Consider the following 247,249-nt stretch of genomic DNA (forward strand, 5'->3'; position numbering starts at 1 on the left):
AAAGAAAGCTGTGTTCATATTTATCTTGAACTGAAACAACCTGTACTAGCAGAAATGAACCATCAAGTCAGGAAAAAAGCTGTTGGAGGATATGCGACAAGCAGGAATCCTATAAGGACTTCCTTGCAATTTTCTGCAATTACACAGGAAGAAATACTGGGATATTTTATTTAGAGATGAATGGAGTAAATAACTTCAGAAAGCTTAAGAAACTGAGAGATGTATGCCTTCATCTAAGATGACCTAGTTTTGGATAATTCTAAATGTATTGCAGTAGAGAATTCTGGCACTGTTCAAGATTCGTGTTTTTTCTCCTCGTCTTGAGAACATCTCTAACCAGTATTTCTTGCCCTCCTTACTATTAGGCTGGGTCATGTGATAGAATTCCAGATGATGGAAAGTGAGTAGAAAAAATTTAAAGCACTTATAGGCTTGATTTCTTGAACTTCTCATAGGATCTTCCATGTTTTTTTCTCTTTGCTTACTAAGTAGCTGAAAGCAAAACTTTTGGTATAGAAATTTGAGAATACCTTTGAGGATGACAGAACCACCAAATAAAAGAGTCTAGGTACCTGAATCATCACAGGAAAAGCTGCCCATCAAACACTCTTTGGACTGTGAAAAAGATCAAAACAGTTATTTTGTTAAGCCACAGAAATCTGAGTGTTTGTTTGTTACAACAGCTAGCAACTAGTTTTACTTAACTTGACAACATACTGAGTGACTATTCAAGGCCAAAGAACCACATTCTGGGACTTTCCTGGTGGTCCAGTGGTTGGGAGTCTGCCTACCAATGCAGAGGACAGATCTAATCCTGTATTAGTTCCTGGACATCTATTAGTCCCTGGTCAGGAAACTAAGATTCCACATGCCACGGGGCAAGTGTACCCACGCTGCAACTAAAGAGTCTGCGAGCCGTACCTACTGAGCCTGCACACTCTAGAGCCCGTGCACCACAGCTAGAAACCCTTGCACCACAACTAGAGAAAGCCCATGTGCCCCAGTGAAGACCTAGCACAGTTAAAATTTTAAAATAATAATAATAAAACCTACATTAAAAAAAGAAAAAGAATTCCATTCTGTACAGTCATCCACCCAAACAAACATACCCTTAATATGTTTAAAAGAATTCAAATCATAAGAAGTATTACTTTTGAAAAACAAAAGTATGTTTTCTGACCACATGGAATTAAATTAGGAAGTCAACAACAGAAAGAAATCTGGAAAATTACTAAATATTTGAAAGCTAAATAACACCCATCTAAGAAACCCATGGGTCAAAGAAGAAATTGAAAGGAAAATTCAAAAGTATTTTGAACAGACTGAAAATGAAGACACAGGATTTCCAAATTTATGTATTAATATTAAAGGAAAACTTTGGGAAATTTGTGGTCTATTATGATTCATTCTTTAGAAGATCTATATCCCGTCTCTTCAGTCTGTCCCTTTTTTCCTCATTTTCTTTCTGTCCATATGAAGATGGAAACTATGATTTCATCTTATATGCATAATCCATGACTGTACATAACTGAAACCAGCCCTTCTCTTTAAATTCCCTGTATTACCCTTTCAAAAGTCAAATGATAGTCACTGGCTATGAAAAAATAATTCTGGTCCCATTCCCACTCCTCCTTTATCGTTTTGATGAAGATCTGCCTTTTGAGTCAACCTGCACATTGATTCCTACTCATTTCCCTTGACCATTTTAGTCGACTGTTTTTCAGACTTCTGCAGCTCCACTGTGTCTTCCTCATGACCTTAGAACTGCATATATTATCCAAAAGATTATATAAGAGGAAGATTACATTTTCAGGTTTTTTTCCATTGCCTTTCTGTAATTCCTTCCATTTGGACAGCACTGCTGTCTGCATTCCAGAATGTGACTTGCCAATATCGTCAAGGTACAATCAACTGTTACTGCTATATCTTGTTCTGGAGATAAAACTTAGAGTGCAAAGTTTATCATGTTTTACATATTTTGGGAATCAAATTTTCCAAGGTACATTACTGGAGCTTGGCCACAATAATCAAATCCTGCTCTTAAACTCTTTTGTCACTATTTAATGTTTTGCATAATCCAGTGAAGTATGTTAATGTCTTTTGTGTTTCATGTCTAGTCACGTAATATTTTAAATGACATCACATTAAATATATAAATCAACTCTCCTCTTCAAAGGCAGCATGTAAATCTTACTAATTTTTATTAGAACACAATAAACTGCCATTAATATAGCACTTTAGAACTGCTAAGTAAAACCAACACCTTTTATTTAGAATGACAAGTTAATAATCACTGCCATCTGCAGGCAACCAAAAAAATCTGGTTTATACCAACCTGTTTGATCAAAGGCAATTTTAAATGAACAAAATAATTATATTTCCAGAGAATAATACACTTACAGATAAAAACAGACTTGGTTATTTTCTGCCCTCCACATTTGCATTGGAACAAACAGCACCCAGAGCAAACAGAAGCCTAACCTTGAGCAAAAAGCAATTGCATTGGCCACTCTGAGGTCACAGTCCTTACTGGTAAAAATAGAATGAAAGACAAGATGAGATATGAAGGGGAATAGATGTGTCCTCTAATAGAATTCTTTTGGAGCATCACTACTCTCAGTTGACAAATTCAGTTCATTTGTCTCAGCTTCCTGTGCAACTCTTTCTGAGCAAATCAGTAGTATAACTTTCTTGATAAGCCCAAATGATAAGCAGTCTTATGTGGAACATCTGCAGGGTACCCATACTCAACACAAACCTATGTTACTTATTAGAGCATGAAATTGATGTGCTCCAATTCATTAAGCTTGCATATATAAATGCAGTGTGGAGAAAATATATCAACTGAAAACATGTTTTTGTATAGTGTTTTCCTCAAGTATTTTTATGAAGTATTTTAATTAGTATTTTTGTTTAAGACAGTTGGATGATAGTCTAACTCTATGTTTCTCAATGGCAGCTGCTATTGGCATTCAGGAAGAACAAGTCTTCATTATGCTGTGCATTGCAGGATGTTTAGTACTTCTGGGCCCCATCCACTGAGTGTCAGTAGAATCTTCCCATCATATGAGAATCAAAATGCTTCCACATATTTCAAAATGGGCCCTAGGGCAACAACAACCTTGCCCTTCCCCAATAAATAACATTTTGGTAATGTTTCTCACTAGAGTTGATGGATTTAGTAAGTACTTTCCCTACTGTATGGTCAATGATTCTTTAGAGAAATTTTAAATCAAAGATAAAAAGGAAAGTTAAATCTGGAGGATAATTTGTACAGAAACCTAAAAATACTCATCTCTGCTTCTACCTTTTGCTAAATAATGCCTAAGAGAGGGTGTAAAGTTAGAAATCTTAAAATGCTTAATTCTATATGACCTAAAAAAGAAAACAAACGACAACACAGAAGCATATATGCAAGGCATAATAACTGTAATATATAAAGATCCCCCTTCATGAATGAAAGCCTTGTCATGGAGAAGGGGCTTGCATAACTCAGTGAAGCTATGAGCCATACCGTGCAGGGCTACCCAAGACACATGGATCACTGTGAAGAATTCTGACAAAACGTGGTCCACTGGAAAAGGAAATGGCAACTGACTCCAGTATTCTCACCTAGAGAACTTCATTAACAGTATAAAAAGGCAAAAATATATGAAACTGGAAGATGAGCCCCATGTTGGAAGGTATGCTACTGGGGAAGAGCAGAGGGCAATTACTAATAGCTCCAGAAAGAATGAAGTAGCTGGGCATAAGTGGAAACAACAATCAGTTTTGGATGTGTCTGGTGGTGAAAATGAAGTTCGATACTGTAAAGAATATTGCATAGGAACTTGGAATGTTAGGTCCATGAATCAAGGTAAATTGGATGTGGTCAATCAGGAGATGGCAAGAGTAAACTTCAACATCTTAGGAATCGGTGAACTAAAATGGACAGGAATGGGCAAATTTAATTCCAGTGACCATTATATCTACTACTGTGAGCAAGGACCCCTTAGAAGAAATGGCATAGCCCTCATAGTCAACAAGAGAGTCCAAAATACAGTACTTGGATGCAACTTCAAAAACAACAGAACAGCCTTTCTTTGTTTCCAAGGCAAACCATTCAACATCACAGTAATCCTTTGTCTATACCTCAACCACTGATGCTAAAAAAGCTGAAGTTGACTGGTTCTATGAAGATCTACAACACCTTCTAGAACTAACACCAAAAAAAAAAAAAAAAGATGTCCTTTTCATCATAGGGAATTGGAATACAAAAATAGAAAGTCAAGCTGCTGCTAAGTCACTTCAGCTGTGTCTAACTCTGTGTGACCCCATAGATGGCAGCCCACCAGGCTCCCCCATCCCTGGGATTCTCCAAGCAAGAACACTGGAGTGGGTTGCCATTTCTTTCTCCAGTGCATGAAAGTGAAAAGTGAAAGTGAAGTCGCTCAGTCGTGTCCAACTCTTCGCGACACCATGGACTGCAGGCCACCAGGCTCCTCCATCCGTGGGATTTTCTAGGCAAGAGTATTGGAGTGGGGTGCCATTGTCTTCTCCAAGAAAGTCAAGAGATACCCAGAATAACTGGAAAGTTTGACCTCGGAGTACAATATGAAGCAGGGCAAAGGCTGAGAGAGTTTTGTCAAAATAACATACTGGTCATGGTAAATACCCTTTTCCAACAACCCAAGAGATGACCCCAAACATGGACATTACCAGATGGTCAACATTGAAATCAGATTGATGATGTTCTTTGCAGCCAAAAATGGAACATCTCTATACTATTAGCAAAAATAAGATCTAGAACTGACTGTGGCTCAGACCATGAGCTCCTTATTGCAAAATTCAGGCTTGAATTTCAGAAAGCAGGGAAAACCACTAGGTCATTCAGGTATGACCTGAATCAAATCCCTTATGATTAGACAGTGGAAGTGACAAATACAGTCAAGGGATTTGATCTGGTAGACAGAGTGCCTGAAGAACTATGAACAGAGGTTCATGACATTGTACAGAAGGCAGTGACAAAAATCATCCCAAGGAAAAAGAAATGCAAGAAGGCAAAGTGGTTGTCTGAGGAATCTTTACAAATAACTGAGAAAAGAAAAGAAGAGAAAGGCAAGGAAGAAAGGGAAAGATATACCCAACTGAATGCAGAGTTCCAGATAATAGTAAGGAGAGATGAGAAGGCCTTTTTAAATGAAAAATGCAAAGAAATAGAGGAAGACAATAAAATGAGAAAGACTAGAGATCTCCTCAATAAAATTAGAGATATCAAGGGAACATTTCATGCAAGGAGGGGCACAATAAAGGAAACTGTAAGAAGTAGTTTCTAAGAGAAGCAGAAGAGATTAAGAAGACTTGACAAGAATACACAGAAGAACTATACAAGAAAGGTCTTAATGCCCTGGATAACCACGATGGTGTGGTCACCTGGAGTGCGAAGTCAAGCAGGCCTTAGGAAGCATTACTATGAACAAAGCTAGTGGGTTGCCATGCCCTCCTCCAGTATATGCAGAGTGTATCATGTGAAATGCCAGGCTGGATGAATCACAAACTGGAATCAAGACTACTGGGGGAAATATCAACAACCTCAGACATGCAGATGATATCACTCTAATGGCAGAAAGTGAAGAACTAAAGAGCCTCTTGATGAGAGTGAAAGAGAGTGAAAAAGCTGGCTTGAAACTCATCTTTTAAAGAAACTATGATCATGGCATCTAGTCACATCACTTCATGGAAAATAGAAGGGGAAAAAGTGGAAGCAGTGGCAGACTTTATTTTCTTGGGCTCCAAAACCACTACAGACAGTGACTGCAGCCATAAAATTAAAATGCCCTTGCTCTTTGGAAGGAAAGCTATGACAAACTTGGTGTATTAAAAAGGCAGAGACATCACTTTGCCAACAAACGTCCATATAAGTCAAAGTTATGGTTTTTCCAGTAGTCATGTAGAGATGTGAGAGTTGGACCATAAGGAAGGCTGAGTGCCAAAGAATTGATGCTTTCAAATTGTGGTGCTGAAAAAGATTCTTGAGAGTCTCTTGGACTGCATGGAGATCAAACCAGTCAATCCTAAAGGAAATCAACTCTGAATATTCATTGGAAGGACTGATGCTGAAGCTGAAGCTCCAATACTTTGGCCACCTGATGTGAAGAGCTGATTGACTGGAAAATACTCTGATGTTGTGAAAGACTGAAGGCAAAAGGAGAAGCGGGCAGCATAGGATACGACGGTTAGGTAGAATCATGGACTCAATGGACACGAATTTGAGCAAACTCCAGGGGATAGTAGAGGACAGAGGAGCCACAAAGAGTCCGACATGACTTAGCGACAGAACAACAACATAAAGAATCCCTACTTATCAATAAGAAAAAACTAAAGCCCAATGGAAAACTGAACAGGAAAAATCAGCAAGCAATTCAAATGTAAAAAATGGTTAATAATATTAAAAAAATATTCAGCTTGTTAATAATCTAGTTAGCATAAACCATATAAATTAAAGCAAAAAGTGTCATTTTAAAGTATTATTATTATAATGTTTAAAACTCTATTTAAATGAAAATACTCAGTATTGGAGGATTCAAAGGCATGAGCAAATAGAGACCAAAATGGATGTAGTCCTTATGGAGGAAATTTGTGATAGCTATGAAAACTTGAAAAATTTGCAGTTCATTTAATCTATCAATCCAACCTTTGGCAGTTCAAATGAGGAATGCAACTGCAGTTATGAGTAAAGATTTGGCTACAGAGTTGCTTCTTGAATCATTATTTTTATAGTAACAAAGTAAATACAATTTACATTCTCAAAAGGAGGAAAATTAGATTAAAAGCTATTGAATAGCTAAAAATAAAATATGAACTGAAACTAATGCCTTTGAAAACAATTTAAAGTATGGAAAATAATCTTGGTATATTGTTAAGTAGGAAAATTAGGATACAAAAAAATGCATAATATAATACCATTTTTGGAAACATATAAGTGTGTGCATATACACAATATAGACATATATGTTTATAAGAAAACATAAAGGCAGAGAAAGAGAGAGAAAGGTGCTACATCTCCTTTGTAGAGAGAGATTTTCTATCTGGTTTTCTTTTGCCAACTCAAAACCTAGTGTGGTGCCTGGAACACAGGGTATGTATTAAGTGTAGACAAGTCAATTATATATATAAATGTATGATTAATAAGATTATGAAAGCATTCACTAAAATGTTTATTAGTTATTGGGGCTGAGTGTCATAAAATTTTTTTCTTTTTTCTCTTTGCCTTTCCTTTTTTTCTCGATTTTAGTCAATGAATATGTGTTTCTTTTAAGCTTAAAAAAAAAAAGTATAAAAAGTTACAGGGAAAGCCTTTCTTAGGAATAAATTTTTAGATTTGAAAAGGAAAGATGTCCACATATACTGAAGGAACTGGTCTTCTATTTATCATGATCAGGTATTTCTTAGCCATAATTTGAATTAATTCAGTAGGGATTCCCTGATAGCTCAGTTGGTAAAGAATCTGCCTGTAATGCAGGAGACTTCAGTTTGATTCCTGGCAGAGAAAGGATAGGCTACCCACTCCAGTATTCTTGGGCTTACCTTGTGACTCAGCTGGTAAAGAATCCACCTGCAATGCGGATAGACCTGAGCTCAATCCCTGGGTTGGGAAGATGCCCTGGAGAAGGAAAAGGCTACGCACTCCAGTATTCTGGCCTGGAGAATTCCAAGGACTGGATAGTCCTTGAGGTCGCAAAGAGTCAATTTAAGTGTATACACACCTGCTGCGGAAAAAAGAAAAAAAATGTTTCCCCACCGTTTCCACCCCTGCTGCTCCACAGACTTTGGAAGTAAGACAGCAAACTTCTGAATCATCCCACCCAGCATGGGAAGCAGGGACAGAGTAACTAGGGACACTTAAGGAGCAAGATTCTATTGCCAGCTGCATCCTAATTCTGAAGTGGTGAAAACATTACAGATAAGGATGTTAGTTAGGCTCTTTGATTTTTATGAAAGCTGGATGAGTTGCAAGCTAGAATCAAGATAGGTGAGAGAAACATCAACAACCTCAGATATGCGGATTATACCACTCTAATGGCAGAAAGCAGAGAGGAACTAAAGAACTTCTTGGTGAGAGTGAAGGCAGAGAGTGAAAGAGCCGGCTTAAAACTAAATAATTAAAAAAAAAAAAAAAACTAAGATCATGGTATCCAGCCCATTATTTCATGGGAAAATGTGGAAGTAGAGACACATTTCCTCTTCTTGGGCTCTAAAATCACTGCAGATGGTGACTGCAGCTATGAAATCAGAAGATGTCTGCTTCTTGGCAGGAAAGCTATGACAGACCTAGACAGCATGCTGAAAAGCAGAGGCATTACTCTGCCGACAAAGCCCCGTGTAGTCAAGGCTATCATCTTCCCAGTGGTCACCTACAGTCGTGAGAGCAGAACTATAAAGAAGGCGGAGCACCAAAGAACTGATGCCTTTGAACTATGGTACAGGAGAAGACTCCCCAAGGAGATCAAACCAGTCACTCTTAAGGGAAATCAACCCTGAATACTCGTAGGAAGGACTGGTGCTGAAGGTAAAACTCCAGTATATTGGTCAGCTGATGTGAACAGCTGACTCATTGGAAAAGCCCCTGATGCTGGGAAAGACTGAGGGCAGAAGGAGAAGAGGACGTCAAAGGATGAAAAGGTTGGATGGCATCACCGATGCAATGGACATGAACTTGTCAAACTTTGGGAGATGACGAGGGACAGAGAGGCCTTGCCTGTTGCAGTCCATGGGGTCGCAAAGAGTTGGACCCGATTGGCCGACTGATCAACATCGTCAATTTTGTAGTTATAATGTGAGGGACAGTTTCGTTGCTTTTAAAAAGTTGTAACACTCAATTCCCTTGCCTAGAAAAAGCAATGACCTACTACCACAAAGAGGCAAGAGTGCCACCTAGTGGCATTTTATTAAACAAGCACATGGCTTTCAGGTACTGGAAGGAACTTGAGAAAATCAGTGTATTCAATAAGGCGGAGGATGGCTCTGTGACCTAACATCCCTTACTAGCTTCAGTGCACTGAACTGCAAAGCCTCCTTCCTGCTGAGAAATGGAATATTTCCTGCCATATCAGTAAACAAGAATGTCACAGTCAGCGATTGCAGCCCTCCTACTTGAGCTGGTGACTCCTAAGGGGACTCAGGCAGGAAAAGAATACCTGCTGGCTAGTACCATCAGTAAGGACGGCAGCCACTCCCTACAGTGAGCCCTGCAGAAAGGAAGCTCAGGATGTGAAAGCACAGGATACTGACTCCATGAAAAGAATGATTTCAGGGACCCCAGACTCTTGCATCTTCTTATACATAGGAGAGTGCTAAATTCCTTAACTTGGGATATCTGACTTTCTTTAATTAACAATAATCTACTGAAGTTCATACCACCAGCCCTTTGTTACAAAATTTTATATAACTTGCCTCCTCAGAGCAGTTCTCTCCCAGTTCCTTGAGACGCTGTATCCAGGGTTTAGAAATCTTAAAATTTTCCAGCGAATAATACATAACTCTGAACTTATAGGTTGCGTGTATTTTTTTCTGTTGACATTACCTAGGATTTTAGGATTTTATATTTCATAAATTTGACAGTTCTGGTCAGCATGGGAAATATGTCATTCTGAATTGCCAGTTATCTCTACCATGAAGTGATATAAGGTTCAAATATAAGGTTTTTCTGGAGAGTGACCATTGATCTCTCACCAGAAAGCCTAAAGGAAATCAACCTTGAATCTTCATTGGAAGGACTGATGCTGAAGCTGAAGCTCCAATACTTTGGCCACCTGATGCAAAGAGACAACTCACTGGAAAAGACCCTGATGCTGGGGAAGATTGAAAGCAAAAGGAGAAGAGGGTGGAAGAGGATGAGATGGTTGGATAGCATCACAGACTCAATGGACATGAATATGAGCAAACTCTGGGAGATAGTGAAGGACAGGGAAGCCTGGCTTGCTGCAGTCCATGGGGTCGCAAAGAGTCAGACACAATTTAGTGACTGAACAACAACAAGCATGTTTTAGAAGACAGCCAAAATCATCCAGTTTCAAGGAGCTAGTCTCCTCTCTGCATTCACTTATTCAATCATGTAATGAACATTTATTGGGTACCTCTAATTTCCAGGAACTTCCAGCCACTAAGAAGATAAAGATGAATAAGGTATATTTTCCAACTGGGAAGAAGCTCAAAATCTCTCATGGGCTCCTATGCTGGATGATGCTGTTAACTCAGGAGTACCACACCTTCCCCTTCAAGGTCTACTCTCAGAATCCCCTACCCTGGGATGAGGAGCTGCCTATAAGAGGAAAGTTGCAGGAGATTTGGAAGGTGAAAAGGGAAAAGAAGCTGTGTTCTGTACTGGCAGCCGCAGCAGGACTCAAGAGAGAATGATTGGTTCCCAGTAGCTCCCTGGGGTACTCTTGGGGACCACCTTGTGGCTCCTGCACCCTGAGATTGTGAGAGTGCTTCTGCGGCAGCTCCCTGGTGAGGTTCTAAGAACCACCTGCACTGATACTTTGTGTGCAGCCTAATCATGCCAGGACTTCTTCAATGCCATGGGAAGGGAATTTGGACTTACCCTACTAGGACAATGGTCTTCAAATTTTTGAATGTCCATACCATCCAAAAAAAAATTTAGAACATGCTACATGGATATATTTAATTAATGTACTGACATGTTGCACATTTTGTAATGGTGTACAAAAACAGAAATTTTAAAGGGAAATTTTTGAATACAAATACTATTTTTCTTGTATCCCAATAGGTCATCTTGGGCATCCCTGGTGGCTCAGATGGTAAAGAATCAGCCTGCAATGCTGGAGACCCAGGTTCAATCCTTGAGTTGGAAAGATCCCCTTGGAGATAATACTGGCAACCCAATCCAGTATTCTTGCCTGGAAATTCCATGGACAGAGGAGCCTGGAAGGCTACAGTATAAGGGGTCACAAAGACTGGGATACAACTGAGTGACTAACATTAACTATAGGTCACCTTGCATCCTGCCTTGGGTGACATGTGCCACTTTGGGGCCATGGAGGCAGAGAGGACGGTTGGTCAGCTATGCATATCAGACTCGTGATCCCATTAGGCTTCTCCTCTCCCAGCCAGTGATGTGCAGCAGCCCCTCTTTGCTAGCATGGCTCTCCAATGCCAGCCCCTGAGAAAGGAGGGGGCAGAGACTGCAGATCTACTCTGTCCCCTCTTTTGAGGGGCATCTTGCCTATGACGATACACACACACACACACACACACACACACACACACACACACACACACAGAGTCAAGCAGCTCTTTACCAGGATTTCCAGTGATAAAGCCTAAACAGTACAGTTGTAGGAGAAAGGGATGGAAAAATTGATCTTTCAACCCACTCCCCCACCAAAAACACACGTAACACTCTTACACCTTAAGAAAGCACTGACCTCACCACCTAAACCTTCCGGATTGACTGTTTGGACATCCCCTAGGCCACTGAAAACGCCCTGTGTGCATTTGATTTCTGTGTCTCACCTACCAGTGCCTCCGTTTTGCTAGACTGGTACTGTTTTCTCAAAAATAAGCAAGTCCCAAATCTTGCCCATCTATTTTCACAGTCTCCACTCCATGTGTGAGTGGAGACTCCACATGAGACTCCTACCTCACTCTTCTGCTCAACTTTGCCACTAAGCAGAGGGGTGTAGGAAGCCTTTGAACTTATGAGAGAGCAGAAGATAATTGGGTAATTTAACTCCCATTTGCTTTTTGCTTTCTCTGGTTATCCCGTCAAGTCTGAAAAAGAAAGTCTCAGACATTTCTCACAATGAACATGAATCTCCTATCCATAGAGCCGCAGGTTTCAAGTTGGAAATTGTCAGCTCCACAGCTAACATCACCTTGACCTTACTAAAATGTGTGGGGACTGGGCAAGCATACAAATATTGTAGAGAGATGCAGGGACTAAACACTGAACGTGTGGTTGTGGAGATGCCCAATAGTTAGACGGGGCTCTGAGGTGGAACATAGCGTCAGCACTTGAAGAGTCACACCATCCAATGAGGCTTCAATTCTAGTAGCAAACAAGAAGGGCTGGAAAGGGACTTCCCTGGTCGTCCAGTGGTTAAGACTCCATGCTCCCAGTGCAGGTGTCCAGGTTCGATCCCTGGCAGAGAACTAGATCCTGTAACTCTAAGAACCAGAGCAGCCAAATAAAACAAACAGACCAAACAGATGGGAGAATGAGACTGACCCTACCTCTTTTGCTCTGGTCCTTTATTCCACAGAATAAAGTTTTCACGTTTCTGCAAAAGAGAGACATAGCATGTGTCTTTTGAATGAACATACAATGATAGGTAAATCAATCAATATCTGTACTGTTACCTAGTCTAAACTCACTCTGCTCACTGCAAGGTAAGTCAATGAATCTGAGACGAAGTGCTGGCATCAGGAAGGAACTTTATTCAGGAGCTGGCTGACCTCGAAGATGGCAGTCTATTGCCTCAAAATAACCATCTTGTTGGGGCCTGGTTGCTAGGTTCTTTTAAGGATCAGAGATGATTGGGGAGGTGAGGAAACAAGGTAAAAAGACTATTCAATCTTTGCAAATGTCCCCTAGAATGGCAAGTCTCAGGCAGGGGAATGTGTTAGTTTCACTTCCTTACAGTCCTCCGTAGTTGGTAGGCTCAGGCCATCTCCCTGAGGCAGACCATCCTGTATGCTTATAAAAACAAAAGCAGAAAAATAAGGGTTAAAGTCACAGAAGCTAATCCAGTGTAAATTCAAAATCAACCCTTCCTGGTTACACTAAGAGCCTACTATTTCTAAGATCCCAAATTAAGCTCCATACTGCGTTTAAAGTTAAATAGCTATGGTTACTGTCCACCAGGAATTTAAAATGTGCAGAAAGAGACAGCAGAAGCAAGACACCTTATATTGCAGGGTCATATATTCACACAACCTTTATTCTCTATTGAGTAGAGTAGGGAGAGGAAACTTCCTTCTACCCTGGAACTTCTAGATTCTGTGGCTGGTCTAGGAACTAAACTGATGTACACCATGCACGCGTGCTGAGTAGCTTCAGTCATGTCTGACTCTGTGAGACCCTACGGACATGTAGCCTGCCAGGCTCCTCTGTCCATGGGATTTTCCAGGCAAGAATACTGGAGTGGGTTGCCATACCCTTCTCCAGGGGACCTTCCTGACATAGGGATCGAACCCACATCTCTTATGATGTAAGGCAGATTGACAGAAAAAAACATATAAATTTTGTTTTACATGTATAGGAGAGTCTCCACAAGAAAATGAAGACCCAAAAAGCGAATAGGCTCAAGTACCTTTTAAAAAAATTTTACTGAAATATAGTTGATTTACAATGGTGCATTAGCTTCTCTATACAGCAAAATGACTCAGTTATACATATATGAACACTCTTTTTTCATATTCTTTTCCATTCTGGTTTATCATAGGCTGTCAATATAGTTCCCTGTGCTATACAGTAGGACCTTGTTTATCCATCCTGTATATGCTAGTTTGCGTCTGCTAATCCCAAGCTCCCAAGTATTTATATATTAGGTTGAGAAGAGTAGTAGTTGTGAGAGAAAAAAAAAAAAAGAAATCTGCCCATAGATTCAACCAACCATGGATCAAAATTCAGAACCCACAGATATGGAGGGATAACTGTACCACACCATGGTACATAAGGGACTTGAGCATCCGCAGATCTTGTTAGCAGTGGGCGTTCTGGAGCCACTCTGCCAGGTGAGGGCAGAGCCCAAGGTTTGGCTGGCAGACTTCCCTTGCCTCACTCTGTCCCTGGGGATAGGACTGTTTCCTTCCTCCTGCGATGGGGAGGCCATCGTCACAGGGGAGCTTTAGCTTCTGTTTCCAGGAAGAAAAGGGGAGGTCAGACTGTCCTTGCTCCCACTGTTTCTCAAGTGCACTGAATGCAAAATCACCCTCATACCGAAGTGACATACTTGGGGACGGCGTGCTCTGCCACCCATCACTCCCTCCCTTTGAAATTTCCCCAAGAAGCCTCACAGTCCAGAAGCTGAGTGGGAAGGTTGTTTCACATCTCACTGAACTAGTCTCCTAGGCCTGCATAGGTCAGTTCAGTTAAACAGTTGTGCGTTACTTCAGGGGGTGGTGGCTTGAGTGGAAGTAGGGGAGGTCCGTCTAAATTAGGTCTTTCTCTAAAGGTAGAGTCCTGACAAGGGGGACAGTCTTCTCACCCACTCCCTACTGCTCGGGTCACTTCCGGCGCTGCCTTCAGTGCTTCAGCCCCCAAACTGAGGGGATGGGAATGGCAACCCACTTCAGTACTCCTGCCTGGAGAACTCCATGGACAGAGGCGCCTGGAGGGCTACAGTCCATGGAGTCGCAAGGAGTCAGACACGACTGAGTGATTTTCACACTGAGTTCAGAGGAGAGAGAGCTGGTGCTCTGGAGCTGGCCAAGCATAGGGAATGACAACGTTAGTCCCAGGAGAGGGTGGCCAGGCTGCAGTAATGGGCACTACCGCAGAGATTTGAAGAGCTCAAGTGGAAGTACACTCTGACCAGCTGCACACTGTTTCAGGAAGACAGGGTTACACTCAGAATGCCCTGGGGTGGGGAGGCGCTTTCCCCCAACTTGATACCTCAAGGAGCAATAGTTGCTGGAGGGAGTGTGTCTTTCCCACTGGGGATGCAATGGAATAAAAAGAAAATAAAAATTCTAAGAAGAAAACAAAAATAAATCAGGACTTTCTCTGGTGTGGGTAATCAGGCATTTAATGAGGGACATTTCTATGGAAAAAACCAAGTCGCTCTCTCATGTCTGACACTTTGTGGCCACAAGGACTAGCCTTCCAGGCTCCTCTGTCTGTAGAAATTTCCCAGGCAAGAAGATGGGAGTGAGTTGCCATTTTCTTCCCCAGAGGATCTTCCTGACCCAGGGATCTAACCTGGATCTCCTACATTGCAGGTGGATTCTTTACCATTCGAGCCACCAGGGAAGCCCATTTCTATGGACACAAAAGTTTTCATGATTAGAAGAAACTATAAACTCTGTTTTGAGTTCAGAGCATGGCCAGTTGAGAAGATTTTTAGGTATTGGGCTTGAAGCTTCTTCAGATGTAGAGTGAGGACACAGGACAGACAGTGTCAATCTGAAGAATTTTTTTGTTTCAGTTTGAATGTTCCCAGTGATAGCATCAGGTGTTCTGGTGAACTTTCTGAGAGGCCTACACGGCAGGAAGCATGAAGGTTGTCCATGCATCATCGGCTTTAGTGATTTCTTTTAAGTTTATATCAAGCCATCCAGTATCACCTTGCTGGACTTCAGGAAAAAGGAAGTTTTTTTTTAAATTTTCAGTGATATCAAGTCTAGAAAGTACAAGGAAAATTGGAACCATTAACCACTGGCAAAACAGCAAAAGCCAGTTTAGCAAAAGGAAGAAAATTTCTACAAGGGTATGCTATAGTTTCCACTGAAACATGGAATTTTGTCCTATAATTACTCCCATTTTTTCAAAGATCTTCAGTGAAACTAATTTGTTTGCAAAGTAAGTCTAGTCTCATTAAAGCTGGCCTGATTATTAACAAAGTGCAGCAAGAATAGTGATTTATCACATAGGCTTTTTAAAAGTCTGCTTTGTGAAAACTTCAATAAGGAATCTCAGATTGAACTTTTACAAGGTTCTTAAGGCTAAGAAGCTACATTGGGACCAAGCCACCAGACTTTACCTTCAGCACCTACAGATTCATATGAATTTCTCTCTCTTCAAGGCTCACATGATATCCTAAACTTCCTGGGTCTGCCAGGAAGAGACCTTCTTTACAAACCCATTAGGCTGGCACCCTGTAAGCGAAGTACCAGGCCAATATTCCAAGAGGGTTTTGTTAGCATTGGCTCTGTGAAATCAATCTTAGTTTCTTATATCTGTCTGGCCATATATGATTCTGTGCACATCATTCTTAAATATGGCATTCCAGTCAAAGCCTTTGTAATATAACTGATGTTCCCAATTGTAACCTGTGATAAGGAAAATATTCTTATTGAACTTATGCAAATCACTATATTTCCATGAAAATGAGAATATTCAATAAGACTTTCTGAATTCTAAAGAAATCCCTAGGGAGAAAAATGTTTTATTTTATTTACAAAGATATAACCTACCAAATTGTTGTAAGTTATAGATTGCTTAAGAAAAAAAAAGATTTCACAAACAAAAAAATTAAAGAAATGACAATGTTTCAAATAAAATATCATTTAAAAATTATAATCATCCTTATCAGTTCACTTTGTCCCATGTAATTAACTTGTTCAGCTTTACCTTAGATTAGATCCATTAGTTTATTAGTGTTCTGAAAAAATTAATACCGTCTCAGTGGTATGATTTTAAGGTTATCAGAAACCTGTACTTAAAGGGCTTATCAGAGTCCTTTCCATCCATCTCTCTGAAGATGGAGCACTTTTGCCTATCAGTTCAGTTCAGTCGCTCAGTCGTGTCCGACTCTGCAACCCCATGAATCGCAGCATGCCAGGCCTCCCTGTCCATCACCAACTCCCGGAGTTCACTCAGACTTGCGTCCATCAAGTCAGTGAAGCCATCCAGCCATCTCATCCTCTGTCGTCCCCTTCTCCTCCTGCCCCCAATCCCTCCCAGCATCAGAGTCTTTTCCAATGAGTCAATTCTTCACATGAGGTGGCCAAAGTACTAGAGTTTCAGCTTTAGCATCATTCCTTCCAAAGAAATCCCAGGACTGATCTCCTTCAGAATGGACTGGTTGGATCTCCTTGCAGTCCAAGGGACTCTCAAGAGTCTTCTCCAACACCACAGTTCAAAAGCATCAATTCTTTGGCGCTCAGCCTTCTTCACAGTCCAACTCTCACATCCATACATGACCACAGGAAAAACCATAGCCTTGACTAGACGGACCTTAGTCGGCAAAGTAATGTCTCTGCTTTTGAATATACTATCTAGGTTGGTATAGTTGATTCCAAAAGCTTTTGGATAAACCTTAGAGTAATCTGGTGGCTCAGCGGTAAAGAATCCTCCTGCAGTGCAGAAGATGCAGTTTCGAATCCTGGGTTGGGAAGATTCCCTGGAGGAGAAAATGGCAACCCACTCCAATATTCTTGCCTGAAGAAACACATGGACAGAGATGCCTATCGGGCTACAGTCCATACGGTCACAAAGAGTTAGACACGGCTGAGCAACTGAACACATGCAACACACAGAGTAAAACAATAACTGTGAATGACAAAAGACACAAAAATAGGGATGGTTAAAGGTCTAGTCAGAGTTTGATACAATGCAATTGACAAAGCAATTTGATTATTTCTTTGGGATACAACGCAATAGCTGGAATTATGACTGATTAAAAAGAGAGTTAGGACATTGACAAAATTCTAGGAATCTACATACAGTTCAATTTGTATAATTTATGAAACATTTATATTGGTGACATATACCCATTCAAATAGAAATATGTAATATTACTTCTTATTTGACAATATTTCTCACATATACCACTTCTTTAGCCAGTCATCTATCTGCTGATGGACACTTAGGTTGCTCTTGAGCCGTGGCGATTATAAAATATGCTGCTATGAACATTGGGGTGCATGAATCTTTTTGGATATTTACTTTGGTGTTTTAACACATACCCAGGAGTGAAATTTCTGGGTCCTATGGTAGTTCTGTTTTGGAAACCTCCATACTGTTTTCTAGAGTGGCTACTCCAATTTACGTACATCCCCACCAACAATGTGTGAGGGTACCCTTTTCTCCATACCCTCTCTAGCATATTATTACTTACAGCCTTCTTATGATGGCCATTCTGACTTGTCTGAGGTGATACTCTATTGTGGTTTGGATTTGCATTTCTCTAATAATTAGCCGTGTTGAGCGTCTTGTGCTTTTCTACCATCTGTTTGTCTTCTTTGGAGAAGTGGCCATTTAGATCTTCTACTTTACTTTTTTTTTTAATATTGAGCTCCATGAGCTGTTTATATATTATGGAGATTAATCCTTTGTTGGCTGCTTCATTTACTCAGTCCCCTCACTCCCCAGGAAGGATCTCTGCCCAAGTCTGCCCGTGTAATCACCCTCACCTTCTGAGTCCCCTCCCCGGGGAACAAGTCCTGACCTAATCACTTCTCTTCCATTCCTGCCCAATTCCATCTGCATCTTTCCTACAGCCTTGGTTTTATAGAAATCTTTCTGCCTGTCTCCAGTTAGTTTTCAGTGATCATTGCTCCACATGTAGGGTTTTCTTTTTTATTTTTCTTAAAATTTATTTGGCTGTCCCTGGTCTTAGTTGCAGCATGTGGGATCTAGTTTCCCGACCAGGGATCAAATCCAGGTCCCTTGCACTGGGGGCACAGAGTCTTAGTCACTGGACCACCAGGGAACTCCCACCACATGTAGATATATTTTTGATGCATTCATGGGGCAAGTGAGCTCCATGTCTTCCTACTCTACCATCTTGATCTCCCCTCAAGAAAACTTAAGTAATATAAGCATTTATTATTTTTAAACCAATTAACACAGAACTGTATTATGAACTAATTTTAGCAAAACATCCAGAGGTAATATACATACATACATACCTACATGTACATGTGTTAGTAAATTCTGTTTCTGTATTTTTACCTAATTTGTATAAATTGACCTAATCTTTGCATTATTATCATATAATCTGAATTTCAGTTTTTGGCAGATGTAACAATGTTAAGGCTACCTACTCAATGATAAGAAGTTAAAACTTCTTACCAATGTTTATGGAGAAGATTTTTAGAATATTTATTTGCCTTTGACAGGTAATTTTGTGGAGGCTGTGGACTAAGATTTCATCAGGGGACCCTGTGAAATACTATGTACTAGTTGTTTTTTTTTTTTTTAAATAGACTTTTCCCTGTCTTTCTATTTTTTCAAAGTCTGCAATATTTACATTCAAAGATGAGGTAATATTTATATCTCCAAAGGACTAAGAAAGGAGATATACAGTTTTTCTCTAAGAAGGAATTCAAAGGCATACCTGCCTATAATGAGAAATTTAGGGTAATTACTATTTAATTTTTTCTTAAGTTTTAATTTTTTCTTTAGTCCTGTGAATTTTTTGTGTAGTAGGGGCCCAGATTATGGAAATGCCTAGAGTTGGTGGAGTTATTTAGAGAAAGGGCACATTAATTAATGTTATCATTTTTGATTCTTGTTCTAAAGTCTGTTCTCTGCCTCCCAGTCTTATTAAGGGAGTCTTAAATCAGTCAAGGCATTCTCTTGTATCTTTTTCTCTTTTCAGTCCTTTTTTTGTTTTTTCTTTTTCTTCTTCCCATCCGTACCAATAATGATTTGTCTAGAATGAAAATTCTCTCTAAGAATCCTGTTAGATACAAAAGTCCAAATCTTCAAAGGCATATCTATCTCAAGGTGACTTCAAACTAATAAGCCTTTTTTTATGGGTTAACTATGGATTCAAAAACATCCCCAAAGTTGCAAAAGATGCAGCCCTACCCAAGATCCAGAGTTACTCCCAAAGATAGTCTTAGGAAGCGAATGTCTTCATTGTTTCAGGCAGTAAGAGTAGTAGTTGTGCAAACTTCTCTCTGATTCTCCCAGGATCATGAGATGCCTCCATTTACAGACCTGTTAACTTGTGATATCAGGTAGGCAATACTGAGATGAGGCTTTCTAAGAACTAACAAGGCAACTCAGACAGTAAGGAATCTGCCTGCAAAGCAGGGGACCCAGGTTCAACCCTTGTGTCAGGAAGATCCTGTGGAGAAGGGAATGGCAACCCCCTCCATGTTCTTGCCTGGAGAATCACGTAGACAGAGGAGCTTGGCAGGCTACAGTCAAAGAGCCAAAGAGTCAGACATCACTATACAACTTTCACTTTACTTTTTTCTAAGAACTAACAAGGCAACTAAGGTAGGGATGACAAAGGCCCTTTATGGACTAGGACAAACTCCCCTAAGAGCTGACATGGCTAGACAAAGAATTTCTTGGGTATTTCGTGTCCAGGGCTCCTAGCCAGCTGCCTGATGACCTGACACAAGAATGACAGCATGTGCCACCAGAAATCAGAAAGAAAGAATGTTCTCACTGGTCACAAAACCAGCTTTTAGGTCATTCCAACCTTGACACCAATTTCCAGTGTCAGGGTTTTATCCCCACCCCTCCAACAAATTTTCCAGTTCTCTTCAGATATCAACTGGGTGTACCACAAATTTAACTAAATTCTGACACTAGCTATGTGTAGTCAGTACATCAGCTCCTACAGATCAAGAACTCAGTACCGCAAGACGGCACCCCTAATCCAGTTGCCAATTGTAAATCCAGGTTTTTATCTGTGTTTCTAACTGATCTGCTATAATTCACAAGTTCCAATAACTGGTTTCCTACTTCACAGAACTCAGGAAACTTACTAGATTACCAGTTTATTACGAAGGATATTAAAGAACATGAATCAACAGCAAGATGAAGAGATACACATGGTGTGGAATCAAGAGCAAGATAAAGAGATATACATGGTGTGGTCTTCAATGCAAGAGCTCTCTCCCTGTGGAGTTTGGGGCCTGACATATGGATGCATTCTGGCTCACTAGTGCAAAACCTCTGTGAACCTCATCATCCTTTGGGGGTTTTCAGTTCAGTTCAGTTGCTCAGTCATGTCTGACTCTTTGTGACCCCATGAATCGCAACACGCCAGACCTCCCTGTCCGTCACCAACTCTCGAGTTCACCCAAACTCATGTCCATCGAATCGGTGATGCCATCCAGCCATCTCATCCTCTGTCGTCCCCTTCTCCTCCTGCCCCCAATCTCTCCCAGCATCAGAGTCTTTCCCAATGAGTCAACTCTTTGCATGAGGTGGCCAGAGTATTGGAGTTTCAGCTTTAGCATCAGTCCTTCCAATGAACACCCAGGACTGATCTCCTTTAGAATGGACTGGTTGGATCTCCTTGCAGTCCAAGGGACTCTCGAGTCTTCTCCAACACCACAGTTCAAAAGCATCAACTCTTCAGCACTCAGCTTTCTTCACAGTCCAACTCTCACATCCATACATGACCACAGGAAACACCATAGACTAGACGGACCTTTGTTGGCAAAGTAATGTCTCTGCTTTTGAATACGCTATCTAGGTTGGTCTTAACTTTCCTTCCAAGGAGTAAGCGTCTTTTAATTTCATGGCTGCAATCACCATTTGCAGTGATTTTGGAGCCCCCCAAAATAAAGTCTGACACTGTTTGCACTGTTTCCCCATCTATTTGCCATGAAGTGATGGGACCGGATGCCATGATCTTTGTTTTCTGAATGTTGAGCTTTAAGCCAACTTTTTCACTCTCCTCTTTCACTTTCATCAAGAGGCTCTTTAGTTCCTCTTCACTTTCTGCCATAAGGGTGGTGTCATCTGCATATCTGAGGTTATCGATATTTCTCCCGGCAATCTTGATTCCAGTTTGTGCTTCATCCAGCCCAGCATTTCTCATGATGTACTCTGTATATAAGTTAAATAAGCAGGGTGACAATATACAGCCTTGACATCCTCCTTTTCCTATTTGGAACCAGTCTGTTGTTCCATGTCCAGTTCTAACTGTTGCTTCCTGACCTGCATATAGGTTTCTCAAAAGTCAGGTCAGGTGGTCTGGTATTCGCATCTCTTTCAGAATTTCCACAGTTTATTGTGATCCACACAGTCAAAGGCTTTGGCATAGTCAATAAAGCAGAAATAGATCTTTTTCTGGAACTCTCTTGCTTTTTCGATGGAAGCTTCATTCCATAGGCATGACTGATTAATCATTGGTCATTGACAGCTGATTCAACCACTGGCCCCTCTCCCATCCCTGATGGTTGAGGGGTGGGACTGAAACTTCCAACCCTCAAATCACATAGTTGATTCCTCTGGAAACCAGCTCCCTCCATTATGTGTTTTTTTAAAAGTCACCTTATTAATGGAAACTCAGACATAGTTGAAAGGGGTTTGTTATAAATATTTATTTATAACATTTATTACCCTTATTGATTGGGAAATTCCAAGGGTTTTAGGAGATCTGTACTAGAAACAGGGAAAAGACCAGATATATATATTTGATTTATATATTATAAATCACATTATCACAGGCATTTAAACAAGAGCAGGAGACTGTCATGATTTTCTCATTTATGACAAAGATACAAAAGACAAAGGAAAACAATGACTATTTCTGGGAGTCTGAGAATCAATAATCAATGGGTAGGTGCCTAAAAACAAATTCAAATGAGTCACAGTCCAAAGAACCAACTCTCAGAAATGTTTTCTCCTGCCAATATGAATTTGGGAAGGATGGAACAAAGAGAAATGTTTACCACCAAAGCAGAAAGGCTCAGTGCTTATATATTTGGGTTGAGCAAAGTATGAAAGTGAAAGTGTTAGTCACTCTGTCTGACTCTTTGAGACCCCATTGACTGTAGTCTGCCAGGCTCCTGTGTCCATGGGATTCTCCATGCAAGAAAACTGGAGTGGGTACCCTATCCCTTCTCCAGGGGATCTTCCCGATCCAGGAATTGAACCAGGGTCTCCCGCATTGTAGGTGGATTCTTTACCAGACGAGCTATCAGGGAAGCCCAAAAAGGGATGCTATGTCTCCATGGACTGGGAAACGAACCTGGGCCTCCCATGTGGCAGGCAAGAATTCTACTGCTGAGCCATCCATGCACCAAAGGGTAGTAATTATGAAAAAAAAAATAACAAAGATATAATAAGGCTAAGAGAAGATGAATCATTTTAACAAAATCTGTACAGATTTCTCTTGACCTGGACTGTCACTGGTGATAAGGCTTTTTTTTTTCTCTTTATGCATTCCTGAAAGGCTTCCCTGGTGGTTCAATGGTGAAGAATCCACTTACCAATGCAGGAGACATGGGTTTGATCCCTGGGTTAGGAAGATTCCTTGGAGGTGGAAACGGCTACCCACTCCAGTATTCTTGCCTGGAGAATCCCATAGACAAGGAGCCTGGTAGGCTACAATCCATGGGGTTACAACCAGTCAGACACATCAGACATGACTTAGTGACTAAACAACTGTTCAGTTCAGTTCAATTCAGTTGCTTAGTCGTGTCCGACTCTTTGCGACCCCATGGACCACAGCATGCCAGGCCTCCCTGTCCATCACCAACTCCCGGAGTTTACACAAACTCATGTCCATTGAGTCAGTGATGCCATCTAACTATCTCATCCTCTGTTGTACCCTTCTCCTGCCTTCAATCTTTCCCAACATCAGGGTCTTTTCAAATAAGTCAGCTCTTCGCATCAGGTGGCCAAAATATGGGAGTTTCAGCTTCAACCTCAGTACTTCCAATGAACAGTTCAGTTCAGTTCAGTGGCTCAGTCGTGTCCGACTCTTTGCGACCCCATGAATCGCAGCAAGCCAGGCCTATCTGTCCATCACCAACTCCCGGAGTTCACTCAGATTCACGTTCATCGAGTCAGTGATGCCATCCAGCCATCTCATCCTCTGTCGTCCCCTTCTCCTCCTGCCCCCAATCCCTCCCAGCATCAAAGTCTTTTCTAATGAGTCAACTCTTCGCATGAGGTGGCCAAAGTATTGGAGTTTCAGCTTTAGCATCATTCCTTCCAAAGAAATGCCAGGGTTGATCTCCTTCAGAATAGACTGGTTGGATCTCCTTGCAGTCCAAGGGACTCTCAAGAGTCTTCTCCAACACCACAGTTCAAAAGCATCAACTCTTCAGCACTCAGGCTTCTTCACAGTCCAACTCTCACATCCATACATGCCCACTGGAAATACCATAGCCTTGACTAGACAGACCTTAGTCGGCAAAGTAATGTCTCTGCTTTTGAATATGCTATCTAGGGTGGTCATAACGTTTCTTCCAAGGAGTAAGAGTCCTTTAATTTCATGGCTGCAGTCACCATCTGCAGTGATTTTGGAGACCCCCCAAAAATAAAGTCCAACACTGTTTCCACTGTTTCCCCATCTATTTCCCATGAAGTGATGGGACTGGATGCCATGATCTTCGTTTTCTGAATGCTGAGCTTTAAGCCAACTTTTTCACTCTCCGATTTCACTTTCATCAAGAGGCTCTTTAGTTCCTCTTCACTTTCTGCCATAAGGGTGGTGTCATCTGCATATCTGAGGTTATTGATATTTCTCCCGGCAATCTTGATTCCAGCTTGTGTTTCTTCCAGCCCAGCATTTCTCATGATGTACTCTGTATATAAGTTAAATAAGCAGGGTGACAATATACAGCCTTGACGGACTCCTTTTCCTATTTGGAACCAGTCTGTTGTTCCATGTCCAGTTCTAACTGTTGCTTCCTGACCTGCATACAGATTTCTCCAGAGGCAGGTCAAGTGGTCTGGTATTCCCTCTTTCAGAATTTCCACAGTTTATTGTGATCCACACAGTCAAAGGCTTTGGCATAGTCAATAAAGCAGAAATAGATCTTTTTCTGGAACTCTCTTGCTTTTTCCATGATCCAGCGGATGCTGGCAATTTGATCTTGGTTCCTCTGCCTTTTCTAAAACCAGCTTGAACATCTGGAGTTCATGGTTCACCTACTTCTGAAGCCTGGCTTGGAGAATTTTGAGCATTAATTTACTAGCTCATGAGATGAGTGCAATTGTGTGGTAGTTTGAGCATTCTTTAGCATTGCCTTTCTTTGTGATTGGAATGAAAACTGACCTTTTCCAGTCCTGTGGCCACTGCTGAGTTGTCCAAATTTGCTGGCATATTGAGTGCAGCACTTTCACAGCATCGTCTTTCAGGATTTGAAATAGCTCAACTGGAATGCCATCCCCTCTACTAGCTTTGTTCGTAGTGATGCTTTTTAAGGCCCACTTGGCTTCACGTTCCAGGATGTCTGGCTCTAGGGGAGTGACCACACCATCGTGATTATCTGGGTCATGAAGATCTTTTTGTACAGTTCTTCTGTGTATTCTTGCCACCTCTTCTTAATATCTTCTGCTTCTGTTAGGTCCATACCATTTCTGTCCTTTATTGAGCCCATCTTTGCATGAAATGTTCCCTTGGTATCTCTAATTTTCTTGAAGAGATCTCTAGTCTTTCCCATTCTGTTGTTTTCCTCTATTTCTTTGCATTGATCGCTGAAGAAGGCTTTCTTATCTCTTCTTGCTATTCTTTGGAACTCTGCAGTCAAATGTTTATATCTTTCCTTTTCTCCTTTGCTTTCTGCCTCTCTTCTTTTCACAGCTATCTGTAAGGCCTCCCCAGACAGCCATTTTGCTTTTTTGCATTTCTTTTCCATGGGGATGGTCTTGATCCCTGTCTCCTGTACAATGTCACGAACCTCATTCCATAATTCATCAGGCACTCAATCTATCAGATCTAGTCCCTTAAATCTATTTCTCACTTCCACTGTATAATCATAAGGGATTTGATTTAGGTCATACCTGAATGGTCTAGCGGTTCTCCCTAATTTCTTCAACTTAAGTCTGAATTTGGTAAAATGCAAATCCATGTGCCCAACACACAGTGAGGCCAAACAATACCGGAACAATACCATTAATACTATTATTGGACTTGCAGTAACCACTGCCTGGTAAAAGCATAGGGAATAACGGCCTGCAGCAGTGGCCACATGAAACAGAGAAAAGTGCACTGAGGCCCCTGTAAGGAGACGGGTTGCCTCATGCCTTAGAAACCCCAAATTCCGGGAAAGTCTCGGCAAAGCCCTTTTCTAGGAAAGGTGGGGGTGTGCGTGGTGAGTTGCTGGAAATGTCTTGTCAGATCCTGTGTTCCTCAGGTCAGGTCATGATCAGGTAACATGTTCATGTCAATCTCCACCAAACAAACGTTATTCTCTGTTCTGGCAAGAAAGGGCCAGGTCCCCAGGCACAACTGTCACCCTCCAAGGTCCAGTCCTGGCTGAGAGGAGGCAGACCTCTGCTGCATCAGGGCCGGGTCCCTGGACCCCGCCCAGCCGGCATAACTGAGGGAGCCAGGCAGCCAGGACCCAGCTGCCCCTTGGCCCCTCAGGCCACCAGAGTGCCAGGGCTGGGCCGGCAGGCTGTGTCCCCGACACACGTTAGATCACGGGTGGGGACGGGGAAGAGGTTCACCGCCACCTTGAGGCTGGGGCCTGCCCGGTGGGCAGCTTTGGTGAGGGCTCTTGAGCCCCACAGGACACAGCCCCAGCCTGTCCCCCTGGGCGCCCCAGGTCAGCCTGAGGCCATGTGAACAGGAGGGTCGGGGGAAAAGGCGGAGATCCGCCTCTTACCTCACTGTCTGCCACCCACCACTCCCCTGACTGTTGGCTGAAATGGACCACCAACATCAACTAACTGAGATTTGCTCGCCTGGGGGAGGGGTCAACTGCAGCGCTGACCAATGTTTGAGCAAGACCACTAATGGTGGCTCATTGACAGTCACTCGCCTTGGGGAGGAGCCCATTGCGGTGCAGACCAATCGCTGAGCGACCATTCGTGGTCTCTAGGTAACTGTTGCCTGGTAACCGAGGCACACTGGTAAGGGCACTCACCAAGGGGTGTGTGCTAAGGGAGGCACAGGCTGTGCTCTATTACAACCAACATAAGAAAGCAGCTTTTAATAGGGAATATTATCTAGTAGGGGCTTCCCCGGTGGCTCAGACAGTAAAGAATCTGCCTGCAATGCTGCAGACCTGGGTTCGATCCCCGGGTGGGGAAGATCCCCTGGAGAAGGAAATGGCAACCCACTCCAGTATTCTTGCCTGGAGAATCCCATGGACAGAGGAGCCTGGTGGGCTACAGTCCAGGGGGGTCACAGAGTCAGACACAACTTAATGACTAAAACAACAAGAACAATTATCTCTCATTGGAAAAAACCTTCATGCTGGGAAAGATTGAAGGCAAAAGGAGAAGGGGCGGCACACCTTGTGTGCCTGTTGGCCATCTGTATTTCTTCTTCAGAAAATTATCTATTCAGATTCTCACCCATTTTTAATTGGATTGCTTATTTGTTAATGCATTTTATGAGTTCCTCACATATTTTGGATATTAACTTATCAGATATATGATTTGCAAATACTCTCCCATTACACAGGTAGTACTTTGTTGATATTTTTTTTAACTCGGTAGAAGATTTTTAGTTTAATGTAGTCCTATGTATCTATTTATCCAAGAAATACATTGCAAGATCAATGTCAAAGATCTTTTTCCCTATGCTTTTTCTAGTTTTACTGTTTCGACAGGTCTAACATTTAAGGCTTCAATTCATCTTAAGATCGTCATTGCCTCTCAAAGCTTTGTGATTGTCTAAGCAGACTTCTTTGTTCTTAGTGGCTCCCAATAGTTGATGGTGAGCCAAGACCTGTCAGTTGTGCCAAAGGGGGAGGATCTCAGTCAGCACCTCAATTCAGGCAGATCGGAAGTCAGACTTTCAAGCAGCAAATTTTAAAGTATGCAAATATATCTCTTTTGGCAGGGAAGACTGGGTCTGTCTGGTGCCTTTGTATTGAGCCCTGGGGGTATAGTTGGGTTAAGAACTATTTCTTTATTTGCCTCAGTCCCACTAAACTCACAAATGCAGGACCCACTGGCCACCAGAGCCAGGCAATCAAGGACAGCATCCCCTGGACTGCAGGTGCAGAAGCCTGGACACCAGACATATGCACAAGTTCTTTTCAAGGAAACACCAGCTGCCTTGAGTGGGCAGAGGTGGCCTTCCACATTGTAGGATCCTAAGTATGTGCTAAATCAGGAGCCTGACCTACAGGCTGCAGCTCTTTAAAAAATATGCAAATATACTGCTTTTCAGGGCAAGACTGGAAGATGCATGTTGTGTCTACTCTGTGCTGAGCCCTGGTAGGGGTTCCCTTGATGAGTCCTGTTGCTGTTGTTTAGTCATCAAATCGCATCCGACTCTCTGCAACCACGTGGACTGTAGTCTGCCAGGTTCCTCTGTCCATGGGATTTTCCAGGCATGAATACTGGAGTGGGTTGCCTTTTTCTTCTCCAGGGGATCCTCTTGACCCAGGGATTGAATCCAGGGATCACGTCTCTCTTGCATTGGCAGGCAAGTTCTTTACCACTAGCGCCAGCTGGAAGCCTACCACCTTGGACTGGGAGTGTCCAAAACAAGAGATATTTAAACCGATCATTAAAAATAAAAAATCTCTGGATTCTCTTACAATGTGAATGCCAATGTTGCCCATGGCGTTGGCCGTGGGGGGTGGGGGAGTGGGCGGGGTGGGATCTGAGGAGACAAGCCTGGGCTTTGTTTGCCATCAATCACAGCAACCCACCCCTTGCCCAGGCTGGCTCCATCATTTACACCTGCCTGGTTTCTCTCTATTTTTTTTCAGTTGTACTGTGATATAATTGACATACAACACTGTTTATGTTTAATATTTATAGCACAATGACTTCACATACATAATATTGTGAAATGATTACCATAAAATTTTAGTTAACATCCATCACCTTCAGATCAGTTCAGTTCAGTCACTCAGTCGTGTCTGACTCTTTGTGACCCCATGAACTGCAGCACACCAGGCCTCCCTGTCCATCACCAACTCCCAGAGTTCACTCAGACTCACGTCCATCGAGTCAGTGATGCCATCCAGGCATCTCATCCTCTGTTGTCCCCTTCTCCTCCTGACCCCAATCCCTCCCAGCATCAGAGTCTTTTCCAATGAGTCAACTCTTCGCATGAGGTGGCCGAAGTACTGGAGTTTCAGCTTTAGCATCATTCCTTCCAAAGAAATCCCAGGGCTGATACGTAGCTACAAAGAAAAAATTCGTTTTCCTTATGATGAAAATTTCCAGGCTTACTCTCTTAGCAGCTCTTCCTCTCAGCTGCTGAGTGTGCAGTTTCTGGTTGGGTGATGGTCTATGACAAATATCACATGTACAATATAACAAAGATGCTCACAAGGTTATCACCTGGGGTTGGGGATTTAATCTATGGCCACGGAAGATGTCTGCTGCATGTGTGAACATGCACGCACACACATACACACAATTCAGCAGTTAAACCTGAAGGAAAATCCACCCCATCCCCCAAATCGTATGGAACATTTTAGCTGAATATCATCTTGCCCCATCTTGTGGCCATTTGAGAACCATGCAACCCAGACCACCCCTGTACCTAATAACAGTAAAATGTAGCTCTGTCTGGGGGTAACAATTGGCACTCTTGTACCAAATACAGTAGAACATGGCTCCGTCTGGGGATAACAATTGGACTGATATAATGTTGCGTTCAACGTGTTTCAGCAAAAATCCCAAATCAGTAGGCCATAAAATTTGATCTGATCAACTGATGCATAGCTTCAAAAAACCTGCCACTTTACCCAATTATGAGTCATTCTTTTATACTGTGTTTTCTTCTCACTCCTAGAAACAGACCAAGACAAATCCAGGGCTCTCCCCTAAACTTCCACTTTCAAATCTCTGGCTCCAGAACTTCTAACATCCTCACTAAAACCTCTGCTGATGAACTTAACCCCATAAATTATAAAGGATGATGACCATTGTATTGGGGGGCTCATCAAGTTTCCACGGGTCATACATCCCCAAATAAAAATCGCCTTGTTAGTATACAAGTCTGTTCTTTGGCATCCATTATAACCGACAGACAATTTCATTGGCCACGAGTTAACCACCTTCTCTTTCAATGTCTGGGCTGCTCGTACATTCCATTTCTTCATCCATAAAATCCAGCAGCGATAGTGGGTGCCTCTCAGGCTTGTTATAGAGACCTACCATGGCTTTAGATCAGGGCTAGGCTCACAGTGAGTCACCAGTACAGGTTAGGTGGTGTTATGGGTAAAGAGTGCTCAGTACAAGGTTTTGTCTTTTAGCTGAATTAGAATAAACTGACACGAGGCAGAGCTTACTAGTGTGGATGATCATACAAATGATGGTTTGTGTACATCTGATTGCTCAAAAGGCAGATAAAAGCAGATGGGGTTGTCCACATTCTTTCTTACCTTTGGATATGAGAGATCTTACCTTTTAAGAACACACTTTGTACAGATGTGTTTAGGATGGTGGATCAAAGAGGAGGGAGATAGAAGGATTGGGGGGGGTGGGAAATATATATATATATATAGCTTATAATGGCCTGAAACTGCTCACTTATTACCTATAACAAACTATGGAGCTTCTGTGCTGGGGTTTATTTCATGAAAAGAAGATGTCCTCTCTCAAATTTGGTATGAAAGTCTGTCCACATCCCTGCATCTGAGAAATTCATGAAACTGTCGGGAGGGAAAACTGTGTGTCTCGGCTGCCACCTTGTGGTTCCTGTGCTATGTTAGCCTTCAGAAGGGAGGAGGAAATCACAACCCACTCCAGTGTTCTAGCCTGGAGAGTCCCAGGGACAGAGGAGCCTGGTCTATGGGGTCACACAGAGTCAGACACGACTGACATGACTCAGCAGCAGCGGCGGCCTTCAGAAATGAAATACATTATACAGCAACAACCAATTTCTAAGATAAACTTACGATTGAAGTTTGAATTTTTCCTTAGCATTACTAAAAATTCTCCAAGATGCAAAAAGGACTATAAATTAATTTCTGACCTCCATTTACTGGCTAGCTAGGGTCTCCGATAAGGTAAGAGTTCACATAAGACCTAAATCACATAAAATCTAAATTGAACTAAGCAGTGTGTGTTTCTTTGTGTTCATTACAAAGTTTCTTCAAAATTTTTAAAAAGAAATTCTCCCATGCTTAAATTAGTAGATATGTTAAATAACTTACAAGCTATCCATTAAATGGAATACATAATCCCATTTGAAATACAGACTTAGAGAAAAATTATGGAAGTTTGCCATGCACCTAATTATATTCTATACTCTAAGTCTTTGAAGGGTAACACAGAGAAGGGGTTACGCTCAAAGGCCCTAAAATTCTGAACTTGGGATCAAATACCTCACTCTGACTACCAGTTAGCTACACTAACTGAGGCATATGACATAACACCGCAGCACCACTCTCATCTAGAGAATGTGGATGAGCTCCATAGCTTATACCTCACAGGGCCGTAGTGAAGATTGATTATAGCTTTAAAAGCAGTCTCTGGCATTCAGAAGAGATGATGACCTTTGGTTCTGGGTAAGCAAAATTAGGACAGCCTGAGTTAATTTTATTGCCGGAAGTCAGCTTCCCCCCCCTAAAAGCACTCCCCACTTCCACCTGTGCTCAGGCAGCAATTTCCTCAGCTCTCTCACCCCTGCCTCCTCCTGCCAGCTCACTGTTGTCTTGGCTGATGGTGATCCTTGAGAGGCAATTTTCTGCTGGAGCCTCTGGGTAAGAGCACTCAAAATGATGAGGAGAGGGTCAGAACTGCTGCCCACCAGGCTTTGCTGTATGTCTCCCATTATACCCTTTTCAAATAGTATATATGTTTTGTTATTCTGTTACTGCTCTTCTGTTATATACTGAACAGATGGGGAACAGGTAACTTTTCTTATAAGTTCATGAGGAGGTGCCACCTTGCACTTCAGTCTGTCACCCAGTAATCCGCAACTCTGGGCATGTGGCCAGGATAAGAAGGAATTTTTTATTGTCACTCTTGAAAGATGAGTATATCTTGTGTGTAGGAATGAGAGTGTGTAGGAACTGAGTATTTGGTGACTGAAGGGTGGATTTGGGGAGTTGTTAATACTGTTCAAAAATATTTGACTTCCCTTTCTAGCAGGTGCAATCTTGAAGTTAGGAGTAATTGCATGACTTGCTTTGACCTGTGAAAAGTGATGTGTCCCTGCAGGGTGGAAGATTTAAGCTGTGGCACATGACTCACCAGTCTTTATCCCCTGCTTTGCTGTTCATGGAAGTGTTAGTCAAATTGTGTTTCCATCAGCTGGATCCCAGAGTGATATGACCCTCCAACACTGAGCAGAGCCCACCAGAGGCCCAGATTAACATACAATTTGAGCATGAAATAACATTTGTTATTGAAATGCACTGAAAATTTGGATTGTTTTCTTATCATCTAACCCTTTATGGAAAATGCTTGTAATCACTGGGCTGCCCTGGGAAGTAACCCAACTCTCCCTGCTCTTGCTCCCAACTCAAGCCCAAGGAGGCTCTTTCCCCTAGTTCCTAATTCACAACAGAGAGCCAGGCTGTAGTTTCATGCTGGCAATGGGAGGATCGTCAGGAAAGAACACCACAAGCCTCTGGACCCAATCTGTCTGGCTAACTTGGGACTTCATCACTTAGTAATTATCTGAATGATTTTGGCAAGTGATGTACATGTGTGTGTGTGTGCACACACATATGCGCTCAGTCACTTAGTTGTGTGAGACTCTTTGTGGTCCCATGGACTGTAGTTCACCAGGCTCCTCTGTCCATGGGATTTTCCAGGCAAGAAAACTGGAGTGGGTTTCCATTTCCTGAAGAACCCAGGGGATCTTCCCTACCGAATTGAATCCTCCTCCCATCTCCGGCATTGGCAAGTGGATTCTTTACCACTAGCGCCACCTGGGAAGCCCTGGGGAAGTGACTTAACCTTTGTCAAATAGAGATAATGAGGCTTACCTGTTCAGCTACTGTGTGTAGGAAAACTTCTCAAAGTGTAATCGTGTCCAATGACCATTTACTAGGCTCACAGACTAATCAGTCAGGAATTTGGACAGAGCACAGCACAGATGGCTTATTTCTGCTCCCCACAACTGAGGTCTCAGCTGGCAGGCCCAGACTAGGAGCTGAAATCATCTGAAGGTTCACTCAACCCACACCTGGTGATGGACTCTGACTGAGACGGTGGCTGGGACAGCCCTAACTTACACACAGCCTCTCCATGTGGTCGGGACTGCTTACAACTCACATCTAGAGAAAAAAGCAGAGGCGAAATGCCCTGTGTGACCTCGCCTCATAAGTGACTTACTAATTGATTCTACCAGTCAAGGCACTCATAAAATTCTGCCCAGGCTCATGATGATGGGAAAAAGACTGCCTCTTGAGAGGCACAGCAAGGCTCTGGCAGTCTGTGGGACTAGAAATACTGCTGTGGCCACTTTCAGAAAATAAAATCTTCCCCACTTCCTCAGAGTGAAGGTTAACTCACTGAGCAAGTTAATGCAATAAAGTCATTTATACTAGTCCAGTTGGTAGGTATGTGCCTGATGTTGTGGTTTATCCACTGCACAGATTTAGAGCCATATGGAACTGCCTCCTGTGGCTGCCTTTTCCTCCTGAGGACCCTCCTCCAACGATCTATCAGACTTCAGACCAAACTAAGGCAACCTCTCACATATGTATGTATGAGAATATACATTCTCATATTTGCATACATATATATATATGTGTGTGTGTATGCACACAGAGAAATCTGTATGCAGGTCAAGAAGCTAGTTAGAACTGGACATGGAACAATGGACTGGTTCCAAATCAGAAAAGGAGTATGTCAAGGCTGTATATTGTCACCTTGCTTATTTAACTTATATGCAGAGTATATCATGAGAAATGCTGGACTGGATGAAGCATAAATTGGGATTAAGATTGCCGAGAGAAAAATCAATAACCTCAGATATGCAGATGTCACCACCCTTATGGCAGAAAGCAAGAATTAAAGAGCCTCTTAATGAAAGTGAAAGAGGAGAGTGAAAAAGTTGACTTAAAACTCAACATTCAGAAAACTAAGATCATGGCATCTGGTCCCATCACTTCGTGGCAAAAAGATGGGGAAACATTGGAAACAGAGACAGACTTCATTTCCTTGGGCTCCAAAATCACTGCAGATGGTGACTGCAGCCATGAAATTAAGAGGCTTGCTCCTTGGAAGTAAAGTTATGACCAACCTAGACAGCATATTAAAAAGCAGAGACATTACTTTGATAATAAAGGTCCATCTAGTCAAAGCTTTGGTTTTTCCAATAGTCATGTATGGATGTGAGTGTTGGACTATAAAGAAAGCTGAGCGCCGAAGAATTGATGCTTTTGAACTGTGGTGTTGCAGAAGACTCTTGAGAGTCCCTTGGACTGCAAGGAGATCCAACCAGTCTATCCTAGAGCAAATCAGTCCTGAATATTCATTGGAAGGACTGATGCTGAAGCTGAAACGCCAATACTTTGGCCACCTGATGCAAAGAGCTGACTCATTTGAAAAGACCCTGATGCTGGGAAAGACTGAAGGTGGGAGGAGAAGGGGATGACAGAGGATGAGAGGGTTGGATGGCATCACCGACTGGATGGACATGAGTTTGAGTAAGCTCTGGGAGTTGGTGATGGACAAGGAAGCCTGATGTACCGCAGTCCATGGGATCACAAAGAGTTAGACACAACTGAGCAACTGAACTGAACTGAATATTCCAATGTGTGTGTTTGTCTGTATACCACATCTTTATCCATTCATCTGTTGATGGGCATTTAGGTTGTTTCCATGTTTTGGCTATTGTAAATAGTGCTGCTTTGAACATTAGGATGCATGCATATTTTTGAAGTAGAGTTTTCTTCAAATATATGCCCTGGAGTGGGATTGCTGGATCATATGGCAAATATTTTTCACTGAAGAACCTCCATACTGTTCTCCATAGTGGCTGCACCAATTTACATTCCCACCAACCCACCAAAAGGGTTTCCTTTCCTTTACACTCTCTCCAGCATCTGTTATTAGTAGACTTTTTAATACTGGCCATTCTGACCAGTGTGAGGTGATATCTCATTGCAGTTTTTATTTGCATTTCTCCAATAATTAACGGTGTTGCCCATTAGCCATCTGAATGTCTTCTTTGGAGAAATATCTATTTAGATCTTCTGCCCATTTTTCAATTGTTATTTTGGAAGTTAGGCCCTTGACCACTGCATCATTTGCAAACATCTTCTCCCATTCCATAGGTCATCTTTTCATTCTATGGTTTTCTTTGCTGTACAGAAAGCTTGTATGTTTGATTAGGTCCCACTTGTTTCTTTTTGCTTTTACTTCTATTACCTTGGGAGACTGACCTAAGATGACATGGGCATGATTTATGTCAAAGTGTCTTTAAAGACTGTAAAAATAAGCGAAGGCCTATAGCTCACCTTCAATAGTGTCCAGTTTCCAACTTGACCGGCTAAATTCCTGGCCTACTCCCTCTTCCCATCAAGCATTCTTGTATATACCTGTGCACCAGGAGTTTCTCCTTCAAAAATTTCTAATAACTAAACTCACCTTTAAAATAGATTTCACAATCCTGTCCCTAAACAACCAATGAGCATTCAAATGAAAATTGACCTGTTCATTGTTACATTTTCTCTTCCTCCAACTGGGTTCAGAATGCTTTTTCCTTTTATGAGAAATACGTGGCTCTACAACAGGGCTTGGTAAACTATGGCCTATGGGCTGAATCTAGCCCACTGCTTCTTTTTTCTAAGTTTTAATAGAACAAGGCCACGCCCATGTGTGTGCCTATCATGGCCTTGCCTCCGAGTTTCCACACCATCTGTGACTGCTTTTACACCATAGTGGCAGAGCTGAACAGCTCCAACAGAGGTCTGTAAGTCCTAAAACATTTACTGTCTAGCCCTGAAAAAGCCCGCTGACTCCCAATTTACAACAATAGTTACAGAAGAGATGTCAGATCAACAGAATAAAATGTAAATTACCTATCCATGGATGAAAAATGTTGCCTGATGTGTCAGCAAACAAAGGATATTGCAGCCATTAAGCTATCAGCCACCCGCCACCCAACTGTACACCCTGAGGGGTTCACGATGGAGAAAAGCAGGATATCGGCCCTTGACAGTTGAGGTGCACACCAAAGGAATCATTTCAGTGAGGCCAGACTCTTGCATGTCCCCATACCTGGAAAAGCGCTACGTTCATTAACTTGAGATGCCTGGGTTTCCCTACTAGTCATCTGTTGATATGCCAGACTACTGGGCCTCTGTTGCAGAAGGTCCTGTATATCCTACCCCTTCCCTTACCTCTTTAGAGCGGTCCCTCAGAGCCATCTGAGAGGCGGTCTTCGGGCCTTAAGTCAGAGACTCCACCTAATAAAACATAATTCTCAGCTTTTAGGCTGTGCAGTTTCCAGTCAACCTATTTTACAAAACAGAGCTGTCCAAGTCTTACAAGTCACTCACCTCTACAGAGTGTAACTAGCCAGCTGTTGGGAATGCAGAGAGAACCAAGGGAAGAAGCCAGAGGAGGACCACACTCAGATGCAGCAAGGACCATAAGGATGCCCTGCTGGCATGAGACCCAGAAGTCCTCTACAGGAGAGGCTGTGTGAGGTCTCCCAGCCATCAGATGGTTTCCCTTCTCCGATCTCACTCTCTACCTTCCTGTGATACAGTAAAAGCTGTTCACCTTCTAGCTACCTCTGGTCACGGGGCTGTATGAATATAAATAATTATAGCAAAGTCTCGGATTTAAGACTTTTATTTTGCACTTCCTGCCCTCAAGACCCCTACCCTTCACAAGGAGGAGAAATGATTACTTGGACTCCAGGGCTCAGTGAGTGCCTAAGCTTTGGCAGCGGCCTTGTAGTGGGTCAGAGTGCGGGCAGAAGGGTCCGTGGCGCTGGTCCACCTGGGCATCCAGTAATGGGGCAGCCAGTCGGCACGGCCCGGGTAGTGGTTTTCAAAGATCTGACGGTAGTAATAGCCTTCTTTTGTTTTGGGGGTGTTGATGGGAAATTTCTGGGCTGCACTTGCCATCGCTGCATCATCAACCTGCAAGAGTAACAGGACAGAAGTGAAATGGCCTTATAAATGGCACAGAAATATATGTACTTAATCTGGTTTCACAAAAACAAAAATCAAACAAAAAAAAAGAAAAGACATCTCTGAATACTGAGAGACTCTTTTAATCCCTTAGAAAGTGCTAAAATACCCTACTGTACATAGCTGCAATGACCTTTCAGGAACATTCACACGCATAGTTCTCCAAAGTGGTGGCTCTAAGCATTTGATTCTTTTGTGCGTAAGTCTGGCACCCAACAGGTGCCCCAAAATGTGTAAGATAAAAGTCAGAGGGGACCACTGAGTCTCCTCTCTGTATTCTAGATGCTACTTATAATCCTTCAAACTACTTAATTTTTACAGAATCCTTGAAATTTAAAAGAAGTATTATTTATAGGGAATCCCTCCTACAGTCACAAAACATTTACATTAAATACAAAATGAACAGTGATTACAACTTTGCATCCAATTGTCTTATTCCATAAAATATACTTTTATGATACCTGATGTTCAATATAGTCCTGTAAAATCCTAAACCAGGAATTTTTAACTGAGGTTATTCCATCACTGAAGGCTTCTTTTGGTCGCCAGAGAATCTCTTTAGGTATCAGATTGGAGTCCTCAAATGTCTCTCTCAGGAGATGCTTTTCTATCCCATTCTGACATGAAAACGAAAGGAGTATCAGTAAAAGTTCTAAATATGACCAGTATCAATGGACAGTTCTTACTAAGTTGATTTACCCACCTTGGGAACTCTCATATCTGGTGGCAGAGACAAGTAGTAGGAAGAAAAGCGATGATCCAAGAAAGGGACTCTCAATTCAAGGCTTAAAAAGGAAAAGGAAATCTAAATCAAAATGGATCTTTAGCGCCCGCCAGTTTCGATTCTGATTTAGTCTCCTAGGAATTCACCCAGCCTCTAAATGATGTTAAGATCATAAAGTCATTTTTACAGTCCTACATAACTGCCCTACACTAAATGCATGCGTACAAAAACCTTCACTCCAAATATGTATTATGTCGTCTAGGGAGTGAACAAACTACTGGAGAATAATTACTTTTACTTTCCCTTCTGTAATCTATGAGATATCTCAAAAAGCAGAAAAAGAATTACGAGTGATCTGAACATTAAGAATGGACTTTGCCTAGACTTTTCTGAGTCATAGTTTTTTCTAGGGGAGACTACCTATTATCCTATTAAAAACTGTGATGCCAATCTGTGGCTATTATCTACCTGTCCTAACCAGGGTTCAAAAAACAGATGATGTGACCTCTGATGAAGAACACCATGGACCACTGATTTATACTGAATATGTTATTAATCAATTAGTAATAAAAACATCTGAATTCAGTTCATTCTCCAAGCTCCTATTATTTTCTAACCTAAGTGTGATTTGGTAGAAGCAACCAAAAGAGACTGTTTATCACATACAGTTGTTATTATTGTTTAGTCACTAAGTTGTGCCTGGCTCTTTTGCGACCTCATGGACTGTACCCAACCAAGCTCCTCTGTTCATGGGATTTCCCAGGCAAGAATGCTGGAGTAGTGGGTTGCCATTTCCTTCTCCAGGGGATCTTTCTGACCCAGGGATTGAACCTGCCACTCCAGCATTGGGCAGGGGGATTCTTCCCATCAGGGAAGCCCCATCACATACAGTTAAGAGTCTTTAAATGACCAGCTTTAAAAAATGGTAACTTTCAATAATCAGAAATGATACCCAAGAAACTTATTTTATAAGCTAATCAAATCTCTTGCATCTTCACTTCCCTCTCCCCTACATGATCCCCACAGCATCAAACAGACATGGCAAGCAAGCACTAAAGGCTTACTAAACTACATGAAGCTATATAAGCTTTATTTCTCTTAAAAAGACCCCGAAGAGCTGCAACTGCCTTTCCTCTCAGCTGCCCAGAAGTGGGCAGAATGCTATGTTTTCAAGACAGAAACTCCGCCTGAAACTACCTATCCACGTACTCTCAGCCTGGCAACACCGCTCTGATTCAGTTTACTCCTTCTGCACCACGAGACAAGCTTCACCTTTTCTATAAAAGGCATACTTCACAGCATACACTAAATGAAAAGAAAGCCTTTTGTTTTTTGAGGTTATTTTTATAATCACTTCCTAAAATATCAAGATACCCATGGGCCGCAGTAGTTCGATCTGCTCGGAGAACATCAAACAAGTAGAGTTCCCTTAGGAGCCGCTCACTCTCCTCCTCAGCTTTCTCCGGGGAAGGAGCCTGTTTACAAACAGAGCTGAAGTTAAAAACACACCCTTCAAGCTTTGCTTTCGGTACATGAAATTTCTTATTTCGTATTCTTGCACACAACTCCAACTCTAAAGGTGAGTAAGACAAAAAGACACCAAAGCTTAGGGAAGAAAGAAAATGCTTTATGAAGTGTGCCTTCCCTCGCTCCAAGACTGCTAGAACCAATAGATAAAATGACAGGTTCACGCTGTCCAAAGCCCGTAAGACAACAGGGGACTAAGAAATACCAGGAATGGGGTTCTTATGCTAACTAGTTTTTAAAAGATGGGTATTATCTGACACAATTAAGACTTCTTTCTCACCCAAACAAATACAGACAGTATTAGATTCTCTCAAATGCCTCACAAAATACTCCAAGTGTTACTGCTATATCAAAAAGAGACAAGAGAAAGTGGTCAAATAATTCATACTTTTCTTCCCCTAGGACCAATATCCTTCCATCTGAGAACGCGTACCTTGTGAAAATATATATAACCCTGCGTAAGTTCATCTGAACCTTCTCCAGAGAAGATCACCACGCTATCTGTGTTCTTCCGAATGTACTTAGAAATTAAGTACATACCTTAAACAAGAGACAGAAATTATTGTTAATGTCCACATAACCCTCTACCAAAAATGCCGAAAACGGCGGCAAGCTTTGCTATTAGTTTAGACTCTGTTATTGTGAAGTAGTTTGCAAAATAATGACCTTTTATCTACAGTGCAACCCACTTATATGTACTTAATCTAAAAGTTGTACTGCTGTGATAACATAGCCCTTTCATAATTTTATATATAGGTTTTAAAATATTCCCGCTTTCAGACCAAGAATGTCTATCTGAAAATTTTGCTAAACAATGTTAAAAAACGCTAAAAAAATTCTGCTGAACAATGACTCAAATGTCTTAAATTTGATAACTCTCACACTAGTATCACTACATGAAAATAATAAATTGGGGTTTTGGTAGCCTAATTTTAATTTGGGGCGTCTTCCCTCATACTTACTCCCCATTCAGCATATTTCAAATACAGCAAAGCATGTTAAAAGATGCTGGTTGGTCCTGCTCCACAGCCCTGTAAACTAGTATTTGTTCTTGGGTTTTTTCATTATCACCTCCCTAGTGATACTTTTTAGATCTTTTCCCCTAATCTCCTTCACCAATGAAATATTAGTACCAGAAATACTGTATATCTAAGTACTTTGGAAAGCCAGAAACCACTGTGATACCTAAGATTTTTGCCCTTCAAGAAATCATTTTTGCTCCTTTGGGAGAGAAAGCACCCCAGTGATGTTACTGCAAAGTTTAAAGCATGAGAATCCAGACTCTAAACTTTGCAATGGAATCCTATTGGACTCTGAGTTCCTTAAAAGAGAGGTGTGTCTAAGCCAATAGCGTTTAGCAGCTCAGCAATATTTGGCCAGTCTGATTTGGAGTATAATTATGATCTCAGTATGTACCCACAGGGCAAAGCAAGTATTTATTCCTAGACAATAATAGTTATTGATGGACTATTTACCAAAATATATTTAAAATGAGGATTCCTTACAGAAACTAGTTAGAATGTATAGTCCAACAAACTTTTATATAGAAAAACAGGGGGAAAGAGGGTACAGAAAACTACGCATCTACTCTTTGAAGGAATATAAATAGTGATACCAAAATGTGGAAGTTTAACTATATATACTTAATTCTTAAGGAATAAGAAATTCTTAAATGTTTTGTCTTCAACAACTGCTGACACAGGAATTTTACCTGAGTTTATGCATGAGTATTGTTCTTTGAACAACTGCTTGAAATAGTAGCTTTTAAACCTTACACTCTTTTCAGTGTTAAAATATCTTGGGGATCATAAAATACCTTACCTACTGAAGCACGGACTGTTGTAATATCGTAAGTTTCCAAGGAAAATATGACTTCATCCAGGACCTGAATGCCTTCCTCAGAGTTAAAGAGGACCTCATGGTGTTCGCTCCCAATATGATTTGCCACCTGATAACATAAAGAAATATGCATATGCCTGGTTTTCAAAGAAAAGGACTAATCTTTCAAGAAAAAACTGTGGTTTTTTTCGGCCATTTCATATAGTATGTGGGATCTTAGGTCCCCGACCAGGGACCAAGCTCATGACCCTTGCTTTGGAAGCTCAGTCTTAACTACTAGACCACCAGGGAAGTTCCAGAAAAGGAAAACTCTCAAAAATGAAACAGTAGTTCATAACACATCATGAATTAACAATGGTGGAAAACAAGTAAGACAAACTGAGAGGAAATGATTTCACAGGCCACCACAGTAAGGGGAAATGATTCTCCAGGCCACTGCATACAAGCCCCATTAGTCTGGCTCCCCTGTGTCCCCCAGTGTCTGCCCTCCACTGACCACAAGAGGTAGACCTCCTGTCTGCCCTTCTCTCTCCAAGACTTCACCCCAACAAGCATGGCATCCACTCCCCTCATGCTGATTTTATCTCCTTTTGGCCCTCCTGCAATGCCTCAGTTTACATCTAGAATGCTACTTCTAAACTAAATGGCTCCTCCCCTCAGTTTTCTCTGGCTCTTGCGGATTCATTCAGCATCAGTCAACTGGCTTTCACACCACTCTTGATCCTTGTCATCCACTCTATGGAAGTTCCAGAGTGGGAACAGGTGTGCCACACATTGAATGTGTACAACGTTCTCTCTGCCCACAGTCCTAAATAGTATCTTATAAAGAAACTGAAAAGCAACAAGAACAGCTAACATTCTAAGTACTTACTACACGCTAGGTTCTATCCCACACACTTTATATGAACTATGTAATTTTCACCTCAAAACTGTGCCACAGTAGATATGAGCACTCCCATTACATGAGTGTGGGACTGTGTGCTAAAGTGAAGATTTGAAACCAACAATCAGGCTCCAAAGCCTTCAGCCTTAACCACTCTACTATGCCCTTACTCTTTAAAGGACAGGGTTACCATCATTGGGTTTTATGAGGACTGTATGGCCCACAGAAGATAAAAGTACCCAAAATACAGTGTACAGCACAAGTGATTTTCAATAGGTGTTTCATTCCATTTTAATATATTTAATTCAAAACAATTACCTAAGTCAATACAGCAGCAAAGTATAGAACCATCAATTATTAACAAGTCTGTCTTAACCACTTAACAGGAAGAGGCAGTGTCTTACCTTTCTAGCAGCTAGTAAATCGGGACTGTCTTCCATGCCAATCGCAAATGTCTGGAGAGGGTACTGTACTTGGGCCTCTTTTAGCTGCTTCAACAGAGTGGCAGCAACCAAACTGGAATCCAAGCCACCTGTGAGCGAGAAAGAAAGTGTGGTGGTTATGGGCCTTACTTAAGAGAGGAGCAGAGATGATTTACATTCCTCCCAAGCACCAAGATTAGAGTTTTGCCTTTAAAATCCCCAAGTTTTATAAACTGAAAATCACCTTGAGTAAGAAAAATCTAACAGTTAACCTGTCATAATAGTAACTGTACTCAAACTGGTTAAAAGCCACTATGCCAAAGAATTGATGCTTTTGAGCTGTGGTGCTGGAGAAGACTCTTGAGAGTCCCTTGGACAGGAAGGAAATCAAACTAGTCAATCCTAAAGGAAATCAACCCTGAATATTCATTGGAAGGACTGATGCTGAAGCTCCAATACTTTGGCCACCTGACGCGAAGAGCTGACTCATTGGAACAGACCCTGATGCTGGGAAAGACTGAGGGCAAGAGGAGAAGAGGGTAACAAAGAAGGAGACAGTTGGATGGCATCATGGACTCAATGGACATGAGTTTGAGCAAACTCTGGGAGATAGTGAAGGACAGGGGAAGCCTGGTGTGCTGCAGTCCATGGGGCTGCAAAGAGTTGGACACTACTTAGTGAGTGACTGAACACCAACAAAAAACACTACACATTCTAGGGCTTACATCAAGACTGTGGAGTAGGAGGACATGAACATTCTAAAACATGTTTACTAGCTCACTCATGCCGATACAATTATAGTATAACTTTATGTTGCTGTATTATTTTGAATATTGAAAGCAACTTACAGAAAACTTTTTCATCCTGTAATGGAGGAAAGGTTGAATCAATAGTAAGTATTTTAAGTAATAAGTATTTTATAGTCTAAGCCTCCAGGATAGTTATAAATCATTTAAATTACATATGCATAAAATGTAATTAGATTTTTTAAGCTGACTTCACCTGATAAAAGGCAGCCAATCCTTCTGTCCGTCATCAAACGTTTCTTAACGGCATTGTCGAAAAGAATCCGGAGGTTGCTCTTCACAGTTTCTATCTCAAAACCTATTAACACATAAAGGAAATGAAACAGCTGCAGAAAGGTCTGGGCTGAATTATTTATTGAAACAGGTATGCAATCATCCACCTCTATCACGATGGCATTTGCTCAACAGTGAAGCAGGCCAAATTTCAGTGTGTCATCACCTTCAAGTTAAAAAGGAAACAGATTTGCAAAGTGATGTCATTTCAATGATGTGAGAGTAGTTTTCCTGTACTCTCAGGGCGAGAGGTGGGGAACAGGTGGATGGGCATCTGCTCTCTCACCTGGGAAGAGTTTCTCCACGTTGTCATACAGGGCATGCAGAGGCTCGTCTCTACAGTGATGGTATTTCACCATTTCCACCGATGCTACTTTGCCATTTGGCTTTAAGTCCAAAACTTCATAATGTCCTGGCGAAAAAGGCTCCACTTTTAAAAAAGGAGTCATGGAGTGCTTCAAGTTAACAAGTCCTACAAAATCAAAAAGATAAATTTATTCAAATGAGGATAATACTTCATAGTAACTTTCATGTCTAAATTCCTCTTTATTTTCTCTTTTTAATACAAATACAATGTTCACTGCATAAGCAAAATAGGAAAAATATAATTACCTCAAACCCTACTAGAAAGGTAATAGTGTACAGAGATATACAGAAAAATTACACTGATTTCTAATAATTTAAGGCAATAAGAAAACCTCCAATGTTTAATTTCTTTTCCCTAGCTGGAATTTCTGATTTTAAAAAATCTATTTTCTTTACTAAGCAAACAAAAGATACATTTATTAAACAAAAAGATGGACTTGAAATTTAATTTTATGATACCCTGGCAGTTATTTGTCATCCCTGAGTTATTTTTAAAAAAACAGCTATGGTTCTCCGTCCTTTAATAAGCAAAATGATCCACTGTTAAGGTGCTTTAAACTCAGATATCCCTTATGTAGTTATTACATACTGTGTGTGAGTTAAATGTTATAATTAAAAGTTTTACTGTAAATAGTAACAGCCTGTCTACATAGAATACTTATGATGTACAATTTGAGTTTGTTAACCCAGGAATCTACTGTGTAGTATGGAATTCAAACAGCAAATGAGATCCAGATCTTACCACCCACCAGGAAACCTCAAGTGAGGCACACAGCCCCTGCGGAAGTTGAGGGGCAATTACAATTTAAAGCACCAGGACCAAATGAGTTTCAGATAATCTATTCTGGAAGCACTGAGAAAGGAAAACTGCTGTAGTACCCCAGATGAGACCTGTTGTTTAGAAAAGGGCAGTTAAAGATGTAAAAAAAAAACTACAAGTCAAGAAATTTCAGAGGGTAAACGGGATGTGAGACTATATTCCGTATCAAGGTTATCAGAGACAACATGGAAGTAAGGACTCTGTTTTTCCCTTGTGTTCTTTGCTGGGCTTCCCTAACAGCACTTTGGGTGAATAATGTATGTACTTGCTCTTTCTCGTATGATCACATCAAGTGAGAAAGGATTTAAACAATGAAGCAAAAAAGCAGACAAGGGGGTAGGTCACAGTTTAGCATGTCATTGCTGTCTAGCTAGGACATAAACAGTGACTGTCTTTCTCAACTTTATTGTCAAAAAATGATAAATATGATGTACAAGTATTTTCTTCCATTCTGTGGGTTGAGTTTTCACTATCCTGATGGTGTCCTTTCAAATACAAGAATGTTTAATTTTGATGAAATCCAATTTATCTATTTTTCCCTTGTTGTTTGTGCCTTTGGTGTCATATCAAAGAAATCTTTGCAAAATTGAAGGTCATGAAGATTTACCCCTATGCTTTCTCCTGAGTTTTATAGTTTCAGTGCTTACTAAAGTTTTAGTTTTACTATAAAGTTTAGTCGGAGAAGGCAATGGCCCCCCACTCCAGTACTCCTGCCTGGATAATCCCATGGACGCAGGAGCATGGTAGGCTGCAGTCCATGGGCTTGCTGAGGGTCAGACACGACTGAGTGACTTCACTTTCACTTTTCACTTTCATGCATTGGAGAAGGAAATGGCAACCCACTCCAGTGTTCTTGCCTGGAGAATCCCAGGGACGGGGGAGCCTGGTGGGCTGCCGTCTATGGGGTTGCATAGAGTCGGACACGACTGAAGTGACTTAGCAGCAGCAGTAAAGTTTTAGTGCTTACTTTAGTGATCAAATTTTAGAATTTGATCCACTTTGATTTTTATAAATGGTGTGAGGTAATGGTTTAACTGGTTTTCTTCTTTTGCATATGTCAACTTGTCCCAACATCATTTGTTGAAAAGACTATTCTTTGTCCATTGAATGGTCCTGATACCCTAACTGACAATCAGTTGACTGCAGATGTATGGGTGCACTTCTGGACTCTCAGCTCTATGATCTATATGTCTATCTTTCTGCTAGTACCATACTGTCCTGATTACCCTTGCTTTGTAGTACATTTTGAAGTCAGGAAGGTAGAGTCCTCCTACTTTATTCTTTATCGAGATTGCTTCGGTTATTCTGAATCCTTTGCAATTCCCTAAGGATTTCAGAGTCAGCTTGTCAATTTCTACAAAGTAATCACCTGGGATACTGACAAAGATCATGTTGAATGTGTAGATCCATTAGGGGAGTCTGTGCCAACTTAACAATGGTAAGTTTTCAATCCATGATCATGGGATGCTTTCCAATTTCTTTAGATCTTCTTTCAACAATGTTTTACAGTTTTCAGCATGCAGTTTTGTACTTCTGTTACATTTATTCCAAATATTTTATTCTTTTTAATGCTATTTATAAACATAGAGTAAATCATGTGATCACTCCTAGGTATATACCCAAGAAAAATGAAACCACACAAAAACTTGTACCCAAATATGTAGAGAAACACTATTCATAAAAGCCAATTGTCCATCAACTGACAAAAGGATAAACAGTGGATGAACAGAATGTGGTATATTCAGGTAATAGAACATCTTCAGGTCATAAAAAGTAAATAAAAAGAAGTAAATACTGATAACATGTTACAACATAGACAAACCTTGGAAACATTATAGGACCACACAGGATATGACTCCATTGGTATGTAATGGCCAGAATAGGGAAATCCACATAGAATGACTGGCGGTTGGCTGGGACTGGAGGTGGGGAAGGACGAAGAAGACGGGGACAGGGAGTTTAACGCTTAATGACTATAAAGGAATGGGGAGTGACCGCTTAAGAGTACAAGGCTTAGTTTTGAGATGATAAAAAAACAAAATTCTAAATTGACTAGTGTTGGTTGCAGATATCTATGAACATACTAAAAACCACTGAACTGTACCCTTCAAATGGATGAATTGTATGGCATGTAAATTATACCCCAATAAAGCTGTTTAAAAAGTGCTGAATAAAATGACTTTGTGGAACTGGCATGGTACCACAGTGCAGTAACTGCAGGGCTGGCCAACCTTCCTGTCACCATGTGACACAGGGAAACTTGGAAACACACATGGGACCAAACCAGATGCAGAACCTATTAGCACAGCAAAAATTATATGACTTTACTACAGATCTATCCTGTAAGGATTACAGAATTTTAAGTGCTAAAAAGGAGACTCCAGCTCCGTGGTTAAAAAAAAAAAAAGGAGGCCTAGAAACTCCAAGACTAACATAGTCACTTGTAAAAAATTGGGTTGCCCCATTTGTATATATGGATTGGATTAGATTTGTAAATATGGTCTAGAAGAAAACACAGAATCGGGACAATAATGAAAAACCACAGAAAAACTCTATCATTACCTTTAGCTTCTGAACACACAGCCAAAAACCCATCTTCTGTCATGGCTTTAAACAAAGGTCTCACTCCATAGGTATCTCTGCCCAAGAACACTTTCTTATTGGCAGTATCCAGTAAAATAAACGCAAATACTCCATCCAGCATACAAACTGTTTGTTCAATTCCTCCTTTGTCATAAAGATGAAGGATTATTTCACCATCCACTTTGGTCTGGTATTCAAATTCAAAATGGTGTTGCAGCTTAAGGAAACAATAGCAAAATGAAAATGTTACAGAATCCTGTGCTTTCACTAATTTTTTTTTTTTTTGCAAAGTTGCTTCAGCATTTTTGTGCTCTATAATTTTGTGTACCTTAGTGATGTGATTTAAAAGAATCATGCCATTATCAAAATATAGCTTGTTTGAACTCAGAATCAAATTGTAACATAAAGCTAAGCCCATGAGAACTTTAGGTGCATTCTGATAACTAGAAGACAAAGATAATGTACCTCTGTATTATATGGAGGGATGGAAATGGATATTAGATAGATACCATATATGTAATACATGTGTAGTTGTTGTTGCTTAGTCTCTAAGTCACGTCCAACTCTTCTGTGACGCCCTGGACTGTAGCCCGCCAGGCTCATCTGTCCATGGGATTTCTAAGGCAAGAATACTGGAGTGGGTTGCCATGCCCTTCTCCAGGGGATCTTCCTATCCCAGGGATAAAAACCTACATCTCCTGCATTGGCAGAAGGATTCTTTATTGCTGAGCCACTGGGGAAACCCAATACATGTGTATTTACATAAGTAGGTAAGTTAAGTAAATAGACTGTCCAGGTGTCATGACACTAAAAATGTGTCCTCTGAAACACTTCCTATGAAAACAGAAAGCAATGGACGATTCCATCACAATGATGGAGACAAATAGTCCAAAACAAAGTTGCTGGCCCTGGGGAGGTCTACAGCATCCCATTCTTCCACATTAGGCATTAAAGCTACTTCTCAGGGACGGACGAAATGATGATGTTGAAGCTTTATTCATCCACCTCCTCCTGGGGAACAACAAAGATACCATCACACCCACCACACGTAGAGAGGGTTTCATTAAATCAGGCCCAAACTCCTGTGGCTCTCCGTTACCACTGGTAAATCATGAGGGTGCGAAGTTCTCAGTGTGTCCCTCTCTCTTTGTACTTACTCATATTTTTGGCTGATAATAGAGAAGAGGTTCACATAAACAAAATCAAATGGAAATGCTGGGTAGATTTGAACACTTAGAACATGTTTTTAAAATTTAAGAAGTCTCTATGCTTGTATGACCTGAAAAGCATGCTTCACAACAACACTCACTCTTTAATTTCTTAACCTTTTGCCTAAAAGCTTAGAACTGTCCAAAGATGGGCTCTGGCCACTTTCAGTGACCACAAAGTCACCTCTTGGTCACCTCTCCCCGCTCTGAGAGACTCTGTGTGGTAATCTCTGTCACGAGGAGGTAGGGTCTTCTGCTGACCCTTTTGGGCTTATTAAGTACCTGCAGGATAAATAAGCCTACAACACTTGATGACTTTTAGCCAGCAACAGCTTCCAACCTACCCTCCACGACCACCCCATCACCATGGCTCTTTGGCCTAAAGCTCACAGGTAGTTTTTTGGTTCATGATTCACATGTACACTGCCCACTCTCTTGAAGCCCCCAATTCCCTGCCACCATCCAGCTATCACACTGTCGTTTGACATACTGGCTGCAGCTTTCTGAAGTGCTCCCCTCCGCGAGAGGGCCTTCTCTCTGCCCAGCCTGCACTCATATTCTTCTCTCTGATGGGTCTCCATCCACTCCCAACACACTGCTGGCGATATTTTGCAGTAAATTTTATTTTTATCAAAAAAGAGGGACTTTTAAGCTTACGCTGAAGAATTTTTTACATAAGCCTAAAATGTCGGTTCTACTCTTTAGATAGATTTTAGCTGTTTGCATTGGATAACCTGAATGATGGGTAGAGGCAATGGAACTTCTCTGCTTCTGAAAATACAATGTACTTGGCTAATTTAGAAGAAAAAAATGTTTTCAAAATATTTAACTTTTTAACGTGTTCACAAAATACACAAAAGCAGCTATGTTGTTCAAGGAAAGCTAGGCATTTCCTATCTCATTTAAGGGGAAAGTCAGGCCACTACTGCTATGATACAACTTAGCATTCTCACATATATGGTACTAACTTGGCTTAGAAAGGAAGTTTTTTTTGTTGGTTTTCGTTTGTTTCTTTTGTTTTGTGGCCACACCTCTCGCATGTGGGATCTTAGTTCCTGGACCAGGGACCAAACCCACAGTCCGTGCAGTGGAAGCACAGAGTCTTAAACACTGGACCACCAGGGACTTCCCAGTAAGGAAGTTTTAACTGCTTCCTCCCTCTATTCCCACTAGTTTCAAGTCCATTTTTACCTTTCCTGTTCCATTTCACTTCCAAGCTCCATGAAAATGATGTCTGGTGTATAGTAGGCCTTAATTAAGTATAAGAAAAGAAAGTGAAAGTGAGAGTGAAGTCACTCAGTCGAGTCCGACTCTTTGCGATCCCATGAACTGTAAGCTACCACGCTCCTCCGTCCATGGGATTTTCCAGGCAAGAGTACTGGAGTGGGTTGCCATTGCCTTCTCCAGAGGATCTTCCCAACCCAGGTCTCCCACATTGTAGGCAGACGCTTTACCATCTGAGCCACCAGGGAAGTCCAAATACAAGAAAGGAACTTGTTAAATAACTATCTGTGTGTGTGTCTGTATGTGTAGTGGGCAATAGCCCCTGTTATGCTCAGCTTGTTCAGTTGTGTCTGACTCTGTGCAACCCCATGGACTGCAGCCTGCCAGGATCCTCTGCCCATTAGTGGAATTTCCCAGGCAAGAATACTGGAGTTGGATGCCATTTCCTACTCCAGGAGATCTTCCCAACCCAAGAATCAAACCCACATCTCTTGCATCTCCTGCTTTGGCAGGTGGACTCTTTACCACTAGTGCCACCTGGGAAGCCTTGAATAATTGTAATGATTCTTCAAATGAGAAGCATTTTCCTTGAAGTATTCCTATAAGTGAACTAAGTGGACAACAAACAATGGCTAAAGCTGTTGTTTAGAGATAAACATGACCAGAGGATGACTAAAATATAAATCCCTACTCACGAATGAAAGTCCATCCTCTAGGAAATCAATCCTGAATATTCACTGGAAGGACTGACGCTGAAGCTGAAACTCCAATACTTTGGGCACCTGATGCAAAGAACTGACTCATTTAAAAAGACCCTGATGCTGGAAAAGATTGAAGGTGAGAAGAGAAGGGAACGACAGAGGATGAGATGGTTGGATGGCATCACCGACTCAATGGACATGAGTTTGAGTAAACTCTAGGAATTGGTGATGGACAGGGAGGCCTGGCATGCTGCAGTTCACAGGGTCGCAAAGAGTCAGCCACGACTAAGTGACTGAACTGACTGACTCATGAATGGCAGGAACATATCACGAAGGCTCAAAAAGTATCAAGAAACATCACAACCAAATGTATAAACCCTGAATGAAATCTGAGTCAAACCAAAACATGGCTATAAATATCAATATATTCTTGGAACACCCGGTGAAATTTACTATGAACTAAACATTAGAGGGTATTATGGATTCTCAGGAGTTATATAATAGTATTGGTGTAAAGTAGAAGAATGTCCTTCTTAGAAGATGAATGCTTAAATATTTTAAAGTGCCACAGTATTTGTTGCTGTTGATGTTTAGTCGCTCAGTCATGTCTGAGTCTTTTGTGACCCTAGTCCACCAGGTTCCTCTGTCCGTGGGGTATCCCAGGGAAGAATACTGGAGTGGGTTTGCCATTCCCTTCTCCAGGGGATCTTCCTGACCCAGGGATTGAGCCCACATCACCTGCATTAGCAGGCAGATTCTACACCACCTAGGTATACTCTAAAGTGATTAAGCCCAGAATTGAATGTCTGTATAGTACAGACAGAGAGATGAAACCGAAAAGGCAAAGCATTAGCAGTTATTCAATCCAGGTGCTCTATATTCTGTTATTTTCTATAAATGTGAAATTTTCAAAATTCACAGTTGGGGAGGCAAGCAACAAAAAATAACTTGCCAATTTTAGATCCAAAATTTTCTTATGAAACACTAGCCCCAGATAATTCCATACTGCAGTGCTCTTAGCAAATGTGGCTTCCTCGGGTCAGAATTTTCACACCCTCACCATTCTCATTCCAAGAGTACGCTTTCACCAGATTAAGTGCTTCCTTCTTGCACTCCACTGCATCTGGCTACCTGTCTGTCCCTTGGCTCTGATTAAGACAACTACGCAACAGCACTTTAAGGGCAATCTGAAATGAAATGTTTTCTGTTTTATGCTCTACAGTAAACAAGCCTTTTCCACATGCAAATTTCCAAGCCCAGGTGAAACAAAGCCAGCTATTTGGGAGCCATCATCTACTTCCTCTCTAAGAAGTGCAGAGGAGCTGGGAGGGTGGGTGAGTGGGCCATTGGCCACTTCTGCCATCTCTAAACGTAAACCAGGAATTAGTATGTGAACAATGAAGAAAGCAGGATTGGCCCCGGATAGCTAGATGCATACCGGAAGAAATGATTTCAGCAAGCCTGGACACTCGCATCTTCCCATACATAGAAGATCCCTAAATCTCCTCATGCGAGAGATTTTGTTTTCTCTTAACAGTCATCTTTTATTATTCAGATTACCTGCCCCTTGTTGCAAACTTTTATATAGCCTGGCTCCTCCCCCACCTCCTCAGGATTGGCTCTCTAGGGGTCACCAGAGATACTGTCCTAAGGTTCCCACAGGATAAGCCTAGCTCTCAACTTTTAGGTTGCGCGTATTTTTTTAGTCGACAGCAGGATCACCCACAAGATATTACATTCTATCCCTGCCTTAAAATCTCCAAATCTCATTGCTCTTAGAATTACATTCTACTGTCTGTCTTCTTGTTCTGCTTGTTCTGGTCCTGCCCGACCTCTCCAAGCCCATCTGGGCCACCTGCCCCTTGTTCACTTATGAACACCCCAGGGCTCTGCACATGCTGTTCGCTCTGCACGAAATGCTCTTCCCAGCCCTGCTAGTTCACCCTTGTCCATTAGGTCTGAGTTCAAATGACAGTTCCTCAAGAGGCCTTCTCTGACAAACCTGTACTGAAACTGATCTCCCATACCCATCGACTCCAAATTCATTTTTTCATAAAGCTTAGTATATGTATGGGGCTTTTCTGGTGGCTCAGCTGGTAAAGAACCCGCCAACCAATGCAGGAGATGTGAGATTCGGGTTTAACCCCTGGGTCAGGACAATCCCCTGGAGAAGGAAATGGCAACCTGCTCCAGTATTCCTGCCTGGAAAATTCCATGGACAGAGGAACCTGGCGGGCTACAGTCCATGGGGTCACAAAGAGTCGGACATGACTGAGCACACAAGAACACAAGTATATGCAAAATGATTTTTTTTTGTCTGCTCCTTAATAGAATAAACTCCAGTAGTATGCAGACCTACATCTCATATTTATTACTGTAGCCCTGGTGCCTAACACAGGTTATAATTAATATTCAAATTAATAATAGGAAAAAAAGGTTCTTAAGAGCTAAAAACCTGAAATGGAATCATCATTTATTTTTTGGTGACCAAGTCATTCTACCTCTTCGTGCATCTGTGCCCTGTGTATCTATATATAATTGGAGCAAGTGAGAATGAACATGGGAAGTGGTTGAAACGTAAAAAACATTAAACAAAATAAAATTATTATAATCAACTATCTCTGACACTTAATCACATCCAGATAGCTTCTGGTTTTATTCTGTTTACCTTCTTGTGGTTGTAGATTTCACCGTTGTAACAGAGCCACAAGTAAGGATAGTTCTTCACTCGAATTGGCTGCATTCCAAACAGCTGGTCAACCACCGCCAACCGGTGAAATCCAAAGCAGCAATTGGTGTACCCATTAACATTTTCAAAACGGAATGCATCCGGACCCCTGTGTGCAATCTTCATAGCACTCAGACACTGAACAGAAAGGCAGTCATCGCTGCCAAAGAGCGCCCAAATGCCGCACATGGTGCGATGAAGCTCCGGGTTCTCTATGGAGATAAAAGCAGACCAATTAAATAGTCAACATCCAACCCAAATCTGCATTCAATCTCGATTCCCAAAACTTGCATAAGCCACTTCAAAGCATGAAATATGTTATCTTATCCACAACAATTTACCAGCAGGTTGGCAGGCACAGAGGGTAAGAGAATGATTTAATCTACTTACAAGTATTCAGAAAAGATGAATGACCTTTACATCCAGCCGGATATTAATATACAGCAGTTAAGCCCCTAGTCAAAGCCTGCTTCCCTCTGACATTATGACTTGGTCAGCTAGAGCTAGCAGTGTTCAGGCCACATTCTGTTTTCTCTCCTAGGTTTACACCCAAGACACAGATACACATGCAGACTGGCTCCAGCCCACCCAGAGATCCTAGTCTTCTCTCTTCATCCCAGAATCCCAAAAGCTCTGAAAAATCCAAGAGATGCTCCAGCATACTACGATTCCCTCTTAGGTCTTAAGAATAAACGCATCTCTCTTTCTTTCATTTTTTATTCAGTATTTTTGGCTGTGCCATGGGCATGCAGGATCTTGGTTCCCCCACTGCAGATTGCAGCCATGAAATTAAGAGACGCTTGTTCCTTCGAAGAATAGCTGACAAACCTAGAAAGCATATTAAAAAGCAGAAACATCAGTTTGCTAACAAAGGTCCATATAATCAAAGCTATGGTTTTTCGACTAGTCATGTACAGAAGTGAGAGTTGGACCATAAAAAAGGCTGAATGCTGAAGAATTGATACTTTTGAATTGTGGTGCTGGAGAAGACTCCTGAGAGTTCCTTGGACTGCAAGGAGATCCAACCAGTCCATCCTAAAGGAGATCAGTCCTGGGTGTTCATTGGAAGGACTGATGCTGAAGCTGAAGCTCTAATACTTTGCCCATCTGATGCAAAGAGCCAACTCCCTGGAAAAGACCCTGATGCTGGGAAAGTTTGAGGGCAGAAAAAGAGAGCAACAGAGGATGAGATGGTTGGATGGCATCATTAACTCAATGGACATGAGTTTGAGCAAACTCCAGGTGACAGTGAAGGACCAGGAAGCCTGGTGTGCCGCAGTCCATGAGGTCACCAAGAGTTGGACAGGACTGAACAACTGAACAACAACTAAAACCAGAGATCAAATCCACACCCTGTGCACTCAGTCTGGGAGTCTTAACTGCCAGGGACTGCCAGGCAAGTCCCCTAAATACATCCCTTTACCTGTTCAGTTCAGGTCAATTGCTCAGTCGTGTCTGACTCTTTGTGACCCCATGGACTGCAGTACACCAGGCTTCCCTGTCCATTACCAACTCCCAGAGCTTACTCAAACTCATGTGCATCAAGTCAGTGGTGCCATCCAACCATCTCATCCTCTGTCATCCCCTTCTCCTCCCACCTTCAATCTTTCCCAGCATCAGGGTCTTTTCAAATGAGTCAGTTCTTCACATCAGGTGGCCAAAGTACTGGAGTTTCAGCTTCAGCATCAGTCCTACCAATGAATATTCAGGATTGATTTCCTTTAGGATGGACTGGTTGGATCTCCTTGCAGTCCAAGGGACTTAAGAGTCTTCTCCAACACCACAATTCAAAAGCATCAGTTCTTCAGGACTCAGCTTTCTTTATAGTCCAACTCTCACATCCATACATGACTACTGGAAAAACCATAGCTTTGACTAGACGGACTTTTATTGGCCGAGTAATGTGTCTGCTTTTTAATATGCTGTCTAGGTTGGTCTTAACAGACATTTAATGGGTAGAAAAGATGATCGTATATACTGCCTAAGTGTAATATTAACATACCTAGATATTGTAAACATTTCACTACTTCTAGCTTGCCGCCAAGTGATTTATTCAAATATTATCAAAGAAATTATAAAAAGAGAAGAGAAAGCACTATTATCTGATATCCTAGCTTAATGAGAAAAAAAATTTTTTTAAGTTGACAGAGATACAAAATGTTCACCATCAAAATGTTCTAAAGGACCAAACTGTTCTTAAACACTTCTGCCTCAAAGCCACTGTGGTCAAAAAGAAAACAAAGTAGCCTGGACAAACAGAGCAGTATCTCTGGAAAACAACATGTGGCTGTCTGTGTAGGCCAAGAAGCAAGTAAGTACTTCCTATACAAATACAAATGTTAATTACTTTTCTATTCAAATTCAGTTCTCAGCTGTCAACTCCAAACAGTTAACTCTACTCAGGTAAAAATCCAGAACTCTTGGAAACTATTTTGGTATTTTTTAAATGCAAATTTGTAGCAAATGCCTAGATAAATGGCATCAAAAAGTATATAAATATTCAAGTTACATTAATCACTTGGAACAATCCTCTGAAGACATTTCATTCGTATTTAAATGAACCAAAGTAGGTGGGACAAACAGAGCAGTATCTCTGAAAAACAATTGTGGTTCATCTTCAAAAGGCCAAAAGAACCATGGCCTTGTTAGGCCTTTTCGTGAGACCAAATTAATGGAAAACTGTATTAAAACTACTTGGAAAGGAAGTATCACATGTTCTATGTGGATCCTTCCAGGCATTTGACCAAATACCCATAATCAGATACAGGAACACCTTTGAGACACTGTCAGTTTGGTTCTTGTAATAAAGCAAGTCACGTGAACTTTTTGGTTTCCCAGTGCATATAAAAGTTTTATTTACACTATAGTGTAGTCTATTTATTAAATGTGCAATAGCATGATGTCTAGCAATGTACATACTATATTTTAAAAATATTGCTAAAAAAATGCTAACCATCATCTGAATCTTCAGCAAGTAGCAAGCTTTTTCCAATAGAAACTTTAAAGATCACTTGTCACAGATTTCGGTAATAAAATCTTAAGTTACCAAAATGTGACAGACAAGAAGAGCAAATGCTGTTGGGAAATATGGTGCCTATGCAGACTTGCCATGCACCTTCAATTTGAAGACAAAAAGCAGTACCTGCAAAGCACAACTAACTAGGTCTGCTTGGATTTACTTTGAGATTTACTGGGAAAATTCAGTGTGGTTTGAGTGAGTTGCCTATTAATAAGATATCTACCTCTGACTCTATACCAATAAAAAACAGGCTCTGAAAGTGCTTTGAAAATCACATGAGGTCATTAGTGAATCATTCCCCTAAGTCTTCTTAATGCTATTTAGTGAATCCCACTAATCGTGCTATAGCGATACACTTAAGCACTCAATTGGAGGGAAAAGAGGGATGACAAATGATTGCAAAGCACACATTTCTTCAGCAGGAAAAGCAAATTAAAACTATCACCGATTATTTTTATTGCAATCAGTCTTACTTGCAAACATCCTACTTGGCAAGGCTTTTTCCCACTGCTGTTACCTGTTCCCAGGAATTTTCCATATTTCCTCATAAAAGTCTAAAGCAGTGCTGTCCAATGGAAATGTGAGCCACAATGTAATGTTGAATAAACTATTAGCCCCGTTAAAAGAGAAAAAAAATAAAATTTTAAATAGATTTTAACACAATGTACTGAAAATAGTATTACTATTACTGCAACATGTAAAATCAGCACAAAAATATTGACAAGATATTTTACATTGCTTTTCTCTATTAAACCTCAATCCGGATTAGCCAGCATTTCCCGTTTTCAAATGTGGCTAATTGTTACTAAATGAATACTTACAGTGCTATGGTGAAGTTTTAAGATCTCAGCAACTAACTCCTGCACAACTCCAAGACCTACTAAGTTACCTCTAATGAATCTTACAATAATTTGATCAATCAATGAAAAGGCTGAGTTACTGGTGCTTTTAAATTATTTGTCAAGCACCACGGACAACAGACGGTGAAGAAATAATGCAGGCCACAGGCTTGGGGCGGCGGGGGTGGGTGGTGGGTGGGGGCGGGAAGTGTTCCTTCACTCAAAATAATAACATTAATTTGAAGCCCTTCCTATAAAACAGATAACCATTGAGAAAAGCCATGCCAGATTTTTTTTGTTTTTGTTTGCCTTTTCCCTGACCGTGCCGCCTGTCATCCCAAACCGATCTCTTCTGGGCAAGATTTGCTCAGAGTCACTTGTTGAGTCTTGCAACAAGAGATGGGGGGAGGGGTAGCTAGGAGAAACCGGAGGTAAGGAGTATCCCAGGCCATGACTGACAGCTCAGCAGACTGCAGGATCAGAGCCTCGGGAACGCGACTCCCAGCTGCACTCGGACTACGTGCGCCCTCCAGCCCATTCAGGGCAGGACCCTCGAGATGCAGAAATTTCCGCAGGTTTAGACGCAATACAATACAATAATTAAAAAAAAAAAAAAAAGAAATTTACAGGCGCCAACTTAAACCGCCGCCACCGTCTCTCCGGAGCGGCAGGGCCGCGGCTCTGGGGGCCACGCGACCCCTCTCTTCCAGACCAGCAGAGGTCTTCCCGCCCCAGCTGGCTCCCAGGTGCGCAACAATCGGCCCCGCCTCCCCGGCCTGGCTGGAGCTGCAGCATCCCGGGGTGCCGGGATCCGCGTCTGCCCACCCTTCGGGCGGGCCATGCTGCCGCGCATCTTCCTACCTCTCCCGGGGCGGCCCTGCTGCACGCTGCAAAGGCGCCGCGACCCACGGCTGCCGGCCTACCTGGGCTCCAATGGGGTGGGTGGGCCGGCCCAGCTGCGGCTTGCGGGGTGGGGGCTTTCTCTCACCTCTCACTTTATACCCTCGCGGCTCCTGTAATGCTTGCGGGAAGTTTCATCACTTCTGTAAAGACCAACCAACGCGCAGGGGCGTGGCCCGCGGGGCGTGAAGGCGCTGTAGCCTGGCCAGGACAGGATGCAGAGCGACGGAGGCGGAGGAACGGCTCCCGCGTCTTAAAGCGTTAGTGCCTCTGCTGAAGGATAACCTCAGAGGTCTGGCCAGGTCCCCCACTGACACGTAGGATGGCCTTACCTGCTGTTCTGACAATTCATTAAACTTTCGTACCTGGTTTGTTCTTAGAAAAATCATCAGTAATTGATTGCAATATGCCTTCTGCAGCGTATCTTCCTCATGTCCTCAACTGCCAAATCTTTAGCACCTTATTTCTTCCTTACTATAAGAGAGCATCTGATACATAACTGTGGATATGCATGTATTTGCTAAATTAATAAATACTGAGGCAGATGGCTGGAAGGGTCTCCACCTTTTATTAAATGCGAGTTAGATTTCTTTAGGTTCTTCTACCTCAGACAGAGTTACATTTCTCCTTCCTCTGAGCATATGGCTCAGTGTATTTGTCTTGCGATGGACCGTCAGACGTCGTATGTGGTTGTATTGGCTCTCAACCAGATTGTCACCTTGTTGGCTGTGTCGACTTCTTCACCTTTTGAGTCCCAGCTCAGTGGATACGTGTACTCAATTCGATTCAATTACTCATTACTTGTCGTTGACAAGTTACGCTTTCTGGAAAAGGACTGAGTTCCATTCCAGTCTGAATTTTATGACTTATATAGTAATATGATCATTAAATACGTTCTATAACCTCTTTACATTTCCATCTTTAAAATAAGCAAGTGAGAGACTACTAGGGGTCCTTCCAAATCCTGAAATTTTTAAGTACTAAAGTGGTGAGAGTTCTGAAGAGTTATAGCACCCAAGGAGGGAAATCAATTTTTTCATCCCCACATTATCAACTATCTCATCAAAAAACCCCATAGCACTGCAATCTGGTTATTTTTACATTAGACCCAATTAGAAGAATATTATCCAAATTTACACACCTAATAGTTGTGGATCCAGGCTGTGAAGCCATGTTTGTCTGGATCCCCAGGCCTTTTTCTTTTCATCACATCTGCCTGTGGAACAGAATGACAAGAAGATCTGGGTTATACTGGAAATGCTGACAGAGGAGAAAAGGGTTAATACAGCCTCTGTCATTTTTGCTAAACAGGAATGATTTCTGTTCAGGACAAAATATATTTTCTAGATTTCATCCCCATTCCTATACTGGAGAATTACCCTAAAATTAGACTTTTTCCTATTTATTATCTGCATGGAGACTCACCATTTTAAAGGCACTGTTGAACTTCTACCAGTACTGCCCTCAAATTTATTATGCAGAACCGGGAAAGACATGCCCTCAGAAAAATACATTTAAGGCCTAATACTTCTTTGTAAGATTTAAGTCATGTTGATACATAAAACCAAAATAGGTGAGTGGCCCCTAAACCTTTTAAGTACAAAGATTCCTTCTAGAATTTTGTTTAAAAAGGTTCTCTTGATCTGCCCCCGCAAGAAGGCAGTGCACTTTTAGTGTCTCTTTGATACAGAAAACATGCTATGATAAAAACAAACAAGGCCCCATGACTTCATAACACTATGATAAATTTGTATTTTATTGGTCACATCAGCACCAAAATAAATTAAGAACTAGTAAAATTACATGTGCAGAGACATACTGAGATCAGACTACAGTCAATGCTTGTCAAGGATACAGGTTTGATATCCTCATGTAATACATTTCCAACTAGTTCAGTAATTGCCAAGGATATAAATTTCCTAAGAACAGAGCATGTAGTGGACACTAGTTGATGGCAAAGATGATAGAGGACTAAGTTCTTTATTTCCCTAAACTTTTCAGCATCAAATAGACTTTGCTATGTCCTATTCTGTATACTACAGGCTTCCCAGGTGGCTTAGTGTAAAGAATCCTCCTGCCAATGCAGGAGACTTAAGAGATTCAGGTTCAATACCTGGGTGGGGAAAATCCCTTGGAGTAGGAAAAGGCAACCCACTCCAGTATTCTTGCCTAGAAAATTCTATGGACAGAGGAGCCTGGTGGGCTACAGTTCATGTGGTTGCAAAGAGTCAGACTGACTGAGCAACTGGGCACACGCACATATTCTGTTTAGTAGTACTATCTCAAACCTAAGGATGGCACCCCACTCCAGTACTCTTGCCTGGAAAATCCCATGGACGGAGGAGCCTGGTAGGCTGCAGTCCATGGGGTCACGAAGAGTCAGACACGACTGAGCGAATTCCCTTTCACTTTTCACTTTCATACATTGGAGAAGGAAATGGCAACCCACTCCAGTGTTCTTGCCTGGAGAATCCCAGGGACGGGGGAGCCTAGTGGGCTGCCGTCTATGGGGTCACACAGAGTTGGACACGACTGAAGTGACTTAGCAGCAGCAGCAGCAGCAAACCTAAGGACAATTTGGAAAGTAGGTTTTTTACCCACATTTTACAATGTAAAAATAAGAGAAATTGAGGGATTTAGCCAAACACACTGTTTGAATTAAATCATAAAGAACTGAATCATAATAGTATAAATCCCATTTCCCTTTCTACCTCATCTAGGTAGCAGAAGACAGATACCATTTGATATGTTACCTGGTGTGGTTGGTGGTACTGTACTGGATGTCTTTTGCTTGTCCCTTCAGAGCCACTTTCAAGCTTATGCCCTGGCTTCCCTGCCCTCCTCTTTCACTGCTGCTAAGTCACTTCAGTCGTGTCCAACTCTGTGCGACCCCATAGATAACAGCCCACCAGGCTCCGCCATCCCTGGGATTCTCCAGGCAAGAATACTGGAGTGGGTTGCCATTTCCTACTCCAAGGGATCTTCCCCACCCAGGTATTGAACCTGAATCTCTTAAGTCTCCTGCATTGGCAGGAGCATTCTTTACACTAAGCCACCTGGGAAGATTCCAGGCGCTGCTTCCTCCTTACCTCCTTCAGGCCTAGCCCTGAGATGCCGAGCCATCCTGCTTTCCCAAACCCTGTCCACACTTCTGATCAGTCCTAACTGGAGTGTGCCATCTGCTTCCTATCACAGCTTGACCCCACACATCGGTCTTAAGTCATAACACTGAGTTTGTGGTGGATTAGACTACAGTAGAAGTTTCCTAGATGGCTCAGCCATAAAGAATCCACCTGCCAATGCAATGGATAGGGGTTCTATCCCTGGGTGGGGAAGATCCTCTGGAGAAGGAAATGGCAATCCACTCCAATATTCTGAGAAATCCCATGGACAGGGGAGCCTGGTGGGTTACAGTCCATAGGGTCACAAAGAGTTGGACGTGACTTGGCAACTAAACATCAACAACAAACTAGCGTGGAAAATGATTCATATTCTCTGAATTATCCAATGCAAATGAAAACTAAATTATGTTGGCCCGTTTCCCCATGTCTTATCTCATTCTGAGATAATGGTCTTATCTCATTCTGAGACAATGGTCTTATCTCATTATCGAATACTGAAATCTCATGCTAAAAGCTGCCAGGGAGCATTTAAAATTATTTGACCTTCAGTCCCTAAGGAATCAGAATAAAAACCTCCTCTGTCAAGTAAAACCTGTAGGCCTGTTCCCCATCCCCAAAAGGTAATTGGAAACACAAGACTGTATTTGTTAAGCCTTGAGAGCATTAATTAAAATAAAGTCTTTAAATATCTTTTAAATATCTACTAAATTGTTTTTTCTCAATCTTTTTGTAGGTAGGTCCATTTTCTAGAATTTAATAACTATATAATTGTTAGACAATTACATGATAGTACCTGTCCTTGGGTATTTATTGACTAAGAAAAAGTACATGATAATAAAAAGCTTCATTGATGTTAATAACACCTTAAAGTAAATTCCTGTTGAATTTAGTAATGGTGAGTTGCCATGGAATAAGTGAGAAGAATAGAATGTTCTCCACTCTATATAATGAACTGGATGAAGCTTTCCCTGTGGTCCTCAGGAAAATGAATCCTTCCTTCCTATGGCTCGCACTTGACTTACAGCTGATGTTCCAGCCTTATAATGTTAGTAACTAAGTAGAGGTATGAGTCTCCTAGCTAGCTGTGAGTTCCTAACAGTCCCATCAAAGCATGTTAATGATGCTAGGTTAGGAAACTAGAATATTGAAGTCTATTCACAAGTATACAAATAGTTCATGTCTCTTGATCTTCTTGGGTTTCCACATCTGTAAAATAATGAGGCTGAAATAAACAAACTTTGGTGTTTCTTCTACTCCTCTACTTCTGTTAAAATTAAACAGACATGAGCTATTCACAGCATCCCAGTGTAGAAGTTCAGATCAGTAAGTGTTAACGTCTCATCTAAGAAACACATTTATCTTTCAAATAAGATGTCTCCTTATTTAAAGATAATTGAGAATCAGGAGAGAGGACAGGACTTGGGATCACATAGTTATCAGGATTTGAACTCAAAGGGATCTGAACCCAGAATCCCCTGTCCACAACCTCACATGGCCTCTTGTCTGGGAGACTGATCTATATAAGAAGACTATCCTTTTTATTTCAGGGTACAAGTGAGATCCAGGTTGTGCTGTGTTAAAATATAGCATATTATCAAGTATAATCTCCTTTCCGGTCTTCACTTGCATTTTTTATTGGAAGCTAACAAAGGAGCAGAGTCACTTTTAAAACTGTTTTAGTTCAGCTGTTAAGGATGGAGATATAGTTCCTTCTACTCCTGTTTTGAAAAGACTCTGGTATAGGCGTCCTCATCCTTCTCCATTCCCACTTACCCATCCTCACTCTGTCACTCACACTTTACCCGACCCTATTATGTAAAATCAACATCCCCTATATGCAGGATCCCCAGCCAGAGAACAGCTCTAGCTGAGAAGAGTAATTAAAACAAGAGTTTCACATGAGAATAATCTTGTTGGTATGTAGTTCTAAACAAGAATGTCTTTTTTAATGTCAAAATATTGAGCAGTTTATACATATAACAGTAGTTGTATATCAGCCCTCTGGTGATTGAGAAATAAGTGATAAGCCACTGAAAATTCAGTGAAGACTTTGAAACTCATTTTGTGTTCTTCAGCATGTAAGAGCGTCCACATATATTATATTAATAATTCGTCATGTGCGTTCTTGACGCCTCTGATAGGCGAGAGTGGCAAGGACACGTATACAGTGATGCTGTAAATAGAATGGAAAGGACAGTGGAGGTGACAAGGGCCAAGAGAGGTTCATAGGTGCAATGAAATGATCAGATTGGCTTTTTCAAGAGCTAACCTTAACAACTGTGGGGAGAACCAACTGCAGCGGGGAGCCTACCAGCAGGAAGTCAATGAGAAAGCAGAGGAGAATGTCAGCGGCGCTGGGACGCAGGACCTGATGGATGTGGAGACAGTGGGTATGAGGGAGAGGGAGAGGGAAAATCCAGAACAGTCTAAACTTGGGCACTGGATTGAAGGAGAAAACATAATAGGAAGTAAGGAATATCAGAGGAGGAAATATTAGAACAGGGGCATCTGCAGGGTAGGGAAGAGGCTGGGACATGTTTAGGTTAGTGCCTATTAAGATAGAAATGCCTGCACGCATGCTAAGTTACTTTAGTCGTGTCCAACTCTTTGTGACCCAATGGACTGGAGCCCGCCAGGCTCCTCTGTCCATGGGATTCTCCAGGCAAGAATACTGGAGTGGGTGGCCTGAGCTATGTCCATTAGGCAGTGGGATGGATATGCCAGTTTAAAACCAGGGAGCTCTAAGTTAGACTTTTAGATAACAATAAAGCATAGTAACTACAACAGCTTTAGAGTCAGATAGACAGTGAGTTCAATCAAAGCTCGGCCATTTGCTAACTCCCTGGGATTGGGGCAAGATTCAGAGCCTTATTGAGCAAAAACTTCCCCATTTGAAAATGAGGATAGTAATACTCAGAGCAGTTTTTAGTGTGGGTGGAAGGCAGACAAGACAGATAAAGAAATTAGCAAAGTGCCTGACACGTAATAGTAAATTCTTAGTAAATGTTAGATGCTATTATTACATAGGTTATTGAACCACGAATAGAGGTAAAAACTGAAACCAAAGGATTGGACGTGATAATTGTGGGAGGGAGTACATGAGAGAGAACGCTCAAAGGCAAGGCCTTGGAGATGCCAGCACTGAAGAGGCAGGCAGGGCAGGGGCAGGCGAAACGGACTGAGAAGGTGTCGAGGTAAGGGAAAGAAGAGTCAGGAGAGAGTGCTGGCCTGGAAGCTCACGGAAGAGTTGCAACAAGCAGGAGGATGGATCAAAATCATCGCGTTAAGGAGTTATGGAGCAGAAAGTTAGCCATTAGCTCTCTTAATGAGGACGTTGCTGTTGACCTGAGCAAACAGTGCTTTGAAGGAAGGGTAGAGGCAGTTCACTGAAACGGCATTCAGCAGTCCTAGGAGTCTAAAGCTTAATGACTAAAAATAGACATGTAATTATAAGAATATGTAATCCAGCTTAAAACCAGGAAGGGGCTAATTAACAGTAGTAACACAGCTGAAATGGTTCTCTCCAGGAACTTTTCCCTCAGTGTGTGATCATGCTGTTATTTCTCTCATTTTTAAAAACAACAACAAATTCCTGACTCTGTAATTCTAGTTCTTCCTCTGTCTACTGCTCCATCTCTTTTTAACCTCACAGCAAAATTCTTCCAATGGCCGAAATTCCCCATCTCCAGCGTTCTTCTACACTCACTCCAAAAGGGCTTCTCTCCCACATGCCACAAAAATTACTGTTGTCTCAGAGTCACCAGGTACCCTCACATTTCAAAGTCCAACGGCCATTTCTTAGTCCTCACCTTAGCTGACCTTTTAGCAACGTTTGATAGTCAATCATTGTCCTTTAAATGCTTAGCTTTTGGGATTCATATTCTCTTCATTTTCCTCTCTTTTTTACTAGGCACTCTGTCTCCTTTGCTGGTTTTTTATTGTCATCTTGATTCCTTAATACCAGAGAGCCCTACAGTTTAGTCCTTGGACACCCTTATGATTATTTTCTTAATCCACAGTCAGTATTTACTCAGTGATCTAACCTAGTATCATGACTTTAAAACTATTTGCATGCTGATCCCCAAATTTATATTGTAAACTTAGATCTTTCCAGAAATTCCAGAATACTATATCCATCTTCATTTCAGCATTTCCACTTGAAATATTTTATTTTTTATTTATTTATTTTTAAACAACTTAGTCTTTTATTTCCCCAAGGTTGAAATATTTTAAAAACTGTAAATCTTTGAGCTGTGTATCCACTAAATCAATGCTTGTTAACCCTTCCAAGCATGTGGAACTCTTCCTAACTTAAATTTTAAACAAGTCACATGAGTAGCTGTAATTGGCTCTCCATTGACAGCAAAATGTATAATGAAACAACCTACTATGACTTTAGTCACACATTAAGTTTATATTTCATTCACCATTATATTCACTCAAAAAGCATTTTATAGATGTATCAATTACATTACTTGTAGACAATGAAACAGCAGCATCCACATTCACTAAGTCCTTGCTATAAAACTGCCAAACTCCCCATATCTGTGCCCCACAAGTTGAAAAACACAACTGGATTACCAACTAATTCACAGACATATCCAAATGTTGATAGCTTCAAGGCAGAGCTTACTATTTAAATTGTATCAATAGAAAGGTTGACACTTGGGTGTCCCAGGTGGTACAGTGGTAAAGAATCTGCCTGCCAATGCATGAGACGCAGGAGATATGTGTTAGATCCCTGGATTGGGAAGAGCCCCTGGTGAAGGAAATGACAACCCACTCCAGTATTCTTGCCTGGGAAATTCCATGGGACAAAGGAGCCTGGCAGGCTATAGTCCACAGGTTCCAAAGAGTCAGACACAATTAAGTGACTGAGCACTTAGCCTAGATGTCTGATTCCTTGTTTCTCTTCATTTCAATACAACTACTTATAGGGATTCTCTTTACAAGCATTGGGGCTTCCCTGATAGCTCAGTTGGTAAAGAATCTGCCTGCAACACAGGAGACCCCAGCTGGATCCCTGGGTCGGGAATATCTGCTGGAGAAGGGATAGGATACCCACTCCAGTACCCTTGGCTTTCCCTTATGGCTCAGCTGGTAAAGAATCCGCCCACAATGCGGGATACCTAGGTTCGATCCCTGGGTTGGGAAGATCCCTTGGAGAAGGGAAAGGCTACCCACTCCAGTATTCTGGCCTGGAGAATTCCATGGACTGTATAGTCCATGGGGTCACAAAGAGTTGGATACAACTGAGTAACTTTCACTTACAAGCATTACAATTCAGAATGGGGAAAACAGAAATCCTCATGTTTAACCCTCTCATCGTCAGTCTTCTCTCATGATTTCCTAAAAGTACCACCAGCATCTGCTCACATCCTAAATACAGTTCAAAGGTCAAATAGCCAAAGATAAAATTTGAAAATACCCAATACACCATTAAATTGCCATGGTTTTGCTTTGTGATAGTTTGACTGGAATTTAAAACTCACTTCCCTTTGCTTAAGACAATAAAAGAATGATTAACATGGTAAAAGACACTGTTTAGAAAAATTAAGAAGGCAGTAAGATGTAGGATGAACTGTAGTATGGAGAGACTAAAAGCAAGGAGACTAGTTTGGAGGTGACAGGTAACGGAAATAGCAGTACAAATATCTCCCGGCTAAATTCCATAGGATTTGGAGCCAAGAGGATAAGGAAAATGAAGGAGCAGAAGGATTCCAGGATGACTCCCAAATGTCTATCTTGGTGTGACTGGTGACATATTAACAATATCTGAAATACAAGAAGGGGAGATTTGAGAGAATGTAGGTTCAGTTTGTTCATGTCAGAGTCAATGTTTCTGGTAGACATCTAGGTGATGACCCAAGAGAAAGTTGAACATAAGTATCAAGTTCATCATTGTATTAACAGCATGCATCAAAACCATCTACCAAGATTTTTTATTCAGGAACAATGAAGAAGGACAAAGAGCATCTCTATTTAAAACAGTTTTTACTGATGTCTCTGCAGTGCCCTAAAGGTAAAAAGCCCTGGTCTCAGGTTTAAGACCAAAATTGGGATTGGCATTATATTGGGTGGCGTATGGTAAGTTTAAAACAATAGTTTGTAGTCATATCTAAGACCAAATCCCAGATCTTTCAAGCTGTGATTTGAACAGGCATGTAACATTTTTGAATACTACTAAGAGCCTTTCAAGGTTGTTATAAGATTTAAGTGAGATTAAAAAATATGAAGAAATAAAAACAGTTCTCAACACATAATTGCTCAAAAAATGGTACGTTTTAAGAGTCGTAAGAGTGCTTTGAGAACAGAATGAATCATGCTGGGAGGACAAAAGAGGTGGGAATTAAAGGGCAGGCCTTAGAAATGCCAGCATTTTAGGAGCAAGGAGAAGAACGATCAAGCAAGAGACCAGAGGAAATCCATGGAGAGTAGCGAAATAGACGCAGTGGAGAAAACCATTTCAATAGTCATGGGACAAGCCAATAGCATCAATTTCAGGAGTAAGGAAGACTAAAATAAAAAGCATATCGTTGGACTGGAAGATGAGGAATTTACTGGGGACTGAACAACAATTTCAGTAGAATTGTGAATCTAGTGAGTCCTCTTGACTGTACCCTTAGGGACGGCACCTGAGGCTGATCTCTAAACAGGCTTCTGACCAGACATTGGTTTTAGTTTTTGGTTGATAAATGTCTTCTCCAAGGGCTACCATGTCCTATCTCTGAAATACATTGCTGCTTTTGAGTGGATTTTTCATGTAAGGTGGTTGTCAGAGCACCTAAGGGACAGAGAACTTGAACTTTATCAAGCTAACAGAAAAGAGTGAATACATGAGTTTATGTCTCTTGGTACACATGGTAGAATATGGCCTAAGGAAAACTTTCATTAATACCCAGCTCAAGATTTTTCAGAAACTATAATTTTCTACCAAAACCATTCATTAGGGTAATCTTCGGGGCTTCCCTGGTGGCTCAGGTGGTAAAGAATCTGCCTGCAATGCAGGAGACCTGGGATTGATCCCTAGGTGGAGAAGATGATCCCCTGGAGAAGGGACTCACTACCTACTCCACTCTTCTTGCCTGGAGAATCGCATGGACAGAGGAGCCTCGCAGGCTACAGTCCATGGGGTTGCAAAGAGTTGCAGACAACTGAGCCACTAACGCTTTCAGACTTTCAGGGTGATCTTTAGCTTTGGCCTGCTGTGTATTCCCTCCTTTTCTGTGGTGCAGTTTTGAGATGCAGCAAAAAGAAGAGAAGCAAAAGGCAAAGGAGAAAAGGAAAGATATACCCATCTGAATGCAGAGTTCCAAAGAATAGAAAGGCAAGATAAGAAAGACTTCCTCAGTGATCAGTGCAAAGAAATAGAGGAAAACAATAGAATGGGAAAGACTAGAGATCTCTTCAAGAAAATTAGAATACCAAGGGAACATTTCATGCAAAGATGGGCACAAAGAACAGAAATGATATGGACCTAACAGAAGCAGAAGATATTAAAAAGAGGTGGTAAGAATACACAGAACTACACAAAAAAGATCTTAATGACCCTGATAACCACAATGGTGTGATCACTCACAAAAGCCAGACATCCTGGAATGTGAAGTCAAGTGGGCCTTAGGACGCATCACTATAAACAAAGCTAGTGGAGGTGATGGAATTCCAGTTGAGCTATTTCAAATCCTAAAATACGATGCTGTGAAAGTGCTGCACTCAATATGCCTGCAAATCTGGAAAACTCAGCAGTGGCCACAGGATTGGAAAAGGTCAATTTTCATTCCAATCCCAAATAAAGGCAATGCCAAGAATGTTCAAAGTACCACACAATTGCACTCATCTCACACGCTAGCAAAGTCAAAGTAAAAGTGACTCAGGCATGTCTGACTCTTTGTGACCCCAGTCCACAGAATTCTCGAGGTCAGAATACTGGAGTGGGTAGCCTTTCCCTTCTCCAGGGGATCTTCCCAACCCAGGGATCAAACCCAGGTATCCTGCATTGCAGGCATATTCTTTACTACTACCTGAGCCACAAGGGAAGGCCAAGAATACTGGAGTGGGTAGCCTATCCCTTCTCCAGCAGATCTTCCCAACCTAGGAATCAAACTGGGGTCTCCTGCATTGCAGGTTGATTCTTTACCTCCTGAGCTATCAGGGAAGCCCCGTGCCAGCAAAGGAATGCTGAAAACTCTCCAAGCGAGGCTTCAACAGTATGTGAACCGAGAACTTACACATGTTTAAGCTGGATTTACAAAAGGCAGAGGAACCAGAGATCAAATTGCCAACATCCGCTGGATCATCGAAAAAGCAAGAAAATTCCAGAAAAATATCTACTTCTGCCTTATTGCCTACACCAAAGCCTTTGACTGTGTGGATCACAACAAACTATGGAAAATTCTGAAAGAGATGGAAATACCAGACTATCTTACCTGCCTCATGAGTAATCTATATGCAGGTCAAGAAGCAACAGAACCAGACATGGAACAATGGACTGGTTGAAAATTGGGAAAGGAGTACATCAAGGCTGTATATTGTCACCCTGCTTATTTAACTTATATGCAGAGAATATCATGAGAAACGCTGGGCTGAATCAAGATTGGAAGGTGGAATCAAGATTGCCGGGAGAAATATCAATAACCTCAGATATGCAGATGACACCACTGTTATGGCAGAAAGTGAAGAGAAACTAAAGAGCCTCTTGATGAAAGTTAAAGAAGAGAGTGAAAAAGTTGGCTTTAAATTCAACATTCAGAAAACTAAGATCATGGCATCTGATCCCATCACTTCATAGCAAATAGATGGGAAAACAATGGAAACAGTGACAGCCTTTATTTTGGGGGGCTCCAAAATCACTGCAGATGGTGACTGCAGCCATGAAATTAAAAGATACTTGCTCCTTGGAGGAAAAGTTATGACTAATCTAGACAGCATATTAAAAAGCAGAGACATTACTTTGCTGTCTAGTCAAAGCTATGGTTTTTCCAGTAGTCATGTATGGATGTGAGAGTTGGACTGTAAAGAAAGCTGAGTGCTGAAGAATTGATGCTTTTGAACTGTGGTGTTGGAGAAGACTCTTGAGAGTCCCTTGGACAGCAAGGAGATCCAACCAGTCCATCCTAAAGGAAATCAGTCCTGAATATTCATTGGAAGGACTGATGCTGAAGCTGAAAGGCCACCTGATGCGAAGAACTGACTCATTTGAAAAGACCCTGATGCTGGTAAAGATTGAAGGTGGGAGGAGAACGGGATGACAGAGGATGAGATGGTTGGATGGCCTCACCGACTCAATGGACATGAGTTTGAGCAAGCTCTGTAAGTTGGTGATAAACAGGAAGCCTGGTGTGCTGCAGTCTGTGGGGGTCTCAAATAGTTGGACCCGACTGAGCAACTGAACTGAACTGAAAGTCTGATTATAAATTCTGAGGGTGCGATTTATTTTATACAATGTGCTAGCTTTATTCATGCCTGACTTTTTGCAACCCCATGAGACTGTAGCCTACCAAGCTCCTCTGTCCAGGGCATTCTCCACTGGAGTGGGTTGCCATTTCTTTCTCCAGGGTATTTTCCCAACCTAGGGATTGAACTCACACCTCTTACATCTCCTGCATTGGCAAGTGGGTTCGTTTCCACTAGAGCCACCTGGAAACCCACAACAGTTTGGTGTAATTTGGGAGGTGATGTGAAACAAAGACCTTGAAAATGGCAAAGGTGAAGGCCAGGGTGGGGTCATGTGAGTTCAGGGTAGGACTTTTTGGTGCTTTACTTTAGGTTCTTTCCTAAGTCCCCTCTGCATGCCCCCTTGGCAATACTATGAGTAAACTCTATCCTTGAAGAGTTTTTTGTTCAAAAAGACTTTGTTTGGGGGGAGGATTATAAACTGAATCTGTCTAGTTATTCTTCCTGCTTCTTAGCTTTGCTATATGATCTCTTCAAAATGGGTGTCTTGTTTCTTGACGTTTATTTAGCTCAATTTTCTTCAGTTTTCTTCAATCTAAGGCTTAAGAAGGGTGTCTCACCCCTGCCAGGTGCATGTAAAATCATCAATGTCTTTGGGTTATAGCAGCAACTCTCAGAATACAGTCTTCAAGGAGATAAAAACTATTTTCTTAGTAATACTAAGACACAATCTGACTCATTCTCTCATGAATGTACAGAGTATAAACTATTTATTGATATAGTTTCAGATTCTACACTACAACCAACCTTTAGAAACTATATTTGTCAACTCTGGTGTACTATCAAAGAATAATTTCCATAATTATCTCAAAAGGCTGCTAAAATACTCCTCCCTTTTCCAACTACATATCTGCATGATTCTCTTCATATACTTATGCCAAACAACATGTCACAATAGATTGAAAAGAGAAACAGATATGAGAATTCAACTGTCTTCTAAACCAGATACAAAAGAGATTTGTAAAATATATAAACAATGCTGCTTTTATCACTATTTTTTGGAGGGGAAATTAAAATTATCTCATAAAATTATGATTTATGTTAATATATAAAGTTTTATTGTCATTCTAAAATGAATCAAGAACAGATTTTTTTTAAATTCTCAGTTCTAACTTTTTATACCATAAATATTGATAGATATATTCCACCTAAAAAATCACCTAAATAGATACACCTATATCTGTATCTTTGAGCCAAACTATTAGAACACAGTTGCAAGTCAGAATTAATAAAAACCCAGGGCTGAAATGGATTTTTTTTTCCTCAAAGATCTTCCACACTTGTTACTTGGAGTTTGCCTGGCTTGTTGCTCTTATAAAACAGGGAGCTTCTACGTTGTTTACATCTCTTTTACGAGGAATTATAAATTCTTGTTGTTATTTGATTTCTAATCTTCTGCCCCCATGCTTTAACTGTATACTGTTTTTATCTTCTTTTTCCCAGATGATGTCAGATACAATAGCTGAAAAAGACATTTTACTCCAGATATACCTGTTAAATTAATGATGGGTAGGATAATTTTTAATCACTCTTCAGTAGGTTCTCTAAAGCCTCCTTTTTGATCCTCAGGCAAATCCCTGCTCCCTCTGTGTACCATAGACCAAAAGAATGTTTAAATCCTGAATTAAGAACTCTGGGTAAAGTCCAGGTATGGACAAGCTTGAAGACTTCCTCTAGATGACTGGTATGCAGCCAGTGCTATGAGTTTCTGGGAGCCACTTCAGATAAAGAAAATATTTTTACTCATCATGGTACCCAACAGTACCAGCCCAAAGTCCAGAAATAAGAAGATTCTCACTTGCATGTTCCATTCAATCCCTTCACCATTTTATTACCATTTGATTGAAGATCAGTTTTCTATGACTATGGATAGACAATACTAGGCTAGGAGAAGACTCCTCAGGGTCATCCCAATTATATAATAATTGTATGATGTGTCCAGTAGACCTAGCATGGCCTCTTGGTATTTTCATGTTTGTGGAATAATAGGCTAGGCTAAATAAGAATTGGGGCTCTTCCTGTTGGTTCAGCAGTACAGAATCTGCCTGCCAATGCCTGCCAGTGCAGGTGATGTGGGTTCAATTCCTGGGTTGGGAAGATCATCTGGCTAAGGAAATGGCAACCCACTCCAGTATTCTGGCCTGGAAATCCCATGGACAGAGGAGCCTGGCAGGCTACAATCCATGGGATCACAAGAAGTCACCACACCACTTAGTGACTAAACAACAACAAATAAGGATTAAGTTCCCTCCAGCCTTAGAATTTTGAGCACTAAATGGAAGTGCACTATTTGGGCACATGGTACCATAGAAAAAGAAATCAGTATTTGTTAATTTTTTCAAGTTCAATGCTATCTTATTTAAACTCCCAATAACCTTACAAAATAGGCTTTGTTCCTGTGTGGAAGGTAAGGAAACTGAGGTGTAATATTCGGTGATTTTATATACAATTTTGAATCCAAGTAAGTCCAGGTCCAGAGCTCAGTCTCCTCTCTCACCACCCTTTACCAACAGAGGTGATCAATACTTGTCAATTTTAGGTAATGGACCTACAAACTGAAAGTCAAAGAAAAAAGTTTTATGTTCTTTTGTGGTTCACAGTCTTGGCTATGGATGAATACTATAAAGAAAGTGAAAGTGAAGTCGCTCAGTTGTGTCCAACTCTTTGCGACCCCATAGTATGTAGTCCACCAGGCTCCTCTGTCCATGGGATTTTCTAGGCAAGAGCACTGGAGTGGGTTGCCATTTTCTTCTCCAGGGGATCTTTCCAACCCAGGGATCGAACTCTGGTCTCCTGCATTGCAAGCAGACGCTTTACCATCTGAGCCACTAGGGAAGCCCCTAGAACAGTAGATGCTGGGATCTTCACCTCAAAACAATGAATCCAGAGTTCTAGAGAGGCGCCCAGACATGGGTAATTTCAAATTTCCTCTCCTGACACATATGGGTATGGAAGTGAGAATAACCGATCTGTGTTCAGAACATTTAGGAATAAGAACTTGCAAAGCACTACCAAAATGACAGCAGTTGCTCAATATGGTGGAATTCTGCACATTTTTTTTTCCTTTCTGTCTTCATATGTTTTATTACGACATTCTTTGTATACTAAACTTGGAAAATGTTAGCTATGCATGCATGGGTCTCAATCACTTCAGTCATGTCTGACTCTTTGAGACCCGATGGACTGCAGCCCACCAGATTCCTCTGTCCATGTGATTATCCTGGCAAGAATACTGAGGTGGGTTGCCATTTCCCCCTCCAGAAATATTAACTATAATTGCTTATAAGAAAAACAAATGCCTTCTGAATGGTGACCAAGTAGCAAGAGAGAGAGAATGCCTGGACAGGGAAATGGAGAGGGAGCTGTGATGGATGTGGACAGAGAAGGGTCATCACAGGGAAGCCCTTTGTCCTGCCACTCCCTCCTCCAACTCTGTCCAATCCCAGCCCACACCCAAGCACCCAGCTTGGTACCTATGTGAGGGAGAGCGGTGGGGCTGTGAACTCTGCAAGGCCAAGCATGCCCTTGACAGACATGGGCACTGTGTGTGATGAGAGGGAGTGGGAGGGATGGCTGCTCCCTGCTCTCCCTTTTGAAACTTCCGTCTCCTTTAAGTCACTCAACAACCTTACAAAGTCAATATTTATATTAAGGCAAGGATCTAGAACAATTGGAACTCTCAGACATTTGGTGGGAATGTAAAATGGCTCATCCACAGTGGAAAACATTTTGGTAGTTTGTCAAATTATAACTCGTTAATTATCGAGTTACCGTCTGACCCGGCTATGTACTCCCCCAAACTGAAAACAGGTACTCAAAGAAGCACATATACAAGACTGTTCATAGCAACACTGTTCACAAAAGCCAAAATGTGAAAACAGATTAAATGTCCTTCAGTGGGTAAATGAATAAACAAACTGTGGCATATACATACAACAGAATATAGGTGCAAATTTAGGTATAAGTGGAATGAAGCACTGGTACACATTACAACATGAATGAACCTCAGAAGCACTATGCGTAAGTGAAAGAAGCCAGACAAAGGTCACATCCTATATCATTCCAATTATATAAAATATTCTAAATAGACAAATTCACTTAGAGATAATGCAGATGAGTGATGGCCAGATACTCAGGAGAGGAGTGGGAAGAAACTGCTTAAAGCATAAGGGGTCCAACTTTGGAGTGAGGGAAATATGTTAGAGTCAGATGTGTGTGGGGGTTGCAAACCATTGTAAAGAAAAATAATAAAAACAATTTAAATTAAAAAATAATGACTATGGGAAAGAAAATACAAAACACTATAGCGGTATGAAGCATAGGATATTTGATTGATTCATTTGGCTTTTATGAATGTAATATAATGATTTTTTTTAAAGAATCAATATTTATTTTACAAATAAAATGAGTACATTTTCTATAGAGTTGAAACTGAAAATGGTATGCTCAGAGCTTCCCTGCTGACTCAGTGGTAAAGAATCCACTGGCCACTGCACAGGGCACAGGTTTAATCTCTGATTCAGGAGGATCCTGCATGCTGAGGAGCAACTGGGCCCAGGCACCACAACTATTGAGCTTATGCTCTAAGACTGGGATTCGCAACTGCTGAGCCCATGTGCCGCGACGACTGAGTCTCAAGCACCCTAGAGCCTGTCCTCTGCAACAAGAGGAGCCACCGCAATGAGAAGCCCGTGCACCACAACCAGAGAATAGCCCCCACTCGCCACGACTAGAGAGAAGCCCCTGCAGCAGTAAAGACCCAGCACGGCCAAAATAAATAAATCAATAAAAGAAATGTTAGAAAATGCTATGCTCTACAGATTAAAGGAACAGAATAGAGGGCCCAGAAGTAAACACACACATCTAACGACAATTAATCTTTGATAAAAGAGGGAAGAATATACAATGGGGAAAAGACAGTCTGTTCAGTACGTGGTGCTGGGAGAGTAGACAGCTGCATGTAAATCAATGAAGTTAGAACACTCCCTCAGACCATACCAACAATAAAGTCAAAATGGCTTAAAGACTTAAATATAAACATGACACCATAAAACTCCTAGAAGAAAATACAGGCAAAACATTCTCTGACATAAATTGTACCAATGCTTTCTTAGATCAGTCTCCCAAGGCAATAGAGATAAAAACAAACAGAACCTAAGCAAACTTACAAGTCTTTGTACAACGAAGAAATCATAAACAGAACAAAAAGCCTACAGACTGAGATAAATTATTTGCAAATGATGTGATTGACAAGGGCTTAATTTCCAAAATATATAAATGGCTCCTACAATTCAACAACAACAAGAAAAAAACAACCCAATATAAAAATTGGCAGAAGACCTAAATAGACATTTCTCCAAAGAAGACACACAGATGACCAATAGGCATGAAAAGATGCTCAGCATTGCCAATTATTAAGAAATGCAAATCAAAATGAGATACCACTTTAGACAGTCATAATGGGCATCTTAAAAAGTCTAAAAATAATAAATGCTGGAGAGGGTGCGGACAAAAGGGAGCCCTCCTATAGTATTGGTGGGAGTGCAAATTGGTGCAACCACTATGGAAAACAGTAGGCAGGTTCCTCAAAAAATTAAAAGTAGATCTAACAATCTGCTGTCTTATGACCTAACAATCTACTCCTGGGTATATATCCAGACAAAACTTAATTTGAAAAGATATATGTGCCCCGGTGCTCATAGTAGCACTATTTACAATAGTCAAGACATTAAACAACCTAAAATGTCCATCAACAGATGAATAAACATATGGTGCATATAAACAATGGAATATTACTCAGTCATTACAAAGAACGAAATAATGCCATTTGCAGCAACATGGTGGACCTAGAGATGATCATACTAAGGGAAGTGAGTCAGCGAGCAAAAGATAATACCATATGATATCGCTTATGTATGTAATTTAAAATACAGCCCCCCCAAAAACCAACAGCACAAATCAACCTATCTGCAATGGCACCCCACTCCAGCACTCTTGCCTGGAAAATCCCATGAATGGAGGAGCCTGGTAGGCTGCGGTCCATAGGGTCGCTGAGAGTTGGACACGACTCAGTGACTTCACTTTCACTTTTCACTTTCATGCACTGGAGAAGGAAATGGCAACTCACTCCAGTGTTCTTGCCTGGAGAATCCCAGGGATGGCAGAGCCTGGTGGACTGCCGTCTATGGGGTCGCACAGAGTCAGACACGACTGAAGTGACTTAACAGCAGCAGCAACAGCATGAAACACACACAGAGTTTCAGATATAGATCACCAAGCCTTGTGGTTGCCAAGAGGAGAGATGGTGGGAGAGGGATGGACTGGGAGTTTGGAATTAGCAGATATAAATTATCACATATATTCACTAGAATGGATAAAAAACAAGGTTCTACTGTATAGCACAGAGAATTGTATTCAATATCCTGTGATAAACCATAATGGAAAAGAATATGAAAAATAACACATACATATAGGTACAACTGAGTCACTGTGCTGTACAGATTAAATTAAACACAGCACTATAAATTAATGATACTTCAATTAAATTTGTTTTAGAAAAAACTAAGAACAGAGCCACCAATCAGCAACCCCACTCTAGGACATATATCCAGAAGGGCCAAGAGCTCTACCTCAAAAAGATACATACACCTCAGTGTTCAAAGCGGCACTATTTTCAATAGCCAAGATGCAGAAACAACTTCAATCTCCATCAATAGATGAATGGGATAAAGAATGGATACATATACATGTATATACATACAGTGCAATACCACTCAGCCTTTAAAAAAGAATGAAATAATGCCATTTGAAGAAACATGGATAGACTTCAGGATTATCATACTAAGTAAAGTAAGTCAGAGAAATACAAACATCATGACATCACTTATATGTGGAATCTAAAATATTATACAAATGAACTTATTTACAAAACAGAAACGGACTGACAGGCATAAGACAAAGTTATGGTTACCAAAGGGAAAGGGTGAAGAAAGTATAAATTAGGAGCTTGGGATTAGCGGACACAAACTAATATGTATAAAATAGGTAAACAACAAGGTCCTACTGTGTATCACAGGGAACTATATTCAAAATCCTATAGTAAATCATAATGGGAAAGAATATAAAAATATATTTATATAAACTGAATCACTTTGTTGTTCACCAGAAACTCACACATCATAAATCAACTGTACTTTAACTAAAAAAAGAAAAAAAAAATTTTTAAATGCTATGCTGCTTTCTGGACCAAATTGTACTTACTCTCTCACCTCCCAATCCTGTATTTGATATAACAAGAGGATAGTTGTTATCAAGATGGCTCAATAAGAATGAGAAATGTCTGGGGAAAAATACTCTATCCCCTTTTATAGGCAGAAAAAAACAACTGATGTTCAACAGAAATTAAATAGTTTTGCAAGGATATCGAACTGGAGAAAGTTCAATTTAGTTTTGTCCAAATCTGGAGCCCATTCCCCTTCTACCATAAGAACCTTCTATGATGATGAAAGACTGGTGTATTACCTACATCACTGATAACTTAGAGGTACTAATCAAAGACAGATGGCTTCAGTGTAAAAACAATAAATATTCTGTCTTGTAAAAATTAAAAACAAAAGAAAATTATACATGCCTATCTTTTCGAAACTCAACTCCATTTACAATTTGGTGACCAGGCTGGAAGAATTTTTCAATATTTTTCGATACTTTAACTGAGCCATGGAAGACTCAGAGAAGAATCCTTACCTTTCAAGTAAAGGCCAGGGCTAGTCATCCTCGTTCAGATTTACCACGTGGTACTTGTTGTCTGTCTAAACAAACACACCCTGGCCCAGCCCAGAGAGTGTTAGTTATAATAATTAAGATTTTTTAAAAATGCTGATAAAGTTGCTACAGATCTGTGAAAGGTTGTTGCTGAACCACAAGTTCAGTTCAGTTCAGTCGCTCAGTCGTGTCCGACTCTTTGCGACCCCATGAATCGCAGCACGCCAGGCCTCCCTGTCCATCACCAACTCCCGGAGTTCACTCAGACTCACATCCATTGAGTCCGTGATGCCATCCAGCCATCTCATCCTGGGTCATCCCCTTCTCCTCCTGCCCCCAATCTCTCCCAGCATCAGAGTCTTTTCCAATGAGTCAACTCTTCTCATGAGGTGGCCAAAGTGCTGGAGTTTCAGCTTTAGCATCATTCCTTCCAAAGAAATCCCAGGGTTGATCCCTTCAGAATGGACTGGTTGGATCTCCTTGCAGTACAAGGGACCCTCAAGGGTCTTCTCCAACACCACAGTTCAAAAGCATCAATTCTTCGGTGCTCAGCCTTCTTCACAGTCCAACTCTCACATCCATACATGACCACAGGAAAAACCATAGCCTTGACTAGATGGACCTTAGTCGGCAAAGTAATGTCTCTCCTTTTCAATATGCTATCTAGGTTGGTCATAACTTTTCTTCCAAGGAGTAAGCATCTTTTAATTTCATGGCTGCAGTCACCATCTGCAGTGATTCTGGAGCCCCCAAAAAGAAAGTCCAACACTGTTTCCACTGTTTCCCCATCTATTTCCCATGAACTGATGGGACCGGATGCCATGATCTTCATTCTCTGAATGTTGAGTTTTGGCCAACTTTTTCGCTCTCCTCTTTCACTTTCATCAGGAGGCTTTTTAGTTCCTCTTCACTTTCTGCCATAAGGGTGGTGTCATCTGCATATCTGAGGTTATTGATATTTCTCCCAGCAATCTTGATTCCAGCTTGTGTTTCTTCCAGTCCAGCGTTTCTCATGACGTACTCTGCATATAAGTTAGATAAACAGGGTGACAATATTCAGCCTTGACATATTCCTTTTCCTATTTGGAACCAGTCTGTTGTTCCATGTCCAGTTCTAACTGTTGCCTTCTGACCTGCATACAGATTTCTCAAGAGGCAGGTCAGGTGGTCTGGTATTCCCATCTCTTTCAGAATTTTCCACAGTTGATTGTGATCCACACAGTCAAAGGCTTTGGCATAGTCAATAAAGCAGAAATAGATGTTTTTCTGGAACTCTCTTGCTTTTTCTATGATCCAGCAGATGTTGGCAAGTTGATCTCTGGTTCCTCTGCCTGTTCTAAAACCAGCTTGAACGTCAGGGAGTTGGGTTCATGTATTGCTGAAGCCTGGCTTGGAGAATTTTGAGCATTACTTTACTAGCATGTGAGATGAGTGCAATTGTGCGGTAGTTTGAACATTCTTTGGCATTGCCTTTCTTTGGAATTGGAATGAAAAGTGACCTTTTCCAGTCCTGCGGCCACTGCTGAGTTTTCCAAATTTGCTGGCATATTGAGTGCAGCACTTTCACAGCATTATCTTTCAGGATTTGAAATAGCTCAACTGGAATTCCATCACCTCCACTGGCTTTGTTCGTAGTGATGCTTTCTAAGGCCCACTTGACTTCACATTCCAAGATGTCTGGTTCTAGATTAGTGATCACATCATCATGACTATCTGGGTCGTGAAGATCTTTTTTGTACAGTTCTTCCATGTATTCTTGCCACCTCTTCTTAATCTCTTTTGCTTCTGTTAGGTCCATACCATTTCTGTCCTTTATCGAGCCCATCTTTGCATGAAATGTTCCCTTGGTATCTCTAATTTTCTTGAAGAGATCTCGAGCCTTTCCCAATCTGTTGTTTTCCTCTATTTCTTTGCATTGATCACTGAAGAAGGCTTTCTTATCTCTCCTTGCTATTCTTTGGAACTCTGCATTTAGATGCCTATATCTTTCCTTTTCTCCTTTGCTTTTCACCTCTCTTCTCTTCACAGCTATTTGTAAGGCAAAGGACACTGAGATTCTTGGCCTTCGGAGGAGAAGAATTCAATCCAGGGCCAGGGACAAGGCTTGATCGCTCAGAGCTTTTGTGTAATGAAGTTTTATTAAAGTATAAAAGAGATAGAGAAAGCTTCTGACATAGACATCAGAAGGGGGCGGAAAGAGTGCCCCCTTGCTAGTGTTAGCAATGGAGTTTTATACTTTTTAATTACTTATTACAGTGAATCAAAAGAATGTCTGGAGGTTGTAAAGACCTTACTAGATCCACTCCCATAATTTACATTTTAAGATTACAGGATTAGCCAGAAGGTTTTTTTCAGAAACTGTCCTCAAGCAGGATACATTATTGTTATATAATCCTAAGGAATGCAGAGGGAAAAAAGTTTGTCCTTTCCCCTCCTTGAGAATTCCAGACCCCTCTCTCCTTGTGGACCCCGGGACTTCTTATCAATCTGTCTAGGAATTGACTCTCTCATCAGTACTTCTTAGTCATTCCAGTTTATGGATCAATTTTCTAACATCACAAAATTATAAGGACTCTTTCCAGATATAAATCATAGCAGCTATATTTTTGGTAATCATTGCTGAGAATATACATGAAAGAATGATGTTAGAAATACTTTAAATTCCTATCATACTCAACATAAAGGTACACAATTGTTTTTCAGAGATTATTACTCAGTCTACAAACAATACTACAAGAGCAATAATCATGAGCCCATGACTCACAGATTAGACAACAATGAGCTAGATTCCCAGGGTAGGTCTGAGCCCCCAGATATGGGTCCATAGAAAGATTTTCAAGGGCTCTAAGAGTCCCTTGAACAGCAAGGAGATCCAACCAGTCCATCCTAAAGGAGATCAGTTCTGAGTGTTCATTGGAAGCACTGATGTTGAAGCTGAAACTCCAAGACTTTGGCCACCTGATGCGAAGAACTGACCCATTGGAAAAGACCCTGATTCTGGGAAAGATTGAAGGCAGGAGGAGAAGGGGACGACAGAGGATGAGATGGTTGGATAGCATCACCGACTCAATGGACATGAGTTTGAGTAAACTCTTGAGAGTTGGTGATGGACAGGGAAGCCTGGCATGCTGCAGTCCATGGGGTTGCAAAGAGTCGGCCACAATTGAGTGACTGAACTGGACTGAACTGAACTGAAGCACTTTTGTCTTCATGGATCCTTACCTTTATAAAAATATTGACATTTATATTTTCTAATTGTGTTGATGTACAGACAAGTCTATTAATACTACATGTTAAAGTATTTTCCTTAGTACACCTGAACCTAACACAACATTATAAATCAATCACCAAAAAAAAAAAAACAGAGCATCTTTCCAGAAGACCTAGGATGCCTCAGTTAAGAAGTTGAACTGAAAATCAGAAAAGAATTTTTAAAAAATATTTTCTTTGAACTCACTGTTTACTTTTTCCTGACTTTAAAAGAAATGAAAATATTTTCATTGTGGGTTCTTAGCCCTGTGCCTCAAGGAGAAGGCAGACCTGCCCAGGTAGTGTCCATGGGAAGAACTCACAAATGATAGTCATATTTTTTTTCTCACCTTTTCAATCTAGGGTCTAACAGAATTTCTTTTTTTAGTATTTGAAATGCAGGTTTGCGAACGTAAACTTCTGATCCTTAATTTTCCACTCTGTTGGTTGCCTCTCAATTCCTCAGTGTACTCATTGCTTTCAACCCATCTGACGGGTTAAAAAAAAAAATAGGATGCAATACTCAAGAAGATACTTTCTAATTTCCAGATATAGTAGTATATTGCCGTATTTATTTTCTGTCATTTTAGACAAGTTAGGGCCGTACCTCTTGGTCTCACGTGCATCCTACACAAGTTCATAGCAGAATTATAACACAGCCCTTCATAGACACGTTGTGTTTTAAGATAAATATCTCTGGAAGCAGTGGGAAGGAGAGCTAGAGTGTGAACTGTTGGGAAGCAGGGAACAGTGAGAAGGTGGAGATGATGCTGCATCTGCAGGGATGCCCAGACATTTGCAGGGTAAGCTCTGCAGGAAGTGGTACCAACCACATGAGACGATAAGGGAAGGGGAGCAGGTGGGACGGCTCCCCTCATGTGGAACAAGTCTCACTCATGGACTCACCCTCTAACACAGCTTCCAAGTTTAGACATACTCTCAGCCATGCCCTCTGGGCTTCCCAGGTGGTGCTAGTGGTAAAGAAAGAACCCGTCTGCCAATGCAGGAGACATAAGACACACAGGTTCGATCCCTGGGTGGGGAAGATCCCCTGGAAGAGGGCACAGTGACCCACTCTAGTATCTTTGCCTAGAAAATCCCATGGACAGAGTAGCCTGGTGAGCTACAGTCCATGAGGTCGCAGAGTCGGACACGACTGAGCAATTTAGCATGCATGCAGCCACATGCCCTCTCTGGCATATGCCACACATAGGTGGTTCCCAAGGCCTCCAGTGCCCAGGTCAGAGTACCCGTGTATCACTGTGGCTCCTGGTGTATTCTATCTCCTAACCAACCTTCTGCTACTAGTTTTCCCATACGCCATTTGGCTCTCTGCACTGCTTCCAAAATCATCTTTCAGAAAAAAGCAATCAACTGAACTCTGCCACTTTGCTCTGAAACTTCTTTGACTCCATTTTGCCTGGAGAATAAATTCCAAATCTTCTTGTTATATCCCCAAGGCCCTTAACAATTGGTCCAGCCTCCCTGCTGCTGCTGCGTTGGTCCAACCTCCCTAGAAGTTAGCTATTTCTCACGCACATATGAGTGATTATTTTTCAGATGGATATAGATGCTGTTGATATGAAGAAAATAAAATCTCATTTCAAAGCTTTACTGAACTCATATTGGTTTTATTCATGTATTTTTCAATCAATGGAATACAAAATCATATAACTGTTATCATGTGGAGTTGTAATTTTCTTATGTTTAAAAATATCATACTTGGAAAGGTGAGAGTCAACATATCTTATGTTTTTTAAGCCATTTTCAAACTTTCATCACTTATTCAACTTTCAAGGGCAGGGGCGTTCCAAGGATGTGGTCTTTGAGAACAATGGTATACACAGGCTAAAAAATAAATTCAGTTTTGTATTAGTCTGAGCATATGTGTATATAGTGCGGGTGACAATGGGTGGTGGAAAGGAGATTAGTCTAGGGCTTATACAAATAGATCAGATATTATACTTTATTTTCAATAATTCAATTAAAACAAGCCTGGCTTCCTTGGTAGGCTTTGATAAGGGAACTGGAGTAAAGGCATCTCAATTATAGTATAGTACAATTTAAGCTTCCATAATGTCCTGTCATAAAAAGTAAAGGTGAAAACTGTTATCCTCCTCACGAAGTCACTAGCTCTTCAGCATCATCAGGATGCCATCCTGTATGGGAGGATCTCCCATTCAGTTCAGTTGCCAGTAGTGTCTGACTCTTTGTGACCCCATGGGCTGCACCAGGCCGGGCTTCCCTGGCCATCACCAACTCCTAGAGCTTACTCAGACTCATGTCCATTGAGTCAGTGAGGCCATCCAACCATCTCATCTTCTGTCGTCCCCTTCTCCTCCCACCTTCAATCTTTCTCAGCATCAGGGTCTTTTCAAATGAATCAGTTCTTCGCATCAGGTGGCCAAAGTATTGGCGTTTCAGCTTCAGCATCAGTCCTTCCAATGAATATTCAGGGCTGTTTTCCTTTAGGATGGACCAGTTGGATATCCTTACTGTTCAAGGAACTCTCAAGAGTCTTCTCCAACACGACAGTTCAAAAGCATCAATTCTTCAGTGCTCAGCTTTCTTCACAGTCCAACTCTCACATCCATACATGACTATTGAAAAAACCATAGCTTTGACTAGATGGACTTTGTTGGCAAGGTAATGTCGCTGCTTTTTAATATGCTGTCTAGGTTGGTCATAGCTTTTCTTCCAAGGAGCAAGTGTCTTTTAATTTTATGGCTTCAGTTACCCTCTGCAGTGATTTTGGAGCCCCAAAATTAAGTCTCTCACTGTTTTCATTGTTTCCACATCTATTTGCCATGAAGTGATGGGGCTGGATGCCATGATCTTAGTTTTTTGAATGTTGAGTTCTAAGCCAACTTTTTCACTCTCCTCTTTCATGGTCATCAAGAGGCTCTTTAGTTCTTCTTCACTTTCTGCCATAAGGGTGGTATCATCTGCATTTCTGAGGTTATTGATATTTCTCCCGGCAATCTTGATTCCAGTTTGTGCTTCATTCAGCCCGGCATTTCACATGATGTACTCTGCATATAAGTTAAATAAGCAGGGGAACATACTCCCTGATGTACTCCTTTTCCTATTTAGAACCAGACTTCTGTTCCATGTCCAGTTCTAACTGTTGCTTCCTGACCTGCATACAGATTTCTCAGGAGGTAGGTCAGGTGGTCTGGTATTCCCATCTCTTTAAGAATTTTCCACAGTTTGCTATGATTCACCCACTCAAAGGTTTTGGCATAGTCAATAAGGCAGAAGTAGATGTTTTTCTGGAACTCTCTTGCTTTTTTAACAATTCAGTGGATGTTGACAATTTGATCTCTGGTTCCTCTGCCTTTTCCAAATCCAGCTTGAACATCTGGAAGTTCATGGTTCCCATACTGTTGAAGCCTGGCTTGGAGAATTTTGAGCATTACTTTGCTAGTGTGTGAGATGAGTGCAATTGTGCAGTAGTCTGAGCAATCTTTGGCATTGCCTTTCTTTGGGATGGGAATGAAAACTGACCTTTTCCAGTCCTGTGGCCACTGCTGAGTTTTCCAAATTTGCTAGCATACTGAGTGTAGCACTTTCACAGCACCATCTTTTAGGATTTGAAATAGCTCAACTGGAATTCCATCACCTCCACTAGCTTTGTTCATAGTGATGCTTCCTAAGGCCCACTTTACTTTGCATTCCAGGATGTCTGGCTCTAGAATCAGAAAGTGGTGACTAGAAGTAGATTCGAGATTTAAATGGATTTAGCTTCAAATCCTGGCAACACTGTTGGTAGCTCCATGACCTTGAACAAGTGACTTAGAGCTCTAATTTCTTCCTCTATGACACAAATAACAGGTCCATTGTACAACATTATGACTTTAAATGAAATTAAGTTGTTCTTGTAGATATTAATGTCTTCTTTTATTTCCCTGTTGCTAAAATTACCATGCTCCCAAATATCTCATATGTTTAAGTCTTCACCCTGTGTCTGGAAAGATCCTTAGAGCTTATTTAGACAACCTTAATTAGTCCTCAGATAACAGAACCCAGCTCAAGAGGTCAAGTATGTTTCCTGTCATAGTATGGTAAAGTGATAATATTTGGAATAACCACAAAGGTAAATAAGGATAAAGTAAATAAAAAGCTTTTGAGAGTTGCTAAAGTTATCAAGGCCATCAGAAGAGAAACAAAGAAAAACCCCACACATGTCAGAACCAGGAAGGAAGAAAGCAGACACCAAACATCCCCCTGCCCTTGTGCCTACTGTGGTCGGAGATGGTTATCTCAATGTCTCTCTTTCTACAGGTCTTGCAAACAGATTCACTGACTGCCTTTGCGTTAGCTATCTTCAAAAACACTTGTGCAGTGAACAGTCTTGGGAAAGAAGAGATTGTTCCTCCCTCTAGAGCAAAGGGAGATTTTGCTTGGTAACTTCCTTCCCGCTATAAAAGACTCAGGTTCTCTAAGCCGGTGGCTCTTCTCTGTAACACAACTTACTCGATGCATGCGTAGCTGTCACCTAGCCCTCTTCACTACCCTGTGGGAATTTGGGTTTAGGGAACTGCTGCAAGAAAATGCTGATAGTTGACTACTGCTAGTGCCGTAATTAAATCCTTTGTCTCTGATCCAGAGGCGTCGTCTCCTCTGCCAGCATCCATGAAACTGTCTGCTGAACTTGTTAGTTTACAAGTAGGGGCAAAATCGCAGACCCTTCATGGGTCTGGACACTCGCTAAGTATAATCAACAATCAGTGCTGTCTTTGAGTCCTTGAAGAAGAAACTTTATAATAGGCTCCCCTGACTACCTCATGCAGACCCCTAGCAACTATGGTAGACCCAGAAATAATAACCACTCTTTTAGTGTATGGAAACTCTTAGTGCTCTCATTAAAATCCCCTTGGGATCTCTTCTAGCAGCTCTATATTCTAATCCCCCAATTTCTGAGGGTCTTGCCACTAACAGCAGGTACCTGTGACCTTCTCCAGAGGCTTGACTTGGGCACCAGAGCAACCTTGCCTGTGCAGAGCATAGGAAGTAGCTGGGCGGGGTTAGGAGGGGAGTTATATTTCTTCCTGGAAACCCTGAAGATAACAGTTGACTGAAGAAGAAGTAGGGGAGTCCTGATCATTTTCCTCACTGGTGGAAAAACTCTGTGGGTATAATTTATGTTCCACAACTTCCTGTGGGATCAGGAGAAGACTGATACTTGCCCTGAAATAGCATCTTTGCCTGGCTTCTTTTCCTTCCCTGTCCTGCCTCCCCACTGCCTTCTTGGTTTCTCTTTGGAACACATCCTTTATAAATAAATGGCAAATGCTTGGTCTGAGGTCTGCTTCTAGGATAACCAATCTTAAATACCTAGGATTCTCAACTCTGGCTGTGTATTCGAATCAACGGGGGGAATATTTAAACCATCGATATCCTGCCCTAGACAAAGCTCCCCAAATGATTCTAAAGTTCAGCACTGATTTAGGCCAGTTGATGGCCTTTCAGTAGTTTGATTTCACCCTTTGTTACATTCCCAGCATTCAAATAGGCCTAGCAGAAATCCCATCTAGGAAACTGCCCAGCCCAGGATATCCTGCAATCTGAAAACTTGGCAGCAACAGGCCTACTTCAGGCAGCAGAAAAATGATGTTGCTCCTTGGCAGCCCCACTGGCATCTGGGGGAGTTCTGAGATAGGAAGGGCCTAGAGGCTTCTTGAGGAAAAGTTTATACAGCTGGCAAGCACAAGCAGGCCACTAGTCCCTGCCACCCTGAAAAGACCACTGGTGTCCATGTACAGCTGCAAATCCACTTTATAGGGCTACCATGACACCACAGCCATAGAGAGTCTCTTCTCAACAATACCCCTTGACTCCTATCAGCAGGCAGCCTAAGGGTGCTGTGGTGGTTAAATTTTATTTGTCAACTTGGCTAAACCATAACACCCAGTCATTTGATCAAACAGTCTAGAGATTGATGTGAAGCAGTTTTGTAGGTGTAACTAATTTCTACAATCAGTTGACTAAGTAAAGCACATTACTTTTGACAATGTATTAATAGGTGAGCCTTGTCCAATTAGTTGAAGGCCTTAGAAGCAAAAACAGATTTCTGGAGACTTCTGCCTCAAGATTCGAGATAGAAATCTTGCCTGAGTTTCTAGCATATTAGCCTGCCCCATCAATTTTAGACTTGTCATTCTCCCACATAATTGCATGACCCAATACTTTAAGATAAATCTCTTTACAATAAATACACAAATCTCCTACTGGTTCTGTTTCTCTAGAGGACCCTGACTGATACATGTATGTATACATACACAGGTGTATGTTCCACCATCTTCAGTATTAAAGGCCCCAGAAAAACATGACTATGGCCTTGATTTTAGCCAACTCTTCAGTCACATTCAACCTAGTTGAACTCAACCTAATCAAGTCAAGGATTCTACTTCCAGCTGCCAAGTATATCCCTACCATTATCTCTCTCTCTCCCGTGTCCAACTGCAGCCAGGTTCTCTTCTACATTCTCTTTACACAGGTAGCTGATTACATAGCTTGGCTACCTATCCAGCCCCCCTGGAACATTCCTAGAGCCAATCTCCGCCTTCCCTCACATAGAACAGCCTCTAACCCCAAACTACATTTTCTCTCTGCCATCTCTTATCACCCCTTTCCTCCTGAAACCACTGACACAATCCAGTGCTTAGCAAACTTCCAGCCATATGGAGGTGATCAAAAAAAAAAAAAAAACTAATGCAGGAAAGGCGGTCATTTAGCAAGCTCAGGAGCTCCAAGAGGATTTTTGAGAACTCTACTGGTTAGAAAGTCCATCTGCTTCCTCCCACAAGTGGTGGATCACCGGCATCTCAGTGGAATGCTGTACTGTTGGGCTCAACTCCTCCACACCTGGGTGCGCTCCCTGGAGCACAGGTCAAGATTCACCTCCAGGCCAACCATTTCTGCTAAGGGGAGAGGTGTCTAGGGCTTCCCTGATGGCTCAGTGGTAAAGAATCTGCCTGCCAATGCAGGAGACACGGGTTCGATCCCTAGTCCAGGAAGATGCCACATGCTGAGGAGCAACTAAGCCTGTGTGCCACAACTACTGAGCCTGCTCTAGAGCCCAGGAGCCTCAACTACTGAAGCCAGAGTACCCTAGAATCCGTGTTCTGCAACAAGAGAAGCCACCGCGATGAGAAGCCACCGCACTGCAACTACAGAGTAGGCCCCTTTCATCACAACTCGAAAAAAACCCGTGCGGCATTGAAGACCCAGGGAAGCCAAAAATAAATAATAATTTTTTTAAAAAAAGAGGGGGAGAGGAGTCTTAATCTAGAACAGGTAAATGGGCAAGAACACTCATATCTTGTCTTGGCCATCATCCCATCCAGCTCCTGTCCCTGTTCTGGTCTCCTTAGTACCAGACATCTTTGGTCTACACACACATTCTCACTTTTGTCTCCGGTTTGGCCAGCCTTCTGCCCCCAGCTTTGTTCTCTCAAAAGCTCTTGCTTTGTGATTTTTGACTCTGGAATCAGAGATACACATTTTGGAATCCTGACTTTATCACTTACAAACTAGGTGACAGTAAGCCTTGGTTCCTTCACCTGTCAGGTGGAAGCCACCTAACAACCTTCCAGGACTGCTGTAGGTTTAGAGGTGATCAAAGAACTAGTGAGATCTAGCTGAACATCTGACACGGTAAGAGCTTTTAAAATGTCAGCCATTATTACCACCACTGGGGCTTCCAAGGTGGCGCTAGTGGTAAAGAACTCAGAAGACATAAGATATGGGTTCGATCCCTGGGTCCGGAAGATCTCCTAGAGGAGGGCCTGGCAACCCACTCCAGTTTTCTTGCCTGGAGAATCCCACGGAGAGAGGAACCTGGCAGGCTGCAGTCCATAGAGTCACAAAGAGTGGGACAAGACTGAAGTGACTTAGCACACATTATTATCATTATTGGGCAAAAGTTAACATTTAACATCCAGGCACCACCACAATTATTTTTTTAAAGACATTTTACACCTGGGTCAGAATAGCCTGCCCACCCTCCAGACTAGAGAACATAAGCAAAAGACTTTGCAACGACTCCCATAAGTTTGCATAAACTTAAGAGGGGAAATACTAAAAAAAAAAAAAAAAAAAAAACACTACTTAAGGTCATTATATTTTGAAATTTCAATTTCCATAGCCATTTACAATCTATAAGCTTCACTCTATATGTGAAAGGAGCTGGTTTTTCAGCTTCCCCTTTTGGTAGCTCACAAAAATAACATTTCATGAGAACTCTTTTTTCATAGAAAACAACTAATTTCTGTGACTCTCAGGCCTAAATCTACATTATAAGTAATTTGTGTACAGCTTTATAAAATGTTCTAACACTTGATCTCCAACCAAAGAGTTCCACTTCTATGGATCTCTGTGTGGCCCGGATGATTACATCTTTTAAAAGCCCTGCTGAAGATTCTGACGACTAACTGATTTTGAACACCAGTGACCTACTCTCTGATTACATAAATAGATAACTCAAAACTGCACAGAGGATGTGATGCATAAATAGATGCGGGCTTGTACCAAGGGGAATGAGGGCCGCCCTCAGCTGTTCTCAGCCTGCTCTCTGCCCACCCCTCCTGCTCCAGGTTCTGCTTGTCTGGATACCTTAGTGCTGACTTCCAGTTACCCCATTCCTGCAAGGTCCTGGCAGACCTTTAAAAGAGGCGGAGCCTCTGCTGCCACTAGGTAGATGCTGCCTCAGACCAGCAGTCCAGAGAACGAAGGGGCTGGGGAGGAGGGAGTTGTGTGCAGAATAGAAGAAATGAGCAGAGGAAAAGGGAGAGGGTGAGGGGTAAAGCTGCATCTATGCATCTGGCCGTAGGAAAAGAAACGCGACCAGACAAGATGGGTTTCCACAGACAGCAAGGTTTCCACAGACAGCAACAAGCCCCTCCCAGCCGTTCAGAGGCTGCCTGGTTCTCTGCACCGTACATAATGCTGCTTTTGCTTTTGTTCGCATCTATTTTAGAGGAAATTATTGCCTAGCATTGTCATTTCCCCTGCATCTCATACATGTCCTCACTCCGTGACTGGACATTATTAGTAGGTTCGCCCTCCTCCTGTTCTCAGATGTGGCAGCAGGACGCAGTAGTTCACTGGAGCAGACGTGTTGCTCCGCAGATCTGTGTCGCATTAATGAATGGTGCACTGGTGGACCGCTGCTAAGTCACTTCAGTCGTGTCCGACTCTGTGCGACCCCAGAGATGGCAGCCCGTCAGGCTCCCCCATCCCTGGGATTCTCCAGGCAAGAACACTGGAGTGGGTTGCCATTTCCTTCTCCAATGCATGAAAGTGAAAAGTGGAAGGGAAGTCGCTCAGTCGTGTCCGGCCCTCAGCAACCCCGTATACTGCCCCCACACTCTGTCTCCAGGCAGAAATGCATCTCTCCTTCCTCTGGGTCTGCAGCACTTGGTACTTCCCTTATGGCTATTCTAGTCTAATCCGTCCTACAGATGTTGGATTATGTCTGCGTCACCGCTGCCAGGCCATGAGCACCTCAGGAAAGTCGGCTGCTTTGTCCACCAGCTCTTAGCTCAGCACTGGCATTAAGGAGGCTCTTGAATGCCTGCTACGTCCACTCCAATTTTCTACCTCCATCTTATTTCATTGGCATCTGGTTTCTTCATCACTTGGAATGAAATCAATGAACGGGTAAAAATACAGGGTAGGGACCCGTCGTGCAGCTCCTTTCTGATGTCACTGCAGACAACCTATAGGGCCTCTCTTGAATTTCCCTATCTGTTCATCAACTGGACACAGGTAGCTCCAAGGACACTTCCAGAGGGTGAAGCACTAAACATAGGCGATAGCTAGAAGCATGGCACAGAAGAAAGCAAATGGACCTGTATAAATTCCCTGCAGATCAATCCTAGTTCACAGAAATCTCGCCGTTGTGTATTTCATTCCCATTTGAAGAACAAAAAAGAGCATCTCAGAGCTCTGATTTGTTCAAGGTCAGAGAGCATGCTTAGGACTGGAACTCAAACATGTTTGAACCCCCAGGCCACTCTCTCCACACGGTTTCATCAGTGGGAGACTGACCACACGAGACAGTGTCTTGGGGGCATTGCTGAAGAACTATGACTTCATTAGGATGGAAAATAGCTTTTATCCTCCCTTTTATCACAGGTTGTAATAGAACACAGAGTTTCACAGTGTGACATTTCTCACTAAATCATGCCCTTTTCCAACTCTGCCTTTATTCCCCTATTGGACCAGGGTCATTTAAAATTTTTTATTTGAATTATTGAGAAGAAAAAAATCATTCCCTGCTTTTTATAGGCTTTAGGGAATGTATTCCTTCACCATCCTAACTTATAATCTTTCCCAGTTACTCCCGTTCAATACACAGAAAAATAAATTTTTCAGTCCAAGTATACCCTTGAAATTTAGAGTCTGTATCTTTCTAATAACTTAGCCTAAGAAAGTTTCTTGAAATAAACTCTGAATCCTGGAAGATGTATTTCATGAGAATCTTATCTAGTTGGTTTCCCAATATTTATGAGAATATCTTCCCTGCCAAATATAAGAATACATCTCTGCCTGATAATAATTGTGTTTAAAGTATCCATTGATTGAGAAAACAGTCAAAATGATAAAAATTCAAAAATGAATTCAGTCAAGTTGGGAAATCTTTGTATTTTCTGCTTCTCTATGGCATCTACAATCCATTTGAAAAGTAATCACTTGTACCTGCATGAAAAATAGCTGACTGCAAGATAGGCCAGGCCAATCATCAAGGGCCTTGGGTGGCATACTAAGGAGATTAAAATTTATTTGGCAGGCAAAATGGAATCAGAAGTTCTAAAGCAAACTGACAGGACCAGATTGATTTCTTTCAGAAGATACTTTTGGCAGAACTGCATGTACATGTGTGTTCAGCTGCTTCAGTCATGTCCAGCTCTTTGCAACTTTATGGACTGTAGCCCACCAGGCTCCTCTGTCCATGGGATTCTCCAGGCAAGAATGCTCGACTGGGCTGCCATGCCCTCCTCCAGGGGATCTTCCCAACCCAGGGATTGAACCCATGTCACGTGCTTTACAGGTGGACTCTTTACCACTCAGCCACCAAGGAAGCCCTTTTGGCAGCAGCTGCTGCTGCTAAGTTGCTTCAGTCGTGTCCGACCCTGTGCGACCCCACAGGCAGCAGCCCACCAGGCTCCCCCGTCCCTGGGATCTTCCAGGCAAGAACACTGGAGTGGGTTGCCATTTCCTTCTCCAATGCATGAAAGTGAAAAATCAAAGTGAAGTTGCTCAGTCATGTCCGACTCTTAGCGACCCCATGGACTGCAGCCAACCAGGCTCCTCTGTCCATGGGATTTTCCAGGCAAGAGTACTGGAGTGGGGTGCCATTGCCTTCTACAGACAGCCAATTATGAAATGGCAAGAACAGTGGCAGGAGTTCAGGAAGGAAGTGGAAAATGACATTGGAGCCACAGTGATGGGAGATACCTCTGACCTCAACATTGGGGGCCTTGGTAAGCCAGCAGGGCAGGAGATGGAGGTCTTCAGAATCAAAATCTTTGAGATTTTTTTTACCTGGAAAATAATAAGGAATACCAGAGGAGGTGTGTACGTTTCGAATGGGGTTGGGGTTGGAATTGGTGGAATGGCACGTGAGATTGAATGGAGTTATATGTATTAAGCTTGAAATAATAGGGTACATTTAAGTAATGGTTCTCCTGCATGCCACTGGATATTCAAGTCTTATAATGAGGAGATCTGAGCTGGACCTTTAGGCAGCTGTAAATGCTAGTTGTTATGACAATAACTTATAAGTCAGATAGCCCTTGGTTCAAATCCACTTATTAACTGGCTTGAGTAAAATTTTGAACTTCTGAGCCTTAGCTTCCTCATTGGAAAATTGGGATAATGCCCATATCAAGGGTTTCTTACCAGAGATTATAGGATCATAATTTTTTAAATTAAAGACTATATATATTAGTAACTCTTGTAGGCTTCCCTGGTAGCTCAGAGAGTAAAGAATCCACCTACAATGCAGGAGACCCAGGTTCGATCCCTGGGTTGGGAAGATCCCCTGGAAAAGCAAATGGCTACTCACTGCAGTATACTTGCCTGGAGAATTCCATGGACAGAGTGGGCTACCGTCCATAGGGGTCACAAAGAATTGGACACAACTGAACAACTAACACACACACATTAGTAACTTGAATGGCATATGGTAGCAGCTCAACATGTAGCAAGTATTGTGATGTAGATTGCAAGTCACCAGAGGAGTGGTACTATGTCCTGAAATAGTGGAATTTTTCTTGCAGAGCAAGAGAGAAAAATAAAAAGCAAGGCCCTAGGGATGCCATGCTAGAGAAAAAACCAAAGGAAGGGCATCGACAAAATGGCTGAGAAAGCAAGAAGGAAATCAGGAAGAGAGGGTGACTCAGCAATCATTGGAGGAAAGAGCTTCAACAAGAAGGAGGTGGTCTGATTCCTGAAGATTGGGACCAAATATTCATCTTGAATTAACAAGGAAACCACAATGCCCTGAAGAGTGATGTGAAGAATGGCAACTGACTGGGACAGTATTCAAATGCTTCTAGAACTATGAGAGGTGAATTATGAAAGCCATTATATAATTGCAAGACAGAGAACATAATCTGGATTAAAAATGAGAGCATAACTAACAGAATAGACATTGCCTAAAAAATGATGCATCTATTTTTTTGACAAACTGGGAGCAATTAATGTCTGCTGCTAGTTTTCACTATGGATGCAAGAGAAAAAGTAATTCTTGTGAATTATTATACTGAACACCTGGTATTTATATAATGTTGTATGTCAACTACAGTTCAATAAAAATACAACTGAAATAAGTTTCAGAAAAGAATCTTCTAAAGAGTAAAGAGCCTGTTTTACTCCAAAAAAGGAATCAAAATTTTGAGTTAAAGAAAATCGTTCTATCACCAGTCTAGGTTCGATGCAGGGTGCAGGATGCTTGGGGCTGGTGTACTGGGATGACCCAGAGGGATGGTGTTGGGGGGCAGGTGGGAGGGGGGTTCAGGATTGGGAACACGTGTACACCCATGGCGGATTCATGTTGATGTGTGGCAAAAACAATACAATATTGTAAAGTAAAAAATAATAATAATAATAATAAAAAGAAAAAGAAAATCGTTCCAACAAAAAATGTGCAAATAATCCCCTCACTCATCTAACAAATACAATCCATCAATAACTGCTATTAGTTCTATTTCCAAAATCAACCCCAAATTCAACCCCTTCTACGGCGGCTAACTTCTTTGTTAATTTAGCTAAATCGGAGCTGCATTTCCCAGAATTCTCTTTCCTGTGTGGTTGTGGGTTAATTTTAATGTAAGAGAAAACTGCATGAGATTTTACCGTTCAAAGCAAAACAGCATCACTGAGGTCTAAGGTCACTATAGGGTACCCTGCGGCAGTTCATTACTGACTTGTCAGTGTACCTTGTTGGAGCCTGAAGCTCCTCCAGCTCCCTTCATTATGTCCTCTTCTGTCTTCTCCATGCCCTGGACCTGGTACTGAAGGAAGGTCACCTGCATCATAAAGTTGGAAGCACTGAGAGACAGCTGTGATCCCATTTTGTTCCCAGTCTCCCCTGCTTCATAGTCAGCTTTTGTTCCCAACTCCTGGACCTACTGACTTCAGTGGCCTCAGGCCTCCACCAGACACAAAGGCACCAGTTTTCCAACAAGTGCTCCATCTCTCACCACAACTGCATAAGGTCTAAGTCTGGCTTCCCAGGTGGCATTAGTAGTAAAGAATCATCTCCCAAAGCAGGAGACATAAGAGACATGGGTTTGATCCCTGGGTGACAACCATGGGGTCGCAGAGTCAGACACAACCGAGTGACTAACACTTTCACTTTTTCACTTTCAAATCCTATAATAGATCCCATATTTCATACTATTCACAGTGGTTGTTTCCCTGATTGAACCCTCACTGATACAGAAATAGATACTAAAAGTGATTCCAGGGAACAGAAACTTAAGGATGTTTCTCTAAATTAGCTTTGGGTTATCTGGAACTGATTTCCCAATATAGTTAGCCAGGCAATAGTACAGGAGACAGTAGTAGCTTATGATATGCAAAAGAGTTACTTGAAGTATCACCTGGAGACATCAAGGTGATAATGTGTAATCAACTGTTAATAGAAGGCAAGGATTTGAATGAATTCACTGCTACCAAGGAAGATTTTTAGTGAAAGTAAAAATGTCTGTGAGTCAATGAGTGCTTCTAAGTGTGCTGAAGAACGTGTGGGGGAAAAAACTGATGCACTTAAGGATTTATAACTGTCCTGAAAGATAAGGATATCCTGGACCATAAGACCAAGGTTTCCAAAAATCAAACATGAAATTTAATCCTGTGGGTGGCTGAATTACAACACAAGTTGAATTCTCAACTTTGCAGGGTTTCTTAGTTAAGGTTAGGACATCAATTGAGAAGAAATATGACTTAAAATTTGGGACAGGAATATGGGAGCAGATTTCAATGAATCTGGGGACATTGGAACCTCTAAATTCCTACTGATCCTCCTTTGCCAGTAGAAGCAGCCTTTCCTTCTACCACAGTCTGAGGACGTCAGTCATCCCCAATCAGAAGAACCTATGTCTTCCCCGGAGGTGGTCACCTAGCATCAAACAGTTGATCTTCTTCAAAGATTATGCCTCTCATTACTTCTACACCAGTATCCGGACTCCAGTCCCAGCAGGGCCCAGGAGGTAAGCCATGAAGTGTGATTCACAAGAAGGTCAATGCACACCTCAAGAGCTGCAATATTTCATCAGTATATACTGAAAGAACCTCAGTAATGTGCAAGAGAATGGATTTTAAATTGTACTGGGTCTGGGAAGATGAAATGCAGTGTTGGACCCACTGAAATTAGCTAAGTACGCTAAGCAGAGATTCTGAAATTAGTGTGTTAGCTTGAGCAGTTACAAATGATCCTAAACCTGGAGTGAAAGGGACTTTACAGTCAATGAACTTGACGTTTCATAAGCTTCTTGGTATAATGATCAAGTGATCCAAAGGCTTTGGAAAAAATGACACGCTTAAGTGGATTTATTATGCACTACTTGTTCAGATATCTCTAACTATGTCCCCAGAATGGTTCAGAGGATACTCCTTCCACTATGGCTTTGAGAAATGCACTGGGGAAGGAATTACAGCTTCTATAAGGAGTGCTATGGTGGCTGCTCTCTAAAAGTTAGAAATGATATGGGGAAGTGCTATTAAACTAGACTCTATTAAACTAGAGTCTCTGAATTCAACAGGGATAATAAGATTCTGGGGTGGTAGGAGCCAACTGATAGCATTTAATCACATCGTTTATTTCAAATCCTAAAAGATAATGTTGTTAAAGTGCTGCACTCAATATGTCAGCAAATTTGGAAAACTCAGCAGTGGCCACAGGACTGGAAAAAGTCAGTTTTCATCCCAATCCCAAAGAAAGACAATGTCAAAGAATGTGCAAACTACCACACAATTGCACTCATCTCACATGCTAGCAAGGAGAAGGCAATGGCACCCCACTCCAGTACTCTTGCCTGGAAAATCCCATGGATGGAGGAGACTGGAAGGGTGCAGTCCATGGGGTCGCTGAGGGTTGGACATGACTGACTTCACTTTCACTTTTCACTTTCATGCATTGGAGAAGGAAATGGCAACCCACACCAGTGTTCTTGCCTGGAGAATCCCAGGGATGGAGCAGCCTGGTGGGCTGCCGTCTGTGGGGTTGCATAGAGTCAGACATGACTGAAGTGACTTTGCAGCAGCGGCAGCAGCACAGGCTAGCAAAGTAATGCTCAAAATTCTCCAAGTTAGGCTTCAACAGTATGTGAACCGAGAACTTCCAGATGTTCAAGCTGGATTTAGAAAAGGCAGAGGAACCAGAGATGAAATTGCTAACATTTGTTGGATCACAGAAAAAGCAAGAGAATTTCAGAAAGACATCTACTTCTGCTTCGTTAACTACACTAAAGCCTTTGACTTTACTCAAAATTAGTCATGTATGGATAACTTTTTTTTTTTTCCCAGTAGTCATGCATGGATATGAGAGTAGGATTATAGAAAAATGAGCACTGAAGAATTGATGCTTTTGAACTCTGATGTTGCAGAAGACTCTTGAGAGTCCCTTAGACTACAAGGAGATCCAACCAGTCCATCCTAAAGGAAATCAACCCTGAATATTCATTGGAAGGACTGATGCTGAAGCTGAAGTTCCAATATTTTGGCCACCTGATGTGAAAAATTGACTCACTAGAAAAGACCCTCATGCTGGGAAAGATTGAAGGCAGGAGGAAAAGGGGATGACAGAGGATGAGATGGCTGGATGGCATCAGCGATGCGACGGACATGAGTTTGAGTAGGCTCTGGGAGTTGGTGATGGACAGGGAAGCCTGGCATGCTGCAGTCCACGGGGTTGCAAAGAGTCAAACATGACTGAGTGACTGAACTGAACTTAAAGCCTTTGGCTGTGTGAATCACAACAAACTATGGAAAGTTGTTAAAGAGATGGGAGTACCAAATGACCTTACCTGCCTCCTGAGAAACCTGTATGCAGGTCAAGAAGTAACAGTTAGAACTGGACATGGAACAATAAATTGGTTCCAAACTGGGAAAGGAGTCCATCAAGGCTGTATATTGTCACCCTGCTTATGTAACTTATATGCAGAGTACATCATTCAAAATGCCAGGCTGGATGAAGCACAAGCTCTCGTCAAGATTGCTGGGAGAAATATCAATAACCTCAGATATGCAGATGACACCACCCTTATGGCAGAAAGTGAAGAGGAACTAAAGAGCCTCCTGATGGAAGTAAAAAAGTAAAGTGAAAAAGCTGGCTTAAAATTCAACACTAAAAAAGCTAAGATCATGGCATCTAGTCCCATCACTTCATGGCAAATAGATGGGGAAACAATGGAAACAGTGACAGACTTTATTTTCTTGGCCTCCAAAATCATTGCAGATGGTGACTGCAGCCATGAAATTAAAAGACACTAGCTCCTTGGAAGAAAAGCTATGACCAACCTAGACAGCATATTAAAAAGCAGAGACATTACTTTGTCAACAAAGGTTCATACAGTCAAAGCTATGGTTTTTCCAGTAGTCAGGTATGGATGTGAGAGTTGGACCATAGAGAAGGCTGAGTGCTGAAGAACTAATGCTTTTGAACTGTGGTGTTAGAGAAGACTCTTGAGAGTTCCTTGAACAGCAAGGAGATCAAACCAGTCAATTTCTAAAGGAAATCAGTCCTGAATATTCATTGGAAGGACTGACGCTGAAGCTGAAGCTCCAATACTTTGGCCACCTCAAGCGAAGAGGCGACTCATTAGAAAAGACCCTGATGCTGGAAAAGAGGAGGAGAAGGAGACCACAGAGGACGAGATGGTTGGGTGGCATCACCAGCTCAATGGACATGAGTTTGAGCAAACTCTGGGAGATGGTGAAGCACCGGAAAGCCCGGTGTGCTGCAGTCCATGAGGTCACAAAGAGTCGGACACGATTGAGCAACTGAACAACAACAAAATCACAGAAGACAAGTAAGATGTAGGCAGAGAACCGAAAGAAATCAAAAGAGTCTGAGCCATGGAGACCTTTGACTTTTGATAGTTGATCGTAATGTCCCTAGGACTGAAATAGGTGATGGCCCTTCTAATGTCCAGCTTGATTAGAGTAAGTAGTGGTGGCAAAAATAAGTCATACCTGAGTCAGAAATAAAGAATTGTGGACCCCCAACCAACTGCCAGACTTAAGCCAGTTCATAGGCCCAAAGCCCCTCAGAAGAAAGGAGGACACGGGTCTCCTTGTCATTTCTGGTTGTCTAGTAAGTGTTCTCTATCCTCCTTCCAGGCCTAGCTGGTCTTCAACCTGGGGCAGTTTCACCCTCCAGAGGGTAGTTGTCAGTATCTGGAAACATTCTGGGTTGTCAAAACACAGTAGAAGCCAGGGATGCTGGTAAACACCCTGCAATGTATAGGACACCCCTCCGGTGACAAAGAACTATGTCATGCAAAGTGTCAGGGGTGCTAAGGTTGAGAAATCCTACTTTTCCCAAGAGACTTGTGACCACTGAGTTCTAACAAGCAGAAAGTGGGTCAAAATCATAATTCCAGGTGATTCAAGAGAACCAGGGCTGAACATAAAACTTGGATTTGGCATATATGATAAATCAGTCACAGCACAGGATGAAGGGCAGTATGAGGTCAGTGCTCACGCACTCCTAGAGCTTTGAAAGTTTAATTACCCAAAAGGTTACATAATTGTAACAGGGAGAAACTAACCTGGATTAAAAATAGAATGTAATTAACCATATTAACAAACTAAAGTGTGTGTTTAAACTCAAAAGGTCAAGTCATCCTCTTTCATTTACCCAATCCAATTCATCAGCAACTGCAAACCAAGATCAATCCCAAACCCAACTCTTCTTGTCTCCTCCACCTCTGCTACCTGCTTGTTGAAGTTACCAGCATGTCTCTCTCAGAAAACCACTTTAACAGCTTCTTTACTTCCTCCCTTGCTCCTGGAGAATTTATTCTAGATAAGTTGCTGCCAAGTGATCCTCTTAAAATATAGATCACTCACAATGCTCCTGAGCTTCACAGAGTGCAGCTGAGGATGTGAGATCATAGTGTGGGGAATGAAAGTGGGAACTTCTTCCTACCTTGAAAGAAAGCCCAGAGGTAGGAGGAAAGAAAGCATCCCAGGTGGTTCAGTGGTAAAGAATCTGTCTGCCAATGCAGGAGACGTACGAGACATGGGTTCGGTCCGTGGGTAGGGAAGATCCCCTAGAGGAGGAGATGGCAACCCACTCCACTGTTCTTGCCTGGGAAATCCCATGGATAGAGGAGCCTGGCAGGGTACACAGCCAATAGGGTCACAAAGAGTTGGACACACGACTGAGGGACTCCCTACCACACCCCCAAGGAGCATTGTTAGACCTCTTTTTTTCTCCCTCCCCTATGAAATGTTAATAATCACACCTACTCCGGCCCTTGGTTAAGGCCACAAAACACTGTAATACCTGTGTTTTGCCGCCTCCTTGTGGACAATATCACCCTCAAGGGGTGCAGGATCTGAGATCTATTCACCCATTCCAACCAAAGAGCTCCCAGGACTGATATGTAAACTACATGCTTAGACCCTTTTCTCCAGCCTGAAACCTGAAAGCCCAAGTGTCAGTCAGAGAGAACACCGTCTTTAGAATCACACAAACGAAGTTAAACCCAGCCTCTGCTATTTATAGGTTTGGGGACCTCCAGCAAAATTTCCCCTCGCTTATCCTAAGCATCCCAACTGCTAAATGAAATTAAAATATTCACACTGAAAAATTGTTGTGAGGTATACAGGTGAAGAGAAATGACTGAAAAGCATAAATTATAACGTCCAGCACAGGGCAAGTGCTTGATAAATGGTCCTAACATGATTTGGCAGGTGCCCTTCGCAGCTTCATTGCTGTTGTTCAGCCGCTAAGCCGTGTCTGACTCTTTGCAACCCCATGGACTGCAGAACATCAGGTTTCCCTGTCTTTCACTATCTCCCAGAGCTTGCTCAAACTCATGTCCATTGAGTCAGTGATGCCATCCAACCATCTCATCCTCTGTCATCCCTTTTCCTGCTGCCCTCAATCTTTCCCAGCATAGGGGTCTTTTCAAATGAGTCAGGTGGCCAAAATATTGGAACTTCAGCATCAGTCCTTCCAATGAATATTCAGGGTTGATTTCCTTTAGAGATTGACTGGTTTGATCCCCTAGGTGTTCAAGGAACTCGGAAGAGTCTTCTCCAACACCACAATTCAAAAACATCAATTCTTCGGTGATCAGCCTTCTTCACAGTCCAACTCTCACACCCATACATGACTACTGGAAAAACCACAGCTTTGACTAGATGGACCTTTGTCGGCAAAGCGATGTTCTCTGCTTTTTAATACATTGTCTAGGTTTGTCATAGCTTTCTTCCAAGGAGCAAGCGTCTTTTAATTTCATGGTTGCCGTCAGTGTCCACTGTGAGTTTGGAGCCCAAGAAATAAAATCTGCCACTGTTTCCACTTTTCCCCTTCTATTTGCCATGAAATGATGGGACTGTTGAGATCAGATCCTTTGCACCTGGCTCCAGTAGCACCTCAATGGCCTATCACAGCAAGCTGACCAAAGATCAGATGTCTGTCATCAGGCCCTGGTGCGGAAAGGAAAAAGACACAGCTTCTCTGGAGCATCTGCCTGAGAACCCGTCAGTTCTAAGAGTATTACTGATGGGGAGCTGAGAGGGATTTATAAGTGGGTTTTTAAGTGTAAAGCCTGCAGCCAAGGCCACTGCCATCAATTCAGAGTCCTGATCCAGAGTCTTCACCTCATCATTACCCTTGACATCTACCTCCGAGGATAGTCCTGGGTAACCCAGATCTGCCCCCTATGCCTACCCCCCGACTCCTCAAGTCAATTCCCCCCTGGAACCCCTGACTAGAGGTCCGTTTACAGCAACATGTCCAACCTCCTCACCATACAGCTCCTCCCTGTCCTAGCAAACAATACTAGCCACCACTCTCCTATTTATCAAAGAAATTCTCCATCTTCTCAGACTACTCATCACCTAGACTGCAACCTTTTCCCCCAGGGCACATCCCTACTTTGAGGAGTCTCATTCAAGCTGGGTACATTATTCGTCTCCTATCCAGTGTCCAGACACAATCAGAAGGAGTAAATCAGTCCTTTGCCTTCCACTCTACAGATATCATGGCCGCTATTCTCCAAAGAAAACAGCACCCCTTTCAAGATCTCAGTTTCCTCTTCTACCAATTCTCAGGTCTCTCTACTCTTCTGAGACACCCCGACTTAATCCACTGCTTAGCACAATGATTTAAAAAACCTAGATAAATATCTGTTGCCTGTTTCTCCATCGCAGGCATCAGAAACACCCACTTCCCAGAGTATCTGACTCTGTCACAAGGGGCTGTGTGACCTTCCTATCAGTGGCCTTGCCTCCCTGAGCCTAAACTCCTGCACCCATCAAATGGCAGTAACATAAATACCTCTAGAGATAATATTAATAAGAGGATTAGGGAATCCCAGGCGGTGCAGTGGTGAGGAACCAACCTGCCTATGCAGGAGAGGCAAAAGCCACGGATTCCATTGGTCAGTTGGAAAGATCCCTTGGAGGAGGAAAAGGCTGCCTACTCCAGATTTCTTGCCTGGGAAATCCCATGCACAGAGGAGCCTGGTGGGCTACAGTCCATCACATCGCAAAGAGCTGGTTACAACTCAGTACACCTACATAGACAGACACCCAGTAGAGAGCCTGGCTCCTACTTGGGGCCTCTCTGTTAAGTTCAGTCGCTCAGTCGTGTCCGACTCTTTGCAACCCCATGAATCACAGCACTCCAGGGCTCCATGTCCATCACCAACTCCCAGAGTTCACTCAGACTCATGTCCATTGAGTCAGTGATGCCATCCAGCCATCTCATCCTCTGTCGTCCCCTTTTCCTCCTGCCCTCAATCCCTCCCAGCATCAGAGTCTTTTCCAATGAGTCAACTCTTCACATGAGGTGGCCAAAGTACTGGAGTTTCAGCTTTAGCATCATTCCTTCCAAAGAAATGCCAGGGCTGATCTCCTTCAGAATGGACTGGTTGGATCTCCTTGCAGTCCAAGGGACTCTCAAGAGTCTTCTCCAACACCACAATTCAAAAGCATCAATTCTTCGGTGCTCAGGCTTCTTCACAGTCCAACTCTCACATCCATACATGACAACTGGAAAAACCACAGCCTTGACTAGATGGACCTTAGTGGGAAAGTAATGTCTCTGCTTTTGAATATGCTCTCTAGATTGGTCATAACTTTTCTTCCAAGGAGTAAGCGTCTTTTAATTTCATAGCTGCAGTCACCATCTGCAGTGATTTTGGAGCCCCAAAAGAGAAAGTCTGACAGTGTTTCCACTGTTTCCCCATCTATTTCCCATGAAGTGATGGGACCAGATGCCATGATCTTCGTTTTCTGAATGTTGAGTTTTAAGCCAACTTTTTCACTCTCCTCTTTCACTTTCATCAGGAGGCTTTTTAGTTCCTCTTCACTTTCTGCCATAAGGGTGGTGTCATCTGCATATCTGAGGTGATTGATATTTCTCCTGGCAATCTTGATTCCAGCTTGTGTTTCTTCCAGTCCAGCGTTTCTCATGATGTACTCTGCATAGAAGTTAAATAAGCAGGGTGACAATATACAGCCTTGACGTACTCCTTTTCCTATTTGGAACCAGTCTGTTGTTCCATGTCCAGTTCTAACTGTTGCCTCCTGACCTGCATACAGATTTCTCAAGAGGCAGGTCAGGTGGTCTGGTATTCCCATCTCTTTCAGAATTTTCCACAGTTGATTGTGATCCACACAGTCAAAGGCTTTGGTATAGTCAATAAAGCAGAAATAGATGTTTTTCTGGAACTCTCTTGCTTTTTCCATGATCCAGCAGATGTTGGCAATTTGATCTCTGGTTCCTCTGCCTTTTCTAAAACCAGCTTGAATGTCAGGGAGTTCACGGTTCACGTATTGCTGAAGCCTGGCTTGGAGAATTTTGAGCATTACTTTACTAGCATGTGAGATGAGTGGAATCGTGTGGTAGTTTGAGCATTCTTTGGCATTGCCTTTCTTTGGGATTGGAATGAAAACTGACCTTTTCCAGTCCTGTGGTCACTGCTGAGTTTTCCAAATTTGCTGGCATATTGAGTGCAGCACTTTCACAGCATCATCTTTCAGGATTTGAAATAGCTCAACTGGAATTCCATCACCTCCACTGGCTTTGTTCGTAGTGATGCTTTCTAAAGCCCACTTGACTTCACATTCCAGGGTGTTTGGCTCTAGATGAGTGATCGCACCATTGTGATTATCTGGGTCGTGAAGATCTTTTTTGTACAGTTCTTCTGTGTATTCTTACCACCTCTTCTTAATATCTTCTGCTTCTGTTAGGTCCATACCATTTCTGTCCTTTATCGAGCCCATCTTTGCATGAAATGTTCCCTTGGTATCTCTAATTTTCTTGAAGAGATCTCTAGTCTTTCCCATTCTGTTCTTTTCTTCTATTTCTTTGCATTGATCGCTGAGGAAGGCTTTCTTATCTCTTCTTGCTATTCTCTGGAACTCCTTGTCTTTTTGCTTCTCTTCTTTTCACAGCTATGTGTAAGGCCTCCCCAGACACCCATTTTGCTTTTTAGCATTTCTTTTCCATGGGGATGGTCTTGATCCCTGTCTCCTGTACAATGTCACGAACCTCATTGCATAGTTCAGCAGGCACTCTATCTATCAGATCTAGGCCCTTAAATCTATTTCTCACTTCCACTGTATAATCATAAGGGATTTGATTTAGGTAATACCTGAATGGTCTAGAGGTTTTCCCTACTTTCTTCAATTTAAGTCTGAAGTTGGTAATAAGGAGTTCATGATCTGAGCCACAGTCAGCTCCTGGTCTTGTTTTTGTTGACTGTATAGAGCTTCTCCATCTTTGGCTGCAAAGAATATAATCAATCTGATTTCGGTCTGACCATCTGGTGATGTCCATGTGTAGAGTCTTCTCTTGTGTTGTTGGAAGAGGGTGTTTGCTATGACCAGTGCATCTTCTTGGCAAAACTCTATTAGTCTTTGCCCTGCTTCATTCCGTACTCCAAGGCCAAATTTGCCTGTTACTCCAGGTGTTTCTTGATGTCCTACTTTTGCATTCCAGTCCCTTATCATGAAAAGGACATCTTTTTTGGGTGTTAGTTCTAAAAGGTCTTGTAGGTCTTCATAGAACTGTTCAACTTCAGCTTCTTCAGTGTTACTGGTTGGGGCATAGACTTGGATTACCGTGATATTGAATGGTTTGCCTTGGAAACGAACAGAGATCATCTGTCGTTTTTGAGATTGCATCCAAGTACTGCATTTCGGACTCTTTTGTTGACCATGATGCCTACTCCATTTCTTCTAAGGGATTCCTGCCCACAGTAGTAGATATAATGGTCATCTGAGTTAAATTCACCCATTCCAGTCCATTTTAGTTTGCTGATTCCTAGAATGTCAATGTTCACTCTTGCCATCTCTTATTTGACCACTTCCAATTTGCCTTGATTCATGGACCTGACATTCCAGGTTCCTATGCAATATTGCTGTTTACAGCATTGGACCTTGCTTCTATCACCAGTCACATCCACAGCTGGGTATTGTTTTTGCTTTGGCTCCATTCTTTCATTCTTTCTGGAGTTATTTCTCCACTGATCTCCAGTAGCATATTGGGTACGTACTGACCTGGGGAGTTCCTCTTTCAGTATCCTATCATTTTGCCTTTTCATACTGATCATGGGGTTCTCAAGGCAAGAATACTGAAGTGGTTTGCTGTTCCCTTCTCCAGTGGACCACATTCTGTCAGACCTCTCCACCATGACCCACCCGTCTTGGGTTGCCCTGTGGGCATGGCTTAGTTTCATTGAGTTAGACAAGGCTGTGGTCCTAGTGTGATTAGATTGACTAGTTTTCTGTGAGTATGGTTTCAGGCCTCTCTAGTGAGAGACTTACCTGAAAAGATGGTTGCCCTGATGACGTCCAAATAACAGGTGGCTTCCCTGGAAGGGGAAATAGTTTTCAGCCTCCTTTTTTATCTCAAGATACAAGTGAGGGCTAAGCTGTATAAAAGAGGCCCTCCAGTCTCTTCATCTCTCCAAAGTATACTGAGAATACCTGGAAAATATATCATGTGTTATATCAAACATATATATATATATATATCTGACTGAATCACTTTGCACTACACCTGACACTAACACAATATTATGTCAACTATATTTCAATAAAGGGCTTCCCTGGTGGCTCAGAGGTTAAAGCGTCTGCCTCAAATGCGGGAGACCCGGGTTCGATCCCTGGGTCGGAAAGATCCCCTGGAGAAGGAAATGGTAACCCACTCCAGTATTCTTGCCTGGAGAATCCTATGGACAGAGGAGCCTGGCAGGCTACAGTCCACAGGGTCACAAAGAGTTGGACATGACTGAGCGACTTCACTTCACTTCACTTTACTTCAAAAAAATAAAAGTGTGTACATGCATCCTAAGTTGCTTCAGTCATGTTTGACTCTCGTGACACCTATGAATGGAAGCCCACCAGGCTCCTCTCTACATGGGATTCTCTAGGCTAGAATACTGGAGTGGGTTGCCATGCCCTCTTCCAGGGGATCCTCCTGACCCTAGAATCAAACCCACGTCTCTTCTGTCCCCTGCATTGGCGGGCCGGTTCTTTACCACTAGTGCCTCCTGGAAGCTTATTAGAGTACAGACTTGATACTAAAGAATTATTACTTTTTCCTGACTTTAACCCCTTCCCATAGTTGATTCCACTATCAGGGTCAAAAGTTTCTTAAAGATTCTACCACATAAGAAAAAAATCCATAAAGCATTTAGTATTTTAACAACCAAAACAATATTTTATAATTATAAATAATATAATATATAAATTATAAATTTATAAATTATTTTTAGCCCTTTCCATAATTTCAGCTTATTCCTTGCAAAAGAGAAAAGTAAAGTCTTATAATTTTCCTATTAAGTCAGCATATAAAAATGAAAATGAAAATTCTATCAAAAGTGCATTTGATATTGCTATGGTTCTCAGCCCTAATGAGTTCTCAAAATCTACGTGTAGGTTATTTTAAACACAAAGATGTTTGTTTGGGGCCATAACAAATGTGCTGCTAAAAACATCTTATACTTGTCTTTGGGGGCACATATATATCCATCTCTGTAGAGTAATCTGAGACTAGAATTGCTAAATCATTGGAGAACAGAATTGCTCAATCATTTGTAGATCTACCAAGTAAAGTGTTAGTTGCTCGGTTGTGCCTGACTCTTAGTGACCCCATGGACTGTAGCCCACCAGCCTCCTCCGTCCATGGGATTTCCTAGGCAAGGGCACTGGAGTGGATTTCCATTTTCTTCTCCAGGGGATCTTCCTCACCCAGGAATTGAATCAGAGTCTCCTGCATTGCAGGCAGATTCTCTACCAGCTGAGCCACCAGGGATCCCAAAGAGTTCCTAAAATGGTTGTACAAATCGACACTCACGTGAGCAGTGTGTGAGAATGAAACTGTCCTGTATCCTCACACCACCACTTGGGACTCTGTCCTTTATAGTTTAACCATTTCAGTGATTATTTTAATTTCCATATCCTGAACCACTCATGAGGTTGAGCATGTGTTTATTGGTTATTTGTGTATTTTCTTTTGAGATGTGTCAAGTATTTCTTTGAGTTGGCTTTCTACTAATTCATATGTAATAAGCATGTATATATTTTATATTCAGGGTACACACTTGTTTTGTGTGTGTGTGTGTAACATTTTTCTCTACATCTCATTCTCCTAATGGTGACTTTTGTTGAATAAAAGTTCTTAATTTTAATAGATCTCAATTGTTGCTGTTTGGTTGGTCAGTCCTATTTGACTCTTTGTGACTCCGTGGACTGCAGCATGCCAGGCTTCCCTGTCCTTCACCATCTCCTGGAGCTTGCTCACACTCTTGTCTCAAATATAAGAGATATCAAATACCAGTTGTTAACTAGTTAGGTGCTCATCAATAGTAAAATGGATAAATAAACTGAGGTTTATTCACAGAATGAAATACTATACAAGAGTGAGAATGAATGAATCAGAACTATCTGCAGCAATATGGATGACTCTCACACAGCACTGAGGGAGAGAAGCTAAACACAAGAGTATATATTTAGTTGTTTTTTTTAATTCCAAAAGCAAAATAATTCCATATGTTAGTCAAGATATTGACAACTCTGGCTGGACTGTAATAACTTTGGCTGGGGTACAAATGGCTCCCTTGAGCTGGTGGTGATAATCTGTTTCTTGATCCGAGTGCTGGTTACCCAAGTTTGGTCAGTTCATAAAAATTCATGTTTATGACATGATGTGTTCACTTCAATAAAAAGTTAATAAAAACAGAGGTTCATATGCCTGAGGCCTAGGCCTAGACAGCCCAGATGCCCATGTTTCCTAGTGACTCAGGTGGCAGACAGGGCCAAGGACCTTTAATCACTCTGACCATAAATGGGCTTCCCAGGTAGAAAAGTGGTAAAGAATGTGCCTGCCAATGCAGGAGCCACAGGAGACAGTGGTTCAGTCCCTGGGTCGGGAAGATCCCCTGGAGTAAGAAATGGTAACCCACTCCAGTATTCTTGCCTGGAAAATCCCATGGACAGAGGAGCCTGGCAAGCCACAGTCCATAAACTCACAAAGAGCCGGACACAACTGAGCGCACACACACACACACTAATGATAAATCTCTACAGATATAAGGACTAGAAGTCCCATTTCTTGAAAAACGTGTTTGTTGGACACATTTAAATGGTAGGATTATAGGGAGCATTTGAAATGCTAGTAATAGGAAAAAAATTCTTTAATATTTTGTTAATAATTTTTATGTATATTTGTATCCATCCCTGGTGGCTCAGACGGGAATGTAGGAGACCCGGGTTCAATCCCTGGGTCAAGAAGAGCCACTGGAGAAGGGAATGACAAACCATTCCAGTATTCTCGCCTGGAGAATTCCATGGGCAGAGGAGCCTGGCAGGCCACAGTCTATGGGGTCGCAAAGAGTCGGACATGACTGAGCAACTAAATTCACTATATTCATGGAACCACATGTGACTAGTGTGACTGAAAAGCTGAATTTTAGGTTTTATGTAATCTGCATTATCTTAAATTTAATAGCCACATGCAGCTAGTGGTTACCACAGTGTACAGCACAGATGAAGAACATTTCTTTCCCCACAGTAAGCTCCACTGAACTGCCTGGTCTGGTCTGATCTCCTACTATCTTCCTCCTTACTTCCTGGATTTCAGTGTTGCTGGCTGACCTTCTGTTCCTCACCCACTTTCAGCTCCTTTTCCTCCAAGGGTGTCTGCACAGGTTGGTCTTTCTGTCTAGGTCTTGTTGCTTGTTAATGTTCACATGGCAGCCTTGTCTCAGCTTCAATGTCACCTCTGCAGAAAGGCTTCCCCTTTTACCCAAATGAAAGATTCCCCATTATGTTGTTGTCAAACAAAGCATTTCTAGTTAGATAAAAACATTTTCCATATGGTTTGTTTACTTCCTTATTGCCTGCACCCCTTTTGGCATGTTATTTCCCCAAGTGCAGGAACCTTGAACTTCCAGTGTAAGTGGAGGACTTAAGCTTTGAATAATAAGAGGCAGAAATCAACACAACACTGTAAAGCAATCATCCTCCAATAAAAATAAGTAAATAAATAAATAAGAGGCAAGGCTGGTAAATGTGAACCTGCTGGGGATAAAGGGATTTAAGAACCTAGGAAACCTAGGAAGAAGCTCCTGAAGAGGATTTAACTATAACTAAGGCGGTCTCTGTTGGAGAAGGCAATGGCAACCCACTCCAGTACTCTTGCCCGGAAAACCCCATTGATGGAGGAGCCTGGTGGGCTGCAGTTCATGGGATCACAAAGAGTCGGATACGACTGAGCGACTTCACTTTCACTTTTCACTTTCATGCACTGGAGAAGGAAATGGCAACCCACTCCAGTGTTCTTGCCTGGAGAATCCCAGGGATGGCAGAGCCTGGTGGGCTGCCGTCTATCAGGTCACACAGAGTCAGACACGACTGAACTGACTTAGCAGCAGCAGCAGCAGCAACAGCAGCAGCAAGGGGTCTCTGAGCATCACTGAGGATCCATGAGGGAGTGGAAATTATCAACATTTGTGGTACAATCTGTAGTGTGACTTTTCTCCAGTAAGAGGAACAGCCTAGATAGATATGTTTATCACATGTAATCCTCACAGCAACCTCTGAGGTGTGCTAAAGTGTCCCCACTTTACAAGTGATAAATCTAAACGGCAGAGAGATTTAGTAACCTACCTAAGACCATGAAGCTAATAAGTGAAGAAGCTAGGATTTGAACACTGGCATTCAGAACCCAGAGCCAGCACTCTTAGCCACATCATCAAACTGCCTCCTTCCTTATTAGAGTAGCATGTGGTGGGTATTTCATTAAAAACTGTGATAAATGTCCACTGCAGGGCTACAGGATTTCCCATTCCTTCCAAAATGGCAATCCAGGCATAAGAAACAAGATGAGATAGATAACAGTAACATTTGAATAAACTTACATAAGTCAAACTTTTGCCCACAAACAATACATATCATGTAAAGAAAGAAAGTGAAATTGCTCAGTCACGTCTGACTCTTGGCAACCCCGTGGACTGTAGCCCACCAGGCTCCTCGTCCATGGGATTTTCCAGGCAAGAGTACTGGAGTGGGTTGCCATTTCCTTCTCCAAGGGATCTTCCTGACCCAGGGATCGGACCCAGGTCTCCTGCATTGCAGGCAGACGCTTTACTGTTTGAGCCATCAGGGAAGCCACCATATCATGTCAGAATGCATATAAAAAATAGACATTAAATACTTTAGAATGTTTAGATTAAAAAAAAGTTACAGAAAAACAAGGGAGTAAATAAATAAAACAAGAGAAGAGCCTTGCATGGACATATAGAACTGGGCATTCTGCCTGAGGCCGGGGAGACCAGGAGCTGCCAGGGTCATCTCACCAGATGAGAGGACCCAGATCAGAAGCTTCCCCCTCCCCTCCGCTGTCTCCCACAATTCTAACTTCAGAGGGCTTAGGGTGACATGGGGAAGATTTCAATACATATTGAACTGCTTATAAATATAATTTTTTTTAATTTTTTACTATTACTAGCAGTTGTCACTCAAAAATATGAATGCCTATCAGTTTCAGGTGAGGCAAAAAACGCCCCTTCAAATCAAAAGATTATAAATAAAGATACTATATCCTTGATGGTGCTCATCTTTAGAAAAACTCACTTGGGAAGCATTGCACTGTGGCTGAGTAACTACCCATTTCTTAGTTAGAAAATAGAAGGGAGAGACATTCCAAGCATGAACAATGACAGTGTAGCATGGAAAGTCCTGGTAGCTTCTGGAAAAAGTTATCTACTAGAGGTCCAGTTTATGGAGATAAGTGGTGGAAGCACAAGCGATGGGGTCAGACAGCCATCAGAGGCTCTAGGAAGCAAGGCTGAGAGTGGTACACATCACCCTGGAGATGACAGGGGAGCACAGGTTTTGAAGTAGGAGGTAGCAGGACCAGGTGTGCTGGCCAGAAGCGGGACTCTGGCAGCCATTCCAGTGGACCGCAGGGTAAAGGGACCGGAGCACATGCTGAGTAGAAGAGGGAAGGCAGGGTTTTCCCTAGGGGTCCAGTGGTTAAGAATCCACTTTGCAATGCAAGGGACAGCTGTTTGATCTCTGGTGGGGGAAGATCCCACATGCCACGGAGACACTAAGCCTGGCACCATGGCTACTGAGCCTGCACTCTAGAGTCTGTGAGTTTTAACTACTGAAGCCCGAGCGCCTGGAGCCTGTGCTCTGCAAGAAGAGAAGCCACTGCAGTGAGGAGGCCCTGCACCACAGCGAAGAGTGGCCCCATCTCCGCAACTAGAGAAAAGCCCATGCAAGAATGAAGACCCGGCACCACCAAGAGTAAATAATTTTTTTTTTTTAAAGGGAAGGCAGTCGTGTAGACTTGCTGTCTAACACATCAGGGAGGTGCAGGATAATGCTAATGTTTCTGCCATTAGAGACTGGGCAGGAGGTGGTCTCAATGTACAAACTCTACATGGATAAGATCAGGAGGAACAGGCCACTGAGCCACCCTAAAAATAAATTGGACTCTTCCTGTTTTGAATCATGTAAACCAGAACGTGGACGTTTAAACTGTTGTGTTCATTTCATCCCAACTCCACTCCTAGGCTGGAAGCCTGGGAGGAAGGAATAACAGTTGCAGCTTATTTATTCCAAATACGAACACTGTGTACAAGCAGCTGGGCTTGCACAGTGTCTTGTGTTGGATAATCTAATTTCACCTTCGGGCTCCCTGGGTCTGTCTGGTTTCTGTGTAATTGTTTAGTAAATCTGCCACCCTCTTGAAGCCCTGAATCAGCTTGGTAAATATCACTGACCCACCAGACTACCTCACTGGTTACGCTGGTTTTGAGCATCTATATCCTTTTATGTCTTAGTACTTTCTCCCTTCTGCCTAGATCATTCCCTTCTCATCAGCTTTTTTTTGCTACCCTTTTATTTTTCTTTGTCTCAGTTTTGCTGGATATTATAAAAGCAACAGTTTTGATTTCTTGTATAAAGTACTGTTCTAATAAGCATGTTACAGTTCAGCTCAGCACCCTCTACTGTGGTGCCTGAGGGAGCCTGCTGGGAAAATGTGTAATAAACCAGCAAAGAGATAATGAGACATTGGTAAGGAGGGGTCAGGAAATGAGAAAAAGGGAAGGGACCCAAGAGTTCACATGGAGACTGCAAATAAATGCATTGAGGGGAGAGGCAAAAGATATTTAAAAGACTGGAGATCACTACTCAGTGATTTGGATTCCCTGGTGGCTCAGGGGTAAAAATTCCACCTGCTGGTTCAATCCCTGGGTCAGGAAGATCCCCTGGAGGTGAAAATGGTAACCCACTCCAGTATTCTTGCCTGAGAAATCCCACAGACAGAGGAGCCTAGCAGGCTACAGTCCACGGGGTTGCAAGAGTCAGACACAACTTAGCGACTGAACAACAAATTTAGGAAAGAAGATGTGACAGAACATCACTGGGAGCAGAGATGTGGGTCAAGCAAATATTTTCACTCAATTTTAGTATGGTAGAAACAGTCAACATGGCTGAAAACCTGAAAAGATTTCAAAAGAAACAGTTACTGTAGCAATTCTGCCTACCTTAACCTCTGTATAGAATTCTCTCTGGTTCAGTAACACATCAGACTTCAAAGAAGTTGCTCTTTGCTCTTAAGTTTAGGATCCGAACCGTCTGGCCTCCCCTGCTAAAAATCCTACCTTCTCCTGACAATAGCAGTACAAACCAATAGAGTACTTAATTTACATTATATGCAAAAAATACAGAGTCCAGGATATAGCAATGGAAGAAGGAAAATGAAATCAACAAGGGTTGTTGCCATTAGGGTTAACATCAGACTCACAGAACTGCGTCCAAATCCAGCATAATTTTTTTGCTACCTTTTTATTTAAAAGGGTTTGATTTATGCACCCTTTTCTCCATCTAGGACATTGATTCACACAGGCATATACTATGTTCTATTTAATCTTTGTATCTCTAGTAACAAATGGTGTGCCCAGCACAGAAAAGGCACTGAACACATATTTGATAAAGGAATGTGGTTATTTTCTTGACAAAGTAATAATCATCGAAACTCTCAACTAAAAAAAAAGAAATCATTCTGAGAATCATCACCTTTACAGACTTAAAGACTTTGAGAGTCTGTACACTGTGTTCCTGATTCTTTAAACAGAGCAAGTCCACCCTCGTATCCTACTACACCTGGCTTATAAATTGGCTTATAAGCTTTATCTCCAGTTGCAGAGAGAAATTATTCCAGACAATCTCTCTGGTATACTCCCCACTTACCCCAGATCCACTGCTTCTGCTGCTACGTCCAGCTGTCCAGACTCAGAGCTCAGTACCTCTGATCTGGAGAGATGCTCTGCACACCTTCAGGTTTCATGACTGAGAAAATTTCCCCTGTGGTTCGTGAGACCTCTTCTTTCCACCTGGCTCTTATCCCTACTGCTTCCCAGTGATTTTGACTTTATTAGGATCCAGAAATATCCTCAGGATAATCAAATCAACTCTCAGAGTGCCAAGTCAAAATGCCAACAAATACAAGATGAACTGAATTAATAGACACTTGTGGTCACTTGGGCTTCCCTCGCGGCTCAGACACTAAAGAATCTGCCTGCAATGCAGGAGACTCTGATTCAGTCCCTGGGCCAGGAAGGTCCCTGGAGAAGGGAATGGCTACCCACTCAAGTATTTTTGCCTGGAGAATTCCATAGACAGAGGATGGTCACATAAGTAAATGTGATTCTTCAGAGGGTGGGTGGTCTCTGACATGGCTGTTCAGGGCAATCCCCCAGGAAATCTATGACTCCTGACTCCTGGTTCCCACCTCCATGGATTCTGATGTGATTTCTCTGCAATGAGGCCTGGGAGTCAGAATTTTTTTTTAAAATTCCAGATGATTCCTGTGTACAATTTTTAAATCACTGCTTTGGGTTGAAAACCAAACCAGTGCCATTTCCCCGCCACATTGCAAAGAACAGGCATTACAAATGAAAATCAAACAAATTCTTAGCAGTGTGTCCTAGTCTCTTGACCCAGTATATCATCACATCTATATAAGGGTTACTAAATGACTGTGCACTGGCTTAGATGACATGTTACAAACCACCTTGCAGGACTTCCCTAATGGCCTGGTGGTTGAGAGTACACCTTCCAACATGGGGAATGCCGGTTTGATCCCTGGTCAGGGACCTGGAATACTGAGTGCCACAACTAGGACCCGGTGCCGCCAAAAATAAATAAATAAATAAAATATAATATAAATAAGAATTAAAATGAAACACTTTGCCGGTAAAATGAGCTGTGTTGGCTGGATAGGTTTCAGACTTGTTAACACAAACCAAAACTTGCAAAATGTTACTGCCATAAGGATTGATTCTTCTCTCTAGTGTGAGAACCAGGGGTGAATTTTTTTCCCTTCTTTTCATCTTACCTGAAGGGTGAAAGCTGTCTCCTCAGGGTGTGGGCCAGGATGCCCCACTCCCCAGAATTAAGGCTTGGCATTCTGTGATTCTTACATCTGCCCGGCACTGGCTGTTTTTCAGAGATGCTTATCTGGAGAGATACGGGCTGCAGCTCTTAACTGAGGGGACAAACGCTAGCCTCTGGGTCTGATTCATGCTTGAAACATGCAATAGGAGCCCAGAAGCATGCAGGCCTCCTTCCTCAGCTGTTCTTTAAACAGCTGACAGGGAAGATCACAGACACAACAGCTGAGGAAGCATGTGGACTCAGCTTCCATTCCTAAGGCTCCAGAGACGAGGGCATGGCCCAGCCCTGGGGCTGGCATCTTCTGACTTAATTCCTGTGTGATCTGTCCCTCTCTCTAAACTCAAAGGGCCAGCTCATACTTGGTGCCAAAAGCAAAGCTTCAATTTCTGGGAGAAAACAGGGGAAGAGGGGATAAGGACAGGTTATTAAACAGAGTGGTTAACAATCTGGTGCAAACTATACTGTGTGCATTTTAAATAAGCTGCATGTATATGGCTTTCTTTCATTAAGCCCATTATTCTAGTTCTCTTCAGAGGCTCCTCAGAATCTTCCACCTGGAGAGTCCTGGTCTGAGGCCCGTCTCAGGGTGGAACTTGGAGAAGAGTGCTCACTAACTGTCCACAACTTGAACACCCCCTGACCTGTGATTCCAAATGGATTCTGCCACAGCGCCGGTCATACAGCCCCTATGGGGGTAGGGCTGGGGGGCTGTCATTTAGGAAGACTCCCGGCTCCTCTCCCAGGAATATTTGCAGAGATATTCTGATCACCTGTCCATCTGCTGGTGAAAGGGGAGCAGACACCCATTATCGGCTGGAGCTGCAGATTGAATAGAATCAGAGACAGGCCAGAAGAAGCAGGCAGGCTGGGAAAGCCGACATATTCTCTAGTTTTTACAAATATTTATTTACTTGTTTATTTGGCTGGGTTGGGTCTTGGGATCTTTCCTTACTGCCATACTGACTCTCTAGTTGTGACTCGTAGGCTTAGCTGCTCTGAGGAATGTGGGATCTTAGTTCCCCAACTAGGGATTGAACTTGCACCCCCTGCATTGTTGAAAGGTGGATTCTTAACCACCAGACCACCAGGGAAGTCCCACATATTCTCTAATGACAGGACTACGTCACAGTAGTTTGAGAGAAAGCTCACAGTGGGGCTTGTAGGGACTTGTAAGGAGAGGGTAAGCCTGTGAGCAACACACTCCTCCTCCACATCTTGAACAGGCCCCAACCGGCCTGTCTGTAGAGATAGTGATGAACTGGTGTCCTTGGCAATGGAAAGTGCTGACTCCACAGGGCTAAAACAGGCGCCTGTGAGCCTAGAAGGAGTTTATTGCTCACACCTCTAGTGAATGCCCGTGCCAGACAGACACACGTCCTCCCACTCCTCCTCATTGCTGTCATCTGCTGCCTTCAGGTCACTCTCCATCACTGAGTGAAAGCCCCTTCGTTCCAAATCCTGAGAGATTTCAGCCTCTGTGAAGATAGCTAGTGAGCAACTTTACCTCCCGATACTGACTGTCCTTTGCGGCACTGTATTTCAACCCCCTAATAAAGGAGCCTGACTTGGATCTGAATATCCTGGAAATGCCCCAACACAGAAATTCTAAGGCCCAATCATTTGTTCTCAGATCACTTCCTATATCTTTTCTGCTCTCCATCTTTACACTTTTCTTTTGGAAGAAAAGTTATGACAAAAGTTATGAAAAGTTAAGACAGTGTGTTAAACAACAGAGCTATCACTTTGCCAACAAAGGTCTGTCTAGTTAAAATTATGTTTTTTCCAGTAGTCATCTATGAATGTGAGTGTTGGACCATAAAGAAGGCTGAGTGCCAAAGAATTGATGCTTTCGAACTGTGGTATTGGAGAAGACTCTTGAGAGTCCCTTGGACTGCAAGGAGATCCAACCAGTCAATCCTAAAAGAAATCAGTCCTGAATATTCATTGAAAGGACTGATGCTAAAACTTAAGCACCAATACTTAGGCCACCTGATGCAAAGAGCTGACTCATTGGAAAAGACCCTAATGCTGGGAAAGATTGATGGCAGGAGAAGTGGGTGACAGAGGATGAGATGATTGGATGGCATCATTGACTCAATGGACATGAATTTGAGCAAACTCCAGGAGATAGTGAAGGACAGGGAAGCCTGGCATGCTACAGTCCATGGGGTCACAAAGGGTTGGACATGACTTACTGGCTGAACAACAACCTTCACACCCTCTAGATCTGTTCACAAAACCCCTCTAATTCCTTGACCTGTTCTCTCCTTCCCATCTTGCAGTACCCTCTTGGCCTCATCTACAACTACTCAGCTGAGACCCATGTGTTCTGAATTACTATCTCAAAATTCACCATCTACATCCTCTGACTCGAAACTCTGGGGTTGCTGCTGCCATGCAAAATGGCAACAATGCGACAACACGTTTATTTCTCTGCTGAGCCCTCAGCACGGTTTGTCAGCTCTCTGTTGTTCCAGCGTCTTCATCCCATCTTCTCAGTGACTCTCAGTTGATTGCTTCATTCCTACTTCATCCACAAAACTGGCGCCAGCAGCACCAGGACCAATATCCAGCTTCCTTTTACTCCCACACTGCAAGCTCGCTCTCCAGCTCTGCTCAGCTCTTGCCTTGGCTGGCACGGTCTTCCTCCCCTCACCCCCACTGAGCGCCTTGCCCTGTCTCCCTCCTGCTCCCTCTGGAAGTGGCCTCATCAATCATTCTCCTGCTTTTCTTTACCTTCAATGTCTCCTTTTTACCAACCCCTCCCCTTGTCTACAGACCTGTCGGCTTTCCTCTCAACCTAATGTCCTAACCCTGACCCAGTGCACGCCAGCTGGGCAAGCTGTGGGCCACAGAAAGCCTATCTTTGCGAATAAAATCTGACTGGAATATGGCCATGCTTATTTGTTTATATATTATCTATAGCTGCTTTTGTGCTGAACAACAGAATAGTTGAAGAGTCGTGACAGAGATCATCTGGCCAGCCAAGCCAAAAAGATCTGCTCTGTGGCCCTTCAAAGAAAAGATCACTTGCCCCTCTATCCTCACCACGCTCTTCCTTCCCTCCTGGCCACTCCTCAATCCATAGTAATTTCGTTTGCTTCCGTGGTTTACTTAATCTGCTTAATCTTCCCTTCCCTCAGGTCACTCCGCTGACTCATCAGCTGCTAATTGAAAGGCAGGGGAGATTCTCTCATTCCTTAGTCATTCCTCTGCTGAAGTGGACATTCGGAGATCACACCATTCTTGAAATTCTAGGGGAAGATCCCAGATGTGAATGCCCAGAGGGGGCAGGTCACCTCAATGAACGAAATGGCCACCTCAAGATGTGAGCCTGTGGGGTCTTGGAGAGCCCGTCACCGCAGCAAAAGGGCTGCTGCTGTGCAGCTGTGAGGAAGCTAGGCCCTACATAGCCGATATTCCAGTGCTTCATGGGCAGCTAAACATGCAGATTTTACGAGGCATCACTCGACCCTTAGAAGTTGGCAACTATTTTAAAAATATTACATACCCTGAGGAGTCAAACAAAGTGGAACTTTTGGCCAATTTGGCCTCATGGCTGTGGATGAGTCCCTCTGGTTCCATGACTGAACTTTCTTGTTCTCTTGGGGAATCTTGATTCTTTGCTTCTGGAGGTTCTCTGGGAGCCAGCATGCCTCTGCCCTCTCAGATGTTCATCCCCAGCCATGCGTCTTTTTTGCTACAGAATTTCTTGGGTGAAATCCCAAATCTCTGCCTCACTCTCTATTCTATGCACCTGCTTCTGACTCCCATCTCCAAATGGGAAGTAGACCGCTCCACCTGGAAGTCCCACAGACACTTCAAACTCCACTTTAGCCCTGCACCACCCTCAACCCCTGCCCTCTGCCAGTTCAGTTCAGTTCAGTTCAGTCGCTCAGTCTGCCAAGCAAACACTTATTTGGAAATGGACTCAGGTTTCTCCCAACAAAGCTGTCCTCCCCTCCATCTTTCCATCAGGATTGAGGTGCCTCTCATTGTGTCTTCAGAATATTTTGGTAACTATACTTTCTACAAAGTATTAACAGTATTACAATTAATACTGTCTCTGTGTGTGTCTTACCTGCCTACAGTACAGCCTCTCAGTGGGCACCGGCTGTCACACTAATCTTTGTATTCCCAGCTTCTAGCTAAATGCTAACATATAGTAAGTTCCTAATAAATGTTTATGACATTATGTTAAAAATCCTTCAAGCTAGATCTCAATAGTACGTGACCTGAGAACTTCCAGATATACAAGTGGGATTTAGAAAAGGCAGAGGAAACAAACATCAAATTGCCAACATTCATCGGATCACAGTGAAGGCAAGGGAATTCCAGAAAAATATCTACTTCTGCTTCCCTGACTACACGAAAGCCTTTGATTGTGTGGATCACAACAAACTGTGGAACATTCTTAAAGAGATGGGAATAGCAAACCACCTTACCTGTCCCCTGAGAAACCTGTATGCAGGTCAAAAAGCAATAGTTGGAACTTTACATGGAACAACTGACTGGTTCCAAATTGGGAAAGGAGTCCAACAAGGCTGTATATTGTCACCCTGTTTATTTAACTTATGTGCAGGGTGTGTGCATGCTCAGTCACTTCAGTAGTGTCCAACTCTTTGCAACCCCATGGACTGTAGCCTGCCAGGCTCCTCTGTCCACATCATTCTCCAGGCAAGAATACTGGAGTGGGTCGCCATGCCCTCCTCCATTATATGCAGAGTACATCATGCAAAATGCCAGGTTGGATGAATCACAAGCTGGAATCAAGATTGCTGGGAGAAATATCAACAAGTGGTATGCAGATGATACCACTCTAATAGCGGAAAGCAAAGAGGAACTAAAGAGTCTCTTGATGAAGTTGAAAGAGGAGAGTGAAAAAGGTGGCTTAAAACTCAACATTCAAAAAACTAAGATCACAGCATCCTGTCCCATCACTTCATGCCAAATAGATGGAGAAAAAGTGGAAACAGTGGCAGACTTTATTTTCTTGGGCTCCAAAATCACTTCAGATGATGACTATAGCCATGAAATAAAGATTCTGCTCCTTGGGAAAAAAGCTATGACAAACCCAGACAGTGTATTAAAAAGCAAAGACATCACTTTACCAACAAAGGTCCATCTAGTCAAAGCTATGTTTTTTCCAGTAGTCATGTACAGAAATGACAGTTGCACCCTAAAGAAGGCTGAATCCCAAAGAATTGATGCTTTTGAACTGTGGTGCTGGAGAAGACTCTTGAGAGTCCCTTGGACTGCCAAGAGGTCAAACCAGCCAATCCTAAAGGAAATCAACCTTGAATACTCATTGGAAGGACTGATGCTGAAGCTCCAATACTTTGGCCATCTGATGTGAAGAGCCAACTCATTGGAAAAGACCATGATGTTGGGAAAGATTGAAGGCAAAAGGAGAAGGGAGCAGCAGAGGATGAGATGGTTATACAGCATCACCGACTCAGTGGACATGAATCTGAGAAAACTCTGGGAGACAGTGAAGGACAGGGAAGCCTGGTGCGCTTAGTCCATGAGGTCACAGAAAGTCTAACACGATTTAGTGACCGAACAACAGCAACCAAAAATGTTTGGCAAATTAATAAACAAACAAACAAAACACAAGAAAAAGATGCACTAAAAATTTAAACTGCCAAGTTTTCTATGTCTTCATAACATTTTCACCAGGGCAATTTTTGTTTTATGGTGTCTTTGATATGCAACTAGTATTACTGTTGACATGTTAGTATTTTATTAGAGAAGAATGCAATTTTCCCCTAATTATGATTTTTAAAAGCATTCATTTTCATGCTAAGGGAAAACTTTGTTACATCCAGCAGTTAAAAGAAAAACAGTAAAATGTAATAAATTGAAGTTAATAAAGTAGACTTTGCCAAATCTCTGCTAGGGAAATTAAATAAATAGTCTTGTTTAGGCTTCAGAGACAAAGCAGAACAGTCCTCTGACCTTGCTTCTAATCTGCCTGGACACTGCCCTGATATGAGTGGCTTGAGTGACTGCCTACTGTGAGTGCAAGCCTTGCAGCACCATAGATAAGATGGTGGAACATTCTTGAGATTGTTGAGCCCCTGGAGGGGAGCTGGCCCACCAAGCCCTAGGCTTAGCAACATTTCAAGTTTTAAGACAAAAAAAAAAAAAAAAAAAGCATTAACATGGAACCATCACAACAAACTATGGAAAATTCTTAAAGAGAAGGGAATACTAGACCACCTGACCTGCCTCCTGAGAAATCTATATGCAGGTCAGGAAGCAACGTGAGAACTGGACATGGAACAACAGACTGGTTCCAAATAGGAAAACGAGTATGTCAAGGCTGTATATTGTCACCCTGCTTATTTAACTTCTATGCAGAGTACATCATGAGAAATGCTGGGCTGGATGAAGCACAAAATGGAATCAAGATTGCCAGGAGAAATATCAATAACCTCAGATATGCAGATGACACCACCCTTATGGCAGAAAGTGAAGAACTAAAGACCCTCTTGATGAAAGTGAAAGAGGAGAGTAGAAAATGTTGGCTTAAAATTCAACATTCAGGAAACTAAGATCATGGCATCTGGTCCCATCACTTCATGGCAAATAGATGGGGAAGCAATGGAAACAGTGACAGACTATTTTGGGGGGCTCCAAAATCACTGCAGATGGTGACTGCAGCCATGAAATTAAAAGATGCTTGCTCCTTGGAAGGAAAGTTATGACCAACCTCGACAGCATATTAAAAAGCAGAAACATTACTTTGCCAACAAAGTCCCATCTAGTCAAAGCTATGGTTTTTCCAGTAGTCATAATTAGACTATAGTTTAACTCATAGTTAGACCATTGAGAGTTAGACTTAAAGAAAGCTGAGTGCCAAAGAATTGATGCTTTAGATGCTGTGATGTTGGAGAAGACTCTTGAGAGTCCCTTGGACTGCAAGGAGATCCAACCAGTCCATCCTAAAGAAAATCAGTCCTGAATATTGAGGAAGGACTGATGCTGAAGCTGAAACTCCAATACTTTGGCCACTTCATGCGAAGAACTGACTCACTGAAAAAGATCCTGATGCTGGAAAAGATTGAAGACAGGAAGAGAAGGGGACGACAGAGGATGAGATGGTTGGATGGCATCACCGACGCGATAGACAAGAGTTTGAGTAGACTCCGGGAGTTGGTAATGGACAGGGAAGCCTGACGTGCTGCAGCCCATGGGGTTGGAAAGAGTCAGACACGACTGAGCGACTGAAGTGAACTGAACATGAAACCAGAGCTGCAGTTTGCTCACAGATTGATGATGATATCAGTTTACATCCTAGGATTTTAAGCAGGAACTCAATCTTTGAAGTTCCACCCACAGAGCTGATGCACTGCCTGGAACCTTCTCCCAGTTAGGACTCCAGAGGTGCTGTGTCATGGACTTCCCAGTGCTGTTTGAGTCTGGATGTTAGTCAAAACCCAATTTGGTGATGTATCCTCTACTGTTTCTATTTCTTTTTTCTTTTAGTATTAGTATACTGAAAGCAAGCCAGATAATCTTCTAATAAATACTGGTATTATTTATTTGTATATAACAAGTGGATCATTTTGTTAACAAATCCTTTGCATCTGAGACAAAAGTGAAAACTTTCAACAGAACAATATTGTAAACACAACATTGTGACGACACATCTCTGCTAATGAGCGTGAGATTTACTGGGAAGATTTACTAACACACGTGACAGAAAAAGTAGTTTCTTGATCTTAAAATCTTGTTATATGGAATGATAGCTAACAATGAAACAACAAAAATTTCTCTCAAGCAAACATAGAAGGCAGTGATGCCAGCTCTCTGGAGGGATTCGTAATGCCCTATCAAGTACTTGATGTGACATTTAAGAGTCCTATGAGCTCTATCTCTTCTGAAAGGTGGTGGGAGCAGGTTAGGGTGAAAATGTTGAATTAATACAGCTTATTTTCATCCATGGTTGAATCATTACTGCTCGCAATTAAAACACTGAAATAAAGTTCTCCTTTTCTGCCAATAGGTGGCAATATTGTTTTGGGACAAAAAAAAAACCCCAATAAAAATGACATCTTAAAGTTGTTTTTTTTTTTAAAGACTTCTAGATCTATGCTTGATCTTTATTTTATTCCAGAACTCTAGGCTTCGGAGTGCCCAGTATAAACAGCAGTGGAGTAAACAAGGCACAAACATGATATTTGAAGGAAGCTGAAGAGTTTACCAGTATCACCCCTTCATTTAGAACCAACTTGTCTTTGGAAGAAATTCCTCTCCCCTTTTCCATCAAGTAAACTTAGAGTGACAATTGAGGCAGAAAAATAGGCACCATGTTGCAAGTGGCCAATCTGCTTCTCTGAGAATCTCCAGACTGGGTTACATTCAAATCACTAATCTACTCCCCAGCCTGGCAAGAACCTATTCTGAATATGTATTCACATAAGTCTCTTCTTTACACTGATCATTGGGATGGGACTGTAGAAAGGTATACAAATTTGTTGATGCTCTATTAGTTTTTTAAATCATTCATGTTTATGTTCATTCATGTTCATTCATGCTTATGTAACCATCATACTGTGTAAGATATAGAACATTTCCAGCACATCAGAAGGTTTCCTATGCTCTCTTTAGTTTTTAAAATAAGGAAGAAATTTTATTTCTCAAATACTCAAAACAAAACAAATAAACAAACAAACAAACAAAAAACCACCTCACAAGGCAGAAGAGTTGAAGGGAGGGAGGGGTTGTTCTACTTTATACATTGATCTGGGTCTCTTTGTAGCCTTGAATAGAAACTCTGTGGTAGACACTCTTTGGAAGGCATATTCAGTGCATGGATGGGATGGAAATATCAAGTCACAGTAAGGATGTGGAGCAACTAGAACTCCCATGCATCAGCGGTGGGTGTGTACAGTGAGGCAGTCAAGTGGGAAATTGGCTAGCAGTATCTATGTATGTGCACCTATGACCCCACAACTCTACTGCTATGTTCACAGGCAACAAACATGCACACATACTTTTACCAAAAGGTGTATACTAGAACGTTCAAAGTAGCAAATAGGCTATCAACAGTAGAATGCATGACTGGCTTGCGGTATATTCTCACAATGAAACACTACACAGCCACAAGAATGAATCATCCACAAATACTGTAACAACATGAATGAATATCACAAACATAATATTAGGGGAAAGATATGGATATGAAAGAGTATATACCCTTAAAAAGTAGTTGTGATCCTGCTTTGATGAAGTTCAGAATTAATCTGTGTCCTGACGTGTCGACTGTTGTTACCCTTGGATGGGAGTGGGGATGGGAGAAAGGGTTTCCTAGGTGCTGGTGACATTCTGGTTCTTGGCGTCACAAGTGTGTTCAGCTTATGAAACTTCATCAACCTGTACACTTACTTTTAGGAAATATCGGGTTGACTAAAAAGTTTGTTCAGGTTTTTTGTACCATCTTACAGAAAAGTCCAAACAAACTTTTTGGCCAATTCATGTAAATTATACTCTAATTAAAGTTTTAAAATATTAAACTCTAATCAAGTACAGATAAAAGGCACTTCCACCTAGAATGACAATGCAATCAGATGAAGGAAATCACATTTCAGTTAGGTCCTCAAACCTGATCAGTCTTCCCAGGTAGAGATGGAGAACAGGCATTCTGGGGAAAAAAAGAAAAGGACTCCTTTAATCAAAAACATGGAGGTTTAAAAGAGTAAGGAACATTTGCAAAATGACAAAATTGGCCAAAGAATAAGATTGGTCTTAAATAGCAGATCTTGCTTCTTTCTTGTAACAACCCACTTGACTAGCATTTCTTCTCTTTTTTCCCCCCTTTCTTATTTTTTAAATTATGAAACTATGGTAACACATTTACCATAGACTTGGAAAATACAGAACAAGGTTACATATAGTTCCACTATATATTACAATTATTTTTTAAGTAAATAAATTAAGATTTTTAGTTGGGGTTTCAATATCAAACTCTCAAAAGTTAATAGAATGAATACACAGAGAAGTAGGAGGATATAGTAGATTTGAAAAGCACTACGAACCAATTCAACATGATTAAGATTCATACAATTTTCACACAACAGTAGGATACAAATTCTGTTCAAGTTCCCATAGACTATAAACTAGGAGATGCTGGAACATATCCAGGGACATAAAATAAAGTGCAAAAATTTCATGGTCTAAAGATACTAAAATACAGAGTCTGTAATTTTACCACTGTGGAATTATATTAGAAGTCAATATCAGAAGATATTTTCAGATAATCCACATGTTCTCAAGTGCAAGCATCGCTTGACTCTTTAAGGGACTTAAACACTGAAGGACTTTTCAGGGATTTTCCCAAAGGCAAAATTCTTTGCAAGGAATTCGACATGTTCAAGTCAAAGAGGCTGTGCAGTCTTGTGCGTGCAAAATAAATGGCCCTGGTTAGGTCACCTTGTGGAATGTCTCCTGGAACTCCAGTGCCTTTTTGCATTGTCCTTGTGTTTTTTTTTGTTTTCTGTATTCTACACTTTGCCTTTAAATAAAGAAGCAGGGAAAAAGTCTCACAACTAGACTGAGGGAGTCTAAAGAATTTGGTCTTATTGGAAAACATAGTGAAGTTTTTGTTTCATTTTTGTTTTTTAAGGGAAAAGCACAATGATCACATCTACACTTATCAGTTTCCCTAGTGGCTCAGATGGTAAAGAATCTGCCTGCAATGCAGGAAACCCAGGTTCAATCCCTGGGTCGGGAAGATCCCCTGGAGAAGGGAACGGCTACCCACTCCAGTACTCTTGCCTGGAAAACCCCGTGAACAGAGGAGCCTGGTGGGCTAAGAGTTAGACACGACTGAGTGACTAACACTTCACTCTTTGGGAAGCTGGATGTGCGGGATCCAGAAGAGGAAGGCGTCATTGCAGGCTGTAGGGATGTCATTTGAGTGCATGAGACCTCTGTGCCCACTCACCTCTTCATTCCAGCCTTTCACCTAACCTTAACTGTTACAAGCCAGTCATCCCATCACTTGCAGCTCCTCCAACCAAATCCAGCCTCCCGGCTTTGCACCTGGGGCTCCAGCCCCTTACAAGAGCTTTTCTCTGCCCCCTCACTAAGCTCACCCTGAAAATGAGCGATCTCTCCTCCCAGCAGCACTTCCAGAAGCTTTGTGCGTGAAAGTTGTCAGACGTCTGCGACTCTGCAATCCCATAGACCGTAGCCTGCCAGGCTCCTGTCCATGGAATTCTCCAGGCCAGAATACCGGAGTGGGGAGCTGTTCCCTTCTCCAGGGAATCTTCCCAACCCAGGGATCAAACCCAGAGATTCTTTACCGTCTGAGCCACCAGGGAACCCAAAACTCATTTTGGACCAGGCAGTGCCAAACCGAGCCCTGGGGAGAGACTGCTCAGTCGTGTCTGACTCTTTGTGATTGCGTGGTCTGTAGCCACCAGGTTCCTCTGTCCATGGAATTTTCCAGGCAAGAATACTGGAGTAGGTTGCCATACCCTTCTCCAGAGGATCTTGCTGACCCAGGAATCAAACCCAGGTCTCCTGCACTGCAGGCAGATTCTTTACTATCTGAGCCACTAGGGAAGATCCTCCAGAAGCTTTGCCATAGAAGAAATCAAAGTCTCCAAGTACAAAATTTGTCTTCAGGATCAAAGAATGTGTGTAGAAACCAAATACGGAAAGTAAGATGCAAACACTTTCAACTGTCAAATCATGTATAGATTCTGAAGGAAAAAAACCACCCTATTAATTTTTTAAATTAATTTTCAAACAATGAAGTTTCATTCCTGGACCTCATCACTTTCAGTAGATCATCTTGGGCCCTGAAAAACCACAGACACTTGTAGTCATGTCTGTAAGAAACGCCGCGGGAAGAAAGAGCCACCTCTATGGACCATTGATCAGGGCCTTTATTGGGTGGTCGCTCTCGGGCAGAACTCCCGGGGGCGGGTAAGCAAGGAAGCGAAGGGAGTCTGCAAGGTATGAGGGGTGGGGAAAGGTTTTATAGCCAGGGCCGGGCTCCCATATAAGGAAGAAAGCGCGGGCTACAGCGGTGATTGGTGTCCAAGGGCTCCGTGTCGGCACCTGATTGGACGGCTTGGTTGTCGGCCCGCCTCTGGGACTTGTCTGCGGCACTCCGCCGGGAAATGTCCCGACATGCCCAGGCATGCCCAGGCATGCCTCAACACGCCCGACCTTGCCCGACCTTTCAATGTCCATACTGAAAAACCACCAGGGGCTACCCCAGAAGATAACCACAGCCCAATTTTGCATTGGTACACAATGTTACACAACATGCTGTCCCTCTTCCTCGCCACACCACCAACCCACAAAATGCTTCCTGGTGATTGGCAAGAAATTAGAAATTGAGTATTGCGTCATTGGGTCTACTTTTACCGGCCCCAGTTGTGAAATGTTTGAAGAAAGTGAATAAGGGCTAAAGAGAACCATCTGGATGTTTTCCAAGGTTCAAAAGGAAACAGGGAAAACTCAAGTAATTCACATCCTTTACACCTTTTAAGCTGAACACACCATTAAGCATTAAGTACAGTCATCTACAAGTGTAAATATTGGCCAAGGTGACATGCATGACAGGCAGTGGCAGGTTAAAAGCACAAATATTTGTAGAAGGGTTTCAGTGCCAGGACCCAACCCTGGTGAAGAGGAATGGAAGCCAGCTGATGGCTCAGCCATGAGCCGGCAGAGTGAGATGACTGATAAGCCTGGGGTTTCCAGACAAAGGGCAGGAAGGGGACTGCTCATCTGGAAACTCATGGGACAATGGTGCTCACCGGAATATCGATATTTTAAAAGTTTAAAAATTCGGAGGCTCCATCCCTATCTTCACTGGTAGATAGATTTCACTGATTTAAGGAAAGTCCCCCATGTCAGGTTTTTAACACATCATTCTAAGGTGCAGCAAAGTTTAAGAATCACTGAAAAAGCAGGAAGGCCAGGGAGTTAAACCTGTGGGGTGAGTTCAGGGTTGCAATTGCTCTCTAGTGAGAACACATTCTCACCCCAACCCACTCCCTTCCACCCCACCCACACTCACCCAACAACCACCAGCTGAGTCTGATGTTTCCTGAGTCAGGCCCCTGGAAGACTCATCTTTATGCTCTCCAACCCCAGCACTCAATCTGGCACAACTCTCTAAATCAATCAATCACCAGGTTCTCTCTAGTCTGTATCTAAACTCAAATCTGCCTTCTTCCCACCTCCATCGCTGCTGCTGCCTTTTTCTGGGCAGTTGTTGAGTGCCCACAACTCTTTAGGTGCAAGCTATACACACTGCATCGGAGAAGGCAATAGCACCCCACTCCAGTACTCCAGCCTGGAAAATCCCACGGGTGGAGGAGCCTGGTAGGCTGCAGTCCATGGGGTCGCTAGGAGTCGGACAAGACTGAGCGACTTCACTTTCCCTTTTCACTTTCATGCATTGGAGAAGGAAATGGCAACCCACTCCAGTGTTCTTGCCTGGAGAGTCCCAGGGACAGGGGAGCCTGGTGGGCTGCCGTCTATGGGGTCGTACAGAGTCGGACACGACTGAAGCGACTTAGCAGTAGCAGCAGCATACGCACTGCATTGGTAGATAAAACAGACATAGTCTTTGTCCTGTGCGGCTTACAGCTTAACAGGGGAGAAAGGCCATAATCAGGTAACTGATCAAAATAGTTTAAGAAGAGAAATCTAAGTACTGAGAAGGAAACAGGTAGGGTGCAATGACAGGGTAGGGGAGGTAGAGGAATCTTACTAGACAGGGTGGGTTGGGAGGGGCTTCCACAAGGATTACAGATATTCTTTCTAAACCCTCACATCATAAATAACCTTGATTCCATTCCCTTTCACTCCATCTCATACACAACCCCCAGAGTAAATGCTGTAAAAGCCCAGACACTTTAGTAGGTTTTGTAGCTTCTTCACAACCCATCTCCTACCTGCCATGCCAGAATCACATGCGTCCGAGGCTCTAACCCCCTCACGCCACTAGCAGCTACAGGATCACCATGGTCTTTCCTTTTATAAAAAATAATGTTATTTATGTGTTTTTGACTGTGCTGGGTCCTCACCTGCGCAGGCTGCTCTCTCGATGCAGAGAGGGGGCTCTCTCTAGTTGCAGTGCACGGGCTTCTCATTGTGTGGCTTCTCTGGTTGTGGAGCGCAGGCTGGAGGGCGCGCGGGCTCAATAGTTTCAGCTCCCAGGCTCTGGACTACAAGCTCAACAGTTGTGGCGCACGGGTTTAGTTGCTCCGCGGCATGTGGGATCTTCCTGGATCAGGGATCGAACCCGTGTCTCCTGCATCAGCAGGCGGATTCTTTACCACTGAGCCACCAAGGAAGCCCACCATGGTCTTTCCAACCCACAGTGTACACCACTGCCCTGCCAAGAATGCCTTTTCCATCTGGCTTGTTCCTATTTGCTTTTGAGAACACGTCTTAGGTCATCTCCTACAAGAAGCCGCACAGGACCCTCCCTGGTTTGAGGGGGCTTCCATTTTTCTGGGGTTCCAGAGCACTCCATGTTTACATGAAGCACAGCACTCTTCACTGTGTGACGTGACTGAAGTTTTCCTGGTCTGCTCCTTCTCTGACTTGGAGTATCTTCAGGACAGAGACTATATCTCATTCCTTTTTCCTGTGCCTGGCACAGTACTTGGCAATTTAAGACACAGTCAATTTGAACGTATGCATGGAACGCCTTTTGTATGCTTTTGTATGCTTATGGCCTCTTTTTTTTTTCCTGCTAGGTCTCAACAGGATAAAGGGTGACCAGTTGTCCCAGTTTGCTTATTAGTACTGAAGCCAGAAGTTGGAACATATTTTCTATCTCCATTATGTTTTTTCCACATAATAATGACACAATATTCTCTACATTGTTTTTAAAAATCATTGATACCATCTAACTCAAACAGCTGACAGAGGATCATGTTAGAAAACTTTGAAAAACACAGATAAACAAAAAGAAATCACTCAAATCCCATCTCCAACTACAATCTTTATTAACATCATAGCAGGCATCCTTCCAGACATGTTCCCACACAGTCATCACATATGAATATGTCCAGGTGTGATCTGTACACAGGCATTGTACTCTCCTCTACAGTCCCACTGCCCTGACTGCAGTATTTCACACAAAAGGGACTACTTATTTGCTGCTTAGAGTGGTTTAAAACATAGTTGGTAAAAAACTGTGGTTTAAACACAGCTGAGATCTTTTACCGGAGAAGGCAATGGCACCCCACTCCAGTACTCTTGCCTGGCAAATCCCATGGATGGAGGAGCCTGGAAAGCTGCAGTCCATGGGGTCGCGAAGAGTCGGACATGACTGAGCAACTTTACTTTCACGTTTCACTTTCATGCATTGGAGAAGGAAATGGCAACCCACTCTAGTGTTCTTGCCTGGAGAATCCCAGGGGCGGCAGAGCCTGGTGGGCTGCCGTCTCTGGGGTTGCACAGAGTCGGACACGCCTGAAGCAACTTAGCAGCAGCAGTAGAGGTCTTTTACACTTCATCAGTTACTTAAACCAGAACATGTTGCTTTCATGTTGGACCATGTGTTCTCTACCTTGGGCTTCCCAGGCGTCTCAGTGATATAGAATTCACCTGCCAGTGAAGGAGACAAGGGTTCAATCCCTTGGGCCATGAAGATCCCCTGGAGAAGGAAATGGTAACCCACTTCAGTATTCTTGCCTGGGAAATCCCACGGACAGAGTAACCTGGCAGGCTACAGTCCATGGGGTCGCAAAAACAGTCAGACATGACTGAGCGACTAAAGCACGCATGCACTCTGTACCTTTACTATAGCCTCAGTATTTTCAAGCCCTCTGTGGGCTAGTCCTCTCCACCCTGAAGTCTTTCGATACCATTTCTATCTGGAGTCCTCAATCTTCCCGCTCCAATGTGGGCTGGGTTCTCCATGGGCTGCTGCCCAGCAACCATCCTGGGACTTTATTTCTCTGCTTCCTGTGTCCCCCATCTTCCTTTTCCTTAGATTACTCTCTCTTATTGCTGAAGTCCACCTCAAGTAACTTTTTAAGGAAAGGTGTGTTAGAGGAAAAATTATAATTCTTGAATATTTGAAAATGCCCTTCCCCCATCCCCCCAAATTCAATCAACAGTTTGGTTAAGGATAGCAATAATCTGGATTTAAAAATTTCCCCAGACAACTTTGAAAGCCTTTCTCCATATTTTCCTTAGCATCTCATGCCGCTGATAAGTTTGAAGGAGTTAATGATAATTATTCTTTGTAAGTCTTACATTTTCTCTGTCTTCCCACCTGCCTCATCTCAGGTTTTAAGGTGTCTATTGCAGTTCTCTGTGCAACTTCTAGATACAACACAGTGTATACTTTATGGAGATTGACAGGGTAATGCTTCCCACCCCCTCCCAAAGATGTCCATGTTCTAATCCTAGAATCTGAGAATTCATTCTCTCACATAGCAAAAGGGATTTGGCAGATTAAGGTTATCTACCTAGAGATGGGGAGATTATCCTGGATTATCTGGCTGGGCCCAATTTAATTACATGTGTCCTTAAAAGTAAACAGACTTTTCCGACTGGGTCAGAGCTGGGACAGAAAAAGGAGGAGATGTGAAGTGTGAGAGGGACTTGAGCCATTGCAGCTGGTTTGAGGACAGTGGATGAAGACCCTGAGCCAAAGACCACAAGTGGACTGTGGATCTGCCCCAAACTGGCAGTCAGCAAGAAAATGAAGCCCTCAGACATATCTGCAACTGAATGTCCCAGAAATGGAGACAAACAGGAAACAGATTCTCCCTTAAAGCCTTTAGAAAGACACACAGACCAGAGGACACCTTGATTTTAATCCAGTGAGAGCCATACTAAACTATGACCTATAGAGTTTAAAGTAATAAATCTGTGTGCTTTAAAAATACATAAAGTCTATAAAGTTTATGGTAATTTGTTATAGCAGCAACAGAAAACCAATACATTCATATTTTGGTAAGTGCTGCCAAATTTTCCTTCCAAAAGGCTGACTTTATTTATACTTATGCCAATAGTTGAAGAGAAAACTCTTGTTCAGAACCTATACCGACATAAGATATTTTCAACATCTTAATTTTTCCAAGCTGATTCTGAAAAAATTTCATTTTTATTTGTCATCCTCTAATTTTGTAAACAAGGTTAAACATCTTTTATGTATTTGTTAAATATGTTTTGTTTTGCTTGGAATGACACTGTTCTTTTTTCCAGTCACTAGATTTCTGAAATTTTAAATTGTTATGACTATGTGTACAAAAACATATCCTGTTAGGTATGTACTAGTGGAGACAGAAATGTCTCCATTTCTAGCAACCCATTCTAATATTCTTGGATAACCCCATGGATAGAGGAGCTTGGCGGGCTACAGTCCATGGGGTCACAAAGAGTCTGACATGACTGAGCACACATATAGCAGGTATGTACTAGATACTTAATGATTTGCATCTCCTTTCTGCTGTGGAAATTATGCTGCCTATTAAACTAGGTGCCAGAATCTGCTAGCTGCCTAAGTCAATGCCAATATCCTCTTCCTTAGTAGGAGTATCGTAATTATTATGTGATCACATTGCTGCCCAGAATAAAGGACTACGTTTCTTAGCTTTCCTTGCATGTACGTTTGGCCAAAAGAGATGTAAGCAAAAATATGGGAAAGCTGCTTAAAGATAGTTGACACTGTAACAACCCCCACCTCCTTTAAAAAAAAAAATGGTTCTTGTTTGACCTTGATTCGGACACAATGGCTAAAGTTCCAGCAGCATCTTGGACTGTGAGGGGCCTTGAGAACAGAGAGCATCTACTAGACAGTAGAATAGGAAAGCAACACGCTAACGTTCCTGGTGACCCACTGAAGTCACCAATCACCTCAGAGCTATCTACTTCTTTTATACGAGTGAGAAACTTCTACGTTGTCAATCTCTGATTTTTTAAGTGATTTTCTGTTGTTTGATACAGCAAATCTGATCCTAATACATGATCCCAGCACTCACTGATCGGCTATGTCTTTTATATTTTACCTCTTACACCTCTTACCTTTTATACCTTTGATATTTATCTTTTATAGTTTACCTTTTGTTTTTGACATCTCAGAAGCTACCAACTGGAAAATCTCTCCTATTCTAAAGTGTACCTCTGTTCCCTGAATTTTTTTTTTCCTTCATGTTAGTGTATCTCGGGTTTTTCTTTTCATGTTAGAGACCTTCATCTGATATCTATTGATCCTTGCTTGCTGTTGACATTAAGATTTAGGCAATAATGGGACAAACTAACAACAGACGCCTCCTGATAAGATGCACTGAGAAAAGTCTCTTCCTTCTGTGATTTGCTGCCAGTAGAGTAGAGCCTGAATTTAGTCATAAGGAAACATTAGACAAACCAGAACTGAGTGACATTTTACAAAATAACTGAAGAGTAATCTTAGATGTCAATACCATGAAACACAAAGGCTATGAAGTTGGTCATCACTGAAAGAGACAAAAAGAGACATGGCAACTGAATGCAATGTGACGGAAATTTCTATTGCTAACAGGGACATTTTTTTAATTGGCAAAATCTGAATAAGATCAACAACCAGATAATAGTATTATGTCAATGTTAACTTTCTGATTTTTAATCAATTTCCTGTTTGTATAAGAATATTTTAAGGAAATACACATTATAGTATTTAATATTTTAAGGAAATATACATTAATGGAAATACACCTTAAAAATGATGCCTTGTTCTTTAAAATGAGGCATCATGTCTGACTAATTGAACAGTTCAGAGAAAAAACAAAATGTTTGTATGTCTATCTACCTATCTATTTGTCAAGAAAAGAGAAAGTAAGAAGTAAACATAGTAACATATTAATACTACAGTAAAGTGGGTATAATGTATATGAGAATTCTTTCCTCTAACTTTTCTGTAAATCTAAAATTATGCCAAAGTAAAAAAATTTTTTTTAATTATAGATGGGCTAGTTAATGGGAGGTAAAGTTTGTGCAGGCACGAAGCCAGCTGTAATTGTATTCGTGCTAATTCACTTCAGTCGTGTTCGACTCTTGGTGACCCCATGAACTGTAGCCTGCCAGGTGCCTCTGTCCATGGAATTCTCCAGGCAAGAATACTGGAGTGGGCTGCTACACTCTCCTCCAGGAGATCTTCCCAAACAAGGGATAGAACCCATGTCTCCTGTACTGCAGGCAGATTCTTTACCTACTGAGTCCTGTAACTCTAGGAACATTTAAATGCCAGAATAAGGAGGCATTTATCCTGGGAATGTATTCTAGTCATCTGCCCTAGTTTTTCCTAGGCAGTTTATTAAGACTATGTGAACCCTCCAATTTTTCACTTGGGGTTAATGGCTGTCTACAGACCCTTTCAGTCCAATTTCTCAGTCCTATCCCCTATTGTTATCTGTTATGTCAAAGTCTAGAGCCTGTCTGGGCTTCTTCCAGATGGGCAGCACCCTAGCGTGTTCTAGGCTATGGCCTCCTCTACTCAGCCTCATCAATCAACACTCATTAACCCATTTTACGTTTTCCAGAAATTTCTTGAAATCTCTTATCTACCAACAACTCCCCCCACTCCATTTCTTTCATTGTGCTATTTTTGTTTTCATTTTTTAATATATTTTTCTTCCTAGGCATGTGCTTCTTCACCCATCTCAAACCAGAATTCTTTGGATAATTTAATGTTAATTTTAATCTAAAACTTATTACTCAGGGAACACCCTGGGGATGTGGGATGGGGAGGAATATCTGGCGATCTCCTTTAGGTTTTCCACATCTGATATTGTTATAAGCTTTCTCCGGTCACTACAGATCATGCTGAACTCTCAGCCCTAGGCATATGTCATACTATTTACTTGGTAATTTAGTCAAGTTACATTATTTAATTATTTCATGTGAATTGTCTTCTATAACGTCATCTTATGGATTTAGGTTTGCTAAGACCAAATACAATTTATTCCTTTCTACATACTTTGAGTGAAATAAGGATATGCCCAGAAGAACAGGGAAACCACCACATCACATGCAATCTCTCCACCTCCCAGTCGTGGTGGACTGGACCAGGTTATCAGCTCATCACAACAAGCAGCCAATCCACTGGTTGATCAGAGACTTGAACAGATGACCTGGACCAATCAGATTCCCTCCATCATGAATTCAAACCATAAAACACAGAAGCTGTTGCTAGGCCATGGTGAGTACTGGACTGACGAAGCCATGCCAGCTCAGTGACTGAGGCAGCCATTTGCAAAAATGATGAGTAAGAAAATTAGAGATGAAAATGAGACAGATATGGAGAAGCTGAGACTAGGTGAGAGAGAATGTACCTGTTTTAAACAACTTTCTAGTTTATGTGAAGCCCATTTGTACAGAATTCTGTAACACTGTATATTTCTATAACTTACAGAAATATCTGTAACATTGACTTACATATTTCTTTCTAATAAGGAAGCTTGTTTGAGTGGGAATCTCTTGTAACTAAAAAAGTAAAAAGTGTGAATTTCCTGGTTCTGTTTTTTTAAAATACGGTTGTTCAATTGCTCAGTCATGTCTGATTCTTTGTGACCCCACAGACTGCAGCACACCAGGCTTCCCTGTCCTTCACTATCTCCCAGAGTTTGCTCAAATTCATGTCCATTAGCTCGGTGATGACATCCAACCATCTCATCCTCTGTCACCCACTTCTCCTGCCATCAATCTTTCCCAGCATCAGGGTCTTTTCCAGTGAGTTGGCTCTTCGCATCAGGTAGCCAAAGTAATGGAGCTTCAGCCTCAGCATCAGTCCTTCCAGTGAATATTCAGGATTGATTTCCTTCAGGATTAACTGGTATGATCTCCTTGCAGTCCAAGGGACTCTCAAGAGTCTTCTCTAGCACCACAGTTTGAAAGCATCAATTCTTCAGTGCTCAGCCTTCTTTATGGTCCAACTCTCTCATCCATACATGACTACTGGAAAAATTATCTTTGACTAGATGGACTTTTGTTGGAAAAGTGAAGTCTCTGCTTTTTAATATGCTTTCTAGGTTGCTATAGCTTGTCTTCCAAGGAGCAAGCACCTTTTAATTTCATGGCTGCAGTCACCATCCACAGTGATTTGGAGCCCAGGAAAATAATGTCTGTCATTGCTTCCCCATCTATTTTCCATGAAGTGATGGGACTGGATGCCGTGATCTCAGTTTTTTGAATGCTAAGTTTTAAGCCAGCTTTTTCACTTTCCTCTTTAATCAAGAGGCTCTTTAGTTCCTCCTCTCTTTCTGCCATTAGCATGGGGGTTAAAATATAAAGAACAAGGCTATTGTTGGCTGGAAAAAAAATGCACACCTAAAAGTTGGGAGCTATATTTTATCTGGCCAACAAAACTGAGAATTTAAGACCAGAAGTATCCTCTCAGATGGCTCTGACTGACTGCTCCCAAGAGGTAAGGGAGAAGCCAGGATACATAAGAGTTTTGCAATAGTCTGAACATCAAAAGATTACTGTTAATTAAAGAAAAACAGAGACTTCCCTGGTGATCTAGTGGTTAAGACTCCACACTTTCACTGCTGGGGGTGTGGGTTAGAACCCCGGTCAGGGAATTAAGATCCTGCATGCTGCAAGGCAAGGTCAAAAAAAATAAAGAAAACTAGGTATCTCAAGTTAATGAATTTAGTGTTTTTCTGTGTATAGGAAGATGCAAGAGTATGGGCTCACTGAAGTCATTCCTTTGATGTGCACCTTAACTATCTAGGGCTAGTAGCCTGCTTTTCTCTATTCTGAATCCCTCAGGGCACATGCCTCTTAAGAAACCTGTATGTAGGTCAGGAAGCAACAGTTAGAACTGGACATGGAACAAGAGCCTGGTTCCAAATAGGAAAAGGAGTATGTCAAGGCTGTATACTGTCACCCTGCTTATTTAACTTATATGCAGAGTACATCATGATAAATGCCAGGCTGGAGGAAGCACAAGCTGGAATTGAGACTGCCGGGAGAAATATCAATAACCTCAGATATGCAGATGACACCACCCTTATGGCAGAAAGAGAAGAGGAACTAAAAAGCCTCTTGATGAAAGTAAAAGAGGAGAGTGAAAAAGTTGGCTCAAAGCTCAACATTCAGAAAACAAAGCTCATGGCATCCGGTCCCATCACTTCATGGGAAATAGATGGGGAAACATTGGAAACAGTGGCTGACTTTATTATTTTGGGCTCCAAAATCACTGCAGATGGTGATTGCAGCCATAAAATAAAAAGACACTGGCTCCTTGGAAGAAAAGTTATGACCAACCTAGATAGCATATTAAAAAGCAGAGATATTACTTTGTCAACAAAGGTCTGTCTAGTCAAGGCTACGGTTTTTCCAATGTGAGAGTTGGGCTGTAAAGAAAGCTGAGCGCCTAAGAACTGATGCTTTTGAACTGTGGTGTTGGAGAAGACTCTTGAGAGTCCCTTGGACTGCAAGGAGATCCAACCAGTCCATCCTAAAGGAGCTCAGTCCTGGGTGTTCATTGGAAGGACTGATGTTGACGCTGAAACTCCAATACTTTGACCACCTCATGCAAAGAGCTGACTCGTTGCTGACTCCCGATGCTGGGAAAGATTGAGGGCAGGAGGAGAAGGGGACAACAGAGGGTGAGATGGTTGGATGGCATCACCAACTCAATGGACATGGGTTTGGTGTGGACTCCGGGAGTTGGTGATGGACAGGGAGGCCTGGCGTGCTGCAGTTTATGGGGTCCCAAAGAGTCGGACACAACTGAACTGAACTGAACTGACAGTGATAGCTGGTTTGTTGGTTGCAACATCCTTTATTTACTGATATGGCAGGCAATATTTTTTAAATCATATTACACATAAAAATTTACGTCTCAATCAGTACACAAATTAAAATTTCAGAGAATTAGACGCTTTATTTTTTAAAATCCTGATAGAATGTAGCATCTTCCTCATTAATCTTTGACAATCTAATTTCACCACTGTAGTAAAAATTTCTTCTGGGGAAACCCAGTTTAGCTGTTTCAAAAGTCAGTTAAGTTTCCATTGTAAGCTCTCCTGTAAGAGGCCTTGCCAAGAACTTATTAAGGAAACCCAGTGCTTTCTCTGCTCCCTTCATCTGCCCGTCTTCATCTTTCTTCAGAGGCAGCAGGAGAAAGACCCAGTACCTTCAATATGTTCCCATATCTGCTTTGTGAAATTATTATCTTACTTCTAAGATAATTATCTTATCTTATTATCTTATTGACAGAAGTACCTTATCTTCTATTATCTTACTCTATATGTATCTGATCTTTAAAGCTAGAGTTTATTCTTGTTTTTATATCACATGGATCAGATATATCATGGGCTTTTGAAAAAAAAAATGTATATAGTTACAGGAATACCGATTCAGAATGAAATTACTTCACACACTTAAATCCAATTTCATGACAGTTCTGCAAAGTGAGTTCCCAAGTGCAGGGACCATGTCTTTTGATTCCTTTCTACATTTCCCCCAAAAAGAAAAAAGAAAAAAAAAGATTTAGAGCTGTGTAATCTTCAGTTAGGCAATAAATGTTAGTTGAATTGAATCATTTCAATTACGAAAAGAAAATTTTATTAAACCTTTGTGCCAAGTTTCAAGATGAAAATACATTTAAAGCAAAGTTAGGAAATGACACTAAAATTTTGAGTTGCAGAAGTCAGCAATTAAGAGTAATGTTCCAAAATAAGCACTGCCCATCTCCTGTGAATAAGCAGTTTATTTTGGCAATGGCAGAAGCTTGCCTTGGGTGGATACACAATGATCCCATGCCACTGCTGCTCTCTTCAAGACCAGTTAGAGAGTTATTTCTCAGGCAGTGATATAACTGATTGCTAAAGCTAAAACAAATCTGTTCCATACTATTCTCAAACACCATTTTTTTCTACTTTAAAATAGTTTATGCTCATTAAAAAAAATTTTGACAAGTATGACAAAGTTGGAAAAATAATTATCCAGAGCTCCATCATCTATACAGATCCACACTTTTTTTTCATGTGTAATGCAAAGAATTTTATTACATCTCTTCTTATTTTCTCCGTTTTACTGAGATATAATTATCATAGAGTACTGTATAAGTCTAAGGCATACAGCATAACGATTTGACCTACATACATCATGAAATGATGACTACAATAAGTTTAGTGAACATCCATTATCTCACATAGATGCAAAAGAAGAAAAAAACTTTTTTAATTTTCCTTGTGATGAGAACTCAAGATTTACTCTCTTAACAACTTCTGTATATAACACGGGCTTCCCTGGTGGCTCGGACAGTAAAGAATCTGCCTGTAATGCAGGAGACAAGGGATCAGTCCCTGGGCTGGGAAGATCCCCTTGAGAAGGGAATGGCAACCCACTCCAGTATTCTTGCCAGGAGAATCCCATGGATAGAGGAGCCTGGCGGGCTACAGTCCATGGGGTCACAAAGAGTTAGACATGACTGAACCTGGGGTTTACTCCCTTAACAACTTTTGTGTATAACACACAGTAATATTAATTATATTTATCATCTTATATATTACCAAACAGATCCACTCCTAACATATTCCTCTTGCTACTTTCTTCTGAAAGACCAAAAAACCATGTATGTTAATTGCTTTTTGCATAGAATAATAAGCTAATCTGTATAAAATGAGTTATTTATGATCTAAGTGATAATATACCAGTTGTCTGTGAGTTCTCCCAGACTTTCTTTTCTGCTCTAAGTAGTTCTGCTGAAGGAAACACATTACCCCCAATCACAGTGTGTCTGGGTACATCTATGTTGGATAAGCAGGAGGAAACATCTGAATTTCACTGTGCCTAGGAACCATCTGTAGGTCTTTTTAAAATGCAGAATCAGAATTTTATTTTTAATTTAAGTGTAGTTGATTTACAGTGTTGTACCCAACTCTGCTGTACAGCGAAGTGTAGAGTCAGCATTGTAAACAAGCTTCCAGGTGATTAGCAGAAGATGCTAATTCATGGACACACTTTTAGCAGCAAGATCCTAATACAACCTGGGACATAAGAGAACTGATGGAAGAAGAAAGTTTTGCCTTCACACATCTATCCACCATTAAGCCATTGCCACATCCCCGATCCATTTCTGGGAAAACATGGGACTATTTCTCATACCTGGAAAGTTTCCCGTAGGCTGAGGGTGGAGTACTGACTTTTATTGCCATGCAACTTAAAATATTGAGCAACCATTGTGAATCCTCAGCACTAGAAGCCCTGCAGAGTTCACAAAGTATCTACTCAACTCTTTTCCTTTGGTAGTAACATATATGATATCTGGGCACAGGGCCTCCTAGAAAAAGGCTATTCTTCTCAGCCTCCCTTGCAGCTGAATGTGACCACATTACCAACTTCCAGCCAATGGAATCTAAACAGAAGGGTGTGTAATCCATGGTTTGAGAATGGCAACAAATCAAATGAAATTAAAAGATTTTATTTGTTCTAGTTATGATAAACTATAGCCCAGTTACAGTCAACTAAAATTTTAAAATAAAGTGCATACTCTGAGGTTGTTGCTAATGTTCCAACCGAAAGACCCATATCCTGGAAGTGACTACTCCAGGTGTTTCTGTCATCTAAATCTGGATCAACACCAGATTCTCTGGTAATGTTCTCCATGAATTTCAGAAATGGGGTTTTCACTTCAGTTGCGTCGCTCAGCCGTGTCCTACTCTTTGCAACCCCATGGACTGCAGCACACACCAGGCTTCCCTGTCCATCACCAACTCCCGGAACTTGCTCAAACTCATGTCCATCCAATCAGTGATACCATCCAATCATCTCATCCTTTGTTGTCCCCTTCTCCTCCTGCCTTCAGTCTTTCCCAGAATCAGGGTCTTTTCTAATGAGTCAGTTCTTCGCATCAGGTGGCCAGAGTATTGGAACGTCAGCTTCCAATGATATTCAGGACCGATTTCCTTTAAGATTGACTAGTTTGATCTCCTTGCAGTCCAAGGGACTCTCAAGTCTTCTCCAACACCACAGTTCAAAAGAATCAATTCTTCAGCGCTAAGCTTTCTTTATGGTCCAACTCTCACATCCATATTTAACCACTGGAAAAACCATACTTTGACTAGATGGACCTTAGTGGGCAAAGGAATGTTTCTGCCTTTTAGTATGCTGTCTAGGTTTGCTATAGCTTTTCTTCCAAGGATCTTTTAATTTCATGGCTGCAGTCACCATCTGCAGTGATTTTGGAGGCCAAGAAAATAAAGTTTGTAACTGTTTCCATTGTTTCTCCATCTATTTGCCATGAAGTGATGGAACCAGATGCCATGATCCTCGTTTTCTGAATGTTGAGCTTTAAGCCAGCTTTTTCACTTACTTCCTCTTTCACCTTCATCAAGAGGCTCTTTAGTTCCTCTTTGCTTCCTGCCATAAGGGTGGTGTCATCCGCATATCTGAGGTTATTGATATTTCTCCTGACAATGTTGATTCCAGCTTGTGCTTCATCCAGTCCAGCATTTCGCCTGATGTTCTCTGCATATAAATTAAATAAGCAGAGTGACAATACACAGCTTTGATATACTCCTTTCCCAATTTGGAACCAGTCCCTTGTTCCATGTCCGGTTCTAACTATTGCTTCTTGACCTGTATACAGGTTTCTTTGGAAGCAGGTAAGGAGGTCTGATATTCCTATCTCTTGAAGAATTTTCTGCAGTTTGTTGTGATCCACACAGTCAAAGGCTTTGGTATAGTCAATAAAAGCAGAAGTAGATGTTTTTCTGGAACTCTCTTGCTTTTTCTATGATCCAACACATATCAGCAATTTAAAAGTCTACTAACCAATATACTGAATGCCAGAAAGGAACTCTCATTGGTTAACATAAAGATACTTAAAATACCAGCTTGGTCTCTAAAATCTTTTACAGACCCTCCACACCCTTGTACGAATACAGTAAAAGAATGCAATGTTTGAACCTTTAGAAATGGTGCCTAAGGCTTGATTTCCAAACAAGGTCAGGTTTTTGGTTTTAAAACTGTCTGATATCAGTGGCTGCATGGGTGCAGGAGGGCTGAGAGGAGCTACTCCACTTTCAAGATCAGGAGCAGCGGCTGCGCTTTGCTGGAGTAGCGGTGAAGAGATACCCGATGTCCAAGGCAAGAGAATCCCAAGTAAGACGGTAGGTGTTGCCAGAGGGCATCAGAGGGCAGACACACTGAAACCATAATCACAGAAAACTAGTCAGTCTAATCACACGGACCACAGCCTTGTCTAACTCAGTGAAACTAAGCCATGCTGTGTGGGGCCACCCAAGATGGGTGGGTCATGGTGGAGAGGTCTGACAGAATGTGGTCCACTGGAGAAGAGAATGGCAAACCACTTCAATATTCTTGCCTTCAGAACCCCATCATCAGTATGAAAAGGCAAAATGATAGGATACTGAAAGAGGAACTCCCCAGGTCAGTACGTACCCAATATGTTACTGGAGATCAGTGGAGAAATAACTCCAGAAAGAATGAAGGGATGGAGCCAAAGCAAAAACAATACCCAGTTGTGGATGTGACTGGTGATAGAAGCAAGGTCCAATGCTGTAAAGAGCAATATTGCATAGGAACCTGGAATGTTAGGTCCATGAATCAAGGCAAATTGGAAGTGGTCAAATAGGAGATGGCAAGAGTGAATGTTGACATTCTAGGAATCAGCAAACTAAAATGGACTGGAATGGGTGAATTTAACTCAGATGACCATTATATCTACTACTGTGGGCAGGAATCCCTTAGAAGAAATGGAGTAGGCATCATGGTCAACAAAAGAGTCCGAAATGCAGTACTTGGATGCAATCTCAAAAACAACAGAATGATCTCTGTTCGTTTCCTAGGCAAACCATTCAATATCACGGTAATCCAAGTCTATGCCCCAACCAGTAATGCTGAAGAAGCTGAAGTTGAACAGTTCTATGAAGACCTACAAGACCTTTTAGAACTAACACCCAAAATAGATGTCCTTTTCATTATAGGGGACTGGAGTGCAAAAGTAGGACGTCAAGAAACACCTGGGTTAACAGGCAAATTTGGCCTTGGAGTACGGAATGAAGCAGGGCAAAGGCTAATAGAGTTTTGCCAAGAGAATGCACTGGTCATAGCAAACACCCTCTTCCAACAACACAAGAGAAGACTCTACACATGGACATCACCAGATGGTCAACACCAAAATCAGATTGATTATATTCTTTGCAGTCAAAAATGGAGAAGCTCTATACAGTCAGCAGAAAACAAGACCAGGAGCCGACTGTGACTCAGATCATGAACTCCTTATTGCCAAATTCAGACTTAAATTGAAGAAAGTAGGGAAAACCACTAGCAATAGATGGGGAAACAGTGGAAACAGAGTCAGACTTTATTTTGGGGGGCTCCAAAGTCACTGCAGATGGTGAATGCAGCCATGAAATTAAAAGACACTTACTCCTTGGAAGGAAAGTTATGACCAACCTAGATAGCATATTGAAAAGCAGAGACATTACTTTGACAACAAAGGTCTGTCTAGTCAAGGCTTTTTCCAGTGGTCATGTATGGATGTGAGAGTTGGACTGTGAAGAAAGCTGAGCACTGAAGAATTGATGCTTTTGAACTGTGGTGTTGAAGACTCTTGAGAGCCCCTTGGACTGCAAGGAGATCCAACCAGTCCATCCTAAAGGAGCTCAGTCCTGGGTGTTCATTGGAAGGACTGATGCTGAAGCTGAAACTCCAGTACTTTGGCCACCTCATGCGAAGAGTTGACTCATTGGAAAAGACTCTGATGCTGGGACGGATTGGGGGCAGGAGGAGAAGGGGACGACAGAGAATGAGATGGCTGGATGGCATCACTGACTCAATGGATGTGAGTCTGAGTGAACTCCGGGAGTTGGTGATGGACAGGGAGGCCTGGCATGCTGCGATTCATGGGGTCGCAAAGAGTCGGACAGGACCAAGGGACTGAACTAACTGATATCAGCTATCTAGATCACATTCCTGCTTCTGGAATGTTGTCATGCTTGCCTTGATTGAATTTTCCACTATGGTAGAGATTGGAGATTAGAGGAGATATGAGTAGAGATTTAGTTGAATTGACTGTGCTATGTTCAGTTGCTCAGTTGTATCCGACTCTTTGCAGCCCCATGGACTGTAGCCTGCCTGTCCATTGGATTCTCCAGGCAGAATACTAGAGTGGGTGGCCATGCCTTCCTCCAGGGGCTCTTTTAATGCAGGGCTGGAACTCAGGTCTCCCGCATTGCAGGTAGATTCTTTACCACCTGAGTCACCAGGGAAGCTTAGATAACAGAAACTATTATGCTTGTTTATAAGTAAATGTTGTTAATAGATGTCTCCATTTGTAGCAGAATTTGCTTTTTGACTTGCTTTCATATCATCTGGTAGGAAAGTTGACAAAGTGACCGTTTTTACTGTTCTCTACCAAGTTGTCGCTGCTGCTGCTAAGTCGCTTCAGTCGTGTCCGACTCTGTGCGACCCTACAGACGGCAGCCCACCAGGCTCCCTTGTCCCTGGGATTCTCCAGGCAGGAACGCTGGAGTGGGTTGCCATTTCCTTCTCCAATGCATGAAAGTGAAAAGTGAAAGCGAAGTCGCTCAGTTGTGTCTGACTCTTAGCGACCCCATGGACTGTAGCCCACCAGGCTCCTCCGTCCATGGGATTTTCCAGGCAAGAATACTGGAGTGGGGTGCCATTGCCTTCTCCAAGTTACTCTTTATCAAAAAGCCCATAAGTATCATGCGGAACGCAACTAGCTTGTGTCAGTTTACAGTAAAGAGCAAGAAGGAGAGAAAGAGCTGGATTTCCTTAAGTCTGTGGAGCCACCATAGAACTCTGGACCTCTCTCCTCCAGTGGTGCTTTTATGCCAGAGAAATCTATTTCCAGCTTGTGTCAGTTGCTAGCTATCAGCTTATGTTTTCTGTTAGTCATGTAAGGAACCTGTTCTGATAATCCTGTACATTCCAGGCACCATCCCAGGAAGACACTTCCCAGGACATCTTTCCTGATTTCACTTCCCTTCCCTCTGCTTGTTTCTTCTGTATTTAGGATTAGCTCCACCATCACCCTCCACCCTCTACTTTCAAACACTTTACTTTGTACTCCTCTTCAAGCTCTTCTGAGAGTATTCAAGAAGGGTGCTTAGAGATATTGTTGCTTTGGTGGGGGCCTCCCTCACCGTTACTGTTTCAGGAAAAAAAGTTTCTAATCTTAACTATTTCCTGATGACAGATATATCAGAAGGCAGGCATTTCACCCTTAGACTCCATATCTTAGCACATATGATTTTAATACACTATTGATCAGGGGATTTTTGGAGAAACTAATACCTGTGGCCATCAATTTGTTATACAAGTGAATATTGAAATGTCTCTGGTCAATAATGTTTGTATAACAAAAGATATGGGCTTCCCTGATGGCACAGTGGTAAAGAATTCACCTGCCAATGCTGGAGACGTGGGTTCAATCCCTGGGTAGGGAAGATCCCCTGGAGAAGGAAATGGCAACCCACTCCAGTATTCTTGCCTGGGACATCCCACAGACAGAGGAGCCTGGAGGGTTACAGCTTATGTGGCCACAAAAGAATCAGACATGACTGAGCGACTAAACAACAACAAAAGATGTATTAATACATTCCTAGTTAATAATGTGTTAAAAATACAAATGATCAATTGTTCAGGATCAAATTTAACCGAAAGCTTGTGTAACACAGTATGGAATATATTTCCATTTTTTTACTTATTTTCTTTATCTCATGCTTTGTGTTTACACCACCATTTTTTTTTAAGAGAGTGGTTTTTTAAGATTACAAATGCCTCAAGACTAAATAATATTCAGGATTACAGAACATGACTCAGTTAGAATGCCTTTTGGTCCTATTATTATTATTTATCCTTCTCTTCATTCTTTCTCCCCACTTCTCCAATAAAATCAGAAAAGGAGCTAAATTAAAGGCTTCATACTCCTAAGACCTCTGTAACTTCCTACACAGTAGAATACCATAATTTGGATTCTTTGGAGATTTCTTCCTCATGCAAAGTTCCGTCTGTGATGGAACCAGTACAACACGATGATTTAGCCCATGATCTAGCGTCAGTGTGAGTTTAAATTCTGGCACTAGTTATGTGCCCTTAGGCAGACAACTTAACCATTCTATACCTCAGTTTCCTCATCTAAAATATGGAAATAAAAATAATGCCTCTCAAGATTAACATAAAGATTAAACAAAACAATAAAGAACTTAGTATAGTGGTTGGCAAGTAGTAAACATTTAATAGTATTTATTTATTCAACAATTAATGTGTGCTATTTAAAATACTATTTAATATTCCATCAAATTGGACACTGAGGCAGAGTGAGTCCCTAACATTAAGGAATTTGTAGGCTGGTGGGAGAAATAAAACATGCAAAGTAGCTAACTGTAACAGAAAGGGATATTAAGATAATCAGATAAATTACTTATTAAAGTATTCATTAAAGATGGTTGCAAATCCTTTGTTATCCTGCTATTGGATCTAATTCACTTCTCTTTCAAGTCTGCATTGGTCTTAGTAATTTGGTTAAATAACAGTGTAACCAAAGCAATGCTGTAGGATCTTGCTCTGCTCTTTTAGAATGTTTGCCCCAAGGGAAGCCAGCCATCATGCGAGAAGCCCAAGTGTCTGGAATCATCAAGCTGTAAGGAAGCCCAAGATAGTGGTCTGGAGCATGCACACAGACAGAGCACTAGGCCTGGCTGTTCCAGCCATCTATGAATGAAAAATACTGCCTGCCATATACCAAACAAAGCATGCTGCAGCCATCCAGCCATCACATTACAGCCACCCCCGACAGTGTACCCTGAAGAAACCCGAGATGAGTAAACACAGGATACCAACCCCAGATAGCTGAGGTGTGTATCAAAGGAAAGATTTCAGTCAGCCCAGGCTTGCATCTTCCCATACACAGAAAAACAGTGAATTCATTAACCTGAGATATCTGTATGCATGTATGTTAATCGCTCAGTCATGTCTGACTCTGAGACCCCACCGACGGTAACCCACCAGGCTCCTCTGTCCGTGGGGTTTTCTAGGCAAGAATACTGGAGTAGGTTGCCATTTCCTTCTCCATTAGATGTTTAGTTTTCTTTAATTAACAGTAATTTTTAAATGTTCCAACTACCTGGTCTTTGCTGCAAAAACTCCTATATATCCTGATTCCACACCCCCTTGCCTCTTCAGAGCAGTCTCTCAGAGTGATCTGAGAGTTCTGTCTCTCAGGCTTGAAATCCTCAAAGGAAAACATAATTCTCACCTTTTAGGTTGTGCTTTTCTTTTTTCAGTCAACACATCCCAGTCCAGGAATCAGACATGAGTACAAAAAAATCTGTCCTGGCAGCATCTTGGTAGCTCCAGGAAGGTCAATGTGCAGAAGAACCCAGTACCCAGATACCACCAGCCAGATCTGAGTCCTCAGTCCCGTGGCCCCAGTAAAGCCACCCAAGCGAACTAACCAGATACAGCGTTAGATAAGCCATGTAAACTCTCTTTGCTACAGACGACTTATTTTTTGTTTTTTTGAAGCGAATGCTTTCTTTTTCTATTTTTGATTGCTCTGGGTCTTGCTGTGTGCAAGCTTCCTTTAGCTGTCGGGAGCAGGGGCTGCTCTTCACTGCAGTGCACGGCTTCCCACTGTGGTGGCTTCTCTTGAGGAGCACAGGCTCTAGGGTGCGTGGGCTTCGCGAGTTGCAGCACACGGGCTCAGTACAGTGCCTGGGCCCCAGCTGTTTTCGTTCAGTTGCTAAGTCGTGTTCAACTCTGCGACCCCAGGGATTGCAGCACGCCAGGCTTCCATGTCCTTCACAATCTCCTGGAGTTTGCTCAAACCCATGTCCACTGAGTCAGTGATACCCTCCAACCACCCCATCCTCTGTCACCCCGTTCTCGTCCTGCCCTCAATCTTTCCCACCATCAGGGTATTTTCCAATGAGCCAGCTCTTTGCATGAGGTGGCCAAAGGACTGGAGCCCTAGAGCTCGGGCTCAGGAGTTAGGATGCACAGGCTTAGTTGCCCTGTGGCATGTGGAATCTTCCCGGACCAGGGATTGAACCCATGTCCCCTGCACTGGTAGGCAGATTCTTATCCACTGTATCACCAGGGAAGTTCAGATGACTTATTTCTAATGGGATTACAAGAATCGTCTTATGCCTCTGTACATGTTTGAAAGAGGAAAACAGTGTTAGCATAGCAGGCCTGAGACTGTTATCCTTAGAAAGGTCTGCTTGAAAGATCGGCCCTTCGTGGGCATCTGGGAACTTAGCTAGTAAACAGTTCCCTATGCTGATAGAAAACTTTCCCTAAATGACAAAGGCAGCTTAGTAGGTCTAGACTGTGCAGTGATATGCTTTATACTAAATATCTGCCTTTATTCTGGGATCTGGAATTTGGGTATGCAGTGGGCAGAGAGTGCCTATTGACCAGCCCCCAGTAAAAACCTGAGCACCAAGGCACTGAAGAGCTGCCCCAGACGACACTTTGCTCGTGTGGTCACAACTCACTGCTGAAGGAAACAAGGCACGCCACTGGGAGAGGACGAAGAGGCTGACACCTGGCTTCCTCGCAGCTTTATCCCAAGCGCTTTTTCCTTTTTGTGATTTTACTTTGTATCTTTTTTTAAAATTTTATTTATTTTTACTTGGAGGAAAATTGCTTTACAATATTGTGTTGGTCTTTGCCATACATCAACATGTATCTTTTTATGGTAATGAATCTTGGTTATCAGTACACATTGATGCTGAGTTCTGTGAGGCCAGCTGTCAAATCGCTGTGCCTGTGGGGGTGATCTCGGGGTCCCCCAATACATGGCGTTTTAGAAATTATGAAACACATATTGAAGAGTCATTCAACTTTTCCATAAAAGGCTAGGCATCCCTCCTAACTAGTTCATGTTCTCCTTCTTTCTCCCTCCTTCCAAGGATATACATATTGAATTTTCTTCCCGCCCAAGTCCATAGCAGTATGTGGGCAGAAACACACTGCTGGAGGGGACAGTTTTAGTTCTTCAGCCCTAAGAAAGCTGTTTAACTGCTTATCTTGCACACAAATATAACAGTGGATCACCTGACTTCTCTGGTGGCTCAGACGGTAAAGCGTCTGCCTACAATGCGGGAGGCCCGGGTTCGATCCCTGGGTCAGGAAGATGTCCTAGAGAAGGAAATAGCAACCCCCTCCAGTACTCTTGCCTGGAAAATGCCATGGACAGAGGAGCCCGGTAGGCTGCAGTCCATGGGGTCACAAAAAGTCAGACATGACCGAGAGACTTCACTTCTTCTTCACCTGCCTTTTACTTTTTATCCAATTGTGTTTGCCTTGTGTGGGTGGAGTATAAGAGCTTTTATCTTACTTGTCTTATTAGGCTGAAGATATCATGGAAATTTCTTTTAAAATATTTACCCAAAGACTGAACTGATGATAAAAAGCATTTTCTTTGCAATTAGAGAGCAAGACTTCATAAATCTATGGCTAGTCACTGAAGTACTGGCATTACAGCATTAGCAAGATTTTTATCCGCCACACAAAATCTATACAGTGTATCCCGCAATGCAGCATATCCATCTCACGTTGTTATAATATGGGTGGCTTATTTTCAGATGATTTTTCTGGTAAACTTTCTGATTATATTTTGACAAGGCTGAGCATCATTTTTTTAATCACAGAGAGTGACAAGAGCTTAGCCACTGTGACAACCAAAGTCATTGGATTTGGCTCTAGAAATCAACTGAGCATGGGAGAGTTGAAGAATTCAAATAAAAAAACCAGCAAACCACTGAATATTATGTGATAAGCTCTTTAAATCACGTTGTAGACATAGGACTGAGAATTAGGAGCCCAAGTTCTAATCTGCTTTCTATTCTAAAGCTGACCTTGATAAATAATTCATCTTTACTGGACCTTTATTATACCAGCTGTAAAATGAGAGGGTTCAAGTGAAACGTTTCTTCAATCCCAAACATTCTACAGTTCAATGATAATATAAAGCCTGGGATACGTGCCAGATGAGAGGGCACAAATGTATTCTGTAGGAAGGAGAGGTTCCTGGAGGCTAATATAGGACATTTTAATTAGTCAGAAAAAGAGAGTCACTTCTCTTGGGGGACGGAACTGGAGTGAAGGTATAGGGACAGAATCTACTGTGAGGGATCTTAGAGAAATTTCAATGTGAAATAACAGTGTTATTAGTAATCGTTAGCCACTTTGCGTATTTACTAAGATGAAAAATATCATTTCATTTAATTCCCATAACAGTTCTAGGTATGATTATTCCCATTTTACAGAAAAGAAAACCGAGGCACAGGAAGATTCAGTGTTTTCATGAGGTCACACAGCAAGTGGCAAAATCCAGAATGTGATGCAACCTGGAATTTCAAAGAATAGCTTCTAATTGCTCTTATGGCAGTCACAGGCAGCAGTCGGTGACAAAACTCCCCACAGAAGCACTACAGTTTTAAGTGCAATTGGCTGGAAAATGAGCATAAAAAGGAAATAATAAGCCATCATCAAGAAGAATGATAATTACTTTTCCTGGAGTGCCATTTGTGTGCTGTTCATTTATTAACTCTAACCTTTCCAGGGGACTTCGCTGGTGGCTCAGTGGTAAAAAATCCACCTGCAATGCAGGAGAGGTAGGTTTAACCCCTGGGTCAGGAAGATCCTCTGGAGAAGGAAATGGCAACCCACTCCAGTGTTCTTGCCTGGAGAATCCTATGGACAGAGGAGCCTGATGGGCTACAGCCCACGGGGTCACAAGAGTCAGACATGACTGAACGACTAAACAACAAAAACGACAATGACCCTAATATGTGCCTTTTGTTTTTATTTCTGTTTTAAATGTCCATTTTACAATTAAGAAATCTGGGTTCATTTCAACTGCAATAGCTTAAGAGCTGTTAGGTAGGTGGGTTGGGATTCAACCCTGAGTTTGTCTAACTTCAAGGATCCTACTTATTCCACTATGCCAGGCTATATTATTGGCAAGAGAGAAAAATAATTGCAAATATTAAAAACAGCTGCATCCTACTGTATGCTTTCATTTATATGAAATTCTAGAACAGGGAAAACCAGTCTACGGAGACAGAAAGCAGATGACTGGTTGCTTGGCAAGGGAAAGCAGGGGTTAACTGTAAAGACCAAAGGAAATTTTTGGGATGCTGGCAAAACTTTACATCATGATTATGGTACTGAATATATATGTACTATGTTTGTTAAAACTCATTGAACGTACACTTAAAATAAGTGCATTTTATGCAGATTATACCTCAAAAAAGTTGATTTTGTTAAAAAAAAAAAAAAAAACAACAAGTGTATCTAGTATTTGGTACTCCAGACAGAAGCTGGGGCCACTGGCCTAGCCTGTCTTTTCATATGCATGGGATCACTGCATTGCGTATGAAACTTGAGCTCATTTTTTGGGCGGTGCTGTGTCCTGCTGCTTTGTGTGGGCTCTTTAGTTGCAGCAAGCGGGGGCTACTCTCTAGTTGCGGGGCACGGGCTTCTCATCGTGGTGGTTTCTCTTGTGAAGCACGGGCTCTAAGGGATAGGCTCACAGGCTCAACAGTGATGGCACATGGGCTTAGTTGCTCCTCAGCATGTGGGATCTTCCCGACTAGGGGTCAAACTGGCGTCTTATGAATTGGCTGGCAGAGTCTTCACCACTGAGCCACCAGGGAGCCTGAAACGTGAGCTCTTAACATCCATTCTAACCACCTTCTGTGATACCTTCTGGTATTGCAAAGGCTGAAAAGCTCAAAATTACATTTCTATGACTCCTTCACAGCTAACATTCAGAGTGTGAGTTAAATATACTCAAAAGAGACTAGTAAGGCAGGAGTGAGGCCAGGGCCACCTGCCTACTCTGTTTGTTTCTGCTACTGAGTAGGGTCATGCAGGCATCGGGTTTTTCTGCAACAGCATCTCAATGTCCAGAGTTCAGCTTCCAGAGTGTTACAAGTTAACAGCTGCAAGGATGACAGTGTCTTCACAATCCTATAGCTATAGCAATGTGACCAAGAATTCAATAGCTTCCCTGAGAGACTTGATTTCACACATTTATGACTGGAAGGGGTGATAGCTCCCCTGGCAAATCATTTTGATGTTTATCTCCTGGTAGTAATTTCCAGTGGTTCAGTTTAGAGGCTATTCCTCATGTTCTCCAACAACTTTGCAAGCACCTAATTACCTATATTAAGTCCCTTTCTACTTATAATTGTCGGAATGATTTCTGTTTTCCTCAACCTGCACACTGACGCTACCATGAAAGATGGTGTGGGTTTATTCAGGCAACCCAATAACTTATGTAATTACCAGCATCATCAGATTGATAGCAAGTTTTACTGAGTACTGACTTTTTGCCAGAATGAATTCAATAAAGCACAAGTTGAAGACAGCTTTATTCTTTTCCCCATTCTACTCAAAATTCCATGGATTGATCTGTCTGCTCCTCCATGAATGAAATGAGGCAGATCTCACTTTTTAAGCCATTCTTAGATCTTAAAAAGTCCTCCAATTCATTTCAGCTCCCCAAATCCCCTCATTTCACTCATTAAAATGTCCAATTCAAGGTTGTTAACATGTAACCCAATGCTCTCATCCAATTTAAAACTTGTTTATGCCCCCAGCTTGAGCCTCCTTTGGCCTGTCATTTTGAGGAAGAGAACATGGCTGACTTCTGCTCCAACTCTCTCTAAAATGTTTCTTCATCTCCCTCCTCCTTTCCATGTCCCCTCCTTTCCTAGACAACCCAGGTACCTCTGGAGTTGGAATGTCATTATGTGACATGTGAGTATTACATTATGAATATGTCATTACTTGCTCAGTCATGTCTGACTCTTTGACTCCATGGACTGTAGCCCACCAGGTTCCCCTGTCCATGGGATTCTGCAGGCAAGAACACTGGAGTGGGTTGCCGTTTCCTTCTCCAGGGGATCTTCCTGACCCAGGGATCAAACCTGGGTCTCCTGCATTGCAGGCAGGTTCTTTACTGTCTGAGCCAACAGGGAAGCTCCCGGAATGTCACTGGGAAGAGGTGCAACTAGTCTCTAGCAGTCTAGACATGACCTGGCACTGGAGCCCTCTGGACATGGCAGATTCTCAGTGCTAATTCTTTGTACTCTCTCAGAGAGCCCCCACTGCCGCCTTCCAACATCCAACCAGCTTCTTTCTAGGCTCCCCAGTGAGGAATCCTTCTCAGTTTCTACATCCAGTGGTATACTCTAACTTCTTTTTGCTGAGGTGAAGCTTAGCAGAAAGCCTTCTTGGACAGTCTTTCCAAATGATTCCCACATAGTTCCATCTTGCCAGTCCATGGAACACATGAGAAATTTTCCCTCTTCATTGTTCTATCAGTGGGGGAGCATCTGGGTGCCTGCAGCCACAGCATTTCACATTTAATTCCCAAAAGTGAAGTAAGGGAAGTCGCTCAATCGTGTCCGACTCTTTGCGACTCCATGGACTATAGCCTACCAGGCTCCTCCATCCGTGGCATTTCCCAGGCAAGAATACTGGAGTGGGTTGCCATTTCCTTCTCCAGGAGATCTTCCTGATCTAGGGATGGAACCCGGGTCTCCCGCATTGTAGGCAGGTGCTCTACTGTCTGAGCCGCCAGGGAAGCCCAATTCCCAAAGCCTGAGTCAAAGATTATTTCCTACTTCGCTCAAGCTCTCTGAAGGCTTCCTATCTCCCTCCTTGAGATGAGAGGAAAATACCACCCCCCGCCACATGAGAAGCAGGAGAATAGCTCTTTAAAAAACACTTTTTCTCTTTCTGACCTTATCAACTCCGACTTCTTTGTCAGTAGAGATGGGTGATTGCCCACGTCAGCGCAAGGATGACAGTGTCTTCACAATCCTATAGCTATAGCAATGTGACCAAGAATTCAGCGCTCATAGTCTCAAACTCTCTCAGACTTTCTCTAGCCTTGCACAGGTGGCTCAGCAAGTCAGTTTAGAATGTGGAGGTATTTTGCAAATTTTTGATTTTGGTTTTGCAAGTCATGAATTTTTGGTCTTCATGGCCAAAACTGAAGCAGGATATTCTTTAATTATCACAGAAACGCTCTTAAAAGGTAATGATTAAAGCTTCTGTTTTAGAAACAAAAAAAACAGAGGTTCAAATGGCAGAAAATGGAATTCCAACACAAGTAGGTATGACTGTAAGGGCTTTGTGGTTAGCCATTATCATTATGTTTAACACTGTAAACACTGAATTATGTCCCCCCAGGACCATGGTTGGATGGCATCACCAACACAATGGACATGAGTTTGAGCAAACTCTGGGAGCTGGTGATGGACAGGGAAGCCTGGCAAGCTGCAGTCCATGGGGTCACGAAGAAGAATACGGAGTGGGTTGCAATTCCTTTCTCCAGGGGATCTTTCTGATCCAGGGGCAGAACTTGTCCAAGCCACCAGGGAAGCCCAGGGAAGGAAGTTGTTGCAGTGTAATTTGTCAAGATAAAGTCATATTAGACCAGGGTAGGCCTCTATTCCAATATGACCGCTGTCCTTGTAAAAAGCGGGAAATCTGAACACAGAAAGGCACATGGGGAGAAAGTCATGAAAGACAGGAGTTAAGCTGTCACCAGCAAGGGAACTCCCAGAAGCTAGGAGAGAGGTCTAGAACAGATTCTTCTCTAGCGCCCTCAGAGGGAGCATGGCCCTGCTGCCACTTTGATACTGGGCTGTGAGTCTCCAAGCTAGGGGACAATAAATCTATTTTTCAAGCCATTCAGTTTGTGGCACTTTGTTACACCAGCCCTAGAAAACTAATAAAACAGCTATGTGACAGCCACAGAAATATGACTGAAATTCCAGTTGCAATAAGTCCTGGGAGAAAACACCTGAGCAGCCAGAGAAGGAAAGGTATTGGAGCAGCAGAGTGGGGCCTGCTATTTTTCCGTGCTGGACGACAGAAAATCGTGTTGGTCATTAGGAACCTTTAGATGGGCTGCTAAGTAGAAAGCTCCTAAATTAATCTCACTTTCCTAACAACAGAGAAGGACAAGTAAATTTACCTTAAAAAATTTTTAACCAAACAAATCTCCAACCAGAATTTTATATAACTGTTTCTGGAAAAGTTTAAGGAAATTTGGAAGGCAGCCAAATAGGAAGTAGTACCTGTATCTGAATGTACAGAACTAGGAATGAATGAAAAGGCAGTGCATTATAAGCTTACACTGAATAGTTAATGATCTTGTTGGCTTTGAGAAGTATTGAGATACTAGGACACTTTAACAAAATTCACTTATATATACATGGGGCCTTCAGATAAACAATTATAAAGATTTTCAAATTGTAATTCATGTAGAAAGTGGAGACATATTTGCATGTCCCACACAAGACCCACACAAACACACTATCATTTTAGAGATTTTAGGTATTGAGCTTTGATTTCCAACAAAAATCGGCTCAAGTAGCATAGATATGCAATTAGATATTAATAAAAGTACCTCAAAAATCTCAGTGGCTTATCACAATATATATTTGTTTTTCATTCATATCACAGTCCAGTGTAGATCAGATGGCCCTCCTGCAGCTTGTAGCTATGCCATCTGGAATGCTTGGCCTCCACTGAGGGGAGGTGGGTGATAGAGAGGATACCCTGGCTCTTAATTGCCTCAGTCCAGAAGACACACACACCAACTTTGCTCATGGGTCACTGGCCAGAACAAATCACATGGCCCAGAGGCTGGGTAATGTAAGAGAACACTTGGCATATTGGGGGAATACTCTTTGTCTCTGCCATAAAACTACACAGGGAATGAGTGTGCAAATTACACTAACTTCCAAGCTGCAATGTTTGTTAGATGATAAATCCAATGAGAATCTGATCTCATTAATATTAACAAGCGGGGACTCCAATGCCTTCCTATCTATATGCAAATCATTACAGCCTGGCTTGATTGCTAAAATTAGTGCTGCTCAAAGGCTCCCCATTAATCTGGTAGTTCCCAGAGGAGTACCTCATGTGTGACCCCTCTCCACTGAACTAAATCACTCCACGTATAAAACTAAAAAGGAAGAGCTCTCAGGGGCAGCCTAGTGAGAGAAGAAAGCGGTGAGCAGTCCAGAATTTGGAAAAAAAGTAAAAAGATTGAGGAGAGGGTCTCAACACAGAGAGGGAGGCCCAGCCAGATGGCAGCTGACAGGAGCCCTGGAGAAAATGGTGGCTAGTGATTTATCACCCAGATTAGAACAATGATCGCTAATATCCAAGTTTCAGTCATTTTGATGACTGAATTCTTTCCTGAGCTGTAGTCCTGGCTACATACAGCCTTGTTGCTGTTCACTCACTCAGTCATGTCTGACTCTCTGCAACCCCTGGACTGCAGCACTCCTGGCTCCTGTCCTCCACTATCTTCTGGAGTTTGCTAAAATTCATGTCCATTGAGTCAGTGATGTTATTTAACCATCTCATCCTCTGCCACTACAACCTAAATGATACTACAAGTCTGCTACCCTAGAGACAGGGACAGGTCTTGGGAATTAACGAGGGCTGGAATAACTATGGAGACCCAGATCCCACAGTTTCTAGAGCCACTAAATATAAATGAACTTACATTTTACAAAAACTCACATCTCAGATCATATCTCCCAATTATTTTATTATAAAAAAACTGTATTCTGTAAAGCAATTATCCTTCAATAAAAAATAAATAATTTTTTAAAAATAAAATTGAAAAAAATACTGTCACTGTGGCATATCAGTCCCATAGAAAATATCAGTTCCATAGAAAAATGGAAAAGAAAGAATTTTCTGGGGGAAAGCCCCATGGAGAGCAGCTGACAGCACAGATTTGAAAGCAGGTACAGAAAGTAGGTAAGTCAGTATAAAAACTGACTTACAAAAAGCTTTCACAGCTATTGACCAACAATACTTAATTGAGAAAAAAAAATCTTTCTATATTTTCACTATATTGTATTTGCATCAGTAAATCCTAGAGGAACACCAAAGAAGCTGAAAAAAAAAAAAAGCTACTGGGGCCAGAAAAGAGGGGAAACAGGCAGACAAAGTCAGGGTAGGAGTGAGAATTTTCACTATGTACCTTCTATACTGTTTGATTTTTAAACCATCTGAATATGTTATCCATTGAAGACTGTAAAAGCAATTAGGAGAAAAAGAGAAGTCTTCCAACTGCCACAGCCTTGTGCACAAGCTGCTTTGGGAAAACGAAAGAACTGAAGCAGAACTCTTGAGTGAGGCAGTGTAGAAAGTGAGCAGCAGCCACAGAAGAATGTGGACAGTAGCCACTGTCAGCACAAGCAGGGAAAGGGAACAAGAGGGCCCGGGAGCTGCTGACTCAACTCCCCATTTCCCTAAAGCTCCGGGGTTATTCGTAGGGAGATGTTGGGCTTTTATATAATGTGGAATGGGAGCTGGACACTTGGAAAACTTGGACCCAAGAGGAAACAGTGGCTCTAGAAGAATGGGAGGACTTGGGGACGTCCAGGTGGCAGACACTTGGATTATACCAGCATGACATTCAAGGCCCTGGACAATGTGACCTGATCCTTTCTGGGTCTCACCTCTCTCCTGTACTGGGGTACTCCTCTCCTTAAGGACCAGTCCTCACTAAATGTAGCAATAGGTAACTAAAGCACCCACAATGTACCTTGGCTCCCCAGAAGCAAGGGCACTGAGGTTCCAGCCTACAGTGGATTTGGGGGATAATAGTTCTTACCTTTAATCAAGTAATCATGATAATGATAAAGCAGGTAATTTGGCTGATGCTCACATTCCCTTGTGGCTCAGCTGGTAAAGAATCCACCTGCAATGTGGGAGATCTGGGTTCGATCCCTGGGTTGGGAAGATCCCTTGGAGAAGGGAAAGGCTACCCACTCCAGTATTCTGGCCTGGAGAATTCCATGGACTGTTTCTTTGAGGACACAAGTGAGGAGTGATCAGCTGTATGCAGTGAAGACCAGGAAATGAGGCCTCATGGTCAAGGTAGAGCTTGAGTCAAGTCCTGGAAGCGAATGGACAAGCCAGGAGATGGGGAGATGAGGAGGGCACTCCTGGTAAAGTGATCTGTGCACAGGCTCAGAGGGATGACCCAAGATGGGATTTGAACTGTGTGCTGCAAGTGACGCCACATGGTTAAAAAGGTAAAGAAAGGAGGTGTTGAGAATTGCAGCCAGAGAAGCAAAAGAAGCAAAAGACTGTGTACCACAGTCTTCATCTTAGACACCAGGGCGTTAATAAGGGTGACCCAGAGACCTTGCAGCTATTTGCTAACAGTAGTGAGGACTGATTTGGTCTACTAGAAGGATGTGAGACTGGAAGTTGGTGAGATGAGTTAGACCACTGCCAAAGAGAGAAGAAAGCTGGAGAACACCTGAAAGAAGGCATTCACATTATACCTTACCATTCTGCTGTGACGGCGTTACCTGTGAGGCCCTGAGCAAGTTTCTTCACATCTCTGAAATTTCCATCAGCCAACTTACCTGCTTGATCATTACCATGATTACTTGATTAAAGGTAAGAACTATTATCCCCCAAATCCACTGTAGGCTGGAACCTCAGTGCCCTTGCTTCTGGGGAGCCAAGGTACATTGTGGGTGCTTTAGTTACCTATTGCTACATGATGATAAACTATCCCGAAACACAATGGCTTAAAACAGTAGTCATGAATCTGGGAGTTGTCTGGGTGGTTCCCCTGGTGGTCTCACCGGGGCTCCTTCGTACAGCTGCATCAGCTGGTGGTGAGGCTGTCCTAGGAGATGGAAGGTGGTAGCTTTATCCTCCCATCTGGGGTCTTGGCAGGGCTAATTGGAATGCTGGGACTTAAATTTCTCCACATGGACTCTCACTATTCCATTATCTAATCCAAGCTTTGAATGTGGTGGCTGACTTCCAAGGCAGTGAAAATGGAATCTCAGGACCTCATAAGTTCCAAGGATTTATTGCTATGAAACAAACCATCCCAAAACAACTCAACCATTTATTTGACTGATTTGCTTATGATTTTGCAATCTGGGCCGTTTAACTCTGCTCCACATGGTACTGGTTGGGGCAGCTCAACAACAGCTACAGGACTCAGGGTGGAGGTGTGGCTCACGGCACTGACACCCCAGCTGGGGTGACTGAATGGCAGACTGATGGGGTTTCTTTCTCTCCACCTCTCTCTCATCATTCAGCAATCTAGTCTTGGTTTCTTTACACGGCAGCCAGATCCCAAGAGGGCAGGAAAGGCTCTGCAAAGTCTTTTAAGGTCTTAAGCCTGTAAGTCATGTCACAACATTATCAGCACCTTCTACTGGTCAAAGCATGTCACGAGGCTAGTCTAAACTCAAGGGGAAAGAAGCAGACACAGCCTCTGGATGGAAGGATTGGAAAAGCTGAACTGTAAAATGGCACGTGAAAGGGGAAGAGTTAGCTGGCTATCTGCAAGTGATCTACCTCAGTGGGAAAGCACTAGTTTGGGAGATACATACACGGGGCTACAGATTCTGATTCCACCACTCCTTAACTAACACCTCTCAAATTTAGTGAACTAATATTTAGCCCAACGTCTGGACTGTCTAAGTACAGAGTATCCACCCCACCAACCCCACCCTTTGAGTGCAGTTGTTCAGGATCCACCACTAGATCTGAACCCCCTAATACAAAGATTCTGTGGTAACCATCGCTCTATAGAGAATTTAGCATGATGCCTGGCATTAGTAGCAGAGGAAAGGACTCAGGAAGTATGTATGTGTGTTGAATTAGTAATAATAAATAAATAAATAATAAGCAACAACATTAGCTATTTACCATATACCAGGGACGGTTCTAAACACTCTAGATGTATTGATGGTTCATTTAGGTATTTCAGGCCTATGAGGCAGGCACTATTATTCCCCACTTTCAGATTAGGAATCTAGGGCACAAAAGGCTAAAGAGTTTGCCCAAGATGCTAAAGCTGAAACTCCAGTACTTTGGCCACCTCATGCGAACAGTTGACTCATTGGAAAAGACCCTGATGCTGAGAGGGATTGGGGGCAAGAGGAGAAGGGGACGACCGAGGATGAGATGGCTGGATGGCATCACTGACTCGATGGACGTGAGTCTGAGTGAACTCCGAAAGTTGGTGATGGACAGGGAGGCCTGACGTGCTGCGATTCATGGGGTCGCAAAGAGTCGGACACAACTGAGCGACCGAACTGAACTGAACTGATGGACCTAGTATGAGCTGGCCTAGGCTTGGAGTCACTTAATCTGGCTCCAGAGCCTTGCTCTGAAACACCAGGTTTTGCTGCCTTTGTGAGAGTGCAAAATGCAGTGAAGACAGGATTGAAAACTGAATAAACAACGAACTTGAAAAGGTATAATATCCCAGACACCAATCATATAGAAGCATCATAGTATGTTGGTAGAGCTTCTATGCTTCTATATGATTGACAGATTTTATTTTCTTGGGCTAGAAAATCACTGTGGATGGTGACTGTAGCCATTTAATTAAGATGCTTGCTCCTTGGAAGAAAGGCATAACAAACCCAGACAAGATTATTAAAAAGCAGAGACATCACTTTGCCAACAAACGTCCGTATAAGTCAAAGCTATGGTTTTTCCAGCAGGCATGTATGGATGTGAGAGTTGGACCATAAAGAACACTGAGAGCCAAAGAATTGATGCTTTGAACTGTGGTGCTGGAGAATACTCTTGAGACTCCCCTGGACTGCAAGGAGTTCAAACCAGTCAACCCTAAAGGAAATCAACCCTGAATATTCATTGGAAGGACTGATGCTAAAGCTGAAGCTCCAATACTTTGGCTACTTGACACGAAGAGCTGACTCACTGGAAAAGACCCTGATGCTACAAAAGATTGAGGGCAGGAAGAGAAGGGAGCAACAGAGGATGAGATGGTTGGATGGTGCTGCTGCAGAAACCGGTACTCAAGAAACCAAGCACCACACTTGGAGAGTTGGAGAACTCAGGTTTATTACGCCGGTGGGCCCAGAGGACTTCACACTCCAAGCTCTGAGCCCCGACAGAAGGGATTACAGAGTTTTTATAAACAGACTATAGTAGGCAACACTAGCTGTTAATAGGCTGGTTTAACCTAAGGGGTTTCACACGCTCGGGAACAGCAGTCAGGATGGGGAGGGAGATGCCTGACCTTTACACAGACAGGCATGATTGAGCAGGTTGCAGGGGCTGGGAAGTTGCAAAGAGCAGGACAAAGGTAAATGAGATAAGCTCCAGTTCCTGCTATTGCAAGGCCCCACTTTCTGGGACTACGTGACCTACGTGATCCAGACTTTGCAAGGAGCAAGCTGAGTTACAGAGGCAGAAGGAGCAGGAGGTTCTATAAAATTTTAACTTTTCCTCTTCAGTATCACCAACTCAATGGACATGAAATTGAGCAAACTCCGGGAGACAGTGAAGGACAGGGAAGGCTGGTGTGCTGCAGTCCATGGAGTCACAAAGAGTTGGACACAACTGAGTGACTGAACAACAACAACAAAGAGTATAGAGTCCTGAGTCAGATGGACATTGATTTAAAGTTCGGCTCCTCCTAGTAATACTCTACCACTTTCAGTGGGATACTCTTCAAGTCTCAGTCTTCTTATCTGAAAAATAAATCTGAGACTATTACCTATCTTACAGGACTGTGATGAGGCTTGAAAAGAGATAGGGCAAGTACAGTCCTCATCTCAGTGTTTGTATATCACGAAGTGAAAGTCACTCAGTCATGTCTGACTATGCGACCCCATGGACTATACAGTCCATGGAATTCTCCAGGCCAGAATACTGCAGTGGGTAGCCGCTCCCTTCTCCAGGGGACCTTCCCAACCCAGGGACTGAACCCAGGTCTCACAAATTGCAGGAGGATCATGAAGGTCCAGTGAATATTCAGCATTAAGCAAAAGATAAGGAAGAGAGAAATGGAACACCAAGGCAATACTTAAAAAAATTAAGGAGGCTACAGCTATACTTTGATAAAATTCCACCCCCCAAAGTATTTTTTTCTTTAACTTTTTATTGACACAAAAATCCTAGGAAGTCAAAAGAGGAAAAGTAACTAGAATTCATCATTAGAAAGTCAAGGGGCTTCCATGGTCCACTGGCTGACCCCATACTCCCAATGCAGGGGGCCCAGGTTTGATTCCTGGTCAGGAACTACATCCCACAAGCTGCAACTAAGAGCTTGCATACCGCAACTAAAGATCCTCTATGTAACAATGAAGATCAAAGATCCCGCATGGCTCAACTAAGACCTAGCACAGCCAAATAAATAAATATTTTTTCAAAAAGTCAAAAGAAATTTACACATTAAAAATATTATTTGAGCTTAAAAATGTCATTCTTTCATCAAGAATGCTGTATTGATTTTCTGAAAGAGGTGCGTGCTAAGTCGCTCTAGTCAGGTCCGATTCTTTATGACCCTATGGACCATAGCTTGTCAGGCTCCTTTGTCTATGGGACTTGCCAGGCAAGAATACTGGAATGAGTTGCCATGCCCGCCTCCAGGGGATCTTTCCTAGCCAAGGATCGAACCTGCATCTCTTACGTCTCCTGCACTGGCAGGCGTATTAGGGTTCTTTACCACTAGCACCACCCGGGAAGCCCCTGGAAGAGGTAGACGAAAATCAAAAAAGTTTTTAAGGGGCAACTACAAGAAAAAAAAAAGTTTAGGCAAAATAGTAAAGCACTCTACATCTCAAGAGTCAAGAGGGCTATTCAAAGAGAGCAAAACACCGAAAATGACTGGTCTATAAGAAAGGAAAAGAAAGAAAACCACAGCATACTAAAAAGGTTAACATTCGTTTTTAAATTGAGATTTAGGGACACCGTAAAGAAAATCAATACATAAACACCAAGTGATTAAATGTTTGAAACCTGTTAACTCAGGTTTCATTAAAAGTTCATGCTAGCTAAGTTGAATAAACCTGTGATTGATATCTGATGAAAGAAGACACCGACGTGTTCCCTGGGGTTTTCTGCATAATTTTTTTTGGCGGGGGCGGGGGGGAGGCGCACATCAATGAATCCTTTACTAGAAAATTAGCAAACAACTTCTGTACAAATAGAAAATGATGCATCTTAAATTTTATTGGCAAAGATAACTGTGGAGAGGACGCTCCTAGAATTCTGCTTTGTCCTTCCTTCGCCCTGTCTCCTCCCCTCCTTGAGGCCAGGGCAGCAGGGAAGAAGAATCTGAGTGACAGCAATGCGAGTGGGCAGGAGGTGACTGGAAGCCTCAGAGGCTTACTGTTTCCTTGTTTCTATCGCACAGAGACACAGCCAAAAGAGGGTTTGTTTTTCATGTAGAAATCAGAGGGTTTTGTTCCTTCATACTATAAATACAAATTTAAGTAGATTATAAAACTGCACAAGTCTTTCACAACAGGACTTTCATAAAAGAACCGGCTCTACAAGGTTCTACAAGACCAGGGGTGCCACGAGGTAGATAATGCTCCTTTTTTACTTCACACGTTCACTGTGCAGCTCTGCAGGTTGAAAATGATGCAGCAATATAAGCACTTTTTGGAAAAGCAGCAGAAAAACACAATGTTTTAGGTATAAAAGCCCAAGAAAATTTAGAAAGAGGAGAAAAAATAATATACAAAGCTACTTGACTTTCATTGACTAAAACAGTGGGGTTGATTCATTCAATCACTCTTTCAGCAAATATTTGTGAAATATGTAATATGTGCCAGGGACTGTTCTAGACACTGGGGAGAGAGAAATAAACAAGATAAAGTTCCTATTCTCTGGGGCTTTTCATTCTAATGCAGCAAAACAAACAATAAACAGAAGATACATAAAAAGTGTTTGAGTTCTATGGAGAAAGAAAATTCAGCATAAAGAAAGGGAGAGAGAGAGATTATGAATCTCTTTAGGTTTTATCCTCCCCCTTTAAAGGTCTACCCCCAGATCAAGAACCTGGCTTATAGTAAGTACTCAACAAATCTTTTTTAAAAAATATTTATTTATTATTTTGGGCTGTGCTGGGTTTTTGTTACTGCATGTGGGCTTTCTCTAGTTGTGGTGTGTTGGGCTTCTCACTGCGGGGACTTCTCTTGTCGTGGCATGTGAGCTCTAGGCCACACAGACTGTAATAGCTGCAGCTTGCAGGCTCAGTAGCTGTGGCACTTGGGCCCGACGGCATGAGGAATTCTCCTGAACCAGGGATCAAACACGTGTCCCCTGCACTGGCAGCTGGACTCTCAGCCACTGGACCACCAGGGAAGTCCTCAACATATCTTTGTTGAAGGACTACCAGAGCTGTCAGTGGTTCCTGGTGAGCACAAATCCCCAGGGTGTTTGCTGGTGAGCATTCTAGAGTGTGCCAGGTCACAGGGATCAGAGCAACTGAAGAAATTTCAAAGGAGGCATAAAACTTCTAGGGCCATTCTCATGTGGTTCCTCCCTGGTGAAGATACCCCTTTGCCCCCAGGAGTGACCCCAGGAACACAGGGAAGGGCAGGCCTCCTCATCTGGCCACTACGTGCGGAGTGAAACAATACTCTCTCACAAAAGGTGTTCTCAATGTGCACTTCCTGGGCCTCAACTAATCCCCAGGACACCCCACCCACACTTCTTTAGGCCCTTGGGCACAAAAGATCTCCTACTTCTCTGAAAGCAGAATTATATTACCTTTGAGTAAGAGCCCAGAACTTAGAAAAGCCAGTTTATCTTCCCTGGAGGGTAAAAGGGCCGGGAACTTAGAAACCCTGAAGGACAAAGACTTTCTTGATACACCCTCAACACTGAGTGTGTTGTGTGTATGAATACCCACCATTCTACCATTCCTCACCTGGTCACCTGCCCCTCCTTTTTTCAGTGGGCCATCACCTTCCTAATCCTGTTGTTTGAACACTGGCAGAAATTGAAATGGTGCTGGAAGTCAAAGTGATATAACTGAATAAGGGCTTTCATGCAAACAAAAGCAAGACAAGGCCAAGGCCCTAAAGAAGATGGTGTTTAATCAATTATAAATTATATAGCTATGCCATTTGTATATTGTCACCCTGTTTATTTAACTTATATGCAAAGTACATCATGAGAAACGCTGGGCTGGAGAAAGCACAAGCTGGAATCAAGACTGCCGGGAGAAATCAATAACCTCAGATATGCAGATGACACCACCCTTATGGCAGAAAGTGAAGAACAACTAAAAAGCGTCTTGATGAAAGTGAAAGAGGAGAGTGAAAGAGTTGTCTTAAAACTCAACATTCAGAAAACTAAGATCATGACATCCGGTCCCATCACCTCATGGCAAATAGATGCGGAAACAGTGGAAACTGGCTGACTATTTTGGGGGGCTCCAAAATCACTGCAGATGGTGACTGCAGCCATGAAATTAAAAGATGCTTACTCCTTGGAAGAAAAGTTATGACCAACCAAGACAGCATATTCAAAAGCAGAGACATTACTTTGTCAACAAAGTTCTGTCTAGTCAAGGCTATGGTTTTTTTCCAGTAGTCATGTATGGATGTGAGAGTTGGACTAGAAAGCTGAGAGCCGAAGAATTGATGCTTTTGAACTGTGGTGTTGGAGAAGACTCTTGAGAGTCCCTTGGACTGCAAGGAGATCCAACCAGTCCATTCTGAAGGAGATCAGCCCTGGGATTTCTTTGGAAGGAATGATGCTGAAGCTGAAACTCCAGTACTTTAGCCACCTCATGCAAAGAGTTGACTCATTGGAAAAGACTTTGATGCTGGGAGGGATTGGGGGTAGGAGAAGAAGGGGACGACAGAGGATGAGATGGCTGGATGGCATCACCGACTCAATGGACATGGGTTTGGGTGGACTCCAGGAGTTGGTGATGGACAGGAAGGCCTGGCGTGCTGCGGTTCATGGGGTCGCAAAGAGTTGGACATGACTGAGCGACTGAACTGAACTGATGCCAATTTGGTTTTAGAAAAGAAAAGTGAAAGTGAAGTTGCTCAGTCGTGTCCGACTCTTTGCGACCCCATGGACTGTAGCCTACCAGGCTCCTCCATCCATGGAATTTTCCAGGCAAGAGTACTGGAGAGGGTTGCCATTTCCTTCTCCAGGAGATCTTCCTGACCCAGGGATTGAACCTGGTCTCCCTCATTGCAGCCACCAGGGAGAAGGGAATGGCTCCCCACTCCAGTATTCTTGCCTGGAGAAGAGCCTGGTGGGCCATGGGGCTGCAGAGTTGGACATGGCTAAGCAGCACACATGTATGCATACTAAGTGCCATAGGAGTGTATATATATATACCTAGATGGAGGCTTATAGCCACAAATCTATACACCAATTATTTTTAATTTTCATGTCAGTTGAAGGGTACAACATCAATGGGATTTTTACTAATTAAAGAATCAATCATTTCCATTTTATAAAATAGATGCTATTATTAAAATGCTCATTGCACTAAAATATATTTTTAGTGATGGTTCTGACAGAAGTTTGGAGACAGAAGTACCACATTTATAATAAAGAGCAACTTGAGCTGACTGAATTGTTAAAATCTGCAAAGGTGAGACTTGGCTGACCAAGAAACAAGAGCATCTCCAAGTTCAAGAACCAATATAACTTGATTAAAGGTAATCAAAGAAGCTAATGGTTACGTTAAGTAATAAGTCAGAAAATGACTCAAGGTCAAGTGCATAGAAAAAAATGGTTCCAAGAAAAGTAACTGCCTAAAGAGAAATTTAAAAATGGGATAACAGGGGCTTATCTACATAATAGTATTAGTTAGAAAAATACCATCTCTCCTATTCAAATATAGAAGTAAAACAAATTTGATACTACTGTTATGCATATCTCTGGAAGGGAAGATGTAAATCTAAACTCATGCACATTTAAATAATCACGATGGTGTGATCACTCATCTAGAGCCAGACATCCTGGAATGTGAATTCAGGTGGGCCTTAGAAAGTATCATTACGAACACAGGTAGTGGAGGTGATGGAATTCCAGTTGAGCTGTTTCAAATCCTGAAAGATGATGCTGTGAAAGTGCTGCACTCAATATGCCAGCAAATTTGGAAAACTCGGCAGTGGCCACAGGACTGGAAAAGGTCAGTTTTCATTTCAATCCCAAAGAAAGGCAATGTCAAAGAACGCTCAAACTACCACACAATTGCACTCATCTCACACGCTAGTAAAGTAATGCTCAAAATTCTCCAAGCCAGACTTCAGCAATACATGAATCGTGAATTTCTTGATGTTCAAGCTGGTTTTAGAAAAGGCAGAGGAACCAGAGATCAAATTACCAACGTCTGCTGGATCATGGAAAAAGCAAAAGAGTTCCAGAAAAACATCTATTTCTGCTTTATTGACTATGCCAAAGCCTTTGACTGTGTGGATCACAATCAACTGTGGAAAATTCTGAAAGAGATGGGAATACCAGACCACTTGATCTGCCTCTTGAAAAATCTGTATGCAGGTCAGGAAGCAACAGTTAGAATTAGACATGGAACAACAGACTGGTTCCAAATAGGTAAAGCAGTACGTCAAGGCTGTATACTGTCACTCTGTTTATTTAACTTATATGCAGAGTACATCATGAGAACCGCTGGGCTGGAAGAAACACAAGCTGGAATCAAGATTGCCAGGAGAAATATCAATAATCTCAGATATGGCAGAAAGTGAAGAGGAACTAAAGAGCCTCTTGATGAAAGTGAAGGAGGAGAGTGAAAATGTTGGCTTAAAGCTCAACATTCAGAAAAGGAAGATCATGGCATCTGGTCTCATCACTTCATGGGAAATAGATGGGGAAACAGTGGAAACAGTGTCAGACTTTATTTTTTGGGGCTCCAAAATCACTGCAGATGGTGACTGCAGCCATGAGATTAAAAGATGCTTACTCCTTGGAAGAAAAGTTATGACCAACCAAGATAGCATATTCAAAAGCAGAGACATTACTTTGCTGACTAAGGTCCGTCTAGTCAAGGCTATGGTTTTTCCTGTGGTCATGTATGGATGGGAGAGTTGGACTGTGAAGAAGGCTGAGTGCCAAAGAATTGATGCTTTTGAACTGTGGTGTTGGAGAAGACTCTTGAGAGTCCCTTGGACTGCAAGGAGATCCAACTAGTCCATTCTGAAGGAGATCAGCCCTGGGATTTCTTTGGAAGGAATGATGCTGAAGCTGAAACTCCAGTACTTTAGCCACCTCATGCAAAGAGTTGACTCATTGGAAAAGACTTTGATGCTGGGAGGAATTGGGGGCAGGAGGAGTAGGGGACGACAGAGGATGAGATGGCTGGATGGCATCACTGACTCGATGGACGTGAATCTGAGTGAACTCCAGGAGTTGGTGATGGACAGGGAGGCCTGGTGTGCTGCAATTCATGGGGTCACAAAGAGTTGGACACGACTGAGCGACTGAACTGAACTGAACTGAATATAGATGGAAACTAACATTTGAGGGTTTTTTAATACCAGGCATATTCATTATCCTATTTCACCCCCCTCAAAACACAATGAGAGGGACATTAATCCATTTTACATGTTGAAATTATCTCACAGATAATTTGGTGATGGTATTGGTAATGGAATTCAAATCCAGGTCTGCCCAAGTTCAAAACCCTTATTTATTACACTTCATGTCCCAGTTCTTTTATGAGCCCAATTAAACAGGCCCTGGCATGTGAGACTCAAGCCAGGACTCTAGGAGCCTGGGGTGGAGTGGAAGAGCACTGCACTTTGGGCTGTGGAGTCAAGAGCCCAAGATATCAAATAACAACAACAACAATAATAGTGATAATTATACACTAGACTCCAAGACAGAATGAAGAGTCAAGAAGAAAGTGCAAAAATTTATCAAAAAGATGCCAACCAGTGTTACCAAGAGATCCTGGTTTCTTTGGACACTCTTCCTTTCAAAAACCACCAGAAAGGTGGGGGTGGGGGTGGGGGGTGGGGTTAACACTCAGAGGAGTGATATCGGATAGAAGGAAAATGTATACCATACTCAGTGTGTGTGTGTTGGGGTATGTGTGTGTATGACTTCCTCTCCAGTATAAAAACACTCCTTTTGGTACGGCAATATTAAAAGCTAGTCAGATGTTCTATGATGGTACTCATCAACTCATCACTTTTTTTGACCCCGAGAAGTTACACTAACAATAACACAGCTAACATTTACAAAGGGATTGACAGATGCCAGCATCTGTACTACAGTGATGTTTACGCATTATCTCACAGTGTTCTCACAACCGTCCTATGATTCAGGTACTGGTTTTTTTTTAATCTTAGGATAATTGCTTTACAATATTGTGTTGGTTTCTGCCATATAACAACATGAATCAGCAACAGGTTACATATGTCCTCTCCTTCTCGAACCTCCCTCACGTCCACCCCCTTAGGTTATCACACAGCACCAGGCTGAGCTCCCGGAGCTACACAGCAGCTTCCCCCTGGCCATCTATTTTACACATGGTAAAGTACATGTTTCAGTGATACTCCCTCAATTTGCCCCACCCTCTCCATCCCCCATCTGTGTCCACAAGTGTGTTCTGTATTTCTGATTTCTAGGGCAGCCCTGCAGTTAGGTTCATCAGTGCCATTTTTCTAGATTCCACAGATACGCATTATATATGATATTTGCATTTCCCTTTTTGACTTTGACTGAGGTACTCTTCGTTCTTCACATTTCATGGGAAAACTGAGATTTAGAGAGGTGAAATAACGTTCTTAAATGACTCAGTGGCTACTGACAGAGCTGGGAATTCAATCCAAGCAGTCTGCTATTCAGACACTTATTGCTATTGGTAAAATTTTAAGTCATTAGAATCAACAATCTAAAACTAATCCATTTGTACCTGTTCAATTACTGGACACATAATACACATTAATATTCACACTAGGAACTTCCCTAGCAGTCCAGTGGTTAAGACTCTGGACTTCCAGTGCAAGGGGCTCAGGTTCAATCCCTAGTCAAGGAACTAAGGAACACATGCCACAAGGCCAAAAAAAGGAAAAAAAAAGAAAGAAAGAAAATAATTGCTGGATACTTAAAATATATTTTTAAAAAATCCAAACTAAATATTTTTGGCCTCTATCTCTCTATCACAAAATCAAGAAAGTGATTTCCTCCTCAAGGGGTTTACTCAGGATTGCGGATATATTTAACATAACAAAACAGGAAAATCTGCTCTGTCAGCAGAAGCTCTTCTAGCTGTGATCTTATTTGTTTTTGCGTCACATATGCAACACCTGGCCCAGCCCCTCTGCTACATGGTGCCTCCTGTAACCATATCCATAGCCATGGCTATGGATGTGGCCCCCTAGCCCTGTTGGAGAGGGATGCCAACAATACAATAAGGAGATGCCAATTGGACGTGGCTCCAGGGAAGAGAGAGGCCAAACATACTGACCTCCAACTTACTTACCATGGACACTTCTTCCTCAACACTCAGCAGTTCCCCCCCATTCTCATTTCCTCTCTTTTTCCCCACCCAATCAAAACCCCATCTGATGATACTAGCTTCAGGTTTCTGGAGGTACCAAGGAGTCATCACTAATCAGTTTGGCAAGTTTAAGATTTATATCAACCAAATATAAAGGGAGAATAAATTAGAGACAGACAAAAGTTAAACTATTTATTGTATGTGCTCAGTCATGTCTGACTTTTGTGACCCCACAGACTACAGCCCACCATGGAATTTTCCAGGCAAGGATGCTGGAGTTGGTTGCTATTTCCTTTTCCAGGGGATCTTTCTGACCCAGGGACTGTCTCCTGCATTGCAGGCAAATTCGTTACCACTGCACCACCTGGGAAGCTATATTTATGTTAAATGACTTGAAATTATCCAATGTTCAAGAAAGTAAAATAGAAGGGAAAGATGAGGCTTTGAGTGAATTTTCCTCGTTTTTCTATAATAATTTGTTGTAAATTTTTAAAGTTAATGAAAAACAATTGTGGCCCAGTTTTCAGTCAACATTTTCCTATGGGATACTGCAGCCTAACAGGCTCCTCCCTCCATGGGATTTTCCAGGCAAGCGTACAGGAGTGGGTCACCAATGCCTTCTCCAACAGAAAACAGGACTTGTTTATTGGGGGGGAGGGGGGAATGAATAATGTTATTTAAACGTTATACTCTGTCAGTGAATAAGTTTTTAAAGAGCACTTCACTAAGCATCAGAAAACTCTGGATCTATTTCATAGCTCATCCACAGTCTATTTGGGCATCCTGGGCAAATCTGTGACACAGTTTGTTCATCTTGATCTAAAATAATTTCTCAGAAATAAGACTGATTTTGTATTCTTAGCTCTCTGGTAACTAGTAATACGGATGATCCTCTCCTTTTCCCTACCTGGTATATCCTAAAATTTAAGTTTATTCTTTAACCCATGTATCCATATATCTATCCATATGTTCAACTAACATTTATTAGCAAGTTGTTATGTGCCTGACACTTAACTGAAGCATCTCCTACCATGTGCTGACTGTCTGTAGCTTGTTTTCTAGACAGACTTCTCAAGGAGCAATATTCCATGAGTTCTTGCATGTTCAAAACTGCTTTGTTTTCCTGTAATTTTTATACTTAAAGGCAACTTTGGGTAAATATAAAAATGACTGACATTTTCTTAATTATCTTCAATATGTTTCCCTAACTGTCCTAAGCTGTACGTACGAATATTTGGTTTTATCTTTCCTTTGAAAGAGACTTCGATCTTTGTGCTGAATGTCCAAAGGGCTTTTCTTTGCTGTCCAATCTTACTAGAGTATGTACTGATACTGGCAATTCTGGGTTCATTTCCCGAGGTTAATGGTCTGCTCTTTCAATGTAGATGTTCATTTTGTATCATTTTAAGAAACTCTTGCCTGTGGAATTTTGTGTTTTGTTCCTTCGCTTTCGTTTTCCTCCTGCAGTATCAACGGGACTTACGTTGATCTTCTTTTCCTGTCTTCTGTATTCTTTTTTCTCTTGAATGTCTTTTCTTGGTTTTTAATTTCTGAGTTTCCTAATTCTATTATACTACATGCTGTTCCTTTATAGTTTTTATTGTTTTCTTGAGTTCTTTCAAATAATTGTTATGTTATTTAGTTTTTAGCTGCTTTTTGATTGTATATTTTTCTGGAATGCATTATTTAGTCCATTTAAAAAAATTAGTATATTTGTTGTTCAACAATATTCTTTTCTGTTGTTCATGTATAAATAGTTTGAGTGTGCTGTGCTTTTAGAAAATGTTTCCCTTGTAGGGGATTGAGAGATACCAAGGTACCTCTCCTATCTTTACTGCTTGAGAGCTCTCTCTTCTATGGTTATCACAAAGAAAGAGAGAGATAGATACACAAATATATATTCAAATAGCCTCTCTGTGTAGTTATCCCCATTTTCTAAGATCTGCCTTCTGTGGAGTCCTAAGTCTCCCCACTGTATGTGATCCTTTTCTCTCCCTTTGCCCTCAGAGTTCCTGTCCTGATCAATCTGAATCCTTCTCACAGGAGCATTTTCCTTAGGAAAGGAGTTTCATTAGATATTTCTGTCTTCTGTTAGCATTTCCGTCCCCTCGGTATCTTCTGATCGCTTCACAGTCCCTCAGTGTAGAGCTGTGATCCTTTCACTCCACTCATGCATAACTGGAGTCTGGAGCCTTCTCTTTTTCCTGCTATTCTCACAACATTCACTTGCTGAAAATCCCATTGATGGAGGGACTCTCTCTTTTTGAGGACTTGTTGGCAACTGCTGTATTGTAGCATTTATAGAACCGTTAAAACTCTTTGTCCTGTACTAGCTGTGCACAGCTACTAAACCTAAGCGTGTTCTGCATTGGTCCTGCTTCATTGGTGGTTTGGATGAGACAACACTCACTGGTGTTCTGAGGTTAGTGTGGATGTTTTTGGTTGGTCTTCTGGAGGATATTGTGAATAGAATTTTTCTTTTGCTATTCTAATTATTTAGTATGTTTTTAGGAAGAGATTAAAAAACTTTACCATCATGATTTTGCCCTGACCTATGGACTTATTTTTAAATCAAGGAAACAGTTAAACTGATTCTGCATCACTCTGTTATATTGACTGGCTTCTGAGATAGTTACTTCTAATGTAGTTCCTGTTCAACTTAGCTGAATATCTATTAGCTTCACTAAAGATATTCCTTTGAAGTATAATCAGCCTCTACCTTAGAGTTGCCCAACTCTAATATTGCTTTCCTTTTCCTCACCAACTCTCTTCAAACTATAGCTTCCCTCATTAGCTAGCCTCAGTTAGAGTATGTACATATATGTTCTGAACAATTTCTTCAATCAAGGAGATTCTTTTTCCTTTAAAATTAGACTTCATTTGAGAACTTCCTAATGCTAAAATTACTGTATTTTCCTCCCAGGCATGTTTCAAATTGTTCTTTATATTGCAGTAGCTTCAGTCAGAATGCTTTCTTTAATGTTCAGAGGACTCACTAAATTGAAAATGGCTTCCTCAAGTTAATATTGCATTAACTTTGCAGTCCATTCCTTCCAAATGAAAACTGGTACATTCAAGCTTGTTACCCTCACACTGCTGGAAATGACATATTTCTCTGATGAATACAGGAAAATTACTACATTTCTCTGAGATTTTGTAGATTCTTTTCTGTTCTTAAGAATTTATTAGAATGCCCCCTTCCTTGTCTCTAAAGAAATGAAATTAAATGGGGTTGGGGGGTGGCACCGGGGAGAGTGGTCTCTAGTCTCTACTGCAGGGCTCTGTACTTAACCTCCTTCAGTTTAATCCAATCAACATTCAACCTTCCACGATTACCTCCTGTGTGCTACCTTTTGTGTTAAGTAGAAAAGATAAGAAATCATCCTCCAAGGGGGCACTGGAGTTAGTTGTGGGTTAGAATCCTCACCTATTGTTCACTAGCTGGTGACCTGAATTAGCTATTTGATCCCACTGAGTTCAATTTCCATATCTGAGTATAATCAGTCCCACATGATACAGCTGTCGTAAAAATTTACACATACATAAATACATACACAAATGTATACATATGTATATATTTGTATATTTATAGACATATACATGTATATATATAATTCTTAAAACAGCTATAATAATGTTGGAAATAGGTATGTATGTAGTAGGCAGTACTCAATAAATGTTTCTTCCTTTTGGACAATGTTACAATGTACTTATAATTTGAAAATGTTTCTTCCCCCTTTACCTCTGCAAACACACAAAATGGCTGTTATATATATATAGCTTATTGATTTCCTTAACAAAATGAATTAAAATGGACTATGTTTTAAGATACTCCTCCTATCTCAAATTGTGTGATATTTGTAAAATGTATTGAGACAACCACCAGGGTTCTTGGTATGAGATTATAAACTCCTAAGGGGTTCAGAGAGTTTTTGCACCTTCTGAAATTGCATGCAAATTGGGTATATTTGTAACTTACACGTTTTTGGAGTGAGGCAATTCATTGCTATCACCAGATTTTAATGGGATTGAGAAACAAAAGTCAAGAATCATGAGGGTGGTTATAAAATCATGGCTGGGATTTACAACAGACCGTATATTTTTGTAAGTCACACATAGTCTACAGTTTTGTATTAAAAAATTTCCTTTTTTATAATGCTTAGCACAGAGCCAGAAAGAGTTCAGAATGCAAACTTTAAAAAAAGAAAAAAAAAAAAGATCCTAATAGTGACAATGTTTTCTCTACTAGGAGTGAGAGGTATAAAAATTGGGGCTGCAAAATAAAAGGCATGCCAAGTACTGAGAGCAATAAAAGACCAGAAAGCAAAGAAAAAGAAGAGAAAAAAAAAAAAAATCCATCCCCTCCACCTCAAACAGAGGAGAAGGAGGTGGGAAGGAGGAAAGATTTATAGACTGGAAGAGAAATAGCAATGCAAAGAAGAGAGAAAAAGGAAGTGGTCTGTTCATTGGACTTTCCTTCCCCAATAATCTCTTCAAGGCGAATGCTCCTTAGAGATCCAGTAGAAATAGAGGTTTCACAGACTGAATGAAGGAGCGTGAAGTTCCAATTTTAGCTTGATTTGATCATGATGCCTTTGCCAAGCCATTGTTTTACCACCTGCATTTTTTTATCCGTAACATCTAGATGGTTAATGTTATTAATAGTAAGAGAGAAGAAGTCCCCTATCTCTGTGTGAGCTGTATTTCAAGAATTCATTTTAAGGTGATCCATCTCAAATATGAATGCATTTTCCTAAAGAAACAGTGTTTAAGCAGTATCACAACCGTTCATATAAACACACAACATATAATGGATGAAAAAGGGAACAAGCCTTTCAGTCAGCTGGGAGCTTGGTAGGCTGGAGCACAGCTCTTTTTTCATTTCCTTTCTCATACTCCAGGGAGCTCTGTACTCACTCGTGTTAATAAATTGGGGCCTGTGTCTGCACTTGAAAGATAAAACCCAGCAGCACCATAAAAGGCCATTTGTACATGAGAAGCAAAATGAGTTAAATGTCCTCATCCTTATTCGATCCTTCAGCTCTTTCCTGCCTGACATGTGTGTGCTTCTTGCCACTGGTCCCACTCCACATTTCACAGTGGTGGTGTTTAATCGCTAAGTTGTGTCTGACACTTTTGAGATCCCATGGACTTTAGTCCATCAGGCTCCTCTGTCCACAGAGGATTTCCCAGACAAGAATCCTGGAGTGGGTTACTGTTTCCTTCTCCAGGGAATCTTCCCAACACGGGGATCAAACCCACGTGTCCTGCGTTGGCAAGTGGACTCTTTACCACTGAGCCACTCCACAGTTTATATTGAGTACAAATTTCAGTCTCTTCACAGAATGGAGTCCTGGTTCTTCTGAACTCTAGAAGTTTCTTTCTATTCTGTGTTTGTATACCATCCTCAGTTCCCATCGAGATCTTTCAGGCTTCAACTATAAAGTGCTATCTTCCTGCTCACCAGCCTCCACTTTCCATCCTCAACCCCTATCCCCACCATTTCCCCCCATCATTCATGTCTCTGACCAAAGTCTAATCTATAAGGGAACAGGGAATGCAATCTTGACTTATACATAATGCTCTCATACATATATTAAGTGGCTGAAACAGAGCAGAGAGACACACAAAATACTGTGCTATTTCTTTTGAGAAATGAGGAAAGAAAGACTCCTATTCTTAGTCAGGAAGTAGAAAGATGGATATAGAGACAGAAGGGGAGAAAAACAAAGATGGTCTTGTGTGTCTGCTAACCTGGATCCACTCAGTAAGAGAAACTGTAAATCCAGCTCAAAATTGAGGTAAAGCTTGACTCTAAATTGGCTCTAAAGGATGGACTTACACATGCAACTCTTTCTAGAGACGAAAAAGATGAAAAAGAGAGCATGTGTCCAAGGACACATCCAAAGATGTACAGTAGATGCAGGGATTGTATCAGAGAAATTAGTTCCTGAGAACAAGGTTAACAGATGACAGAAGGAAGGCAGAATTCTTTCCTTCTGTTTGGGCAGAATTGCCTCCATGTACATAAACAGCACTAATCAGAAGTAATTAATATTGAGAGAAAAATAATGAGCCATAATATACAATCAATTTAAATAGAATTTAAGCTACCATAAGGTTAGGACAAAATAATGGGCAGTAACTTCCATTGTTATAATAGAATCATTACTGTTTCTGCACTGTCAGGTGTATAGACAATGTTATGATAGATTGACTCTGAATTATTTGCGAGTAGACTATTAGCCAAGAGGACTAATACAACAAGTGTTCTGTCGACATGCACCCACTCTCAATAGAGAAAAACTCAGATTCCAAGAAACAGTTGCTCTTATTTTTGGAGGGTCATCCTAATCCATAGACTCACGAGGCTTTAAACACTGCAGGGTGCACTGCAAGGAGGAACACTTTAGAAATCACTTCACTCAACTCCTCTACTTTCAAAACATTGCCTCTTGGATGACAATCACTTATGTATATTTCAGTATAGAAATCTTTATAGTGACTATCTTTGTTTGCTAAGAAAATATGTAGCAATAAACTACAGTATTTGTTGAAAAGATATTTCCTTTCAAAAACCTTTGGCCAGTCCACTTATCATCATGGTTATACTTTTTTATAAAAATAGCTAGCATTTATTGAGTACTTGAATATTGCAGGCCCTTTGCAAATATCCTCTCACTTAACCAACACGTCAGGAAGCAACAGTTAGAACTGGACATGGAACAACAGACTGGTTCCAAATAGGAAAAACAGTACGTCAAGGCTGTATATTGTCACCCTGCTTATTTAACTTCTATGCAGAGTACATCATGAGAAACGCTGGGCTGGAAGAAGAACAAGCTGGAATCAAGACTGCCGGGAGAATTATCAATAACCTCAGATATGCAGATGACACCACCCTTATGGCAGAAAGTGAAGAGGAACTAAAAAGCCTCTTGATGAAAGTGAAAGTGGAGAGTGAAAAAGTTGGCTTAAAGCTCAACATTCAGAAAACGAAGATCGTGGCATCCGGTCCCATCACTTCATGGCAAATAGATGGGGAAACAGTGGAAACAGGGTCAGACTTTATTTTGGGGGGCTCCAAAATCACTGCAGATGGTGACTGCAGCCATGAAATTAAAAGACGCTTACTCCTTGGAAGAAAAGTTATGACCAACCTAGATAGCATATTCAAAAGCAGAGACATTACTTTGCCAACAAAGGTCTGTCTAGTCAAGGCTATGGTTTTTCCTGTGGTCATGTACGGATGTGAGAGTTGGACTGTGACGAAGGCTGAGTGCCGAAGAATTGATGCTTTTGAACTGTGGTGTTGGAGAAGACTCTTGAGAGTCCCTTGGACTGCAAGGAGATCCAACTAGTCCATTCTGAAGGAGATCAGCCCTGGGATTTCTTTGGAAGGAATGATGCTAAGGCTGAAACTCCAGTACTTTGGCCACCTCATGAGAAGAGTTGACTCATTGGAAAAGACTGTGATGCTGGGAGGGATTGGGGGCAGGAGGAAAAGGGGATGACCGAGGATGAGATGGCTGGATGGCATCACTGACTCGATGGACGTGAGTCTGAGTGAACTCCGGGAGATGGTGATGGACAGGGAGGCCTGGAGTGCTGCGATTCATGGGGTCGCAAAGAGTCACACACGACTGAGTGACTGAACTGAACTGAACTCTAAAAAATGGGCATCATTGTTTCCCTTTTACAGTGGAGAATCATGAGGCTCAGAAAGCAGCTGTTAAGTCTAATTGCCAGGATTAAAGCACCTTTTACCTAATCTCCAGTATCTATCATGGGGCTTCCCAGGTAGCACTAGTGGTAAAGAATCCACTTGTCAATGCAGTAGGCCTAAGAGATGTGGGTTCAATCTGTGGGTCAGGAAGATTCCCTGGAAAAGAGCATGGCAACCCACTCCAGTATTCTTGCCTGGAGAATCCCATGGACAAGGAGCCTGGTGGGCTACAGTCCATAGGGTCTAAGAGTCTGACACAACTGAGCAATTTAGCACTCAGTATCTATCAGGTTGTATTACCAAGGAAACATTTTTCAAAAGATACCAGAAAAACAGGAAAACATGAATACTTTCCATACTTACTCCAATATGTGATTTTTCAAGTTTCCTTAAAAGATGTGCACAATCCCTATTCTCACTGAAGCACTATTCACAACAGTCAGGGCACGGAAGCAACCTTAATGTCTACTGACAGGAATAGCTAAAGAAGATGCAGAACAAATACACAATGGAACAGTGCTCCTCCATAAAAAAAAAGAAATAATGCCATTTGCAGCAACATGGATGAACCTAGAGACCGTCATACTGTCATACTGAGTGAAGTCAGAGAAAGACAAATATCATATGCTATCACGTACATGTAGAATTTAAAAAGAGGCTACAAATGAACTTAGCTACAAAACAGAAATAGAGTCACAGATGAAGAAAATGAACTTATGGTTACTGGGGGATATGGGGAGGTTAAATTGGAAGATTGGGACTGACATACGCTACTATTAATATCTATGAAATAGATAATAAGGACCTATTGTGTAGCACAGGGAATTCAATACGCTTTAATGGTCTCTATGGGAAGAGTAGATATATGTATTAAACATCTACATATATGTGTGTGTATATATAGTGATCGTGGTTTAGTTGCTAAGTCATGTCTGACTCTTGTGACCCCATGGACTGCAGACCACCAAGCTCCTCTGCCCACGGGATTTCCCAGACCAGAATACTAGAGTGTGTTATGTATAACAGATTTATTTCTCGGTACACCTGAATTAATACAACACTGAAAATCAACTATACCCCCCCCCAAAAAAAAGATGTATGCAAATACTTTGATGTTCACCCTAAGGCAAAGACAGTTATAAAGAAGCCTGGCATACTGAAAGTATTTCAGATTTCTACCTCTGATTAAATATAAACAACCCAAAAGCTTCAGTAATTGTCCAAATCACACTGAACAGCATGGTGAAATGATTACGGGTTCATCTGAGATAACTGACAGCACTGGCTCGTTGGCTCTGTTTCTCCTCATTTCTCATGTGGAGCACCAAGGTTAATGCTTGAAGAGGTGACTCCAGGTAAACAGAAGTCACTCACAATTGTATTATCTATGGACCAGAGACATTTAAAAAGAAGCTTGGATTTCTAGAGGGTTGAGAAAAAGCTCTCCTCCGGCTTTAGGTTTCATCATAGGCTGAGTTCCCCAGTAATGAGAACATATATAGCTTATCAGGGAGTGCTTTTGAGGTCAGTGCCTGTGAAATGGAAGAAAAAGAAGTAAGACTGGACAGAAGGAGAAACTATACCATGACGCAGTCATAACAGAGGCCTTAGTCAATCCGGCGGGGAACTCTGATGACAGAATGGCTCTAGACAACATTATTTGTTGAGGTTGGGAGGCTGGGTTTCTATACGCCTGTGCTAATCAGTCACTGGATGTGGGTGCCCTGAAAGAAGGCATGATCTTGACTTGAGGCAGGTAGCTGCATCTGAGGCAATTCTCTGAGAGGGCTGACACCTGATGGCTGTCTGTTGGCAGCACTCCAAATAGCTGGGGGAATAATCCTTTCAGTCCTGAAGGAAGACCAGAGCAATGCACACTTTGCCCACCTCAGGTGTGCTGCCTTTGATCACACGCACAGTGTTGCTTTTATTATTTAAGACGTCTAGAGTGGGTCACCATAAAATGCCCCAGGAATGCCCCAGCTTGGTGAGGATTAACCTTGCCTGTCAACTTTATTGGGCACTTAGGTATTTCCTTTAGACCAGAGACATTCACTACAAGGGCCAAACAGTGTCTCAGAAGTTACAACTTAGTCAGGCTGCTGCTTTTCTGTGAGCAGGACAAGAAATCACAGTAATCAGTTAGAAAAAATGACCAGATATCTGAAAGACAGCAGCCGGGTTAGGATAGAGAGACCAGGTTGTGCCTACTCATCTGTGTAAGAGGATGGGCAACCCTTGTATTAGCAGATCTGGGACCAAATAAAGATCTTCTATGGGCTGGATTTAGTCAAAAGGCTATAGTTTGCTGACACCTCATTTAAAAGATCAGCGTTAAAAACTAGGCAAAATGTAGGTAGGGTCGAGGAATCTGAATGGTTTCATTTGCATTCAACACCAGAAGATTTTTATTTGTGACCTTGGGCAAGATCCTAAAACTCCCTCTGTCTCAGTATCTTCATCTATTAAATTAACATAATAACAGTGCCTGAGTTATAGGGTTATGAGTATGTGAGGGTGCAAGTTCAACACTTGTTGTCTGGCATGTATCAGGTTCAGCAATTAATTTTTAGAATTGTTATTATTGTTATATTTATTACCACATCAAGTTTAGTATTTACGTTAAGCCACTATTAGCCTAAATTTTGGAGGAAGAAAAATAAGAAAACAGTTCACGTGAGTGGTTAAAATCTTAAAACAATAATCAAGGGAAAAGTATGAGGATTCTTTGTACTACTCTTGCAACTTTGTAAAATCTGAAATTATACCAAAATAAAAATTGGAAAGACTTTGACCTTCTTTGCTGGGATTATTTGGGATAGAAGTAGGCATCTAGGAAACTTGACTATTTTTATGCTGCTTCAGTTCAGTTCAGTCGCTCAGTCGTGTTCGACTCTTTGCGACCCCATGAATCACAGCACGCCAGGCCTCCCTGTCCATCACCAACTCCCGGAGTTCACTCAAACTCACATCCATTGAGTCAGTGATGCCATCCAGCTATCTCATCCTCCGTCATCCCCTTCTCCTCCTGCCCCAAATCCCTCCCAGCATCAGAGTCTTTTCCAATGAGTCAACTCTTCGCATGAGGTTGCCAAAAGTTTTATGTAATTCCACTCAATTTATCCCTTTAGTTCTTTGTCTATGTTTTCTATTAGTTCTTTGAGCATGTTTCAGGACAGTGGTTTTAAAATCTCTGTCCAGTAATTTCAGAGATCAGTTCAGTTCAGTCGCTCAGTCATGTCTGACCCTTTGCAACCCCATGGACTGCAGAACACCAGGCTTCCCTGTCCGTCACAAACTCCCAGAGCTTGCTCAAACTCATGTCCATGAAGTGGTTGATGCCATCCAACCATCTCATCCTCTGTCGTTCCCTTCTCCTCCTGCCTTCAGTCTTTCTACCAATTTATTTCATTCCTTAGAAATAGCCATACTTTCCTGTTTCTTTGTATGCTTTTTGATTTTTTTAAAAATGAAAACAGGAAATTTTACTATTGTAGTATGTACTTGGGACTTCCCTGGTGGCTAGAGGGTAAGGAATCCGCCTGCAATGCAGGAGAGCTGGGTTCAATCCCTGGGTTGGGAAGATCCCTCGGAGAAGGCAACGGCTACCCACTCCAGTATTCCTGCCTGGAGAATTCCACGGTCAGAGGAGCCTGGCAGGCTACAGTTCAGGGGGTCGCAAAGAGTTGGATACACTGAGCAACTTTCATTCACTCACAGTATGTACTTGGAAGTAAGGTTCTCTCCTTTTCACAAGGCTTGCTACTTTTTGGTTGCTAAAAGGCTGTAGCAGTCAGATTATTCAATGCTGATCCCAAACTATTACTGCAAAGACTATATTCTTTGTCAATGTGGTCATTGAAGTCTGTTTCTTAGATTGTGTTCAGCTAATGTTTTGATAGAAATTTCTTTGAATGCTGGGAACCTCAAAGTCTTGGCAAACTGGCACTGATTTTCAACTTGCCAGGCTTGCACTGTGCCAAAGGATCAGCCCAAGAAAAAGCTGAGGGTCCTCTCAAGTGTTTTTGAGCATGTGTCTTATCCTGGGCACATACATGGTTTTCTAAATTCCCCCATTTACAAAGTTGTTTTTATTTTTTTAAACGTTTAAAAAAATATTTATTTTTATTTATTTGGCTGTGCTGGGTCTTAGTTACAGCATGTAGGATCTTTAATCTTGGTTGCAGTATGTGGGATTTAGTTCCCTGACCAGAGATCCAACCCGAGCCCCTGCATTGGGAATGAGGAGCCTTAGCCCCTGGATCACCGGGGGAGTCCTCATAGCTGCTTTTCAATGTCCTAATTTCCCAAAGAAACTCTCCCCAGTTTTTGCCTTAGCCAGTATACTATATGTTTCAACAATAATTTCTGCCTGAAGATTTTTCATTTGGCTTGCAGTATTTTCAGGCTTTCTCCTGAGTTCTGAGTGGAACACTGAGCATTGTCCTTTAGGCTGCTCCCTGTATTACTCTGCTTGGGCTGCTATAACAAAATAGCACAGCCTGGATGCCTTAGATAACAGAAACTTCTCATCATTCTGGAGGCTGGAAAGTCCAAAATCAAGGTTCCTGTCCATTCAGCTTGTCTTCTCACTGTGTCCTCACATGATAAGGAGACAGACAGACAGCTTTGGAGTCCCGTTTTCTTACAAAAGTACTAGCATCCTGGATGACAGTCTCACCGTTATTACTTCACTTAACCTGTACCATGGGATTCCCAGGTGGTGCAATGGCAAAGAATCCACCTGACAGTACAGGAGATGCAAGAGATGCAGGTTCGATCCCTGAGTCAGGAAGAGCCCCTGGAGGAGGAAATGGCAACCCACTCTAGGACTCTTGCCTGGAAAACCTCATGGACAGAGGAGCCTGGCGGGCTACAGTCCACGGGGTTGAGAAGAGTCGGACAGGACTGCGTGCATGCACACACATGAAGGGGCCATGGTAGTGGAAGGACAAATAACTCACTACAAAACCTTCCTGTTATTTTGAAGTGCCTCTTTCTTGATTCAGTGCTCATGTGGTGGCTGTAAGCGTTCAACTGTTTTCTAGAGTTGTCACAAAACTGATGGTTTCTGCTTAGTTTTCAATGTTTCTGTGGAAGAATGGGAGCGGGAAGCTTCCTACTCTGCCATTTTGCTCTTTTCATTCAAAAGACTGAAATTTTGCATGCTTTTCAAAGATTTATGCTTTCCTCAGGCCAAAGCTTTCAAAAGGCTTTTTACTTATAAATGAAAAGAACGATTCAGATCACTCTTAAATGAAGCGATGAAATGTGTTTTAAAGAATGGAAAAATTATCCACTCAAACTAACTTAAAAACAAAAAAGTGTAACTTAATGTAAGAATACAATGTAGGGATTCTTGGATCTCAAGAGGAATTGGGCCGTTAGTGGGATGGAGGTCATGGGAAATCTGTGAGAAGCTAGAAAATGACTCTCTTCCCTTTCTTTCTCTGTCTCTGTGACAGCACCAAAGCTCAGGGTCGTTTCTCAGACAGTCTGCTTCATTTCCCTCTCCGTCTATAATAGGTTCCCCTTACCTTGGGTTCACGTGTTTGGGTTACAAGCCCCCGTTTGTGTTACAGTTTCAGCGTTCAATAGAGAGCAACTGAAACTTCTCTTCCAATTCCAAATCCTCAGAGGAAAGGATCTGATTGAGTCAGATTCCTTCAAGGATCAAACTCTATCCAATCAAGAAGGGACAAGGGTCCTATAGTATATATATATACATGGTTAGAGAGACCAAACCTCTAAATGGGACTTGGAGGAAAAGAAGAGAGTTCTCAGTGGATGATGGACAGAAACCCAACAAAGTATCTATCCAACCCATTCCTAGATCTAAAAACCTTTAAATACAACTTAAGAGAAAGAAGAAAAAATTGTGCCACTTTACGTAGCTAAAATTTGTCCTTTTTTTACACTAACAGAGGTAATGAACACATTTATAAATAATGTACTGCTTAGGGATTTTAAAGCATCACCTACTTCATTTACAACAAATATTTTCTGCTTTTGTTGAGCCACCAGGGAAAACAATTAAGGCATATTCTGATGCTTATTCCAGGGAACTAGCACAACACAGGATAACCCCAGGGAGCCCAACCTTCTAAGCTGAGACTATTTCTCTGGTTCCTCAGTGCACACGTGGCAGACTCTGCTTTCAAGCTAATAACTTGTGAGTCATGCTGAGTCCTCTTTCCTTGAGGTTAAAAGTATTTCCTAGACTTTCCTTTTTTCCTTATCTCCTCCTTTGTTCTCCACCTTTATCTCCTTTACATGTCAGTCAATTCAGAAAATAACACTAGCCTTTCCAACTGTCTCAAAATCTTGGTTGATTTTGTGCACATGTAGCTGCAAGGAATAAAAACTGTTTGGAAAATGCTCTCCTGGGTTCCACAGAATGAAAATACTGTATCCTAGCAGGAATTTTTAACGAAATGAGAAGCTCCATTGAAAAGCATGCTGTCTCCAGAGAAGGAAGCTGTGTCTCTTTTTTCTTGGGTTCTTCTTCCTACTCAGGTTAATAAAGATGGTAGGTAGTTGGGGTCATCTACAACCACAAATACTCTGATATCTAGTTGAGTCTGTAGTTTCATCTAATTTAGAGTTATAGCTGAATAGCAGAAAACACAACAAAACCTGGAAGTTTGGACAATTCACCCATTACATTATCAAGACTTGAATCTTACACTTAAGTCTGGTCTTACTCATCCTCATATATTTACCTCTGGACTTAGCCACACCACCAAATTGTGCACTGTCTGTAATTGCATAAACTCTACCTCTGACGTTCCATTATATAATGCTTTCCCTTTTGTGCCCAAGGCCTCCTCTCTGAAAGAGAAAGACATGTTTTCTACTATTTATTTTCTTGCTGTTGGGTACAATTTTGCTCTAGAATAAAAGCTTAGACTCAAACTAAATTATTGGTTAAATGTATGTTTATTACTAAGTATGTTTAACTACCACTGTAACCATAAAGAGGGACACACACCCAGCCACAATTACAAATTAATTCTTGAAAAAAGAAAGGAGCCAGTCATAATTATGTATTCTTTTTACCATGCAATAAAATTTCAACAAGGTAATAAAATGAGATCTGACATATAATACCTTACCATCCTGCTATACTCTTAAATCCTAACTTCTTACTATGAACAATACTAATATTTTACAAAGTGTTAGTCACTCAGTTGTGTCCAACACTTTGTGACCCCATGGACTGTAGCCTGCCAGGCTCCTCTGTCCGTGGAATTCACCAGGCAAGAACACTGGAGTGGGTAGTCATTCTCTTCTCCAGGGATCTTCCTGACGCAGGGATTGAAATGCCATCTCCTGCATTGCAGGTGGATTCTTTACCATCTGAGCCATCAGTAAAATTAGTTATTTGTTATCACTTCTTAAAAGAAATGTTTTCATGGTACACACTCCTAAAATATTTAACTTATGAATCTAATGCAATTAAAAGAATGATATAATCCCCGTCACATATAATCCCACTGACTACCTTTTGAGGACAGTCAGAATTACCTTCTCCAATTTAGCAATAGAGAAAATTGAGATTTAGAGGGCTTTGATAACTTGCTACTCAGCTAATTACTGATAAAACTGAGATCCTTACTGAAAAAGAACAGATTGTTCCTAAACCAGAAGAGAAGGTTGCACAGAAGAAAAAGATATCCCAGAAGAAAGTAAAGAAACAAAAACTTATGGCCCAGGAACAAATGCTACAAAAAATAAATGCAAATAAAAGTAAAAAACAACAACAACAAAAAAAACGAGAGCATCATTCACATCTCAAGGGTTCCACTGCACTATTCATTATATGTTTCTTCCAGGACTGTCATTGTTCAGATTTCAGTAAGATTCACAACTCATCTCCCTATGATCATGTCAGAAAAACTTTACACAATACAGGTGTCAGCGGTCAAAAATAATACAAGCATGGTATGTTACCCTTTAAGTGAAAAAGATACTATATTGTACTTCATTCAGTTGTTTACTCATTCGAAACAACAAATAATCAAATACCTAGATTGTGCTAGGTAGGCTCCACTATATCCAGCTTTTTAGGAGTTACTTTTGCTGCACATGGCTTATAACAACAAACATTTATTATTTTACAGTTCCTGCAGACTTGAATTTGGGAGTAGCTAAACTGAGTGATTCTGGCTCATGGACTCTCTTCGGGTACAACAAAGATACTGACAAGGGATGCAGTTATCTGAAGGCTTGGCTAGGCTGAAGGATCTGCTCCCAAATTCACTCACATGGCTGTTTTCAGGAGCTCTCAGTTCCTCACTGACTGTTGGCTGGAAGCCTTAGTTATTCACAACATGGGCCTCTCTCTAAGTTGCTGAGTGTCCTTACGACATGACAATTACCTTTCCCCAGTGAGCAATCCCAGAGAGAGCAAGAAGAAAGCTGGCACATATATAGTCTCCACTTCGAAGTCACATCACAACGTTTCTACATTCTCTTTATGAGAACAAGTCACTAACTACAGTCCAAATGCTAGGTGAGGGGAATTAAGCTCAATTTTTGAAAGAAGAAGTATCAAAGAACTTGTGAACATATTTTAAAACTACTATACCAGTAGTTTTAATTTAATTTATAATTAAATTCAATTTATATTAAATTCTAAATAATTTACAGTTTTAGAAGTTTAGTTGCTCAATCATGTCCAACTCTCTGCGACCGCATGGATTGTAGCCTACCACGATCCTCCATCCATGGGACTTTTCAGGCAAAAGTACAGGAGTGGGTTGCCATTTCCTTCTCCAGAGGATCTTCCCAGACCCAGGGATCGAATCCAGGTCTCCCACATTGTAGGCAGATGCTTTTACCATCTGAGCCACCAAGGAAGTCCATTTAATCTATACATTATTATATAAATATAATTTATAGAATTTAACCTAATTATTACTAAAGAGTTGTTAATCTAATTGTAATATTTGGATATTTAAAGGAAAACTAAGTTTATTAGAGAGTGGTTTTTGCTGTTGCTTGTTTCCATTTTTTGTTCCCATTTTCATCTTACCCTGCTTATTAAAAAATTCTACCTATAGTGCTAAATAAATAATGACTTTTCCTATCTTTTTATGCCAATTAGGAATTTTATTCAGTGCTTATAACAAAAACAACAAAAACCTTAAAGAAAATGGATTTATTTTCCTTCATATAACAACAAACCCCTTTATATAACAATAAACCCAGAAGTGAGCAGACCAGGGCTGATAAGCTGACCCTTCAAAGCAATCACAAGCCAGTCCCTCTGGCTATGCTATTATTTTGTTACTGTGGTTGAAATAGGGCTGCTCCACATCTAGCATCATATCACTGTTCCAGGTAAGATAAAGGACAGGTATAGGTCCAATGGCTAACAGAAAGTTTCTTCCATAAAACTTTGAGCCTCTGTGAGTAACATCTACTTTCATTCTGCTGATAGGTCACATGGGAAACCATGGCTTATAGGAGCCTGAGTAAACAAGTATTTTTAACTGGACACAGTCACCCTGAAAAAAAGTCAGAGTTCTGCAAGTAATAGAGAAAGGATTTTGGTTTAATCAACTATCAGTGTCTATCACTTTGCTCCAAGGAGCTTTGACACACATTCCTGAAACACATTCCAGATAGACAAACATACTGTTCAAGGTTAATCTGTGTTTCAAATGGGAGAATCTGGTCATTTTGCATCTCACATGTAAATCATATTTTTCAAAGTAACCACAGCTTTCTTTTTTTCTAGTTAATAATGAAGAAAAATTGGCTGACATTAATGTCACTTCAAGGAATTTATTCAAGAAGACAGCGGTACAGTTGTGCAAAGGTACATGCATTAAGAAACTCATCACAGAGTTGTTTAAAATAGTAAACATTTGGGGAAAAAAAACAGAAATGAACCAATAGAATACCAGTTAGACAAACAATGGTATGTCCACTTCACACTAGGCAACTTTTAAAAATGATGTTATTCATGATATATTGTTCATGAAAAAAGAACTGTGTACATGATAAAATTCAGTTTATCATACATTGTATTTCTATACCTTTATATGTTTTTATTCTTAGAGACGTCTGGAATATAACATGAATTTAAAAAAATTGTTCTCTCTGAATTATGACATTTGGAAATTTTTTATATTTGTTTCAATAAGTGTACATTGCTTTCATGAAAATAATAGCTATTTCCAATAATACCTAGAAGGGTAGGAGGGGCCTGATTTGATGTGGTAGTTCTATCAACATACCTCTTGCCACTAAGAAAATTATATTAGACATGCTGTAGCTGAGCTTACCCTTGGAAGGGTTTCCTATATTTGCTCACTGGAAAAAAGATTATTTCTTATTCCTTATAAATTTTAATAAAATTAAAATAAGAATCCTGAGGCATTTTGTTTTATTTTGCTTTCTATTTGGTACACTTTGACCTCGAAGGGTCTCTTTTTCCCTGTCTTACAGTGGCTGTGGAAGACAAAGGGGGTGAGGCTGATCAATAATTATATACAGGTTGGGGGAGAGAGAACAGATGGAGGTGAGGATCCAACAGAGCACTAACCTGGATATCACACACTTGCACTTCTCTTCCAAAACAGGCTTCTCAGTTTACCTTTCTGACCTCAGTTTTCTCATCTGAAAAAATGAGAGGTTTGGATAAGAATCTAGATGTTTTAAAGTTCTTCCCGAAGATTCTTTCGGATCTATTAATGATGTATCCTGGTAAACTACACTAAAGCTGAATCTAGACAAATAAAAGGGAACAACAACAATACTTTAGTTACATTGTTTATTATTCCTCTCCAGCGTGGTAAGTAACTTGCCAAGGTTACACAGCTAATAGGTGGCCGGAATCAAGATTCCAGCCCAGAGGCCAAGGCACTTAAGAACTGCCTAGGAAGCAGGGTAGTTTTCTCACCCTCAAACTAGGCTTTGTTAGATACCACCAGTAAAGTCAGACTTGATCCCACCTCCTGACTGCTGTGGGACTGCCTCAATCGCTCGAGGGCTCCTCGCTCTCTAATCCCAAAACAGTTTTCTGATACAAAGTCCCTTTGCCAACTAAAGGTGAGACGGTGAGGTTTTGGAGAGCTCCGAAGAAACTTCGGGCCACTGCCTGGCAGTGGTGAAGTTATCACAGAACCAAAGACCGTGTGTGCCTTCAGGAGGCTTTGTGGTAGCATTAATTGGGTTCTCAGCCCCTGCTCATTCACATACCTGGTTATCCAACACTCGTTTGCGTACCTCATCTTGCGTGTTTCCTCTCCTTAAGGCCAGAGAGGTACTGAGTTGAGAGTCGGGAGGAGGGGATAACAGGGGTAAAAAGAACAGTTTAAAAGCAGGCTAGAGGCCATAAGACTCCTGAAAGGGAAGAGCCTGTCTCTTGGACAAAGGTCCCAAGGGTATTTGCAGCCCTGGTCCCTGATGTTTCACTGCTTTGGGCCCTCTCAAGGTCCGGAAGCTAGTGCAAGACCCTTCAGCAACGCGAGGAAGGTGGAGGCCGCCACCGAGGTGCCGCAAGCGGGCTGTGACTACCCCTCATAGAAGATCCGACTTCCCAGACCCCTTCGCACAAGGGCGGGGCGTGCGCTCGGCCGCCAATCCCCGCGCCCGCACGTCGCCGTAGCCCCGCCCCACCCTGCCCCCTCTCGCTCCGCCCTTCCCTGGGGCTGGTGCGGCGGCGATGACGTCAGCGCTAGGAGACCCCTGGGTGGCGGCTGCGCCGTCGGCGGCCCGCGGCCGGAACGCGCTGCGGGGAGGGGCGGAGCGAGCGGGCGGGAGCGCGCGCTGGGCCCGCCTCGGCCGCCGCCGCCGCCGCCGCCGCTGCCGGGGAATAATCTGGGCGGCAGCGGGCGGCCCCAGCCAGCAGCCACGAGCCACTTCTGCGGCTGCCGAGCAGAGCGAAGGTCGCCGGTCTCGTGTCGTCCCCCTCTCCGCCCCCCTGGAGGGGCGAGAGGGAGCCGAGGCTGATGTCAGGTACGGCCGGCGGAGGCGCCCTCAGGCTGTGGGTCCAAGGTCTCGGGTCCCCTCGCCCTTCCCTCTGGGAGAGTGAATGTGGGGGGAGCGTGGAGGGTGGAACCCCACCCCTGGCGCCGCCAAACAGGTGTCTCGGAGTCGCTGCCGGGTCTGGGGACGTGCGGGCTCCTGAGGGACGCGCGGGGCACTTCCTGCTCCCGGCGTCTCCGCGAACTGCCAGTGGGGCCGCCTGCCCGCCGGGCCGCTATTTTGTTGACATGTAACCTCCTGTTAGTCGCAGGTCCTTCCCTTTCGCTCTCTGGTGGCCCTCGCCTCTTCGCGCGCCGCCTGCCGTCGGGTGGCGACGGTGAGGCGCGGGCTGCGCTCCGGACCGCGCGGCTGGACCACTTAGCGGTCCTGCCCCGCCGGGCCCTCCCCCCGCGGAGCTGCGGGCGCTCAGGTGTGGGCACCTTCCAGGAGAGCCGCCGGGCTGCCGCGTCGCGCCAGCGCCCAGCGAGCCGGAGTCTTGCGCAAGTGCTGGGGGACTTCCTCTGAGCTCTCTGGATCATCAGGTTTGTCTGGCTGATTTGTTCTCTTTAAATTCCCCTGCCCCTGACGGAATAAGCTAGGCAGGTGTGTTGGGGCATTGCTCCGTGAAGGACGCGGGACGAGTGTTTTCCTTCCCGCCTTCCTCTCCCGCCAGGTGCGATGGGATTAGTAGGTGCTGACAAATTGACTTTACAGCTTTGAATTTGGGTACATTGTCTGCTCAGAAAATGAACGAAATGTAGGTGTGGGGATTTATTCTTGCCCAGCACTTACCCTCTCTCTTTATTATTATTTTCAAAAGACTGGAATTTAAACATCACAGGCCTTGGAAAAGTTGACTGGATTTATAATCTGATTCTCTCAGTGCCTTGTAGTTATTGTGGTATATCGTTTTAGAGCTTTTCAGATTGAACCCTATTATCCTAACCATGAATTGGTTTCATCCCGGTTTTAAAGCTTAGTTAAAAAGTTAGAACTTTAATGCAATAGAGTGAGTAATTAGGCCAATGTGAAACTGACAGAAATGTGTTCATTTACCAGAAACTGGGCACTGCATATAGATAGCTCTGCCTGGGTAACTTCAAGTTATTTAATTCTGGTGTTAGTTTAGAGGGTGGGAATCTGAGTATTTAGGAGGTAAAACTAACTTTTTACGCTTTTATCAGATAAATGTCAAATGAGCCTTATGTACATGATGTGTGTTCTAAGTATTGTGTATCATAATTGTATTTATTTCATTTTTTGCCAGCCTTACTGTATATTAATGTACAGTTTAATTGAATGTAAAGTTTCAAGCTACCAAACAGTTAACTCTTTTTACCATATGTTAAGTAAGACAGTGATTTAGTAAGGAAAGTATGACTCACTTAAAATTCTTCACGGGAAAAGTGTGTGGTTTTTTAGTTACGGTGGATAACTATTAGATGTTTCTCTTAAATTTCCCTGAAATTTGTGTTTTTCTGTATCTTTTTACTTTGGGTTCAGCATTTTAAAAATATTTTGTGGGCAGTACCCATTTAAAGATAGATGTCCCCTTACATATGCTTTTGGGGGGGTATTGATTGTACTAGTCTGTATTTCTGAGTAAATTCAGTGTCCAGAAATTATTAGAATATCACAAAGTCATTTAGGAGTACATATCAATTAATGATCACCTAGTCATAGAAATAGAAAAGTGTGTCTTTTAGGTATATGCAGTACTACTATTTGTGTATTGACTTGTGCTCACTAACATAAAAATTGCATTATACAACTTATATACTCTATGGACCATGGTGATTTTAGAGTCTCAGCGTGGAGAAATCATTGATTGGAATTCTTGTGACAGTACACCTATAAACAAACATTAAATGGAAAATGGACAACTTGTTGCTGAAATTTAATTGTGATTCACTTAAAATTTTAAGCTTCCCAATTCAACCATGTTACTTTTACAATGTTTGTTGAGATTTTAGTAAAGAGGCTAGTATACAAACTATAGCAAAGTGGAAGGAATGTGGCAAAATTCTTTTTTAAATAAGGGGGTGAGGGATGCATAATTCTTCCATGAAAGAGAAGTTAGCATTTTACCTTGAAATCTAAATGATTATCGAATTTGCACTTAAATTTTCATTTTACTGCTAACTCAGAATGTCCTACAGGAAAATGCAGGCCAAAATCTATAATGTGTGAAAATAAGCGTCCCTTGAAGAAAAAAATGCAAAGAAGCTGTTATATATGAAATAGGGTAGCCTATAGGAAGGTAGAAGAAACCAAAAAGAAAATCCGAGTAAGTGATCTAGACTCTGTAGTGTGAGCTACCTGGCACGTTGAGGGGACATGTTGAGGGCAGAGAGAGGTGGTGTTAAATTAGGGAGATTCTGAAACAGGAAGTCTAATTAGTTCACAAGGAAAGCTACATGTTAAAATATTTAAATTGGTGCAAGTTGGATAATTGGCAGATTTGAAACTCTATACAACTTGATAGAGTCATTTGCATTTTTGGTCATTGTGTTAGCTTCCTAGGGCTGCTATAACAAAGTACAACACACTGAGTTATTTAAAACAACAGAACTTTATCATTTCACTGTTTTGGAGGTTGCAAGTCTGAAATCAAGGTGTTGACAGGGCCGTGCTCTACCTTCTGGGGAATTTTATCTGTCCTGTGCCTCTTAGCTTTGTGTGTCACTGGCACTCCTTAGCTTGAAGTTATATTACACAAACCTCTGCCTCTGTTGTCACATGGCGTTCTCCCTGTATGTCTCTGTCTTATTTGGTGTTCTCCCCTTTTTGTAAGGGCTTCAGTCATATTGAATTAGAGTCCACCCTGCTGCATGCGTGTGAAGTCGCTTCAGTCGTGTCCAACTCTTTGCGACCCTTTGGACTGTAGCCCACTAGTCTCCTCTGCCCATGAGAGTCTCCAGGCAAGATGACTGAAGTGGGTTGCCGTGCCCTCCTCCAGGGGATCTTCCCAAGCCAGGGACTGAACTGGCGTCGCTTAACATCTCCTGCATTGGCAGGCGAGTTCTTTTACCACTAGCACCACCTGGAAAGTCTTTGGCACCATATAGCAGACCAAATCAGAAAGGGCATTGAGAACAGACTAAATTCATTTACCTATCTCAGTACCTACTATGTGCCAGGTCATAGAAGTAAAACAATGACTAGGTGGGCAAAAATCTCTGTCCTCATGGAACTTACGTTCTAAAACCTTGGTTCGCGAACTGTGGTCCCTGGAACCTCTGCATCACCTGGGAACTTGTCAGAAATGCAAATTTTTAGGCTCTATTCTGCAGACTTGTTGATTCAGAAATTCTTTTAACAAGCTTTTCAGGTGATTCTGGTGTAGACTCAGGTTCAAGAACCACTGATCAAGTTGGAGAAAAGAGACAATAATCAAGATGAGCAAGTAAAATATGTAATATATTAGATGTTAATAGGTGCTGTCAGTAAGAGGAGGGTGGCTCAGGAAGACGCGCGCCCCCCCCACCCCAGGAGTAAAGGCCCGAAGGAGTTGGGGAGTAAGCCATGTGAGTATCTGGGTGAGTTGTGTTCCCAACAGAGAACAGCAAGTATAAGGACGCTCAGGTATTTGAGGAACAGCAGAGAGTCCAAAGTTAGAACACAGCAAGGAGCAGATAGTAATAGGTTCAGTTTTTGAAATTTCTGTTTGTTCCTTTTTAACCTGCAAAAACCAAATACTAGGAGAGCAAGAGAAAAGTGTGGGAGTAGGATGCCAGGTTGAACCTAGTTGCCTATGTAAGAACATAGACTAGTATATAATCTAGATATATTTTATACATTCATTTGGCAATATGTGAAGACATTTGAATCACAACTAGGGGGAGTGCTACTGATGTCTAGTGAGTATGGGCCTAGGATGCTGTTGAATATCTTACAGTGAACAGGGCACCCCCCGCAACAGAGAATTACGCAGCTCAGAATGTCAATTATGTCAGGATTAAGAAACATTGGCTTAATGGGATTCACAGAGGTTGGGGCATGGATAGCAGAGGAAGGGTGTGTTGTATAGATGGAAAAGACAGTGGGAATAGAGGAGCTAACTGCATTGAGGTGTTTATTGAACTGTAAATAGTTTACAATTGCTGAAACGTAAATTATAAGCAGGGGAGAGATGGGGGGTGCATACTGTACCTATATGGTAATGCAGTTCTTTGAAAGCAAAGTTATGAAACAGTAGGAAAGCTAATATATTATTAATTTTATATTAAGCATCACTCACCTTAAGGGTAGACTAGTATTTATAATTTATGTATTCATTACATAACTTTGTATTAAGTTTTTTAATATTTATAGCCTACACGGTTCATTTGCAAGTTTTTCAAATTGTCACTAATCTCCAAAGAAGTTTTCCAGTATTTTTATTCAAAAGTATCTGCATAAAAGTGAACCCAGCCAGTTCAAACCCATGTTGTTCAAGGGGCAACTGTAGTTACCTTTGATGAGAACCTGGGGTAAAGATGGGAATGAAAACATACTCTTTTCTGTATGTATGTGTATGTATGTATATAAGTACATGTGTGTATATGTGTGTTTAATCTATGTTTTCAGTTTGGGTTTGTTTTGTTTGTTTCCTGTACATTAGCAATACTTTACTAACAAAAAATTGTAATTGCCAAATGTGCCAAGATTTTCCTAATTAGTGCAAATCAATCATTGTTCTTAACATCTACAACATAATCTCTGATAGAGATGTACCATTTTTTTTTTTTAACTAGCTCCTCATCAACAAACATCTGTGGCTATGGCTGCCATGAATATCTTTGCACAGTTCTGTGTTTGTGTCCATAAAAAAAATTTCTGATCATGAAATGATATGTCAAGGCACACTTGAAAAGGTTTACAGATACTGTCAAACTGCTCTTCTAAAAAGACAGTAAGTATGTTTATTCTGAGGAACAGTATAGGAGCATCAGTTTTCTCATGTCTGTGTCAGTGCTTAACTTTTTTGCCATTCTGATAGGTTAAGAATAGTATCTCTTCATTTGAGGTTTACATTTCTGTAATATGAGTGAAATGTGAACATCCTTCACCATTGTATTTTTTTTTTCATTCAAATCCTTTACTTTTTTTAACTGTTGTTATATTAAGTTGATTATCTTTTTTATGATAGTTTTTGTTATTTTTCGCTGTACAGATTTTTTTAAACATTTTATACAAAACGTACATTTGAACTAGCAGTTTCATTGCCAGTTAAATGAATAACTTCATACATTTTACTATATTTATACATTTTGAGATTTGGAAAAAAATCTCGGTTCATGATATAAAAATGTAAAAAAGATGTTTTCTTCTAGTTTTGTTTTAATTTCATTTTTTTAAAGTATTGAAATCTTAGAAACAGTCAGAATTTGAAAGAAATAGGTGGAGATCCAGATGGTTGCTTATCTTTTCCCCAAAAGATTATTATTTCAATATCCTTTCTTGAATAAGCCATCTTTTTCTTGATTTGAAATGCTATGTGTACTATGCATTAAATTTCTATATGTACTTGGGGTTTTTTTGTGTTTGTTTTTTTTTAAACAGACTCTATTTCAGTCTGGTAAGGACCACCAGGGATATATATCTTTAGGCTAACAAAGTGAGGTTAATTAACTTGCTGCTGAGAGGGAGATCACACACCAGAGGAACTGCCAGAAGGGACAGTGTTATTGTAGGATTCTGGGGAGGGGTGGAGTTTAGACAAAATTTAAATGAAGCAGTATTTGATAAGTTTAAAGCACAGCAAGACTGTGTACCGGGTTAATTAACATCAGGCCTGGGCTGAGAAACAGACTTAAGATTCCCGTTTCCTTGGAGACTACAAAGTTAAGATAAATGTGTGGAATGTTGTGTCTGGGAAACCCTTATCTGAAGCTCTGGGTTGGAAATTGAGGCTGCTTCTGATTAATGATTCATCATCCGTGCAAGAGTGGGGTGTTCCAGTCTCACTGATACACTTTCAAATAATTCTGACAATCTGTAGAGAAAAAAGGTTTCATAGCAGTATGTCTTTAGTATGAATTAATAGAAGCATTAAAAACATTTTTTCCAATCCACAGGTACACTGATGTGCCTGTTCAGCCAGAATATCAAATTGTTTTAATTACAACATGTTGTACTCACATGATTATTTTTCCAAATAACATATAAAATAATTTTTACCACATTATTTAATTTTAAAAAATCTTGTGTCTTAAGTAGATCTGCCTAGATTTAGTCCATCCTCACACCCCTTTCCCAGGTATATGCCTCAGATTTTTTTTATGTGGACCATTTGTAAAGTCTTTATTGAAATTGTTGCAATATTGCTTCTGCTTTATGTTTTTTGGGGTTTGGGCCACAAGGCAAATGGGATCTTAGCTCCCCAGCCAGGGATTGAACCTACACTCCCTGCATTGGGAAGCAAAGCCTTAACCACTGGACCACCAGGGAAGTCCTTACATGTTTATTTTTCCAAACTTTTCAGTTACGTTATTTAACTTTTAAATATATTTTAGTTGGGATGGTCTTTTATATATATATATATATATATATAATTTACCATCTTAACCATTTTTAAGTATAGAATTCAATGATGTTAAGTACATTTAACTTGTGCCAACCATGACCACCATCTTCCAGAGTTCTCATCTTATAAAACTGAAACTTCATACCCATTAAATAGTAGCTCCACTTTCTCCTCTCCTACCATTCCCTGGAAATCACCATTCTACTTTCTGTCTTTATGATTTTAGCTAAGTTACTCATATAAGTGAGATTATTACATAGTATTTGTCTTTTTGTGAGTGGCTTCTTTCATTTAGCACCATATGCTGAAAGCTTATCCATGTTGTAGCATATGTCAAAGTTTCCTTACTTTAAAAGGTGGTGTGTGAAGTTGCTCAGTCATGTCCGACTCTTTGCAATCCCATGGACTGTAACCTACCAGGTTCCTTCATCCATGGAATTTTCCAGGCAAGAGTACTGGAGTGGGTTGCCATTTCCTTCTCTAGAAGATCTTCCTGACCTGGGGATTGAACCCAGGTCTCCCGAATTGCAGGCAGACGCTTTACCATCTGAGCCACCAGGGAAGCCTTACTTTAAAAGGCTGAATAATATTCCATCATGTATATATAACATATTTTGCATATCCAGTCAACCATTTGGGTTGCTTCCACATATTAGCTACTATGACAGTGCTGCTATAAAAATGGATATACAGATATCTCTTTGAGACCCTGCTTTGAATTCTTGTGAGCATATACCCAGAAATGGAATTGTTGGATCATGTGGTAATTCTATTTTAATTTTTTCCACATGCTCTTTCCTGCAGTTGATATACTATTCTACATTCCCACTAGTAGCGCAGAAACATTTTCATTTCTCCACATCTTCACCAACACTTGTTATTTTCTTTTTTTTCCTTTTGATAGTAGCTATCGTTAATGGATGTGAAGCCGTATCTCATTGTGATTTTGGTTAGCATTTCCCTAATGATAAGTGATGTTGAGCATTTTATTTGATGCTCAGTGTGTTCATGCCTATTGGCATTTGTGTATCTTCTTTGGAGAAGTTATCTATTCAAGACCTTTGCCCATTTTTGAATTGTGATTTTGTTGTTAAGTTTTAGGAGTCCTGTATATATTCTGGTTATTAATCCCTTACCAGATACATTTGCAAATATGTCCTCCCATTCTTTGGATTGCCTTCTTACTCTATTGATAATACGTTTTGATGCACAAATTTTGTAAGTTTTTATAAAGCCAAGTTTGACTGCCTTTTCTTTGGTTGCATGCACTTTTGATACCATATCCAAAACATAATTGCCAACTCCAGTGTTGTGGAGCTTTTGTCTTATGTTTCCTTCTAAGAGTTTTATACATTTAGGCCTTAGTTTAGGTCTTTGATCCATTTTGAGTTAATTTTTGTATGTGGTGTAAAGTAGGGGTCCCGCTTCATCCTTCAGTGTGTGGATATCCAGTTTTCTCAGTACCTTTTGTTTAACGGACTGTCCTTTGTCCAGTGAATGGACTTGGTCCTCTTGTCAAAAACCTTTTGACCGTGGATGTGAGGGTTTACTTTTGGGCTGTCTGTCTTGTTCCACTGGGCTGTGTGTCAGTGTCACCCTGTTTTGATCACTGTAGCTTTTTGGTAAGTTTTGAAATTAGAAAGTATGTGTCTTCCAGTTTTATTCTTTGAGATTGTCTTGGCTCTTTGGGGTACTTTGACATCCCATATAAATTCTATGATGGGTAATTCTGTTTCTTAAAAAAAGCAACATTGGATTTTGATATAAATTGAACTTATAGATCACTTTAAATAGTATTGATATCTTAACAATATTAAATCTTCCAATCCATGAACATGCGATGTCTTTTTGTTTGTGTCTTCTTTAATTTCTGCTGAAGATGCAAAAAATGTTAATGTTGTCATTGAAAAGTAACAAAAAAGGTATTTTCACTTTTGATCTTCTGAATCTGAAATTGGAATAGTTTTTAAAATAGAACTGAAGGCTATTTGTTAATATTTTCTATTTCTGTAGTTTTAGTAAATTACTAATAGAAAATATTTTAGTCTATCTGTCAGATAATATGTACTTCTATTATAATTTGTATAAGCTGAATACACATCAAAGAAAATAATATATAGTTCATGCTATATGTCTAGTTCATAAACTTTGGATTATATAAGTGTATAAAAGTGTCAAGTGATGGGACTCCAGGATTTTTTATTAGATTGGTGCAAAAGTAATTGCAATTTTTGCATTGTTGAAATTTGCCATTTGATATTGGAATACATCCTGAATAAATGTGGTTATGTTATACATCATTTTAATGTGCATTTCTCACTTTATGTTTTTTGCTAATGACTTATTACTGTTTATTTTATATTTATTTTGGACTATAGAAATGTTAAACAAAACGCAAATTTGAACGATTTTCTTATTTGAGTTCAAAATGGGTCGTAAAGCAGCAGAGACTGCTCACAACATCAATAACACATTTGGCCTGGGAACTGCTAACAAACGTACAGTGCAGTGGTAGTTCAAGAGGTTTTGCAAAGGAGACGAGAACCTTGAAGATGAGGAGCATAGTGACTGGCCATCACAAGTTGACAGTGACCAACAGAGAGCATCATCGAAGCTGATCTTGCAACTATACGAGAAGCTGCTGAAGAACTCACTGTCAGCTCTTCTGTGGTTCTGCATTTGAAGAAAATTGGAAAGGTGAAAAAGCTCAATAAGTGGGTGTCTCATGAGCTGACTAAAAATCCAAAAAATCGTTGCTTTGAAGTGTTGTCTTCTCTTATTCTATGCAACAACAAACCATTTCTCGATCAGATTGTGATGTGTAATGAAAAATGAATTTTATATGACAACCAGTAACACCAACTAGTGATTTTAACTGAGAAGAAGCTCCAAAGCATTTCGCAAAGTCAGACTTGCACCAAAAACAGGTCATGGTCACTGTTTGGTGGTCTGCTGCCGGTCTGATCCATTATAGATTTCTGAATCCTAGAGAAACCATTACATATGAGAAGTATGCTCAGCAAATCGATGAGAAGTACCAAAAATTGCAGTGCCTGCAGCGGGCATGGGTCAAGAAAAAGTGCTCAATTCTTCTCCATAATACCCAACTGCTCATCGCACAACCAGTACTTCAAAAGTTGAACGAATTGGGCTACAAAGTTTTGCCTTATCCGCCACATTCACCTGACGTCCTGCCAACTAACTACCACTTCTTCAAGCATCTTGACAATTTTTTGCAGGAAAAATGCTTCCTCAAGCAGCAGGATGCAGAAAATGTGTTCCGAGAGTTCCTTGCGTTCCAAGACATGGATTTTTATGCTATAGGAGTAAACAAACTGACTTCTTGTTGGCAAAAATGTATTGATTGTAATGGTTCTTATTTTGATTAATAATGTGTTTGAGCCTAGTTATAATGATTTAAAATTCACAGTCTGAAACTGTAATTACATTTGCACCAACCTAGTATTTAGTAAATTAGGTAGTATAGATGAACATACCTATTTGGAAAAGATAATTTCAACTGCACAGGCTTTCCTGGTGACTCAGTGGTAAATAATATGCCTGCCAACGCCAGAGATGTGGGTTCAATCCCTGGGTCAGGAGGATCCTCTGGAGAAGGAAATAGCAACTCACTCTAGTATTCTTGCCTAGAAAAATCCCATGGACAGAAGAGCCTGGTGGGCTACAGTCCATGGAGTCACAAAGAATTGGACATGACTTTCGGAGAAGGCAATGGCACCCCAGTCTAGTACTCTTGCCTGGAAAATCCCATGGGCAGAGGAGCCTGGTGGGCTGCAGTCCATGGGGTCGCAAAGAGTCGGACACGACTGAGAGACTCCACTTTCACTTTTCACTTTTCATGCACTGGAGAAGGAAATGGCAACCCACTCCAGTGTTCTTGCCTGGAGAATCCCAGGGATGGGGGAGCCTGGTGGGCTGCCGTCTATGGGGTTGCACAGAGTCGGACACGACTGAAGTGACTTAGCAGTAACAGTAGCAACTAAACAACTTCAACTGTGCCTCCCACATACACACACTTAGAACAGACATTTGTATGCATTTTATAAGCCAGACAACGTGTTAGATACCGAGGAGATAGGGATAAAAGAGTCATAGCTGCTGTTCTTGAAGAACGTATAGTCTAGAGGAAAGAGATGCACATACATGCTATGTATGCACATACACTCTATGATGCAGTGTAAGTATATAGCAGGAGATGTGAAGGAAGGAACAAGAAAACATCTGATGGAAGAGCAGTTAATTTGATCACGGGCGATGGGTAAGACTGGTCATGAAAAGTACTGAAACCACGGTAACCATGAAAGATAATCCTGCATTTATCTGGTAGACATAACTGAGGCAGGCACTCCAGGCAGAAAGAATAGAATGCCCAAAGTCATCCATATGAAAGACCATGGCAGATTGGAGGATGTCTGAATACAGGCTTTAGGTAAACTAGAGCTAGATCTTGTCCACCAAATAAGCAGTACGGGCATGATCCTGTGGCATTGGGAAGCATTTTTTTTAAAATAAGACTGTTAAGTGAAGCCTTTATTAGTTGTTGGAAAAGAGCAATAAAAGAGCTGAGCCCAAGGGAAAATTATCAAGGAATGGAGGGAGAGAAGTGTCCACAGAGTATAAAATAGATGTGGAAATATAATCAGGTTTGTGGACTTGCGGCATGAATAAAGACATGCCCTCTCAGTTCAAATCAGCTGATATTTTTTGTACCACTGTCTTGTGAAAAGCATCATAGGCAGCAACTCTGAGAGGTAGGAAACTATTTCTTGCCTTCTGGGAGTTTACATTTTGTAAGCATGAGAAAATATACCAATGACTGAATCCTTAGTTCCTAGGATAGTATTTGACACATTGAAAGGTACTCAGTCAGTAGTGCCTCCCAAAGATTTCGTAAAACCTCACGGTCATGTTAAAAATCAAGTTGTGTAAATCTCAAAGTGTAATTCTACGTTTAAAAAAATGTTCCCACCAGTTCTAGGTTAAAAGATCAAAATGTGAGAATCCCTTTTGCTGTTCTGAGTTTCACAGATATTTTTTGCATCCTCAGTGATTTCTGTAATACCCAAAGTTAGTACTCTTGCCTGGAAAATCCCATGGGCAGATGAGCCTGGTAGGCTGCAGTCCATGGGGTCGCGAAGAGTTGGACACGACTGAGCGACTTCACTTTCCCTTTTCACTTTCATGCATTGGAGAAGGAAATGGCAACCCACTCCAATGTTCTTGCCTGGAGAATCCCAGGGACGGGAGAGCCTGGTGGGCTGCCATCTATGGGGTCGCACAGAGTCGGACACGACTGAAGTGACTTAGTGATAGTAGTAGTGCTATATTACACTGTTTTATATCAAATTGAAGAAAGAGAGAAGGGGAAAGAGTGCCATACCAATTTCTTTTTACATCTGTTCCACTTAGTGACTAACGCTCAGACTGGGGTTTCCAAGCCTGAGTGTAACTACCAGTGACTTAAAGAGAATTAAATCTAAACCCAATGAAAAGAGTGTCGAACTAAGGAAAAAGGCTTACTTTAAACATTACTCTTTGAGACAAGATGGAAAGTTCTTCCTTTTTGAGTTTTACTCACCTGGAAATCAGAACTCTTAAGTCTCTTAAGTCTCTATTTATTTCATGATGTAGCAAGCTACCAGCCACCATTCAGTATTCTTGGAGAGAAAGAATTTTTTTCAAAATAATGCAATATTTAATTCTCAAAGTGTGATCCAGGAAAAGTGAAGTCCTGTATATTGTTTTAGAAGGTTGATAAAGTCAGTCTATTTATACTAATATCAATACATTGTTGGCTTTTCTTCACTCATTCTCATATAAGTTTGCAGTCAGGTTTTTTAAGTAGCTACATAATACATGATATTGCAGCAAATTGAATGCAGAGGGAGATATGGAGTTCCAGATCCAGGTGCCTTCTGTTAAACCAGATGCTGAGATTTGCAAAATTTTAAGCAATGCTACTCTTCTCTTAAGTTTGTTAGAAAATATAATTTTTTTTCCATAAAATAAGTTGTAAGCAGGTAGTTGTAAACAAAACTTATAAAACAGGCAGTGAATTTGTCACTGCTATTTATGAATTAATATATATTCTCATTTTAATTTTTAATACAAATCTAATCAATAGATGTAACCCACATAAAAGCTGTTTGAGATCTTCCATGATGCAGAGTTTAAAAGGATCTTGAGACTAAATTTTTTTAGAACTCCACATGTAATGTATGAGCTTGCCTGGTGGCTCAGACGGTGATGAATCTGCCCCCTGGTGTGGGAAGATCCCCTGGAGAAGGGAATGGCTACCACTCTGGTGTTCATATTCATCGCACTCAATTTGGAGAAATTTTGGAAAGAAAAATAGTTACCACTAATTCTACCACTAAAATTAGAAATTAGAGTTGTAATTAGAAATGAGAAATTTTTAACATTTTGGTGTGTATATATATATATATATATATATATATACATATATACATATTTGGTTTTTTTTAGAATAGATTTTTTTAAAGCACAGAACTATAATAATATTATATATAAAACTTTACATCCTTTTTTCACTTGCATGCTAACTGTATTTCCATGTTATGTAATTTGAAAAGGTTCAGTTCAGTTGTTCAGTATTGTCTAACTATTTGCACGCCCATGAATCGCAGCACGCCAGGCCTCCCTGTCCATCACCAACTCCTGGAGTTTACTCAGACTCACATCCATCGAGACAGTGATGCCATCCAGCCATCTCATCCTCTGTCATCCCCTTTTCCTCCTGCCCCCAATCCCTCCGAGCATCAGAGTCTTTTCCAATGAGTCAATTCTTCGCATGAGGTGGCCAAAGTACTGGAGTTTCAGCTTTAGCATCATTCCTTCCAAAGAAATCTCAGGGTTGATCTCCTTCAGAATGGACTGGTTGGATCTCCTTGCAGTCCAAGGGACTCTCAAGAGTCTTTTCCAACATCACAGTTCAAAAGCATCAATTCTTCAGTGCTCAGCCTTCTTCACAGTCCAACTCTCACATCCATACATGACCACTGGAAAAACCATACTCTTGACTAGACGAACCTTTGTCGGCAAACTAATGTCTCTGCTTTTGAATATGCTATCTAGATTGGTCATAACTTTCCTTCCAAGGAGCATGGCTGCAGCCACCATCTGCAGTGATTTTGGAGCCCCCCAAAATAAAGTCAGCCACTGTTTCCACTGTTTCCCCATCTATTTCCCATGAAGTGATGGGACCGGATGCCGTGATCTTCGTGTTCTGAATGTTGAGCTTTAAGCCAACTTTTTCACTCTCCTCTTTCACTTTCATCGAGAGGCTCTTTAGTTCCTCTTCACTTTCTGCCATAAGGGTGGTGTCATCTGCATATCTGAAGTTATTGATATTTCTTCCAGCAATCTTGATTCCAGCTTGGCTTCTTCCAGCCCAGCGTTTCTCATGATGTACTCTGCATAGAAGTTAAATAAGCAGGGTGACAATATACAGCCTTGACGTACTCCTTTTCCTCTTTGGAACCAGTCTGTTGTTCCATGTCCAATTCTAACTGTTCCTTCCTGACCTGCATATAGGTTTCTCAAGAGGCAAATCAAGTCGTCTGATATTCCCATCTCTTTCAGGATTTTCCACAGTTTATTGTTATCCACACAGTCAAAGGCTTTGGCATAATCAATACAGCAGAAATAGATGTTTTCCTGGAACTCTCTTGCTTTTTCAGTGATCCAGAAGATGTTTATCAATTTGATCTCTGGTTCCTCTGCCTTTTCTAAAACCAGCTTGAACATCTGGAAGTTCACGGTTCACGTATTGCTGAAGCCTGGCTTGGAGAATTTTGAGCATTACTTTACTAGCATGTGAGATGAGTGCAATTGTGCAGTAGTTTGAGCATTCTTTGGCATTGCCTTTCTTTGGAATTGGAATGAAAACTGACCTTTTCCAGTCCTGTGGTCACTGCTGAGTTTTCCAAATTTGCTGCAATATTGAGTGCAGCACTTTCACAGCATCATCTTTTAGGATTTGAAATAGCTCAACTGGGATCCATCACCTCCCCTGACTTTGTTTGTAGTGATGCTTTCTAAGGCCCACTTCACTTCACATTCCAGGATGTCTGGCTCTAGGTGAGTGATCACACCATCATGATTATCTTGACGAATAATCATGAAGCTCTTTTTTGTATATTTCTCCAGTGTATTCTTGCCACCCCTTCTTAATATCTTCTGCTTCTGTTAGGTCCATATCATTTCTGTCCTTTATCGAGCCCATCTTTGCATGAAATGTTCCCTTGGTATCTCTAATTTTCTTGAAGAAATCTCTAGTCTTTCCCATTCTGTTCTTTTCCTCTATTTCTTTGCATTGATCGCTGAAGAAGGCTTTCTTATCTCTCCATGCTATTCTTTGGAACTCTGCATTCAGATGCTTGTATCTTTCCTTTTCTCCTTTGCTTTTCACTTCTCTCCTTTTCGCAGCTATTTGTAAGGCCTCCTCAGACAGCCATTTTGCTTTTTTGGATTTCTTTTCCATGGGGATGGTCTTGATCCCTGTCTCCCATACAATGTCACGAACCTCAGTCCATAGTTCATCAGGCACTCTGTCTATCAGATCTAGTCCCTTAAATCTATTTTTCACTTCCACTGTATAATCATAAGGGATTTGACTTGTACAGGCATTGTTTAACTGCTTTTTTATATTTTATTAAAATGATTGCCTTCAATTATATTCAGAGTTCAGCTACTAAGCTACAGTTTGAAGACATAGAGGGGAATACGCTATAAAAAATTTTAAATTGTCTTGAGTTTTTAATGATACCAGATCAGGTCACTTGGTGAAATATCAAAAGTATCAGGAATTTATGTAACTCTTTTAGCCTGTATCATGCTGCTGCTAAGTCTCTTCAGTCGTGTCCAACTCTCTGCGACCCATAGACGGCCGCCCACCAGGCTCCCCCATCCCTGGACCCTCCAGGCAAGAACACTGGAGTGGGTTGCCATTTCCTTCTCCGATGCATGAAAGTGAAAAGTGAAAGGGAAGTCGCTCAGTCGTGTCCGACCCTCAGCGACCTTATGGACTGCAGCCTACCAGGCTCCTCCATCCATGGGATTTTCCAGGCGGGAGTACTGGCGTGGGGTGCCATTGCCTTCTCTGTGTATCATGCTAGGGAAAGATTAAATGAATGAATTTAAATCACTTAGAACAGTATTCTTTGAATTGAATCATCATTCAGTGTTACCTATTTTTATTTGCTAGATCATATTTTATTATAGATTTGGCTGTTATTTTTAATGTTGAATTTCAGGTATACAGATCACCAACTGAATGTTTCCCAGGTTCCAGACCTGCATCTCTTCACAGATGCTCTCTCATCATTTCTGCATCAATTCCCTAGTAATGCTTTAAAATAGATACAGTGTGATACACTAGATATTTGACCTGACCAAGCCTGTCATGTCTTTAATACCTTTACTTATCCTTCATTCTTATTGGATAGTTTGACAGGGAATAAAATTATAGGTTCAAAATCATTTTTTCTCCGAATTTTGAGGGAGTTTCTCCATTGCATTCAGCTTTCAACATTGCTGTTTGAAAGTTCAAAACCATTGAATTCCTGATCTCTTATATGTAACCTTTTGCCCCTTTCTATGAACGTTTACAGAATGGTTTTGTTCACTCAATTGTTGTGAAATTTTATTATAATGTATCTTTATGGGTCTGTTCTTATTCACTGTGCTGGGTATTACTGGATTTTTTCAGTCTGGAAATTTCCTTGAAATGTTTGGTTGTTGGTATCCTCTCTCTTACCTACATCTCTAATCTTTAGCTATCAGTTTTCTTGTTTTTCTATCACCTGGTCGTTTTGCTTACTTTTAGGGTAATTTTCTTAACTTTTTCCTAAACCTGTTGTATTGAGGTTTTTGATTTCCTTATATCTTAATTTCTTGAAGTACTTTTCTTTTTTTTTTTTCATTTGGTACAGACCATGTTGAAGTCTTTATTGTGTTTGTTACAGTATTGCTTCTGTTTTATGTTTCAGTTTTTTAGCTGAGAGGCTTGTGAGATCTTAGCTTCCTGACTAAGGATCGATTGTATTAGAAGACAAAGTCTCAACTACTAGACTGCCGGGAAAGTCCCTTGCACTTTTTATTGTCAGGAAAAAAAATTTTAAGGTGGTGTCTTGTTCTTATTTCAAGAATATGATGGCATGACTTTTTAAAAAATCTTCCAAGATATTGATGATAGTTTTGGGTTTTTTTAAGTTTTCATGTCATTACATAGTCCTTTTCAAGTTACTTTAAATTTGACTATGTTAATTTTTTCTTTCATATTACAGGTTTTCTTTGAAATATCTGGTGACTCTTAACTGGCTATTTATATTTTAGAGTAGATACTTAAAAGATAACTGAAATCTCTATACATGTCATTTTGCAATAAGGAATTCATGCTCTGAGCCACAGTCAGCTCCCGGCTTTGTTTTTGCTGACAGTATAGAGCTTCTTCATCTTTGGCTGCAAGGAATATAGTCAGTCTGATTTCAGTATTGACCATCTAGTGATGTCCATGTGTAGAGTCTTCTCTTGTGTTGGTGGAAGAGGGTGTTTGCTATGACCTGGTATGTTCTCTTGGCAAAACTCTGTTAGCTTTTCCCCTGCTTCATTTTGTACTCCAAGGCCAAATTTGCCTGTTACTCCAAGTATCTCTAGACTTCCTGCTTTTGCATTCCAGCCCCCTGTAATGAAAGGACATCTTTTTAGGGTGCTAGTTCTAGAAGATCTTGTAGGTCTTCATAGAACCGTTCAACTTTAGCTTCTTCAGCATTACTGGTTGGTGCACAGACTTGAATTACTGTGATATTGAATGGTTGTCTTGGAAACAAACAGAGATCATTCTGTCATTTTTGTGATTGCACCCAAGTACTGCATTTTGGACTTTTTTGTTGACTATCAGGGCTCCTCCATTTCTTTTAAGGGATTCTTGCAAACAGTAATAGATATAATGGTCATCTGAATTAAATTCGCCCATTCCTCCTTACTGTAAAATTCAGATTTAAATTGAAGAAAGTAGGGAAAACCAATAGACCATTCAAGTACGACCTGTATCAAATCCCTTACGATTATACAGTGGAAGTGACAAATAGATTCAAGGGATTAGATCTGATAGATAGAGTGCCTGAAGAACTATGGATGGAGGTTTCTGACATTGTACAGGAAGCAGTGACCAAGACCATCCCCAAGAAGAAGAAATGCAAAAAAGCAAAATGGTTGTCTGAGGAGGCCTTACAAATAGCTGAGAAAGGAAGAGAAGCTAAAGGCAAAGGAAAAAAGGAAAGATATACCCATCTGAATGCAGATTTCCAAAGAAATCCAAGGAGAGATAAGAAAGGCTTCCTCGGTGATCTGTGCAAAGGAATAGAGGAAAACAACAGAATGGGAAAGACTAGAGATCTCTTCAAGAAAACTAGAGATACCAAGGGAACATTTCAAAGATGGGCACAGTAAAGGATATAATGAAATGTTAAGTCTGTATGCACCTGACAGAGGCAGAAGATGTTAAGAAGAGGCACAGGAATACACAGAAGAACTGTACAATAGAGATCTTCATGACAAAGGAGGCAAGAATATACAGTGGGGTAAAGACAGCCTCTTCAATAAATGGTGCTGGGAAAACTGGACGGCTACACGTAAAAGAATGAGAATAAGAACGCTTCCTAACACCATACACAAAGATAAACTCAAAATGAATTAAAGACCTAAGTGTAAGACCAGAAACTATAAAACTCTTAGAGGAAAATAGAGGCAGAACACTCAATGACATAAATCAAAGCAAGATCCTCTATGACCCACCTCCTAGAGTAACATGTAAAAACAAAAGTAAAGAAGTGAGACCTGATTAAACTTAAAAGCTTTTGCACAGCAAAGCAAACTATATACAAGGTAAAAAGACATCGCTCAGAATGGGAGAAAATAATAGCAAATGGAACAACTGACAAAGGATTAATTTCCAAAATATATGAGCAGCTCATACAACTCAATACCAGGAAAACAAACAACGCGATCAAAAAGTGGGGAAAAGACCTAAACAGACATTTCTCCAAAGAAGCCATAAAGATGGCTAACAAACACATGAAAAGATGCTCAGCGTTGCTCATTATTAGAGAAATGCAAGTTTGTTTAACGTTCGTTGTAAAGCTAGTTTGGCGGTACTGAATTCTCTTAAGTTTTGCTTGTCTGAAAAGCTTTTGATTTCTCCATCAATTTTGAATGAGATCCTTGCTGGGTACAGTAATTTTGGTTGTAGGTTTTCCCGTTTCAATACTTTAAATATATACTCCCTTTCCCTTCTGGCCTGCAGAGTTTCTGCTGAAAGATCAGCTGTTAAGCCTGTGGGGTTTCCCTTGTATGTTACTTGTTGCTTCTCCCTTGCTACTTTTAATATTCTTTCTTTGTGTTTAGCCTTTGTAGTTTGATTAGTGTATATCTTGGAGTGTTTCTCCTTGGTCTTATCCTGTATGGGACTCTTTGTGCCTGTTGGACTTGATTGACTATTTCCTTTTCCATGTTGGGGAAATTTTCAACTGTAATCTCTTCAAAATTTTTCTCGTACCCTTTTTTCTTTTCTTCTTCTAGGACCCATATTATTCAAATGTTGGTGCATTTGATTTTGTCCCAGAGGTCTCTGAGACTGTCCTCAGTTCTTTTCATTCTTTTTACTTTATTCTGCTCTTCAGAAGTAATTTCCACCATTTTATCTTCCAGCTCACTGATTTGTTCTTCTGCTTCAGATATTCTGCTATTGATTCCTTCTAGAGTCTTTTTAATTTCAGTAATTGTGTTGTTTATGCATGTTTATTCTGTAATTATTCTAGATCTTTTAAAATTGATTTCTGCATTTTACCCATTTTGCTTTCCAGGTTTTTGATCATCTTTACTATCATTATTCTAAATTCTTTTTCAGGTAGTTTGCCTATTTCCTCTTGATTTATTTGGACTTCTGTGTTTCTAGTTTGTTCCTTCATTTGTGTAGTATTTCTCTGCCTTTTCATTATTTTTTTTTAACTTATGTGTTTGAGGTCTCCTTTTCCCAGGCTTCAAGGTTGAATTCTTCCTTCCTTTTGATTTCTGCCCTCTAAAATTGGTCCAGTGGTTTGTGTAAGTTTCTCACAGGGTGAGATTTGTGCTGAGTGTTTGTTTGTTTGCTTTCCCTCTGAGGGGCAAGGCTGAGTGAGGTGGTGATCCTGTCTGCTGCTGACTGGATTTGTAGTTTGTTTTGTTTGTTGGTTGGATGAGGCGTCCTGCACAGGGTGCTACTGGTGGCTGGGTGATGCCAGGTCTTGTATTACAGTGGTTTCCTTTGTGTGAGTTCTCACTATTTGATACCCCGTAGGGTTAGTTCTCTGGTGGTCTAGGGTCTTGGAGCCAGTGCTCCCACTCCAAAGGCTCAGGGCTTGATCTCTGGTCAGGAACGAAGATTCCACAAGTGGTTTGTTATGGCATTAAGTGAGAGTAAAACAAATATCCGAAAACAAGAAACCAAAGATGAACCCCAGACAAGCAGTTACAAAATCAGGCAAATAATATTTAAAATAATGGAATATGCACATACACATAAACACCCATGAGCAAAGTCAAAACAGTTCAACAAAAATAAAGTACAATAGATTGACCTGGTTAACAAAGAAAATCAAAAATTATATTTACCAGTTAAGAACAAAACTAACTAAAACACAAACTGGAAAACAAAACTAAAGCAAGGTGCCCAGTGAGGAATAAAGCAATGAAAACAAAACTAACAAATATGTTGAGAGGAAAGGGAAGAAAGAAAAGAAAGAATAGATATGCAAAGTTATACAGAAGTAGGTAAACAAGATTTACATATATTAAAAAATTAACTGCAAGGGGAAAACAGCAGTAGGAAAAGCAAACAAAGGAATAAATGTAGAAAAATAATAATCGTTTAAAAAAATTAAAATTTAAAATTAAAAAGAGGGAGGGGAAAAAAACTCCCCAGAACTGCAAAAGCCTGATATAGAGGCGGAGGTTTATAACAACAATAAAAAATGTGACTGAGAAAAAAAGGAAAAAACTTAGATTTTGTAGTGCCAATGAAATTGACAACTACAACTGGCGGGGGTGGCGGGGTGGGGCAGCAGGGAGAAGGGGAAATCCAAAAGAATCTACAGAGCATGTCAAAACATAAGAATAATAAATGCTTTTCTTGAGTCACTGCTGTCAGAGTTCTTTCCCCAGCTGGGAGTCACAGTCCACCTCACCTCCCTAGGATGGCCTCCAACACTATTCATCTCTGAACCTGCTGTGAGGGCAGCTCAGATTCAAATATGCTCCTGCTCTGTGTTCTCACCTACAGTGTCCGCAGCTACCAGAACTAGTGCTTTTTCTTTTATGGGAGCTCTCAATGACCTTTTTGTTGTTGTTGTTGTTGTGGTTCAATTCATGTTATTTATTCTAAATTCACAGCATTGAAGGTCCATTTATTTTATTTTCACATTTAGCTGATCTCTACTTTTCCTTTTTTTTTTTTAATTTTATTTTTACTCTAGTTTACTTTACAATACTGTATTGGTACTCCTAGAGGAGAACATAGGCAAAACACTCTCTGACATAAATCACAGCAGGATCCTCTATGATCCACCTCCCAGAATACTGGAAATAAAAGCAAAAATAAACAAATGGGATCTAATTAAAATTAAAAGCTTCTGCACAACAAAGGAAACTATAAGTAAGGTGAAAAGACAGCCTTCGGAATGGGAGAAAACAATAGCAAATGAAGCAACTGACAAACAACTAATCTCAAAAATATACCAGCAACTTATGCAGCTCAACTCCAGAAAGATAAACGACCCAATCAAAAAAATGGGCCAAAGATCTAAATAGGCATTTCTCCAAAGAAGACATACAGATGGCTAACAAACACATGAAAAGATGCTCAACATCACTCATTATCAGAGAAATGCAAATCAAGACCACAATGAGGTACCATCTCACACCAGTCAGAATGGCTGTGATCCAAAAGTCTACAAGCAATAAATGCTGGAGAGGATGTGGAGAAAAGGGAACCCTCTTACACTGTTGGTGGGAATGCAAACTAGTACAGCCACTATGGAAAACAGTGTGGAGATTCCTTAAAAAATTGCAAATAGAGCTGCCTTATGACCCAGCAATCCCACTGCTGGGCATACACACCGAGGAAACCAGAATTGAAAGAGACACATGTACCCCAATGTTCATCGCAGCACTGTTTATAATAGCCAGGACATGGAAACAACCTAGATGTCCATCAATGACCTTTTATATGTTCCACAGACACAGAGTCTGCCTAGTTGATCATGTGGATTTAATCTGCAGCTGTACAGCTGGTGGGAGGGTTTTGGGTCTTCTTTCTTAGCCACACTGCCCCTGGGTTTCAATTGTGATTTTATTTCCACCTCTGCACGTGGGTCGTCCACTGGGGTTTGCTCCTGTGGCTGCCCTGGAGGACTTGGGTCTGCCCCTGTGAAGGCCAGATGTGGAGGTGGTGCGGCTGCTTGGGTCACAGGGGTTCTGGCAGCACCAGGTACACAGAGGAGTTGGCAGCTAGGGCAGCAGGAAATATAGTCCTCTAGAAGGGCATGGCAACCAGTATTGGCCAATACACCAGCATTCTTGCCTGGAGAAACGCCCCCGACAGAGAAGCCTGGCAGGCCACAGTCCACAGGGTTACAACGAGTCAGACACTACTGAAGCCACCCTGTGAGCATAGGCACAAGACATTTTTGCCTGTGGCAGCTCTGCCCCAGTGAGTGCTGAGCGTGAAGGTGGTGCAGCTGCTTGGCTTGTTGGGGCCCTGGTGGCGCCAAGTGTGCAGGGACACAACTGCCTCTGCCCCAGCAGTTATGGCCCCATCAGAGTCTTTTTTCAAGCCTCTTGTAGCTGGCTATCAGAAGGCCTCTTTTGCCATTCTTTCTCCGTAGCTCCAGCTGTTCAGGCACTTAGAGGGCTCCCTTGCCTGGGGTCCTTCTCTGTTGTTCAGTGCATCAGGCACATAGAGGGGCCGCCGCCTGGGGTCCTACTCTGTAGATCAGTGTGTGAGGCGTTTGGTGGGCCAGCTTCTCTACTGTTCAGCTACCAGTGTTGGGGTGTGGGGGGAACAGAGGCTATGGTGATGGCTCCGCCCCCTGTGCATGACTCAGCAGTATTGCTTCGCTTCCATGGCTGCCCAGCTTTCCTTCACAGGCATTTCCCACCACAGTCTCCTCCCTCACATCCCACTCTCCGCAGTCAACAGCAGCCCTCCTCCTGGGATTGCTCTACAATCCCTAAACTCCAGCTCCCAGACACTGCAACGTCTAGGGTATGTATGGCTGTGGCAAGGACTGGACTGACTCTCATTCCATTTAGGCTGCCACAGATCAGCTGTTTCACTCTCAGCTTTACATGTTTCTCCTCTGACTCAGACAGTTGCCCCAGTGTGGGGATCGGAGCCCTGCTTCAGTTCCCCCACCTGCCGAGGGCAGGTCCAGTCCTACTAACACTCCTGTTTCCCCCCAGTTCCTTCGTCCTACAGAATTTTGCATGGGTCTATATATTCTTTTCTGCTGGTCAGGTACTCCTGTCCGTTCTCAGCTGGTGTTCTGCATGCACTTCTGTGTCTGAAGGTATATTCCTGATGTATCCATGGAGAAAGATGTATTCCACATCCACTTACCCCTCTGCCATCTTCGTCCCCCTGGATTATATCTGTAAGTAGATAATGTACCAAGGATGTGTGGATACTAAGTCCTTTGCATATTTGAGAATATCTTCCTGTTACATGGATTTTTGAATGACAATTTGCTGAATATTTAAGTCTATGGACATGTTTTTCCCCTCAAAAACTTGGGAGTTTTGCGCCATTTCTTTTGACATACAAGGATACACAGGAGAAAGCTGCCTAATAATTTTTTCCTTGTATTTCTGCCTTTTTTTTTTTTTTTTTTGCCTTTAACATGCTTGGTTTGTCCTGGATACTAGAGTTTTGTTTTGTTTTGTTTTTTTGTAAGTGCAGTTCAGAATCTCTCAACAGTGCCCCATCTATTTATATTATATTTTTCTTGGTTGTATGTGAGACCTTTAAATATTTTGATGCATGCCCTTCATTTCAGTGCATTTTCCTTTATATCTTTGACTTTTTTTTTTTCAGTTTCATTTGTTATATTCTCTTTTGAGAAATTAGTTATCTCTCTGTTGGCTCTTCCTTGCCCATCTTTCATAGCTATCAGTTTCTCCATAATTGCTTTAATCCCTTCAGTCTCTAAAAAACTACAAAATAGTCCTAGTTAGTTTAAAATTCTCTTTTTTGTAGAGTAAGTGTTCAGGTCTGTGCTTTTCCCTTGTCTTTTGCATCCTGTGTTTATAAATTTTTTCCCACTACAAGGTTTTTATGTAGGTTCCTTTTATTTCTGCTTTTTCATTTTTAAATAGAATCAATTCCAGGTAGCTTTGCTCGAAAATTATGTAGATGAAAATCTCTTACTACCTTGTGTGTGTGTGTGTGTGTGTGTGTGTGTGTGTGTGTGTGCGCGTGTGTGTGTGTGTGTGTGTGTGCGCGCGCGCACTCAGTTGCATCTGACTCTTTGTGACCCCATGGACTGTAGCCCACCAGGCTCCTCTGTCCTTGTGTTTCTCCAGGCAAGAATAGTGGAGTGGGTTGCCATTTCCTACTCCAGGCGATCTTCCTGACCCAGGAACTGAACCTGCGTCTCCTGTATCTCCTGCATTGGCAGGCAGATTCTTTATTACTGCGCCACTTGGGAAGCCCTTTATTACCTTTTGCATATAGATAATTGTTTTATTGCACCATTTGGATCTTTCCTTTAAATTTTGAGCTAGAGATCTGTGCTGCTGCTGGCTGGCAGCTTCTGTTTCTAGTCAGTTACCTGAGAGAGGTAAATTGAGGAACTGGGACCTTGGACAGCTGCAACTAGGAACTTTGTCTCTGACTTTAAAATTTTTTTAAAGTCTCTAGGCAGTAGAGGGGCTTCACCAGATTGAAGGCATATCATTCAAATTTGTTGTTGCTTTCCGTTCTGTCAGGATTAATAGTTCACCTTAAGAAGAGGCTGGGTTTGTTTTATGGGTCAGAATATTTTTCTCTGCATAGTTAGCTTTGATCTATAGTGACTGGACATCATTTTACATTCTCACCAGCAATATATAATGATCTAGCCTTTCCACATCACCAGCGTTTGATGGTATCACTGCTTTTTATTTTAGGCATCCTTATGGGGTAAGTAGAGATATCTCATTGTGGTTTTAATTTGCATTTTTCCTCCTGCTAAATGAAGTTGAACATTTTCTCATGTGCTTACTTGTCATCTGTACATCCTCTTCAGTGAAATATCTGTTCATGTCCTTTGCCTATTTTCTGACTGGATTGTTTATTTATTTATTTTTTGCTGTTTTAGGATTTTTTAATATATTCTAAATGCTAGTTCTTTGTTATGTGATTTGTAAGTATTTTCTTCCAGGTTGTAGCTTATGTTTTCATTCTTTCAGTAGGGTTCTTTACAGAGCAAAACTTTATCAATTTTTCCCTTTTATGAATTGTGCCTTTGGAGTCAAGTCTAAGAACTCTTTGCCTAGCTCTCAAACTCAAAGATTTTTCTTCTGCAACTATAAAAATTTTTCTCATGTGATTATAAAAATTTTATAGTTGCATGTTTTACATTTAAGTCCACCTTTTACATTTGTGGTTTATTGGTGGTTTAGTTGCTCAGTCGTGTCCCACTCTTGCGACCCCATGGACTGTAGCCCACCAGTCTCTTCTGTCCGTGGAATTCCTGGGGAAGAGTACTGGAGTGCGTTGCCATTTCCTTCTCGAGGGGATCTTCCCGACCCAGGGGTTGAACTTGGGTCTCCTCCCCTGCAGGCACATTCTTTACCAACTGAGCTACCAGGGAAAGTTGCATATTTTACATTTAAGACCATTTAAGTCCATAATCCATTTTGATTTAATTTTTATGTGATATGTGAGATTTGGGTCAGGGTTTAATTTTTGCCTAGAAATATCCAGCACCATTTATCAAAAAGTTTATCTTTTCTCCATTTAGTTGCTTTTTGTATCTTTGTCAAATGTGAGTTGAGCATATTTAGGTGGTCTGTGTCTGGTTCTCTCTATTCTATTCCATTGATAGATCCACGAGTCTGTCCCTCCAACCAGTACTATAAAATTGATTTCACTTCTTCAGTACTTGTTTTCAGTAGCTTTATGATGTCTTGAAAGCTGGTTGACTGATTCTTCCTACTGTGAGAATCAGAGGGAGAATCAGAGAAAACATGAAAGCTTCAAAATAGCACCTCACATATAGTGTATCCATAAGTATTTATAATTGTGACACTATATAAGATTCATCCCAACTTTACAAGGAAAGTGTTTGGGGGAAAAACTTTTTGAAAATCATTTTAATGTGGTTTGAAGGGAGAAATATATTTTGAATATGTAAATGACACAAGTGAATATGATAATCCAGAACAGATTTATAAATACTAGACTGACAACCCTAGCAAGATATAATATAAAGTACTAAAATTTAAAAAACAAAAATCACTGAAAGTCTAGGATTTTAGGAACTTTATTGTGAATTTCACCGACTTTCTTAAAGCCTGAAGAACTGGAGAAAGGATTTGCTCATGTAATAAATGGCTTTGAAGTCTTGGTGAGAAGGACATTAGTGACCAATGGAGTGACTGGAAAGCAAGCTTAGGAAAAGAGGAGCATTTATCTACAAGGATAAAAGATCAGTCTGCCCTCAGTTTCAGCACCAATGGGAAGAGCATGAGTGATTTTTACAGAGTTTTAAGAAGAAAGACTGTACTCAGTCAAGTTGTACTTCATGTATAAAGGCAGTAATAAACATTCTCCAGCCTGCAGGAGTTTAGAATATAGCACCAGTGAGTGCCATTGCAAAAATTACTTGCTGAAACCCAGCCAACAAAAATGTGACATTAATGAAGAACTCACCTTTAGAGCAGCTGTGATAAAAGAACTATTAATGAGCATAGAATCCAATTTAAAATATATTTAAGATCAAGCAGTCATGGGAATTCCAGTGTAATTGATAGAATATAAGCTATGTAAATTTTATGAAATAAAAGTAGTTCACAAAAATTGGTTGCATTGGAAGTGTGTGTGTGTGCTGATTTACACATTCCCAAAGCAAGAAATCAATCTAAATTTGAACTATGTAATAAAAATAAGGCCTCAGATTGCTTTATGTTTTTCATAATCTTTCTCTTTACTGGGATTGTTTAGAGAAGCGAGATCACATTATACATGTTTAGCTGATATTCAAAGTTAAATCTTTAAAGTTACATGACTAATATAATCCCAATTCTGTAAAATGATAGTACAGTGGTTAAGAATCTGAATTCTTGTTTCCAATTGCTAATGTGACCCAGGGATGCTTACTAATCTCTCTGTGTCTGAGTTCATCTGTAAAATGGGATTAATAGTCCCTAGTTCATGATTTGTAGGTAATCTATATAAAGCTGTTATCAGTACAGGGCCCAAATGTTAGGTATAATTACTTGTCCTTTCATCTCTGTTATTCATAAGGATGTTATTCATGTGTGTAAGGGTACTCACCAAGTGTTAATGTTAATTGTTTCTAAGTGATGGGATTTGGGGCAGTTTCTTTCTCAGGTAGTTCTGTGTTTGCTTGATTTTTTTTTTTTCAAACCAGGGAAGAGCACAAAACTGTTCCTTAAAAAATGAAACTATGAATTTTAGTTGTTCCAGCACTTTTGCATCTGTAATCTGTATTTTTTAAGTCTCCTCAAATGATTCTGATTATGCATAAGATTTGGAAAGTGGTTGGCATTGATAATTTCCCTGCACTCTGTTCTGTTTAATATATATTGAAGCCCCTAGAAAGTGTGGTTTGGGTAAGCTATGTCTTCCTCCAGTGTGGTCTACTTCAGCACTTTTGTCAAGAATCTGAAGAAATGAGGGTGATGATTTTTGCCAAAAATCGGAGTGAAGCTTGGGGTACATTCCACTGACATGAAATAGCTTTTATGCCAGGAACAGGAAAGAAAAGTGAAGGTATACAGAAATTTAGTCATAAGACAGGAGCCCTTGAAATTGAAAGGAAATGGGCTAAAAGCAGTAGGGATAAGCCAACCTATGCTGGCTGAAAATTCTCTATAGACAGGAAAGGGTAAGACTATGTCAGGCATCAAACAGCATCACAAAATATTTTAAAGTTAAAAACAAATTTTACAAAATCAAGAAGTTTAACTTTCCTTCCATTCACCCCACGGCAGGTGTCTTTCTAAAAATGTGCCACCTCAACCAAGAAAACCCTGCCCATAACATAGCTTTCTACACATAATAAAACCTCCATGCTGCCAAAGTAGGCTTGTTATGAAGCACAGAATCTTGGGAAATGATTGGGTAACAGGTTAGTATTCATGCTTACTGGAGCTCGATCAGCACTTTCTTCATTTCATAGTTGCTATGATGATAGAAATAAGAATTTTCTCTGGCCCTGCAGTTTTACATCCTCATCTTGGTCACAGTACTTTCTGTCTGAGTGTTACTATTATTGAATACCATTGTAACTATTGCTTTCCTGTACCTGGAGTGGTAGACTCTGCAGCCGTGGAAATTTCAGTTGGATTTGTTCCCTCCTGAGGCTGTGACGTAATTATATTCGGTGTTAAGGAAAGTCACAGCCAGTACAAAAAGAAGAAAAAGTCGAAACTACTGTGTTAGAAGACAGAGTGTCAGTGGGAGAATCAGAAGACATGGGGACTTGCTTCCAGAGTGACTCCTAGTCGATGTCTCGGTTTCTTAAGTGTCTGCTAATGTTACCTCAGTAGCTTTCCTCCTGGTTCACCACTTCAGTATTGCCCAGCCAGTCTTTCTATATTTACTGTGAGAAATTTGGAGTTTGATACCTTTCGCTCACTTCTCTCAGCTTCATGTTTTCAATTCATGGTGCTTTCAAATCACTAACCTCAGTTGTAGGTCAGGTATTAATGCACACTCCACATAATAGCAAACAGAATTGAACAGACGTTTTAAAATGTAATCACAGACCAAGATTCTGGCTAAAGCAAAGTGTAAAGAACAGGGCTTCAAATAATCTAGAGAATTTTACAGTTTCAAAAAGAAGCACTTAAAGCAGGAAGGATATTTTTCCTGAAACAGTAGATTACACTTCTTGCAGGAGGGAGAATTTGAGGACCCTGGCGCTCAGGGAAAACAGCAGGAAGACTGGACAAACTTGTTTCCGCTTTCCTCTGGGAAATTAAATGGGAGAGTTGAGCAGGACATCTGTATTCCTCTATGCTTTATTACGCATGAACTTAAAGTTACAGTTCAGTTCAATTCAGTCACTCAGTCGTGTCTGACTCTTTGCGACCCCATGAATCACAGCACGCCAGGCCTCCCTGTCCATCACTAACTCCCGGAGTTCACTCAGACTCACGTCAAATGAGTTGGTGATGCCACCCAGCCATCTCATCCTTGGTCATTCCCTTCTCCTCCTGCCCCCAATCCCTCCCAGCATCAGAGTTTTTTCCAATGAGTCAACTCTTCTCATGAGGTGGCCAAAGTACTGGAGTTTCAGCTTCAGCATCATTCCTTCCAAAGAAATCCCAGGGCTGATCTCCTTCAGAATGGACTGGTTGGATCTCCTTGCAGTCCGAGGAACTCTCAAGAGTCTTCTCCAACACCACAGTTCAAACGCATCAATTCTTCGGCACTCAGCCTTCTTCACAGTCCAACTCTCACATCCATACATGACCACAGGAAAAACCATAGCCTTGACTAGACGGGCCTTTGTTGGCAAAGTAATGTCTCTGCTTTTTAATATGCTGTCTAGGTTGGTCATAACTTTCTTTCCAAAGAATAAGCATCTTTTATTTTCATGGCTGCAGTCACCATCTGCAATGATTTTGGAGCCCCCAAAAATAAAGTCTGACACTGTTTCCACTGTTTCCCCATCTATATTTGCCATGAAATGATGGGAACAGATGCCATGATCTTCGTTTTCTGAATGTTGAGCTTTAAGCCAACTTTTTCGCTCTCCTCTTTCACTTTCATCAAGAGGCTCTTTAGTTCCTCTTCACTTTCTGCCATCAGGGTGGTGTGATCTGCATATCTGAGGTTATTGATATTTCTCCTGGCAGTCTTGATTCCAGCCTTTGCTTCTTCCAGCCCAGCATTTCTCATGATGTACTCTGCATATAAGTTAAATAAGCAGGGTGACAATATACAGCCTTGACGTGCTCCTTCTCCTATTTGGAACCAGTCTGTTGTTCCATGTCCAGTTCTAACTGTTGCTTCCTGACCTGCAGGTCAGGAAGTTACAGTTAAGATAAAGCAAAGAAAGAAAACAAGTGCCTACTGGTTTCATATTGGTAATTTCCATCTCTGATATTGAGCAGCTGTGTTCTCTGCTTCCCCTTAGTGTCATTATTCTCAAATTGGAATTATTATTCAAAAGAGGGCCTGAGATACAAGATGTAGAATAAGCATAGTATAGGCCCAGGAATCAACCCAGGGTCTCCTGCATTGCAGGCAGATTCTTTACCATCTGAGCTATCAGGGGAGCCCCAGTGGAAAAGATATTTCCATGTCAAACATGCATATAGCAAATATGTATTAAATGGGATAAAACAAAAGGTCATATGAAAGTATTTTATACAAAGCTTTTCCTAATAAATATTAATATAGAAAAGTATGTAAATCATAAATGTAGAATTAATATCTTGAAGACAACATCATGTAGCCACTGCTCATTTGTTTTATCTGATTATAAAATACTTTCTTTTTATAGGTGTTTGAATAACATATCTTTTCCCATCCTTTTGCTCTTAACTTCTGTATATATTTAATGTATGTCTCTTGTAAGCAGTGTATACTTGGGTTTATTTTTCTTCTAGACTGGTAGGTAATCTTTATCTTTGAATTCACATTTTAGTCCTTTTACAGTTAATGCCATTGCCAAATAAATTTGTGTTTAAGTCATATTATTATTTGTTTTCTTTCTGTCTCATTTATTTTTATCCATTCCTTCCTTTTTTCTTGCCTTGAAAATACCTTTGATTAAAGTATTAATCATTAAGTGTTGTTTTAGTTTTTTCTGTTAGAGTTTTACTTTTTTTAATGATTACAATAGTCCTTCTATTATACTCTCCTAGTTTTTTAAAGTCTGATATTAATATTTTTACACAACAGAATGATTTTAGAACACTTAAACTCCTTGTAGCCTCACAGTTTTTGTGCCAGTTTTGTCATTTGTTTTAATGATAATGCTAACAATGCCTTGTGGGAACATTTTAATGTTTTATCTAGCCAATATTCATTTGGATTTACTTAGCAATATATATATGAAATCTCAGGTGGCACTAGTGGTTAAAAAAAAACCTACGTGCTAAAACAGGAGATGTGTAAGAGACGTAGGTTCGATTCCTGAGTTAGGAAGAGCCCCTGGTAAAAGGCATGACAAGCCACTCCAGTATTGTTGCCTGGAGAATCCCATGGAGAGAGGAGCCTAGTTGGCTACAGCACATAGGGTTGCAAACAGTCACGTACACATCAATACATACAGTAAGTTTTTATGGTTCACCCTTCCATCACTTCATGGAAAATAGATAGTGGAACAGTGGAAACAGTGTCAGACTTTATTTTGGGGGGGCTCCAAAATCACTGCAGATGGTGACTGCAGCCATGAAATTAAAAGACGCTTACTCCTTGGAAGAAAAGTTATGACCAACCTAGATAGCATATTCAAAAGCAGATACATTACTTTGCTGACTAAGGTCCGTCTAGTCAAGGCTATGGTTTTTCCAGTGGTCATGTATGGATGTGAGAGTTGGACTGTGAAGAAGGCTGAGCACCAAAGAATTGATGTTTTTGAACTGTGGTGTTGGAGAAGACTCTTAAGAGTCCCTTGGACTGCAAGGAGATCCAACCAGTCCATTCTGAAGGAGATCAGCCCTAGGATTTCTTTGGAGGGACTGATGCTAAAGCTGAAACTCCAGTACTTTGGCCACCTCATGCGAAGAATTGACTCATCGGAAAAGACTCTGATGCTGGGAGGGATTGGGGGCAGAAGAAGAAGGGGACAACAGAGGATGAGATGGCTGGATGGCATCACTGGCTCAATGGACGTGAGTCTGAGTGAACTCCGGGAGTTGGTGATGGACAGGGAGGCCTGGCGTGCTGCGATTCATGGGGTCGCAGAGTCAGACATGACTGAGCGACTGAACTGAACTGAACTGAACTTCTTACGATTCTGAATTTTCATCTAAAATTCTTTTCTTTCTGCCTGAAGAACTCCTTTTAGTATTTCTTTTAAGAATAAAGCTGATTTTTGTTTTTTAATCTTTTTCAGGTTTATTTTTGAAGGCTATTTTTGCTAGGTATAGAATGATTTCTTTGTCTTTGATTTTTGGCAGTTCTGCTGTGGTTTATCTTGGTATCGTTTTCTTTGTAGGGGTGTGTGTGTCTGTGTCTGTGTCTGTATGTCTATGTGTCTGTGTCTGTGTCTGTGTCTCTGTGTGTGTGTCTTATGGAGCCCCCTGAATCTGAGAGTTGGTAGTCTTCTGTCAGTTTGGGGAAATGTTCAGTCATTTGTCTTCACATGCGCTTTCTCATCAATCAGTTATCTCTTTTTCTTCAAAGATCCCAGTTAACACATATGTTAGACCTTTTATCCTCTTTCTTATGTTTCTTTCACTCAATTCTTTACTTACCATCTTTGTCTCTCTTTGTACTTTAGTCTGTGTAATTTCTTCTGACCTGGTTTTCGGCTTATTAATTTTTCTCTTTATCTGTGTTTTTTCTATACCTTATATCTTTGTCTTGTCATTTAACTTATTGACTAACTAAAAGTTATTAGTAGGAAAATCTCTTACCTAAGTCTCCTGTGGGTCTGTTTCTATTTCCTACTATTTTCTGTCTTCATTCAAGCTTTTAATTTTGATATCTGATTTTTTTTTATTGGGTTGAACATTATCAGTATAAAAAATAATGATAATTTGAAATTCTCCATAATTTTTTACTTCTCCAGAAGACTTTATGGGTTTGCAGTTAGGCTAGGCCAGATCACCCTAATCCATCAGTGGTTAAGATGATTCCAGCTTGGGCTTCAGTCCTGGTGAAGGTTGGCCTAACGTCTGCTCCGTCCTTGTTCCTAGATTGTGGCTTTTCAGGGTCCAAATAAAAGCCTGAGTGTTTTCCAGAACCTCTTCTCTTAGGCAGATGTTGGCCTCCGTTTCTTCCTTACCTTCTTTGCCTCAGCTCTTCTTTTCTCTATCAGAGTCAGTGGTTGTCTTGAGGAATGAAGCCGTGCCAGATGTCCAGCCCTCCTTTCTTGGCTTCTTGCTATTTCCAGATCTTGCCTCCCCCAGCCCCCTGCAATTCTCATGGCCTTGATATCTTAGCACTGTCACCAGACTTACATCTTTTTACATTTTGTTCAGTTTTGCTGGTTGTACTTAGGTTTAGTTTTTAAAAACCTAGCTGTTCGGGAAATAAAACCACGTGAAGTTGTTTGTTGTTCCAGTGGTGATCATTGGTTTGTTTTACAGAATGTTTCAGAACAATTTTTATTTTGATGGTCGTATTTCCCAGACCTCTGCCTTCACTACACATGTCCATTGTCCTGTGCTGTTGGTAGTGAGAGGGTAAAGAGTCTGAGAAACGCAGTGGGAAGAGCGCTGACTTTTTAAGCAGACAGACTTGGATTCAAGTCATAGCTTTCATCGATTGTGTCAGCCTGTGCAAGTTAGGTTTTAAAATTTTTCTGTTTTCCCTTTTCAAGTGATTTATTCATTTTATGGCTGCTCTGGGCCTTTGTTGCTGCGTGAGGGCTTTCTCTAGTTGTGTTGAGTGGGGTCTCCTTTCTGGTTGCGGTGCATGGACTTCTCATTGTGGTGACTTCTCTTGTTGCAGAGCACAGACTCTGGGGTGTGCCTGCTTCAGTAATTGCAGCACATAGGCTCGCTCAGTGGCTGTGGCGTGCAGGCTTCAGTAGCTGTGGCCCGTGGGCTCAAGGCTGAGGCATGTGGAATCTTCCCAGACCAGGGGTGGAACTTGTGTCGTCTGCATTGGCAGGCAGAGTCTTAACCACTGGACCACCAGGGAAGCCCCAGATTTCTGTTCCTGTTCTCTTGCCTGCCCAGTGGTCACAGTGAGAATGAAGAGTGAAATTAAAAGTCTTTTCAAGTGGAATGAAGTGTGGACTGCATCTGGCATGTGGTCGATGCTTAGCAAACATTTAAAAAAATTATCTTGGGGAGTTGGAAACTATAGATTTAGGACTGTTCTCATAGGAATCTAGAAGTTCAACATGTAGTAATTATTAGCAAACCCTTAAAATGGACCCATTTGGTTGTCGGGCAGTTCAGCAGGCATTTATCCAGCAGCCACTGTCCAGGCACCCTCCTTAATCCTAGTGATATGCAGAAGCTGTTCAGGGTCTTACAGCCCAGTGGGATAACAGTGAAAAGCAGTGAGCAGAGGGTGGCCGCATCCAACACTGCAGTGAACCCTGGGTATTGGGGCACAGGGGTTGGCAACCTTTTTCTTTAAAGGCCTAGATGAGGCTTTGTGGGACTTACTGCTGCTGCTGCCACTACTCAGCTTTGCTGTTGCAGAGCAGAAGCAGCCATTCTCCAGATTGGGCCTGGGTATGTTCCAATTAAACTTCATTTACAAAATCAGGTGGCAGATAGGTTTGGCCTGAAGGTCCTGAAACAGTGCTGACTCTAGCCTTCACAAGCTAAGACTGTTTCTTACATTTTTAAAGGTTGTTTAATAAAAAGGAAGAAAGATAATATACAAAAGACCATCTGTGGTCCACAAATCCTTAAGTATTTTATTTCTAATTCTTTATAGAAAAAAATTGCTGACCCCCTTATTAGAGTACATAGAGAAAAAAAGTATATATAAGTACTTTGATAGCAAAGAAAAAAAAGAATGTGGCACTCTGGCTTGGATCCATGGAGGATCTTGGTGAGAAGAATAGGTAATTCTGTGTGCAAATACAGACATATTTACCTGTGTCCCACCCCAACAGTGATCCTCCTAGTTGCTACTCATTTATTTTATCGAACTGTCCATAATTTGTGTTTCAGCAGCAAATAGAGGGATGAAAGTTAAATACTCTTAGAAATGTTCTCCTTATAAAGGAATTTTCATTCCAAGATCAGGAAGATCTCCTGGAGAAGGAAATGGCAACCCACTCTAGTATCCTTGCCTGGGAAATGCTATGAAGAGAGGAGCCTGGTGGGTTACAATTCAGCTGCTAAGTCACTTCAGTTGTGTCCAACTCTGTGCAACCCCATGGACTGTAGCCCGCCAGCCTCCTCTGTCCATGGAATTCTCCAGGCAGGAGTACTGAAGTGGGTTGTCATGCCCTCCTCGCGGTCTTCCCGGCACGGGGAGCAAAGCTGCATCTCTTCTGTCTCCTGCTACGCAGGCAGGGTCCTGACCACCAGCGCCACCACAGTCCATAGGGCTGCAAAGCATTAGACGTGCCTTAGCAACTAAAGCAGCATCAGTTACATAGCTAACAGTTACCAGTCCTCTTGGTATGTGCTTTACTTTATAACACCGTAATAACTTTTTTCTTACAGAAATACATTTTCGGGAAATGGCCTCTAAATCTTGGCTGAATATTTTAACCTTCCTTTGTGGATCAGCAGTCGGATTTGTTTTATGCTCTCAGCTACTTAGTATTTTGTTGGAAGAACAGAAGGACATCCAGCCTAGTATTCTTCATAATGATCCTCACGCTAGGCATTCAGATGACAATGAACAGAATCATCTAGAAGGACAGATGAACTTCGATGCAGATGCCAGCCAACATAAAGGTATGGTTTACTGTATTAAGGAGTAAATAGAAACTGTATTTTTCAATATGTTTAAGTATTGAGAGAATTAGAACAAGTTGCTTATATGAATCTTATTATATCACTGTATCTTTTGATGGAAATGAGCTTAACTCCAGATATTAAATAACAATTCTTTGTTTACCTCAGGAGAAAAAAATTACTAAAACCCAGATTTATTTAGGATGTAAGATATTAATTTTGAATTTATTTTCAAATGTAAATAGTTCAGAAAACATAACTTAGGAAAAGGCAAAACTTTCAGGTTAGATTTAGTTCTGAAAATTTTAATTTTGTTTTCATGGTTCATATCTATGTCTTTGGTTTTTGCTGTTACCTTGTTTTAGTCTTGTTTTTTGCTTAGTCTTGTTTTCCTAGAGAAACTCAAGAGGTATATATAAATTTCAATGTACTTTTTATCAGTGTCTGACATAACTAATCTTTTCTCCTTTTGAGAGGCATAAAACTGTTAGGGAAGTAGAAACCCAGGCATGTGTTACATCGATATGACTTGACTTCACTTTCTCCTGGTCCTCTGCCTCCGACCAGGTGTTCTCAACTGTGTCCTCTCCGTGCCCCGTGAATGCTGCTTTGCTCTCAGCCTCTGTTCTTTGGCTCTTTCTTTGCCTGTGTGATGTCATCAGCCCTCATAATTTTAGTTTCCATCTGTTCCTTGCTGTCTTTCCCTTAACCTAGTTCCAGACAGTATGAGAAGACATTCACAATTCAGAGATCTCTGCAAATGGCGATTTATTTGACAGAAAATACAGCAGCTTGGAAAAAAGGTTGGAATTCTGGGATGCAGCAGGGTCCCACATTAAGGGGTGTTTGTCTTATCTTTTTGGCAGTAAATTGCTTCTTTCCTACCTCTCAATCTAAGGTTGAGGGTGAGGTCCACATCCTGGTTATTTTATGAACTAGCAAGTACACGCGTACTGTGACACAGTGTCATGTGTGAGTGTTTCTGTGACAGTGGTTCGTCTCTGAGCAGCTGTGTTCTTAGCAGAGAGCCGTTTGCTCGCTCTGCACTGGCTCTGCACCGTTGCTCTAGGCTTTAGTTGTTCAGTGGGAGCCAGGCTTCTCTACTGGGAGGCCGTTCTAGATCAGCCTCACTGCAGGCACATAAATTAGGGCCTACTTGTCCTACTTGATGGTCTACAAAATGTAGGTATGCTTAAGGTTTCTCACAGACTTAGCGTGTACATCATACTCCTTCCTCTCCTTTACAGTCCTAAAATGTTTTCTCCCTCCTGTTCTTAGATAGCTCACTGCTTTCTGCCTGGGTCATGGTAGGTGCTCTCCTCTGCTCACCAGCAGTCCTGTTTCTCATGAATGTGAACAGTCTGCTTCTTTACTGTTTCTAGGCTACTTCTCTCAGTCTGCAGCATGCTCCCCCTAAGTCAGACCTTCAGTTGTGTCCATGTACTTGCACTCAGCCTAACTTCACCGAGTCTTTTGTCCTTTCTTCTGGTGAATTTCATTTAAAGACCTAATTTCTGCCTCGTCTCTTATTTTTCCTGATCACTACCTTATATCCCCTTCTTCTCTGTTCTAGCCAACTTCCCAGTCCACTGTTCTGTAGTGTTTATCAGCCATTACTTTACCCCTCAGTTCCCTGAAACCTTTACACATACCTCTGTTACAGCATCTTTTAATATACAGCAAGTATTGGTTTGCATGCCAAGTTCCCATGCTAGAATGAATTCTCCTGTGGCAAAACATGTGTTCTATTCATCTTTTTATCTCCTTTACCAGCGGCATGCCCATCACAGAGTAATGAATGAATGAGTAATTGAAAGAATGAGAAATGCTGTCTACCAGATTCCAACTGTAGGGAGAAGGATGTCTTACTCTATGTGAAACATATTAAGGATTTCTGCTCCCACCACAGTCCTTCCTGCCCAGGATTTGACATATATGTACAACTAGGAGATTGAACCCCTCCACTGTATGAAATATGAATGCTCTCTGCCTGAAAAGAGGGCAGTTTTGTCTGGTTTTGGATTGCAAATTCTTGATATTCAGAGGGACAATTAGAATATTTTCATGCCCTTCCCAGCATTTCCATTTACTCGCTCTTAGTCAGTTAACTAGAAATGTATCCCTCCAGTTGTTAATTTTTCACAGGATTGAGCTTTTGTAACTGATTGACCTTAACTTCAAGGACATTTCCTCAGGATGCTGCCTAGAGCATTGCTACACAAAGTGCAGTTTTGTAGAGTCATGCTGGTCTACAACTAAAAAAGTATTGACATCAGAATTAAACAGTTAGAAACTTTTATGGTAATTAGACAGTAATTTTGTGTAAATCTAAACATAAAAACTTAGGGCCTGTGTTTTTGTATTTATTTTTGAAATTTTATTTATTATTCATTTTTGGCATGTTGCAGAAGTATAGGTCTCTAACTACTGGAAATAAAAATTGATCCTTCACCAAGCACTGATCTGGAATCTCATAGTTGGAGTCTTTCTCTGGAGCAGTGTTACTCAAAATATAGTCCTGGCCCAACAGCCTGTGAATTGTTTGTTAACCTGTCTGCATCCTGATTAGAAGCTGGCACCAGAATGTAACTCAGATAAGCTTACTGCTTAGTTAAATAGGCTTTTTGGTAGATTGTAGCAAGACTGCCTTGATGAAAGAAGTAAGATGTTGCCTTATGATTTTTTTAATTGTTTTATTTTTGGCTGTGCTGGGTCTTCATTGCAGTGCTTCATTGCTGCGCCTGGGCTTAGTTGCCCTGAGGGATGTGGCATCTTCCTGGAGCACGGATTGAACCCATGTCCCCTGCATTGGCAAGCAGATTTTTGTGCTCTGCATCACCAGGGAAGCCCAATGTATTGCTTTATATTTTGGCGTGAGCTCCCTGTTTCTTTGCAAACTATACTATGAAGAACACTGCTCTTGACAGTCTTGGAAATACTACCTCTGCTTGTTCTTGTGTCCTGTTTCTGGTGGATTTGCACTTTGGAATGAAGTATGTTACTATTAGAAATGATCTCAGCTTTGCATTAACTTCATCTTTTTCGAACTGGGGTAGTCATGAAAATCTTTTAAAGCCACCTCAGGGTATCTATAGATGCATAACACAAGATGTGGGCAGGATGGACTGCTGCTTCAGGAGTCTGTGCTGCCTGCCCTTCAGAAGCTTATTTGCAGCAGTGAAACATTCCTGTCAGTGTTGTGTTTCCTTTTTTTTTTTTTTTTTTTTAGCTGAATCACTAACAGTAGAGAGGTATATAGTAGGGGGAGGGGAGTCTTTTGAAATTGTTCAAGAAAATATCTTCTTTGGTATAATTTATTTTGAATTTACAACCATGTAAATTAACTTTAAGCAATTTTTGTTTAATAGATGAGAACACTGACATCGCTGAAAAGCTCTATCAGAAGGTTAAAATTCTTTGCTGGGTAATGACAGGGCCTCAGAATCTAGAGAAAAAGGCTAAACATGTCAAAGCTACATGGGCCCAGCGTTGTAATAAAGTGTTGTTTATGAGTTCAGAAGAAAACAAGGACTTCCCTGCTGTGGGATTAAAAACCAGAGAAGGCAGAGACCAGCTGTACTGGAAAACAATTAAAGCCTTTCAGTATGTCCATGATCATTATTTAGAAGATGCTGATTGGTTTATGAAAGCAGATGATGATACTTATGTTATACTAGATAACTTGAGATGGCTTCTCTCAAAATACAACCCTGAAGAACCCATTTACTTTGGGAGAAGATTTAAGCCCTATGTAAAGCAGGGCTACATGAGTGGAGGAGCAGGATATGTACTGAGTAAAGAAGCTTTGAAGAGATTTGTTGAGGCATTTAAAACAGACAAATGTACGCACAGTTCCTCAATCGAAGATTTAGCACTGGGGAGATGCATGGAAATTATAAATGTAGAAGCGGGAGATTCCAGAGATACCACCGGAAAAGAAACTTTTCATCCTTTTGTACCAGAGCACCACTTAATCAAGGGTTATCTGCCGAGAACCTTTTGGTACTGGAATTATAACTATTATCCTCCTGTAGAGGTAAGTTTAGAAATTTTATTACTGTATAGGTACTTTGACTTTTGTTTATTTAAAAAACTAATAATGTGATGTTCTTTAGTATCAGTAGCCAAGAATCTCTCTTAGTCTTTTTATATTGAATGGCAGTATAACAGAGCAAATGAGAATGAAGGTGTCAGCAGTAATAATTCCAATAAATATTTGTATTGCTGCATGCCCAGCACTAAGAAGATAGCAGTAATATTGTCAAGTTCCAATTCTTATGAACCTTACATTCTTGATGAGGAGACATACAATAAACAGGCAGACAAGTCCAGTTATAAAATGATTTTAGGTAGTGCAAGTACCCTGGAGAACAGTGGAGCCAGGTAAGAGGATGGAGAGTGACCAGAGTTGGAAGGGATACTTCAGTTTGGGCAAATGAAGAAAGCTTTGCTAAAAGGGTACCTTTTGAACAGAAGCCTGAGTGAGGTTAGCAAGCAGGCTATGGGAAGATCTAGGTAAAGAGCCTTCTCATCTTCAGGAACAATACCTGAAAAGATTTTGAGGTTCAGAAAGACCTAGGTTCAAATCCTGCTCTCCCACTTAATAGTTGAGTGACCTTGGATGGACAGAATTTGCCTAACCCCTGAGCCTGTTTCCTCATTTGTAAGACCTGATCTACCTGTCTGATCCAGTGGTCATCACGATACAGGACAGTGTCTGTTATACAGGGAGTACCTGTCAGTCCTGGACCTTACTTGATAACTTAGCTTACATTCCTGAGAATTTTATCTAAAGTAAATTATTAAATATTTCAAATGTACAGCTAAATATTTGAGGATATACTGTTTTGCACCCACCAATGACTGGGTACGCACATACAACACAACCAGCTTTACCAAATATTAGTCTTTTGCCCCATTTGCTTTAGATCTTTTTTTTTAAAACAAAAAGGTATAGAGATAGGTGAGGCCAGTGTCCTCGCCTCAGTCCATTTCTCTTAGCTCCTTCCTGAGAATTAACCACTGTAACGAGTTTAGTATTTATCATTACCATGCGTGTATTTATGTTTTTCCTACATGTTTCTGTATTTGTAAATAATACATAGTATGTTGTTTTGCAGGTTTTTAAATAAGTAGAATTGTACCATAGGCATACTTGCACATATGCCTTTTTTGCAACATTAAAATTTATCAACATTAATATGTGTATCTGCTTCATTAATTTTAAACCGCTGTATAATAATCTGCTGCTGCTAAGTCGCTTCAGTCGTGTCCGACTCTGTGCGACCCCATAGACGGCAGCCCACCAGGCTCCCCCGTCCCTGGGATTCTCCAGGCAAGCTGTATAATAATCTAATATATGAATATACTGTAACCTACCCATCCTCCTGCCTGTATATATTTAGTAAGCTGTTGCCAGTTTTTCACTATATTAGCATTCCATCAGTGATTGACTGGAGACCAGGAATCACAGAGGCTAGCTTTTAGCCTCAGTTCTGTTATTGATTAATGTCTTGAGGCAGGTCCCTGGTGCTGTTTACCTTTTCTCTGGCCCTGAGGTAACCCATAATACACTTTATGGTACTGTTCTCTTCTTTACAAGCCATTGTTTTCAAATCACCATCTAAAACAGTGTTTCTCAACCAAGGGCTCTTTTTTGCCTCCCAGAGGACTTTTGGGAAAATCTAGACTAAGCGACTTCCCTTTCACTTTTCACTTTCATGCACTGGAGAAGGAAATGGCAACCCACTCCAGTGTTCTTGCCTGGAGAATCCCAGGGATGGGGGAGCCTGGTGGGCCGCCGTCTATGGGGTCGCACAGAGTCGGACACGACTGAAGCGACTTAGCAGAAGCAGGAGCAGCAGAGACCTTTTTGGTTGCTTACTTAGTGGTTGCTACTAGCATCTAATGGGTAGAAATCCACAAGATTGTAAACTTACTAGATGCTGAATATTCCACAATGCACATGACAGCCCCTCACAACAGAGAATTATCCAGCCCCAAATGTCAGTAGCACTGAAGTTTCAAACCTTGACCTGGAACTTCTGACCTGAGCTTTTAAGTTTTCAGCCTTAAAAGGAAATTTCAAAGCAAATTACTACTTTTTCAGCTCTCAACCACCAGTGTGTTCCTGGTACTTACACAGAAGTGATAGCTAATCCTTAATGGTAAACCTACACTTAACGAGTGACAAAACAGACTCAGGAGAGTCACGTAACTTGAGTATCCTGATGAGTAGCCTTGGCAGTATTTGCAGTCCCTCTCTGATTGTAAAAGCTCTTATTATTTCTATCATGGCCACTGCTGTCTGATTAATCTTATATGTACTCCCCACAGGAGTGTAGAGTGTGTTAGAATAAATATTCTTTGGTTGGGATAAATTCCACTTGAATAAACAAACATTTTAAAGTTCAGTTTTATGTAATGAGGTTTTTGAATCCATATGCTAGCATCTTACTGCTATTATAGGTGCAAGAATTTCCTAAACTGTAAAACACATGTATTCCCAAGTCTGACTGTTGATAGTCTGTTTTGGTTTTGGTTTCAGTGAGGTACTACTTGGGATGCTTTTTCAGTGCAAAGTTTTCTTAAGCTATCCAGGATTACTTGACCTCTTCCCGTCTCAATTCTGCTCCCCTACCGTACAAAAATATACTAAAGTCAAGAACATTACAAATGCATAATAATGAAAACACCTAAATGCATGTAAGATTTCACTAAGAGTTTTTGATGTTGGATACACATAACAGTAATAGCAAAGGGGCATAATAATTGTTATTATTTTCAACCAGTAAAATATCCCACTTTGCCCTTAAAAGTACTACCAACAGTTCCTGCCTGCAAATAAGGTATACCTAATAATATATTTTATATTAACAAATATTCACAGAGCACATATTTTATTTATTTTTGGTTGTATCATGGCTTTTTTTTTTCTTTTGAACTTTTTGTTTTGCATTGGGATATAGCTGATTAACAGTGTTGTGATCATTTCAGGTGAACAGCAAAGGGACTCACCCATGCATGTGCATATATCCATTCTCTCCCAAACCCTCCTCCCATCCAGGCACATATCTGATTTAAATTGTACTAGCTTTCTAAATGGATGGGAAATTTTACGTTTATTCTCTAAAAATTTATGTTATTTTAAAAACTGTAAAACAGACTTGTAAGTTCCAAAATTGACCCAGCCTGATTTTGCCTCTTCTCTCTCAGGAGGGTCTATATAAACCCAGAGTGAAACCACACTTCTGTTACTATTCATCATTTAATAAATTGTCTTCTCTCTAAGGGAGTTGCTGTTTGCAAAGCTGTCGTGAATCTCATACATACTTGCTTGCTTTCCTTCAGTTCAGTTCAGTTCAGTTCAGTCGCTCAGTCATGTCCGACTCTTTGTGACCCCATGAGTCGCAGCATGCCAGGCCTCCCTGTCCATCACCAACTCCCGGAGTTCACTCAGACTCACGTCCATTGAGTCCATGATGCCATCCAGTCATCTCATCCTCTGTCGTCCCCTTCTCCTCCTGCCCCCAACGCTTCCCAGCATCAGAGTCTTGTCCAATGAGTAGTCACTAAAAATACAGTGTGGAAAAGATTTGTCTATAATTCAACATTATAAAGCAGTTATACTCTAATTTAAAAAAAAAAACAGCTCCAAAAAAGAAAATTTTATCTAGCAGGTTAGGGTGTGAAATACTGTAGTTAATCAGAAAGTTATGTTCTTACATTAGTTGTTCAGGACCTTTCATGCTGTGCCCTTTCACACTACCTTCTCACTTAGAAGTGAGTCTATTCCCAGAAATGAAATCTTTTCCCTAGGACTCCAGTCTGTTTCCTAGCAGTAGATGTTTTTTCACAAGAAAATTTTGAAGTCAGTCTTAATACAGCAGATTTAAAATACAGTGGATTTTCAAATATTAAAAAACATTCCTCTATGTGTGAAATTGCCTTTTTGATAGGTCAGAAATAATCCAATGTGGTTTTAGCGTATTAATTCTTCAGTTTTATTTATATTACCTCTAATCCATTTGAAACTTAATAGTGTATATGGTTGATGTAGAGAACTCCTGATTTTTCCAAATTGTTAACTAATTATTCCAGTGCCATTTATTAATAGTCCTTTGCTCACTGCTGATGTAAAAATAGCTCCATTATTATCATTCACTGTAGCATTACTTACAGTGGGGTCGATATCTGAGGTTTCAGTTCTGTTCCATTGTTCTATTTGGTTTTGGCTCAGTACCATATTGCTTTGAACCTTGTAGCTTTACAAAGTCTTCAAATTATTAATCTAAGACTGTGTCTTGTCTTCTTTATTGCTCCCTCTCTTTTTTCCTTTAAATTGTTTTGGCAACTCTCAAATTTTATGCTTGTACATAAACTTAATTACTTTAGGAACAATGGATATCTTTGCCCATTATTTTTTAAATTTCCTTTTAGGTCCCTTAGTAAATTTTTATAGTTTTCTTCAAGTAAATCTTTATTTCTTAAATATCTCCTTAGGTTTTTAGCATTTTTGTTACTCTTCTAATTGGTTTCTTTGCTTAACGCTTTTAAACTAGTGTGTATATGCATATACATATGAAAGTTTTTTTTTTTTCCCTAAGCATCTTTAAAATCTGGCTCTGTTCCTGGATTTTTTTATTTCTGATGATTTTTCACTCAACTCTGTTGAGTTTGGGGGGTATCCATAATCATATGCAAAGAACTAGGTACTTTGTTTCTAAGGATTATAACTATTTTATTATATTGCCTTTTATTGCTTATAAATATTAACTAAATAAATAATAAGTTAAAAACTGTTATCATTAAGCAGTTATCCTGGCCATCCAGTAAAAAAACAGCACAATGGAGTATAACATAATTACTACAGTAAATCTAAGCAAAATATTATTATAATATTTCAGAGTGATATAAAATTGCTTCCAGAGAAGATCCAGGAATTTAATATTAACCACTTTTGTTCTAGTCTTTAGTTTACTATGCACTGGCCACTATAGCAGCCACTAACCACATATGACTGTTGAGTGCTTCAAGTATGACTACTGAAATTTAGATGTGCCCAGTAATAGAAGTCATCCTTGATTTCAAGGACTTAGCACAAATAAAAATAATGATTTCATCAATAATTTAGAAAATATTGATCACCTATCTAAATATTAAAATAATATAGATTTATTCAGTTAAAACATACTCAAATTAATTTCACCTATTTCTTTCTACTTTTTAAGTATGACTGTGGCATTTTTTGATCACATATATCTACTGAAGAGAGCTGATTTGATAATCACAAGTTGACCTATCTGTTTAGTTTTCATATTCATTTCTACTTTTAAATTCCCTAAAAATGTAAAAAGTAGAAAAGAGATAATTTTTCAGTGTCTACATGTTGGTCCAAGAAACCCATCTATTCAGTGTTTGTTTCAAAGGAGTTTAGAGAAAAGGCTAGAGAAAACACAATGGACAATTTCTTCATGGTTTTTGCTGCATTGTAAGCTGCATACTTCCAAACATGAATTATTAAATGTTTGATTTAGTGGATCACTATGAATCTTCTCTGGGAACTTGTCTGACTTTTTCTCCATGGGTCATTGCAAAGACGGTAGATAGTCTTAAGTTTTCTTGGAGTTATCTGAGTGAAACAGTCTCCAGATGCCAGTTTTGACCCCAGAATGACCTTGTGACTGACTACTTAATTCTGGGACCAGTTTTTTTTAATTTTATTTTATTCCTTTTTTATTCTTTCCTGCTTTTGTATTTTTGTTGCTATTTTGTTTCTGTCTTCTTTGATTTAACTGCTCTCGTGTCAGCTCAGAAATCTATGAGAATTATATAACTGAACAAAAGTTTAACTGAGGGCCACCTGAATGTGATTATTCTGTCAGTGTAAGCTAACATTTATTGAGTATTTACTACAGGTAAAGCATGGTACCAGCCATTTTGTCTCCTTTAAGTAACCATCTTTTTTTGCACGTGGGGAAGTTGAAGCTTATAGAGATTAAGTAATTTGCCCCAGATTATACACTAGTAGGCAAAATATGGGCTCAAACCTAGGTATGACTTAGCACTTCCTCTCTTAAGTACCAGATTGTTTGGGTTAATCTATCGATGAAGTTTTAGCTTGCAGATACATTATGGGCAAGGCTTTGTAGTCACTGAATGTTCTAAAGGTGTCTTTCTGAGGCTGAGCCAAGCAAAAATTTATAGTGAGAAAATTATGAAGAGAAAGCAAAACTTGGAGAAATAGAACTTTGTCCTTTGTATAGCTGACTCTTTCATTTGAAGAAGTCTCATGGTTTTCTAGGTTTGGTTTTTTTGGAGGGGCGCTAATCTATAGGGTATGAGAGAATTTTATTTCAGTTAGATATACTTCAGCAAGTTCATCTTTGATTTTACATTGTTGAGAACTCTGAAAATACTTGGTTTCTTTCACGGATCTAATAAAGCATGTGGTTCTGCTTTAGTTTGCCAGCTTTAATGCTTTGATTCTGTTAAAACTAGTGTTTCCTTTTTTATCCTTATGTTAATATTGTACATAATAATATGCCATTTATTAATAATGCCTGTTTCTGCTACTTTTTTAGGGTCCTGGTTGCTGTTCTGATCTTGCAGTTTCTTTTCACTATGTTGATCCTACAACTATGTATGAGTTAGAATACCTCGTTTATCATCTTCGTCCGTATGGTTATTTATACAGATATCAACCTGCCTTACCTGAGAAGATACTAAAGGAAGTAAGTCAGATATACAAAAATGAAGATACAAAAGTAAATCAGGAGCCCTTGAAAGAAAAACATAAATGAACGGAGGTAAAATGCCTAGTGTTGCACTGAAGAAGAACTTCTCCATTTCTGATAGAGAACACTGGAACCCCAGTGAGGAATTCTTTCCAAGTGAACGTTCCATGTTAGAAACCTTTTGTATGAACGACTGTAAACTGAAGCTTTAAGTGCGCTGTGAAGTCTGTTAAAATGTGTTTTGATACAGTAATATATATATGTATAAGAAAAACTTGTGTTTTTAAAATGGTGGCCAGGCAGAGGGACTAGAAAAGAGATATCGTTGCCTATTCCTGACCATATGTATTACTTTCACTGGGAAATTAAAAGTTAAATTTGCTAAAACTACACTGCACCATGTTAGTAACTCACACACAATGCTAAACAGATCCACCTTAAAGAAAATTTAGAAGGAAATATTGTTGCTCAGTGTTGTCTGTAGACTCAGAACATGAGTTTATATTTGCAGTCTGATATAAATGAACCAACCGCCCCCTGACACACACCCGGACAGTTTTTGTCTAATGAAAATTTGCTGTGACTATTTATAATTGGTAGTATTTCTTCCAGAAGAAGGTAGAATAAGAATGGCACTTGTCCTTAAGTGCATTAATAAAACCACATTTTGAAATTATCATGGGCCTTGACTGTATTATATATTTCATTCTAATTAATAGTTAATCTTTCGTGGAGTCCCCGTTGCCTCTTTTCTAAATGTGCTTAACCATTCTCAAATGCCATTCTCAACTATTGATATTTATTTACTGAAAGCATTAATAGCATTCTATAAACATGCATTTTAAAATATTTTATTCCTAGTTTTACCCATTATTAATTATGGGTAACTAATGAATTTAATGCTATTTGGAAATGCATTTCTTATAATAGTGCTATTCTCAGGAATCACTAAGTAACATTTTTAACTGATTATTTAAAACTCTGTCCAACTACATAATCATAGTTCCTTTCTTTCTCATTCTGTTGAGAGATGAGAACTTGTTTGTGCCTTGCGTAACTTGTTTAAAGCAGAGGTTTGAGATTCATTTTTCGGTTCTGAGGTGGCTGTTAGGTACACTGGCTAAATAATTTGTAAGATTTTGACCAGAGTTAATTAAAAACATTAAAAAATGCAGAATTCTTAAACAAACTGAAATGTGTCAAATATTAAAAGACCAAATGCTTAATTTATGAATAACACTGAATTTTGATGCTGACTTCTTTGAGGATGATCATTTTTGTCAATGGACAGTTGGAACAAAGCAGAATACCCATTCAAGACTGTCATCAAAAACACATAAGTGTTTCATTCTAATTTTAACCCTCTATTTCATCTAACACTCTATTTAAAGAATTTCTGGAAGGAAAGAAAATGTTAAATTTTAGTTGTTTTTACCAAGTATCATCTGAGTGTATCATAACAGAATACACCTTCTATATGATTATCTTAAATGTTACAAATAATTTACATTTCTCTTATGTTTTATCATAATGCTAATTTTATGTGGCTGTCATGCCATTGATTCTGCTGCTTAGCTAAATAGTTTATGTTTATTGTGCCAAAATATGTCAAAACCAAGACCTCTTTGTGTTGTATATTTGAGAGAATGTGCATCCTAGTGGCTAATGATGGCATTACTCTGTCAACATAGTGAAAACTTAGACTAGTTTTTACCTATTAAATTGCTTTTTGTTATTTTCTTGGTGATATCAGCTGCCAAACTTTCAAGGCATTCTCTTCTTTGAGCAACTCTTTACCTTGGTATGAATTTGAATTGAATTGCAGTCCATACACGCTACTTTTCTGTACTGGAATTATAAATTGTTTACCATAAACATCCAAAAACCTTAAAATTGACTCATATGAAATCAGCATTGTGATGAATCCTGAGGTCTAGAGTTGGACCACCTGGGTTTAAAGTCTTGTTCTGTCACTAGTTTTGTAGCCTTGAGCAATTTGCTTAATCTTAACTCTGTGCCTCAATTTCCTCATCTGTAGACTAGGGACAGGAATACTACCTACCTCACAGGATTGTTATGAGGATTAAATGAATGACTATGTGTATGGCTTTTAAGAACACTGTTTGTCCCAGAGTATGGAGTGCTAAGTGTAAAAATTTTTTATTATTCTTTACCTTGGAGTATATTTATTTTAAATGAATGAGAACTCTGCTTTAATGAAATCAGATATTAAAGGAAATATTTCATACATTTCTTATAATAAGTAATAGCTAGTTTTTATTTGATGCCTACTATACACCAGGTAATGTGCTTAGATACTCTGTGTTAATCCTCACAAATTGGGGGTTACTCCCATATTATAGATGAGAAAACTGAGGCTCAGAGAACTACAGTCATTTTTCCACTGTCAGAAAGTTAGTAAGTAACAGAGCTAAGGTTTATACTCAGAGCCTGTGTTCTTTGCACCATGCTAGCCTTGAGGTTAATCATGCAACATTATTTCCATTTTTATTTAATGACATATGACATCTGATACATTGGCCAGTAGTTGTCAAATTAACCAGCCAAATTGTCATAATGATTCTTAAATTTTGGTTCATATACTCTTGCCTGGGAACTTGTCAAAATGGAGGTTTCAAGACCCCAATTCCAGAAATTTTGATTCTTTCTTGGGACCCAGAAGTATGCATTCTTCCCAGATTCCCTTGGGCACCGGTTCTCAAAGTGTGGTCCCAACCCGCAGTGGCAGCATCACCCAGGAACTTGTCAGTAATGCGTCCTGGACCTCACCCCAGACCTGCTGAATTCTGAAACTCTAGTGGTGGAAGCAAATAATTATGTTTAAATAAGCCCTCCAATTCCCCCCTAAACCTGGTGATCATATGCAAATCATCCTTATAACACACTGAGGATTACTTCCCCAAAAGTGTGGTTACCCTTCAAAATTTAGATACAGCATAGTTCTATACTATGGGTCTAATATAGAATCACACTATATTAGTAAAAGACTAAAGATAATATAAATATATTTGGTAAGAGACTAAAAATGATATAAAAGGTCAGTGAATCATTCATTTGACAAAATCCTTTAGGTTCTTCAGAGTGACTAATATCAGAGCCCACAGTAAAATATGAAGTTTAGTAGTTTCATATTAGGGCAGAAAATGTTCAGCAATTACTAGTTAAGTACACAATAATTCATTACAAGCATACCTAAATAAATATCATAAAAAATGTCTCCAATTGGTGGTAAAAAATTTTCAATAGAGATAGTAAAGTACTATTATATAGTATGCAGAATGTTTTTCTGCTAATTCTATCAAAATTCATCACTTTCAAGGATCAGTTGACTGTCCTATAGGACGTAGTAAAGCAAAAATCTCTCCAAGTAATTAATAGAGCACATAAAACCAGATTTGATGAGAATAATGACTTACTCTCTTTCAAATGAAGATTTTTGTCATCTGGGTAAGTGACTTTAGTATGGTCTTAAAACAGGCTTTGCTGTCTTTTGTTCTCCAATAACAGTATACTTGTATTTTAAGTGGGAAGTTTGTAGATGATACAAAGCAGATTTTTTTCCCAGAGTTCAGTTGTTTTCAAATACCTTGAACTTCAGAGGAGTTTCTGTTACATGTAAGAAGATTTGGAAATAAATGACTAACCAGGTTTTAATATATTTAAAAGTATGGTAATTGAATTTGAGCATTAAATTTGCTAATTGGTTATTTTGATAATTGTTTGAGTATTAATTTTTCACTTCCTTGAGCCTGTTATACTGTATTATTACCAGATTGAGGCTTGAAAAATCCCTCATTTGATAGATTAGATGAAGTCTACCCTTTTATTCATTTAAATTTTTATTTCTTTAGCATATTTTACTTCTTTAGAATATTGACAATTTCTACTTCTTTGTATTTATTGCCCGTCTTTATTTCCCTGATAACTAACTTCCACTTTCTAACTACTGCTGATGCTGCCCTCACAAAATTAATTCAGCTATTCTTAGTGATTAGAGTTTGTATATATCACTTACATAATTTTATACCTATTGATATTGTTTCCCTATGAGATTGGAAGTAAAAATTTGTCTAAGAATAATGCCTGCTGGCTCTCAGGATACTTGACCTACTTAAAAGTCTACAATTTTAAACTAATTTTAGATATTCAATTAAATGAAGTAAAATTATTTAAAATTATTTGCATTCTTCCACTCCCCAACTTCCCTTTTTCTCAAAAAAAAAAAAAAAAACCCTCATTTGCCTCATTTCACTGCTTATTTATAGTAGGCTTCACAGAAGCTTACTTAAGAAATCTGGGGGGCAACCTGTGGTTTATGTTGGACTAAATATAACCTCTATTAATTAAAAAAATGGCTTATGTTTATATACTGGAGTTGAAATAGAAATTTTAGTTCAGATTAGAATGAGAAACTTTATAAATTCTCTTTAGAGAAACCAACTCTAAAACTAGTTTCACAGTTGAATAGGGCTCTGTTTCAACTCCTTTACCTCTCTAGATTTTAGTTTATATCAGCAAAGTTTAAAAAACTTTACAGGGCCTGCAGCGATCCATATAAAGTATATTATTAGAGGGGAACTAATCTTACTGCTAAGCAGTGTGTTATATTGCCCAGAGAATGTTTGTGTTTTGGAATTTAAAAATTATGTAACGTAATAGTATCATGAATGATTTTAAAATGTCTGGTGACTTGCTTATTTTAAGTGATCACCAATAAGTCAGAAAAAATGTATTTTTAAATGTTTTTTAAAGTGCCTTTTGAACATTTTTTAAAAATGGATTTAAACAACTGCATAAAATAAATTACCATTTTAAAGCTGCTTTATCTGATTATTTTTAACTGATGTAAAAGTTATGGGAGAAACATTGTCTTTAATGGGTAGTTTTGGGGTTAGTTTACCAAAAATATTAAGCAGTTTTCCCATCAAAGTTTTTCAATTTAAATAGGCTTAAATAATTTTTACTGCAACATGTTATTTTTCTTTAAAGCAACAAAATATTCCACCTCTGATTTTGAATAATCTACATTAAAGAAACAGAAACACCTATGCTTTTGTCCAGGTAAGTGTGTATCTGTGTATGTATGTTTATAGGTATACATATATGTTATAGAAAGAACATATGAAAAGAAAAGATTGCTTTCCTGTTTCTTGGTATACTTTTATCTGTCACATACACTTTATAAATTTATTTATTCAGCTAATTATTTAATAATTGTGCCCAGGATCTACTAGAAATACAGAGGTGAACCACGTATATAAGGTTTCTGTTCCCATAGGGCCCTAATTCTACAGCTAGGCAATAAACAAGATAGTAGATGAAGGAACACCATGTTTCAGAGTGGTGGTAGGAAAATAAAAGTGTGATGTGGTAGAAGAATTTTCTGGGTGGGGGGTGAGGAGGTAATCTTTGAGGTAATCTTTGAGCTGATTTGAATGACAGACATTGTATATACTTCAAAGATACTTACATCTATGAAGTTCTTTGCTCCTACTATGTAAAAAAATGGTAAGACTGTTGTTTCCCGCCTCTGCTCAAGCATGCTTTGGGCGTATGTGAAGGCTCGCCACCTTGTCTTTCTTCCTCCTATTCCTGTAGCACTGGAATCGTACTCCTGATAACATTCAGGGTTGTATTTCACTTTTCATTGTTGCTGTCAGATTGTAGAGCAATGGTAAAGTCTAGGCAGGAGTTTGAAAGAGAACTAATGATTCAGTTTTTTTCTTCAGTTTTACATAAGGATATCATCCTTATAACTGTACTGTTCAGTGGACATGTGTGTGAGAGAGAAGACTAGAAAGGTATGATTATTTTAATAGTTGAATTTTTTCTTTAAAGTATCATTTTTTACTTTTTCATACTGGTAAGATTTATGTCGTAATTTTATTTGACGAGATGAAGGTCTATGCTTAGAGTAGTTAGGCATAGAAATGATTTGTTGTTCATAAAAATTAATTTTTACAGCCTCCTCACCTGGTTGAATTTTGCCTCACTTCCTGCCTTTGAATTTCTGGTTCTTTGAACCTTCCCCTGTTCTTTGCTTCTCTCATCCCATGTCTTTCTTTGCTTTTTTTCTCTTCCTCCCATTGGCAGCAGTGCTTTTGTTTCTTTAGGCTTTTTTTTTTTTTTTGCCCCCATTTCCTATCAGCAGATGTGTTTTAAAGATTTTTTTTTTTAATCACATGTTTTTTGGTGAATTTCAGTTCCCTCCCACCAGCTGAAGAAACTTCCCTAGAATCAACAGAAAGGAGAAGGAAGAAATAATTTCCTAGAACTAATAGAAAGGACTCAGAGAAGACACGTCATCAGAATCCTAGAATTTTCTCTTTTGTATGGAAACGTTTCCTTCTAGAACCTACCCCTCTAAAAATATGGGTGATTTTTTTTTTTTTTTTTTTTTGCAGTATTTGAAAACCAGTGAGAATCTGCCGTACTGCTTTTAACCCCAAATAGGTATCCTCTTGTCTGGCAAGAGTGGTGTGCGAGGCTTTGAGTGGTGCTCTTCGTGGCACCCCTGGGGCACCCGTGGGTTTCCCTTGTGGCTCAAGTGGGAAAGAATCCGCCTGCAGTGTGGGAGACCTGGGTTGGGAAGATCCCCTGGAGAAGGGAAAGGCTACCCGTTCAGTATTCTGGCCTGGAGACGACTGTATAGTCCATGGGGTCACAAAGAGTCGGACATGACTGAGCGGCTTTTGACTTTCACCGTGGCAGAGGACTCTCTCTGGAACAGAATCACAGGTGTTTTTCTGTTTTATTTGAAACAGTGAGGCGGAGGCTTCTCCTCTGGCTGGTTGTTGCCAGCTGCTCTGTGTGCTGTCATCTTGCGCTGTGACTTCCACCTACCACCGTGTTTGGTCCTGAGGGAGGAACTTGTCCTCTCCCTTATGCAGCAGAGCAGAGGCCAGATGCTCCTGGATGTTCCAGAATAACAGAGGAGAAAGTGCAGAGAATAACCTATGAGAGCTGCCTAGAAGGATTGGGATCCTCCTGCCGCTCACCAGACTGTTTCCTTTGCCTTATTTCCAAAGCACCAGCAGTAGCTGAACCACCCCCACGAGAAGCATTCCAGATACCACTACGTTTTTATAGAGTGTCCACCAAATTGACATCTACCCTGTGTATAATGAAGCTCTTCCTTCACCCCAGGTTACAGCTCTCACACTTCACTTCCTGCTGGAGAACTGACTCCTCTCCTGGGAAACTGATAGGGAAAACATTCACTATCTTCAGAGGAAATCTCATCTTTACCCAGAGGAGTGTGGTCTGGATTTGTGGTCCCCATGTGGAAATACCCAGTAATCTGTGAAAGTGAAAGTCGCTCAGTCATGTTCAACTCTTTGTGACCCCATGGAATTCTCCAGGCCAGAATACTGGAATGGATAGCTTTTCCCTCCTCCAGGGATCTTCCCAACCCAGGGATCAAACCGAGGTCTCCCACATTGCAAGCGGATTCTTGACCAGCTGAGCCACAAGGGAAGCCCAAGTCGTCAGAGGAAATCCCATCTTTACCCAGAGGAGTGTGTCTGGATTTGTGATTCCCATGTGGAAATAGCCAGTAATCTGACTTCAGTGTATTTTGTGAAGTCTGTATTGTTCCTTCTTAAATAAGTCCCATGTGGAGCAGCAACAGCCAAAGCCAGGTGAAGGCACACCAGGCTCAGCCCTGTACCTGTTCTGTCTCAGCACAGTAAGGGTTTTAAACTGGTCTTAGGATCCAATTTCAGCTATATGCTCACTTCACTATAAGAGTCATCAACCTTGAAACTTAACAGAGGTTGCTTGATAACTTCATTTATATCATTTTCCTCTTTAAAAATTAGCCACTTTCAAATCTTCATCTTCTTTAAAGTGTCAAAATTTTAGAAGTGGAAGCAGAACAAAAGAATTGGGAAATAATGAGTGAATCACCTGTGTTTCCTTAGTGATCCTAAATTAGACATGTGCCCTGCTATTTCTGCAATCTGTAAGTAATAATGACATTTGGTGTTATTTTCCATCTGACAGTCTCATAATTTTGCTAAGTTAGACTTTCTTTTCATGTTTTATTGTCCTTACACTCTTAGGCTACTAAGTTCTCAGATTTACCAGATGGAAAGCTGTTCAGAAGTCAAGTGACTCGACAAGTGAAGCAGAACTGAGTGATGAAATTTAATCTGAGTCTGATGTTTCAAAAAACACCAAGACCCAGTTTCCTTTACTGACTTAAAAGTGGGATGAAATGAAAAATTACTTGGTGCTCACAAATTTTAAGATCACAAATGACCTCATTTAGGGCTAATTGATTCTCTCATAATAATGTAAATAAATTTGCTCTCTAATAACTCTAGATCGCCACATAGATTATTTGAAACTCACTTATCAGAGTATCTTTTCAAGGGTTTTCTTTTAACTGTTTGCATCTAGAACTTTTGATGTAGAATTACCCAAACTTCTTGCCATTACTGAAATTCAAATAAGTGAAGCAAGGGAAATAGAATGTGTGAAAATATAAGGCAGTGATTTTACCCAAAAGCATGATTATTATCATCAGTGAGTTTTTTTTTTTTTAATTAAAGTAGATTGGTCTACTTTGACACTGTTTTCTCCAGACTCCACCTTATGTAATAGGGTGGAAAGATGTTAGTGATTTCCTCTCTAAAAGTGACTGTACTTCTCACACCTAAGAATTAAAAATTAACCTCACCCCATGGCCGATCATGTTAAAATCAGGAGCTGTCATGGTTACCTCTTCTCTCATCTCTCCACAGGTAATTCTTCCCAAGGTTCAGCCCAAGCTCTTTTGTGTACAGAAGGTCAGCAAACATTTGATTTATTTTGTTAGATTAATATAAGTCAAAATCACACCCAGGCAGCTAGGGTGTGGTAATAGAGACTTCAGATCTCCTAATACCCTAATTCTAAGCTCGTCAGTCAGTATTCTCTTCCACATGAGAAAGAATGACAACTTGACAAGAAACAATCCGGCTTCTAGAGTAAGGCACACTAAGCTATAAGAAAAACTGGCATCATAGGATGGCTTGCTTCAGTGCTAGAGGAGTGTTACCTAGCCCAAACCCCTTGGATTATAACCACAGCAGACAGGTGTGTGACAGTTATAAGGTGTAATGAAGTCACAATCTTAGATCCTCTAGTTGAGCAAATATTGATGGATGACCTACTCTGAAAACCTCTGTGGGAGATAAAAAGATAAGTGAGATGTAATTCTTGCTTTCTCAATCTTCAAAGTCTTTCTAATTTTCAACTAAATATGTAATTCAATTTTCCCCAATACTCTTTTTATTCTTGTAGTTCTTCGTGTGAGATTGTCTCCTGGACATCATTTAATGCTCAAACAATTCCAACTAGCAATTTTATTTTTTGCTTTCAATTCTTAGTTTGGTCCCCACTCTAATATCAAGACCAGGTTGGTGAATGGGAGTGTTGGTGAATAATTCCAATCAACTGTGCGATCAAGCTGAAATCACATCAGGCATGTGACTTGAACATACAGAGTCAAAATATATTCACAGTTTCTGCACCTCTGGATTTTTCACCTTTTCATTGTTAGCTTTCAGTACCGTTTTTGGTAGGTGAAATTGAGGCTTTAAAAAAGCAAAATCAAAGCTCAGTGCAATTTTAAAATACAAATTTATTTTCCAATCATATGTTAATCTGCCAGATCATTTGCCCATTCTTTCTTGAATTAAGCACAACACACACTTGCATGCCTGTACACACACGCACACACTTTGGCGACCTCTGGTGAACAATCTATTGTCAGGACTAATGGGACTTGTGAGGATCTGCTGCTGACCTGAGCAGAGCATGCAGAAAGGCAGATGCTAAGTGGCCTTGAGAGTCACACCCAGGGAGAGGGAACAGGGAAACTCTCCAGGAAGATCCCCTGGAGGAGGGTGGGTCCTTCAGTCTTTCTTATTCTGTATACTTGGGGCAAGGCTGCCTGGCCTTAGACACCAATACAGGTATCCCCCACTTTAAAAGTCGCTCTCCTCCACTTTGCTTTTACAAAACACCTATATTAGTACCTGTTTCCCTGATAGCTCGGTTGAAGAATCCAACTGCAATGCAGGAGACCCCGGTTCAATTCCTGGGTTGGTAAGATCTGCTGGAGAAGGGATAGGCTACCCACTCCAGTATTCTTGGGCTCCCCTTATGGCTCAGCTGGTGAAGAATCTGCCTGCAATGTGGGAGAACTGGGTTTAATCCCTGGGTTGGGAAGATCCCCTGGAGAAGAGAAATGCTCCCTACTCCAGTATTCTGGCCTGCAGAATTCCATGGACTCTACAGCCCATGGGGCCGCAAAGAGTCGGACACGACTGAACGACTTTCACTTATTAACACAAAGAAATCCAAAGAAGATTTTCGCTTTTACGGAGAAGGTAAGAAAAGTGAAAATACCATTCCACAGCATTGATTTTGCTGCGATGGAGCCATTACAGAGACAGAGCACACCCTCCTGAGAGGGGAGCAAGCGGCACCATCAAGCCCTTCTCAGAGGACTACACTTAGCATCTCAGCATCACACCACCCGCGTTTTGAACTGTGTCTGTGAGCATCTGTGCTCCATCTCAGTTTATTTTGTGCATCTGTTTTGTGCAAGATGTGTCCTAAGGTAATTGCTTGTTTGCTTTATGCCATTTCAGCTTACGAAAGCTTTCATAGGAACGCTGCACTTTCAGAGAGCCAGGAAACCTCTATTTAGCTGGTCAGTGGAGAAGGACTGCCCAAGGAAATGGCATGGTTTTGGACAAGGTAGCTCTCTTCAGTTGAGGGTAATTCTTGGAACTTGATTGAGAACCATCAGCTGCCCACACTCCCAGCAGCTGGGGAATAACAGGTGCCTCAGACATGCAGGGGAGACTGGACCCCACCTCACTACAGAATCCACTGTAGTGGTGTCCACTACAGAATCTCAGTAAAATCTGGCCATGAAAGCTCACCTGTGGCTTCTATCTTCAGTCCTTTATCGTTTTGTTTTCTTTTGGCTCTTCAAGAGTATCCAGACCTTCCCACTCTCTCACTGTTTGTGCTTTGATTTTTCAATGCTTTAAAACATTGCCAGTTTAAAGATTGAGAGTGAAGCTAAAACAGTACTTGCCCGGGAACTCCTTAGATTGCTCTGAACATCTCCCAGGTATGCTTGGCTCAAAAGAACACTGTTCTAACCAATCTGGGCTTCTGAGAAAAGTGAGTTGAGCAGGCAGGAAAGTTGGGAGCTACCTGTGCAGAGTGGCTAGGATGGTCACAGAGATTGCCTGGGGCCACTCAGTTCTGAAATTGTCTCCATTCATAACTACCTCTGAAACCGTGGTGTTGCTCACCCGTCAGTGTCATTCACTTTGCCCTTAGGGTGAACTGTTTTGTTTATCACGTTGTGTCTGATTGGAATTT

The 247,249-nt window shown here is 41.2% G+C and overlaps 2 protein-coding genes across 8 annotated transcripts; one reads left to right on the forward strand and one right to left on the reverse strand.

The window, feature by feature from the left end:
* Window positions 1–36,282: 36,282 nt before the first annotated feature.
* On the reverse strand, window positions 36,283–189,261 carry ASNS (asparagine synthetase (glutamine-hydrolyzing)). 5 transcript variants are annotated; one of them, XM_068972680.1, is made up of 14 exons: window positions 188,966–189,261; window positions 188,310–188,383; window positions 124,354–124,392; window positions 52,666–52,937; window positions 46,844–47,081; window positions 43,382–43,567; window positions 43,019–43,120; window positions 41,999–42,126; window positions 40,694–40,820; window positions 39,306–39,412; window positions 38,720–38,820; window positions 37,325–37,406; window positions 37,083–37,238; window positions 36,283–36,570 (listed from the first exon to the last, which is right to left on the reverse strand). In XM_068972680.1, the coding sequence occupies exons 4-14, from the start codon at window positions 52,912–52,914 to the stop codon at window positions 36,361–36,363; spliced, it is 1,686 nt and encodes a 561-aa protein (XP_068828781.1). In that variant the 5' UTR covers window positions 52,915–52,937; window positions 124,354–124,392; window positions 188,310–188,383; window positions 188,966–189,261; the 3' UTR covers window positions 36,283–36,360. The 5 variants fall into 5 exon arrangements, with proteins under 5 accessions (XP_068828781.1, XP_068828782.1, XP_068828783.1 ...); XM_068972681.1 differs by lacking the exon at window positions 124,354–124,392; XM_068972682.1 differs by lacking the exons at window positions 188,310–188,383; window positions 188,966–189,261 and adding an exon at window positions 58,625–58,699 and having other exon boundaries at window positions 124,298–124,362.
* Window positions 189,262–189,596: 335 nt separating this feature from the next.
* Window positions 189,597–240,647, forward strand: C1GALT1 (core 1 synthase, glycoprotein-N-acetylgalactosamine 3-beta-galactosyltransferase 1). 3 transcript variants are annotated; one of them, XM_068972543.1, is made up of 4 exons: window positions 189,597–189,724; window positions 224,865–225,101; window positions 228,470–229,137; window positions 235,685–240,647. In XM_068972543.1, exons 1-4 carry the CDS (start codon window positions 189,718–189,720, stop codon window positions 235,901–235,903), a joined length of 1,131 nt encoding a protein of 376 aa, XP_068828644.1. In that variant the 5' UTR covers window positions 189,597–189,717; the 3' UTR covers window positions 235,904–240,647. The 3 variants fall into 3 exon arrangements, with proteins under 3 accessions (XP_068828644.1, XP_068828647.1, XP_068828645.1); XM_068972546.1 differs by lacking the exon at window positions 189,597–189,724 and adding an exon at window positions 190,239–190,275; XM_068972544.1 differs by lacking the exon at window positions 189,597–189,724 and adding an exon at window positions 190,326–190,406.
* Window positions 240,648–247,249: the final 6,602 nt, after the last annotated feature.

The sequence above is a fragment of the Capricornis sumatraensis genome, chromosome 5 (assembly GCF_032405125.1).
Source record: "Capricornis sumatraensis isolate serow.1 chromosome 5, serow.2, whole genome shotgun sequence".
Taxonomy (NCBI): domain Eukaryota; kingdom Metazoa; phylum Chordata; class Mammalia; order Artiodactyla; family Bovidae; genus Capricornis; species Capricornis sumatraensis.

Coding starts and splice junctions, on each gene's coding strand:
- ASNS (XM_068972681.1), bottom strand. CDS start 52,914: ATGTGCGGCATTTGGGCGCTCTTTGGCAGCGATGACTGCCTTTCTGTT. Junction 47,082..52,665: donor AAATCTACAACCACAAGAAG/GTAAACAGAATA, acceptor TGTTTCCTTAAG/CTGCAACACCATTTTGAATT. Junction 36,571..37,082: donor AGGACTATATTGAACATCAG/GTATCATAAAAG, acceptor TTACTCTTGCAG/GTTGATGATGCAGCGATGGC.
- C1GALT1 (XM_068972543.1), top strand. Junction 225,102..228,469: donor AGATGCCAGCCAACATAAAG/GTATGGTTTACT, acceptor TTTGTTTAATAG/ATGAGAACACTGACATCGCT. Junction 229,138..235,684: donor ACTATTATCCTCCTGTAGAG/GTAAGTTTAGAA, acceptor CTACTTTTTTAG/GGTCCTGGTTGCTGTTCTGA.